Raw genomic sequence first — 271,037 nt, 5'->3', positions numbered from 1 at the left:
AAAACCTTACTTGTATTTTCTGATATTATAAGGATTTTACTAACTGGCACGTATAGCGTACAGAAATATTTTAAACTTTAGGAAAGTAGTTTTTATCTGTATCTTTTTTAGAAGAGGGAAACCGCTTTAGAGGTTTTAGCTTGTTCTGACACCCCCCTATTTAGAAAGCCGTTTTTTATCTTTATAAGTCCAACAATGTTTTTGAAAACCTCGTTTATGTTTTCTGATTTTATAGGATTTTTATTAAATATCACGTATAACGTATAGCAAAATTCCATAAATTTTATGAACGTAGTTTTTATCTATATCTTGTTTAGAAGTGGCAAACCGCTTAGAGGTTTTGGTTTGCTCCGAAGTAAAAACAGTTTTTTATCTTCATGAGACCTAAGTTTTTTTGTTTTTTTTTCTGACACCTTTGTTTCTGTTTTCTGATATTATAGGGATTTTTATTAAATGTCAGGTATAGCGTATAAATATATTCCAAAAATTTTCTGAAAGTAGTTTTTAGCTGTATCTTGTTTAGAAGTGGGAAACTGCTTTAGAGGTTTTGGTTTGTTCCGAACTATTTAGAATGTCTTTTTTTATCTTCATAAGACCATTTTTTTTAAACCGTAACTATATTTTCTGATATTAAAAGAATGTTTATTGAATGTTACATTTTGCGTATAGAAATATTCCATAAATTTTCTGAAAGTAGTTTTTAGCTGTATCTCGTTCAGGAGTGGGAAACAGTTTTCAAGGTTTTGGTTTGCTCCGAACTAAAAGTCGTTTTATATCTTCATGAGACTTAAGTTTTTTTTTTTTTTTTTTGAAAACCTTATTTGTATTTTCTGATATTATAAGGATTTTACTAACTGGCACGTATAGCGTACAGAAATATTTTAAACTTTAGGAAAGTAGTTTTTATCTGTACCTTGTTTAGAAGAGGGAAACCGCTTTAGAGGTTTTAGCTTGTTCCGACTCCCCCCCCCCCCTATTTAGAAAGCCGTTTTTTATCTTTATAAGTCCAACAATGTTTTTGAAAACCTCGTTTATGTTTTCTGATTTTATAGGATTTTTATTAAACATCGCGTATAACGTAAAGCAATATTCCATAAATTTTATGAACGTAGTTTTAGCTGTATCTTGTTCAGAAGTGGCAAACCGCTTAAAGGTTTTGGTTTGCTCCGAACTAAAAGCCGTTTTTATCTTTATGAGACCTAAGTTTTTTTTTGTTTTTTTCTGACAACCTTGTTTCTGTTTTCTGATATTATAGGGATTTTTATTAAATGTCATGTATAGCGTATAAATATATTCCATAAATTTTCTGAAAGTAGTTTTTAGCTGTATCTTGTTTAGAAGGGGGAAACTGCTTTAGAGGTTTTGGTTTGTTCCGAGCTATTTAGAAAGTCGTTTTTTATCTTCATAAGATCATTTTTTTTTTAAACCGCAACTATATTTTCTGATATTAAAAGAATGTTTACTGAATGTCACATATAGCGTATAGAAATGTTCCATAAGTTTTCTGAAAGTAGTTTTTAGCTGTATCTTGTTCAGCAGTGGGAAACAGTTTTCGAGATTTTGGTTTGCTCCAAACTAAAAGCCGTTTTATATCTTCATGAGACCTAAGGTTTTTTTTTTTTTTTCTGAAAACCTTGTTTGTATTTTCTGATATTATAAGTATTTTACTAAATGTTACGTATAGCGCACAGAAATATTGTATAAACTTTAGAAAAGTAGTTTTTATTTGTATCTTGTTTAGAAGTGGGAAACCGCTTTAGAGGTTTTGTTTTGTTCCGAACTATTTAAAAAGCCATTTTTTGTCTTCATGAGACCAAAGCTTTTTTTTTAAACCTTGTGAATTTCTGATATTATAAGGATTTTATTAAATGGCACGTATAGCACACAGAAATATTTTATAAATTTAGGAAAGTAGTTTTTATCTGTACCTCGTTTAGAAATGGGAAACCGCTTAGAGGTTTTGGTTTGTTCCACATTATTTAGAAAGCCGTTTTTTATCTTCATGAGACCAAAGTTTTTTTAAACTGCATTTGTGTTCTCTGATATAGGAATTATTATTGAATGTCACGCATAGCGTATAGGAATATAGGGGAGGGTGGCCCAAAGCGGGTAAGTTTTCGAAAAACGCTCAAAAATGGTTGTTTTTGGATTTTGATCGCAACAATTTCGGTTTCATTTCCTAGCAGGGTTCTTGAACTTCAAAATAAAAAGTGATTTTTGTGTTACTTCAAACCCAATACTTAATTATTATCAAACTTAACAAACATATGAAAAACCCGCTTTGCCCTACCATTGAGTCCAAAGCGGGTAAGCTTAATTAATTGTGGTTTGGAACAATTGACAATCAAATATGAAGTTATAAATGATTAAAATAGGTGACTAGCTACTTGCCATTATATAAAATATGTAAAACAGTTGTACTTATCCAATTTAAAATCAGTACATTTGTTTATTTAACATAAATAAATAACTGAGTTAATTAATAGACTAATTAATTGCCATCCTAAAACATAACTTTTTAAAGTTATACTTATCCTATTGAAAGAGAAAATCTAAGTCAGCATACGAGTCAAGAAATTTTAAATAAATATATGATTAAATCCTATACCTGCTGTGCTCGACCCGCTTTGTCCAAAGGCACGTTTTTTTATTTCAATAATTATAACCTTAAATTAATAATTAATAATTATTCTGATATTATAGGGATTTTTATTGAATGTCACGTATAGCGTATAGAACTATTCTATAAATTTTATGAAAGTAGTTTTTATCTGTAGCTTGTTTAGAAGTGGGAAACCGCTTTCGTTTTGGTTTGTTCCAAGCTATTTCAAAAACCGTTTTTAATCTTCATAAAACCGAAGTTTTTCTTATATTTTTTTGAAAACTTTGCTTATGTTTTGTGATATTGTAGAGATTTTTATTGAATGTCTTTTAAATTTTATTAAACTAGTTTTTATCTCTGTATCTTTTTTAGAAGTGGAAAACTGCTTTAGAGGTTTTGGTTTGTTCCAAGCAATTTAGAAAGTCGTTTTTTACCTTCTTAAGACATAAGTTTCTTTGAAAACCTTGTTTATGATTTCTGATTTTATAGGAATGTTTACTGAATATCACGTATAGCGTATAGATATATTCTATAAATTTTTTAAAGTATTTTTTTCTGCTTATGCAAGAAACAATTGTCAAAACAACCTCTGGAAAATATCCCCCCTCCCACTTTGTTTTGTAAGACATATTTTATTTTATTTTTCTATTATTTTTATCTGAAGTATCAGTGTAAAAATAATCTCAGATTTTTCTTCTATGAACCGAAACAGCTTCAAAATTGTTGGCTTTTGGAACTGTTTCAAAGTCTTTTTTTTTTTCTTTTTACATTTTTAAGTAGTAACCATTTCAAAAGACCTGCTGCTATTTCCTTAAAAAAGTAAGCAACTTTACTTTTATTAAATTCTCACATATTATGTAAAGAAAAATAGGTAAAGTATAAAAGCTATTTATACCTGTTTGAGACATAGATAGGATTTCAATTTAAAAAATAAAAAATAAAAAACGATTTGGAATTTGCCTTATTTTCTCTATTTACATCTTTGTCGAAAGATTTGCTAAAAAGAAAAAAAAAAGAAGAATCGTCTTTATTCTATGGATTTTTTTGCTGCTTTTACCTTCGTCATTTGATCAAAGTACATGCTGCATTAAGTCCAAAGTAATAAACATATTTTTAAAATTAACAATTTTCTTTCAAATATAAAACGTTTCTCTCCGATAAGAATAACATGAAATAGAAAGATTTTAAATTATCATCAAAGAAGTGCGTAGTATGGCGAAATTTTGTCTTGCTGGCAAGTCATCAGGAAACAACTCATGAACACGAGCATTTTTCAAACGAAAGTCTTCAAGATATTTCGTCATGTTTTAATAACCGGGCTGCCAGTAATGTCTAAAACTTGGACGATTCCTCGTGCAATGCACATTCAAATATTCGCTTTAATACGCAACCACGTGATTTTTACGTGACCTCGAAGAAATTGTCTCCTTCCTTAGCAAGATTCCAGATTAAATTTAAACTGTCTTGGGATCTCTGAATCATCATCATCAACATGATAGTCATCGGACCAGAGAATTTTATTCCTTACTTTAAGCATTCTCCTCCCCCTCCTCTTTTTTTTTTTTTTTTTTGAGCAATTTATACAGTCACCACCTTATGAAACGATTTCACAAGCAGAGCCCGATCTTTCACTGACTAGTATGAAGAGCTTTCAGGGGCAGAGAAAAAAACCCGCATTTTTGTATTATTTATGATGTGGTCTTTAAATTTGTGGAAGTAACCTGAACGATTGCAGCACCGTCTATTGGTAAAATTCAGAACTTTCTTTTTTCTCTTTCGTAGAACGCAACCACTCAATCAAAATTACAGATGATTTTGATCAGTGACGCTTGTTTTACAAGCTTTTAAAAGCTGAATTTTAATTATAATCGCTCTTTATATGGAATGTATTTTTAAATAAAACTATTACACTACTTTCCTTGTCTATGAGTGTTTTTATTAAGTGTGAAAAGGGAATGTCGAAGTCTTCACTGTAAAACATTCTGTGGGACCTTACTCTATAAAATCGGTGACAGCATAACTGCCTTAGCAGCTCTGGAGTAACTCAATTGATATAACTGGTGTAAAATTACATGTCGCTTGTGGAAGATAACGCCATAGTAATGTAACTATAGCATAAGGTTTCAGGAATTTCTGTGTAAGGTTGCACCAGAACTTTTTGTATGCTTACAGAGAAATTGTTTGAAAGGTTGCATATTAGCTAAAATTAAGCTTTCATCTGACTTCCTTGGACGGTTACTAATTTTTAAGTGTAAGTTGACTTAAGCTTCAAGTTAACTATTTGATGGTTTAAATTATCGAAATATATTTAATGATCAAGTAATAATTTCTTTCTATACGTTGTAAGTTGAGCGTGCAAAAATAAATTAGTAGGCTACAATTCTTGAAATTAACAGTATAGACAGCAATTTTTCATACTAGAAACTCCTAGTTTTTTATCTTCTTCACAGCTTTTGCATTCAATCATTCATTTATTCAATACTAGTAGTACCCGCACGACTTTGCCCGTAATAGAAAAATTAAAAGGTCTTTCGGTTCGCCTGTATATTTACAAATAATGATGGTGAATTTCCTCGCCAATTGGCTTGTACCAATGTTACGGTTCCACGTTATGATAATTTCGTATCTCGCCAATTGACTTGTGCCCAAGTTACGATTCCACGCTATGATAATTTCGTAATTTACTCGTACATCTTATGACATTTTTGTTCTTAAAATTGGAATAGAAAAAGAAACACATCGAATTTTCGAAAAATCGCTTCGAGGTGCACACCCCCATGCTACAAACTAACTTTGTGCCAAATTTCCTGAAAATCGGCCGAACGGTCTAGGCGCTATGCGCGTCACACAGATCCAGACATCCAGATATCCTCCGGACAAAGAGACTTTCAGCTTTATTATTAGTAAAGATTTATCAAGTTCATGCTTTCTCACAACCAGTACACTCCAATCAACTTTACACCCGAATTCAAAATTTATTTTAATATACAAACAAGATATTTTTATAGCACTGTTAAAATCAGAAATAATACTCAGGACACCTGATTGGGATTGAACTCACAACGCCAGTCTCACAGATAGCTCGCAAAGCAAGAGTTTTACCTCGTGGCCACAAAGCTAATAGGAGTTTACTAGCTCTACGCCGATGCTGATCTTCACGCATGTGCTCTGAATTCTACCTCAGTTTTCAAAGTAATTTTGACTGCAGATGGGATTTTACACAAACCATAGAGCAAGGTATAACAGGAAATATCCAAAGTTGTTTAGCACAAATAAACAGATTACAGAATACACGTGTTCGGGGTTTCAAGGAACCTCTTTTTCAATTCAAATGTGTGAGTTTCTAGATTAAAGACACCCAGTAAAAGCAATGAAAAAGGACAGCAGAGAACTTAAATATCAAAATAAGCAATTAACAAAAGCATAACAAGACAAAATGGAACTCAAAGTCGAAATTTATTGCATGATTCCCTCCCAGAGAAAACCGTTAAGCAATAAATTTCAGTAAAAAGACCTATAAAATACACTTTGCTGTCAAAATGAAACCGGTTATTAATAAATTAGAAATAAATTTATGTCCGTAAAAATTTTGCTACGAATCAACTGCCACATTTAGCGAAAAGAAGAATAAACATAATTCAGGGAACAGAAAGAAGTTGGAAAACAACAAAAAATTAAACAAGTACAAAATAAAACATGAAATTGAAACGTAAAGACAGAAAAAAATTACCAAAGAAAGACAGTACAATAATCACCTACAATACAACGGAGAAAAAATATGGATATCAAAGAAGAGGGCGAAAAAAGACCACCAATTAATGAATGGATGCCACACTGCAGTAAAATACACAATAGCTTTAAGAGATCATCAACTAGATTAGAACGATTCTTCAGAATGTAGAAAAACTCCAAAAAATCAAGATCTGATGAATTTGGGTATTTCTGGAAAATTTTGAATGAGTTGAAATCAAAGCAATGATTTGAGTAAGAGCAGTGTTGAGCAATACTAGACCTATTGAATTGTTGTTTTCTCAGATAATTTTTATGCTCTCTTAATCGAAATTTCAAAGAACGGCGGGTTTGTCCAGTATAGGCAAGATCGAAAATGCAGTCAATTTTATAAATTCCACAATCTTTAAGAAGATCAATAGAATCCTTAAGAGACGATAATGAAAGTTTATTAGTTGGTGAAAACACAACATGGAATTGGAAACGTTTAAGTATCTTAGCGACCTGAAAACTAACAGAAGGAAAGAATGGTAAAACGACCAAATTCTTAGTGATGAAAGTTCTTTTTCGAACATTACTTTGGGATCTTTTAGAAAGCTTTTTATAAATGGAATCAATCAAAGTGGGTGGATAGGCTCTATCAATTGCCACAGCTCTAAGATAGTTAAGTTCTGCATCAAGAAGTTCCTCTGAAGAACAAGTCTTTAAAGCACGATTAACAAGAACATTAAAAGCAGAATATTTTTGATTAGGTGGAAGAGACGATAGTCTGTAAGGAGGTAAAGAAACAGCAAAATGTTTGCGAAAAACAGTAGTTTCAAAACCTGACTCGGAGAAACGAGAACATCGAGGACTCAAAGGAACGACGTACCGCGTCTGTTCGAAAAAATCATACGAAAATGAGATAATGTTTCTTTTCCCACTCAAAATATCATGTGATCTTATTCATACGACATTTCAAGTTGTGGGAACTCCTGTCGCTGTTTCGTTGCTTATACTTAACATGGAAAGATTGTTTTTTACTTCTTGGTTAATATTTTTTCGAAAGCGTGTTTTCTTTCTTTAAACTATTATTTATTCTTTTGCACTATTATTCTTTTGCATTCTTTGAGAGACGGAGTCCTTTTTTTATTAAAGAGTTCTCTATTTTTACTATACGGGAAGCAAGCTCAATTTTCCTCTTCAACTTAAAAATTGTGACGTGCTAAGGACAACTTTAAGTTTCTAAGTTCCCTTTTTGTGACACTTCTCCCCAAAAATCGAAGCGTTAGTATTTGATTTCTGTGTAGTGTATAATACAGAAAGTAATAAAAAGACAAAAAAAGTTTTAATTCATAAAACTGAAGAAAGATGATAAAACATTAAAAATGAGTTTAACATTACTTCTTTAAAGAGCATTTGTGTAATGTTTTATAGTAATATATTTTCGAACATTAAATTTTTTATTTCTTTTCAGTAGTTTGCAAAATAATAATAGCTTTGAGCAATGATTTATTAAAACAACACCATAATAACGTGATAAAAAGAAGTGTCTTTAAATCATGTTTTGATACAAATGTTCTTAAACAGAATACACACGCTAAACCCGGTAACGAAAAAGCTAAAAGACTTAAAAACGACTGAATATCAATAAATAAATAAATTAAATAAAGTGAGCAAATGATAAAAGCTCTTCCTCAGTCAACCAACTAATATGGTTCAACGGTGGCCGATCATGTGATTTTTGGGCGCACTTCATTGAAAAACAGAGCTTGACTTTACGTGAAAGATCTAGCTTCATTTTAGAGGAAATCTATTAGAGCATATAGTTTAAATTCGCTCAAACGCTATTCTTATTGTTAAACGAATTTTCTTTTTTCGCCTATAATATATCACTTATAAGCAAGTTTACATTAATGTCACGGATGAAATAAGTTTCATCGGTATTGAAAACGCCACAGAACTTAGAAGAAATTACAAAAGTCTCTGTCAGAACATATCAAGGCACTATTTTGTAAATAACAACGGAAATCTACGATAAATTCAGAAAACTTATGAAAATACCCAAATCGCTGCATGAAATCAGCCAAAAATAGCCAACTATACGAAAATTTTGAACCTTTTGGGTAGTTTGGAAATCTTACGCTGCTACATGGTTAAATTTAATGCTTTAATATTTTCTAAATCTATTGTTAAATGATTGCTTTGATATTATTTTTAAATTTTCTGATCAGTAATTTTTTTTCATTTTCGTATAAATCATGCTTTTAATTTATACTGCCTCCAGCCCATTTGTATCATTCAGAAACTAATAGTCAGAAATTTTAGCGGAGCAAATACTGAAATAGTATAACAAAGTAATCATAATCCTAACCAAAATAATAATAGCACAAGTTTTCTTGTAATAAACTCCAGTTTAGCTAATGTTTTTATATTTTTTTTCCAGCTAAGTGGGACCAAAAACAGCGAACATAAAATATGTTTTTGTAACATTAAACTCGAAAAAAACAGAATGTATCTAGATCTACTTAATTTTTATGGAGTGTAGCTAGCTATTTAAATTTTAAGTATCTTAAAATTTCGTAGTTTTTCACAAACTTAAAACCTAAAACTTAACATAAAACCCCTAAGGAGGGGAAGGAGGGGAATCAGTTTACACAGGTCACAAAATTTTTTTTTTTTTTTTGTCTTACAATGTTAGAGAAATTATTCAAGAATATGTTGCCTAAATTTAAGTGATAAATTACGATTGGTTCCGATGCTATTACTTAAGTGATAGTGGAGACTTAAAAACGTTCACAGTGTGTTTTTTTTTTTTTTTCTAACGCATTTTTTTTTTCTAGAAACAATTTTTTTCAACTGGTGAGCAATCTATCTCAAAGGGTTATTGAACAATCGTTCTGAAAATTTGTGAATATTCTTTAGTCAATTATACTCTATTTGAACCTAACTCTGGGATGATATTATTAATCAAAATATTTTTTTAATGCAAGAAATGTGAAAAAAATGGTAGAAAAACATGACATCATAATCAAAAACCTCAAAAACATGCAGTTTTAAACTGTTTCGATCAGTGGCGTAGCTAGACCCGACTTTCGGGGGGGGGGTTACTTCTTTATATATATATATATATATATACATATATATATATATATATATATATATATATATATATATATATATATATATATATATATATATATATATATATATATATATACATATATATATATAACATATATATATATATGTATAATCGCTTGGAATTTTTCCCTTTTCTTCTTTTTTTTTCTTTCTCTTCTCTCTTCTTTTTCTCTTTTTTTTTTGAGACTAACTTTTCGGGGGGGGGGGGTTTGTCCCCAACCCCCCCCCTTAGCTACGCCCCTGGTTTCGATCACAATTAGGTTCATTTTCTTAGGAAATATGTTGTTTGCGAGAAAGAGAAATTGAAATGTTTGCAAATAAAAGTGTGACTTCTGTAATGCCCACCAGCAAAAAAAACTCTGATGGCGACCGCCCATGGACAGCAGCTTCTAACTCCATTATTTCCGATGGATATGACTTGAAATAGTTGCAAGGTGTGCTTTAAAATATGAATAAAATGTACTTCAAGTTTAAAGAATTTCTTATTAGTTCTTTTCTGTTAAAAAAAATTCACGAAAAACACTAAAATTTCGGCCTTCCAAACTGGTTTCCCCCTTAAAAGCTACAAATGATCTCACACAGTTGAACTTTTTAGAAATTTTCACACGCTTATACGTCGGATTTCTCTTTTATTTGATCAACAAAATCAATGAAGCATTAATCTGTGTCTGTTTTTTCATGGAACGGTCGAAGTTCCATTTGTTCGAGAATCGAATCCAGCGAATACGCAGCAAGGCATGATTCTCTTACGCTTCTGATGCAGGGGAACACTCTGAGGTACTATGGATTAATAATGTGTTCGAACTACCATTAAATGAGGCTATTGATGGATCTCTGGGAATGGAATCGGTCATTGTCAGCATTGCCCCTCGCAATACGGAAGAACGCGGAAGTGAGGAGTGATGCTAATATCACCTTGGGTGGGGAAGAAGAAGGCCGATTATCCGGAGATTTTTCTCAGTGCAGCCTGAGCTTAAAAAACTTGTAACATGTTTTTGACATAAAAAACACCCAAAGAGAAAGATTGCAGTAAACTAACTATAGTTGGGGCAAACCTAACTGGCAGCATCGTCATGCTGTGATTAGGATTTGGTAGCCTTCACAGTGCTGCCAGGTTAGGTTCGCCCCAACTATAGTAAGCTCATGAGATCACAAAAATAGTATTAGTCACAAAATTTGTAACAGTGCCCCCCATACAAAGTTTAGTAAAGCATATACTCAAATTATTCCACCTCAGAAAACAGCTCATAAAAAAAGGTTTTTTTTTTTTTTTTTTTTTTTCCATTTTCGGTGGTAGATTTTTTTTTTTTCCATTTTCGATGGTAGATTTTTTTTTTCCCCATTTTCGATGGTAGATTTTTTTTTTTTTTTTTTTTTTTTTTTGAACAAATTATTGCCCCCGTGGTTGTGAAAACATCGATGTCACGGTGAGTTAACACCGTCTGAATCTCTGTCCTTTTTGCCTCTGACATTCCTCCAGTAATCCACTGAAGGATGTACAAGTAAACTGAATCACATTGAGAACGTAAGCCACTATTACAGACCATTTTGCCGTCTAGACACGTTGCCCACGTCCTTTTTGCTTCTGACATTCCTGCAGCATTCCACTGAAGGATGCACAAGTAAACTGAATCACATTGAGAACGTAAGCCACTATCAGGCCCGTGCTGGCCCACCGGGACACCGGGACGAATCCCGGTGCGCCCCTTTTTACGCCGCCCCTTTCCCCAATGAATGTAAAATTCTATCGAAACTAGCACGAAAGGAAATAGTTTTTTAAACAAGAAGTTCCGTCTAGAACTAAACGAGCCTACTTTCCCGTATACCCATACTACTTTCTAGCACCTGATCAATGTTCTCAAAAATAGCTGAAACCGCAAATTATTTCAATAGTAATTTTTTAATATTTTAAGCTGATTTCTATCAAAAAAATAGATAAAAAAATAAATAAACGAACAAATAAAATAGCAGCACCTTTTAAACAAAGCAGCTAATGCACTTTTTTACATTAAAGAAAAATTCTTTAACCGCTTTCAAAACGAAAAAATAATAATTAAAATTACTAAGCTCAATAAAATAAATACATCATTTCAAAAAAAAAAAAAAAAAAATCGTATTTTCCCCTGTTGCCAAAAATCATTTTTTAAGTGAATTAATGCACTTGCCAAAATAAATAAAAACAATAAAATGTCAACTTAAAGAAATAATTTTCATTGTCAAAAAAAAAAAAAAAAATCCTCTGCGTATATCTTTATGTAGAAACATAAATGACTTCAAGTTTCCCCACCGAAAATAAAAAAAGTCATATTAACAATAATTATTTCAGTTAAAACCACGGCTACGGAGTCTGAGTCAGAGTTAATCTCATTTTGGGATAAAAGAGTCGGAGTCGGAGTCAAATATTCAAGAACCAGAGTCGGTCATTTTTCCTCCGTGTATAAATTTTTACCAGAGCTACGAAGTCAGAGTCGAAGTCGGGGAGTCGGAGTCGGAGTCAGGTGCCCCTAAGTTCTCGGAGTCGGAGTCTGGAAATTGTCGTCAAGAGATACTTCCAAAAACATTTGTTTGAAGTAAATTCGCCTTCAAGTACTGAATCTACATTGACTTTCAGTTTCCCCATAGGCGCTAATGTTAAGGGATTTGAACTGTTCAAAATTGAACGGAAAACTTTAAATCAAAAAGATATTTTATATACAAGTTTTTCACCAAAAGCTTTTTCCTACAAAGTTTCAATGAAGCAAATTCGCCTCACAGTTCGGAATTGCCATGAATTTCCCCGTAGGCGCTAATGTTAAGTTTTTTTGAACTGTTCAAAATTGAACAAAAACTGTTCAAATCAAAAAAATAAATTATGGGAATGAGATGTCCTCGCCGAGATCTTTCTAACAAAAAAAAATTGTTCGAATCGGACTATTCATTCAAAAGTTATTAGGGGGGGACAGACAGACCGACAGACATTTTCCCCCATCTCAATACCCTACTTTCCAATTTTTAATTTTTCAATATTTATTTAAATATTTATTTTTTATTATTGAATTTTTTTCTTTTTTTTTTTTTTTGTTTTTCGGGATATTTTTAGGATGCATTAAGCCTTCTTTCAAGCTTTTTTTCTTCTTTCTCTGACTTTTACTGGGAAAGTAGGCTAAAAAAGCACAAGTTTGTTGGACAATAGCTCAGCCATAGCGACAATATTAAACCATTCAAGTAAATTCAAGCAAAAAAAGGGGGGAGGGATGTTCGGCGACTTCTGGACAGTAAAGTACTCTCTGCCATTCATCTCTGTTTACGCCTGATGAAATTCTCTCCTTTCTTTACACTGAAGTAAGATTTTCCCCTTGAGTAACCAAGGTGGTAACCAGATGGTTCAGATGGTTTCTGTTTAAATGTTCTTAAGAGTTTATATGAAGCACCAAGGAGGGGAAAAAGCAATGGTCACTCAGATAAAAACGTTTAATAAGTAGCGGTGGATTAGCCAAGGGCGCCCATATGCAAAATTTTAAAAGGGGGGGGGACTCAAAAATTTTCCCCAAGGTTTAGCAGAATATTTTCCCCGTAGAAACCGATTTCAGTACAGATTAGACATATTAAAATTTTACATTTTTAATAACTTCTTCATTAATGGCTAGAAAAGAAATTTTTCTGCATTTTTGCAAAGAAAAAAGCATTAAAAGCAAGGAAGTTTTTTTTCAAAAGGGGGGGGGGGCTGGAACCCCCTCTTCCCCCTATAAGTGTGCCCTTGAGATTAGCTATAATATAATGGCGCTTTTAAACATTGCAGTGTGTGATTTAATTCCTGTCCTTTTGGTACACATAGATTTCGGATTGCATGTTCATATTGTATTGTATGTATGAATTTCTTGCCAATTGGCTCGATTCCACGTTTTGATAACTTAGTAATTTACTCGTCCATCTTATGATCATTTTGCTCGGGATTTTGTTCTTAAAATTGGAATAGAAAAAGAACAAAATCGAATTTTCAAAAAATCGTTTCAAGGTGCACACCCCCATGCTACAAACTAACTTTGGAAAAATTTCACGAAAATCGGTCTAGGTGCTATGCGCATCACAGAGATCCGGACATCCTCCAGACATGCAGACAGAGAGAATTTCAGCTTTATTTTTAGTAAAGATGGAGTGGCTAAATCATTAATTGTACAAATGGGCAGTATGTTACTACATGGTTACTTATTTTATAAATCTGTGCACCATTGACTTTAAAGCATTTTTTACTATTGATCATTTTATATTAAATTCATTGTTGTAATTGTCGGTTGGCTGAAGGGGTAATCAAAAACTAGTTGTACCGAAAGCCGATGCAAGCAAGTAACAATGCATTATCTTTTCTCCTCGCTCGCTCTTTCTCTCTTTCGACTGCTGACATTGATTTGTCGAACCAAAACAATTTTCAATTTGTGTTATAGCTTGACCGTGAAGAGAAGGCGGATGACCTTGTAGCGAAACCTCATTTTGTATAATTTGTAATAGGAAAAATGAACCAGAAAGCACCTAAAAGTGAGAGTCGTTCTCACTGATCCTATCTATTACAAAATTATAACAATCAACCTATTACAAATGATACAAATGATGTGTTTGCTTCAAATGATGTGTCGTCTTCTCTTCGCGGTCAAGCTTTATCTTGATTTGCAAAAGAGTACATAACATTAAAAAAAGTTTTGTTTGCCGGTTTCTATCCCATATTTTTGTAATTCCAATTACCCCTCATAACGCTTCAAAGTGCAGAATTTTATCTCTATTTTTCAAAATTTCCTGCGGGGGAGACACTTCCGGATCCCCAAAATTTCAGGATATTCTATACCCCACTTACAAGGGAGCCCTTTGTCCCTCTCATAATGCCATTCCTCCTTAGTTTGTAAGTCTTAATGGTATACCTGTGTTCTTTAAAGCATGGCCTAAATTGAGATTCCAGATAATTGTTTTAAAAGTAATAAAACTTTATTTTGTAATTGCTTAGTGTAACTGCGTTTTGTTCAAGTTCTCAATAAAAGTTATCTATGCATGCATTTTATCTGCAAAACGGTGAGGTAAAGAAACAAAAAATTAACGCAGCGCTGTGGGTGGAAGTGAATGTCGATTTCGGAAGCTTTTCATTTCTTTTTTTTTTTTTTTTTTTTCGGGGAAAAATGCCTATTTTCAGTTACTCAGCCCAAGCAGTTTGCAGCAACTCAGAGGAAAAGTACATTCTAAAGAGGTAATTTTTTCCGCATTAGAGTTGTACTTATACTAGTGCAACTCTAGTGGAGCAAGATGTACTTGAAGAGGAAACAAAAATATATTTTTTGGAATTGAATAAACTCCCCTCCCCCTAAAAAAAATGTGTGAACATGCACCTGAAAATATTGGCGCCCCCCAACTAGTCTTTCCACCGCCCTCTTTGGAGGCCCAGCACGGGCCTGGCCACTATTACAGACCATTTTGCCGTCTAGACACGTTGCCCACGTCCTTTTTGCTTCTGACATTCCTGCAGCATTCCACTGAAGGATGCACAAGTAAACTGAATCACATTGAGAACGTACGCCACTATTACAGACCATTCTGCCGTCTAGACACGTTGCTCACGTCCTTTTTGTTTCTGACATTCCTCCAGCATTCCACTGAAGGATGCACAAGTAAACTGAATCACATTGAGAACGTAAGCCACTATTACAGACCATTCTGCCGTCTAGACACGTTGCCCACGTCCGTTTTGCTTCTGACATTCCTCCAGCATTCCACTGAAGGATGCACAAGTAAACTGAATCACATTGAGAACGTAAGCCACTATTACAGACCATTCTGCCGTCTAGACACGTTGCCCACGTCCTTTTTGCTTCTGACATTCCTCCAGCATTCCATTGAAGGATGCACAAGTAAACTGAATCACATTGAGAACGTAAGCCACTATTACAGACCATTCTGCCGTCTAGACACGTTGCCCACGTCCGTTTTGCTTCTGACATTCCTCCAGCATTCCACTGAAAGATGCACAAGTAAACTGAATCACATTGAGAACGTAAGCCACTATTACAGACCATTCTGCCGTCTAGACACGTTGCCCATGTCCTTTTTGCTTCTGACATTCCTCCAGCATTCCATTGAAGGATGCACGAGTAAACTGAATCACATTGAGAACGTAAGTCACTATTACAGACCATTCTGCCGTCTAGACACGTTTCCCAGGAACACAAAGTAGAAGTAGGTCTACTATGTTCCCTATAAACAAACCTATAATCTTATTTTTTACCAGTCTTTGTGGCCAAGCGGGAAAAGCTTGTCTGTGGGACTCGCGCAGTGTGTTCAGATCCCACTCGGTTATTTCTTATCATAGTGTAATTAAAATGTCTTGGTTGCATATCAAAATAAATGAACACTTGGTCAATATTCGTTGTAAAAAAGCATGAATATGATAACTATTGAATAAACCAATAATCAAAATAAGAGCTGTTCAGAAGGGGTTTCTAAGATGATTTTTTTACTAATTTATTTTTGTACTTTCAATTTAAAATGTATAGAAAGAAATTATTACTTGATCATTTAATATATATCTGGATAATTTAAACCATCGAATAGTTAACTTGAAATATAAGTCTGCTCACAATTAAAAATGAGTACTTGTTCAAGAAAGTCAGATAAAAGCTTAATTTTTGCTAATGTGTAACCTTTCAAGCAATTTCTCTGTAAACATACAGAAAATTCTAGTGTAACCTTAAGCAGAAAGGAGTGAGACGTTGTGCTATAGTTACATTACCATGATGGTGTAACCTTCCACAAGCGATGTGTAACTTTACACCAGTTATATCAGTTAAGTTACTTTATAATAGTAGAGGCAGCTAATCTGTCACCAATTTTATCGAATAAGGTTACACAAATTTTTTTGGTTTGTATAACACCTTATTTCAAGAACGACACGACCCTACATATTCAAATGGTAGGATCCCAAAAAAAGTTAATTTTTTTGTTAGTAGAGTAAGATTTTTAAGTAATTTTTTTTGTAAGTAGAGAGTTAACTATGATACAGCGTTGCACTCTGAATAACTAAACAAATTATGCTCTGAACGAAATTTAAATATTTTATTCAAGGGTTTAGAATTTTGTGTCCTCGACATAAAGCATCCTCTCTAAAGTTTTGTCATATGCGAACAAAGTAGCTGCATTTAGGATTTTATCTCTTACTGAATAATTATAAGTCTCTCAAAACGGTAGATTCTTCTCAGGAAATTCCTCTGGACCGTTTCTTAGTGGAAACATCCGACGCTAGTAGCAGAAAAGAAAGTAAACTACGTACATACGCGTTCTTCAAGAGACTGTTTCGTTTTAATTAATACAAATCTCGCAGATTCCATTTTGATCCGAAGTTTGAAGAGAATGTTTCGAAGCAAGAAAATATATTCCTGTTTGGAAGGAACTGAAAGGGAAGCTGTATCGCTTCTATAAGTACGACTCCGAATATTTAGAGACAAACATGCTTGTTTTAAAATGAGCGTGCTGTTTTGTTCTTTCTGGAGGTTCGTTTCGGAAGTGAAGATATGAAAGTTGAAGGTTTTAGTTTGAAAGTTAAGATAATATATATTTCGAATTTAATTGAGAACACTGAAACAGAATCTTTGCTGAACTTCAAGTCAATAACGTATGACTTTAAACGTCAAAATGGCACTCTGAAAACAACATTAAGAAACAGTTGCATATATTTCTTTACTCCAACATTCATGCATTTTATCTTCGAAAACATTTTGAACTTTGTGCGACATTCTTTGGTAAACGGTAAATATGAAGAATTGATGACTTCAAAACACCAGTGTCAGCAATTCTAAGGGGGAGGGGGTCAAAGGGGGCATCCCCTCCTATTTTTGTGGTTTATTTATTTTGTTTTCCAAATTTAAGAGACAAACCTAGAAATTATGAAAAAAAGCAGAAATGTCAAAATTTTCAGATCATAATGGGTTTGTTTCCTTTAGTCAAAAGTAGTACTTCTAGTCACTGAAATTGATAGAATAAGCAAAAAAAAAAACATGGACCCAGAAAATTCTTTCATTTTCCCAACAGTTATTTTTTAATTATTTTTTTAAAACATCCGATTTAGCAAACAAGGCGTGGTCTTGATGATGTCACAAATGATACTCTTTGGTGCATTTTGTACCGCGTTTCCACGTTATGATAATCAAGAAGCGAATTAAAATTGCGCTCTACTCTTGCTATCAACCATATCGTTGCCAATACACGTGAGTAAAATGCGAATTAAATATTTTGCTTTGTGAATGGCAACATAGAATGGCATTTCATCATTTGTGATGTCATCATCACGAAATGTATACAAAGAAAGCGCATCGATTTAAGTATTTTTTTTAAAAATATTAAACTTAAGCAAATTATTTAAAGAATGGTTAGATCCTATGTTTTTAAGCATGTTCGTTCAGAAAAAAATACTTTTAAAATTTGGGAAATGACCCCATTATTTGTTTTACTTTGCATATCTGTTTAAGAAACATTACTTAGCACAAGCAGTAGTTTGAGTATTCATTACTTGGATATTAGTAAATTAATTGTTTTACTTAAACAAACCAGACTTCCTTAATGGAATTACTACCCTGGGGATTGTGACATTTCAAAATACTTTGGGGTAAACAATGGAAGTCTAATTCATGTCTAAGTGTTTTTTCGGGGAAAGTTAAAGTTATTGCTCTCAAAACCAGTTCTTAGCAAAATTTTGTACTTTTTTTCTCTCTCTCTCTCTCTCTTTTGCTTTCTTTCATTTTTTTTTTTAAACTGCAGATAAAAATTCTGTTTTTTTTTTTTTTTTTTTTTTTTTCCAGTCCCAATTGCCGCCTCTACAAAGCACTACAATACTTGCTGAGAGAAATATAAAAACACATTTAATCCCTTCAAAAGTATAACATGATTTTATAAATACACGTATTTAAGTGGAATGTTTTTGCATGAATGTATAAATATTTGTTTCACTAGGAAAATTGTGAAAAAATGTAGAAAACGTGGTTGACACTAACGGAAAAGACGAAAAGAAATCATGAAAAAAAAAGTAATTTGTCAATAGCATGTAATTCCCCTGTTCCGTTTTCCAGATCACCTACGTTATCTTTCTAAACTGCACAAATCTCATAAGCCAGTATCTATTGACTACCACTGGCGAGGTGATTCCTTCCCTAGTGAAGTTCGCACTATGAATACGAGCGCTGTGCAGGGGCGGGACAAAACAGTCGTTTAAATGATAACCCAAGGGCTGCGAGCATGACCGCACCAACATCCAAGAGCCCTCAATCACCAGCACGTGAGTCGCCGAGGATTAAACCGGGCCCCGCAGGGGCACGTGCCGCCAGTTCCTTATTAATAGGCCAATCCGGACCCCAGGCGCTTCTCGCTGTCTGTCGACAATGGGCCCCGAAGTTGTGCTGTCTCCCCTTCCCTTAGGGGGGTGTTTACTGCTGACAGCATATAGGCCCCGATATCCTTTTTCTGCAATGAAACCTGTTGTGTTGAAGGTTTTCCCTGCCACTTTTACTTCCAATATTGCAAAGCGTCCTGTCTTCACCACAGGGGGTGGAAGGGCTCTCCCCTTTCTCACGCCTGTCGGCTGCGATTGTGTGACTCAGGGAACGAGATGGGAGGAATATTAAATAGATCTGCATAACGAGAAGTCACTGTCCATTATAATCGCGGAATTTTCAAAGATTCACCAAGTCGTAAACGCGTGTGAATTCAGAATCCACATTTGCATATGAACTTTTCGAGAGGTATCTTTAAGTGTGCTGCATAAATTAATGCCTGAAATTTTACATTACATCTAATTTCTTAAAATAAAAACTAATTTATTGCAAATGCATTTAGATATTTTCGAGTCATAAATAAAATAAACCCAAGGAATGTTCAATGCCCAAAAAATCCTTTTAACTTTCTCGAAAGAACAATTCATAGTCCAATTTCATTACCTTAGAAAACGGAAACGAAATTCAGTTCTTTCCTTATTAAACCACTTGTACGTGTTGCCTTTTACTAGCAAGTTTTTTTTTTTTTTAAATTTCAGATGCATGTGGCCATGTGTTCTGGTTTTTTGTCTTATTATCATTAGCTAGAGGGGAAAGAATTAGACATATATTCCCACTGAAGCTCAGAAAATATGAATGTGATACATAAACACAGCAAATTATGGGGCACAACCCGAATATTTATTTAGTTTATTTCACTTAGGTTAACCAATGTCGCAGCAATGAGTTTTTGGATGAACCGGATGTCTTTCCATCCAAAAGCTTACTCTTTTGCATAGAAAAAGGGGTTCCTTGAAACCCCGAAACACGTGTCAGCAGCAATCTATAATTTTGTTCTACAAAGTGTTTTTTTTTTTTTTTTTACTTCTCTGCACAAAGATTATTTAAAAAATTCTGATTTCTTAACAAATGCAGAGTTCAATTCTTTTTAAATTTTGGACAATTGTTTTTTGAATCATTGAAATCTTAGATACATAAGAATTTAAATTTTTGGATGCATCTGGAGGAAGTTTAAAATATAATGAATTTTTGGTTCGATTTGTGATTAATGTGGGTTGCAATCAGTGTAACTGAAGGCATTAAAAGAATCTTTAACATTTTGGTTTAAGTTCTGTTCTATGAGTGAATTATTTCTTCCACATTCAACTAGTACATATGCAGCTAAAACTTCTTAGAACAAAATTTCCACTTTGACGTCTATGCAGACTATTCAGAATTCAAAAAGAAAGATTTTATAGCTGCAGCAATAGATATCAGTCATTAGAGATTGTATAGCTGCACTGCATACTAATTTGCTTAAATGCTCTTTTATAAATTGAGTTTTTTTTTTTTTTTCTATTTTTGGCAATTATGAAAATATGAAGAAATAAATTTTGAATTTTAACTGGATTTTTTCCACAATAGTAAAGCCACACCATTGTACACCAATTTCTTTTAACTGTTTCTTGGTTTAGCACAAAAGTTTAAAGAACGTTAGTGTCCTAAGCCCATTCCTAATTACTATTTCTTAGAATCTTACTTTGAAAGAGAATGGGGGCATAAGCCACGCACTCCAACAGTGGAAATAAAGAATAAAAGAAATCTCAAACTATAGTCCTATAATTGCTTCAATTTATCTTATTTTCCTTCAAATCATCGTGTCAGAAACTGACATCGATTTAGAAGAACTTTTGGGGGATGATAAATAATTCCATCTTCCCCCTTACTCATCCTTCTTTATCTTATTTGGAAGGCACAATCTTTAAGTGTTCTTTCATTCGAATGCAAGTAATTCCTAGATTGTTCTACTTTGTTTTTTCACTTCACTTCTGAATGGATGGGTTTAATTTGCTATTTCGGAAGCAATTTATGGATGTTTTGAATTAAAAATGGCAACAGCGATAGGATGTTTTCGTCCCATAACTGATAGCATGCATGTCTCATAGAGAGGAGTTTCAGGAAAGTAATTTGTCTTGTCTTTCTTTCGGAGTCGAATTTTTGCGTCATGCGTAGAAAACTAATACATCTGTCTTCTGACAGTGTTGAATGACACCGCTAATACTTAACTATTTATGAGCAAAACAATATCGTTTTTGACATTAGTTTTGCGTTTATTTATTTAGTTTATTCATGTTTTAGACAGTGATTATCGTGTTTCATCAAAATGTGTACGATATGATTTATGAAATTGATTTATGTCAGTTAACGGATTTCCAACTGTGCACTGGACCTATTCATTGGGGCGAGAGTACCTGCCGTGAACTATGATCCTCAAAAGGTGGAAATTCGATGTCGTTAACTATTATAATCATTCTAGTTTTTTTTTCTAAATTAAAAAAAAAATAAATTAAAGGCAGCTATTTATTTATCTCTCTGTGGTCTTACTCAAATTTTACATTTGTGTTGGAACATTTTTTTTTTCTCTTTTAGTCTAATATTTAACTCTTAAAAGTGATTTTTGTAAACCATTTTAAAGTTCTTCTAAGGCTTTCAATTCTATCACGAGGAAATGCTTTAAAATATGTACATAGTTTAATTTCAGTATGGTTACAAAACCATTTGGCAATATTAAGCTTTAACTATAAAAAAAAAATACATTAGAGTCAAATATAATAAAAAAAAATTAATGTAGGTATTCTCAGGTGTACAAAACGAAACAAAACGTACATGTAGCAAATGCTGATTGTATCTATCAGCATAGTACTGCTGCTATTAACAAGTTAAAAGTTAACGTAATAGTGTTCTTAGTGTGTTTCGAAAGTTATTGGTGGTAAAAGGGAGTGCAATCTTGTCCTTTTTAAAATTTCGAAGACCAACCTGAATACGTTGCCTAAGAAACCGAAAAAAAAACATACTTGTTTCCATAGATCAGTAGTTCCCAAAGTGGTTTACGTGGATCCCCAAAGGCTGACCCTTAATGATCTCCAAGGCTCCATGAAAACGAAAGAAAAAATTGTGGGCCTAGTCCTGGATACAATTTAAGCAAGTTAATACACAAGCTCCGGCATTGTATAAATACAGTCGAACCTCCATATATCGAACTTCCACATATCGAAATTTTCTATACATCGAAATCCCAGAAAACTTCTATGTTCATTACATAGAAAAAAATTTTCTATAGATCGAAAAAATCTCTATGTATCGAAAAAAAATTCGAGACATTCGTAGATTTTTTTTCCATTTTAGGCTGTTTGTCTCCTGAAAAATAAAGGTTGCGGGAGAAAATTATGTTCACTAAAGGTTGCTACGAAACTCATAAGGAATCTGGGGTTGAGGGGTGTGCAGGTAGGTCGTTGCTCCGTTCTGGAGTTCTTCAATTTCCTCAAGTTTATTTCAAGTCTTAGTTGTAACCAGTAGCACTGTAGTTTCAAGCTACCCCTTTTGTCTGTTGATTATCACTCCTAGTCTTTTTAGCTTCAGTAAAAATCATTTAAGTGAAGTAGATTGATTTTTTACTTTTCTCTCGATTACATTGTCAAAACGAAAATCTCCTAACGTTGCGGATCAGTTGAATTGCCGAAGAATGAAGATGTATGAAGGAGCAAAAATGTAATTCCTGTTAATTTTTTAATTAGTAATTCTTATTTAATCCAATGCTCGTTATAAATTATAAATAGGGATTCATTCACGAAAACTAGCTTTAATTTTAATTTTTTAGGAAATTTTTATGATAAAAAAAAGATCGTTTCCATATGTCGAAATTTCTATATATAGAATTTTTTTTCCGGCAATTTGCTACTTCGATATATGGAGGTCCGACTGTACTATAATAGTGCACCAACACCAAACACAGTTTTAACTTTTCTACTTACTGCTGCTTATTTATATGATACGAATAGAAGATGTTACATGACAGAGACTGACATAAGCTAAAGTAAGTTTATCGAAGTATCTAAAGTAAGTTTATTCAAAATTGTGTAAAATAAATCTCTCTCTCTCTTTCTTTCTTTCTTTCTTTCTTTGAAAAAGATATTTCATTTTGGTAATTATTTTCTACATTCAGTATCCGTTGATCATTAGTGTCATCTTTTGCACTTTCACTTACGACAAATTTCACTTACAATGCCTGCAATGACCACCGAGGAGATTTAAGTTTAACGTTACCTGAAAAAGGACCTAACTATCGAATTTTTTATTGATTTGTCTAAAACTTCAAATCAGTATTTCAAACACACGGAAACAAGTTTTTATCACGCCTACTCAATTATTTAAAACTAGTGGTACCCGCACGGCTTTGCCCGTAATAGAAAAATTAAAAGGTCTCTTGGTTCGCTTGTATATTTACAAATAATGTATGGTGAATTTTCTCGCCAATTGGCTTGTACCCATGTTACGGTTCCACGTTAGTATAATTTCGTATCTCGCCAATTGGCTTGTGCTCATGTTACGGTTCCACGTTATGATAATTTCGTAATTTACTCGTCCATCTTATGATAGTTTTGTTCTTAAAATTGGAATGGAAAAAAACCCACATCGAATTATCGAAAAATCACTTCGAGCTGTACACTCCCATGCTACAAACTAACTTTGAGCCAAATTTCATGAAAATCGGCCGAACGGTCTAGGCGCTATGCGCGTCACAGAGATCCAGACACCCAGACTCCAGACATCCCCCGGACATCCAGACAGCGAGACTTTCAGCTTTATTATTAGTAAGGAAGTTACTAGCGGCTTGGTGATTTTTTTTTCTTTTAAAAACACAGGACTAACGGTTTTTCTTTCTTTTTTTTTTTTTTTTTTTTTTGAAGACAGTAGGATATACATTTTTAACAAAATAGTACATTGAGCATGAATTTATAAACTACTAATATTTTTAGAGCATATATTAAACGATGTGTATATTAAAGAATCTCGATTTTCAGCATAGTTGACCGCAGAACATAAGAAAATGCTAGAAGAGTTTGCACACAATTCAATAGAATAGTAAAAAACACTTTTACTATCAATATTTTGCTAATATATCCATGCATAATTGTAACATCATTTATTAGTTGTGCATTTTCATTGCTATTTTGCTGTTACGCTTTTATGTGATGCAACAGTTGTAGCAAAATTAAAAGAGCGTTTTGCTAAATCTGTCCTTATTAGGTCGGAAAGATTGCGCTCATAGCTAGGAGATATTGTTCTTAATAATAATTCTAGTAGGGGAATATGGGGCCAAGCTAAATATCGGGGCAAAGTGAAATGGTGAAATATTTTCTCTGCTTTTTGCACCACCTATCTATTAACTATGTAGTAACACATGTAGTCTATTCCAGTCAGAAAAAAATTGCCTATGAAAATCAAAAAATATGAAAACGCAAGCAATTTTCAAAAAATGATACTCCTTTTCAAAGTCAAAAATTACTTTTGGTGTTATTAAAATTTTCTTTACCAATTGAGTTCTACTAATGTTCAGTGCAGTATTTATTTGTACAATATTAATCTTATTTGTATTTTAAATGCTTTGTACAGTAAGTCAAATGCATGCGGAGCAAAGTGAAATACACTGGTGTGCAAAAATTAAGGACGAGACGGTTTTTTCAATATAACTTTGTACAAAAGCTTTCCAAATCAACACATTTAATACCGCAAGATCCCCAATACGTAAGGACATGTGTAATGTAAGCAACACTTACTAAAAGAGAAATCAGAGGGATAAAAAGAAGCTTTATTGAAAAAGTAGCATGGAGCGCAATGCGACTGAAGGCCGAAACATCCCTGTGATGGGTGTCCAGCAAGAAACATCCGGTCTTTAGTAGGGGATATGATCTCCCCCGACTGCTAGGCAGGTTTCACAGCGTCTGCTCATGCTGAGAATGAGGGTGTCAATGAGTTGTTAAGGCATTGCTGCCCATTCGTCTTGCAGCGCCAATCGAAGCTCCCGAATCGTTACGGGTGGTAAGGTACGAGCTGCCAAGCGTCTGCCTAGAAAATCCCATACATGCTCGATAAGATTGAGATCCGGAGATCGTGCCGGCCAATCCATACGTTCAATATCCTCACTCTCTAAGAGCTGTTCGGCAGCTACTGTGCGATGACATGGTGCATTGTCGTCCATGAAAAGGAACTGCGGACCCATAGCGCCTCTAAAAAGACGCACATATGGAAGAAGAATCTCGTTACAGTAACGGGTCCCGTTGACTGAACCTGCGTCGAAGATGTGAAGGTCTGTACGACTACCAAGCATGATGCCCCCCCCCCCCAAACGAGAACACCGCGACCTCCATACCTGTCCCTTTCAATGATGTTCGAGGGATGATTGCGGCTTCCCCGCTCTCTCCAGATGAGTATGCGATGAGAATCGCTACTCAGACAGAATCTGCTCTCATCTGTAAAGAGTACTCGTCCCCATTCATTTTCGCTCCAATTCCGGTGTTCCCGGCACCACAGAGAACGCCTTCTCCGATGAGCAGGCGTTAGAGGTACACACCGTATAGAGCGTCGTGCAAACAGACCACCACCGTGCAGTCTTCTGGCCCATGGTAAAACGCGATACCGGTCGTCCAGTCGCCTGTTTCGTGTGTCTAGCGATTTCTCCCGCTGTCTGTCGCCTGTTTCTTCTGGCCTGTGAGACAATATACCGGTCATCTGCGGGTGTGGTTCCTCGTGGACGACCACTACTGAACCCCCGCGGATAGCTGTTCCTGTAGTTTGAAATTATCTCCAAAGTCGTGAAACGATGCTGTGAGCAATTCCGAACTCTGCAGCCACACTTGTCACACTGCGGCCTTCCTCCACCTTCCCAATGATTCGACCTCGGGTAAAAGCATCCAGATGTCGTCTAACAGATTGATTATTCGCCATTTCTCGCTGAGGCAGCAACTTGGTGTGATTTTAACTGCTGTACGGCGTGCAATCTCTTTGCCAGAAATACTGATCTTACACCGACAACATGCTTTATACTACTCAGACACTCCCCCATTACGTCTGCCTGCATATCTGCGCATGTGCTACTGTACATCACCTTACTTTAATTTCCTGATTGGTCTTTCTGTCCGCTCTGCCTCTTTGTTCAGCTGATATGCTAATTTTTCGACTTCGTCCTTAATTTTTGCACACCAGTGTAGTTCATTTCATATCCTTATTCAGTTTTTTATCAAATTACTTGCGTATTTATTTATTAATTAGTTCATTTACGTTCCATCGCTTAGTAATTCCCTTAATTATTCATTCATTCCCTTACTTCCTTATTCATTCACTACTTTATTCACTCATTTGTTTTTCCTCACATATTAAATTATTAATTTATTTATGTATTCATTTCTTGCTTCATTTCCTTTTCATTTATTAATTTTATTTACGCAAAGCATTTATTTGATCAAAAATATCTTTAATGATCGAATAGTAAGTGTTTCACTGGGGAAATATTTCATTTTCCTTTGCAACCAGGAAAAAAAGAAAATAAAAATTTCCAATTTTTTTTTTTTAATTAATTTATTTATTTATTTATTTATTTTGGAGGTACAAACTTATTGCGAAAAATTAAAAATAATATTTCAATGCATGTTTTGTTGTAAAAAAATACTTTGTTTTTTATGCACTGTAATTTTCAGAACAAATTTCCAATTTGGGTTTTGTCTGATGTCTTTTCATCCATAAGTTTTTTTTTTTTTTTTTTGCATTGAAAAAGGTATTCCTTGCAACGCCGAAACACGCAATCAGTAATTTGTGATTTTTGACGTTGTTATTTCGTATTTTTCTTTTCATGCACAAAGGCATTTAACAAATTTCCAATTTGTTCATTTTGAAAAAAATAAGTTATCTTAACTATTATATAACACTTCGCCCCACATTCCCCTACAATTAAATTGTTAACAACAGTAATTCAACTTAAAATGACATTATCGAAAGATATTTTTATGAAAGCATTATTACAGTGGGAGTAAATGTATTAACCTAATCATTAATGAACCAGAAAATGTACAATTTTTAGGAAGGAAGCAGAAATTTTATTTTAAGAAAAAAGTTTAAGAAACAAAAAAAAAAAAGGAACGTCAGAAAATATACAAAATTTCATCATAAGTTACTTTGTAACAATTTTAACTTAAAATTCTTTTGAGTTGAACTTATTTGAAAGAAGATTGCGGGGGATAACTAGTTATCGTCTCATCCTTTTCGGTACACGTGACAACCATTGGGATTTCTTGCAAAACCCAAGATTGAGCTCATAAAAATTCCCAAGATCGAGAAAAAAACCCAAAATCATGTAATTAAGAATTTTTATTCTTTTTTTTTTTTTTGAACAATTGCTATTATTGTAGTTAGTTAGTTATCAATCTTAAAAATGATAAAGTGGAAAACGGTGATAATAAATACTGTAACGGATTCGGTGCGACTTCCACTTTCTTGAAATGAAAACACAGTTCTTGATAAAAACACAGGAAATTTATTTACACTATGTACAGGAAAGATCGTCAACAACTGCTAAATTATTCATCAGCAATTAAGCAATTATCACACAATACCGTAAACTCAACGTTTACACACGTATTTACTTCCAAATACGAAAACAACACAGCGAAATGCCTCGCTATAAACAGAGCTAATACACACTCTCAGTTCGAAATCTGAATCGAAAACTCCCTGTTTATCCATCGCTAACGGCTTTTATAAACATCGAAGAATTTTCCACAACATTCTTTCTGCTTCGAGAAATGCGTAGACCGTTATCAAATTTTATCAATGAAAAGAAAAGGAAATAGGGGTCGTATACTTTAGCGGAATGAAAAGGGGTTGTATATTCATTACGGGAAACTATTTACAGGTTACGTTACTACAATAATTAAAATTTACAGAATTTGTAACATTGCCCCCTTCCTAAGGACTGCACGTCCCGGGCAGTACAATCCCCAGAAAGGGTGCCAAACTTCTATCACAAGTTTACAAATATACACATTAATTAATAACTAACAGATACAGAAAACACAATAATAGCAAGAAATATTACTAAACATTAAAAACAAAAATTATCTACAATTTTTATGTTATCAACCATGGTTGTGTATGTAATACTCATGAACTATGGCCATAGTATGGGGCTAACCGATCATAATGTACAACCCTAGGTTTTGCATTAGGTGATTTTTGGATCCTCACTACGACGTCATTCAGTCGGTTAAGGACTTTGTAGGGTCCATCCCAATGCGACTGCAATTTGGGTGACAGACCTTTCCGTCGGATGGGATTCCATAACCAAACCTTGTCGCCTTCGTTGAATTCATGTCCAGTAGACCTTGTGTCGTATCGGGTCTTCATCTTCTCCGCCGCGATGTTGATTCGCTCTCGTGCGGAGTTATGAACATCTTCCAACCGGGTCTGGAGATCCTGGATGTACTCCTCAGGCGATGCAGGCGCATCCGGAGGACGACCGAAGACGAGATCACAAGGTAGCCGAAGCTCTCGTCCGAAGAGCATCTGAGATGGGGCAAATCCGGTAGTCTCGTGGACAGCACTGCGGTAGGCCAGCAGGAACAAAGGTAGCTTCTTGTCCCAATCCTGTTGATTTCTGGAAACCATAAGCGAGAGATTGTTCAGGATTGTGCGGTTAAATCTTTCCACCATGCCGTCCGATTGTGGGTGTAGTGGTGTTGTCCTAGTTTTCTCAATTCCGAAAATTTGACATAGGCCCTTAAACACAGCAGAGATGAAATTCCTCCCTTGATCGGAATGAATCTGCAAAGGTGTTCCGTATCTCGAGATCCAATGTTGGACTAGAGTCTCTGCTACGGTGGTTGCCTCTTGATCTGGAATGGGATATGCTTCCGGCCATTTGGTGAAATAGTCGATGGAAACAAGAATGTATTTGTTCCCATCAGCAGTTCTTGGTAGAGGACCCAGGATGTCGATCCCAATTCGTTCGAAAGGAGCTCCAACGTTGTACAGATGTAGCTTCCCTCTGCTTCTTTTCTTCGGTCCTTTACGAGCAGAACAGGCGTCACAAGAATGGCACCACTTCTCCACGTCATCCTTCGCCTTGCTCCAGAAGAAGCGCTCCCGAACTTTATGGAGAGTTTTCAACACACCAAAATGTCCTCCAGTCGCACTACTATGTATTTCTTTCAGAACCTCTGAAATCCTTGATCGTGGAAGTAGTAACTGCCACCTAGATGTTTTGCCGTCGTCAGATTCCCATTTTCGGTGTAGCACGCCGTTCCGTAAATGGAGCGAGTTCCATAAAGCCCAGTATCTTTTTGTTGCAGGACTGAAGATGGAAACGTCCTGCCAGCTAGGTCGCCGACTGTCACTTTCCATGAACTCCAAAATTGGTTTTATGTCGGGATCTCCAAGTCGATCTTTTCGAACTTGGTCGTCACTCCATGGATCAGGTTCTGATGATATTGGAGTCACTGTCACCTGATAGGCGGTAGGGCTAGTCGTTCCATACTGTTTCTCGATTCGGGAACAATAGTGGCAGTTCTCAGGACAGGGTCTCCTTGATAAAGCGTCAGCATTACCGTGAGATAACCCTTTTCGATGCTTGATCTCCATGTCATATTCCTGGAGCCGCTGTATCCATCTGGCTATCTGACCTTCCGGATTTTTGAAGTTCAAAAGCCAAGTTAATGAGGCATGATCTGTCCGAAGCAGAAATTTTCGGCCGTAGAGGTAATGATGGAAGTGTTCTACAGCTTTCACTATGGCCAGTAACTCCTTTCTGGTGACGCAGTAATTTCGCTCCGACTTTGATAAGCATTTGCTCCAGTAAGCGATGACATGTTCATTGCCGTCAATTTCTTGGAATAAAACAGCTACGATGCCCTCGTGGCTCGCATCAGTGTCCAGGATGAAGGATTTTTCAGGCTGAGGATAGGCGAGGATAGGCGTTGATGTTAAAGCCTCCTTCAGTCGCAGAAATGCATCTTCGCATTCTTTGGACCATTCAAACTTTTGCTTGCTCTCCGTCAGCTTATGCAAAGGTCGTGCGATGTTGGAAAAACCCTTTACAAACTTCCTGTAGTACGTGCAGAGCCCCAGGAAACTTCGCAGCTGATGGATGTTTTCGGGACGACTCCAAGTCTTGACTGCAGATACCTTTTCTGGATCGGTTTGTACACCTTCAGAAGAGATGATGTGACCAAGGTAGCTAACTTCCCGGCGGAACAAATTACATTTGGACGGGCTTAACTTCAGATTGGCTTCCTTAAGCTTTCGCAGCACCTTCCTAAGATTTGCCAGATGTTCTTCGAAACTGCGTCCCACGATGTTGATATCGTCTAAGTAGACCAGACAGGATTCGTAGGAAAGTCCTCTTAATACTGTCTCCATAAGACGCTAGAACGTAGCTGGTGCATTGCAGAGGCCGAAGGGCATCACTTTGAACTGCCATAAGCCTTGTCCAGTTGTAAACGCTGTCTTCTCTCGGTCATCAGGGTGTATCTCAACCTGCCAGTAGCCGCTCTTCAATTCCAGGGTCGAAAACCACTTGTGTCCGGAAAGAGTGTCCAAGGTGTCGTCTATCCGCGGAAGAGGGTAACTGTCTTTCTTGGTGATGTCATTCAGCCGCCGGTAATCGACACAAAATCTGGTGGAGCCATCTTTCTTTCGGACCAAGACGATGGGAGACGCCCAAGGACTGGATGACGGTTCGATTACATCGTTCTCCTTCATCTCTTTCAGGAGGGTCTCAACCTCTTCCTTCTTGGCGAACGGTAGTCGTCTTGGATGCTGTTTAATAGGGGGGTGTTCTCCAGTGTAGATCCTATGCTGCGTTAAATTCGTCCGGCCCACATCCTCCGATGTAGATGAAAACAGATGCTTGAAGTCGTCCACCAATTGTTCCGCAGCAGTTCTTTGATCTTTCGTTAATGGTGCACTCCCAATTAACTTCGATGTCAAGGACTCAGAAGACACAGTCTCGGGGGAATTGATTCTTCTAATGATGCAGTTTACTGGAGTACAAGTTGCTAACACTTCACCTTTCCGGATATTCCTTGACCTTTCACTCACGTTGGCGACTCTCATAGGAATTACATCCTTAGAAAGGTCCACAAGCGTAGATGCTACCAGCACTCCTTTTGGGTTATTGCTTAAGTTGGGGGATTCAATGAGTCCAAATCGAAAACTATTGCTTTCTTCAATGGAGCCGGGTATTAATGATTCTGACCTTGAGTGAATTGATAAATCTGTTAAGGCAATTACTTGATGAGCGGATTTTACATCACTTTCTGCGGGAAAGACTGCTATGTCTTCTCTCGTCGAGTGCAGCTCGTTAGTCTTGAAGTCGAGGTTGAAGTCATACTTCTTTAAAAAGTCCAATCCGAGAATGAAGGGGTCTATGATAGCAGCAACGAATGCGGTATGATGGTAAATGGCATTTCCAAACACAATTTCTAAGTTCACTTTACCTTCAATCTCGATCTTGTCACCTGTCACAGTTTGGAGGGTAACGCAGGGCGGCGTCCACAGAATGTTGAGTCCAAATTGACGAGCCACATCTGTTCTAATGATTGTAACATTGGCTCCAGTGTCAATAATCAGTTCGCAGGGAAACCCGTTTACATATGCGTAAACAAACAGTCCATTACTGCCGCCACTCGTCGATGAAATCTGGAAAACTTTAAGATGGGGCTCATTCCAATTTGGCGACCTCCGCCCCGCGAGATTGCCATGGCTTAGTTTTCCTGGACCTGAGAGGGAGAGGTGCTCTTCCCTCTGGTATCTTGGCGAGCTTCACAGTTTCTTCGTACGTGACCCTCGCCGCCGCATTTCCAGCACTTAAGTGGTTGTCGATTTTGGTCCTTGGGCGTCGAAATCCTTTTTAGGGTTCCTGCAATTTCTTTTATTTGCTTTTCAAGTTCAGCAAAACGTGACGAAACCGGATCTAGCTCATCAGTTTTTACGCCGCGGATTGAATGGCGATCCTTGCGGGTTGCTTGCTGGGCGGCCTCCAACTTCAACGCATACACAACAGCAGAATTCAGGTCTTTGACATCCGCCATCCGTAGAGCTTTCTGGATTTCCGGATCTCGAACCCCGTCGATGTAGTAGTTGAGTGCCAGGTTGTCTCGAACATCCGCAGGACAGTCGCAAAAAGCAAGATGAGACAGTCTCTCGATGTCCGCCGCAAGTTCTTGCAGGGTTTCCCCGGTTTTCTGGAAACGGGACTTCAACTGGAGTCGGCTGAAATCTTTCTGGCACTTCTCACCGAAGCGAAGCTCCAACGCAGATGTGAGGGCGGCGAAATCAAGGCGCTGGCCGTCCGGAAGGGTCTGAAGAATGTCCGCTGCGTCACCTCTCAGGGATGCTGCCAGATGGCAGGCCTTGGTAGCAGAGTCCCATCCGTTCGCTTCCGCCACTATCATGAACTGAGTTTTGTAAACCTGCCACGAAGTTTTCCCATCAAATGTGGCAAGTTTAATGGACAGTCGAGCAACCGATGTGGGAGCGCCAAACTGTACAGAGCTGCTTTCCGCGGTCGCCAATCTCCTTTCCAGGTCTTTAAAGATGTCTTCTTTAAGTTGATGAAATTTTCTATCTTCTTCTTCCAGTTTATTTTCTACAGCATTGCATCGGCCTTCAACGGAACTTAATTTTTCTTCAAATTTCTCTGCGATTTTATTTTCCACTGCGATGAATCGGCCTTCAACTGCCTCAAACTTTCCTTCAATAGCATCAACTCGATGCTCTATCTCATTAAATTTATTTTCCATCACAGTCTTTACCGAAGTAAGATCGTTTTTAATTTCCTCTTGGTTAGAAACTAGGTCATTTTTCAGCACCGTTAAATCACTTTTCAATTGGTTTTGATTAGCCGCCATATCATTTTTTAATTGTTCTTGATTAGCTGCCATATCATTTTTTAATTGTTCTTGATTAGCTGCCAAACTTGCAGTCAAGTCACTTTTTAATTGTTCTTGATTAGCCGCCATATCACTCTTCACAGAGGTGATTGCGTCAAGAAGTTGTTTTAATTGTTCATCCATTGCGCGAGTAATCACCATAAAAATAAAGTCCTAATTCAAAAAAAAAGTCTTTATGAAAAAAATGTCCAACGTCACACTTACTCCAAGAAAGTCCAGAAGAAGCCCCACGTTGGGCGCCAAATTGTAACGGATTCGGTGCGACTTCCACTTTCTTGAAATGAAAACACAGTTCTTGATAAAAACACAGGAAATTTATTTACACTATGTACAGGAAAGATCGTCAACAACTGCTAAATTATTCATCAGCAATTAAGCAATTATCACACAATACCGTAAACTCAACGTTTACACACGTATTTACTTCCAAATACGAAAACAACACAGCGAAATGCCTCGCTATAAACAGAGCTAATACACACTCTCAGTTCGAAATCTGAATCGAAAACTCCCTGTTTATCCATCGCCAACGGTTTTTATAAACATCGAAGAATTTTCCACAACATTCTTTCTGCTTCGAGAAATGCGTAGACCGTTATCAAATTTTATCAATGAAAAGAAAAGGAAATAGGGGTCGTATACCTTAGCGGAATGAAAAGGGGTTGTATATTCATTACGGGAAACTATTTACAGGTTACGTTACTACAATAATTACTATTTACAGAATTTGTAACAATACTAAAACTAATTTCAATAATTATTTCTTCAGAACAATTTCTTAAAAAACGGTGTAAAAATCATATACTGGAAGAAAAAAAAAAGCTAATGGCTTGACTTGTTACAATTATTATAAAGATTAAGATAGTGCAAAATAGGCAGGAAAGTTATGCAGCATAAAGCGAAGAATAACATCCAGGGCCAGAGCAAGTTTTTTTTTTTTTTTTTTTGCATTTTTTAAGCATGCGCGTTTTAGATTGCTGATCCTAAACTTTGCGGAGTCTGAGGAAACTGACCGACTCCAGGTCCTAAACTCCGACACCTTTACCCCGAAATCAGTCCAACTCCGACTCCGCAAGTACTGAGAGAGTTACGGACTTTGAGGGGAAATGACAGACTCCCACGTTTGAAATTTCAAACCTTCGACTCTTTTGACCCAAAATCAGCCAGACTCCGAATCTTTGACTCCAACTCCGCTGTCCTGATTTCAAATGCAGCCAGGTTTTGGTAAAACATGATTTTTGGTCAATGTTGATGTGAGTAGAACTAAATACCCTTTCACTTCTTCACGATTCACATCTTCTTAATACCTTGAGCTTTCCTGACGCAGTGACTAATTCAGCATATCTTTGTAGAAGGAAAACCAACTTTTCCGTCACTTTCCTTTTCTTCATCAAATGTGTGTTTTCCACTTAATGCCTCAGGAAAGTTTCACGCAGCATCCTTCCATCACTTTGGTTTGACGCAAATCCAACTTCTTGAAGTTTCTTTAACATGATCAGCTAATGTTTGCACCTCTTCTGCACTCTAATTGGAAATTAAAGTCCCATTTTAGTTCGAAATCGCTTCATTAAGTCCTTTTTGTTCAGTCTATGTCTGAATATGGATCCTGGAAAATTAAGCTACTGGCAGTCAGTGGAGTGAGCTTTTAGTGTGACTTTAAGCATAAGATGACGTCCTTCTGGTGGGACTAACACCCAAAACGGATTTACGATTAAGAAAGGAACCCGTTTCCTTGATAATAGTTTCTAGGATTCTAGATTCTGCGCCAATCTACTCGAGTGATATTAAAATAAAAACAGCATTAAAATTTACTCTCATTTAAAAATCTAGCCTAAATAGTTAAAAAAAAAGCGAAAAAACATCTACATATCGTGAACAATAATGAGAAATAATGACTCAGTTAACAGTAGAGAACTCAATTTTGGTAGAGAACTAATTAGTTTTTGTTTACATTCAAACAGTTTGAGAAACCACACTCTATGCGCACATATAAATTTAAACCCTTGTTAACTGCTATATTTTCCCCCAAAAGGTGTTATTGGCGGCGAGAGTAAAGTGATCTAAGTCACAAAACGCTGCATTTCATATCTCGGTGAATATTGGTCGTACTAATGTCAACCTTTTTGTGTTGGATTTGTTTTTCAATTGATATTATTTTCTTAAATATAAGTTCTGCACTCGGACATGTGCACCTCCCCCCCCCCCACGAGCCTGTGCGCCCTTTGAAAGTCAAGGTTGACGCCCCCTCGGGGGACGCTGTCCGTCCCTGATTTAATAGCAAATTGTTACTAAGTTTTAAAATTGATTTTGTACAAATAAATTATGTTTATTAACTCTTAGTTTATTTCAACATAATTTTTGCTAAAACCTCTTGAAAATATTATTTTTCAACAATGTATTGCTGTATGGAAGAAACACGCGCTACCAGAGGGAGAAGCAGCGCCTGCTGGAAATTTAAGCGAAATGAGATGATATTTCATTCAATGCGTTATCAGCAATTTTAAAAACTGTGTTGCGCCATCTGTTGTTTAAAACCAATGTAATTTCTAACATGAAACTTTCATATCATATTGTCTTAAAGTTTGCAAATAAGGTGATTGTTCGGAAACATTGTGCACAATAAATAAAGGGGTGAGAGTAAGTATTGTTTATGTAACTAGTACTACTAGCAGGAGAAATTGTATGGTAGGATCCTCTCCACCCCCTCTTCTGCACCAGAGCACTGCTACAGAAAATAATGTTCATCAACTTTTTTTTATTTATTTAACAATATACAATACAAATACAAATGTGACATTGTTAATTTGCGATTTTTCGTTGCCGTTGTAACACTTTTCAGGATTTCATTTCGTTGAATTTCCAAATGGAACAATTAACAATTTAGTTTGTAAAATATCTGACTATCTTCAGCTTTCGTACGTAGATGGCAGCACTAAAAAAGATTCTATTTTTAGGGGTATGGTGGTTAGGTTTCCAAACTTTTTCATTAACCACCTCAGCTCCACAACCAGAGGCGTAGGAACTTTATAGAAGTAGGGGGAGCTGGGACACATTATGAGAAGTGTCTGGTATGTAAGGGGCAGAAGCAGTGGCCCCTTAAAATAATTGGTGGGGGGGGGGGGACTTTTTTTTTTTCTACATATGAAATTAGCTTCGAAGCTTCCATCTCTTTTTTTTTTATCTTGTATCAATTGTTTGTAGAGAGAATGAGGTGATAAAACTTCTGGTTTTGAAAGAAGATCAGTCAGTACTCGATGATGAGCACGTAGAAATAGAGGAGTTTCGGGGATCCTCCCCCAGAAATTTTTCAGAATTCTTGTTCTAAAAATGAATTTTTAGGCGATCTTTGGTAATGTTAAGGGGAGAAAAGTTTTGAATACCTTCCCTGAAAATTTTTCGAAATTAATGCCTTAAAAACGCGATTGTATACCATATTTGTTGACCTTAGTGAAAATATGACTCAAAGGATTGTCCTCGGTCGATTTTTCGAATCGATTTACATCTCCCGCCCAATATTTCGATTTTGAAGTCTTAAACGTAATTGTAGACAACCTTCAATGATGTCAGAGGAAAAGACTGTACTAGGGCTCTACTTTGGAAACTTTTAAACATGAAGTCCTACTAGAGAGCGTTTTTCAATGGTGTTATCAGAAAAGGTTCAGAGGTTCCTTCTCGCTAATTTTTTCGAAATTGTAATCGCTAAAACACGCGACTGTGGATCATATTTGTTGGCGTTAGGGGCCCAGCAATTTTTTTAAATTGAAGTCCCAAAAACGGAACATTACATAATCTCCCATGTTGTTGGATGGCAAGGTTGCAGGGACTCTCTTCCGATAATTTTCAAGGAATCGGAGCCTTGAAAACAAAATTTGAAGTGCTCTGCAATAATTTTGGAGAAAAGGGGAGGCTTCGACAGCGTAGCATTTAGAAGAATTTCTTATTTTCTGAGAACTAGAAAAAGGCGAATAGATGAAACAGGAGGGCGGAGAAACAGAACGTTGAAAATGTGTTAAAATGAAGTGTTCGTTATATATTATATTGTTCAGATAAGTTTTTGTAAAAGTCTTTGATAGAAACTATAAAATATTAATATAATAATATTGTTGGGGTTTTATTCTGCAATAGTAGATGAAAAGTAACAATTTTGTCATGAAAATATATCTGTAAGTGACGAAAAAAACCGTAATTTAGAAAGCAAAAAAACAAGAATAATTCTAACTTCGTAAAGTATAATCTGAGGGGTCAGATAACTTAAAATGAGATAAGTTTTTGGAAATTTGAAATTATTTGAACAAGTACAAACAACCTTAGCAATCTTTTTTAGCTATGTCTGGAGCACCCATGCTATTCATATTTAAATGCCAAACTGACTCATCACTCCCAGCTTGCTAGACACTTAATCTTTTGTTCCAGAATTATAAAGAAATTAGCCCCAAAATAAAAAATAGGATGTTTTTTCTAATTTGTGTGGCCTTAAAAATGTATTCTAGATGATCTTTGTTAATGCTTGGGTGGAAAAGTGGCCTGGGAGCGTTTTCCTCGGCATTTTTCGAAATTGAAACTTGAAAAATTTTATATTTTTTCTCTAATTACGTTAAGGAGGTTGGTATTTTAGGATTCTTCCTGGAAATTTTTCAAAATTGTTGTTCTGAAAACGCAGTTTTAGACATTATTCGGAGATGTCAATTAGAGAAGAAATCCGGGGCCCCCCCTCCCAGAAATTTGTCGAAAAGGAACAATCTAAGAAACGTAGCTGTGTACCATCTTTGATATCGTTATGAAGACTGGAAAATTTTCCAAATTGGAGCTCCAAAAACAATTTTATTTGACTTTTAATGATGTTAGGGGTGAGTTTTCGAGTGCTTTACCCCAGTAATTATTTGAAAAGTAAGACCTTGAACGAAATTTAAGATTATTTTAAATTATATTGGCGGAGGTGGAGGGGAGGGGGGGCTGAAGCTCATTAATAAAATTTTCGAAGTTAGTTGTCAAAACGCAGTTTTAGATGATAGTTGGCTATGTTACTGGGAGGAGAGGTTCGGGATCCGTCTTCAGCAATTTTCCGATAATGAAATTCCAGAAACGCAATTTTAGATGACTAGTTGACCCATACGAAGCATTCGAGTTCAAAGGAAGAATTTTCTGATTTCAATGCAACCTCGAGATGCTATAGACCAAAGCAATGCGTAGTAAAGCAGCAAAATAAATTGAAATTTATCCTTCTGCAAAGTCAAATTTCGATTTACCCTCTTAAAATCAATGTTTTGTTTCCTGATTTTAACAACAACAGATATACAGCTTAGAATTTTGCATATTAGTGGAAACTTGGATTAAAATTCTGCTGAAAAACAAAAACCCATTAAAACGATATTTTTCGGCCCAGATTTGAACTCCCACCCTTTCTCTCATTAGCACGCTGCTTTACCCAACCAAGCCAATTTGTCTTCGCTCTCAGCTGCTATTCATTTCCAAAATTATTTGAGTGGTTTGATTTTTCCATAATGAAATTTTCAATTTCTAGCCTTATATTTTTATTTGTTTGAAATACAAGTGTTTGCGGCCCCCGCCAAAAAAAAAAAAAAAAAAACTTTTAACATTTTGAATTTTTTGGTAGTTTAGACTTATCTTAGTTTTTACACTTTCTTTTGTTTTGGATGTCATGTCTCCAGAACATCGCTATAAAATTTGCGTTTAATTTCGCCTTTTGTGTTTAAACACTTAGAACTAGCACACTAGTAGTGGTGTGACTAGTCATGACATTTTTTAATCTCGCCTTACTCTATTTCAACTTTTTCTCTGATTAAAATGTATTTTGGTGGCACATATATTTTTCTCTACTTAATCACTATTTTCATGATGATATTTTTACAAAAAAAAAAAAAAAAAAAAGAAAAAGAAAAGAAAAGGAAAAGAAAAAAAGAAATTTAAAAATGCCGGCAGCCCCTATGAAGTTATGTTTATTTACGTATTCATTTTTTACTTGACTGACGCTTGTCATAGATTTGTACTAAACACTGAATACTTTCTTTTCGTTAAAAAATGTTCGAAACGTTCGTTTCAGCGCTCCTCAGAGGTAAATCATAATGCATAACCTTGCTTGGATGTTTCTAAATAATATTCAGAGATTGCATTTGCTTTTAAATTTTGCAGAAAAACTCTTTTTGACACTTTTATTCTATTTGTTCACTTATCATTTCTATTACATGTTCTTAAGATTACAAAGGTTTCCTTTCTGCTTTTTTTTTCATCATCACTAATATGAAATTGGTGACGCCATTTCTGAAAAACTGGGCGGCGGGGGTAGCAAAGCCCTTCTTAGTGATGGCTCTGGTGCCCCCCTCCCCCCCCCCCCCCAAAAAAAAGTTTGGTTATGCTACGCCTCTGACTGGTACTGATTTTCTCAGGCCGCGGAGTAGAGTTCACTTTTCCCCGCATTTCAGCAATCAAGAGTGTTTAAACAGTGAAAAAAAGGTGAAGGTGAATTCAAGTGCACTGACCACTCCATCTGCTCACTGCTTTTGTTGCTCATTGGGTAGAAATTCCCAAAAAAGGCAGATCACATTTTTGAAATCAGGTTTGAGGTAAACAATGTACGGCAAAAAGCAGCAGTGCAAGAATTTTCCGGGGGAGCTAAGCCGGTCTGAAATATTCCAGGGGAAGCTCAAGCTCCCTCAGCTCCCCCGGTTCCGACGCCTATGTCCACAACTGCATCGTTTTTTGAAATATAAATTACAAATGCAAAAAGTTCTGCCCAGAACAATTCGAGCCTACTATCCCCTTTATTAACATCGGCATTCTAGCTTCTGGTCCATATTCTCCTAATTGGATTTAGATAAGGACTAGCAAAAATACCCGGCGTTGCCTGGGTCAGTAATAGTTATGAGAAACAATCGTTACTTGCCCTTGCTTTCTGTTTTAAGCGAAAGAATTCAAAACAAATCTTTTTGACGTGATTAAAAATCGAGCTTCTTCCTTGCTCATAAAACTAAAATAGCAATAAGTATAAAGAACAAAATAGTACTCATTTAGAAACGAAAGCACGACATTTAAGCATACACAAATTTGAAGAATTTCCGAAATATGAAATTAAACTTGACATGTTTAAAAAGATTCATTAGTCAGTACTTTTTTTTAGCATCTAAAACCTTCTCTGTATGGCTATTGATGTACGAACTGTTTTAAAAAATGTAGCCGCTCGTGTTCCCCTTACACTTGCTTTAGTTATTTTGGGAAATTTCAATTATTGTGGGCACTTGATGCGGTTTAAAATGTTACCAAATTTGCGAGAATCATTTTGGGACAATTTCGATAATACTTCCCCTTTTTGCGAATTTTTATTATAGAAATATTGTCGCCAGATGCTGAGATACTTTTGGTCAAAATAAAATGGCGCTAAACGGTTTCATCCGAAATGTTTCCAAAATAAGTAGTAAAATTTGGCGATTGTTTGAAATTGTGCAAAGCTAAAAATTTATGAAAGTTTTTTTTGCTCTTTATGAATTTGCCTAATTTAGTTGCTGGATTATTTTACACAGTAAAAAATTTTTTTTAAAGATTCTTCGATTGGCGATATTTTGTTTACATGGTGTAAGCTGAGAAACATTATTACGTAGCCTTTGGCTTCAAAAACAGCGACAGTTGAAAAACCTACCAAATGCATCAGCTACTGAAATCTTTCTGCAAAAATTTTGGCGATATTTCTGCTGGTTGATTGGATAGTGAGTAAGTGTCCAATCCGCATAAATAATAATAAGAAAACCGTTAATTACATTTAAGTTCCGTTTAAATGGAAAATGATCAGTCAAATCCATTTATTTTTAGCCAATCTTGTGGAAAAACGTTACTTTGCGATTTGACTTGAGAAAAGCCTCAAAAAGTCAGACGAAACGCAACAGTAATCAACAATACAACAATTCTAGCTATCGACTGGGAGTTGAGATGATACACTAAATAATGAATTGGATTGATGAAAGCCTTCGAACAGGGAACAAAAAAAGCTCATAACTCGTTTTTTATACAACTTAGAAACTTCGAACAGATACTATCTTCAGCAGAAAAATTAGCGCTTTCGATGAACACATAATGTTAATATGTGCACGTTTTTTTTCACCCCCATATTGGGGCATTTATGCGAAATTAGGACTAAATTTGGAATAAAAAAGGAACTATCAATCGGACTTTTTTCGAACTGGTCTATAAACCTTCCCAGTACCAAAATGAACAAACGGTGAAAGTTTCAGCCAAATCTGCAGGGTAGTTTCTGAGATCTTAGGGAACAAATTTACCAAACTCCATTTTTATATAGATAGAGTTTTTTATACAACTTAGAAACTTCGAACAGATACTATCTTCAGCAGAAAAATTAGCGCTTTCGATGAACACATAATGTTAATATGTGCACGTTTTTTTTCACCCCCATATTGGGGCATTTATGCGAAATTAGGACTAAATTTGGAATAAAAAAGGAACTATCAATCGGACTTTTTTCGAACTGGTCTATAAACCTTCCCAGTACCAAAATGAACAAACGGTGAAAGTTTCAGCCAAATCTGCAGGGTAGTTTCTGAGATCTTAGGGAACAAATTTACCAAACTCCATTTTTATATAGATAGATAAGATTGAAAATTATATGTCAAACATACCTTTTTAACATTTAAAGATGATTTCAAAAAAAATTTTTTTTTTTTTTTTTAATATGCCACACTTTAAAAAAAAAAAAAAAAAAGAAAAAAAAAGGCTGAGATAGATACGTAACAAAACAAACAAACAAATAAAGTAGCAGCATTTTTAAATATTGCAAAAGCAGTTGATATATTCACAGTTGTAGAGTTTGGATGCGTCTTCTTGTGATGATTTAAGAAATTAGTAAAAGAGGTAGGAGGCTGCCCACAAATGATGTCATGCTTAATATGAGTGGTGGGGGTTTTGATGAAATTGAGACAGTTTGTGACAAGAGGAAGGGAGGGGGTAACAAGAAGTGACATATGGGGAGAGGGTAAGATGAAGTGTGAAACACGACTTTGTTACAAAAGGGAGGGGGGAGAGGGGTCAAAAATGTTGGAAAAAAAAAAAGCGTGACATCACATATATTATATATATTGGTTGTAATGAATAAATATTGAGAGCCTTAAAATAAAACTAAAAAATATATGTTTGTGTGACGGAACGGGAAATAGAAAAACTGCTCGTTAGGCCTCTAGTACAAAGTATAAAATAAATTACAGGAATCAATAAGCCTTACTCTGGGTTATATATATATAAAAATTATACACATCAAAATAATGTAAATTTTTAAAATTGGTTTGAATTTGTCTTTGAGTTTGAGAAAGACATAACTGTCGCCAATTTTGAATAAAATTTCAAACAATTTGAACATTTTTCTTCAAGATTTATACGCACAAATCTCAATTTGATGAAGAAAATTTTTTCTCATTGTAGTTTAAGTTTTCATGGAATGGTCCAAATGTTTTGCCATGATTAATCAAAAAATGTCATTGTTAAAACTGGACAAAATTGTAGCACAACGAGCGTTTTGCCCTGAAAACGACGAGTAATACCCCCCATTATTTCAATCACTTATATCAGTCTTGATGTCGTGGAAGTTGAAGAACGTTCTTGGAAGGTTTTATCCTGGCTTTTTCGATGGAGGAAATGCGTTCTTGCTTGTTTCGATATTGACTACAATTTTTTCACACTTCGGGTACCAGAATGCCTCAAAAAGCTTCCATTAATATTAGATTAAGCCTTTTGTCCGGCCAATACATTAATTTCACGAAATAAGCATCGAGCAATTTATTAGAAGTTTGAGAAACATGTAATATAAGGCATTATCCAGCTGGAAAAAATTGTCTAAACTTGTAATTAACGATGCTTTTGGTTAAAAAAATATTGCTCAGTACATCAACATTACTCTCAGAATGCATTCTGCCCTGCACAAAAATATTGGAGCAGTTTTCGTCCGTTGCAAAACCTCCTCAGATCATTACTGGGCTACCTCTAATGTCTAATGCTTTGAGATTTTCTTTTCCTTCACAGAGATCGTATCAGAAGCAGCAAAAGCCATCTAGTCCACTCTAATTAAACGTTTTCTCATCAGAAATGATTACATAATCTCATGAACTTTTAAAGAGTCTGTCATGACATTAGTTTCACTCAATGAGACGTTTTTCTTTTTGTAAAACATGTTGAATACAGTGGCGGATGGGACAACATGAACCGGCCCTGGCATGTACAGACTGGCCGGCCCTTTAACAGTTACTCTTTGAAGAGGAGACGCACCTCCCCTCCCTCACTCTCTAGTTTTTTCAAATGTAAAAGAAATAATGCATCTAGCTTCTAGTTTTATGAGGGAGTCATCACTAGAGTCTGATGATTCAAATTAGGAGAATAGCGTTTTACGAATGTGGAGAAAAAGAATTAGTAATACGAACACTTGCATAGTAAAAAGTTTAATATTCATGTAGATAATGGGAATTCAGGGAAAATTTTCAAAATTATAGCTTCAAAAATGCACTGTTAAACTATTTTTAAATGATCTTGGACGATGTTTGCAGGGGAGGGGGATTGGAGAATTCCTCCAGAAAATTTTCGAAATTTGAGTCTTAAAAACGCATGTAAAAGCTATCTTTGAAAAAACTAGGAGAAGGGGTGGGGTTCAGATTTCTCTCTAAGTAAAATTTCTCAATTGAAGTTCCCAAAGCGCAAATTTAGAAGATAATTGACGCTTTTGGGGTGAGGTATGTTTCTTGAAATTTGTTCTTTAACAAGTTTGTTAACGATAAACTGAACCCCCTCCCCGCCTAAGACTGTCTCTGTAGGCACACCTTGCAATAACGCTTGAAGAGGGGGAACTTTTTATGTGATATCGCGTGAAAACAGAATGTATAATTGTAATGAACGTGCAAAACAAAAATTCAGAAGATCCTTAATGATATTAGAAGAGGATTTAGAAGCGATCCGCAAGAAAATTGTTGAAATTTTCAGTTCTAAGAACATACGTATAGGCTATGTTTGATGGCGAAGGAAAATGGATAAGGTAAAGAATCTTACGAGAAGCAGATGGTGTATTAGCTAAAAAGGAAGGTAGGGCTTCAAGTGGAGGACATGTTCAGCCCTCATGGAAACATAAGTCCTGCGTTAACATCAGCAGATATCTTCTGGATTTATGCCCGTCGCGAGATCAAAAAAAAAAAACCTTCTACGCTTTTAAATTTCCCGTGTATGAAATGGGCATTCATTTAATTATTTCAGACTTATCTTAAATACAGAGGTAACGAATGAGTTCAGCTTCTGGGTTAAGAGCAAGTAATTAAGAGATCTTATCTAAGTATTGACAACCTCACCTAATCGTAAATATAATATTCACTCCGGGGGTTTCTCTCCGGAAATAGTTTCGAGTTTGTAGTCTTAAAAATGGACTTGAGGCAATTTTTGGTAATGTTTTAGGGGAAGGAGAAATTTCGGGGCCTCTCCCGGAGAATTTTGCGAAATTGTAGCTCTAAAAACGCAGCTTTATACGGTTTTTGGTGATGATTCGGAAAGGAGAAATTCGGTGGCCAACGTTTTAAAAATTTTCTGATTTGTATAATCTTAATGCCTTTTAGGCGATCTTTGCATAAGTTGAGGGGGGGGGGGGGGTCGTGGGCATTTTCCCGGCAATTTTTCGAACTTGAAACTTCTAAAGAGCTAAAGTTGTATCACTGACTATGTTAAAGATAGGTTGACTAACTTTGTAGACTATTGTAATTTTTAACTCTAAAAGTGCAGGATTAGACTATCTTTGGAAATGTTAGTGAGAGCAAAGATCCGGTGCCCCAAATATTTGCTCCCGAGATTTTTTTAAAAATTTGTTTTATTAAAATTACATTCTAGATGATCTTAGGTAATGTTATGGAGTTAAGAGGTTCGGGGGTGCTCTCCAGGAGATTTTTTGAAATTGGAATCTAAAAAATGGATTTCAGCTCTTCTTTAATAACGTAAATGAGACCGACAATTTTTCGAAGTGAATGCTTAAAAAAGCGTTATTTTAGTCGATTTTCAATAACGTGAACGAGAGGAGTTTTCTTGAGACCTCCCCTTGAAATCTTTCGAAATTGAAGTCCATAAAAAGAAATTTGAGAAGACCTTTTATGATGCTGGTGATCGTGTTCAGAATGCTCGAACGAAAATTTTTCGAAGTTTTATTTTTTAAAATTCGGTTTTTAGACGATTTTTGGTAATGTTAGTCGGTGAAGCTATTTGATTATACTCCTTTGGTAATGTTGCGAAATTTGAATCCTTAAATGCAGTTGTAGATAATCTTTGCTTTGGAGCCCTAAAAACGAAATTTCAGACCATCTTTTAGGATAAAAGAGAGAGGAGAGGGTAGGTGACCTCTGAAAAATTTCTAAATGAAGTCCTAAAATATTTTTGGTGATCTCTAAGGATGGGGTACAGACATTTCTGCAGGATTTAGGTGCTCACTCTTCTGTAAACTTTTCGAATTTGAAGTCCTGAATAAAAATTGTAGGTTGTCTTTCATGGCGGTAGGCGATAGGAGAAGGGACAAGGTTCCGATTTATAAACTCTTCCAAAGGCACTCTTTCAAAATTAATGTTTTAAAACAGGTTTACATGCTTTTTGGTGGTATAAAAGGAAGGAATAAGGTTCGAGGACCCCACTCCCCACCCAGTGGCGTAGCCATGGGGGGGATAGGGGGTCAGAACCCCCATGAGCCCCAAAACAATATATGACTTTTGAGTGACACCGTAAGTCTTCTTTTCCGAACTTTATTTTATTTTAACTATCATATCTCCTAAATATCTTGATAAAGTTTTGGTTTACTTTCGTTTCGTAGATTCTAGCACTTAGAACTACTGGTGTGACTATTCATTAATATATTTCAAATCTCCCTTACAGTGTTTTAAATTTTTTTCTATTCAAAACATGCTTCGGCGATCCCTATGAAATGGTTATGGTTATTTATCTATCTATTTTTTGCATTAAGCTGAAGCTTGTCACGGGTTTGTGCTATGTACTCTATACTGGATACTTTTTTTCGTTAAAAAAATGTTCGAAACATAGATTTCAGCGGCCTTCAGTTAGGTAAATTACAATAAAGAAACGTGGTTGTTCCTAAATAATATTCAAAGGTTTAATTGCTAAATATTCAAAGGTTTCATTTTCTTTTAAAGTTTTGCTGAAAATTACATTTTTTTCACTGGAATTCCACCTGATGTTATTTTATTATTACTATTTCAATTTTTTAACACTGAGAACGTTTTCTAATTTCCTTGTATTTAGTTATTATTAGTATTATTATTATTATTTTAGTCTTCACTAAATTAAAATTGTTAGACTCGGTTCGGCCGCCTCCTCTGATGACGGCCCTGCCTTGACGTGTTCATTATCCCATACGAACCAGAGGCAACTGTTAAGACCTTAGAAGGTCCTATGCAGTTATGCAAAAAAATTATCTTATCGGCCTGACACACAGAAAATTATCTTATTAATACATGAGTTTGCATGAGTTTGCAGAGTTATTGTTTTTTATATCTTAATTTTGCAACCTTTACTTTTCTTGCAGCGATTTTCTTATAAATCATCGAGAAATGTACCAAATTGTTATGATATTGCCATAGATTTATTTTTTCAAGAAAGGAAGAAAGAAGGAAAAGAAAAGAAAAACCTTTTTTTTACTATTCAATACTTAAATTCAACGCGGCCCAAACAGAGGCGGCCCACCGGGCAAATGCCCGGCTGCCCGCCGGGCCCATCCGCCCCTGGTTGAATAGTTCGAGAACTGCATTGTAACTTGAATTCTCATCTAATATCCCTTGATGTTTGTATTTTGGAGCAAGCAGCATGCTCGTCTTATTATCATGTGTTTCACACGTACAGAAACAGAAGATGTCCTATCTGTTCGTCTTTGTGATGTTTATTTGCTGGGATTCCTGAGAAAGCCCAAAATGACCGTTCTCTATCTATTCAGATTTGTTGTTATTTAACGTACAGTAAGTAGTAAAATTTTTGAAACAGCTCCTTCCCTTTTCTCAAATTCTTTAAGTTTAGTACCTAGCGGCATGTCGGTAAAAATTGGATGCGACGTTTCCAATCGCTTACCAAGCATTTATATCGTTATGTAGTGCATTGTGCAGAACAAAAAAAAAAAAAAAAAAAATGCTAATTTTGCTTTTTAGAACACATAAATCTAGTTGTACTTATAATTTTGCATAATACTTATAATTTTGCATTTTACATATAACAGGGAGATTTAAATTAAAACTTCATTCTATAAATACGAAATTCCTATGTATTTCCAATAAAAGTAATAACAATATATATATATATATATATATATATATATATATATATATATATATATATATATATATATATCCCTTCATAAAAGTTGCCTAACTTTCCGACCAAACATCACCAAGATTTGGTAATTTTTCCTTTGTCCTTATAATTTTGGCCACCATGAACGTCAGAGAATTGACATCGGACCAGGTATCGATAGATTCGTAATTTTTCTGGCATCGTGTTAAGGCAGGTTTCGTTTTTCTACGACTTTGATTAGTGGAGAAATAAACGAAAACATAAACTGTTAAGGACATTTCTACCGCCCAAAGGAAAGCACTCGCTGGCAGGCGGCCAATCCTACTCCTCGTTCTTCTTCCTTCAACGTTTTTCTTGCATCAGCAAAACTGGGGGCTCTTTTTCAACGGCTTATATTTTCTGTTTGAAGCGGAAGTGATTGAATGATTCTTGTTAGAAGAAGTGGCGAGCTGCGATAGGGAATTAAATCATTCTGGAGAGTTGAATGGAGACGTGCGCCACACTGATAATTAATGTAATGATCCACTAACTAATGTACCACCGCATTTGGCAAGAAGATAGGGAAGCCCCTGAAGTACACCATCAAAAGCGGAGTACATCAATCCGCCGCAGGAGGATCGCACGAGCCACGGTAGGCGTCGAGATCGATAAGTCCAGCAAAAAGCCGTACTGGCAGCTAGTTTCCTACTGTCCAACCACGGATTGTATAGAATTTTCAAACGTCTACATAAGACGAATCTATGTGAATAAGGGGGAAAAGTAAAAATTTGATGCCGGTATTCCGCTCATTTGAATGAGACTCTGCTTCTGCAAAAGCTGACACCGGTAAAAAATAATAGATTCGTCCATTTTCGGCTGTAAAACAGATGTTTGTCTTTCCATACAATCCGTGGTCAGACAGTACTTCAATAACAAGTGGTTGTACACAGGAAGGAAGACAGAGGCCTGTATTTGCCCCCAGACTTTAAGATCTCCTTAGTTTTGCGAAATCGCCGATCACCCAGCAATTTTTCAGAGTTTTTCATACTCTGTAATTGTATCAGTTTTCTAAATTTTCAAAAGGAATTCAGGAGAAAAAAAAATTAGCAGCTATTACAAATGCTGGATGTAGCTATGTTTAAAAACAAAATATTAGTACTGATAAAACTGTTAGTACACTGAATTTATGTCTGCTTACTAGCTGCGTCGCCCGGCTTTGCACGGTCCACCTCGAAAATAAAAGTTATGTCAAGTGACGCGAGTTCAACACTCAGGCTTGAACCAAAACAAAAAAAAATCAGTGAAATTTTGCGGCAGATTGCGGAAAAAACCCCAAAAAGTAACATTTTAAATCTCCTGTGATTACAGGAAAAGCCTCAAAACAAAAACAAGAATTTTACCTGTTCATATTCGAGAAAAAGAAATGGCAACAGATCTTTCATCTCAATAATTTTCTTCACGCTATACATTTTAATAAAAGCGTTGTTTGCGAAAGTTGAGATGAAGCACTGAATAATAATTTGAATGGAGGAAAGCCTTCGAAAAATAGTGATTTGATTTTGAAATCTAAGAGTCATAATTAAAAGTTTTTAATTGATATCTCCGCTAATTATTATCGGAGAATTATGTTAAATAGCCAAACATGAAGACGGGAGGATTACGAATCCATCGATACCTGGTTCGAGTTGTACATTGGCAATAAAACTTGCAGCATCAAGTCAAGTAACTGCTCGTTTTTAAACTGAAGTTAAATCAGGCAATGAGCCCTCCCCCCCCCCGGTCATATGCAGCACCTCTCATCTGGAATGGTAAGTGAATTTATACAAATACAAAAGTGACGACCAGCAACAGGCTCTGGGCCCAGCTAGGCTGGTCGTAGTCAATTTACAATTTCCAGTAAAGATCAATGGACCTCTTAAAACTATCTACTCCCTTGCTGATTACCACCTCTTACGGTAAGCTGTTCCAAGGTTCCACTACCCTGCTAAAATAATAAATTTTCCTAATATCCATGTTAGCCTGAGATTTAAATAGCTTAAAACAATGACCCCTTGTCATGTTTTCAGTACTAAGCTTTAGCCCCGTAACATCTTTCATTTTAAAAAAAATTAAACAACTGAATTATGTCCCCTCGGTCTTTTCTTTGCTCATGACTGTGCATTTTTAGCATTCTAAGCCTGGAATCTTAGTCTAAATGAGAAAGTCCATTTATCAACCTTGTAGCTCGCCTCTGAACCATTTCCAATACATTAATATCTTTCTTAAGATAAGGAGACCAAAACTGAACAGCATATGAGGACTTACCAAACTTCTATATAAGGGCAGAAGAACTTCTTTAGATCTGTTTGAAATAGATCTATTGATAAACCTAAGAATCTTACTGGCTTTGTTACTAGCTATGCTGCGCTGTACTCTGCTAAGCAAATGACAGGGGAGCATCTTTTTGATTGCCCCGTTCTTCTCGATAAGCTGAAGAATGTCGACTTCAGGGAGCTTCCCCGCTCTGCTACTGCATCTTTGTTGTATTGGACTGCAAGGCGCCTTATGTCTGAGAGGACGTTGGTGGGCGTAATTTAAAAAAAAAAAAAAATGCTGCACTGTTGACTAAACTTTAAATCCTGACTTATTAAGACGCTCACATCAGTAACTTTTTCAGCCTGACTAATGACTGAATCTTACAAGTAATAACTTGCACACTTATTTCCATGCCTTAAATGTAGTACTTGACATTTCCTACATTAACAGCCATACCTCATTTATAAACCCACTCCGTAATATGATCTAGATCCTCTTGCAGCTGATTTGCTTGTTCTTCATTTTCTGCAATCCCCATAACTTTGGCATCATCAGCAAAACAATTCATGTTCCCAGAAATATTTTTATGAATATCGTTCATACAAACAATGAACAAAACAGGCCCTAACACTGATCCTTGAGGAACCCCGCTTAAAACCTCACTCCATTTAGAATAATTTCCCCTTACAACTACCCTTTGTTTTCTTCCAGTCAGGCAGTTATTTACCCAAATGGAAATTTTCCCTCCTATTCCTATATCAGCTAATTTGCTAAGTAGAGCATCATGCGGTACCTTATCGAAAGATTTTTGAAAATCGATGTAAAAAACACCTACAATCTTCTTATCGTCTAAAGCAGCGGTTCCCAACCTTTTTGATTGTGCGGCCCACCAGTTTTGTAGAAAACACGATTAAGGCCCACAAACTACTATACATTACTTGCACAGCCAAAATTTACTATCTGGAGGGTGCCTGTTCATAACTGTACATAAGTGTGAATAATATACCGTATTAGGACTGAAAGTGCGTTAAAAACAAGAGTTCCGGCGATGTTAATCCCTTTATATTGCATTACATATATAAATACACTGCACAAAAACAATTTTCAAAATATTTTTCAACGAAGAAAATAACTTTATTGCATTCACTTAGCTGGCATAGCTGTAAGGCAACTCAAAAACAAGTCCTCAAAGTTAAAGCTCCATGGGATTTTTGGCATTGTCTTTCCTTTACGATGGAGTTGATATCTGGATTGAAACTGGATGATTTTAGTCTCAAATAATTCGCAACATTCAATGCATTTCTATATTATTTTTTTTTTTAAAAAACTGCAATGAAAAGTCTCATTCAAATAGGTAGGTTGTCGAAAAGCCCCTCAAGTGCCTTAATTCATTTTTTCCAGAGTTCAGCAAAAGAGAATCATTTTTAACTTGAAGCTTGAATCTAATACTAGCTTCTTTGGCAATTTTCATTAAAGAAGTTTCTGATTTATTAGGTTTCATCTTCAATTATAGGGGAAAGTTCCTAAGAAATATAAGAAATCTTAATCCTTAGGTTCCTTATTGGCGATGAGCCAGGAGAGTTTTTGAGTGATAGTATATCTAATAAGTGAATTTTCGCGAAAAACGGAAATTAAGACTACAAGTTTTATCTTGATTCAGATTCCCGACCAGTGTCCACGGCCCAGTAACACGCTGTTCGCGGCCCACTTGTGGGCCGCGGCCCATGGGTTGGGAACCGCTGGTCTAAAGTCATCTTAACTTTGTCATAGAAATGTAATAAATTAATTGCACAAGATTTACCTTTCCTGAAACCGTACTGAAAACTAGTCAATAGATTATTAGTATCTAAAAAATTTACTAGTATCTTAATTTTCATCAATGTTTCAAAAATTTTGCAAACCACCGAAGTTAGAATCACAGGTATAATTTCCTGCACTCCCTTTCTTGAAGAGCAGTGTAATGTTAGCCAACTTCCAATCCTCTGGCACTGTCCCCAGTTATAAGAAGCATTGAAAATATTTACAATTACATCTGCTAATTCCTCTGCACATTCAGCTAAAATTTTTGAATAAATATTATGTGGTCTCGGAGCCTTAGTCTCCTTAATTTTTTCAAATTAAGTAAATCGTCATCCCTAGAAAATACAAAGTCCTCACGCTGTACTCTAGCTTGTGTCTTGCTGGTGTCAACTGTTAAAATACAGTTATCTTTAAAAACAGTCGGAAAAAGTTATTAAGACCATTAGCAATATCACTATCGTCCTGAATTAAAATTCCGTGCTCATCAACCAGTGGCCCAAAATGACTATTTCGAACTTTCCCAGAATTAGCGTACACAAAAAACCTCTTAAGATTCCTGTCTAAGTTATCTGCCAGTCTTTGCTCCAACTCTCTTTTCTGAATCCGTATCCAATACTTAAATTTATGCCTTGACTTACAATATTAGAGCCTATCTGCACAGTGACCAGTTTCTTAAACCTATGAAAAGCGGTTTACTTGTAATTTAGAGTGTCTTTAGTTTCCCTCGAGAACCTTATCGGCCAAATTTTAGTGTTGACACCTTTTCTCCTAAAAGGAACATGATCCCCAACTGTTTTTGCTAGATTTTCCTTAAACTCTGTCCACTGAAGATTCACATTGCTATTGTCCAATCCGGAAGAAAAAACGGCTTTCAAACTCTGCCTAAGTGCCACAAAATCATTATTTCTGAAATTGGGCACACACCCAAAATTCTCTACTTTGTGCATATGAAATTTAATCCCAAACCTAATACTGTTGTGGTCACTATCTCCAATCTGTTTGTTGCTGAATTGCTGCTGCCATTTTCTTTCAAAAGTGATCTTAGGAAAGGAATTTTAATAATGCAGCATTTCTTGTAAATTAGAATAGAATGCAACACAGAAAATGAATCAAAAATACATCTAAGACAAATCCAACAATTACATAGACTGTATGATGCATTCAAATTTTAATGGCTTAGCTTATTTATTTTGTGGAATTTTAATTTTTCATTTTAATGTAATTTTTAATCTCATTTAATGCTCAATCAATATGTATAGTTTTGAGCGAAGGAGGGTCAACAGAGACATGATGAAAATAAAGAATGTGAATGAGCTAAATTTCTGCACAGATGGTAGAACCAAGAACCTTTCCAAATCCCAAGTTAATCTTGAACTTAAGAATTACTACCTCAATAAGGTTTGTAAGCATTTGGAACTATATTACCCAGGGTTGGCAAGTTTCTGCCGAGGCGGTTAAAACCACTGGTAGAAACCGGTTAAAACCGGCATGGCAGAAACTGGCAAAAACTCAGAAAATGAAAAATAAATTCTTGATATACAATAGAAAATGAATGGAAAAAAAATTGTTAACCAATGCACTGTAATTTTATTACAAAATTATCACAATTCAAAATCAAATGTTACATTGTTTGGACCCTGCAATTGCCTCTTAGAAAAGGTGGTTTCAAAAATCTAAACAGGTTCTCACTTTAATACGTACAAATGAGATATTTTAGAATATTCTTGAAACAGAAGAGCTAGCAGACAATGCATCAAGGAGCAAGCAATGTTCGTGAAACTTTCATCTATTGTATAAGTGGTCCACCATGTAGTAACTGGGGTTGTGGTAAAAATTTGACTGGAAAAATAAGTTTTGAGAAATGGGGACAATTTGTTTTGCAAACTGTTGACATTAGGTACAAAATCTAGACTAGTAAAATTCTGGCACTTTCTTCTTGAAGCACATGACATGATAATTTCAATCACAAACAATTTAGAGGAAGCATATAAGTGAGCAAATTACAATCAGTAATGTCTGTTTAATTCTGTATGTCACTTCTCTTTCCTAAGCACCCCCATATGATTTTTTATCCTTTGTTAAACTAATCCAAATACTATGAGCCTCTGCAATTGAAAAGTTCCCTTTCTGAACTAAATCAAGGGCACTAGCATTGGATTTTATTTTTTTTAATGATGAAATGATATTTAATTTTTTAGTTTACTTAAACAAATATCATTTACTTATTACTTGAGTTATTAAAGACATTTTAAATTTTTTGCCAGTTTCTGCCGGTTTTTACCGGTTATAACCAGTTTCTGCCGGCAGAAAGCCAACCCTGATATTACCAGAAGATGTTATTTGCAATCAGGTGAACAGTTTTAAGAGGGTTCTTGGTCCTCATTGGGGATGACCAGCCTAGCTGGAAGTACAGCCAGTGGCTGGTCATTGCATTGCACTTGTTATTTGCATAACACACCAGAGTTTTTCTGTTTTTTTTTTTTTTTTTTTGATTGGTGCGTTAATATAGAACATTGATGCTTTTTCAACATCTCACATCTCTAATGTTTGCGCTTCACAGACTAGGGATCATAAACTCAAGCAGAATGTTTGTAAAGTGATAAGGGTTTAAACTTTAATAAGCTTTAACAAAAATTGTCATTGCCCTAAAGAAACCAAAACATCAGGAAGATGGAAAATAAGGAGAAAACAAAAGAATGAAAAAACAACAAAATCATTTTATTTCAAACATCAACTCGAAACATTCTGAGGAGAACAATGGCAGTAATAAATATTTAACAGATAAATATTCAGAAAAAGAAATCAATAGCGACAAAGGCACTTGACAGATCCAACCTCAATAATTTCAATATAGCAATTATTTAAAAATTAATGATTACGTACTATATTATTTTGTTACATAATAAATTCAACAGGAATTTAAGACTGGTCACAATTCACAGTTTCTGAACTATAAAAAGAGCTTTAAAAAGTGAATATTAAAAGAACTATAACAAGAGAAGCACATATGATGCAATTGCACAAAACCAAGAACTATATATATATATATATATATATATATATATATATATATATATATATATATATATATATATATATATATATATATATATATATATATATATATATATATATATATATATATATATATATATATATAATGTACAGTACAATAAAATGTTAGTGAAAGTGATAGTAAAGTAAAATGTGAAATAATATGTTTTTAGTTCGGTTAAATTCGTTTCGGTTCGGTTTTTAATTAATAAAAATGATAGGAAGTATTTTCTTGTAAAAAAAATCAGAAAATTCTAAAATAATGCCAAATTAATACAAAAAAAAAAAAAAAAGCTAAATTTCACCACAAATGAAAACTTGCTATAGAATTTGGAAGAAGCTTAAGATACCTTCACCCAGAACTGATTACCGTGAAAGTCCAAAACAGTGGCCAATGATATCAACATTTACATACCAAAAACTTCAATGGAAGACCGAATATTTTTTGCGGATCACTGGTGAAAGTGGATATTTCTCATTTCGGTCTTTCACAGTACCATATATATGTATATACAGGGTCTGATAAATTCGGCCTGACAAAATGCCTTGGCGATGAGTTCTGCCACAATGAGAGAATAAAAATAATCCAGCACAAACATAATTTTTAAACTAGCAAGTCATCATGCTTTGTGTTGTCTTATAAAATCCAAATGAAGTGACAGTTTACAAGTAAAGTAAGTTTTGTCCAGACACTACACTTACAAAAATTTGGCTACTGACACTAACAAAAATTTAGAATTTTCAATCATCAACATTTCTAATCTTTTTCAGAACACACTATTGATCGCTACGTGACAGATTAATATGATGTGAAAAGTTAGCAGTCTTAGGTTCAGTTCAGAATTATGAATTTAGTCAGTCACTATAAAATTTTCTACAAAGTTTTATATTATTATTTTGCTTGTATTTGAAAGTTTGTCCTGGTGACTAAGATTTTAGTTTTTGTAGGACTCTGTATATACATATACATATACATGAATTCACATGCTATGTTAAAACTACACAGATATTATCAAATAATCCGACTCTTCACTCCCCACCTTTTTTTTGCTTCATGTTACAGGTACCACTAAAAATACTTCATCATTATGTTTCATATCAGAACAGCACTGTGATGAATCGGAATAGCAAAATATGTTACATACCATGAAATACCCGCCAACTCAGTCATTTCCAGCCGAGGACTGCAGTTTCGTGCTTAATAGCACTCATCAGCCCGGCATAGGAAAGTGACTGAGCTGAGATGGAAAAACCTCTTAAGGAAGCCAAGAGTGCCAAACAAACTGGTAGCTAATATAGAAATAGCACATACCAGGTCACTCGTCTGGTCTGTGCTATTTCTATATTAGCTACCAGTTTGTTAAAAATTAGTGCTTTTACAGCATATAAATTAACTATTGAACTACAGAAAATATTGTTGCCTGTTTGAGATAGAAGCCTCAACAGGAAATTAAATACAACAATTTCAAACGCTCATAATATGCAAAAAAAAAAAAAAAAAAAAAGAGGTATATGTAAGAGCATTAAAAGTATATAACCTAACACCAGGCAGGCATAACTGGGAGACACACTGAGAGGTAGTTTGTTTTTTTTTTGCTTTACACAAGGTAACACTAGGATTATTTGAACTTAAATCTCCCCCCTCCTTTAGACCTACTTATAGTCATCACTGGAAATTTTCTAGCATCAGCTGCAGTCTGTACATGAGAGATGTACACAACTGCTGTCAACATCATCTGCTGTTTGTACATGAGAGATATACACAACTGCTTTATTCAATTTAATTTTCTTTTTCATGTTTGAATATTTTCTTTTTTTTAAATTTCATATTACATTAGAATACATTTATAATGCCAATCTATAAGATGCAATTCTCTATTAAACATACTACTTTTCAGAGTTACCCGATAAGTTTTCAGTTCAAAAAAGTACTCTTTTGCCTAGCAAACGTAATAATTCTTCGGCAATTGCATTTTGAAAGTAATCTTTCCATCGTTATTCAAAGCTTTTCAATGATAATTAGTATTCACATCACCACATTGTTCTTCAAAATACAGCCACAAATCTAGCAAAAGTGCATAACATTGCACTTTCTTCTGATTATAAAAGATATTTATTTGTGAATGATAATACAGTCGAACCTGTCTATCTTAAATTTCATGATGGAACAAAAGAAAAATTCGAGATACAGAGGCTTTGAGATACAGAGGTTTTGGTAAGACTATAAAATTAAGCAACTGGAACAGAGTCAAAGAGCTAAAAGATTCCTTTGCCCTGACGTTGTTGAACATTTGACGGTATGACTTTTATGATTTACTAATTTTGGTGATTGTATAGATAATGAGTTTATACATATCTTTAAGGATGAAAATTATCTTTGAATTGCTGTCATTCAAAATTGTCAAGATTATTATTTTATCTGCAGTTGAAACAAATTAAGCATTAAAATGTTAATAAATCCAGAACACAACAAAATACTTGTTTTCAATGACTCAAAAGCAAAACTCGCCTGAATTCTTTTACTGTTTAACAATTTTTCCCTTCCCCTCAGCTTCTTAAGTGAATATTACTCCTAAAAAATTTGCTCCTTGTCCATAGTTTTCCTCAAATTACATGCCGCACAAGCCTTTTGTGGTACTATAAGAAAGCTGGTATAAAAGAATGCTTATATAGAAGTTTGGTAAGACCTCATTTGGAGTATGCTGTTCAGTTTCGGTCTCCTTATCTTAAGAAAGGTATTAACGTATTGGAAAGGGTTCAAAGGTGGGCTACAAGGCTAATAAATGAGCTTTCTCATTTCGACTATGATTCCAGGCTGAGAAGGCTAAAAATGTACAGTTTTGAGGAAAGAAGAGACCGAGGGGATATGATTCAGTTGTTTAAATCTATTAAAATGAAAGATGTTATGCCGCTGAAGTTTAGCACTGAAAACAGGACAAGGGGTCATTGTTTTAAGCTATTTAAATCTCAGGCTAACATGGATATTAGGAAAAATTATTATTTTAGCAGGTAGTTGAACCTTGGAACAGCTTACCGGAAGAGGTGGTGATGAGCAATAGAGTAGATAGTTTTAAGAGGGCCATTGACCTTCACTGGGGATTGTAAATTGACTAGAACCAGCCTAGCTGGGCCCAGAGCTTATTGCTGGTCGTCACTTTTGTATTTGTATTTTCCCCAAGTTGCTAGTAATGATCGCTAGGATCATGTTCGAAAATGATAGTGTAGCTGGAGTTCAAGATCTAAAGGTTTCTGGTAAAATTTATTCGAGATGAACATGATAAAAAGCATTGAAATTATACTAAAAATTTAGGGAAATTGAACATTTTTGACATAGGGAGATTTTTAAGATAGGCAGGTTTGAGATCAACAGGTTCGACCACATATATATTTAATTGCATTATTTGAGCTTTAATACTCATTGTAATAAAAATTTATTCTGATGAGCATATATATATATTCATATGTTCTGAATATTATTTTCTAAATATTTGAAATGGCCTATATAATGCCAAAAGCTACAAAATGCAAAACCTCTGGTCCCCAAGGTGGGAGTTATAACAGTCTTCTACTGAAACTTTTGTCTTTAAAATTTAAAATGCAAATAGTAGTCAAAATAGCAATCATTTTATTTATTTTGTTTTTATGTAAATTTTAATAATTCTTTGGTCATTGTACATTGTTTTTGCGTTTAAAAAAATTGTAAAATAAATTGTACTTATTAAATATCAGCTAATTACAACATAATTTCGATGTTTAATCTCTTGAAAATATATATTTTACAGTAGTGTATCTGAGAAACATGCACAACCTTTTACATTGGTATACAAACTGTGCCCACTGGAAGATTAATTCCGTCGTTACTTACAACAAATTCAACATAACATAAAACAAAAGGTGAAAAAAATATGTTTATAATGTGCTTGCCATCGATTGGCTAAAAAGCAAGGTAACAAATGAGGTAGTGAGAAGCAAAGGGATGTAAGTGCCAAGGAGATAACCAGTGCAAGTAGTAGAACATCTCTGTTTTGGGACAAGAGATGGGCACTAGTAGCCCTGGTAAGTGCTGCTATACAGCATGATTCAGAAAACAACTTCAATGAAAGTCTACCTAAGATCCGAACTTCAAAGGCATTCGACTCAAAACTTTATAAAGTGCACTCACATCCCTTTGCTTCTCATTGCCTCAAATAGTATTTTCATTCCCCCTCCCCGAGTCCATTTTACGGTGAGTGAAATAATGAAATAATAACAATAATAAAAATTGGTAGCTTTGGTACAGTTGAGAGGGGGAGGGTTAATAAATTGATATAGCTGCTATGTTATTTGCGAAATATCATCTTAATAGCAAGAGACACATCTGCTTAACTTAACACATCTAAAAACTAAATTATAATTTACTCTAAATTTAATTTAAACTACACTTCTCAAACTTTTAATTAAATCATTAACACAAGTTAAACAAATATGCAGTTACTTGTAAATATAGGATATTACATAAAATATATTTATAAATTCGTTTTATAACAACACCTAAAAATAAAAGAAACTTATAAATAAAATTTTAATAAAAATTTCAAACAATTTCCATTTAACATTAGAAAAATGATTACAAAGAGAAATCCAGCTAATATATATTTATATATATAACCAAATAACAGATGATGATGCAAGAATGATTAAATTTTATGATAGGAAAAAAAAACCAGAAACAACATATTTACATTTTTCTGCATTTGAATATGAAAATTCATTTATGACAAAGAAAAAAAAGGAAATGAAATGAAATTATTTGCATGCAATGAAGCAAATGTCATGATTTGCTGAAACTGCGTTGTGATTTCTGAACTCTTTTCTGAAGTTTCTTTTCTCTGTATAACTGGTATTCTTTACATGTATTGCTTGAGTGCATTTCTAGAATTATTTGCACTTTCTTCACTATGTCTTGAGCAGCATGTGTATCTGTTTCAAATGTGAGTTTTTTAAACTCAGAGTCATTTTTATACACCAGCTTGAAAATGCATTTACCTGGATCTAAAAATAAAAGGGAGTTATATGTGACTACAATGATAAGTAAAAAAGCAATCTCAAAAGAGATTAAAAGACAAAATTAAGATTGAATTTCAACGAGAATGTTAAGAGTGAACACAAAAAACGAAAGCAAAAATTCTTGTAGATATCCATATATAGGATGAATACTAAAGTTGGTGCTCACTTCTTTGACTTATGAACTCGTGCATCTATAGTCATAAAAGCAATGTTTAGGTATTGTAACGTGGCTATGTAAAAGGGCAAAAGTGAAACACTGAATTTCTTACACCTGTCAATTCACTATGACAATATTACAGGGCCGTATACAATGGAAGGGTCTTAGGGGTCACCCCCCCCCCCCAGAAAAGTTCGGTTAGACATTTAAATGTTTGTTTATGTTTAAAAATTTCCAAAAAATAATGTTCCAAAACTCAAATGTCTTTCATATGTATATTTATTGCATAAAACGCTTTCATAATAGAACGACTTGAGCATTAGCACAAATAGCACAAAGCTCCGCATGAAAGTTTTTTAACCCTCCCCGAAATTATTTTCTGGTTACGACCCAGCAATATTATGATAGTTTGCAGCTTAACATTAGAACAATGGAAGTTTGCCGTCTGATTTTCAAGCAAATTGTTAATATGTTCCTGGGTGAGTCAAATGCGGAACGCATATCCTCTAATGACTAAATAAGAACAGAATCCAAAATAATTTCTGTGATGTTATCTTAACAAGCTGAATTGTTAAGAGTTAGTTTCTCTTTTGTGATTCCTACGGTCTGGATGGTGAGCAGTTGGCAAGTATAACGCCTTTTGAATTCAATCCGACTGCAAAAATAGGAAGATAAAGGAAAAACTAGAGTGAATAGCACTTTTTCATGCTTCTATGAGGCTAACGACCAAATGATTAAATAAGCACTCAAATAGACTCTCATGATATGAAAAGTCAGAAACTTCCATTGTGTTCAGTTACGTATCTTTCTATTAATTGAAAAACGAGCACTTCTTGTTAAAAAAAAAAAGAAAAACATTTAATTAATGATCAAATTCTTTTATTTACTTTTTTTCTAGACTATGAATGAACTAATAGCAACTGAAATGTAAAAGACGTTGAAAAAAAAAAAACATAAATAAACTTTTTTAAAATGAATGCTCAAACATATTTTGCCATATAAATTACTATAACACATGAGCAGATCCAGGGAGAAGGCCATGGCCCCCTCCGAAAAAATTTCAAGAATAGTTAAAACCCCTTTTTGGGGCAAAAATGCAAAAATTCAAAATTTTTCCAAAGCATCGTATTTTTTCAAATGGCCCCCTCCGAGAATTCTGTCTGGATCCGCCCCTGCTATAAAATTTGCCGATTTCTCAGACTTTGAAATTCCTTAGAAAGTATTGCATACTCACTATATCTTTTAGACACTATTTCACAAGCAGCGATACAATCCATATAGTAAATGGCAGGCTTCTGCTGTCTACTTAATAATTTAGCTGCACCTTTGGGGGGCAATGGGTTTATCTCAACTTTTTCACCTGATATTCCTGAAATAAAACGTATGCTTTTAGGTCACAAATTCTTGAGATTTATTTCAATTTACAAAATGAAGAAAAACTGCAACTACATAGAAGTTTTAATTGAAAAAAAGATTTCAAAATTTTAAGAATGTTATTATTTTTTGAAACAACCCAATACATTTTTTGATTTTTTTTGAACTCGAAATAAATTTCAACAAAAATGAAATATTGAAAAAAATATATAAATGAAACAGTGCATGTGTATGTTTTTATTTTTATTTTATACAAATCCAGTTAACATCAAGTCTTCACCAAATTCGATACGAAAATACTTTAAAACCTATTGAGGGTCATGTAGGGGATCAAAGTTAAAAAAGTCAAAAACTCAAATTTTAAATTTAGAGCCAAATATTTCATAAAATTGTTTTTTCTATGTGAAGGAACTAGGATATTGTCCAAAAATTTTGTACCATTAGAAAGACCATTAAAATCACCTCATATGCAGCTTGCTCTTCATATTGTAGTTCAAAGCTCAAAATTAATTAAAGTAGGAGGTAGGAGTGCTTTCGAGTTAGTGAATCTTATTATTTTTTTTTACGGCTCTAATCAGTTTACTTCATTATCTGCTCAAGTTATCAGCTCAAAAAAAAAAAAAAAAAAAAAAAAAAAATCAGGAAATACGAATTAAATTGAAATATTTTAAAAAGTTGGATAAAAGACATCAGTCTTTATTTCCAGCATTTACAATCAGCAAATAATGAAAACAATAAGGCAATTATTTAACAATAAAACGATGAGGGTTTAGGATAGGATCAAAAGTTTTTTTTAGCAAAAAAGCTAAAATTGGGAAAAATGCTTTGGTAGACTGTTAAAATGTTGAAGGTTAATGATTAATGAATATGTTTCCATATCTTTTTCACTGCCTCAGTATGTTTCATCTCTAGTTAAAAGCTAAATTCAAAATTCACCAATGACATTTTTAAAGAAATAAATACACAGTAGTTATTTTTGTTTTTAATTTGAAATTTAAAAAATAGGGTTATTGTACTTAGCAATGAAACAACATAAGTTTGATTTTTAAAACTCCAATAATATTTATTAGGAGGACATAATGCCCGTTAAGACAAAGTATTGTTGGACTTAATAGCAGTTAAACAAATTAGCTAAGATTCATAGTACGATTACGTTAAATATCACCATGCTGACGGATCATTTTTTCCCCTCATTTGAGCACTAGGGGCACCATCTTTTACAAATCAGTTCAGATCTTAGCCTATGCTGATGATATTGATATAATTGCTAGGACTGTACCAGCCTTGAAAGAGGCTTTTTCATCTTTGGAGATAGCTGCTGGTCGAATAGGACTAAAAATAAACGACTCCAAGACCAAGTATATGCCTGTACAAAAAATTTCGCCAAATGACAGGAACACATGTTTAGAAATTGGTACTCATTCATTTGAAATCGTTAGCAGTTTTACGTACCTTGGGTCCTGTGTTAACAACAAAAATGACAGAATCTCAGAAATACAGAACCGAATAACGTTGGCAAACAAGGCCTTTTTTGGACTACGCCCCATCTTCAGATCGTCTTTGATTTCAAGAAAAACAAAGATCTTGGTTTATAAGACTCTTATTAGGCCAGTTCTAAGTTATGCTTCTGAAACATGGCCTTTGACTAAAGCCGGAGAGCACAAGATATTAATTTTTGAGAGAAAGGTTTTAAGAAGCATTTTTGGAGGCATCAATGAGAACGGTGTCTGGAGACGACGATTCAATTTTGAAATTTACAGATTGTTTAGAGAACCTGACATAATAAAATGCATAAAAATTAGGAGAATGAACTGGGCGGCCCATGTCTCTCGAATGAACGAAGAAAACCCAGTAAAAAAAGTTTTTGCTGCAAAACCTGTGACAATTCGAGGAAGGGGACAACCAAAAATGAGATGGTTGGATTCTGTTGAATCTGACTTCGATATTCTCAATGTTAAAAATTGGAAAACCCAGGCAAAAAGTAGGACGTCTTGGAAGATTCTCCAAAGGAAGGCCTTGGCCCACCCTGGGCTGTCGAGCCAACTATGATGATGATGATGATTGAGCAAAAAAGCGAAAATGCCTTGCTTCATTTTCGCAATTTAGACATTTTCGCATTTTGTGAAAAATGCGACTGTAGCGGGACCCCTGATTGCAATATTCAGGGGCCAATCCAGGATTTTTTTTCTCACTACCTATTTTTGTGAAAGTATTGTATTTTTGTGAAAGTTTTTCATTATCAGCATTGATTTTGTGATTTTTTAAAGGCACATTCCAGTTTTTGTTAAATAAAATTAGAGCCACATTAGTTTGAAAAGTGCAAATGTCATCTACTATTATTTACAATAGGTTTATTTTTTTTTTGGGGGGGGGGGGCTAAAAACCTAAAAGGTAGGAAAAATACTATTGTTTCTCAGCCCAATAGGCTTTGTACTGAGTACAATTCCGGAAATCATCAGAAAAATGGTCTCCCGAAACTGATGCTAAAGATTGCTTAAATGCAATCTGGCGAAAAACAGCTAAAAATGAGTTAAAATGCTACAAAAAGGTGTTGCCTAAGTGATTGTTAATATATTTTATTTTGTGAGTAAACTGTTTTAAACAGAAAAACAAGTTTTCTATTTTAAAATGTGGATTTTTTGAAACTTTCGATTTTTTAATATTGTTTTCCGACTATGCCGATTTCAAAGTTAGTTTTGTGAAGCTGCTTTTTTTATTACTTGATTTTTCCGATTTTAAAATAAGATTTTTGTGAAGGTACAGAAAAACGGTATTAAAATCAGTTTGTATTGGGCCCTGATGTTTATTCACTTGGAATTGGGTCTGACAATGAAATGGTGTTTAGATTAAACAAATTAACAGGATATAAAGCAGTATAAAAAATAATTACAGTAAAAGTTTTATGGAGCGACCAGTTCGTTCCTGAAAAAAGTTACCGTTAATGGAGGTCGGTCGCTCTTATATGTCGTTTAAAAACATGCAAGACACAATAACACCACCGATAAAAATCAATAGTATTCTGCTTACAGCATATTATTATAAACACATACTTATATAGAGAAACTGAAGCTTTTATCTTTAAATTTTTAATATAAAACATACTGCTTATAATATTTTTCCATTTAGAAACAAATTCATCTTAAGGAGAGCGTAGGCGGATTTACGGGGGTGCCAAGGGGTGCGCCGCACCCCCAAAACTTTTGGTTGGGTTTTGAAAAAAATTAGTATATTTCACTCAGAAACGCAGTTGAGGGGAAAAAATCATAGCTGCTATACTAGTAAATTTACTTGAATCACCACACGTCGCTAGTGCCAGAAAAACATAACTGTGCTCAGATTAAGAACTAATTTTATCCATTTGGAAAAAGAAAAACAATAAATAATTTCATGCAAATAAAGAAACTTCGCAAGCAATTTATTGTTCAGTGCTGTGTTATTGTATAGAATAATTGCATGTTCTGTAATTGGGTATTTATTCGTAAATCAATACCAATTCTTCTATTTTTAACAACAATGGCTAATAAAGTCAAAAAAAAAAAAAACTATTGCAAGAAACTTTATCAATAAAATCTACACGGAGATCAACCGAAAACCAACATTTTTAAAGTAAATTTTCAATAAATTTTGAAGGAGGACTCTTGGACATTTTGCTGCAGTGGTGCATCCAGTGGGGAGGGAGCACAAAACTGGTGACCCTCCCCACAAAATGCTGAGTAGATGTTTTTTTAAATAATATTCTTTATTGAAGAGAAGAAAAGATCTGATTTTGGGAAAACGCAGTTATTTTACGAAAAAAAAGGAATGTTGGGAAAAAATCTTAATTTCTTTCAAAAAGAAATATTGACATTTAAATTTTTCAACAGCTTCAGGTTATTAGTGGCGAATTGTGTGCCTCCTCCTCCCTCCTCGCACAATACTCTTTCTTTCATATCCCCCCTCCTTTTTTTTTTCATTTTTCTATTTCGTTTTCATTTTTTCTATTAAACCTCAAAATTTTTCTTCTCCAAAGCCCTTTCTCTAGCCAAAGTTATTACAGAGTACCTCAAATTTCGTTTCTTGGGCTTCATTTTCGCAAAATTTCCAAGCCTTCTATTCACCTAAATGCATCGAAAATCGTTTAAACTTGCGTTTTTGGAGCTTCAGTTTTGAAAAACTGCAGTGTCCCTAACGTTACCAAATATGGTCTTACACTCATGTGTTTAAGACTTTAATTTTGGAAAATATTCGAACAAGGGCCTCCGACCCCTTTCTCTAATATCATCTAAGAGTGTTAATCTTTTGGTTTTGAAAACTACTATTTCGAAATATTTAACTGAGAGAAACCTTTTTTAATACCATGGAGTATTGCAGAAGAACTTCATTTTTAGGACTTCAATTTCGAAAATTTTCCAGGGAAGAGCTCCAGAACACCCCTTCCGGTAACAGCATCAAAGATTGTCCTCCGTTGTATTTTTGGAACTTCAGTTATGAAAAGTTAAAGAGGTAGCGTGGGGGAGGGGGGTACGTATTTCCATCTGCTTTTCAAAAAATCGATTGGAGACAGTCTATGAATCTCATTCCTAACCCAAACTATAAATATGAACTATAATCACATTTATAAGACTAAAATTTCTAAAAATAGCCTTGGTGCCACACGTACCTTTCTTGCCCTAAAATATCACCGAGAACTGTAAAACTACGTTTTCAAAACTACTATATTAAATTTTTTCTTAGGTGTGAATCCCATTCCAAACCAGTAGCTAGATTCACCCATTGCTTCTAATATCGACTTTCGTTTAAGACTTTTTCTGCAGTTTGAAATGCTAAGAATTGCCATCCCCTAATCTTACTAAATATGGTTTACATCGCGTTTTTTAGATTTAAAAGTGTGTCCCGCCCTAAAATTAATTTCTGATTTCGCCACTGCCTTGTTATTCCGGGAATACCCCCCCTCCCCAGATCCCTGTTATTATTGCACCCCCAAATATTTCGGCCTAAATCCGCCTATGAAGGAGAGTCACCTTATGAGAAAAAAAAAGATTTGCCAGGATAAGGTTCTTAATAATTTTTTCTAAACAACTTTTACTTCTGGTTTAGCTGCAAAAATAGATTGAATGTCCTAATCGTTAATGAAATCTGAGTGCAATTTTAAAACTATTTTTTAGTTGCTGAAATGAACTATAGACTTTGAAAATTCAAATGACCGAAGTATGCCCCCATTCCATTCATAAGCAACCAATAAGTTTCGAGAAACAACCTTTTGGAAAACTACTGCATCCTTATCTTAAAATGGTAGATGCACACCTGACCATCCTATAGATAACATGTGTCACCTTAGCTTTCCTAAGGTGCAAAAAACTATGTTTCTCCTTTTTATAAAATGTTTATCAACTTTTTTTAAAATTCCTTTAATGCCTCTGGAGTAAGAGTTCTCAAACTGGGTGCCGCAGCACCTTGGGGGATTCAAGAATTGGCGAGGTGTATCGAGAAGTGTGCAAGTTTTGTGACAATTTTGGCCAAGGCTTGGTAGGCTTGTTAAAGAAACATTTTACCAATACAGCAACAACATTGACTTTACTCAAGGCCGTAATTTCAAAGCTTAATTTTCAAAGTTTTACTTGCTATTAAAAAAAATTGCAAAAAACAAATTTTACTGAACTTGAAAAACTTGAGAATTAGTCAAAAATTTGAGAACCCCTTTAACCTTCTCTCCTTCCCACACGCCATCAAGCATAGGCCTTATAACTTCAAAAAATTTCCGAGTTAGAGCAACCAACTTCTTCGGTAACATGTCAACATGTATCACAAAATTGCATTTATAAAACTACAACAGCAAAATTTTCCGGAGTCAGTCCCAAATGCATTTTTCAAACCTCAATAATTTCCACAGGAACGTCCGATAAACTAAACCCTTTCCCTAACGTTACTACCAAATATAGACTGCAATTGCATTTTTTAAAAGAATTTTTTTGAAATTGCATCTAAAATGAGATACTAAACCTAGTGTCAAGTTAGGCACATGTATATCAAAATATTAAAAATACTTCTAGTTCTGCCCCTCCCTTACAAACAATCATTTGAGCGCTTTTGGCCCTCAGAGCTCATGAAAATTGATTGGTGGTGCACATTCCTTTCTCATGTCCAACTTGAGGGTCAATTAAAGCTCTTCATATCAGTAGGGCCGTTTCCATGGACATTTTCGACCCCGGAAAAAACCTGCTTTTCACCGCATTCCGGTTATTTGCGGGGTTAATGTGGAATCTTTCTACTCCTGCTAGCTTCCGGAGTGAGAGCGGTGTTTTTACTCAGAATGTATTAGGCGAAACAAGTTTGTCTACTAGTCGCTAAGGATGCTGGGTAAAAACCGCTTTCTCTGGTACAATGGGAGAACCTCTTTTTACATGGAAACGGGGAATTTTTCAATCGGTTTTTTGTGGAGCCAGAGCAAAGATTTACCGGCTCGAAAAGTGCGTTATGAACGCGGCTATTGGTATCTTTGGCAATAGCAACATTTAGATCCACAACACATTTTTTCTGAACCAACAAAACTTGTACATTATTGAACTTTTATTAAATGATATTTTCAAAATAAATTTAAATTATCTGAGAAAACATTGGCTCATCTATACTAATATTATAAAGAGAGAGGGCAGATTTTTGTGTGTTTATATGTTCGAGGTAATCTCCGGAAACCACTGCACCTATTTGAAAAATTCCTCTACTATATGTAAGGTGCTTTCTTACTGAGTGACATAGACTATAATTCGAAAAAATCTGATAAATATTTTTTAAAATTCCAATTTAGATATTGGAATTCCCGAATATGGGAGTGAAAAATTGCTTGCACATATTAATATTATATATCATTGAAAAGGGTAGAATTTTCCGCTGACACAATTTTTATTTTCAAGGTAGACCAGGCGACGCAGCTCTTAATATATAAAGATTTGAAAGCTACTGTTAATGTGATTTTATACTTTTTTGTTTGTTTGGCAAAACATTTATTATTGCCAAAGTAAAAACATCTGCTTCACTCGCAAAAGGGCTGGGTTCTGGCAGGATGATCACTTGGCGCATTAGATGCTGAGCAGTTCAGACTAGGATTATTGTTTTAAAGCAACCGTAAATGTAATTCATTGTTTTGGCAATTGGTTTTGAAAAAAAAAGAAACTTTTGATTTGTTTGTATCCGAGTGAAATGTATCACATTTTCTTCTTTTTTTCTGACGATGATTTTTGAATGTCCCACGGGATGTTTTTTCCGTTGGATGGATTATGATAGCGTGGTTGTTGGGCGAGTTTAGAGATAAACAATAGAGTTGCAGAATTATTTTTACTTTTGGAAGATATTATTTGATGTCTTGTTTAGTTTATTTGGTGAAATATTTTAAATTGAAGTAAAAACCACTTCACTCACTAAATAGAGTTTTACAGCAATTGTAAATCTAATTCAATAATTTGACAAAAAGTTTTAAATTCCAAAGCAACTTTAATTTTTTTCTTTTTGGAAAAGGTGTGTACACATTTTATACAAAGAAAAATGATCATTTCACATCGGAGGGGGAGGGGGCGTCGATTTTTTTCATTCAACGGACTTCCATTAAATTTTTAGCACGGGCATCGCTAGGCGGGTACTGCTAGTATTTTAATAAAATAACTTTAACTTTTGGTGATTCAGTAAAATTATTGTCAAAAAGAAAAAATTAAAACAAGTAGTATTGCTTGCCACTGCTCCCCTCTCCCGTTTTCTTCCTAATTTTTTCATTCTTTCCTGCTTTGCCCCCTCCCCCTCGCCATATGTGTACCAATGCGAAATATGCTTCAAAAACCATAACTGGTGATTTTTCGTCGAAAATTTATGAGCCTCCCCCCCCCCCCCAAAAAAACCTAGCGACGGCCTTGACTTTACTGGAGAAAGAAACTGTACAAGTTTTGTTTCCTAAATATTTGATAAGTGAACCTTTTTTAATGCAGGAAGTCTTATATATAGTTGTTTTTTTTCCAAAAACATGGGGCGTCCCCCATTATCAGACAGATGTTCTACATTTCCTCAATAACGAGCTTCCAAGACAATATATGAGGGTCAGTCAAAATGTTAGTTGCACTGCTCAAGAAAACAATAAAAGGATTGAAATTCTACAATAACTTGATTGGTATCTTAAAGTTTCATTCAAAATTTACATTTCAACATAACTACCTCCGTTATTTAAGTATTTGTCAAGAGATGGTACAAGTTTTTGGTGCCTTCTGCAAAGAAATTCCGTCGAATGTCCAATAACCATTATTGGGTTGCAGCTTTCACTTTGTCATCCGAATATTATGGTAGCTTTGAAAGTTCTTGTTTCATGGAAAAAAACATGAAAATAAGGAGGTGATCAGTTTTTGCTATAAGGAACGTGATTCGGAACTACCCACCTATACTTGGTCTTCCCCCATGCTATGTGTCGTTAATATCTGTATGTCAATTCTCAAGCACGTTGCACCATTTCCCGATAGCTTGGCGCGATATTGCTAGTTCACCATACACTTCATGCAACTGCCTCAAAATTTCAGTGAGTTGCACTTTTTTGTCCACAAAAAACGAATCACTGTATCCATTTTCAATTTGGACGCTACTTGCAGCTGACGAGACATATTTATAACTGATCATAAGAAAAACTTAACTTGCCTCAGGAAAGCCGTCACGTCACACAATAAAAGTACATGTCTGAAGTGTTGCCACACAGTGTCATCAAAATAGTTTTAGACAGAGCGTACAGGGTGCGGCAGTTATTTGAGAACAAATTGATGTCCATAGAACATGGTTCATACTCTATTTGGATGGAAAAATTCAATGACTTTTTCATGACTTCAGTGAAAAGTTTCATGACCTCGTTAGTTGAAGAGCTCAAACTTGATAATTTTTGGAAATGAGCATTAGCAAAATGTCTACATGAATTCCACAGCCTCATTGAAGCACTTACTCGTAATGGAAAAAATTAAAGTATACACTTAAAAAACTAAACTATTCTTATTTGTCTTCATCATATAAATTTAAGTAAAGTAAAAATGCAGGGAAACGAATATGATGATGCTTAAATGTCTGATATTTTATTTATAAACAGGCAGAATGATATTGAATGGGACAAAGGTTGAATGAGTCATCACTAAGTTTCAGTAAATTTGCTTCAAAAGTTGCCTTTTAGTGTCAACAGTGCATTTAATCATCCACGTTATTTGACAGTATTTTGGTTCTTTAAAGTAAAGCCACATATTTTAGTTTTTTATGTTTCTAAATCAGATCTTTTTTGAAAAAACCATTTAGTAATGAATCAATCTTCTGATTCAAAAGTATACTTGCTTTGTTTAATTATTTGCACTTTTTCAAATGCATATAAATTACCGTATTTTTGGGAATAAGGGCCGTACAAGGTATAAGCGCCGCATCGAAATATATTCACCAAGGAAAAAGTTTTTTAATGTATGCGCCGCACCCGGTGTAAGGGCCGCACCTTCCATAAGTGCGCACCCAGCATTAAACAACTTAAAAGCACAATTAGTAGTAAAGAAAGCTAGATTAAATGTAAATAAAAAGTATTTTTTAATTTTTCGTTAGTATTTTTAATTAACAACAATAAAATATTTTCAAAAATCCCCATTTTGCACTTTTTGCCTTCGGCATCCCTCGATTGGCCATCACTTTCGATGGTTAATTTATCCGATTTCCAACGGCAAACGCATCTCTCGTCAATGCCAAACTCTGGCAGCAAAGCGATTCCCAATTGCTTCTGCCTTTATCACCTTAAACTTAAGGGCTGCAGTATAACTTTTCAATTGCTTAGGAGCCATTTCAAAAGCAACTCTGAACAAATTCCGGAAAAAAAGATAAGCCAAGAACGCACGAACGACAGCAAAAGATGCAACACGACGAAGTGAGTGAATAATAAAATTAGAGCTAGGAGACAAGTTTCCCATTAGGTTGCTTGACCAAGCAACCCATTTTTGTGAGGGAGGTGGTAAATTCCTTTTACAAACTGGACATCCATCCCTCTCTCTTACTAGTACTTTTGCTGCTCCCTCTATCTGACCCCTTCGCTCTGACACGATAAGGCTTGCCTGCCCACGTGTATCAGCGTTTCTCTCCTCAGTGAAACATGTGCAATCGCTGACTCACCTTCCCTTCCCCCTCTTTGTTTTACTTGTCACCCAAGGTCGAAGGATTTCCTGTCCCTTCGCTCCGACGCGATAAGACTTGCTCGCGCACATGGATCAACATTTCTCTCCTCAGTGAAACACGTGCAATCGCTGACTCACCTTCCCTCTCCCCTCTTTATTTTACTTGTTGCCCAAGGGCGAAGGATTTCGCAAAATGAAAGCAAACGATGTGGTGCCATCTGTTAGCAACATTTTCAACTTTTTTTTAAACTTGAAAAAAAAAAAACACTGTACTCGCCGCACCCGTTATATGCACCGCACCGGCAATTTTTGTATTTTTTTTTCTTGTATGCGCCGCGGCGCTTATTCCCGAAAATACGGTAATAGGTACAGAAATTTCAGAACATGTTTGATTCATGACACTGAACAGAAGCAGTGGGTTGCATGGATTAGTTTTGCGGGTCCTATGTTGGGCACTACTGTTTTAAAGTATTAGAATTTCTCTTTTTCTGTATTCTATTGCCTGACTAAAGATCTTTATTTTCTAAAACCTTCAACAAATTAAGATAAACTCTGATAAGTTTAATAATAAAGTTCTTACGAGTGATGGAATCGAACTCGGATGCAATTGAATTGCTTTTTTTTCTTTTTTTTTTGAGTGGTTGTGGCAAAACTAAGAACGTGAAATTTTGCTACTACAGAATATGAAACATAAGAAGTGTCGAAAATAACAGTAAATTCAAAATAAGTGATGTCCAAGCAGTAAAATCACATCGCAAATAAAGGCAAGCAGCTGCGACAGAAGTGGATGCAATGAGATTTCAAAATTCAGATTTGATTTTGGGATCGTTCAATTTTCCACTTTTAATAGCTTTTATGTGCTATACTGTTAAATAACTTAAGATTTCTAATGCTCCTTTAGTTACTGTTACTTTCTCTTCGCCCAGAACATTTTTCCATGACTTGAAATAAATTTCCATAACTTTCAATGAAAATTTCAATTTTCCATGACTTTTTCAGGTCTGAAATTCGCTTATTTTTTTTCCATGACTTTCCAGGATTTCCATGACCCGTACGAACCCTGATAGAAAAAAGGGAACAAATTGAGGTAAAAGAGCATTTCTTACAAATTAGAGTTTTCATTCAGGTGGTCAGATACATAAAGAATGACATCATTTAAAAATCCCACCATCAGCAGAAATGACAGCTTCTATATGCTGTCCAAACTGACTGCAGGCAATAATGAGAGGGTCATTTCACGGTATATTTGACATTTATGTAGAGTCTGCAACGTGACCTTTTTTTGTCATTACTTTTTAATTTACTGTTTGATTAGCGTATTATTTTATTTTGAGCTTTTCCTACCAACACAGCAACTCATATTAAAATAATTTGCAAATCAAACAGTAAATTAAAAAGTTAAGACAAAAAAAGGTCATGTTACGGATTCTTCATAAATGTCAAAAAAACTGAAATGACCCGAGATGAGTCTTTGGAATTTTTGTTATTGTTTCCAAAATATAAGCTCTGAGAGCTGCAATAGTGTTGTGGGAACTACTATTGGAGTCCCTCTCAACTACGCCCCACACATTGTAGTCGATTGGATTTTTGATCTGGGGAGTTGGGGGATCAAATGATAGGACGTGACAAAATTGTGAACATTTTTGCATAACCAATTTTGAGTTATTCTGGTGGTATGGAATGGTGCCGAGTCTTGTTAAAAAACATACGGTCTCCCACGTGCAACAGTAGTGATCCAGGGCATGACAAATCTGTCTAATACCTCAGTGGAAGCAACGGCAAAAGCTATGGCACCTTGACAAAAAAAATGAGGAGGCATCACATATCTCTCACCACACCAAGAACCATCCCTGATGTTGGATATTCGGTATGCATAACTGCTGGTACCTCATCAGGGCTTTTATGCAGTCAACGACATTTTTTTGCAATCACCTTTTGGTCCTGAATAAAGTTCTTTTCATCCAAGAAAAACCAAAGCAGTCTTGGCTCCTCAGGATATTTGAGATTGTTCAGAAGGCTCTTGGCCCTAGTCAAGTGGTTAACCTTGGTCTTGTATGACATGATGTCCTCTCCTCATCACGCATGATTTGTTACGGAGGTCCTCAGGAAGCACACGTCAGATATTAGCCTCATCAACCTGCTGCTCATTAGCGAGTGCCCTCATCGATTTCCTAGAGCCCTCATCCATAGCAGCTTGGACCCGCTGACAAATATTGGTGTCCTGATACTATCAGAACGTGGACAATATCGTTCCCTTTGCGAAACTGTTACCACATCCCCCTTTGAAGCTCGAAATTCTCTACAAACTTCATAAACAAATGATCAGGTGACTGTCAGGAATTCAGCAATTTCTGAATTGGTCTGCCCTGAAGCCAAGGAGACAATAACGGCATACCTCTTCATTTCCTGAGTAAGAATAGAGTCTGCCATGTCTATCTCCAACAAAAAAAAGCTTGGTTTTTGTAAAACACAGAATAATGTAGCTCCTATAATGTGTAATCAAATAGCTGCCACACCCTGTATTTACAAAGCAGTGCAACTAACTTTCTGACTAACCTACGTATTTGACGAAGTTCTGATGTCAATAATCAACTTCTTCCGTGGCCACTACGCCCTCCGGACCGAACTCCAAGCGATATTTTTTAATAGTGTTACATTAAAGATCGTGAGTTTGTGCCCCATGGTCCATGTGGTTTTCAAGTTCCATCCAAAAGATTACAATAGCGTTTTCTAAAATTGATCATGTCATTGTCACTGTATTGATAATATATTTGTTTCAACAAGGCTTCCAAACTCGGGAGAGAAGTCTGATGTGTGTATGTATATTATAGAGATTAGTGTGCCATGAAAAAATATTAATTGTTTAAAGGGTGCAGCAAGTTCGAAAAGTTTGAGAACGTTCCCAACTCCCGGCACTAACTCCCCTGCTCTAGAACAGTGCTTCTCAACCTTTTTTACTGGACGGCACACACACACTTGCTAGCTGGCTCAATCCTTGTGGTATACGGAACCAAAATTCATATGTCAAATGTCGATATAAACAATGCTTTCGTCATTCACTAGTCAAAGCAAGTTAAAGAAATTGGTGCAGTATAGCCCTCAAGGGCTCTTGCGCCATAAAAATCAAATAAACCAATCAACAAAGAAAATATCTGCGTTTCCATATAGGTATAACAACTAATCTTTTAAATATTTGAAATCTTTAAAAAATTTAAGTTTCCTCAGGGATTGAATATAAGTTCATCATGAATTTTAGCGCTTATTAAGATCAGAAAGTATGAAACTTTAATTTAACACAACTGAGACACTTGTGCCTGCCTTGAAAGTCAGTGACCTTTTTATTCAGCTCACACCGGGAATAGCTACAAGAAATTTTTAAATCAAGGATCTACACGATATTTGTTGTTCTTGAAAATTGACGATGCTGAGCATGGGCGTCGCGGCCGGGGGGATCCAAGGGGTCCGGACCCCCCCAATATTTGAGGACCGGACCCCCTCAATATTTGAAAATCGGACCCCATCGATAATTGTCAAGATGAAATTCATTATTTTGGGGAAATTATTTTTGCTTTGAAGATTTTAAACAGTTGCATAATACATAATTTACCATGTTTAATTCATGTCAAATAAAACGAAATGAACATCGAAAAAAAATGAACTAAAAAAAAACAAAAACAAAATAGGTGATGTGTATAGTGAACGGAAAGTCGGAAAGTGAACTCCAATGACAAACCATTGCGCTGCTCTCTGCGCATACTAGCTTCAGTGGAGGATGCTAGAAAGGGGACACCTTCTCCCGAGTGCAATATGTCAACCATCCATAGTCGTTTCCCCAGCTTGAAAGTCATTCCAGAGTATTTATATTTGTTGCTATTTAAGGGGAAACAACGGGACAACTTTGAGATACTGAAACAAGATGGACACCCCCCCCCCCTTCTTTTTTTTTACGACTCTGTGCTAATAAGTCAACAGAAGTCAGACCCGGGATCTGAGTTTCTGCCCCTTTCTTTCTTATCTCGTTTCTCGGCTCTTCCAGGTTTCTGTTTCGAGTTTTGCAGTGTTCGTTTCTCCGATTCGATTAAATTTATAGCGACCCCGATGTTACCCAAACAAAATGACACACCAGACCTCTTTGGCGGTTTTTTGCAGCTGGCACCCTGCCCCTGGCCAAAGGATGCACAAAAATTTAGAAGACCACTTAGCTGGTCAAAGGTTAAGTTTGGGGTAGGAAGGGAAAGGACGTGTCATGTGTTTGACATTATTCAACACGTGGCTTCTAAGTACCTTACCGAAGCGCGGTTTCTCAAATGTGTTTGCGGCATCTCAAATTTGACCAAAAAAAAGCGTTACGTTACAAAAAAAAAGAAAAAATAGGAGGAGTCTAAAAATTAACGTGCAATTTCAAAAGCAAATCGTAAGCCAGCATAACGATGGATACTGTGATGTCACTTCCGGTAGAATAACGAAAAAAGAAACGCAAGATGATCAGAAAAAAAAAAGAAAAAAAAAACAGAAATAAAAGGAGCTTCCCTATTGAGAAACGTTCCGACAAAAATAAAGATGATTTCATGTTGTCTTTTGGTCTCCTTGAGAGTAGGTGACCTGAAGAGCGCTCCTATATTAATAAAAATACCTTTTTTTTACATATTTGATTACGGCTATATGGAGAGGTGGCTTGAAATGGGAAAATGTAGCAATCCTTCTACATCAAATGAACCTGAGCAATTTTTAACTGCTGAATCATCATCAACATTCACGGAACCATCTTCAAAAAGTCAAAAGACCGTGATAGGTAACTACCATTCTGTTTAGTGTAATACATGTAGGAGCTCCCCGATTTTACACTATTCAGATGGGGTTACTTCTCGATTTTCCGAATGAAATTTTTAATTACCCACATCACTACATCTAATGAGAATATCTTTTTAATGCAATATTTCACAAAAAAACTACTCAAAATTTGAGACTCGTCAGACAAAATTTTCTGGGAAATTAAAGTTTATGAAAGTTTACAGTGACCTATCGAGTAGCCCCTGAATGCCTGCTACAATCTAACCACGGATTGTATGGAATTTTCAAACGTCCAGACAAGACTAATCTATCTGAATGAGGGGGAAAAGTAAAAATTTGATGCCGGTATTCCGCTCATTTGAAGGAGACTCTGCTTCTGCATCGCTAAAAAATAATAGATTCGTCCATTTCCGGCTGTAAAACGGATGTTTGTCTTTCCATACAATCCGTGGTCAGACAGTAATCAGGTATGCTTTACAGACAATATTTTGACAATATGAGTCTTATCGGAGCTAATGCGTTCAACTTTTTTTTTTTTAATGTTTCATCTTTTATAAATTTTAATGGATTAAATAATACCCCTTTTAGTTATTAACGCTTAACAGAAAATTATCCATTAATAATCCTGCTTTACTAAACAAATTTTATTGAAATAACCATTTTAAAACTTATTGTCACGTGTCAGAAAAAAGCAGTTCATTTCTCTATCTCTTTCCCATCGTCCGCTGATCAGAATTCAATTATACACCAAATGCTGTTTGTTCTCTGCCAGTACTTTTCAATCTGTGGGGTGTCCCTCTCAAGGCAGGCCTGTCTGTTAAAGAGGATCAAGAGGGGCACTTTCCCTGCTGACTTTGAGAAATCAGAAATTAATGTATTTACATGGGTATGGTTTTTGCTGTTTTTTGGTTTCATATGCATTGAGTGTATGGAGGATTCAATAAAAAAGCAAAATTTTAGTACATTTGTTACAAAAAACTCAAAAAAATTAAGAGAATACTTTAAAAGGTTGCGTTATTAAAATATGATATTATGAGAGTTTAATTATTTGTGTCTTATTTTATTTTTGTAGTTGTGTTTTTCGTAGGTTCGTGAATGCCATAACGATGAATTATATACTTTAATTTTTTAATTAAAAAACATCAAACTAAACTCCTTCGAATCCAACTTGTGCCAAGAACTTAGAGCTGCAGGGTTTATCACTATGTAATATAAAAATTTAATTATACAGTTGTCGCGGCTTATATGAGTCACATTTTGTTCTAAACAGCTTTGATTCCATAAAGCGGCTGATTCAATAAAGCTGGATTTCGTTTCTGATGATTTCATTCATTAAGAATCGTTAATTCAATTGTCCACCGTTTCAAAATGTTGAAAATTTGGTGCGGCTACTCTTGGTGTGCCGCCCTTCGTCGTATAAAGCTGAAAGAAGTTTCAGTGCGCTGAGAAAGCTGAAATTGCATCTAAGGTCGACTATGAAACAAAAGCGGTTGAATCATGTTGCTTTATGTTACGTTCACAAAAACATCTTGGACGAAATTGATCACGAAAAAATAGCACGGATATTCGTATCCCATGTGCAGTCTAGAAAAAATGTATTCGTTGGTATTTAATTTTTTTCTCATTGTGTAATTATGTAAATCAAAATGTACCCGTTTAAAAGTATTGTATTAAATGCAAACCCATTTCTATTTGATGTCAAGTTTTTGTCTTATATATATATATATATATATATATATATATATATATATATATATATATATATATATATATACGAATTTTTCTTAATGCAACTTGAAAATAACAGAGTCAGAATGGTCCCCCCTAATAAATTTCAGCTGACGACGCCAATGATGCTGAGACTTCCACATCACAAATATATATTCTTTAAAATGGTAACAGTAAAAGTTTATGAATAGCATGATCAGAGATTTTTACTTTTTTCACCAACAGCTAATATGTGTCAAAGGCACTTGGCTGAAACCAAGTTTTAAGAAACAATCGCTCCTGATGTCTATGCAGTTTTCTCGTGCGCTCAAAGAAAGTTCCTTGCTGTTGAGTCAATGGATCCCTTCGCATTGTTCTATGCCAGTCAACATGAAGTGGTGTTTAAACTTGAATCATGACCAAATGTTCCGCGATCACAAACTGATTTGAACACATAAAAGTTGATATTTTGCATTCAACATGAATCCTTCAACATTTCCCGTCATTGCAAGAGCTTGAGCAGTTGTAACACTGAATCCCATTGCTTTTTATTTATTTAGCTGTAGCATCGCTGCTACTATAATAAGCTGTATATTTCATCACCAGTTGCAAACTGAGACAGTTCTTTGATACTGAAAGTTCTTGAATACCATCCTTGTTAGTAAGAGAAGTGTACCTTCTATGTGTATTGATAAATCAACTGAAAATAATTATTTTTCAGCTATTTGCAGTTAAAGTTTTTTGATGTTGGCTGTCATATAATTAATTGCCTGCACAATAATATCGTTTGGAATTGGCACTCTACTCACATGCTGGTAAAATAAATGTTTCACTGTTGTTGTTCAGTTTTTAAAGCAAAATAAATTAAACTAGTAACAACATATCTAAACTCTTGCGAAGGTAAAATGCATTTCTATTAAGCAGTAAGTTACTGCCCCAAAGCCAGGGTTAAGGCAGAACTACATGATGAGATGACATCTGCCTCCAACTTGATTATTTCCTATTCCAGACTGATAAGTCCATAACAAGGACGAAACTGCAATCTGTGGATGGGATAACTGGGCTATCGGTATATTGTACGTAAAATACATCTGTGTTCATCTATTTTCTACAACTCCGAAAACATCATGGTGCATCAAGGACCTTATCACTGCACACGGGTTGAGAAGCACAGCTCCAGAGGAATAGATTTTGTCCCCTTATTCTAGTATCTTTCCACTAAGCGAGAAACGACTAAGATGTGTGTACAAACTAAATGTTCTATTATTTTCCTTTTTTTTAATCTCTCATTGATTTTCTCTAACCAAAAATTCCATCACTTGTTGATGCGGACTTTCACAAATTGCTGGTGCGGTATGAGGTTTTGAGGGTCTCTCAATGAGGACTTTTAATATTGAGTCGATAGTAATAAAAATCAACTGGTCAGTGAAAACTGCTACAAGGATTATGTTAAAGAGTACATACCGAATTACAAGGTTTTACATTATCATTTTTTCAAGTGAAGCTCTGGATTGGCTAAGCAGAGCCTAGTCGATTTATCAACCTCCAATGAAGATCAAGAGCCCTTTTAAAACTATCCACCCAATTGCAAGTAGCAGCTGCTTTCATTTAAACCATTCTAAATGCCTAAAACCCTGATGAAGTAGTAATTTTTCCTGATTTCAAGATTAGCTTGAGGTTTTAAAAGCTTAAACCAATGAACCATGATTTTGCCATTTGTGCAGAAATTTGGCTCATAAACATCTTTCATTTTAGTCAATGCAAATAACTCTCATATCCCTCTTACTCTCTTTTCCTAAAGACTATACACATATTTGGCATTCTAACCTTGGAATCACAATATAAAGTAGATAGCCCATTTACTAACCTCGTAGACCTCCTTTGAACCTTTTCCAATAAATTAATACTTCTTAAGGACACCAAAACTGAGTAACATTCTCAAAATGAGGACAAATATAGTGCATATACAGAAAAAATGCATCCTAAAAACACTCATCACAACAATTGTTCTGTTTACCTAATTGGACATCATAATTCATTCCCATCTTTTGACAGAATGAAACATTAAAAGTTCTGTACAAAGGTGCTTCAACAGCTTTCATATGTGCATCATATTCATCAATCTCTGTCTCTCTTTGTTTGCGGACATCTAAAAAAATTAAAAGATGTTACCATCCAATTAGCAAAGTACAATATATCAGACTTCTACATAAAATGAATGAATTCGCGAGAAATTGATTTCCCACAAACTTTATAGCCAGAAACTGCATTTTGTGATAAAATCATGAAACTTGGCATGCATGTAGACAATGTCCTTACAAACATTTTTAGAAGGGGAGACATTTCAAAATCCCCCCCCCGGCGGCCATTTTTGGTCAAAAGTCCAAAACTACTTTTATTTTTTATTTTTAGAAAAACACCCACTCTACCTTCTTTTGTGAGTTTTATTATGTTTACTAAAGCATAAAAAGCCATCAAAACATTTCTTAACCTCCTTTCATAATAATTTCAAAAATTTTGATTTTCTTAAACAAAACTTTAACTAACTAAAGTCTTTAACATTTCTGGAGGAGTTGTTTGAGAAATGGTTTCTTATGTATTTTAATGCACTATGTTAAAGAAAATCAATTCATTTATAGTAGAACCCAATAATCCAAACCCCAGAAATCCGAAACATTAGAAAATCTGAACATAAGTTTTAAAATTTACTGATAAAAACTGACAACAAAACTAAGAATAAAACTAGAAATAAAACATCATAAACAAAGCTAGTAATTTTTTCAAAACTTAAAACAAACATTTGCATTGTTACTCAAGAATAAATACAATACCTTGATTTGTTAAAACAAAATCAATTTTCATTATCGGCAAAAAAAGAAAAAAAAAACTTAACACTTTTTTCGCAATTGTTTGGAAGTTTCAATTACATTCTGCAGTTTTATGAGTCATATTTGCACTAGCAAAATGAGGGCAGGGGGAGGGGACGGATATCTTGTTCATAGAACTCCAAATTTTTTTATTAAACGCTTTAAAATAAATTTAAAATTTTTTCTGATTAGACGATTTGAAGCGTTTGTTCTATGTTTTAAACGATGCAAGAGGAATAAATCATTAATTACTGCAATAAGAAGTTTAGTGCTATGTTAATAAAGCTAACAATATTGTTATATTAATAAAAGTGTTATTTATTGAAATGTATTTCACTATTACAAAAACTGCAACTAAAACTACACCAAATCTGAGTAAGTGATGCATACAATGATTATACAGAAGGTAAATAAAACGTTTGAATTTACAAGTAATTTACACAGATACATAGCATTTTCCGTTGCTGTATTTACACAACGATGTGCAGATAAGTTCATTTTTGAAGCACCCACAAGTTATTTTAGAGCATTTGTTTTTTACACATACATGACGTAAATTCACTTTAAGCACTTGAAATTGCGAGCAAACTCAAACAAACAAGAACGTGCTTCTCATCAATTACTGTAAACCCCAAAATCAGTTCAGGCTAAATTTTTAGACATAATGCCGTATTGATATCTACCTTGCTTAGTTAGCACTAAATAAGTTGCCTAAGGGCTTCAGCTGTGGGTGCTAAGTTAATCATTGATCTTTGTTTGCTGGTGGAAAAAACATTTTCTAGCATCATTTACGGATGGAAGTTACATGAAGACGAGTAGTAAAGATTCGCTAAGATTTTTGAAATTTTTTATCAGGTATGCTTTTTTTTTTTTGAGGTTGGGATAGGTATAAAAATGCACCAACCAGGACAGGATAGTCTTTTTCACATCGTCACTTTTCCCGACCTGCAAAAAAAGAGGTTGTGTCACATCCTGAGAACAAGTGGAGCCCTCTTTGAGAAACTGCTTTTTGCTGACCGAATTTGTGAGCAAAATCTTGGACTTTAATATTAGTCGAAAGTATTTTCCAGCTACAAATTTAAGCCCCATCTTCTTTCGCATCTTTTTGTGCAGCTCATGGAAATATGACAGCGGGGGCCAACAGTTACGCATATGCTTCTGTAGCCTCTTTCTGCAGCATCCAAAACATGTACGAAGATCTCACGAAGATAATCAGCTTTCTCGTGATTTGATGGAGCTAGAGGTATCGTATTCAATGACATTCACCTTCAAATCTTTAAGAGCAAAACAAGATGGTATTGGCAGTGCAATCATGAAAAACAATTCTGTCTTCTTATCTGCATTCCGGAGGAAACTGATCCAGTTCTCAGGAAGCAAATCATTTTTTCCAAAATGATATCTTTCTCCTATTCCTCTTATATGTCTTAGATCTGTATAGACTTCAGATACTCCAACCAAAAATTTTCGGTCCTAGGTTATTTTATGTGAACGATGAAAGAACCAACATAGACAATAGCATCACAATGTATCTCAGCACTTATTCTAAAATTAGCATTCATCATTTTCATCTTCAGCAACACTTCTCAAAATGTTTTCATCTTCTCTTGAGTAGTCTTCATCAGTAGAAATACTTAATTCATTGAGCAGGAATGTTAATGACTATACTTATTTCACTTTCAAAGAGATTCTCTATTTATTGAAATCGATGGACGGTGAGGTTGATTTTCATAGAGGAGAAATTCATCCAAGTTTAAATGTACGATATTGCAAATGATGAAAAGCTATGAAAATGAATCTGCATTGAATTTTAATCCTTTCATTAAACAGAATTATACCCCCGTCTCCTTTCACCACCGCATATTTTTTGCGTGTAAGCATGGTCCAATCCAATTACAGAAAACACGTTCATTGTCTTTTTTACAACACACATTCCTTCTTCAAAAGCTTTGTGTATGTCTGGAAGGTTTGTGGGTTAAAGAAGATCTTTCATGAAAACTATTAACCATCGAGTATAGTTACTAAAAAGTAATGTGCATTGTTTAGTATAGAGATAAAATGGGGAAAAAACACAGAATCAACTCCTTCATGGGTTCAGTAAAGATATTAGAGTTGGTTGAAAGCTATGAAATAGTAAACATTAACATTGAAAGCCACAGCTTTAATATGGTTTTCCAAAATTTGAACATTGAGATGGTGCTTTCTTTCTCGAATTTTTTAGTTATAAAAACTTCTCTGTCAAAAGTGTCTTCATTGCATTGATGTGAATCTTTTTGTAAGAAGTAGTTAGAGAAATTTTATCATACACTTTAGGTATGCTTTTTTTCCCATAAAATGAGTGAAAGCTTACTAGTGATCAATCCGGTAAAGGAGAATTAACAACAGCAACAATAGTTATAATAATAATAAGAAGAAGAAATTTAAAATTCAAACTTTAAATTTCTTTCTATTAGAATTATATTGTCTTGACATTAATTTCCTCCATTTTCCTTCAAATCCTTATTCTCTTATACCCTTTGGAAATAGTTTCGATTATGTATTCTCATCATAAAAAAAACGCGGTGCATCATGGCCGAATAATCAGACAGTTCGAGCAATTAGAGATCGTATAACTGGAAACCTACTTTGATATAACTCTAATTAAATTCAGAAACCAGTAATTGTTATGAGGGGGAAAAATTCACGTCAGAGAATTTACAGTTTAAAAATATCGATTTTTTTAAAATCACTTTTTGTGAAGTTATTTCTGAAATTAGATATTTAATGGAGCTTTAAAGGGTATAAATCATAATTAATATCTATAAAGTGATACAACCGGTGATTTAAAAAATTTTAATATTTTTTTTTTTGGTTTTGGACCAAAAATGGCCGTTAGGGGGGTGGGGATTTTGGAATGTCTCCCTTCCCTAAAATATTTGTATATACAATGTCTACAAACATGCCAAGTTTCAAAATTTTATCACAAAATGCAGTTTCTTCCCCATTAGCCCCCTGACTATTACGTGAAGCAGTTATCTTTAATTGATAGGTTGAAGTGAATTTGAAAAATTTCGTTCACATAAGTATTATATTTGGCAATAAATCTGCACATTTCCTTTTTTTTAATGTAATTCATAGAATTAACATCAATGTTCCTTTTATATTATGTTGTCATTTTTTTTCTTTACCCATAATGCCCCCTACGCCATAAAGCAAAATTAGAATGCTTTAGTTTTTTGTAATTAGCATTTCAAAATAAGGTAAGTAAGCATTTTGATTTATAAAGCTTATGCTTTGCATTGCTTTGTTAATTTTGACCTGTTTATCTTCCTGTCAATATTGTTTTTCTGAAGATAACAGAACATATGGGGCAATCAATCAAATGTTCTTTAAAATATACATTTTAAATTCATTATTTCAGTTTAAAGTTCTCATTCCAAATTGCTATTACAGTATGGAACCTTTTATCCAGAATTTTTAAAACCAAGAATCCAGAAAATAAAACATATAGCCACGATTTTTTTTCTTGCAATTTTTTAAAAACATGCATTTTTGGCAATTTTTGTCTTTTGTCCTTTAGAGCATAAGTAACGAAGCAAAAAGTGCAGAAATGCTGAATACTCGATTTGCAAATTTCACGAATAGTTGATATTGTGAAATATAGAGATCGTTAAACGAAAAAATGTAAAAAGGCTGCAAAAACTTAGAACACAAATTTCTATTGTTAAGGATTGCATTTGCATTGAATTAATACCAACTATCACAATTATGAAAACAAATTCTTTACAAAAAACAGCTTTCATGAAAATGAACTCTTTTCATACACTAGTATAAAATATCGCACATTTACGATCATAATCTTGTTTCTTAACTGTCATTTTCTTTTAGTAGGACGGCAGTACTTCCCTGCATGTCAAACAATACCAAAAAATAATATCAAATTATCATGCCATGGCACAAGTTTCATTAATGGTGACATCAGGAGCATTACTCAATTAATGAATTGGCTATTATATACATGAGGATAGTAATTTGGATTTCATAAGCAGTCGGCATACAGCAGTTTTTAGCAATTCCGAAAACCGGGAAAATTCAGATATCGCATTTAACAATGGTCCCGACCATACTGGAAATGTCTATAATTCGAAATTAAGGAAGTCCTGATGTTTTCAAATTGAAGGTCTTTTACGGTACAATTTCTGGTTGGCATTTCATTTCATGGTCATTATAACTATGGCAAAGGATGTTGTGGTTCTCAAGCCATTTCATGGATGCTTTTTAAGCAATTAACATAGAACTATTCTCATTAATGGGGATACATCATTAGTTATTTATGCTCTTGCCAAATTTTCTTCCTCTACTGGAGTTCAAAGTTGAGTCAACTTTGATATTATTGTCTCTGATATCAATATTTTTCTGGAAAAATGAAATTTTGTTGCCATATTTTGAAAGCAGAAATTTAGTTACATATAGCTTTTAGACTTCCCCAATTTCAACTGCCTTTGCTGACAACAAGTTTATGGTAGGACTGGTTACAATTGGACTGTCGGAGTTTGCTTGAACACCATAGCTTTTTATCTCATTTCAGAAAGCTTGGTCACTGCATTTCTTACTTAAAAGACTATGTCTAAATGAAAATGTTTCTCTCTAGCTAAAAAGCCCAAACTTGTTGAAAAAGCGAAACAATTTCATAGCAGTAAATTCTACTGTGCTAAAGCATTGCATATTCAACTGTGCAAACTGTTTTAAAGCAAGAAGTTTCCAGTAGAGTTAAGTGCTTAAGATTCAGAAAATCAACAAAAACGAAAAAAACTTTCAAAATGTCTTCATATGATGACTTGGGAAACATTTTAACTGAATCATTAAAGAAAGTTTAAACAGCAAAGATTCCAATAAATGGATTCATTCCAAACGAAGATGTACTCTCAAAATTGCTGAAACATTGGAACTCCAGAGCTTCACCGCATCAAATGGCTGGATCGATAGATTAAAAAAAAGGGGAACAATTTGGTTTTAAGCCTACAGGCCAAGAATCCACTTATGTGGATACTACAACTGTGCAGCATTGGAAAGGGAACACTTTGCGAAATTTATTAAAAAATTACAATCTGAGAGACATATTTAACAACAACAAGATTGCCTGTTAACCAGCAAACATTAGCAGTAAAAGGCAAAAACTGCCACGGGAGGAAGGTTTTCCAAAATGTTTGACCGTAGTTAGATATACAAATGCTGATGGTAGCAAAACGTTGGGAAAACAATGGTGGTATTTTAAAGATATAATTTTACCAATGGATTACAATTCAAATAAAAAGGCATGAATGACTCAATCGCTACTAGAAGATTTTCTTCAAAAATAAGATTTTAAAAGCGATTTAAAAAAAATAAAAAGTTTGATTATTGATCAGTGCATTGCTAATTTCAACCTTAATTTGAAAAATGTACAAATGGAATTTTCCTTGCAAACTGCATCTATCAACTTAAAATACAGTAAAAATGCCTTTGGATCTTAGAATCAGCAGACCGTTTAAAGCAGGGCCGTATACAGGGGGGGAGGACGGGTTCTTAGGGTCCTCCCCCCCCCCGAAAGGTTTCATTTGACAGTTAAATATTCCTTTTAATTAAAAAATTTCCAAAAAATGTTGTTCCAAAACTTAAATGTCTTTCATATGTATATATTAATTGCATAAAACACTTTCATATAGATAATCCAATGACTTGAACATTAGTACAAGTAGCGCAAAGCTCTGTATGAAAGTTTTTAAACCCTCCCCGAAATTATTTTCTGGTTACGACCCTGGTTAAAAGTACAGTTCAGGGGGCATTTGGTTAGGAAATCACTGCTTTTCTTAGTTACAATGACTTGCAAGATAACTTCAAACACAAAGACAAATAGTTTGGGAGCTGTGAATTTGATTTGTGCAGCGTAGGACAGTTTTGATAAACATTGCGGTACTACTGTGTTCAAAAAGTAGACTTCTTGGAATCCAACAGTGAAATATAAAATTCAAATCACAAATACAAAGTGAAGATGGGCCCAGCTACTGAAACACCATCACAGAAGAAGGCAGTGTCGCTTTGGGTGAAAATCTTCCTACAGTCTACGACACATATATCAACAAACATTTCATCACACCACAAACTCCCTGGATAGTGGATTTAATACAATTTTCCAGTGATGAAGGGAAAGGCGACGAAGAAATAATGGCTGATGTTGATGTCCTCACAGTTGACCACGAGATTTAAAACAGAAAAACTAGAACACAATTTTATTTGAATTGTTTTGTTGAGGAAAGTTAAAGTGCAGTAACAAGTTTTGGATTCCATACTAACAATAGAGAAATGTTAGACTTAGACTCTTTTTTTTTTTTTGTGCTTTATTTTTAGCATAAAGCAAATAAGCAAGCCTGTACAATAAAGCTAAAGTACAATAAATGACAAAAATGCAAAAAAAAAAAAAAAAAAAAAAAAAAGAAAAAATTAGGCAGTGTTAGTATGGAATGTGCTAGAAATGGAATTGTATCTAAAAACAAAAAATGAGTAACTATTACAAATTTCTGTCACTAGTCACTGAGTAAGTTTCAATTTTTAAATTTTTTTGTTAAATATTTGTTGAAGCAGCTGAAGAACAACATAATTACAATGATTTTCTAAGAAATAAAGATAAGTAAATTAGATAAAAATGAAAAGAGAAAAATGTGTGATTTTTAAGTTACAAATTGTCAAACAATATCCGAAGAGTGTACTTACTATCTTCAAATACCAATCGAAACACCAGACATTTGAAATTTGATAATTTACTATCAAGAGGAATAGCAACTCCGGGCTCATCCAACTTTTCAATGTGGTATGCTAAAAGAAAAACAAAAAAGCAGAATGCAGTAAAACAAGCACCAACAGTGTGATAAAAAGATTTTCAGTTATGTAGGAAAATTATTCGAACTTAGAAAGAAAACAAAAGAAATTTGAACTGTTTGGGAAAAAATCTGAGGTTTTTCCAAGAATAGCATACGAAAGTTTGTAAGAAACACTTTTTAATGACAGAGGAAAGAAAGAGGATTGATGCAGTGTGAAGAAAGTTATTTTGCAATTAAATTAAATCACATTAATACAAATACAAAAGTGACGACCAGCAACAGGCTCTGGGCCCAGCTAGACTGGTCCTAGTCAATTTACAATCCCCAGTGAAGATCAATGGCCCTCTTAAAACTGTCTACTCCTTTGCTCATTACCACCTCTACCAGTAAGCTGTTCCAAGGTTCCACTACCCTGCTAAAATAATAATTTTTCCTAATATCCATGTTAGCCTGATATTTAAATAGCTTAAAACAATGACCCCTTGTCCTGTTTTCAGTGCTAAACTTCAGCGGCGTAACATCTTTCATTTTAATAGATTTAAACAATTGAATCATATTCCCTCGGTCTCTTCTTTCCTCAAAACTGTACATTTTTAGCCTTCTAAGCCTGGAATCATAGTCGAAATGAGAAAGCTCATTTATTAGCCCTGTAGCCCACCTTTGAACCCTTTCCAATACGTTAATACCTTTCTTAAGATAAGGAGACCAAAACTGAACAGCATACTCCAAATGAGGTCTTACCAAACTTCTATATAAGGGCAGAAGAACTTCTTTAGATTTATTTGAAATAGATCTATTGATAAACCCAAGCATCTTATTGGCTTTGTTGCTAGCAGTGCTGCACTGTTGGCTAAACTTTAAATCCTGACTTATTAAGACCCCCAGATCAGTAACTTTGTCTGCCTGACTAATGACTGAACCTTGCAAATAATAACTTGTACACTTGTTTCCATGCCCTAAATGTAGCACTTGACATTTCCTAACATTAACAGACATACCCCATTTATCAGCCCACTCCGTAATATGATCTAGATCCTCTTGCAGCTGATTTGCTTGTTCTTCATTTTCTACAGTCCCCATAACTTTGACATCATCAGCAAAACAATTCATGTTCCCAAAAATATTTTTGTGAATATCGTTCATAAAGACAATGAACAAAACAGGCCCTAACACTGATCCTTGAGGAACCCCGCTTAAGACCTCACTCCAATTAGAATAATTTCCCCTTACAACTACTCTTTGTTTCCTTCCGGTCAGCCAGTTTTTTACCCAAATGAAAGTTTTCCCTCCTATTCCCATATCAGCTAATTTGCTAAGTAGAGCAACATGCGGTAACTTATCGAAAGCTTTTTGAAAATCAATGTAAACAACATCTACAGGCTTCTTATTGTCCAAAGCCATGGTAACTTTGTCATAGAAATGTAATAACTTAGTTGCACAAGATTTACCTTTTCTGAAACCGTACTGAAAACTAGTCAATAGATTATTAGTCTCTAGAAAATTTACTATCTTAATTTTCATCAATGTTTCAAAAATTTTGCAAACCACCGAAGTTAGACTCACAGGTCTATAATTTCCCGCACTCCCTTTAGACCCTTTCTTGAAGAGCGGTGTAATGTTAGCCAGCTTCCAGTCCTCTGGCACTGTCCCTGAATTATAAGAAGCATTGAAAATGTTTGCGATTACATCTGCTAATTCCTCGGCACATTCAACTAAAATTTTCGGATAAATATTATCTGACCCCGGAGCCTTAGTCTCTCTAATTTTTTTCAAATGAAGTAAAACGTCATCCCTGGAAAATACAAAGTCCTCAAGCTGTACTATAGCTTGTGTCTTGTTGGTGTCAACTGTTGAGATACAGTTATCGTTAAAAACACTCGAAAAAAAGTTATTAAGAACATTCGCAATATCACTATCGTCCTGAATTAAAATTCCGTGCTCATCAACCAGTGGCCCAATATGACTATTTCGAACTTTCCCCGAATTAGCGTATGCAAAAAACCTCTTGGGATTCCTCTTTATGTTATCTGCCAGTCTTTGCTCCAACTCTCTTTTCTGAATCCGTACCAAATACTTAAATTTACGCCTTGCCTTACAAAAGTGGAGCCTATCTGCACTGTAACCTGTTTCTCTAAACCTATGAAAAGCAGCTTGCTTGTAATTTAAAGCGTCTTTAGTTTCCCTGGAGAACCACATTGGCCAAATATTAGTGTTGACACCCTTTCTCCTAAAAGGAACATGATCCCTAACCGTATTCGCTAGATTTTCCTTAAACTTTGCCCACTGAAGATTCACATCGCTATTGTCCAATCCAGAAGAAAAAACTGCTTTCAAACTCTGCCGAAGTGCCACAAAGTCAGTATTTCTGAAATTGGGCACAAACCTAAAATTCTCTACTTTGTGCATATCAAATTTAATCCCAAACCTAATACTGTTGTGGTCACTATCTCCAATTTGTTCCCCTACACATAACCCCTGAACAGAGCCTTCCATGTCGCAGAAAACTAGATCCAAAATCGCGTCCTGTCGAGTACCCTGAGTTACAATTTGATCTAAGAAACAGTCACCAAAACTTTCAAAAATTCCTCTTCTCTGCTATTACTATGGTAAAAATTATTCCAATCAATTCCTGGAAAATTAAAATCTCCCATTATGATGACTGACCCCTTGCTAGAAATGTCACTAATAATACTAAACATCTGTTCGTCTTGACCCTGGCTTAAGTTGGGTGGCCTATAAATATTCCCTAAATGTAGTTTTTTGCTCTTATTACTAATCAACTCCAGCCAAATCATATCAATCTCATTAGGTTTATCATTAATTACCAATTCATTGCAAATTAAAGTGTCTCTGACATAAAATAAAACCCCACCACCTCTTTTACCTACTCTATCTTGTCTAAACAAATTATACCCAGCAATAGATAATAAATCATCATCACTTTCGGTAGCCCATGTCTCGGTAACTCCAACAATATCCAACCTCTCGTCTATAATTATGCTTTTCAATTCTTCCATCTTGTTCCTAATACTACGAGCATTTGTATAAAAAACCTTACCCATCTTACTTTTATTTAATGCTGCACGATTGTTTGAATCCCAGCTGTTAAAATCTTTTCTCTTATTAGCCACCCTATTTCTGTTTCTACTAAAATCCCAATAGTTAGTACCCTTTCGAATTCTGCTCCTTAAACCTTGCCCCCCATTCCAACTTAGTTTTTTGATTCTGAAGCCTCTAAAACCAAACCACTAACCATTTTGACCCCTGTAGAGCTCAGATGCAGACCATCCCTAGCAATCCAATCTCGTTTACATTTACTCCACACATCAATAAACCTGATACTACGCTTAACGCAAATTTCCTTGAGTACCAGGTTCATACACCTAGCCCGTTGGTTTAACCAACTCCTATGCACTCCATACCTGGGAAGCAAACCAACCACTTGGACATTTGCCGAACAGTTGGTTGCTTTGTCCAACAGGGAATCCCATTCCTTTGTAAACTCATCGTTGTTACTATGGCCTACATCGTTAGTTCCCACCCACAAAGTAACTACATCCTCTTTATTAAATACCCCCTTCTTTTCAGCAACCCTATTTACATCTCTCACCCGAGCCCCTGGCAAACAACATCTAGCCACCTTACGTCTAACTCTGCCTATTGAGTTTCCCACCTCACGCACCATTGAATCTCCCAAAATTATACCCTTTGTTTCCCAGTCAGTCGCCTCAGCAATAACTTTCCCCTTTACCTCTGGAATTTTCCCACTATCTAACACACAGCTAATGCCCACATCCTTTTTACTAACTTCCTCCTTTAATTCTGGAATATTCCCACTATCTAACACACAGCTAATGCCAACCTCCTTTTTGCTAACTTCCCCCTTTCCCTCTGAAGTGTTTACCCCATCTACACGCCTACAGCCTAATGCTAACTCACCCTCCAAAGTAAGCATCCTAACTCTGATTTCTGAGAGTTCAACACAATTTGAGCAAATGAAATCCTTCTCAGACTCATCCTTCCCCTTAAACAAGCAGAACATCTGACATAGGTCACAAGAAATCCACTTGTCCCCTTTACCACTTTTAACCTCCTTCATTATGCATATAACTCCCATTCTAGCTCAAAATGGTACACTTAAAAAGTCAATACAAAAATACAAAATTGGAAAAATGATGCTAATTATTTGAATTAGAAAGCATTGGAAGTAAAAGATACAAATATTACTAAATCCTAAGACAAGCAGTAAATTAAAATAAACAAGTTACACCCTAAACAGAGCACTCAGGCTTAACAACAAGAAATCAGCACAATTTAGGCTTAGCTACACAGAATAGAAAAACCCTTTAAGAAAGCAAGTAAATCAAAAATAAGACTTAAAAGCACAAGAATACTTAATTATATGATGAAATACAATAAAAATACTGAAACTAAAGTAGTAAAATAAACAATTACAGTAAAAAATCACTTATCTCAGGGGAGCAGCAAAAACACTCCCCAGCAACTCTAGCGAGCTCTAGCGGCGAAAAAAGCCATCTCATAAAAAGGCAAAAAAACAACTAATGCTGAAACAATTTGTACATGTTGTTGAATATTGATTCTTTGCATAATAATATATCTTACCAGGCATTCCTCAATTGTTGTACCTGATGAGAGAATTCTAATGCTCCAAATCTGCAAATTACTTAACATAAGGCAAAATTTTAGTAATTTTCCCCGATATTACGAATAAACCCGATTTAACGTGGAAAAGTTTCAGTCCCCATGAATTCGTTAAATCAAGGACTAACTGTACATTAAAAACAAACATTAAACTATTGGCAAATTAGGTGTAATGAAGCCGATACTGGGAATATAGAGTTTTTGAATTTTTTCCCACCACTTGTTTTTCTCTGCACATAAAAAGTAGATTTAGAAACAATTTGATTTTAAGGCTATGGAAAATTCCCGCAATATCTTTATAGATTTTTCCCTTTCTGATTCTACTAATTGTTCTTGCAAGGAGTTAGGTTCTCTGGAGCATTATATTTCCTTCTGTCCATTAACATCACATTTGCATATTAGAATTAATCATGACTTATTTTTAACTCAAAACATATTAATTGCCCTTTCACAACATCAGACTCGTATTAGACTCATCTCAGTTTTCCTTCCATTGTCTGACGAAGGTTTCATGTTTCAAAGCTCATATTTATAGCTCATATTTAAAGCAGTTCATGTTGTTAGTATTTACTAATAATTCAACTGCAGGATGCAGAATAAAGATAAAAACTCTCAGATGCTCCAAGTAATTCTGATGATTAAAAAACAGACTGAATATGAAAAACAGACTGAATATAAAAAACAGACTGAAATGTCAATGCATTTGTGAAAGTGGAAACTGTTCTTGTATTGCGAAAGAAACAGGAAGAAGGGTGTTGCCATAGCTGGAAACGTTATAAAAAAACTAATGAAGCAACTGTATTAAAAAATATATTAGAACAACGGTTTGGTCACGCAACATAAATCATTATCATCATTTTTTAAGTTACAAATATCATTACTGGATCTACTGTACAGTACAACTATAGTGCATTTGCTTTTCTTTACTATATACTGTATGTACCGTATACTAGTTTATTTTATCTTTTTCTTTCCCATTGATTATTGATTTTGTGCACCGTAGCAGTACTTTATGTTGAATAAATTTTTTTTTCAAAAACATATAAGTAAACATTCAGTTCTTTAGGTAAGAAACAGTAATGTATAGTTAAGAAACGGTTTTAACAGTTGAGGGGGTGTCTACAAGTGTCTAAAATAATTGGGTCTGTTTATAAAAGTTTTTACGCATTCCATTTTCCACAACGCGAAGTTTCGACTTACGCGAGGGGTCTTGGAACACATTCCGCACGTAAGTTGGGACTCAACTGTCTACTCAATTCCACACCTGTAACTCCTTTATCGCACATTGGCTCAACAGATGGTTTAGAGGTCTAATGTGAAGGAATTGCAAGTGAAGGTGAATGAATTGGTCTCTCATAGTCGCTTGTTTCTTTCTTTTTTTTCCTCATTGTTCCGAAATAAATTTCGAGTCATCTTTGAAAAAACTTCGAGTTAAAGGAAGTTAACTTCGAGATATTGAGAATAATTAGCATGGAATAAAAGACAAAGGGATCGGGACTTAATAAAGACTTTGAGTTATAATAATATTCAAGTTATAGGACTTCGAGTTATCACTAATGGACTGTATAGTCAAACCAAAATTACCTTTTGATTCTTTAACAAACACTCTTTGGCTAGCCAGGTCAGCAACTTCTCTCAAGGTTAAGTTTAAACCGGATACTTCAAATTTTGTTTGTTCATCTTCAATATGCCTGTAAAAAGGTTCAAAAGTATAAATTACTTTCTTGTAATGCTTTTCAAAGCATTAAATGCATGACAAAAATATAGACATTTCATCAATAAGAAATCAGCAAATTAAACTCTAGCAAATAATGTAAAATGTTAACAAAACATTTTAAAGCTAAATGCAAATCTTTTTTTCTCACTTCAGATGATTATGTTTAACGTTAACATAATCTTGACCATTAGCTTAAAGGTTTAAGAGCTATTTAGTTAGAGAGTGGCTACCTCAAAAGTTACAATTTGGAGATTGGAAGTGTACAAATGTCTTTACTGTATTAAGGAAAATACCTTAACAATACAGATGATTTTAACCAAAGGGGAAAAAAAAACAGCATTTTTTTAAAAGCAATGTAATTAAAAGTAAAAGTTTTACAGAATAATGTTCATGTATTACAGCTATGACCCCTTACCTACCTTGGGGATTCTACCCCTTTTCTTTCCTACTAAGAATTAGGCATAAGAAAAATTTGCTAGTAACTCCCCATAGAAGCTTGCATTAATAAGACACAGAAAGAAAAACAATGCAAAACTACAGATGAAAATAACAAGGTTATACTGTTCGCAGCGAGGAAAAAATGTTGTAACCTTGAGCTGTTAAAAGAAATGAGGGCAAAAATTTAACATAGTTAATGCTATTTGAAAATTAAAAAAAAAATAATAATAATTATGCATTGATGAAAGACATGAAAGTTTTAGGAATAAGTTAAAAAATCAATTTTAAACTGATTTATCAACTATCCTTCATTGGGAAATAATGTTTTGATACTCATGAGCAGGGCCTGACCAAAGGCGCCCATATAGAGGGGCAAGCAGGGAATCGAGCCCTCCACCCCCCTTGAAATTAGAACTTCCTTTCTTTTAGCACTTTTTTCTTTGCAAAAATGTAAAAACATTTCTTCTCCGGCCATTAATGATTAAGTTATTAAAAATGTCACATTTTAATGACTCTAATCTGTCCTGATATCAGTTTAAACAGGGAAAATATCTAGCGACACCATGGGGAAAATATTTGAGTCCCCCACCCCTTGCAACAACTTTGCATATGGGCGCCCATGGGCCCGACTAACTAAAAGTGAAGCCCTAGGCCCACAATAATTTGGAGGCCCCCTGAAGATTCTATAGCGGAATGCAGTGGCTGATTTACAGGTTTGGGGGCCGTTTTATCTATTACAGAACTATGTAAATCCCTGATCATGTGCGTTTATGAATCTTCTTCGGAGCCTCTCTTAATTGTGACGTGGTAAATTCGCTACTGGCATAATGAATAAAAATTGTCCTTAAAGTTTTTTTTTTCCAATTAATTAATCATTATTTTTTAACTGATATATTTGAAATGTGTGTGTTTTTCGTACAATCGCAATGCTATGTATAATTCTTTGAAGTAATTTGGGGCCCTAAAGGAAGAGGGGGCCCCAGGCCCAGGCCTAGTAGTCCTGCGTGGTAATCAGGCCCTGCTCATGAGTAGTAGATAAAAACTATTATAAGGGATAGATTAGAAGTTATTTACACATAAAACTAAATTATTAATCTAAATTTGTTGATGCAGATTATGATAAATCAGCATGCAAATTTCTATTAGGCAAATAAACTGACAAACGTGCAAATTATGCAAGGATGTAACAAAACGTTTTGTTGTCAAAGAAAAATTAATTTACTTGAATAAAAGGTATGAACCTTAGAGCAGGAATTAAAACGGAGGGAAAAAGTCTAATCATTGGCTTAGCAAAAGCTGATCCAAAGATCTCAAGTCACGTGAATCAACAACGACGAATGGCTGGCACGTTTTGTATGAAACAAACGAAAGAAACCCGATTTCATTCAATGCTTTGTTTTAAAATCTATCATGTGACTTAAGGTATTGGCTTCACGAATGAAAGTCTTCACTCCCTCCATTTCATCACTTCTCAATCATAGGAGTGCGCACGTGGGTCACCAGGGGTACCGCAGTACCCCCAAGAAAAAAAGGGGAAAAAATAAATAAAACCTTTTGAATTTTCAAAATTAATGTGAATCCTGAAATTTTGAATTCAAATTATGTTTTTCGCAATCACGAGTTGCGAAAGAACCCTACTCATACTACCCCACTCGTTTGTTTCTAGAAACAGTTCCTGTTCCTCCTCTTGGACGGTTACGTGTGTTAGTGTGGGCTTGTGTGTGCGTGTAGACCTGTGTGTGTGCACGTTGGTGGGTGTGTATGTGTGTAAAGGAGTGTGTTTGGATATGTGTGACTGTGTATGAGCGTGCATGTGTGTGTGTAGGACATGGTCGCCACCGACCAGGAGCAGCAGCTACCGGGAGGAGTTGCGGCTGCAGAGGACCGTAAGGTTGAAAAAGAAACCAAACATCAAGAACGGTCAAATGAAAACAATTAGCAATCGTGATTGCTCAAAAAGTGAAGAAAAAGCAAAAATAGAAAACAATAATTTAAGATGCAGTGGCGTCATTGCAGAAGGGGGAGGAGTTGAGTGGTAATTACCCTCCCCCTGATTTCCTTAAATGTCGGGCCTGGATGCAGTGGTACCAATACCACACTCGAGACTAGCTCTAGGTTGGTGTTGGTGGTACTCCATTACTGAAGTTCTGCGCACGCCTTTGTTCTCAATGGTATGAACAATGTATTTAAAGTAAAAACTAGAGACACAGCAAGCAGTGTTTCTAAGTTCAGAGTGAAGCTGCTTTATCAATGTTTGACATGAGTAGCAAAAACATTCAATACATAACAGCAAAGTTGTGAGCATTCACTTATGAGTTTTTAATGTAGATAAAATAGCAGAATTAAAGCAATCTATAAAAATAAATAGCTGTATGAGTGAGTGTGTGTAAGTTCTTTATACAAATCCAATTTATGTCGCATTTTTGCCGAATTGGCACAGAGGTCAATCGATGCTCAGGGTTTCACAAAGGGTTTTTTTGCCAGAAAATCTGTGACAAGGTTGCCACAAAAGTTTAAGAATGAAATTCCCTGACATTTCCAGGTTTTCCAGTCACTTTTAGAAAACATTCCAGGTTCAAGATTGTTGACGTGCATTATTAAATACCAATACAACATATTTTCGATCCAAATAATGCTTAAAAAAATAATTGTAATCTACATTTGGGTTAAGTTAAGATAAACTTGAAATTTAATTACATTGATTATAAATGCTTTGAACTTAAAAAATTAGCAATTTCCAATTGGTATTTTTTTTTTTTTACAAAAGGACTAAAATATCAAACACACTAAGCAATTTTCCAAAAAAAAAAAAAAAAAAAAAAAAAAAAAAAGTTTTAACCTTTTCTAGCAAACATTTTGAGATAAAATTTTATGAACATAATTAATTTCATGAAAAACAGAAGAAAAAAAAATGCAGAATGAAGGCTATAAAACTACTAATAAGATCACAGATGCATATCAGAAAAAACTAGGAATTTCTAGCTAAGCATGGCTTGGATTTTTTTCTTCAAAAGAAGCAAAGTAAAATATAATGATATAAACCAGAACTTAAAGATTTTTACATTTTCTCTTCTTTTTTTCATTGATTTATGTAGCAATATTCCATTCAATCTTCAAAAATAAACTGGAATTTTCTTTCTCTCAACTATCAGGAAAAAATTTGCATCTCTGAAACGGGACATGTACTGTACTTCAGCATTTTTGCATAAATGGTGCAAAAGTTTCACCCATCAGATGGAAATACTGGGAAGGAATTCCCTGACATTTCCAGAAATTTCAATAATTTGGTATTTTCCCTGACATTTCCATGACTATTTTAGGTAATTTTCATTTTACCTGACAATGCCAGGTTTTCCAGGTCCAGGTGCATGGCAACCCTGTGTGAAACAGAATGTTCATGCCTATGACTGAATTTTTGGAACTTAAAAAAAAATCCCAAAATAGTCTAAAATTAAATTTTGAGCCATAAAAGTGCTCTTTTCTACATGTTGAAGTGAAATTGTTCACTATTTTTTCTCCCTTTTAAAGCCTGGCGGTTGAAAATGCATCATTTGACAAAACTTTTATTTTTGAGGTAGACCATGCGACACCAAGCAACATAGCTAGTTCACTATAAAGTTAAAAACAAGCATAAAATTCACTTAAATGTAATTAATAATTTCCTTCAGATAAATTTTTTTCAGTGACAGGAATGGTACTGTTTGCATGATGCTTTTAACAATTTTATACCTGGCATGACTATACAGATATAAAATCAAAACAAAATAATGGTAAAAAAAAAAGTTATAAAATTTACAAGCATAATTTTGAAAATGATTTTTTAGTTTCTATGAATCCTTAGAGCAGACGTTTCCAATCTGTGAGGCATGCCCCCTACCAAGGGAGGATTCAGAGGAGGGTCAAAGGGTCAGCTAGCCCCCCTGTAACAAGAATTTTATTAGAATAGTGTACATAGAATCAATGTTAACCTTTTTTTCTGCTTGGTTCTCAGTGCATCATAACTCAAAGGATTAACTGGGTCTGTTTGATCTGCTATCAGTATTTTGTGAGTCTTGTTCATTTTCAAAAGAACAATAATCGCCAGTGAGTTTATTGTTTATCCAGATCATTCTTCCATCTCGAACCACATGACGGCCGCCTTATCCTGCTCCTCCACCCCCTTATGACCCCTGAAGCACTGCAGCATATCAGATATGTAGCAACTTTGTGTCACTCGTATTTTTGGAATTTTATGTAAAATTCTCAAAATTCAGGCCTTAAAATTAACTCACAGGCTTGAAATTTTACGCAGAGGTTTGTGTTAGGCAGGGCTGTGGAGTCGGAGTCGGAGTCGGAGAGTCGGACTGATTTTGGGGTAAAGGAGTCGGAGTCAGAGTCGTTAGAAAACATGCCGACTCCGACTCCGGGCTTCTTTTTTTCTTTCCTTTTCACTGACTCTCCTTGCATTTTTTAAAAACTGATTACCAATTGGTTCGATTACATGTATAAAAAGATACTAATGAGAAAATAACTGCCATTATGGCAATCAGCTAGCTTGAATGCTTACCGAACTTTCTGTAGCCGTCCCCTAGTTAGCTTGCTTTTTAACTTAACTAATAGCAACTGTCAGCAAACGGTTTTTTTGCCTAACATTTTCAAGTAATCACTTTCAAATAAAAATAGAAATATAGTGTTTTGTTCTATCTCAGTTATAAAATAGTAAAAGAAACGTAACAAATTAGTAAGTCGACGCCCGTAGCTAAAGTTGAAACGTTTAAGTGTGATCGGCAAATTCAAAGAAGTTCTGGCGCGAAAGCACGAATCCAAAAGATTCGATGAAATAATCTATTTTTTTTTCTTTATTAAGACTATTTCTGTAAGCTTGGTTCTCACTAAAAAGTATGGAACAAAATAAGTGTAAATGATTTCTTGATTACAACACTCAAGAACTGCAGTTAATCTTAAAATCTTCATATTTAGGTTAATTCTAAAGCAGCCAATAAAATTTAAATTAAAAATTTTGCGAAGAAGAAATATAGGTATAGTAAAAGGTATCCGTACAAATTTGTATACCGCCGCGTTTTGTGTAAAATTAGCTCCTGACGTATAGTGCCCTATTTTCGTTGAAATTTTATTGATGAAATATAATTTAAAATATATTCGCGAAAATTTTCAGAATTAAAGTATTTATATTTTTTATAAACTCTGAAATTAACTTTGGGTGTCATCTACCAGATGGGTGTCACCCGGGGCAAACCACCCCCTCTCAAGAACTTGGATTTAGAAGAAAAGGTTTTTTTTCTCTCAAGTTACAGCTTTCAAAAATTGAAAGCACACGATTTGATCAATATCTATTTGTTAAACATTAAAGGGGGGAAAATTACAGATAATCCTTTTCAAAATTTTTAAAAGGGATTTTTAAGTCATCTCACTTTTTAACTCGTAACTATTGGAAAGTTTCATTTTTAAATTGAATTTCTAACGTTGTATGGCGTCTTGGGTTTACAATAAAAAACAAAATGCGAAATTTTCATAAAAAGGAATTTAATATTTCAATCTCTGTTAAGAGGTTTTCACCCTTCCCTTGAATGGAGAGAGGGAGTTGAAAAAATAAAATTAAAAAATTAAAAAAAATCCGGAGTCGGAGTCGGGGTCGGAGTCGGCCATTTTCCTTCCGACTCCGCAGCCCTGGTGTTAGGAAGTTAAAAAATTACTGCACTAACTAAGGCTTAAAGTTCAGTGGAATTTAAAATATTTTTTTAATTTTCTCTGCATTTGATGTTTTTCTAAAAATCTCAAAGATTCAAGTCTTTTGTCAGAGCAGAAGACATTAACTTAAAGTCACGAAATTTTGCAGAGTAATTAGTGTTAGGGAATCGCACTAATTTTTCGCACTAAGGCTAAGTGCTCTTCAGAAATTCGATTTTTTTGGCCCACCCCCTAATAGCTATCAAGCAAAGAACAATTTCTTTACGAAAAAGGGGGATACAGGTATAAAAAGTTTGGAAACCACTGCCTTCGAGAGTTTGCTACATCTTTAAAAGATAGTATTTATACAGAAGCGCACTTTCAAATTTAAAGAGAAATGATGTTTTTTGTAGGCAATAAACTAGTTTTTTAACATACAAACTGTTAGAGCATTTTTTAAGTAGTTTTAATTTTTTCTCTCAGTTGACTGAGAAGTAAGTGCTGGAGTATTTATTTTCTCAGCTCATTTTAACCCTTTAAAATAATTGAAAATGCCAACTAAACATTAAAGGTAAAATAGATTCATTCACATACAAAACTATAATACCATATATATTTCAATTCTTGTAAATAAATAAACTTGTGAACAATTTAGATGTCATGATTTAATTTTAGCAAATTGGTAGAAATAAAACTGAAAATATGCTTCAGTAATACAGATTAAGCTTTAAAAAAAAAAATAATAATAATAATAACATAAGTTTTCTGACTTGATTTATCATTATCTTATTTTTTTTTTTTCTTTTTTAACTGTAAAATTAAATCTAGATAAATAATCTTACATTGTCACAAACAGAGAGTTTTTCGTTTGCCTTTCTACCAATGCCAAAAAAGGGAATCCAAATTTTCCAACATATTCATTATCATCTAAACTAGGAAAATCTTCATCCACTTCACCAGTTTCTTCTGCAATTTTCAAACAATAATTTGATACTGAGGGCCTGAAAGATTTGAATAAAAGATTTGAATACAAAACACATTTAAACATATAAAAAACCATCATTTCTTGACATATAGAATAAAAAAATGAGTAAATAAAATAATAATTAAGTTTAAATAGTTTCTTATAACACATTTTACTTTTAACTTGGCCATTTATTACAGCAATACTTAGCAAGTATGATTAATTGAAACCAGAGCTAATGTGGGAAAAATGAAATGAAATTACACACTCACGTGGAAAATATATTTTTATATTAAACTAAATGAACATGAATCAGATCATCCACTGAAAACTACATCTATGTAAATGCAAATTAAAAAAAAAAACTGTTTTACTTTTGTTGAAAATTTTTGCTCGAAAGAAGACAAATACTTCCAATTAAATGAAATTTTTTAATTGTGGTTTAATAACAATTAAATCAAATCTTCACATTCTCCCAAAATCATGAAAAGACATTAATTTGTGCAGTTTTCTCTAAGCAGAAGGTAAATACTGATTGCTATCAGGAAGGGTCTGCAGTGTGCTGTTCAGCGGGAGGAGTGTTTCCAGGAAATCTGGATTTTGACTTTCAGTGAGATCTCCACAATTTCAAAAATGGAGCTCAATCGCCAATTTAAAACACCTCCCAGACACGCCTGGTATTTTGCAAAATGTCCTGGTGAGTCCTTTAGACTCAAGGGTAGAGTCCTCCAGACAACATATCCGAGATTCCTGAGTGGCCACACAAAAGCTCTTAGATTCTCTGGGAATATCAAGACTTTTCCGGAGTGTCACTGGTGCTCTGCTGGAGAGGTTTCACCTGAGCACATTCTATCTTGTTTGGGTTTTACGAAGGACGAGGTCCTTAGTGACCCATTGCTGTTCTTGGATTTTTTGCAGATATTTGGATTCATAGGGGTTGTTTAGCATTGCTAAACATGCCCGAGATAAGTCAAAAAAAAAAAAAAAAAAAAAAAAAAAAAAAAGAAGGTAAATAACAGCAGTGTAGCACAGGATGCAGCAGCTGAATTTGCTTATTTACAGTCTCTACTAGCAAGGCAGTCTATTTCATGAAAAAGGATAATCAAGGACAACAATGTAACATGACACTGGGGCAATACTGTTGTCTGCATAGCGCTGGGGAGAGGGAAAACACTGTATAACATTTTTGGAAACTTTTTTTTTTGGCTTTTTAAATTTGTTTAATATTAACATTAAAATAATAAAAAAAACAGTACAGTAGACTCAGTGGCGTACCTAGGGTGGGGCAGAGGGGACGGTCCGCCCTGGGCGGCACACTTTTTGGGGCGGCAATTCGCCACCTATGATGTGAAAACTATCTAAATAAGGGAATCAAACAATCATACTTTAAATCAATTACTGGAGGCAAAGAAAAAAAAGAAACCCTTCGAAATGTAAGTTTGGTATGACTAGAACTGCGCTTCTCAGTGTTCAAAACTGAAATATTTCTATAGAAAGCCCCTGCATCTTCCTCATCTCCTCAACATCCAGTAAGAAAGACTTAAAGAGTATTTTTAAAACTTAAGCTTTTGAAAATATTCCAGAAAAAACCCATACTTCCTAACGTCACCAAAGTTATACACCAAAGTAAAGCCCAGGGCCAGACTAAGATTTTTGAAGACATGGGGCAAGAAATTTATTTTGTGCCCCCCTCCCACTTTTTTTATATGTTGAAGCCATAAAATATTTCGATACTTGCATTTTTACACAATCATACATAAATTTGGTGGTACCTCATACCACAATGTAATATATACATTTAAAAAGTAGAAGAGATATAGTAGTATATGATAAATAAATAAAATGTGGTTAAACTTTGCCCGTTGCAGTAAACTGTAAATACCAAAATTATCTATGATATAATTTTTAATAGTAAATACAGACTAAATTTGGAGTGTTTTTCTGATTGCATTTTTAAGGGGATTTTTTTTAAATCTACAAATAGATTCTTTTCCTTGTTTTGGCATTTGCAAAACTATCAATGATATCATTGTACTCTAGATTTTGAGTGAAATCATTATTTAATTTTAACTAGCATGATAAATTAAGGGAATTTTGGGCCCCCCTGAAATCTAAGAGGAGGGGCTTGTGCCCCACATGTCCCTGCGGTAATCAGGCTAAATTCCCCCCCCCCCTCACCACCCCTTTCGCTACAAGCATTACTTGTAACTGAGATATTTTGTTGTAAATTTAGAATATTTCTACGAGATAGGTGCCTAATGACCCCCTCCCTCCCATTTTTGATGAGCAACGAATACGGATTAAATTAGTTTCCTGTCTTCCGTAAATCAAGTTTTCAATTTTAAGTTGAAAAACTTCAGACATGTTTCAATGAAAGGGGTGCAAATAGAGGCCCTGGACGGCAGAAAATGTAGCTACGCCAATGAGTAGATCCTCATTTTAAGCAGGGGGTTAGGTTCCATGAAATTGCCGCGTAAATTAAGACTTAATAATAGTGTTAAAACAGGAGTTAGGTTCTGTAGATTAAAAAAAACAAATTTTTATTCTAGTGATATATATATATATATATATATATATATATATATATATATATATATATATATATATATATATATATATATATATATATATATATATATATATAATTTGTTTAATCCGTACTTATTCCAATACATATGCACAACTCAGTGTTTATAAAAAAGGGCTGCTTGTGTTATTCTTTTGGCATTCAATAAACAATTTTTTCTCTGTAGTTCTTTGTGGGACATTAATGCTTCCATAATCACTACTTTAATTTCCATGACAGGATATTAATTCATAAATAAATCAGAAAGATCATTTGCCATCGCCAAGGAATGGTTCAAAATTTTCTGTGTAAAAGCTTTTAGTTTTGTGTCATCAATATCGATATCCTCATTGGCTTTGTTCTCCTTTGTCAATTCTAAAAACTCTTTTTCAAGTGAGCACTGTATTATGCGAGTTGTATAATGTTATGTCTGGAAAGAGCTCTGGAACCAATCGGAAAAAAGGGTTTTCAGTGGCCCAAGCTAGTTTCAATAGCATGTCAAAATGCAGTTTATTACTTGTTATCTGCAATCTCAGGAGTTCGAATTTTGAAATAGAGGAAAATTATATGTTTACAATGGTGCATCTGCATAAAATCAAAACTTCCGCATAAAATAAAAGCTTCAAATCTGAAACCAGGTGTAATTGAATCTGCCTAAAATAAACTCGAGTAAAAAATGAGGGTCTACTGTATTCCATGCAGAAAGAAGAAACTTTGGCTGAAACATAATCAAATGTTGGAGAACCAATAAAGTCTGCCAACTGACTACAGCCATGAAACTGGCAAATTTCAGCGATAAAAAAAGCAGTTTTTTACATTGACATTTGGTATTATTTCTTGTGAAACAGGGCATAGATGGGTTGAGCAACTGGATGAAGTCCTGATTTTTTTAGAACAATTGTCTGATTATCCTCTCTTTCGACTTGGTTGCAATGTTCATTGCAACAAAGGAATTTCAATGGTCAAGACAGCAAAATCTGGTTCAAATACATTTTAAGGCAGTGATAAAAACTAATTTGCAAGTATGTTTGAGGAAACAAAGAACGTTGCTGAAAGAATGAGGATTTCTGGAACACATGCAGAGCTCCCAAAACAGTTCATTGCAAAATTAAAGGCCAACCAATTTTAATCTAGTCAGGATGCCAGTGGCGTAACTACGTACCGCATGACCCGGCAATGCTGGGGGCCCCGTAGTCAGAAGGGGCCCGGAAATTTTTGAGCTCTATTTTCATTCACTTTTATTACATGTTTCTGTGAATCAAACTTTGTTTGAGAAGCTTAATTTGGTTCTAGAGTACCAAAACTTTGCACTTCTTTCCAATGTAAGTAGAGATAGGGCCAATTAAGATAACGGGGGCCCCAGGCCGAACTTTTTTGGGGTGTCCTTGTAGTCGTCAAGCATCACAATTTTTGCCGTTTGCTAATACAGTTTTAGCCATTTGAGGGCCCCCAAATAGCAGGGACCCTAAGCTACGGTCAATTGGCTTATTCGGTAATAAGACCCTGAGTAGTGAGGCCCCCAACCTCCATGTTCGAAAACCAAACCTTGGCCCGGGGAAAAAATTATCATAATGACCCCACCCCTCAAGTCACCTGCCCGGAGAGAAGGAAAAATAAGAGTTCTAACGGCACGTGTGTCCGGAAAAGGACAGCCAAGAGATGTTTTTGGGTAGGATCTGGATTGGGGGACTTAGAGTCAGCATTATGCCCCAGCCTCCTGCACGACACATATTAAGAAAATTTTCACAACTAACAGAGAGATTTATGTTTGCGGAAGTTTGTCAAGGTTAAAATAGGGCCCGCTTAACGAGTGAAAGGAGCTCAAACCAGACCCGTCATCTTCGCAATCAAGTAAGTCAGGGAATTTAGATAATAAGCAATTGTGCATTTTTGCTTGGGTTTTGATGTTTTTCCCCAATAAAGTGCATTAAATTCATAACTTCCCCACTCTCTAGAAAACTTTAAAATGACGGGCCCCGCCCAATCTTAGTAAATTTCAACAATTTATAGTTAGTTCTAAAATTTCATTTAAAAAATGAATACAGCTATAAGTTGGATTAATTTCATTCAGCTACAGCATGGAGCCGATAAGGAGAGCTGGGCTATCCCAAGTTTTTAAGCAAGGAGCTGAAAATTAGATTTTGAAGCAAAAACAAAATTGTAGGGACCTCCAGGGTCCCCACTTTCCTTGATTCTTGGCGACCATAATAGAAGAGTTGATCATCGATAAAAGTTGATCGTGAAAAACAAAAGAAGATGAAAACACAAATGAAATGATAATATCTTGAGTTCTTTTCTTTTAATGTACACTTTAGACATTACAAAATGAAATATTTTTTTCACCCTGTTTCATTCATACTATATTTACTGTCTAAAAATGACTGCAATGCATTAATTGTACCTTTTTCTATGAGAACTTAAAAATAGTAATAAGGTATCTGGTTTCTTATTGATTGCAATTAATCCCATGAAAATATCTAAAATTTATCAAAGTTTGTTTTTAAAAATATTCTGACTCGTTTTCATGAGTTTTCCCTTCTCCCCCCCCCTTTTTTTTGAAGAAATATAACAGTAGTGAAGCTTGCTTTTAAAATTTTTCTTATTTCAATTATTTTGTGGGAAAAAAACATGAGAAAGGGATAATTTGCGAACGTCGCTCCAAAGAACTGAGTTCAGTGGGACCTCCCAGAGCACTTTTAGTTGCATTCATGTTGTGGCATAGTACGCTTTCTGTCAACGGATGCCACTGTTTCCCACACTTTTTACTCATTCCCACGCTTAGAAGCCAGCTGCATCGAATTCTTTCAAATCCATAAAATACTATGTTCCGCCCCAAGCTGACCTTTGGCCGTTTTGGCTCAAGTTTAACATTCCGTTCCCAAGATGGCCACCTGCATCCATGGACAGCTACATCCTTGCGAAAGGAAAGAGAGAATCTCCGCTTGTTTTCCAAGAAAATGGGGAGATGAATTTTGCAGGGCTGGGGCGCGACTAACTCGGAAACGAGGAGAACGATCAAAAACTTTGGAGAGGTCAGTCATGCTTTCTGACTCTCCAGATATCTGTCTAACTACGGATCAATAGTATTTGTCAAAATCTTGTAAATAGCTGTGTAAATAAAAAAATGTTAAGTTTACCCCTGGTAACTACTTGCTTTACCACTCAGCATACCACACGTACTACCAACACGCCACAATGTAAATGATCTTTAGGGAAATGGGAGTTTAGCGGTAAGTTTTGATCTTTTGTAATCACTTATCTTTCAAATATTTCAGCTGCTTGAGCAACTTATATCCGTGGTCTCAGAATGGGCACTAAATTACAAGAAGATAAAGGGATCGACGAGCGAAGATAGTTTTCTGTGTTATTGGTTATTTTGAGGTGTCACAATACACCAAACGTCACCGCAGAATACTTTTTATCTCCTTCTAAAATAAAAGGAAATTTTTTATTCTCCTTTTCTTGTTCTAAAGTATGTCAGACATCCACGGACGGTTAGTTTCTTCCAAAAAATACTCCTCTGGGATGCGGCACCTCCTCTTTCATCTTTTCCCTTTCTTGCTCCTGCTCCTTTGGGATGCACATTAAGGATTAGCAGTGGAAGGAGGACAGGACCACAGAAGAAAGATCTATCTTCTATGGTCCTTGGAGGAGGATTTTAGTTGCTCTAACTGGAATACAGAAAGTTTATTGAGTGCTCTCTCTAACTGCCGAAATGGTGTTCAGTTTTTATCCTTTATGATTCCGTACTTTTTAAAAATTTTCCCACTGATAGCAACTGATTTTGGCTCCCACACCAAGAGAAATTATATTTACTGTATTTTAGATGAATGATCAACAAGTAAGAATTCTTTTCTTTGTCAGGAACCTTGAATGCATCAAAAGTGACCGGTAAGTACCTCTTCTCATTTAGAATATCATTCAAGACATTCTAAACTCTGTATCATGTATGTAAACAAAAGAACTGATAATTTTAAAAGAGTTCGAAACGATGCTTGTAATATGTGCAGTGATTGTGATGTAGGTTTACACATTGAATTTTTCAAAGATTCGTCCCAGAACAACTTTCTGTAAAATCGTAAGTAGTTTTTATAACTATTTTGTTGATCAGTTTGTTGAAAATTTTCCTAACATGAAACGTGATATCCACTGTACATGTATTGACATAATACCTTATGAAGATATTATTAGAGACTATGTTCTATTATATTTTGTAAAAGCAATGAATATTACTACGTTACATTCAAAGAAATAAACAAATAAGTAGAAAAGTAAATTGAAATTTAAAAAAAAAACAGCAAATAAATAAGTAAGAAAACAAATATAAAGTAATTGACAAAATGATAATGTAAAACATAAAATAAATCAAGGCTATGAAAACCGATTGTTTTTTTTTCTCTGCATCCTTTATTACTATTTTCTTCTTTTTATATTAAGTAAATTCAAAAATTCATTTGCTCTTGACCAAACAAAGTGGAAAAAATACCTTACGTACCAGTTCAGTCAAGAACATTAGGGCCATTCCATTTGTCATTACCCTTTAAAGGTATTACTTTTTAATGAAATATATGAACTGTCACATGCAGGACAAAGGGTTGACCTTTTCATGGAATGGCCCATTAACAGTATTTTTACAGGTGTCACAGACGTGTGTATTTCAAACGCATTAAAATATTAGGGTCGAAGTGTCGATATCGAAAATTTCATCATGAAAAACCAATTGTTTTCTTTTAAAAAATAAACATCACTGAAGAAGGCTTAAAATCGCTATTTTGGAAATTCAAAACAACTCCGGAGCAGAGTTTCAAACCTCATCCATTCATCTAGCTTCATCAAAAGTGGCCTATTACATTTTTTAGAAGTTGAGTTTCGAAAAATTTCTAGGCATACCCCCCTCCCACACACACTCTGTTGTTTTAATGTCATCGAAGATGTTTTGAATTTGCGTTTTTCGAACTTCAATACCGAAAACTTGCAGGAAGTCACTCGACATTATGAAAAAATGGCTTACAATCACATATTGTTTGAAACAATACATATTGTTTAAAAAAATTGTGGGTCTGAAAAACTTGGAAATGTTAATAAAAATGTAAATTAATACGATTTTTAGTAGGGGGGGGCCCAAAGTCAGATTTTGCGGCGGGGCCGAAAATTTGAAGTTACGCTACTGCAGGATGCTGATATTGTACTTTGGGTAATCGGGCCCTGGTATTGTTTTAGAGCCAAAAATCTAATTACTTTAACTCTGGCTTATATTCTTCATTTGTGTACATCCAACAAACAAGTCCAATCAATTCCTGAACTCGAGCACTTGATACACAGACTACTTCCATTCCATAACTGGCTTCTGCTTCCGGTAACATAGTTAAATAAATAATGATCTTCTTTGATGGTGTAGAACGATTGAGCTAAAAAATAATAAGAATATAAAGTTTTTAAAAAGCCACAGGTATGAACAGGTAGAATAAACATAAGAAATAGAAAAGAAAAAAATATAAAACCATCAAATGACCTACGATTGTTTTTGACATGTTATTATTTCACTGGAAAACCATGATATCCTGCAGTTATTTGGAATTTCAGTTTTTTTTTTAAACAAAATAGTTGTAGAACTGAAAATTTATCTTTGAACGATACGGCTGAATACAGAAGAGTGCTGAAACCAACCCAAAAGGGACACAAAGTTGTAAAAATGCTGTACTAAAATATTTCGTTCTTTTTCAAGTGGAAGAAAAAAATCTTGATGAATTGGATTACAATTTTGTTTTAGAATAAAAAGTAATTTAACCACAAAAGTGATGATCAATCACAAGTTCTGCACTCAACTAGGCTGGTACTAATCAGTTTATAAATCCCCAATGAAGATCAAGACTTCTAACATCTATTGACATAATTACAAGTAATAGCCTTCAATGAACTATTCCAAATGCCTATGATCCTATTGTAGTAATTTTTACTTATTTCAAAATTAGCCTGGGATTTAATAAGCTTAAAACCAATTCCCTGAGATCTTGTTTTCTAAGCAAAAATGTAGCCCTTCAACATCTTCCATTTAAATAATTTTTAGTAGCTGAATCATGTCCCCTCTATAGCTTCATAGCTCCGAGACAATACCTATTAACCTTTTTAGTCTTGGATCATAATCTAAATTTGAAAGTCCACTTACTAGCTCAGTAACCATCTTTTAAAGTCTCCAAAGATAATAAATATCCTTATTTAGAAAAGTTGACGAAAAGTGAAGAAAATCTTCCAAAGTGGTCTTGGCAAGTTTTTGCACAATAAAAGACAAATCTTAATTTCCGTGGGAGCGCACAGGAGCCAAACTCCTGCACTTCTTTTCAATTTTATGTGAATTTTAGCATTTTAGATGAAATTCAGGCTTTTTAAGTAATGAAAATGGGGTCTGGGGACTATAGAGTTCAAGTACTTCTTTTATTTGAAATTCAGCCCTGAAGATTAGATTTTTGAAACAGTTATTTTTATAAACTCAAGCATAATATTGGCTTTATTATTTTCTATGCTGCACTCCTAAGTAAGCTAACATCCTGACTTTTCAATTATACCCAATCAACAATAGTTTCAGTTTAGTTCATGATGGATTCCATTAAATAGCTTACATGCTTATTTCTATGACCTAAACAAAACACTTAACATATTTGAACAGTGAACGACAGATCCTTCAATTTCTACTTAGAAATATGATCTAAAATCTCTTTGTAGTTAGCAATCCTGTAGCGATGGCATCATCAGCAAAAATACTGCTTTTTGCAGTAGATAATAATGGAACTAAAACTGAACCTTGTGGAGCACCACATAAAACATCAATGCATGGAGAATCAACACAGATTCTTTGTTTCTACTAATCTGCAAATTTTTTATAAAAAATGAAATTTTCCGTCTCTTTTCAACAGACGCCAATTTCCTAAGAAGAGGCACATGTAATGTATTCTCGAAAGCTTTTTGAAAGTGAATGTAACAATTGCATATCTGTTAGTAATTACGAACTGAAAATTATTGTTTAGATTCATTTTGTCCACAAAATTTATTGTTTATATCTGCTAAATATCAAGTATTGAAGAAATTACAGCTACGATATTGTACCACTTAACAGTCCTTAAGAAGTAGGAATGGGAGGGGGTTCTCCTAACCTCCAAACTACTGTTGGACTTAGATAAGATCCAACTTTATCTGAGGAGGTAAGGTTGGATTATCTTACCTAATCTAACCTTACCTCCGATTAAAAAAAAAAGTTTTACTTGCACATAAATCCCCAAAACGATTTTAGCTGAAAAAGATATTTGAGAAATGCAGTTGTTCATTAGAAAGTATATTTGATAAAACAATACCCTTCCATCAAAATGAGCATATTCATTGAAGGGATTATTAGGAGTAGCGGGACATGATGCTAAGGCTTCACTGAGTGCAGATTTTGAAGGAGGCTTATGTTCCTTTTTAGAAACATCTTTTTTAGGAAAAAGTGCAGACAACTCATTTTCTGAAATAAGAAAACATTCATTAATACTGATGCATACACAATACAACAATATAATATGATACCAATAGATGATAAATGAGTGTTCAAGTAATAGTTTAAAATGGTTAGAAAAAACGTTAAAATTTAAACTTATATCGATACTCTCTTCAAATAGAAAATTTCCTCCAAACAGTAGCCAGAGAGGTACATCATTTTCCCTACTTCTAGTGTTTGGGGGCAAATTCAATCATGCAGGATGCATAATGAATTCTGCTGAAGATGAAGCAGCTTTTAAGCATAATTTTGACTGAGAATTTTCAACAATGTTGGATAAAGAAATATTGAATTTCTTAGAATGTTGAGTTGTTTCTTTTTCCCCTTTACTAAATGCAGGAAAGAAAATATTCAGACACCTAAATAAAATAGTATTTTTTCACTGAGTAATAAATGTTTCAGGTCGTATTCCACAATCCAAACCAATATTTGCCTTTAACAGATATTTTTCTCCTTTTTCAAGTTCAGTCATAGAGAGATGAACCAAAAACATTTATACAGAACTGTCTTCAAAAATCGTCCCATTACATTTTATACTAAACCCACAAGCCAACATATAGTAGAGGTTTTGTCTTGCTTCAGATGTTTACCAACTTTTCAGAAACCTTTCTTACAAACAAAATAGTAGGAAACAAGCAGGAAGCTTTTAGATGGAAAAGCAATACCAATTGATCAGATTCCAATGTTAAATGTCTTTTTCCATTAAACAAATCCATCAAAGTTGAAGAACTAGGCTGTTGATACTACTGTGCATCCGTTAACCATCTAGTATTAACATACCAGAATGCTCAAGCACCAAAAGTTGTCAGCAAATTTTTGATACAGACAAGTCCTCACATTGGACAGCAGAGAATATGAAAAAATATTTAATAAATAAATATAAAAACTAGTGTGGTTACCCTAAAATACGTAACCACACTTACATATGGTTAAAAAATATATAAAAAAGCTGAAATTAAATATAAAATATTAATTCAAATAAAAATTTAAAAGAATCAGTTTGAATTTATGGAATTGAAAATAAGATCCAGTTTTCAAATCAAGTGAAATATTTACAGGATGCAAAAAGAGTGAAACTTCAAGCATGGCATGTATTTCCATCAAACCACGTGTTCAACATTTGCATATCTATCAAACAGGGATTTCACTTATACGTTATAGACATTGAGAAAGCTCAACACAAACATTGGATGTGTTGAAAAACTAGTTACAATAATTTTACTCATCAAAAAAAAGCTGACGAAAAATTTTCCAGCAAAACACATTTTCAATTCATTAAAATGAATTTTCAATGCATTCAATTTTCAATGCACAAATCACGAATTCAATCCAATAAATTTTCAATGCAGTTTAAACCTCGATTTATTCCAGCATTGGAAGACCTAAAAAGCAAAGTTAAATCCAGTTTCAGCGAGGAAAATGTTACTACTTACATATAAAAATAAATAAATAGAACTTGGCACGTTCTGGAAGATGATAATTCAATCCTACTTATTTACATATGGAAAATGAGTTAAAATATATTCTTCAATTGAAAAAAAAAGAAGAAATAAATAAATGAGATGTCAGCAGGAAACTAAACTTCAAATGAAATAAATTATTTTTAAATAAAAAAACCAACTTCAAAAAACAAAGAGGAACTAAAAAGTAAAAAAATAATTGGTCATACTTACAGAGGATTTCCTACACAAACGTAGAAATCAAATTAATTTTACCATTCCAGTAGAAAAATCAACTAAACTAAACACCCAATTATAAAATAAACACTGATTTTAATTACTATACAATGAATTATTTTAATACCTAACTAATTATATACAATTTCTTAATTTTTAATATCCATTTGAAGTCGAGGCCTCCTATAAACTACTACCTAACGTAACTGAGTAGGTTTAGTTTTAAAGACCTGCGCATTTTTTTAAATTAGTGTTTAACTCAGGGTTTGGTTTGGTGGATTGTTATTGGGAATTTTTCGTTGTTACTGTGGAAAACAAAATCAATCCACCCTCTAAAAAGCATTTTTCAGTAGATTATTAGTTTTTAACTCTGAAAAGTGAGGGGGGCAGTTGCCCCCCTTGCACCCTCGTACGAGCTGCCTATGGTCGTAGCAGTCGCATCCCTGCATTCAGGGGTGGGTGAGGACGATTTAAATGTATGTAATTGGTGCTGTGTCCTTGTACATTCAAAATAAAGTTTTTATGTACAATATTCCAATAAATAATTTTTCTCCATATGCGACTTCTATTTACTTAATATTAATAAACATGATGAGATTAAACAAAATTCAATGATAAAAGCAAAAAAATATCAATATGTCACTGTAAAGAGTTTTCAAACTAATGAAAACCTCTAATGCCGAAATTTTGGAATGGCTCATAAAACAATTCAACCCAAAAAATGCAGCTTAAATATAAATTTTAGATCCCTTTCCATACCATTGCCTCATACTCTAAAAATTGTCTCCTTGTGCAGTGGCCGCCGCTTATATGAATCACATTTGTTCTAAACATATTGGCAGCTGATTCAACAAAGTGGCTAATTCAATAAAGCTTGATTTTGTTCTGTTTTTGACAATGCGATTCATTAAAGCGGTTAATTCAATTAACCACTGATTCAATTAACCAGCGTCTCCTGTATAATTACTAATTTGATTTTAAAAAAAGAACGTGCCGACGATGCAATGATAAGTGCCAAGAACGTTAACTAGACAGGAAACAGGGAATGAACAAGTTGTTACAGCTTTTTGTAGCCCTTTACAGTCATTTTCTACTGAAATAAAAAAAGCAACAAGAGAAGAAATAAATCACCATTCAGTTCTGAAGGATACTCTTTCCATTGAACATGAGTTATCTTGGCTTGAACTTGGCGTTCTTTCTTCAGTCTTTCCAGTCTTTGAGCCGTGTTCGACCTGTATCGATGTCCTCCTATGAAACCCATTCCGGATACGATGTCATAGGACTGACCAGCTTCCAAGAGCTCCGACTCCAGGGCACCAGAATAGTAGTCGAGTACTTTGACTTCCGGATTTTCGTCTTCGCTGTCCGACTTCTGTAGGCCTTTGTCGGTGACAACTTCGTTGAGCATGGCCATTTCGCACATTCCCGTGTCATCGCAAGTGATGAAAGAGTGGTGGATGTGGGATAGTAGGAACTTGCGGTCGTCGTAGAATGCCATTGCGAAAACATATTCAAAGCGAAGCTGAGAAAAAAAAGAATTACAAACTGGTGAATAGTTCAACAGCATTAATAATAATAACAACTATTGCAATGATAAATTACAAAACTAAACTGACAAGTTCAAAAAAAAAGTAGAAGCAGACATGGGACCCAAAAAGAATGAAAAACGCTGAAATGACCAAGTTGTTTCAGCAAGCACAGCAGGGTCAACATTCTGCAATACTGACGAGTTAATACATAGAGTTGCATAGCTGGTAATTCAATTTAATACCTGAAATTCACTGGTAGATCAGAGTTCCCACTCTTCCAACAGATTAAAAAATAGGGCCTTTATATGGCCTTTTTACAGCACAATTTTAAAATAATTAGGGCAAATACAAGCCAATGTCGCACACCAATTTTCTTTGAGGTCTTCAATTTATTTTTATGCTTTTTTTTTTTAAAAATCTATCATTCATAATTGATGAATAATTTTGAAATTCATTTCAAAGCACTTTTTTTTACTCGACAGCAGAGCTTTAAAACGTTGTAACTAAAGTTCTATGGGAGCACTAGAGTTGTATGAAAGCTCATTTTAAGGAAAACTACATGTGCATTAATGTATTATGTTTATGTACCTTGAATAATTTGAGATTTTTTTTATTTTTTATAAAATGTAAAGTTGAAAATTTTTAAAGATAGTATTTGAAAATTGTTGGAAAAAACACATGATTTTTATTGTAGTTCAATGAATATAGAGAATTTCAGAGTGGGACCAAGAAAGGACAGCAAATAATGTAGGACACATTACTATAATTTTTGCTAAAACATTTTAGTAACTGCTGAACCCTTTCATGGCTCCGCTGAAAATTTTTGGAAATTTTTACAAATATGCATTAAAAAATCAAACAGTATTTTTTTTAAAAAATAAAGGACACCATCATAAAAATTTTTGAAATTTTACATTTTAAAATTTTGTAGCAAACATTTTTTCTCAAAAATTATTCAAGTTACAAACTAAAGTGAATGTAATTATCTTTAAAATGAGTGATTATAAAACTCTGTCGCTTTCATAAAACATGAGCTTTTACATTTAAAAGTGAAATTTTGAAAAAATTGCAAAAGAATTTCTCACACTATTTGCTATTACTACTGAGGCACTCATAGTCCCACTCTGAAATATGTTGGATGTATTCATTAAAATATATTTAAGATTTTTTTCAAAAATTTTAAAGGACATTTTAAATTCATAATTTTGTGAAAAAGTTTTTCTTGAAAATAAACAATTCACTAAACCAGAGCCAAATTAAGGCATGGGCACATGGGGCACAGGCCAGGGCATTAACATTTTGGGGGGGGGCACCAAATTTGTAGCTAAATTTTTTTTTAAAGGAACAAATTCAAATTGCACCACAGCAAAAGCAAACATTAAGTCTAGGGAAAAAATGAAATCTATTTAAAATTACAAGCTTTTTCAAAAATTTCAAAGTCATTCCAAGCTTAATATTAAATTTTATTGCATTTTAAATGCTACATAAGAGATATCTTTGAAATTTATGTCCTATTGCTGCCAATCAAAAGTTTACCAACATGACATATTATAATGTTTTCACAATTTAATGCAATATTAGACATTATCACATTCAGCGTGGATACAGTAAATACTTAATCAAAATATTTTACAACTATAGTAAAAGCTAGGGAAGAGGGGGTAGGGGCAAATGAAGTTCGTACCCAGTATCCTCATAAAGTCTTAGTTGGGCCCTGCACTAAACTCCCGATTATCCACAGGGTGGATTACCCACCGGCTTTCACACATTCAACAAAACGTTTTTTTTTGCCAATGGTTAACTGAATGTATAGATAAATGTACACATTTCAATTTAGTAAAAAACTGTTTCTAGTCATCCCTATTTTTTTTCTTCCCCTTTCAATAGCATCAAATCTTTCATGGTCCCTGAAACCTAACTGCTTGAATCCTGATTTATAGATTTACACTACTTACTGGTTACTGCTTTAAATCTGCACTATATTTATTGACTTTTAGATCGATACGACTTACGAGCATAATTGATCTTGTTCAAAAAAAACTTCCCTCCTTTCCCCCTATGCATAAATATCTTGGTGTAACCTAGCTTGATATGTTTCAAATTAATCTGTTTGCACCATTTGCTCGCATATGTATAAAATGTATTTGCTAGAAGAAGCGATCCTTTTCTAGTTTCTACATGTTTTTTTATAAAATGTTATCATTTTAATTAAATTTCTATTACATTATTGATCTATCTAAAGCTATTGCATAGACGAATATTGTCTTCTACTTACTTTGTGGATTATCCGCGATTTCGGTTATAAATACAAATACAAATGTGACGACCAGCAACAGGCTCTGGGCCCAGCTAGGCTGGTCCTAGTCAATTAATTAGTCCCCAATGAAGATCAATGGCTCTCTTAAAGCTATCCACTCCCTTGCTCATTACTGCCTCTTCCGGTAAGCTATTCCAAGTGCCCACGACCCTGCTAAAGTAGTAGTTTTTCCTGATTTCCAAGTTAGCCTGAGATTTAAATAGCTTAAAACAATGACCCCTTGTTCTGCTTTTCCCGCAAAAATTTAATCCATTTACATCTTTCATTTTGATAAATTTAAATAACTGAATCATGTCCCCTCTGACTCTCCTTTGTTCCAGGCTGTACATGTTAAGCCTATTAAGTCTGGTATCATAATCTAAATCTGAGATTCCCCTTACTAATTTAGTTACCCTTCTTTGAACCCTTTCCAATACAAAAATATCTTTCTTCAGATAAGGCGACCAAAACTGAACAGCATACTCCAAATGAGGTCTTACTAAACTCCTATATAAAGGCAGAAGAACTTTCTTAGATTTGTTTGAAATAGATCTATTGATGAACCCAAGCATTTTGTTGGCTTTGTTACTAGCAATACTGCACTGTTGACTAAACTTGAAGTCCTGATTTATAAAGACACCCAGATCCATAACATTTTCTGCCTGATTTATGACTGAACCCTGTAAACGATATCTCATACGCTTATTTCCATGACCTAAGTGTAGCACTTGACATTTCCCTACATTAAATACCATACCCCATTTATCTGCCCACTTAGTAATATGATCTAAATCCTCTTGCAGCTGTTTTACTTGTTCTTCATTTTCGACAATCCCCATAACTTTTACATCGTCAGCAAAACAATTCATGCTTCCAGAAATATTTTCATTGATGTCATTCATAAATATAATAAACAAAAGAGGCCCTAAAACTGATCCCTGAGGAACCCCACTTAAAACATCACTCCAATTAGAATGATTTCCTCTCACAACTACTCTTTGCTTCCTACCAGTAAGCCAATTTCTAACCCAAAGCAAAGTTTTTCCTCCTATTCCAATGTCAGCTAACTTGCTGAGAAGAGCAACATGCGGTACCTTGTCAAAAGCTTTTTGAAAATCAATATAAACAACATCCACACATTTTTTGTTATCTAAAGCTGAGGTAACCTTGTCGTAGAAATGCAATAAATTAGTAGTACAGGATTTACCTTTCCTAAAACCATACTGCAAACTAGTCAACAGACTATTAGTCTCTAAGAACATCATGATCTTAATTTTGATCAATGTTTCGAAAATCTTACAAATCACCGAAGTCAAACTTACAGGTCTATAATTCCCAGCAATACCTTTAGACCCCTTCTTGAAGAGTGGCGTTATGTTAGCCAGCTTCCAGTCCTCTGGCACCATCCCTGAGTTATAAGAAGCATTGAAAATATTCAAAATAACATCCACTAATTCCTCTGCACATTCAACTAAAATTTTTGGATAAATATTATCTGGTCCCGGAGCTTTAGTCGATTTAATCTTTTTCAAATGAAATAAAACCTCCTCCCTGGAAAATACCAAATCCTCAAGCTGTGTAATAGCTTGTGTCTTGTTAGTGTCAACTGTTGAGGTACAGTTATCGTTAAACACACTGGAAAAAAAGTTATTTAGAACATTTGCAATATCCCTATCGTTTTGGATTAAATTTCCATACTCATCAACCAAAGGCCCAATTTGACTGTTTCGAGCTTTCCCAGAATTAGCGTAAGCAAAAAACCTCTTAGGGTTCCCATCAATGTCATCTGCCAGCCTTTGCTCCAATTCCCTTTTCTGAATCCGTACCAAATACTTAAAATTTCGCCTTGCCTTACCATACTGGAGCCTCTCCGCACTCTGACCAGTTTCTTTAAACTTACGAAAAGTGGCTTGCTTATAATTAAGAGCTTCTTTAGTCTCCCTGGAGAACCACATGGGCCAAATTTTGGTACTAACACCTTTTCTCCTAAATGGAACATAGTCTCCAACCGTTTTAGCAAGTTTATCCTTAAATTCCGTCCACTGCTGATCTACGTCGCTATTTTCCAACCCTGACGAAAAAACCTCTTTCAAGCTCTGCCTAAGTGCAACAAAATCAGTGTTTCTGAAATTGGGCACAAACCTAAAATTATCATCTTTGCACACTTCAAATTTAACCCGGAACCTAATGCTGTTATGATCACTATCTCCAATATGCTCCCCTACACTCAACCCCTGAACAAAACTACCTATGTCACAAAAAACTAGATCCAAAATCGCCTCCTCTCGAGTTCCCTGAGTTACAACTTGATCTAAGAAACAGTCACCAATTACTTTTAAAAATTCCTCTTCTTTGCCATTACCAGGGAAAAAATTATTCCAATCAATACCCGGAAAATTGAAATCCCCCATTATGATAACGGATCCCTTACTGGACATGTCACTAATAATACGGTACATCTGTTCATCTTGTCCCTGGTTTGAATTAGGTGGCCTATAAATGTTTCCAAAGCGTAGCTTTTTGCCCTTACTGCTCATCAACTCCAGCCAAACCATATCAATATCAGTGGGCTTATCATTTATGACTAATTCATTGCAAATAAAATTGTCTCTAACATAAAATAAAACCCCACCACCTCTTTTACCTACTCTATCCTGTCTGAACAAATTATACCCAGCAATATGTAATAACTCTGCATCAGATTCGGTAGCCCATGTCTCTGTAATTCCAATAACATCCAACTTCTCATCCATAACTATGCTTTTCAATTCATCCATCTTGTTCCTAATACTGCGAGCATTGGTATAGAAAACTTTAAGCATGCCTAAGTTGCTTTTATTTAACACCCTGAAATTTCCTAAATTACAATTGTTAACATTACTACTCTTGTTCCTCACTTTATTTCCATTTCTAGCAATACCCAAAAAAATTTCATTCTCTCGATACCTGATGCTTGAACCATGCCCCCCATTCCAACTTAGTTTTTTGACTCCGAAGCCCTTAAAATTAATCCACTAACCATTTTGACCCCTGTAGAGCTCAGATGCAGGCCATCCCTAGCAATCCAATCCCGTTTACAATGACTCCATACATCAATGAACCTGATACTGCGCTTTTCGCTAATTGACTTCAGTAGCAAGTTCATACACCTCGCACGTTGATTTAGCCAGCTCCTATGCACTCCATACCTGGGAAGCAAACCAACCACTTGGACATTCGTCGAAAAGCTGGTTGCTTTATTCAATACAAATACAAATACAAATACAAATGTGACGACCAGCAACAGGCACTGGGCCCACCTAGGCTGGTCCTAGTCAATTAATTAGTCCCCAATGAAGATCAATGGCCCTCTTAAAGCTATCCACTCCCTTGCTCATTACCGCCTCTTCCGGTAAGCTATTCCAAGTGCCCACAACCCTGCTAAAGTAGTAGTTTTTCCTGATTTCCAAGTTAGCCTGAGATTTAAATAGCTTAAAACAATGACCCCTTGTCCTGCTTTCCCCGCAAAAATTTAATCCATTTACATCTTTCATTTTGATAAATTTAAATAACTGAATCATGTCCCCTCTGACTCTCCTTTGCTCCAGGCTATACATGTTAAGCCTATTAAGTCTGGTATCATAATCTAAATCTGAGAGTCCCCTTACTAATTTAGTTACCCTTCTTTGAACCCTTTCCAATACAAAAATATCTTTCTTCAGATAAGGCGACCAAAACTGAACAGCATACTCCAAATGAGGTCTTACTAAACTCCTATATAAAGGCAGAAGAACTTTCTTAGATTTGTTTGAAATAGATCTATTGATGAACCCAAGCATTTTGTTGGCTTTGTTACTAGCAATACTGCACTGTTGACTAAACTTGAAGTCCTGATTTATAAAGACACCCAGATCCATAACATTTTCTTCCTGATTTATGACTGAACCCTGTAAACGATATCTCATACGCTTATTTCCATGACCTAAGTGTAGCACTTGACATTTCCCTACATTAACTGCCATACCCCATTTATCTGCCCACTTAGTAATATGATCTAAATCCTCTTGCAGCTGTTTTACTTGTTCTTCATTTTCGACAATCCCCATAACTTTTACATCGTCAGCAAAACAATTCATGCTTCCAGAAATATTTTCATTGATGTCATTCATAAATATAATAAACAAAAGAGGCCCTAAAACTGATCCCTGAGGAACCCCACTTAAAACATCACTCCAATTAGAATGATTTCCTCTCACAACTACTCTTTGCTTCCTACCAGTAAGCCAATTTCTAACCCAAAGTAAAGTTTTTCCTCCTATTCCAATGTCAGCTAACTTGCTGAGAAGAGCAACATGCGGTACCTTGTCAAAAGCTTTTTGAAAATCAATATAAACAACATCCACACATTTTTTGTTATCTAAAGCTGAGGTAACCTTGTCGTAGAAATGCAATAAATTAGTAGTACAGGATTTACCTTTCCTGAAACCATACTGCAAACTAGTCAACAGACTATTAGTCTCTAAGAACATCATGATCTTAATTTTGATCAAAGTTTCGAAAATCTTACAAATCACCGAAGTCAAACTTACAGGTCTATAATTCCCAGCAATACCTTTAGACCCCTTCTTGAAGAGTGGCGTTATGTTAGCCAGCTTCCAGTCCTCTGGCACCGTCCCCGAGTTATAAGAAGCATTGAAAATATTCAAAATAACATCCACTAATTCCTCTGCACATTCAACTAAAATTTTTGGATAAATATTATCTGGTCCCGGAGCTTTAGTTGCTTTAATCTTTTTCAAATGAAATAAAACCTCCTCCCTGGAAAATACAAAATCCTCAAGCTGTATAATAGCTTGTGTCTTGTTAGTGTCAACTGTTGAGATACAGTTATCGTTAAACACACTGGAAAAAAAGTTATTTAGAACATTTGCAATATCCCTATCGTTTTGGATTAAATTTCCATGCTCATCAACCAAAGGCCCAATTTGACTGTTTCGAGCTTTCCCAGAATTAGCGTAAGCAAAAAACCTCTTAGGGTTCCCATCAATGTCATCTGCCAGCCTTTGCTCCAATTCCCTTTTCTGAATCCGTACCAAATACTTAAAATTTCGCCTTGCCTTACCATACTGGAGCCTCTCCGCACTCTGACCAGTTTCTTTAAACTTACGAAAAGTGGCTTGCTTATAATTAAGAGCTACTTTAGTCTCCCTGGAGAACCACATGGGCCAAATTTTGGTACTAACACCTTTTCTCCTAAATGGAACATAGTCCCCAACGGTTTTAGCAAGTTTATCCTTAAATTCCGTCCACTGCTGATCTACGTCGTTATTTTCCAACCCTGACGAAAAAACCTCTTTCAAGCTCTGCCTAAGTGCAACAAAATTGGTATTTCTGAAATTGGGCACAAACCTAAAATTATCATCTTTGCACACTTCAAATTTAACCCGGAACCTAATGCTGTTATGATCACTATCTCCAATATGCTCCCCTACACTCAACCCCTGAACAAAACTACCTATGTCACAAAAAACTAGATCCAAAATGGCCTCCTCTCGAGTTCCCTGAGTTACAACTTGATCTAAGAAACAGTCACCAATTACTTTTAAAAATTCCTCTTCTTTGCCATTACCAGGATAAAAATTATTCCAATCAATACCCGGAAAATTGAAATCCCCCATTATGATAACGGATCCCTTACTAGACATGTCACTAATAATACGGTACATCTGTTCATCTTGTCCCTGGTTTGAATTAGGTGGCCTATAAATGTTTCCAAAGCGTAGCTTTATGCCCTTACTGCTCATCAACTCCAGCCAAACCATATCAATATCAGTAGGCTTATCATTTATGACCAATTCATTGCAAATAAAATTGTCTCTAACATAAAATAAAACCCCACCACCTCTTTTACCTACTCTATCCTGTCTGAATAAATTATACCCAGCAATATGTAATAACTCTGCATCAGATTCGGTAGCCCATGTCTCTGTAATTCCGATAACATCCAACTTCTCATCCATAACTATGCTTTTCAATTCATCCATCTTGTTCCTAATACTGCGAGCATTGGTATAGAAAACTTTAAGCATGCCTAAGTTGCTTTTATTTAACACCCTGAAATTTCCTAAATTACAATTTTAACATTACTACTCTTGTTTGTCACTTTATTTCCATTTCTAGCAATACCCAAAAACATTTCATTCTCTCGATACCTGGTGCTTGAACCATGCCCCCCATTCCAACTTAGTTTTTTGACTCCGAAGCCCTTAAAATTAATCCACTAACCATTTTGACCCCTGTAGAGCTCAGATGCAGGCCATCCCTAGCAATCCAATCCCGTTTACAGTGACTCCATACATCAATGAACCTGATACTGCGCTTTTCGCAAATTGACTTCAGTAGCAAGTTCATACACCTCGCACGTTGATTTAGCCAGCTCCTATGCACTTCATACCTGGGAAGCAAACCAACCACTCGGACATTCGTCGAAAAGCTGGTTGCTTTATCCAACAGGGATTCCCATTCCCTAGAAAACTCCTCATTTTTACTGTGGCCTACATCATTTGTTCCCACCCACAAAGTAACCATGTCCTCCTTATTCAATACTCCCTTCTTTTCAGCAACCATATTAATGTCTTTTACCCGAGCCCCTGGTAAACAACACCTAGCCACCTTACGCTTTACTCTCCCAACTGTGTTACCCACCTCCCTTACCATAGAGTCCCCCAAAATTACACCCTTAGTTTCCCAATCTAACTCCTCATTTGAAACTTCCCCCTGAATCTCTGGAACATTTATACCCTCTACAACTGGCTTACACCCTAATGCTAACTGGGCTTCCAAAACTAGCATCTTAAGTCTTAAGTCTGAGAGTTCAGCACATTTAGTGCAAATATAATCCTCTTCAAAAACAGACTCATTTTCCCCCTTATACAGGCAGAACATATGACATAAATCACAAGAGATCCACCTGTCCCCCTTCCCACTCTTTACCTCTTTCATAATGCATATAACACCCATTTCTACTCAGTGAATATGTTCCAAAAGGCAAAACAGTAAGATAAAAATGCAAAAAAACACAGAATAAATACTAAAAACAGCAGTAAATAAACAGAGTTGATACACCCAATAAAGCACACAAGACCAAAAACCAGGAGATCACCACATGTTAGGCTTAGCTCCAAAAAATGCAAAAACACTTCAAGAATACAATAACAGCAAAAATGAGCCCCCAAAACACAATAAAACTAAATTACATGATAAAGTGAAGTAAAAAAACCTAAAACTAGACAGTAATAATGAAAAATTATAGTAAAAAAACACTTATCAAATTAGCAGCAAAAAACACTCCCTGCATCACAGGCGCCCTCTAGTGGCCAAAAAAGGCGCCATTCAACAGAGATTCCCATTCCCTAGAAAACTCCTCATTTTTACTGTGACCTACATCATTTGTTCCCACCCACAAAGTTACCATGTCCTCCTTATGCAATACTCCCTTCTTTTCAGCAACCATATTAACGTCTTTTACCCGAGCCCCTGGTAAACAACACCTAGCCACCTTACGCTTTACTCTCCTAACTGTGTTACCCACCTCCCTTACCATAGAGTCCCCCAAAATTACACCCTTAGTTTCCCAATCTAACTCCTCATTTGAAACTTCCCCCTGAATCTCTGGAACATTTATACCCTCTGCAACTGGCCTACACCCTAATGCTAACTGGGCTTCCAAAACTAGCATCTTAAGTCTTAAGTCTGAGAGTTCAGCACATTTAGTGCAAATATAATCCTCCTCAAAAACAGACTCATTTTCCCCCTTATACAGGCAGAACATATGACATAAATCACAAGAGATCCACCTGTCCCCCTTCCCACTCTTTACCTCTTTCATAATGCATATAACACCCATTTCTACTCAGTGAATATGTTCCAAAAGGCAAAACAGAAAGATAAAAATGCAAAAAAAAACACAGAATAAATACTAAAAACAGCAGTAAATAAACAGAGTTGCTACACCCAATAAAGCACACAAGATCAAAAACCAGGAGATCACCACATGTTAGGCTTAGCTCCAAAAAATGCAAAAACACTTCAAGAATACAATAACAGCAAAAATGAGCCCCCAAAACTAAATTACATGATAAAGTGAAGTAAAAAAACCAAAAACTAGACAGTAATAATGAAAAATTATAGTAAGAAAACACTTATCAAATTAGCAGCAATAACACTCCCTGCATCACAGGCGCCCTCTAGTGGCCATTATCCGCGGTTACCGTATATAAAATTAAAGTGCAAGTAAGTAACTTCAAAATGAGTTAGTATACAACTCTGTTGCTCTCATAGAACCCTTGAATTAAACACTTCAAAACACTGCTGGCAAGTAAAAAAAAAGCTGTTAAACAAATTGCAAAAAATTAATTGCACATAACTTATGAATAGGCTTGTAAGACGTCCCGGTTTTCAGACAAAATCCCGGTGTCCCGGTCAGTTTACTTTATGTCCCGGAAAAAGATAACTGATTACAAATGACCAAAAAAAGGCCTTAAAGGATTATTTAGGACAATTATTACTGTTACTTATATCAACATTTTCTTGTAAAATTAATGCTGGATATAGTCCCTAGTGGAGTGGGGAGGTGACTCTCCACTGGCTTTGAGAAACTAATATGCTGTTTATATATAAGTGGGCAAAGTTTTTTGTTGTTTTTAATACAATTATTGAGTATATACGCTTTGTCCCCCCCCCCCCCCAGGATTCTAAATGACGAGCTTGGCTGAATACTAATTCTAGTAAGAGATTATATATACTTCTTACAGCAAGTAAAAATTCAGACAGTTCAAAGAAAAACTGGCAACGATTCACCTCATTGGGGGGGGGGGGATTAAAGTTTCCAAAAGAAGGAAAATGATATAATAATGTTTCAAAAATGATCGGACATATACCATTTTCAAACTTGTTTGGGAAAAGTTTCGTTTTTGCGATCGGGATCGCTTTACCGTAAGGATTTTTCTCGAAATTATAATCACTGAAAAATCCCCTTTTTTTGGGGGGGGGGGGGAATTCCGATGTTTAGATGAAAATTCGGAAGATATTCACTTTGTAAGGGAGCTCGGGAGAAGGCATCAAAATTCGGGAGTCTCCCGAGCGAATCGGGAGGGTTGGTAACTATTTACACACATACGAATAGATAATTGATAACTTTTTTTTCTTATTCGTTACAAAACGTTTCTGCCAAGAAATAATGGCAAATTTTTTTTGAGCATGACACATTGAAGTGCACAGTTTAACTCCTAATTCAAATATGCAACAGAAAGATTATTGTAAGGAGAAAATAAAGAAAAAAGAATTTATATAGAAGGTGATTGTGAGACAAAGCTAAAAGAAGGGTAATTGACAAAAACCTCTGATGCAAAATATTTATTTATTCGTTTCCTTTGGAAAAAAAGAGAATTGAATTAAAAATTGACATTTCAGCTCATTGAAAATATTTAAATACTATACAGTGTACCGAAATGAGTTATTCTTGTGTTAATTAAGACAAATGGAAATTTGCACTCAACCAATAACATCAAATGTTAAAACGTGAGCAAGGTAAAAATGTCCCATTTTCTGCAAAACAAGAAAGACAGTATAAGTGAAACATTCAATTTTTCAGTTTTAAAACGAAATAAAACTTGGAAGAAAATAATCGAACATTTTTCAAATCAAACGTATTACTTGAATGCAGAAATTTACAGCGAGATTCCAAAAGTAAATTTTTTTTTTGTCTCCCTCACTCTCCCTTTCCGTATCTCTTCAAACGACAACATCTTTTGTTCGGAAAGACTAACATCCCGAATCTCCTAAAGCCCGGATAAAAATACATATCACACGCTTCATCAGTCCTTTTCCCCTTAATGCGGCCCAATCCTTTTCGGCGCGAAAAACAGAAGGCTGCATTCAAACTCGCTAATTATCTGCGTTACTTACCACCGCCGCACACTGTCACAGAATCGAGGGAAAATGCGTTTTGATTACGCTGGAGCAGATAATGGTTCCACTGCAAACTAATGAATATTTCAAACTTTAATCAAACTCGGCTCTTTGAGCTGCCTTTTTTCCTTTGATGTTTTCTCCTTTGTTTTAAAACATCTCGCTGTAATTATACAGCCTTTCCCATAATGCGGACATAATTCGCAGAGAGGGGAAAAAATAAGATAAGAGTTAAAATAAAATAATGAATATATATAGATATATTTATTTGTACACGGATATGAGGTGTTTAGAAAAAAAAATCGTTCGGAACTATTACGGCAGAGAGGAAAGAAGATGACAGCGCACCTATCCAAATTTTCATTATCGAAATCCTAATTTAAATGCGTCGTTTTACGCTTTCTTTTTAGATGAAGGAGAGGAAAAAAGCAGGAGAGGTGAATGAAAAAAAAAAATTAAGAATTAACAAGAGGTGCAGATGGAGAATCCAAAAAGAAGAGAATATAAAAAAAGAGAAAATAAAAAGAAGACTGGAAAAGACAGTAGGGTGAAGAAGAAAGGAGGAAAAAATGGGTTGATCATATTAAGAAAGATCTTGCAACAAAAGGCTTCTTAAGCAAGGGGTCGGTAATGGAAAAGTTGTGTCAGAATTAACCAGACCCTCTATCAATTACAATAATATCCTGCCATAATCGCGTTATCTGACGTTAGGAGAAGGAAAAGTCTCGTATTATCTGTCCATTGTTGTCCTGATGAGGTGGATAATTTATGAAGAACGATAAATGCCGTGCGTGCATTAATCATTGACAAACCGCGAGTTTTTATTATTATCAACATTTTCATTTCGGGAGGAGGGCTATAATTATTAGCCAGTTCGACTTTTTAGAAAGGGGTTCGAGGGGAAGGACTGACAGGGAGGACATATTTTCTCTTTAGGGATCTTCCAACTGAGACATCTATGGGCTTCCAGTTTTGCATTTAGCATATTGTTCGCATAGATTTTTTTTTTTTTACTTATTTATTTATTTATTTATTTATTTTTTGATCGGGTTAGGTTCATACCATATTTGTTTTTCGTTTTCGTGATAAAAACGACAACAAAAGAAACTAAAGAAGATGTCATTGGAATTTGACATCGGGTATAGTTTCGTCGTTGAATACGTGAAAACGTATTTTGAATCTGTGGAATAATCTGTTAGTAGCCTGTTTGAGACTATGGAGAGTCTAGCGGACAGGGCACTGGATTCGGAATTAGAAGGTTCTCTGGGTACACCGTACGCGTAAAATCTGTGAGTCCAAAAACTAAAGGAGTCGGTTGCTAGCAGTTAACTTGCGGGCAAGACTCTCCACCTCTTTCAATATTATACTGATACTGATATTGCGAATGTCTCGGTGATCCCTTGCCATGGCATTTAAACCGGATAAAGCAATTAAATTGGTAGTTGCGGAAGTCCCCAAAGCTGATGTAGTCCAAATAAAGCTTTTGGTAGGCTTCAAACCTTAAAGGACATAGTACAAATGAAATTCACATTTTTTTTTATTAAGGAGGTGGAAAGAAATAGCTTAACTGAACAAAAGTAACTTCAAAGTTCTTAAATTTTAAATTTCTACAAAAAATGTGTTTCCTAATTCCTCCATAATGTTATTTACCGTCACAATCAATTCAAACATTCCAAGAACATAGTTATTTTTTTATTTGAACGCGGAAAAAAACATTTTGCGCGATTACGATACATAAGGGAAGTTTAAATTAAAAAAAAACTAGCGGCCTTGTTCCCTGTTCGCTGGCGCTCACTCGGCTCACACACATTCTTTCATAATTTCTTTGAAGTAACTTTTTTTTTTTAAATGTATAGATAGAAATTTTGAGAGCTCGCTGAAAACATTCAATGCTACCTGTTAAGAACTGTTAGCATAGACTTGATACAGTAATCTTCATTGATTAATCTATACTGTACAATACACACCAGTCTTCAGTTGGAAATCTAGAGCTCAGCGATCTTCAAAGAAGGATGTATTAGCCATTGGTACTTGAGCCCACTAGAAAAATAGGTTTAAGCAACTTAACAAGCAAGTTGCTTTCGGTAATAATCGATTTTCGATTTGTGCATTTGCTTTTGAATGGTGAATGTTGCGTTACTATTATAACGATTATTCCTACGTATATAACTGCACTATTTACTATTTTTCGTACTGCATTGCCAAAGCATTGTAAACAAGTGTAGCATTGGAAACGTTTCTTTTTTTTGTGCGATTAAGCAGTAATTTTTGTTGCGAAAACTATTTTTACAGCTACTTGCAAAGTTTTGAACGACTTTTTTTTAATGCGTATTATTTTTATGCGGTCAACATCCACCGCACAAAAACAGGTTTGAGTGCGCAATCTGTTTTAACTCAATTCTATTATTCATTTTTTCTTTATTAAAATTCTTACTAACATGCTACTTACATACTTGCAAAATCAGAACTACTAATAACGTTAATACTAATGATATACATATATGACAGAATTGTTACATATCTTTTTAAGCTGCATAACTTTTACACGGACGAACAAGATTTGTACTCAAGCTTTAGAGTCGCTATTTCCACAGGGTTAGCTGAAGCAACTTGCAACCAATGTCATAACAATGAAACTGCATAGCAAGAAGAATCCATCCAGTCCCCCAAACCATGACGTGCAACTCGAAAATTTTTACAACGTCCTATAAACAACCTCCCGCATCACACCGTCCCATTCCCAGCATCCACAGATGGAGAGAGCAGCCGACGCTACAGCTCCTCCTCATCACTGATCCTCCACGAAACAAAAGAGACAGCCAATGCTTGTAACTCATCATTTGCATTGACCGTTAATGACTACTAATCTGATGAGGGAGCTCCAGCCCAGAGCACCCTGGGGACCGGGGCCTCGCCGCCTTGTTAACTAATGAAGTCCCCTCTTAAAGCCCAAAGATCATTGTTTTATGGTTTATTACCGCGGTACGCCAAGCTAACAGTTATTTTTCTTTTTTTAATACATTCTTTAGTCATCTGCATGGTATATACGACTCAATTTTGTAGACTTCTCATCTAGTTTGGATGGCAAGCTATCTTTTTTTTCTCTCCCCTTCTCGAATTCTCGGTGTCTTGTTTATGCATCGGATGCCTAACTTAGTTTTATTTCAGCGACGATGATCAGTTCCTGGTAGCTGCGAAGTGCGTAATTTTGATATTCAGGTTTCGTAAGTCCAGGAGTATCTTCACATGCAGTGATAAACTGAAAAAGCCTCGACTGATTCGCTGTGGTATTTCTTTACGTTTTATTGGGAAAACGAAATTGCTTGGATGCAAAAGGAAAGGACACACTACTTAAAAAATACTGTACTACTCAAAAGAGTAACTTAAAAAAAAAATACTATCTGAACCATTTTCTTCACCAAACATACTGAATGGAAAACTTCAACCAAGTATCACACTCCAGGGTCCTCCGTACCAACCACTATTTGTGGTTTCGCCGGTTGGATGAACCCTGAAGACAGCTCTGATTTTTTGATCTAGACTAGAAGCTGAGCAATCCCTGGTCCAGCAACCCAGAGGTATTGATTTACTTGGAGGACTTTGTGATCTCGATATATTTAACAAATCTCAGTTCAGTCACCATTAACGAACACGGAGGACCTTACAAACATCGAACTCGGGGCCCTTCCGTTACGAGTCCGAGATCAGGCCACCGGCTTCAACCAAGTTGAATGGCGCCCTAATCTGTTTTAACCTTGATCTCTGGGAATTAAATTGGTTACAAAAATTTGTAAGAATATTATCATTCAGTACCAACTAACGATGTAATTGTTGAAATTTCCAGACACCAGAAGAAAAAAAAAATCAAGCAAACCAATGTGATATAGAATAAGAAAAAGATTTTAAAAAGTGTTCATAAATCAAGAAGGCAATCTCTTTGTGCAGCAGGTCTCTTTATGTAGAAGTATCTCTTTATTGTAGCTTATCACAACACTTGATTTTCGCGAATTCACTGAACCTGCATAGTCTCTACGATTCTTCGCTTATTCACTGCTATGCAAATTTCACCCTTCTTCAGTGAGTATTTTTTTTTTTTTAGATTACAAATTCCCTGATGATGTAGTGCCATGCTTCCCAACCTGTGGTTCGCGAGTGATTTTCATGTGGTCAACTAGTGAAAATTAATCTATTATAATTTTCTTAAGGCAAGTGCGTAAAATAAAGCCGACCTATAAGGTTTAAGATCTAATTTTTCGCTAATTTATGATTCAATTAGCTCCAAGTTTTGCACATTCATCAAATGACTCATTGAGTCATAAAAAACAAGAAAAAAAAATCATTTCATGTGAAGATGAAAGTTTTTAAATTATGTTTGTCAGCAGTGTGAGAAAATGGCGAATTGAACATCCAGATCAGAGTAGGAATAGCAATAAAACCAGCTCTTCGACTCAGATGTGACACTGAAAAATAAACTTACAAGCTCTCTTTTGGAGTATTTAAGAGGACCAGAAGCAATGTTTTCTTCTTCAAAAAGAAAAAGATAATAATACTAATAAATTACAAAGATTTTATTGTTAATCAATGATATTGTCTCCCTCGTTATCAACTACATTTTGCCAAGTAGTATACAAATTTTCAATCCCAAATCGATAAAAATCAATTGGTTTTGCTGCGAAGTATCATTTTGGATATCAGTTCAATTTTCAGGTTTTTTTTTTTTTTGTCACAGCGATAGAAATAAAGGGAAATCAGGTGGCGAAATGTCTGGTGAGTATGATGGGTGAGGCAACTCTATAAAATGCTATTTGTTTTGGAGCAAAATCTCCTGACATTTTGCTACAAAATTAGTTGATTTTTACCGATCTGAGACAGGTAATTTGCACAGTAGATGCCCCAAAAAGCTATTGGAAAAGAGAAAGTACTTCATTGATGAAAAATAAAAATTTTGTTAAAAAAAATATGTTTGAAAAAAAGAAAAGAATTGCTTTCCGGTCCTTTTAAACATATTGGATGGTAAACATAGGCAAATTTTATTTAGGAAAGATAATACGAAAAACGAAATAAATTGAGATAAACTTTTTGCTGATGAAAGGTATTTCGAGAGGACAATGGAAAACTCAAGCTATCTAATACACAAAATTTGTGTCTGGAAAATGAAAAAAAATACTAGAATTTATTATTTTGGAGAATCACGGTCAACTAAAAAATGTAGGTAATGTCCCAGAACCTTATCGCATGAAATCAACATTTAAGGTCAGCGCTTGAATTCCACCACGGATGAGCAAAAGTAAATGGTGAAAAATTGCTTTTCATCCAAAACAGACGGAATTCTTACGTAAACGAGAAAAAAAAAAAAACTCAAACCATCAGCCAGACCACCCGTGACGCACGACGACCAGCAGAATTGCTGCCAAACCTCCAAGATGACTGGGGAAAAGCAATATTATGCAAAATTGTCGCAGTTACCCAAAAGACCGATCACGAAACGCTAAACAAAATTACATCATCATATTCCCATGTTTCAACCATACGAATCGGGCAGCCAACACCACGTTTTGTAAGCAAACTAGTTCCGCTCCCTTCTCATTTCGGGATCACGAGTTAGAGAAAGGATTACAAACGAAGCCCTTTCTTCCCGTCGATTTTCGTGTGCGCTTTGTAGAGGGCTCCCATTGTCTTACGACCGGCTCAGTGCAGTAGTTAAAAAAATGTACTTTGTTCTTGTTTGCTTGTTGCTGGCCAAATATCGGTATAATACGTCAAAAGCAATAACCGAGGTGAATAGCAGAGAAAATAAAGCTCCATTCATTCACGAATCGTATAATTAGTTCACGATGCAAAAGTGCGTTTTTTCAATCATTCCGCATTCTGACGAAGAATCACGAGATAAGCATTTGCTTCCCCAACATGAAGCAAAAATCAATTACGAAATTCCGAACGAAAGTATGCAAATGACGTTCCTCCCTATGAAGAACTTGGCGGGAAAAGTACATTGCACGAGTATAAAGTTACTTTTCGCATGCATTGCAACTAGTTTGGATGCGCAATGGTTAGTTACAATTGGACATAATTTTAATGAATACAGCAATGAATACGACGTTAATCGATAGCAGGGAAGTCCAACAGATCGACCGTGGAACGATGTCTAGCTAATCTGTGAAAGTTATCCGAACGCTCCTATTACTCTTAAACAAAATAGCTACTTTCCTAATTAAAAACAAAGGAAAGAAAAACGGAGCCATTTTATATCCTTGCTCCTCAATCAAATAATATGTATACATTAAATAACTAATTACTAAACAACTTTTCTAATACGTGAAATACACCGCCAGCTCAGTCATTTCCAGCCGAGAACTGCAGTTTCGTGCTTATTAGCACTCATCAGCCCGGCATAGGAAGACTAAAATATACTTTCCCCCCGGGGGGGGGGGGGGGTAGCAATCTAAAAGTCCGATTCCCTTCTACAGTGGCGCTGATCATTCTAAAGCTCTAAATAACCCTGTTTACCAAACCTAGGGTTCGATTTGCAAACTTTAGAACAGTAGGCCAGACACATCAATGGGCCTCCTTTGAATAGTACAATCGAAGAAAGTGTTGCAGAGTAAACAACAGCAATCACACACCTGCATACTATGCTACCAGATAGGGTACACTGAGGATGTGAACTACCTAAAATACAAGACGGCAAAAAATTGGCTGTTCTGATGTTGAAAGTAACAGAGAATATATCCCTCTTGAGTTTAAACATCACAATAAACAAATTAAAACCATATTTTGTATATTTTTTACGTAGCCTATAACTTTTGGAGACAACAAGCTTCAGATACGGAGCGCTTTCGAAGTTACCTTTAGAAGCGTGCACGGGCGGGGCCGCCGCGATGTTTCTCAATTTGAGTGGGTATGGAACAAGTGTCACCGCCGCCATTCGGTCCCTCATCGCACGTGTTTCGACATTTCGAATGGTGATATTTTGTATTAAATCATTTTTTCTCCTGGGTTACGAATATAGAATTAAGTCCTGGGATATTGATATTCATGTGAGTACCTAGCGGGATTAATCATACTTTTTTAGTTCATCAGAGAAAACTAGACAGAGCAGAGTCTAAATCTTTGATTAAGAGTGCTCCAAAGTTGACGGCAATACCATTACGCCCAAGCAATGTTGAGCGTCAAAATGTTGGTTTCTGTTAAAAAGTTTTTGACGTGACAAATACCCAAGCTAACAAAAGGTAAATTATCTTGCAAAAAAGGAACGATAAAGTTCATCCAAATAATTAACAAATGGTGGAGCATTATGAATGAAAATTCCTCACAAAGACTGTGGCAACAAGTGGATCTGTTTTCATTAACATAATTTTGATCAATTATTCACAACTAAAAAATAGTAACACTAAATTAAAGGAAGGCAAAAAGAGAAAGAAGTTTGATTTGGTTCGTGCATCTCAGCAATAATCTTTAAAACAAGCTATGGTTACTGACAGATACGTTTTAATTAGTCTCAGTTAAGAAGAAACAATTAAAGGTCTAACCCATGAAATAGAAAGAAAAAGAAAAGAAAAGAACTAAAAGGTGAAAAAACATTATTTGCAAAGCACAGTCCAACCATACTTCTTCGTGGTGCTTCTTGGTAAACACTGGTTTTGAAAAAATCAGATGGCTGATTTTTATCGAAAAAAGCAGTTTTAACTCTTAAGAAATTATTAAATTTTCATCGATCGTGATTTAATTATAAATGAGGGTTAAGGAAACGCAAACGTAAATACAAAGAAAATTGCAAACGTTTGAGCAAGAGATACGAGACAGAACGTAAACATAAAGTACGGCGAAAAACAACCATCGCTTAGTGGTTTTCGCTTCCATCCTATTCCAGGCCCAGTCAAAGAGGGATCGCGGAGGCCCCGGTACGGGTCATCAGTACTGACACTGAATCGGGACTCATCGTTGAAGATACTGTCTATGATCTACAGTCAGTGGTAAGCATTTTAATGGACGTTCGCTCCGCATACCAGTCAGCGTCGGCCAATCGTTTCCGAATGGTTACACTTGATAGTACTGAATACTTGAACGATTGCAAGTAGATTCGAATAAATGCTAGCAATATTACTTGTACAGGAGTGACCGTTCTTATAATTGCGCAATCCACGCGATCATTTGTGTTTTTTGAACGCTCGCTCACCAAGCCCCTTGAATTACGGAAAATATCAAAATAAAAATTACATGAAGAAATAAATGTCTATGATTTTAAAGATACATAGAAAATTCTAAATACTTCAAAAAATTGTTGCATCTTAAGACAGCTGTGTCTATGAAATTGGCTTAAAAATAGCAGACTCTTCAGATTTCTAACGAATTTTGAAAATCTACGGAAAGAAAAATGAAAAAAAAAAAAAAAAAAAAATGATGGATTACAAAAATTGTTTAAGCAAGAAATCAAATCACAAGTCAAGCATGTTCTGTTATGGTTTTAAGAGTAATCTGACTCTGTCTAGACATCGACTCTAAACTTAAGAAAAATAAGTTCAAGACATATTACTTATTTTTATAATGCAATGATCAAGATACGTCTGAGAAGAAGCGCTGGTCTGCATTGTAAATAGTTGTTTCATTAACAAAATCCGTTTGGATCAGCTCTTTAAAACAATTTCGTATATAATATTCATTTTAGAAAGTTGATAATTTATACTAAGATATTAACGATTATTTATATTCAAATACAATGGAACTCGGTTAATACGAAATGCCAAAAAAAACACGAATTTGTTTGTTTAGACGTTATTCGTAACAACCTTGAATAAGGAAAATTGCGGGGAAAAATGAATAAATGCACACCTATATTTTAAAAATAATTCCTACTACTTTATTCATACTAATGCACACTTTGTAGAAAAATTTTACCTAGTTCTTAAAATTTAACATTTCTCTGGAAAAACATCCTTTATATTTAGTTGTTTTTAGGTCTATTAAATTTCACCATGCACGTATCTCAGCTTAAACGAAGTGTATAGTCATTTTCTAGCCGCAACTCATAAAATTGTACAAAAGTTGTACTCCAATCCACAATAAAAAATATACACACTTTTATCTCTAACCAAATTTTAATGCCCACAATTTAAATAAGTGCATGGTGTCTCTAAACAAAACGATGCTTGAATCTAAAACACAAGTTTTGGCCATCAATTGTGAAATTTTTTTGTGACGGGCTTAGAAAGTTATTCGTCTTAGCCGGATTTTTACTAGCATTTTTATACACGTACTTTGCGTGACATTTTTAACGTAAATAGCACACCAGAGTAAGTTATCAAAATGTCCCTTTTAGCCGTGATTTCGTATTAACCGTGGTTGAATCAAATGAGTTCATCTGTATATAAAAAACTAAAAGCCAGTTCAAAAATCCCTGATAGCAAATATATGCGTACGAGTATGTGATCATATGTGCAACTTTTTAATGATAATGAAGTGTTTGTTTTTATTCATTTATTTAGCTAAAAAAAAAAAAAAACAAGAGTATGTAGGCAACTTAAAACGACAACAAACAATGAAAAATTGTCACCAGATTCACAGCTGTTCTTTTTTTCAAAATAATTGCCTCGACAACATTCCAAACAATTCTTCCAATTTGATGCACCAGGGAATGTCAAACACAGAACTTGCATTTCATCCTTTGTTAAACACGAAAGAAAAAAGAAAAAACCCAGCTAGCTAAAACCAATGTTCTGTACCAGTCCACAAGGCTAAATTTCACGGTTTAAGAGGGGTATTCCAGACCAACTTTGCTTTCAGCTCAACCCTTTTAACACACTTGAATGAGCAGCTTGTATTTTTCTGTGCACGGTAATCCTATTAACAACCGCTCCTCTGGGGGTGCTTCTGAAAGCGATGAGAAGAGGAAAGGCTATTACTTGGGATGGAAGCAATAATCCCCTCTCCCCACTACTGAGGAGAGAGGAGTGAGTAACAAAGAGATTAGCACCTATTGATTAGAAAAGCATCTCATAACGCTGTCTACTTCGGGAACAATATGTGTCCAACTTGAAGAGGAGAATTCCTCACTCTTGAGTATTATTGCTGGCTGATAGGATTTAAAGTTTCAAGGGGTTTTCAAGCAGATTCTTTTCAACGTTCCTTAAAAGGAAGAAAAGGTGCAGAGGGCATTGAAATTAAGTTGTAGAGAATGCCACTTTGTCCAAATTGCTAAGCTGCAAAGCAGCGACACACACACGTGTGATGAAGGAAATAAAGTTGCTGTCATAAAGTTGCTAAAGTTCATCTCCGATTGCGATTGGGGAGCTGACGCCAGAACATTGAAAACAACTTATATTGCCTTAATTAGATCTATTCTTGAATATGGAAATCAAATATATCATGTCGCATCAGACACAAATCTTAAAACGCTAGAAAGGGCACAGCTGAGTGCGGCACGTTTAATAACAAGTCTGCGAAAAAGCACCCCAACTGATATTATTCTCTACGAGGCTGATTTGCAGCCGTTGTGGTTAAGAAGTATCCCTAACCTTACAAAATACTTCAAGCTCATGAGTTACCGTGATCAGCATCGTACTGCAAACTTTGTATGTGGATGGCAAAATTACCAAAGATTGAAAAGGAATAGTCCTCTCAGCAGTGCTGAGAAGTTAAACGTTTTAAAATTTACTGTGGAATTCAATTCTTTCCCATCGAATTCCTATTGGACCAGATGCCTGGGGTTTATTTTCATATAGAGTTATTTATCCGCAAAAATAAGACAATTCAACATCCTGAATACTTAAAACAGGTTGCTTTAGAAGTGATTAATAGTATTCCTACTGAGGCTGTTCTGATTTACACAGACGGCAGCAGAATTGAAGGGAACACTGGAAGTGGCGTTGTTGTTAAGTCTGGAGATGAAGAAATATCTCTTAAACGTAGAAATACTGATTACTTCTCCGTGTTCTGCTCTGAATTGATCGCCATTGACATGGCCCTGGGTTATATTGCTGAGCAACGTTTCCCTAGAGAGACATGGATCCTATCAGACAGTCGCAGTTCAATCCAATACTTGCAAAAGTGGAGATTCATTGCAGATCAAAAGGGAATAAAAATTGTTAAAAAAACTCAAGAGTCTGTCCGGTTCTTGTGACCTCCATTTACAATGGATTCCATCTCATGTGAATTTGAGATATAACGATATAGCGGATGGACTGGCGAAAGTGGGCTCTACTATGACTCAGAATAGTGGGGATCCTCTGACGTACATTGAACTATACTCCAGATGTAAGGCTACTATAAACAGCTCTTGGAGATGTCCTAATGAGCACCTATGGCATTTTTGCGAGGGTCCTGGTGCTTCCCTTGGATTTGAGGGTGACAGGAAAGATCAAACTGCTTTGATTCGCCTGAGAACAGGTCATCTAAAAACCCTCAGATTTTTCCATGGTAATAGGACTTTCCCAGTTTGCACTAAATGTCATACTGAAGAGGCCACTGCACAACATCTGATTTTTTGTGTTGGCTTGGTACGCGAGGATCTACTGAAGAGACCTGCTTCTGTCTTGAAGTTGATTAAGGCGAACAACCTCATGGATCTGATCTAACTCAGAACAGAGAGATAGCTAAGTAAGAAGAAGAAGTTGCTGTCGATGGCAATCACGATCAGCCAACTGATTTTCTTGCCAGAACAACATTAATTTAAATCATGTATTCTTTGACTTGTTTGAAATATCAGTATATATGCAAGCTTGATACTTCAAGAATTTAATTTTTGTTTTGTTTTTATTTATTTTTATTTTTATGAAGTATCAGTATAATACATCCAAAGTAATGAAGAACATAAAGTTGCCTGCAACCAAGTTGAGTCAACTGATTATTTTTCACACAACAGGAACAATTTCAATCATTACTCACACTCATTGACTTTCTCTTATTTTATCCGCTTTAAGTCAATGTCTTGATTCCAAAAAGTATCAAGTAATTGTAGATGGATAGTTGAATGTTAACTACACTTCTTATGAGTTTATTATCATTGTAACGGTCTCCATAACGTACAAAGCAGTCTGGTTTTTGCTTATGAGGATGTAAACGATAAAAAACTAAACACCACATTACAATATATAGTAGCAGGAGAGTGACAGCAAATTACTGATTTTCGCTGTGACTATAACAAGTCTGGATTAATATCTAACGCATTATAGGTATCCCTAAGGGACAAGGAAGGCAAAAGGAAGAAAAATTACATGCAAAGTGAGTAAATATTGCATGTTACAGATAAAACAATCCTTAGATTACTTGTTTCAAGCTATAACCGTACTAAAATGCTCCGCCTCTGATCGTCCCCTCCCCCTACACGCAGGGCCGCCGAGAGTCAAGGCGGGCCTTTTGTCAGTTTGGTCGCCGGGGCTCCCTAATCGGATAAATTGAAATCGGAGTAGTATAAATTTTACAAGTTTTATGGGAATAAAACTTGTTAAATTCATGCTACTCCCTCAAGGAACGGATCCCTCGTTTCCGATCACACGTTTGACAAATATATTCATACCAAAAAAAAAAACAATAAATAAATAAAAATAAATAAAATAAATAAATAAACTGAGTACGTAAAATGAAAAGAAAAACAAAGAGCATAAAAGTTTAAGCATTATACCCCAGAAAACATGCAAGCAAAGCTGTACTATAAACAACAAGAAAAACACTTCAGGGAAGAATGACTTTGCATATAATAAGCCATAACAAGTAGTTATGAATTATATTTGCTCGAAGTTCGAAGAGGTTCAACTATACTTTCGAAACTCTAAATTGCAATTAAAAAAAAAAAAGAAAAAAAATATTTTGCCAGTAAAATTATTAAAATTTTCCCAAGAAAACAGAAAAATCACTAACGTCAATCAACACTAAAGCATCAAGTTACATAGCCAGAACTGTCGAGAAAAGAAGGTTGGAAAAAAATTTTACTTCAAAAAAATATCTTGGCATTAGAGGCAACGTAACACAGAAGCTTCGTATCGGTTTTAGTTGTATCTATCACCAAATAATGCATTTTGCTTCTGGGTGTATAATTAAGAGTATCTTTCTCTCGTCCAAATCGAGAAGAATACAGGCGATATAATACACACATTCGCCTCATATACTCCCATGTGGTGCCGCTTGTAAGGACCTCTGTAATAATTTTTTTCCTAATTGATATGACTTCGGCATTAGAGGGGAAAGTCACATAAATATGCATTAAATGTTGTGTATAGCCATGCCTTTGAGGGGTGGTCTCGATATTAAAAATGAATGAAGCACAAGACAGCTAATTCCTAAGATAAAATAAGGAGGAAATTTTTTTGCTGAATCTCGCTATGTAAAAGGAAGAAGTTAAAAACTATAGGGATGTTCGAAAATCTGCAGACAATTTAGCGGGTCACAAATGATGAATGTCTGAAATGATATTTTAGACGCATGCCCTTCACTACACAAAGGAAATGTAAGTCACAACCACAATCGCCAGTTTGGAAGGGGTAGATGATGTGAAGAGAAACTACTTATTTAAGGCACATGCCGCTCTCATTAAAGTTTGTTTGCGATTTACTAAAGGGTGTTTTTTTAGAGGTAAGGTTCAAATAAAACACCGTTAAATGATATAAATCGCCATGAATTTGGCTTTATTCAAAAGCTGATGCTTTGCCATTTTTATTTAAAAGTGATTTCTGATATATGGCCATTGGCCACTTCGGCTGGCTTAGCGAACGTCTAATCGGGAAGTTCAATTTTCTATCACTTTTTGCAGCAATGGGGGACGTATGTGAGTGATATGTGGCGAATGTTCTCGTCCAAGGCGTCAATCGTCTGTGGCTTATCGGTGTAGACCTGAGACTTCACACAGCCCCACAAAAAATAGTCCAGTGTAGTTAAATCGCATGATCTTGCAGGCATTCACGGGTCCATTAAGCGAAATTATTCGTTCACCGAAAGTTTCTTTCAATAAATCAATTGTGACACGCACTGTGTGGCATGTTGCACCGTTCTGTTGTCTATTCATGATGAAATGGCAAACCAAACTAAACACACAAAACAAGTGACAACTATCCAAATGGCCCACAGATCAACCAGAAAGTTCTATACCACTAAAAAAAAAACACCCTTTACTTTGTTATTCGGAAAAAATATCGCTAAAGACATGACCATGGAAAAAGAATGATATAAAGAAGATCCTGAAAAAAATGAGACTTTTTTTTTCTTCGTCAGTCACTTTTCAATGAAATGTTAAGTTACGAAAGATAATATTAAAAGTGATCAGGAATAAGTACAATCTAAGTTAAATAAATACCTTTGTGCATAAAAGGTAAAATAAGGAATAGCGTCAAAAAAGCACAAACTGCATATTACTGCAGACACGTGTCTTTTCATCCACAAGCTCATTTCTTTTGCATTGAAAAAGGCGTTCCTTGTAACGCCGTAACACGTGTCTGCAGTTAATCTGCTATTTCTGCTTTTTGACGTTGTTACTTCTTATTTTACAAACAAGTACAATCTGTTTTACTGATATGCTTGAAACTCAGACTCGTCATTTCAATTTTTCCAGGGGAGGTCAAAGAGTATAAATTCAACATGCAAGTTATGTCAAATAAAAAACCACGTCCACTTGTATGTAAACACATGATTATTTGAAACTCGGAGGGAGAAAGAACAATTGCCGCCTCTTGACGCCTGATCGCCCTAAATGATGAAACTATAAAGCTTTGAATAAAAGACAAAAGACATTCTAATTATAAACCTCAAAAGATCCAATGAAACTTCCAATCTTTATACATAAATGGCTACTTCTGTATGTATGTATGTATGTACGGGGTAATTTTCAAAACTACTGGACGAATTTAACAATTTTTTCACCATAGATAGCTACATTATCAGGGAGCAACTTAGGCTATAATTATTCATAAAAAAACTTAGTTTAAAAAAGTTATGATGGAAAACAGTAAATTTCATGCAATTACTTCATTAAATGATTAAATATAAAACCCATTGTTACAAAAATTCGTTGCCTAACAACAGCAATATTAATAGTAACCATAATGAAAATTTTGAATCAAGGCTTCTCCGGAGCAATCATGAGTTTAAAGTCATTTAAACATTTGGAAGCTCTACTTTTTGCACACTTAAGGAAACAGTAGACAGCTTTTTTTTTTTTTTTGTGTACCATTTAATTAAATAAAGCACACGGTTTTTTTTTTTTTTTTTTTTTTTTTTGCGATCTTTGTTAGTTCATATTTTGGAAATTCTTCAAATTTTTATATGCTTCAATTCGTGCTTTCGTTTCTAAATGAATACTCGTTCGTTCTTTATAATCATTACTATTTTACTTTTATGGGTAAGGAAGAAGCTCGATTTTTAATCACGTCAAAGCGGTTGTTTTGAGTTCTTTTACTTAAAAATAGAAAATGAATGAAAGTAGCGATTGTTTCTCACAGTTATTACTGACCCAGGCAATGCCGGGTATTTTTGCTAGTATTACATAATTAATTAAAGACAATAGAAGATTTTAAGTTGGTTGTTACACTGAAAATGAAAGTCAGCTACTTCTCTTATTAACGCATGATAAGATTTTAATTCGACTTCAAACAGAAACTAAACACATCAACAAAACGCAAAAACTGAAATGCATAAATGCTGCAGTTTCTTGAAAAATATTTTTTTTTTATCTCATTAAAATATCAGAGTAGGTGTCAGAAACTAAGCTCAATGAGCAAGAAAAGGGCGGCAGAAAGTTCTGGAAACACGTTCGATAATCGCCATGACGCATTCTTAATAATCCGAATCAACTCTTTCGTCCCTAGCCAGAAAAAAAAGGGTAACTTATTTCCCTTTCCGTGGCCATAACTGTAATTGTAACCTACTCGTTCCTTCGTCTCTAAGGTTTTAATTGCACATGGATCGACGTCTAATGATTGAAGTGATAACTATATTGAATCGGCACACCCAGTATTTTTTTTAATACTTCAAGAACAAATTGCAGAAATCGTTAAGGAAAATGACTGTTTTAAACGTTAATATTATTGAACAAGATAAAACAAAATGTCATTTCCTACAACAAAGAAATTACCTGTTTTTAATTTGGTAAATGGTTTTAAAATCTATTTGTAGTAATGTACAAGAAATTCACCCAGAATCAAATGAGCCCACTCTTTACTTTCCTGCATAAAGAGTTTCTGTGATCAACATCTCTCTTAAAAGGAATTATTTGTTTAATTATTTGTCAGTAACATAAAATTTCAAATATAAATGGGTAAAATAAATCCATAAAGTAAGAATTATTTCTATAAAATACTCTACAAAGGCATATAATTTTCAAGCTACAACGATTTTATTAAAAAAAAAAGTTTCACCTTTTTCATTTTGTCAGAAAAAAGAATAAATAAATTAAAATTTAGTATGAAAATAAATTATATTTCGAAAAATCATTGACATAAAAAAAATAATAAAGCTGAAAGTCTTTCCATCTGAAGATCCTCTGTTTGGATCTCTTTGAAGCGCATAGCGCCAAGACCATTCGGCCGATTTTCATGAAATGTGGCACAAAATCAGTTTGTAGCATGGCTCACCTCGAAGCGATTTTTCGAAAATTTGATTTTGTTCTTTTTCTATTCCAATTTTAAGAACAATTTACCGAGTAAATTATCCTAACGTAGACGAGTAAATTACCAAATTATCATAACGTGGAACCGTAACATGGGAGGGCATAGCAAATTGACGAGAAATTAACCATCCATTATTTGTAAATATACAGGCGAACCAAATGACCTTTTAATTTTCTACTACGGGCAAAGCCGTGCGGGTACCACTAGCAAAAAAAAAAAAAAAAAAAAAAATAAAAATAAAATCCTTTGCAGACCTTTGTTTCAGATAATGGGAAAGAAAGCTCTACAGTTTTCTGGTGCTAAAATTTTGTTTTAGTGTATGTAATTTTACAGATATTTTTATGTTTGAATTTCTTTCTGCGACGTTAATGTTAAAATTTTTGATTGTTCAAAAAAACATTGACAAAATTTAAGAAGGGTAAAATCAAGAGTAAAAGTTAGGCCAACAGACTTCATATTTACAAAAAGGGTGAAAATGGGTGAAAGTTAAAAAAATTTTATGAAAAATCCGAAAGCTTCTCTAAATATTTAGCAAAACTCTGAAATTCAGTCAAAAGTCGGAAGAATCTCATCAATGATTTCAGAAACATCTCTTCGAGTACCTTTTCGTCACTTTACTATATTTTAAAGAACTACATTCCTAAGACGGCCAGAAATGTATTGGGCTTAAATGCCAAGCTTAAATGACATGCTTGAAATGAAGTAACCTCGAATTACACTGCCCCGACTTCTGCAAACCCGAAGTAACGCAATTTTCAAATGCGGTCGATTCGTCTTCCGTTTGAGGGCTACACAACTCCATGAATGCCAGAACTAGGTAAAATTGTTAATGAAATAAAAGAAGTTATCGATGTTGACAGGCAAAATAAATTTAGAACTGGATAGCCATGACTTTAAGAACTACTGGATCGTCAAAATCAAGAGCTGACAATAGGGAAGTTTTCGATTTTTCAATTTTATTTTTATATGATAGAGTAACATGTATGAACATCATAGGTGAAAAAAATTTTGCGATACGATAAGTAGTTTTATTTAAATTAATTTTTAAAGTTCAAGCGCTTGTGACGTCAAATGGCATAGAAAGTGACGTCATGCGCTCTTCCGATAGGGGAGAAGCCGAAGGACGTGCATTCGACTTCGAAGACGAAACGTAAAAGGCATTTCTCCTCGCATTTAACTCCTCGCGTTTCTGGAACATTAAACCTCTCATCCTCTCGGAAATATTCGAATATCAACATTGATGTTACTTGAGGAAGATTATTTAGATTGTGCTTTAACAAATCCGGCCTCCATAGTGTGTTCAAAAGGATTATTGAATTTCTAAAAAATAAAAATATCAGCGCGCTCAAAATGTCCCTCACGAAAACAAGGGATCTTCGGCGGAAGGCTGCCCATTCGCGCCCTGTGACGTAGGCTCGTGACGTTTCAGAAGAGCGCTCTTTTGCGCGTGGATTTTTAAAAATTCATTAAAAATCAATCACGGTCTTTTAAATTTCGGCGATGGTGAATTTTTTAGTTTTGAGGGTCAATTAACAATACCCAATAGCCAAAATATGAACATTTAATAGGTTGCAACTTCCCTATTGATGAGCTCATGGAAATGTCGATCCATGACTTTGAAGACCTTGTTTCTTAAGACCCAGTTCAATCAGAAGATCGAATGACGGTTTGGACTTTGACAAAAGCCCTCAGTTAGACTGAAAAACGGTTGCATATTTTAGAAAATATAGACTCCAACGAAGATGATATTTTTTCAACAAAACAAAGAATTATATATATATATATATATATATATATATATATATATATATATATATATATATAAAACATATTAGCAACGAGGAAAGTTTGCAGAAGAAAAAAAAGAAAGAAAATTTTTGAGCCTATTTTGTTAGATTTTCCGAAATCTACATTAAAATAACTTCGGCTTGCGATTTTGTTACCTAAGATTTTAATTAACTTTTTTTCTCTAAATTATTTTCTTTCGCCTCCGGCCATTACTAAAAATAATTTATAAGTATGTATATGAAAATAATATATACTGACTTGCGCGAATGGGACTAACGCAGTTACCACGCAGTCCCACCTATCGCGTAAATCCGGGGTATCATTGTAATTAGATGCAGAAAAAATTTCCCCACCTCATAAGATATCGTTGAACTACAGGTCAGTGTTTAATGCAGAAGGAGGGAAAAATAATAAATAGCTGTAGATGAGCACTCAGCGTTAGGCAGAGAGCTATTCTTTAAATTAATTACCATTAATCTCTCATGAGCGACATCCTTCCTGGTGTCATATCCTTTGACCATGCCTCACGACGACTGCCCGAGCCAGCACCAATGTATTCATTATCGAGTTACAAGACTAATCATTTGGCGAGCGGGGACGATATCAAAGAGCCTGTCAGTCCGAATTATTGTTATTGACATGCAAAGAGTTAATCTTCATTAGAGGGAAAAAGAGAGTTATGGGAGGACGAATGCTGGTTGGAAGAGAGAGAGAGAGAAAAAAAAGTACGCACTGTAGTCGGGTAATGGCCGCGACTGAATAGTAATGACTCATTAATGAATGAATGGTCGCAGATGTCAAGAAAATAATCTAAGGCTCGAGTTTTAACTCGAAAATGTTGCCCAATGAGTTTTTCAAATACCGTAAAAACTGTTTTTGAGAAACAATTGAATTGCTCAGGTTAAGGAACGATATCCTGAAAAACTGAAGGAAACTTAAAGTCTAATGGACAACCATAATAGAATATAGTCTAATGTTCCAAGAACAAAATGACCTGTGTCCCCTGCCCCAAATTAGTCGCTATAATTTAGGTTGGAAATTCTGTCTCAAAATAGCTGCTACATTTGAGTACTGCTGCGCTAAATCTTGAAACTTTTGATTTTATAATTTTATTTAGGCATTTTTCAGAGATTCCAGGCTTCTATGCTCAACAACAATTTATTACCAATCATTCCGTCCCTCCTTAAATCAGTTAGTTCAAATGTATGGGGTTCGCACTCTTAAGCCACGTCCATTTTGTAAGGGCACTTCCACCAGCAATCGCACAAATCTATCTTTTAGCCTATGAATTGGGAATGTATTAGGAAGTAAACTGATCCTTCTTTTACACTGGTGGTAGAGTCTTTACAAAATGAGGCGTGGCTTATGAATGGGCGAACTTTGGTTTAATTGAAACTATTATAATTTTGTACTGATTTAAGGAGGGAATGCTAGATAAATAAAGATTGTTAGTCGATAGCCTAACTACTACACCCTGAAATGTCCTTAAAAAAATGTTCAAACGAAATCATTAATAATTCATTAGTACAAAAGTATTCAAATGTAGCAACGAATTAGGGACGGATGGAGTACATTTTTATTAGCGCGAATACGGAATCAACATCAATTTTAATTTATTAGCAAGCAAACATATCCTGCCCATCAACAGGTGGAGGGGGGGGGGTTGACGGGCCTCCTTGCCTATCATCAACCTAACATAAATAGAGCAGTAATTGTGAGCATAATTTTCAAATCCACAAACATATGCGCAAATCTAGCTTCCCAGCGCTCCCCCCCCCCTTTTTTAAAAATGTAATAAATGAAACCATTGCAACAGACGACATTCCATTTAAATACCTCCGAATCGATAGAAAAGAACGCTGCAGTTAACTATTTAAGTACAGCATAGAAATTGCTAGGGAAAAAATGCATATTAATTTGCGCAAAAATTAACAATACTCGATATAATTACGCAAACTTCAAACAACGAAAGGTATTCAAGTAAAGGTTCAATATCAGCACATAAAAAGTAATGAAAATAAATAAAATGTTCAGGGAACAACAGGTAGCGAATGAAAGCGTCCTAGTTTTAAAAGATTTAAAACTACCGAAGATTAGATGTCAAAATTTCCTTGCACCCTATTAATTACTTGCACCAGGTTAATGAGCTTAATGTCAGTCTGTCACCTTTGTGAAACTCCAAAAGGTTTGGATTACATCCTGCCGCTACTAAATCTCAGAACCATGCGAATTGGAAGTACTGCTAGCAAATTATATTTCTTTTGATGTTTAGGTATTACATAGTTTAGCTATTTTGGTAGAACCAACTATAAAAGGATGCACGAGAACAAAGGTTTTGTAAAGTTTGAAATCGGCTTAGAGAGGCTAAACTTTAGAAGCGATATTAAATAGTTTAACAAGTTTTTTGATGTATACACTTAAATTACTTTACTTTTTCAAAACTTGCGATCAGTCTATAAGGTGCAGTGAAATGTTCGTAATTTACAATAAACATTTTCTAACGTTAAATGAAAAATGATCAATTAAGCTTTGTGCTGCAATATCGGTAAAATGAAAAACCAACGTAAATAAAGCACTTACAGTGAAACCTGTGTAAGTTGACCACTCGCGGTGCAGTACTTTGGCGGTCAACTTAGACAGGTGGTCAACTTATAAAGGGCGGTTTTTTTTTTTTTTTTTCATTTCTTGCACCATGTATTCATTTTTTGTGGAATTCACCCTTACTCTTTCTGTTCAGCTCATTGTTTAACATTATTGAAAGTGAAACAATAATTAACTAGTATGTTGTGGCCATCACGAAACTTTCTTCTATATTTTTCTTTTTTTATTTGATCCCTCCCCATGCTTGATGAGGAAGCAATATTCCAAAAAAAAAAAAAAAAAAAAAAAAAATTACATATGCAAAAACTTGACGACCATCCCAATGTCTGAAATATTGCAAAAGCCAAGCAAAGGCCAAGAGCTTGCATGGCCTTTGCTTACATTCCTATTGGTTCCTGATCGGTTTATTACTTTGTCATTGGTGTTTGGCTAATCCGCTGTTTTTATCTTTTAAGCTGCATGCTTATCTGCTCTTGGCTTTTGTCGGATGTCTTTTCATCCATAAGCTCATTATTTTTTGCATTGAAAAAGGCGTTCCCTGTAACGCCGAAACACGTGTCTGCTGTAATTTACAAATTTGTGCTTCTTCTAACGTTGTTTTGTCTTATTTTACTATTCAAATACTTTTATTATTTTTTCCTTGTTTTTAACTATATTAGACACTGTAGTTTTAGAAATTCCATATATGCCAGCTAATTTTCTCTGGCTTTCTCCATTTTCAGTTACTTTTAATATTTCATACTTTTTATTAATCTCAAGTTCCACTAACTTTCTTTTTGAAGTTTTTTTATGTAAAACTTATAGCACAAAGAGCAACAAGCTCGACTCTCGCAGTTCATAAAGGCCAAATCAAAATGTCCTATCTCTTAATCCCTTGCACCAGAAACATTTAACTTTACTCATTACTCATTAGCAGGCCCAGATCTGCGTACCCGCAGTGCGAGGGCCCCGCGTCCTTAAAGGGGCTAACGACCCTAGAAATTGATGAAAAAATAGAAAAAAAAAAAAAAAAAACTAGCACTGAAGCTAATCGCTTTTCAAATAGACACTGCTGGCCACTATTGAGAGGACCTACATATTTTTTTGCAGGGGGCCCAAAATGTATAGATCCGGGCCTGCTCTTTTTAGCAGAATTCCTGTGTTGCTACAACGTATTGCAACTGAAAGGAAAGACTTTGAACTTTTCTACTGACACCTATTTTCATTGAACAGAGTACAAAAAGCTATCACAAATAGAACAACAAATGAAAAACAAGTTTGGAGAATAAAGAGCAGCATAAGCTTTATGCTGCTGGTTTAATTAGTAAAATGCTAGTATGTCATCAAAGCATTAAAAACATTCTTTGAAAGCTATCAAAAAAAATATTAATGTTATTATTATTATTATAAATAAATAAATAATAAAATAATATGCTGAAGAAAGTTTAAAAAAATAAACCAAGTGGTCAACTTACAAAGGGTTTTTTACAATACTCCAGACCAAATTTGGTGTACATTAGTGGTCAAGATAGACAGGTGGTCAAGATAGAGAGGTGGTAAGAGGTTTTCCTTCATTATATGAGACAGGGCTAATTCCGTTCCTGACAAAAACGGTCAACATAGACAGGTGGTCAACTTACAAGGGTGGTCAACTTTACAGGTTTTACTGTATTAACTAGAAAGTACAGCATATAGATATCATAAGACTATAATAGAGCCTCTTGACCAATACAAAAAAAATCGCCGCGCAAGAAAGTTGTGAACGAACTGAAGGTCACTACGTGGACACCGGTATATATATCAAATGAGTCAACCAATAGGAATTCACGACAAGAAATGATAACCAACCAATCAGCAAGCTACGAGTCAGCCCCGTGGTTCAGTTCTCTCACGACTTTGTTGCTGCGAGGTGAATTTTTTGCACACTTGAAGAGGCTCCATCATAGTCTTAAAATAGCTATATGCTGTATTTTCTTGTCAGTAGGTGCTTTATTTACGTAAGTTTTTCACTTTAATCATATAGTTTCTAACTACTAAGAGAGTAAAATGAACAATGATTACCAGTGGCGGCTCGTGCCTTGAAAAAGTGAGGGGGCCAGATCATGGGTGCCCTCCCCCTCCAGTTTTTGAAAAAAATAAAAAAAATTCTTTTTACAAATGTTTTCTTTTTTACCATTTAAACGTTCTTGAAATAATTAATTGTTAAATAAATAAAATTAATTTTTCAACACGGAACAAGCTACAAAATACTTAAATTACTAAGTAAATCACGAAAGATATTTATCTCATGTTTATGTCCATGATTGCCGGCAGGGTGGTGCATTTTCACCCTCTGAATTTAAAAAATAAAATTTAATTAAACAGATGGGAAAAGCTACAAGATACATAACGAAAATTATTAATCTCACAATTATATCCAGCACGCTTTCCGGTACTGCGGTATGCCTCCCTTGCAGCACCGGTAAGGAGCTGCAAGGGCCGCAGTTTCACCCCCTGGCTTTTCAAAATAAATCAATAAATTTTAAAAAGCAATATTAATCTAAAATTTTTAATAGTAATATTATTTTTAATTTTTTAATAGCCAAATATTATGAAATAGCAAAAATACCCGGCGTTGCCTGGGTTAGTAATTATTGTGAGAAACAATCGCTAATTTCATTCTTTTTTTTTTTTTTTTTTGTTATAACTGAAGGAACTCAAAGCACACCGCTTTCACGTGATTGAAAATCGAGCTTCTTCCTCACCCAGAAGAGTAATATAGCAATAAGTATGAATAACGAAATAGTATTCATTAGAAACGAAAGCACGACATTTCAGCATATAGAAATTTGGAGAATTTCCAAAATACGAACTAACAAAAACAAAGATCACTAAAAAAAACCGTGAGCAATATTTATTTACTTAAATACTACACAAAAAAGCTCTTTACTATGATTTCCTAAAAGTGCAAAAAGTAAAGTTTCCAAATATTTAAATGACTTTAAATTCATATTTGCTTCTAGAGAAGCCTTGATTCAAAATTGTTACTTTTAATATTGCTGTTGTAAGGAACCGAATTTTCGTAACAATGGGTTTAATATTTAATCATTTAATGGGGAAATTACATGCTATATGGATGCTTTACTTGACAAATCGATCAACTCCATAAAACAAAAAGTCGAGAAAAGTGATGAAGATAACATTTTACATAGAAATGAATGGGCCCTTGTGTCAAATTTTCTGCCATCGCAGGATTAGAAATGTACTGAACCAAAAGTTTAATATAAATTCACATTCTAAGCATTGATTAAGCACAATTAAAGCAGAAATGAGGATTTTTTTTTTTTTTAAAGTGCAGTTAATCGATTTGGCAACTGAGGCATCCATATACTGTTTTCCATCACAACTTTTTAAAACTAAGTTTTTTAGAAATAAATTATAGCCTATGTTACTCCCTGATAATGTAGCTATCTGTGGTGAAAAAATGGTTAAAATCCGTTCAGTAGTTTTGAAGATTACCCCGGATATACATACATACAGAAGTAGCCATTTATGTATATAGATGAGGATACAATTCCTAAGAAAGCAATAAATGTCATGCTGGCTCCAGAGAAGCCTTGATTCAAAATTTTCAATGTTACTTTTAATATTGCTGTTGTTAGGCAACGAATTTTCGTAACAATGGGCTTAATATTTAATCATTTAATGGGGAAATTACATGACATTTAGTGTTTTCGATCACGACGTTTTTAAACTAAGTTTTAAAGGAAAAAATTACAGCCTAAATTGCTCGCTGATAATGTAGCTATCTGTGGTGGAAAAATGGTTAAAATCCGTCCAGTAGTTTTGTAGATTACCCCGGACATACATACATAAAGAAGTAGCCAGTTATGTATATAGATGGGTAAAATTAATTTTATTTTAAGCAGAGTACAAATTACAGAAGTTCAAAAATATCATAATCACAAAACAAAAATAAATTAATTAAAAAACCAGTAAAAAAATTCTTAGCGATTTATTTGCGGGTGCCTTCTACATATGAATCTGCCGGCGCCCATGGGCCAGATTCAGAGATTTTATGCAGGCAAAAAAAAAAAAAAAAAAAAAAAAAATATATATATATATATATATATATATATATACTTATATATAACTCTTTTTATTTTTTTTCAAATTATTGATAACTTGTCACATTTTTTTAAAACCTAAGTGAGCAGTAATTTTAAAACAATAATTTCTGTGTAACAACAGGAAGACATTTTTTAATTTAAAAAAAATCTTGTAACGATGTATGCACAAACGTACATACAACAGTGGCGCAACTAGTACATACTTTTTAAGGGGAGCGGAAGATGCATAATATAACTAAAATCTCACCAATTTGATTGATTTCATTGCTCATCAAATCTCTCAATTTTGAAACTTGTAATTTTGAAAACGCAATTTTAGATGGTCTTTGTTGATGTTAGGGGAAAGAACGGTACGGGGGACTCAGAGGAAATTTGTAGAAATTGAATCCTTAAAACGCTGTTAGAGGACATATTTATTGACGTTAGGGTAAGGGATGAAGTTCCAGGACTCTCCCCGATCCTTTTTTTTTTCTCTTTCTTTGAAAAAAAAAGAAAGAAATGAATTCCTTCTTCCCCCCTCCTCCACTTTTTCGAAATTGCAGTTCCAAAAACGCAATCGTAAACAAACTTTAAAGATTTTTTACGGGAGGTGTTCTCTGGAGCTCTCTTCTGGAATTTTTTTCAAAATTGAAGTCCGAAAAACTTAAGCACATCATTCTGTGATATTATAAGGAAGGGTTCAGCGACTTTTCCACTTAAAATTTTCATAAGCGGCTGTTTAAGAAACCTGTTTTTTTTTTTCTTTTTTTTTTGATGATATTAAAGAAAGGTGGTTTGGGGGCCCTTGCCCGAATATTTCTCTGAAAATGAAGTCTTAAAAACACGATTCTAGCACCATATTTGGTAATATAAGGGACAGCAATCTTTCGAAATTGAAGCTGTAAAAACGATATTTTAAGTGATTTTTGTCACAATTTTAAGCGGTGTGTAAGGTATTCGGAAAAATAATGATTTCTTCTCTAAATTGTCATTATAGTACTCTAATTACTTGAAAACAAAGAGTCAAAAAAGGAGCAATTTTGTGCAAATGAAGGCTTCGTCCTTCACTGTATGTTGTTTATTTTACATAGCCTGAATCGCCTAAGAAGAACATTTAAAATATGCAAAATAAGCAACATACAAGCACGGTAACGGTTTCGGCGAATCTGTAAATATTGAGGTTCAATGCGTTGGTGTTGAGCGGGAAAAACAAAAAGCACACACACACACACTCAGATAATCCGCGGCCGGACACCTCATTAATTTTACACTTTTTTAATAGATAATCCTCGGATTATACGCAAGAAAATACGGTACAATCCATTCTTTTTTTAATTTCAAGCATCTACGCACAAAAAAAAAAAAAAGTTATAAATTGTCTGAAGACGTACAAGATGAAGATATGAACGCATCGAACAATGGATATTTGACTTGCACACTCAAAAAAAAAAAAAAGTTCTGTACCCAAGGCACTTTGGCGAAATACCGAGTATTTGGCCACTTGCTACTAATTATAGAGTATCAACTGTAGATAGTTTAATATTAAGACGACATTCTCACTAAAAACAAGCAACATTAATTTACCACTTGCTTTGTTAAGATTTATGAAACAATTTAAAATATTGTATTTTGAAGAGGTAAAATTTAAGTTGCAGCTGAAATGCTGCAAACTATTTTACCTTTAATTTTTTGGAGTGCGATAAAGGAAAAAGCGAATGAGAGAAATGACGTGATATTATAGGGATAAATCGTTGTAACTGCAATTCGCATTCGATGTTGCGAATCGATATTTTTCTGCAATTTTGATTGAAACAAAGAAAAAATACAAACGTTTAAAGCCGCTGGTGGTTGAATTCACTGACCGTTGCAGATAGGTATTCATTTACGTCATCACTTACAAGGTATTTGTGACAATCTACAATATAAATTAATTTTCTTTTTAGTTCTGGAATTAAATACCTTGAAATGATTACATTTTGAGATATAAAAATAATACACGTAGCTTTAAAGAAGAAGCTCCAAATACTATCTGTGATTGGACGACATTGATTTCGTTTACTGCATAGATTAAAAATAAGGTATTTTAGTATCCCAAAATTTAATTAATGCTAACGTGAAAGGTCAATAGCTCATACAACATAACTTCTCACTTTCTCTTGACATATCATTTAAAAGACAGAGAGCGAGAGAGAAAAGAAAACACCAGATTAAAAAAAAAAAAAAAAAAAAAAAAAAAAAAAAACCGGAAAACTCGTATTTACTTCCGAATACGATAATACACTGAGGAAAAAACAGCACGTAGGACAAAAATCACAGCTAACTCATTACTCATTGTTTTGATCTGAGCAGTTACTATTTATACTCTCAGACGGGGAAACACTGAAAAATTCCAGAAAGATCTAGTTTTAACAATTAGGTTCTAAAAGTCGGCAAATGTCGTCAAGCTTGGTGATATATGGCGGTATCTCGCCAAAAATCATGCCAACTTGGCGATATCAGGTCAATTTTCCTTTGAAATAAAGCTACGATTTATAATGAAATTTCATCGAGTACAAGAAAACAATAGCAAAACATTAAAAATATTTTTTCTTTCTTTTTTTTTTTTTTTTTTTTTTTCAGAATTGTCTCGGGTAAGTAGCCCAATGTAATTGCGTTACGCAAAAAGAAATGGTATATATAATTAAAGAGGAAACATCTGAACTATGTTCACGTTGACAAGATTAGCGGAGTAGTCAAAATATCCTGAAGGTCTATTAATTATTTGCATGGATCCAATGAGCTTACTGTCATTTCGTTAGTCTTATGTCCAATCCAAAATAGAAGGATTATTTCCTGTCTGCAACGTAAAGTTCGCCGATCAAACACGGGAGCGAGATGGGTAGGAAAACGGATTAATAGAATTGCGAGATTCAACCACGTGGCAAATTAATTCACCTTCATAGTAGATAAATTCAGGCGTTTTATTTTCTCATTTCTATTTTCCGACAGAGGTGTAAATGGGCTTCATAATATCTACTTGTGAAACCAGAAGTTTTTGGGACACATGTGTTCATGCCTGTTTAATAGGTTGAACATTGCATGGTGGTGATCATCATTATGAACTCAGATTTTTACATCGCATAGTAGTCTCATAATTTTTGATGTTTTCTGCGGAACAATTTTGGCAGGGGATATTGTTTACTAGGCATTTATTTGAATGCGTTTTGTAATTCTAAGTCAGAAATTCTTAAAATTACCACATGGTTTGTGCTTATTTTTTTAAATTGCAGTTTAACACATTGTTAGCAATTTTAGCAAAAACTGCTGATCTATTTATGGTCCCAACTTGAAAATATTTCGATGTATTTATTTAATACATTAAAAAGCATGAATGTTTTTCTAAATTTTTAAAGGACGCTATCTTTAAAATTTCTGAATGTTTAATAGTGAAAAAAAAAGTGTGTTTCGAAAATACACAACTCTAGTTTCAATTGACCTTGAGTTACAGCAATTTAAATCACTGCCGGCAAGTAAAATATAGTACTTTTCAACGAATTTTAAAAATAAATTACTCATCATTTACGTTTATCAATTATTGTTAAGAGTAAGATTTCTGAAAGTTTCATGAAAATCTGAGATGGTCAGGTTGTTAATTTCACATGGAAGGACCCAACTTATTTTCGTGCAGGTACACTCTAATGTTTTATTTCCTGTCCGCAGTGAATCACAGGTAATTGAATATTCGTCTGGTCCTGAAGAGGATTGTTTGCTAAACGAAATCAACTACAATATCAAAGAACGATTTATTTTTTATTGCACATTAATTTTCATTATGCTGCTGCCCGTGTGAAATAGCTGTCATGTGTCTGAGGCCGGAGGGGGAAAAAAAGCTGGGTAGGGCAGGTTGAGAGTTTTTTTTTTTTTTCTTTACTTTTGGTTCCAATCTTCAGATTCGCATCATGTATTCAAAAACCGGGCGCATCAGCTTGTAACTAAGTAAAAGAACCTATGACTATTAATGAAAAGAAAAGCGAATATTAAATGCGTTTTAAAAATAATCACCTGCTGACACTCATACTACTACAAAATTAAGAACTGTTTGAAATTAAGAAGCAGACGTTTGAATTAAAAAAAAAAAAGACTGAAAGGGCAGATACATTTTTTATTTCTAGATATAGAAACAATATTTAATTATTTTTATTTTATTTATTTATTTATTTTGCTCGGTAACGAACGTCTGTTATTGAACGAAAAAAAGAAATTTAATCTTGTTTCTGAGAAATAAAATTTAGTAGCATAATTTCCATGGTTCTCAAGAGTAAACATATTTGAAGTCTTTTGTAGAATGGGCTAACTAATAAGTCGATTAAGATGTAATTGCTTTAGAATAAAATCTATCTCTAGTTTTTGACCTCCATAATTATTAAAGAGCAGACAGGTTCTAAACTGAAAAAAAAAAAAAAAAAAAAAAAAAAAAAAAAAAAAAAAACAGTTGCAGTATTACCTAAAACCATGATAGAAAAAACGAGAATTAGGAACAAACAGATAATGAGCAACGAAAGAAAGTATAAATGAAGGTATTGCTAAAATTTAAAAAGAAAAAAAAAAGTTAAGAACTAATGTGATGCACAAAAATCAATAAATAAATTAAGAAAAATAAAAATTGAATCAATAAAAAGTAAATAAAAATTAAAAATAATAAATAAGTAAAATAAAAATTTAGCAACTAAAAAATAATAAATAAATCGACAAATAGATAAAAATAGTGATTAAATAATTTAAAATAATAAATAAATAAATAAAAAAGTAATGAAATATATAAATGAGCTGATGTGTGCATCACATGACTTCCTTTTACACAAATTTAATGTTAATAGTGCCTTGGAGTAATCAAAGAAACACTTTAAAAAAATTTACCCCAAGTTTGTCGCGAACTGAAGCAAAAAAAAAAAAGTTTTATACAGATTAATTTTCCCAGTATTGGACATTTTAATGTGACACTAGTGGCCAAAATAAAACTAATTTAAGAAAAAAAAAAAAAAACCCGCCAAATTTGTCGCCTAGTTTGCGAAAAGCTTAGCAATATATTGCCAAGTGTTTGCCAAATTATAGCACCACTTGAGTTAGCATTAAAATTAACAATGATTTCCCCCCAAAAAGGTGTAAAAGTCCCCCTTTGGAACATCCGAATACAACCAAAAGGGGAGCTGTACAACTAGATTCCACTAGGAGTCTGCGCACCAAATTTCAACTTTCTAGGACATACCGTTTTTGATTTATGAGAGATACATACGCACATACACACATACGCACATACATACGTCACGAGAAAATTCGTTGCAATTAATTCGGGGATCGTCAAAATGTGTATTTCGGGTGTCTATACGTTCTTAGGAATATATCCGCGTGTGGTCGGGTTGCAAAAAGAAACTCAATATTCATTCGGGGGCGAGCAAAATGGAGATTAAGGCCCATTTTTGGGTGAAATTTTTTTCGCGAATATAATACTTCCTTTACTTTGTAAAAGGAAGTAAAAATAATAAATAAACAAAAGATAAATGATTGAAAATTCATAAATTAATTTAAAAAAAATAAAGAACCACGGTAAATATTTCGGTACTCTTTGAAACAGCTCTAGTTTCTTCCGGAATGCAAATCCACAACAGTAAAGTGCATGTCGTCGCCTCAGAGCAACAGCAGAACATCTTAGTGTTATTTCTGGGATTAGATGTCTTACTGTTGCTCTGCGACGATGTGTAAAACATCGTAAATAAGATTTGGAGCTAGGCTCACACGATTATACGAAGAGAGAATTCGTCATACAATCATATTCGTACCGTCATATGTTTGAAATTTATGCAATGAATGAACCAGCAAGTGCAGCTCATCAAGTGATTTGAATGATTGATTTTTATGCTATTATTTTTTTCTCTTTCACATGATAGAAAGCCAAAGATTATCAATAATAGAAAACAAGCATGCACTAATTTCAATGTATATGGCTACATTTTAAAAATGAGAATAACATCATGAGTTTAAAATAAAGAGCGCATTTTCCTGCTTCAGTATCAGGTTTAAGCCAATGGAAAAAAAATGTTGAACTTTGCTACAAACATGCTCTAACAAATCCTCAGCAGTTTCGCTTGTTTTTCTGAATTTAAAAAATTAAAAACAAAATAAAATACAAGTAATTTCTGAAGTGACTTTTATTTCAATTGCATTTACATGCAACAATGTAATTAAACGTGGAAAGGGGGGGGGGAGGTATAGCGTTTGCTCGTTGGGACCAATCAAAAAGCACAGTTGGTTTTGAATTGAACGTAAAAACAGTAAACGCCGTCTTGCTGATTTGCCTGTACAGCCAACTGTACAGCCAAATCAGCAAAATGACGGAAAATAGAGTCCATTAGGCACAGGCAAAACAAGCACGCATACTCCTACCGTTCTAAGAAACGTCGTTTCCTTAAAATGCTGCAAACAATCTGTGTGGGGAAAGAAAAAAGGATCTTGGAAATCCGACCTACCTAATAAGCACAGAACAGAAATAAAACTTAACGTTCTTAAAAAATGATTGGAACCAAAAAAAGAAAAAGTTCAAAAGCGACATTTTAACTAAGTTTTAAAGTTTGAGCCAAAGAATCACACACTAACAAAAGATCTTCCAAAAGTCGAAAAAGGAGCAAAAAAAAAAGGGGGGGGGGAGTACAACAAACGAATCCTTGGCTACACGCCTCTTTCAGCTCTTAATGAGAGTTAACAAGAGCAGCAAACAGAACGGTTCGGCACTTCCCAAGTCGATTAGCATAGGTTTGCACATCTCCAATCGATAGCGAAGCAAAAATTATCGCAACTCGAGTCGCACAACTCTTTCGCAGACTCCGAGCCCTAATGAAAAACGATACCGTCTCCCCAATTACGAAAGAAAAAGGCACTTGTACCAGGTACAACAAAAGCAAAACTATCCTTAAGTCGCCCGTTTTATTTTTCAAAATTTTTATTCTGAGCCTCTTTATAAAGTTCTCGAGAAGACTCCCCCTTCCAGTTCTGTCCCCCAACATTCTTATTATTATCCAGCTATCAGCCCGTTTCTTTTGCCTTTGTCCTCTAACGGTAATTGATACACATTTAGCAGAAAGAGAAAAGGAGAGGTTGAGGACTTGTTTTCAAACTATTTGCAACGAACAAAGCATTTTCTAACGGCATTTGACTCGCTTTTTTTTAAAGAAAAATATTCTTCCTTTTCCTAGACTTATTGTTTTGTTAAAGGGTTTCTTTTGTCCTTAAGCATCAGCATTCGTTTCCAGTTACCAGCCGTTTGATTGTCGGCGAATTTCAGTAGAAAAGTTCGCATTTATATCTGTCTTCTGCTAGAAGACACGTACTAAGTGATTTCGCCCTTTTTTTCTCGTTATAAAATAAAACGAAAAGGTGAAAGAAGTTCTATTTTAAATTAATGCAGCATCGCATCAGTAACTCTAATTTTACTTTCTCTCCCTCTATTTTTCATATTTTTTTATCTTTCTTTCCATCCCCCTCAGTCCTTAATATAAAATGCTTCCGAAATACGCAGGCAGACGGACGGACAGTGCCATTAGACTAATCAGTTGTTTCCTGAAATCCTATACAGTGCTTGTGTCGGACGCATTAACGAAAAAGATCGCTCGCTTCTATAGCGGCGCTGATGGGACAAAGATGAAGTGTAACAGTAGTCCTTGCCCGGCTAAATATTTTCGTAATGACAAACCCAGAGAAAGCATTTGATTTGGAAGAGGTCAAAGGAAGATAAAATTGTAGGAGGGGGGAAAAAGGGAAATATTTCTCGGAACCGATTACTAATACGAATTGAATTGCTCACTGCCAAATGAGCAATCTCTTCACTTCGTCTCAGAATGAAGAAAATGATTATAAAAACATCAAGCAGAGGAAGGTTTCTTTTCTTTCCAACGGCATTTTTACTACTGACAGTGATTAGTAAACGGTAGATTTTAAAACTATTATAAATTTATATTTAGAAAGTCTATGATTTAAATAAGTTATTTACTTCGAAATATAATAACAAAGTATATCGATTTTTCCCACTTTTTTTCCTTAAGAAAATTTAAACATATGGTTTTATACAGAGTAAAATAATTAATGGAAATTGATCTTTTTATTAAAATAAAAATGAAAAATGGCTTTGGCCAAATATTGCTAAAACCAAAGAGCCGATTAAAAATGAATTTTTTAAATCGGTTTTAATAAAAATAAGTAAAAGAAAATAAAACGTAAATAGGCACACATTTTGTAGGAAACTGCATACACGTGTTCACTTCTTTTTCAATGCAAAAGAAGTGAGTTAAATAAGACACAAACTAAACACAAAATCAAGATTGTAATTTAAAATATCAAAGAGGTAACAGTAAATATTTCCCAAGAACTAAGCAAAACTTGTCCATAAAAATTTGAGAGAAAAAAAATTATTACATATGCATACATTTAAAAAATATATGCATAGGGTTTGATCGGAGAATTTTCTTAAATTTTTTAGTCGAATAAAACATTTGATGAGAGTTTTATGCAACACCAGTTCTTTTAAATAATAATAATGATGATGATGGATTTTTTTAAAAATCAATTTAATAATATTAGTATTATGCATTCAGAACAAATTCGCAAAAAGTTGTTGGGAGTAGCATACTTTTAATTGAGCTGCTAGGAACTGTAAATCGGTTTTTCCACCAAAGGTTGAACTCAAGCTACAATCAAGTTCTTTGCGATCGAAATAAGCGAAATGACGGGAATGCTCAAGAGTAGAGCCCGATCATTCTGATATTGGACATGGGGCACAGTTCTATTTCAGGCCCCCTTCCCCCCGGAAGGGCCCAAAACATTTGAAGACACTGGCACACAAAATTCATTCTGTGCCCCCCCCCCCTCCCCACTCTATTCCTCCTTATGCTATTAAAGAAGCAATAAAATATTTCGATACTTGCGTATTGACACAGCTGTGCTAAATTTGGTGGTACATCATATCACAATATAGTATAAAGGTACATTTAAAAAGTAGAAGAAATAATACATTATAATTATATAAGATGTGGTAAAAATTTGCCCGTAACCGTAAACATAAAAATTATCTATGATATAACTTTTAATAGTAAATACAGATTAAACTGGGAGTGAATTTTGGGATTTGCAAAAGATATCAAATTTTTAAGGGGAAATTTTATCAACAAGTAAGAGATTTTTTCCTTGTCTTAGCATTTGCAAAAATATCAATGATATCATTGCACTCTAGATTCTGAGTGAAATTATCATTTATTTTTAATTACTATGATAAATTAAGGATTTTGGGCCCCCTGAAATCTAAGAGGAGGGGGCCTGTGTCCCACGTGCCCCTGCGGTAATCAGGCTCTGCCCAAGAGTAGCTCTAATGCAGTGCAGTTAAAAACGACGATTTCGAGAAAAAAAAAAGGAGGTCGGGGGAGTAGTAAAGTTAAACTTTGGATTAAGTACAGATAAATATGCAGTATCATTCTGTACGGACTGCAGTAAGAGACTGGGTCGAGTTGATGCAAAAATATTTTCACTTAAGAAATTTAATCAGGAACAACGGTTACCTATCAAGAAGCTGTTGACTCCAAGTCCAGAATAAGCTTTGTACTTTTCAATATTCAATCATAATCGAAAACAGATTTTAAAATTTGGCTAGAGAAAGAGTTTTATAGGAGATTGTTGAGTCACTTCAGTTTCGAAAAGGGCATTACCAAAATTTAGTTCATATCGACGAGTGATAACGAAGATCAACTCCTAAAAAGAGCAATAAGTTCACAAAAAGAAAAAAAAAAGCCATGGTGTGAAAAAGCTTTAGACACTTCGAGTTTGATTATCATGCACGGGGGAAACCAATCAATCGGGTAGGAAGGTAAAGCAGCCGAGTAGGGGCCGCTATAATGGTGGCCAAAAATAAAATAAAACAAAAACGTAGGGGATTTGAGCTTTAAGAAGAGGTCATAAAAAGGCAAGACATAATTAAGAGCAGGGTCGGAAAAAAGCAATCGGGCACGGATGAGTTCCAAAACGGCAAGCCGCAGGCGAAAGAACTGCGATGTCATTTCGACCAGGGATTATTTCCATGCGAAGATCATCAGAGCTATTAGAAAGCAAGTTGATCATTATCTCCGCCATAGAGAGCGAGTCGATAGCGAATTTTTATATCAGCGCGGGCCTCTTTCTTTTCTTTTCTTTTTTTTAATACTTTCTCCAACGATGTGCGATCAAGCAACTCTCTTGGAAGTGTCAAAACAACATCTCCAGAAATGCGACGTCGAGGAATGGGACAACGAGCTGTTGTGTTTTTCACTTGGCGCGTGGAAGCAGATCAAATACAAACTGCGCGTGTCAGCGAATGCTTTGAATGGGGCGCTACACCGCCATGGAGAAGAACGATTACTTGACTCCTGAAGAGCACATCCTCTCACATATAATAGCGAATGATCGAGTAACGCACGTGACGTCATCAACAATGAAACTCGCGTCACGGCATGATAATTTCAAAATATTTTTTTGGAAATGTTTGACATTCAGGGAAATGCTTTATTTTGACGAGGCTGAACTGAATCTGGTAACTTGATTGTTTTACTGGAAAGCCACATTTTAGGAGAATGAAGAAACGAAAAGGAGGTCGACAGTGAACGCTATCTACTGGAGTTTCGGTGAATTCACTAGAGTTAGAGTTAAAATTCTGTAAAATAAAAGTTCTGTTGAGTGACGCATGTTCAACAATCAGGCTTCAATTACAGAAATAAAAAATATTGTGAATTTCCCGTCAAAACAATCATTCTTAAAGAAAGAAAACGGCAAATCAAAAATTCCCGAATAAACTGAACACAACACCTAAAATCCAAAAGAAAAAAGAAAGAAGATAAATCGCCAAATAATAATCAAAAGGAAATTTTTTTTCATCTCAAAAAAAAAAAAAAAAAAAAGTCACAGTCGAGACAAAAAAAAAAAAAAAAAAAAAAGTGACAACCTTCTGAATTGTTTTCACGCTAATTTAAAATGAGATCGCGCAATCGATAAATTTTCGACTTAAAATTTCTATTTCATTAGACTAAATGATGCTTTTTAATATTTTCCCGATGATTTTACAGCCTTTTTTTTTTTTTTTTTGCAATTCGAAAGAAATGAATGAACTCCATGGCGGTTTTTCGCGCGCTTTCGAATGGCGCCAAAATCGAACTGATCGGATAATTATTTCGGGTAGAAAGAGATATTTAATGCCATTTTCGGGCCCTAAAATTAAAATTCGAACGGTTCGGTCTTTTTTGGCGTTCGACCCCCCCCCCCCTCCCTACGTCCCTTCTCGGGTGCCCAAGTACCTCCCTGCCAAATTTGGTCGAGATCTGAAGTAAAGTGGATTTGTATAGAAAACATATAAACACACATATATACTCTCTGTTTTATTTACAGTGGCTTCCGAAGTGTTCGTGCACCTTGAAATTTCTTAGTAAAACCGAAATAACACAAACCTGAATTCGAATATGAAGTCCAATATTTTTTCACATCTTTCCTATGTCAATCTAAATAAAACCCTGTAGTTTTTTTTTTTTTTTTTTTCAAAATATTGCCGGATCTTATTTTTGAAATGGGTCAAAAAACGAAGAAACAGAGAAATAATATGCCACAAAAGTCATCGTACACTCAAATATTTTCGAATAAATTCATGATTAAAATTATCATGTGTCGTTTTTTTATTATTTTTGCATTGTGTTGACCCTTAAAAGTCATTTGGCTTAAATATTTTGTTTATTTATTCCTTAATACTGTGCGTATTACTTTAAAATGGCTGGTATTCGTAAAAAACCACAACACCATTCGAAACTTGAATTTTTCCCTCACAGTAGCGGTAAATTGGTTTGAAATGTCTCTAAATTAGTTAATTTATTCCAATCTATATTAAAGTGCTTGATAAAATGCTTTAAAGAAAAGAATCGAACCGAAAAAGGAGGAAGAAAGTAAGAAGGGTAAGAAAGGAAGAGGTAAGAAAAGGTCAACCGGCAAAATTGACAAAGCGTGATCGGAGATTTACAGTTAAAAAAATTATGAAAAAAGACACATTTGAGTGCAGTAAAAGTTTCTGCAGAGTGAAATGAAAATTTTTACATTTAATTTTCACCTAAAATTGTTCGCCAAATTCTCAGATTAGCTGGATAAATGGGACCTCTTCCCGCAGAAATTTTTTTGGTCGTGCGAGAAACAGAAAGCTTACTCATTTCGTCGCAAAATCAATGATAAATAAGCTCAAAACGTTTTGGAATTACGTCTTACTTACAGATAAAAATGAATTTAACATTTTTGGTTAAATTGTTGCACAACTGCAAATAGAAGAAAAAATTAGGAACTTAATTTTAAGAACTTAGTTGGACCAGTTAATCAGGACGGTGAAGGTGTCTCTTGTGTGAGGGTGCATGTCAGCATCAAGACTTGGTAGTTTGGAATTTTTTGATGAAATAATGAACATTTAAATATTTTAAAACCAGTTTTCAATTATTAGCCCAAAATTTAGCTATCGGAAACACTATTTTTTTAAATCAAGATAATGATAAGAAGCACACGGTTTTCAACGTTTGCGTCTAGTGCCTCAAATATTGTCCGTCCTAAAGTTTAGAAAATACCGCTTCGATCTCCCAGATTTGAATTTAATGTAACATATTTATAGATATCTGGAGGCTAGATTACGAAAATACGGCTTTGAAACAAAAATAGAGCTAGAAACAGTAAGGATTGAAGTGTGGTTGAACACTTACTCAGAAATTACGCAAAGAAGAAAAAAGAATGAAATTTATTCCCAGAGGTTTAAAAGATGTTGTTGATACTGCATGGTATTCTACTAAATAATAACTTAATAAAAAGTTAGATTATTCGATAATATATAGACATTTTTTAAAGTGTACAAAGACTTTCGTGAGATGAAATTTCCGGCACTTTTTGGTTTTTGATTTTTTAAAAATAAAGTTTTAATATTTAAAAAAAAATCATGCAGTTTTGTTAAAAATTGATTTTAGATCTTATAATTAAATATCTATTCCGAAATATTAATTCTAACCAATGGATAGTGTCTTATTTCATTGAAAGTCCTAGGTGTACGAACACTTGTAAGAGTCACTGTTATGTATTAAAATAAGAAAGTATTTAAAAATAAAAAAAAAAAAACGAATACGCAAAACCCAAAAAGTCAGTAATATTTGAATTCTTTTTATTTTTGGTTCTTTTCAAAAGCAATTCAGATTTTTTTCCCAACATTAACCAATTTTTGCAAAGGATAATTCTCCCACGAAAGATAAAACGCAATTTCAGGTCATCTTTGGAGACGTTTAGAGGTAAGGAGCGGTTACAAGGATCTCTTCCTCCGAAACATTTCGAAATTCAAATCTTAAAGCCACAATTTCAGACTATTTTTGGTAGTAACTTTAGTGAAAGGGTGTTGGTTCGAGGCAGAGCCATAGAAGAACAAGGGCTAGCTCGTTCCTTTGATCTTTTCATCCGCCGCGAAGTGGACAGCGAGAGGAGAAAACTCGTTTTTGACGTCATCGGGTACACTCCGCGGGACAATATCCACAGCGTATGCCGAAAGAACTGTAGTATGCCTTAGCTAAAATACAATTTAAGAATTTTTACTCTGTACAAGGGTTGTTTAAGAGGCAGTTGAAGGGGCCGAGGTCACTCCCAGACAAGGCTACAAATCACTCATGAATAAGGACATGAATATTGTTTTCAAGGTTTAATTTTAATTTGGAAATGTCTCATAACATTTGACTAGGGTTTCTTCAGAAATAAGCGCCTGCTCCTGCGCTAAATCTGTTGGCAGGTTATATTTCCTTCATGTTATGCTAAAGTAGACATAAAAGTCACATTTTTTAGAATCGAAAATATTTGTGTGTAATTATATTTGAAAGTATTGAAAACGCCTTCACGTGCTGATGGCCTTTGAAGCTGCTTCAATAAATAATTGGGGGAAGAATTTTAAAGTAAAGAGCAAGACAAATTTCATAAAATGTGGTGTACGAAGTTATTTTTTAATGTAGGATTTGGTTCAACTCTGTCACAATGCAACTTAATATTATATATAATGATATTTAATTAGCTTAGTAATGGCACTGCGAGACCGTAATAAATTTCCTTTAACCGTAAAATTACAATGCATTTAGATGCAATGCATGAAATTTCTTTGTAAATATTATTCAATAGATTTAACTTAATTTCTTGAACACTGTATCCCCATGCTTAAAATAATTAATAATTCGCATTGATGCGACAATGACTTAAAGATGGGAGAGGGGAGATGGAAAATGAGCATTATATCTTGATTATCTCAATCGTATATCTATTTTTGTATAGGAGCTTTTTTTTTGTGATCACTTAAAGCTTCCAAATCAGATACATTAGAGTTTTTATGATTGTACAAAAGCTAGGCCATTTAATTGTTCTTCTGTATTGAAAGACCAATTTCCTGACCCATATAAAAATGCTACTGAACTTTTTTTTCGAGTAAGAACATTTGGAAGAATTCAATATTTGAATGAAAAACTTTCTGAGGGCAAAAGGTAAGCCGGCAAAAATATTTTTTTAAATGGTTTTTATCACAGAAATTTTTTTTGTAGAATATTCGGAAAGATTTCATTTATTACTGTAACGTAATGATTTTTAGAATTCAGACGTGAAGAAATTTTTCAGTCTACAAAAAAGTTAGCTTTATAAATTTGGTGATAATCATTGAAGATTTAAATTTGGTTTACGTTGCTAAATTTCAATATGTTATTTTTAAATTGAAATGATTAAAATGCTGATTAACAATTTCAGTAAACACCTATTAATCTAAACTTCGCTTTATAAATAAAGAACGTGTTAGCGTAATAACGTATTTTTGTAAGGCTGTATTTTTATTTTTTTAACTTTTTCTAATGCAACTTTATATTTCATTCTCTTGAATTCAAAATACAATTTTTACTGTGTTCAAGTATTTTACTTATGAACATTGGTTCAATTTATAGGTTATTTTGCTTAATTCGTTTTAAACAATCTAGATGACATGGATCCTCTATAGTCCAGGTTAATGAGGTTCTACTTCAGTTTTCAAAAACAACATTTGTTAAGATTCTTGGTCAGAGTTATAATTACTTCGTAAAAAAAACTTCCTCTAAAAAACATCGGCAGTATTTAGATTCAAATAGGGTATCACGAAATTCCAACATGTTTTAGTTATTCCTTATATCTATCTTATCTCTTTCATTTTCTTTGAGACAAGTTGGAAAAAACAGTATTATAATTATTTTTTAAAGTATAAACTGACAAAATTATGTACACACAAGAGGAAACTTGACAAGTACAGTAAATTATTTTCATTTCTTTACAAGCTCAATTTTATTGTGAGAAATTTCCGCTTTCTACCCCTTTAAAACACGCATATTGGATAAAGAATATCCAAAACTACACAAGAGAAACTAAAAATTTGTATTGTAGGTTTTAATTATGTTTTTGTTTTTAGTATCGCTTATTAACTTGTCGATGGGACTCAAAACATTTACCCTTGTATTTCTTTTTTTTTTTTTTTTTTTGAAGCTTAACCCAAGAAATTTTTAAACATAAAAATCGGAAAAGAGAGTGAAGAATTACGCAAGCAAGCGCTATACAAATGTCCCAGATCGAGTGTACCCGGTGACGTCACTGGCACTTTTCCCCTCGTTCCTACTTTCGCGGCGCTAAGACCCAGCCCTTGTTCTTCTATGGCTCTGGGTTCGAGGACCCTCCACCAGAAAACTTTTGAAATTGATGTCCGAAAAACACCCAAATAAATTCGTTTTTAGGACATTAATTTCTATTATTACTCCAACCGAACAACTAAAACTTATTTTAAACTTCCTGCAGGGGACGATAGTTAAGGAGAGAAACATTTTGAAGACCCTTCTTTTCATACTGAATAGGATGAAAAAAAAAAGGGGGGGGGGCTGAAAGAAAAAGAGGAGAACTTAATTTGCTAAGCAATAAGCTTCATCTGTTAAAAAAAATTAATTTAAAGACTTATTTTTGAAAGAATTGAGATTCCCCCCCCCCTAACATTATTTGCTTTTCTTTTTGTTAAAATGGCTTCGCTTTCCCACGACACGTTATTTTCTTGAGTAAGAGGTACGGATCCCCTGACACCTTCTGAACACCACTGCCTGGTGCCATCTAAAGCAGGGTTCCCAAACTTTTAACTATTCGCGGCACTCTTTGAAGAAGTATAATTTTCACACGGCATCATAGTCTAGTTTTATATACATACTAGTGGTAAACGCACGGCTTTTCCCGTAGCAGAAAATTAAAAGGTCATTTAGTTTGCCTGTATATTTACAAATAATGGATGATGAATTTCTCGCCAATTTGCTATATTCATTTGCTTGCCCATGTTTCGGTTCCACGTTATGATAATTCCGTAAATTATTCGTCCACGTTGTGATAATTTGCTCAGTAAAATGTTCTTAAAATTAGAATATAAAAAGAACAAAATCGAATTTTCGAAAAATCGCTTCGAGGTGCACACTCCCATGCTACAAACTAATTTTCTACCAAATTTCATGAAAATCGGTCGAACGGTCTAGGCGCTATGAGCGTCACAGAGATCTAGACATCCAAATAGACTTTCAGCATTATTATTAGTAAAGATAAAGAAGATAAAAGATTATTGTTACACCCCTCACCAGAGGCGTGCACAGGGGGGTGGGGGAGGGAAGGGACACCTGTTGGCTTGGTCCCGAGCCTGAAGGGGGCCCAAAAGTTTTAAACTAGGCGTGAAATATAGGGGTAAACAGTATGGATGGAGCCCAGAAAAGTCATTTGTGACGGCCCCAAAATTTCTGTGCACGTCCCTGCCCCTCACCTCTTCCTGCAACACCCAGGAAATTTCTGATCTAACGTATTAAAATTATTACTATCACTATCATATTAATTAATTAATTATTATTATTATTTTTTCTACCTAGTTTGGAAATTATTTGTGAACAACTAAAACCAAAAATAACTACCTTTATTTATAAAAAAAAAATCCATTTTTTGGGGGGGGGGGAGGGGAGGAGGGCTCGGGCCCCTTTAGCCCGCTCCTTATATACGACCTTGCAACTTTTTACTATTAATTTTATCATTGCAGAAATTGGAGGTATTTAGTTCAATACCTTTTTTCAAAATCAAGACGGTCAAATAAATTTTACTGTCTTGATTTTGAAAAGATGCAATACAAATTCTAACGATCGTAGATTGACACTAATGAATAACAACTTTTAATTGAAATTTTGCATCATATAGGCAAAAATAAAAGCAACAGGATTCGAAGAATGTAAATTAAAAAGAAAAACTTTACAAAAAGAACTGGAAGCATAAACGATTTTTTTTTAATATTAAGACTTCAAAAAAATAAATAAATAAAAAATAAATAAATAAATAAAATAAAATAAAATAAAAATTAAAAAAATAATAATAAATAAACTACTTTTTTTCAATAATCATTCCACTTTTCCAATGTAAACCCACAATATTCATTAGTAAAGCAAAAATCAAAATCGTATTGCTTAAACCTCATATATCATCATTAGTATTTTTTTATCGGCATAGAAATCGAAAACTTTTCTTGAATCGCTCCACCACTTCACACACCACACCTTATTGTATAGGAAGACATTTTATCCATTATGAGATTAACATTCGAAATCAGCATGTTATCAACAGAATGTCTTCAGAAACGCACGGTTAACAGACCCAAAAAATTAAGTCACTTCACGTGATAGAGAATTTTTTGAAAACACAAGATTCAACACTATGGGAGCAAATAAATTGAGCTTACGCACTAATACTAGCATATCAATTTAGTTCTCAGAGCTACGGTTGTGGATTTTGTGCACTCGTAAGCAAAGTCTTATGCGCCTTTTGCAACGGGGGGATGAAAACGAAAATCAAACAAAATTGGTTGTTGTGGCATAAGTCAGAAGCTATCTACATTAGGGTGTCCCCAAAAAAATAAAAGTCAATTTTTCAAGTTGCACGCCCTCTCATATTTTTCGTTTTATGTCAAAACAATTGTAAAAGAAGTTTTATAATTTGAACAACGGCTGAAAATGTAAACCAGCACTGTTTATCAGGCCGAATCAAACAAATATTTTTTTTTTTGGAAGTTCGAAATTTTTATGTTGATAAAACGTTGTCCCTATAGCCCACGTGCAGGGCTAAATTAAAGATTTTGAGGCCAATAGGCATTAGAAGTGATGACTAGAGCCACTTTTCTTGCCGGGATGCGATATGTTTACATAACAAAACAAAGAGTTCGTAGAGAACTAAACGAGCCTACTTCATTACACCAATATCCGCTTGCTAGCATACGCTAAATTTTTCTCTAAATTGGGTTTTAGGTCGCATTTGAATTCAAAATTTCGTTTCTTCTGTATTAATAACCATAATCTGAGCAGTGGCGTAGCCAAAAAAAAAAAAAAAAAACCTCGAGTGGGGGATATTTTATTTTCTATAGCCTAAAAATAAAAATTTCGGTGTTTCGGAGGCGGGTATAGAACCAAACTCCCTCCTTAGATATGCCACAGAATCTAATAGTAGCATTTCAAAAGTGATACCGCTTTTCGATATCGAAATCAAAATTTGAACGCTTCACATTTTCGAGGAGGACTTAGAGCCCTATTGGTCCCTTAGGAGTAGTTATATACCAAGCGATGCCCAATTTTGCACACTGAAACTCAAATGAAAATATGAGTTTAACTGTGCAAAATAAATGACATAAAAATAATTCATTTATGCTTGGTTTTTACGGCAATGAGAAGAAAACCATTGCATCACTGGAGTCCATCTCTCCGAAGAGTTATAGCAACCCTCATATCGTCGCCTCAGAGCAACAGTAAGACATCTAATCCCAGAAATAACACTAAGATGTCCTACTGTTGCTCTGAGGCGACGATATGTTATGGAGCACTTCCCCAAAAACGAGACCTTGAACAAAATTCTCTAAAATCCCCCACCCCTCTCCTAAACATTTCAACTGCGCAGTTTGTATCATGAATCGATTAAGTCTCGTAGGCTCCACCCTAATGTATACAGTGCTGACAAAAAAAGTTTTTACTTGTGGGTTGCAATTAAAAATCTGACATGCAAATTTCTTATCATAATTTCACTTGACATGCTCATCCTAATGATGTGAGACGACTGGAGCACAATGTAACTAGCCAGTCGCATAACAAGAGCCAGAATACCTATGAGCATACCAAGTAAAACCATGACAAGAAGTTTGCATGCCAGGTTTTTAATTGCCACCCATATGTAAAGATTTTTTTGCACTGTCACGACGTTTAATGACGTTCTAACTGCGAAACTATGCTCAATCATATGGCATTTCCTACTCGATAGTCAACGTTTTAGCACAACAAAATGTACGCTAACGTCAGGGTTTAAATTCTAGCTAGCAAAAGAAGTGTGGGAGCTTTATTAAAAAGCTTGAAATCCGTGTAATATGTAAAAAATTACATTAAAAATAAAAGTGCATGAGTTGAGCACCCACGTAAATTAAACCCTGATAAACATGCACGATATTGGAACCCTCTCATCTCCTTGCCTTCGCTTCTCGGGATCGATTTAAAAATAATTCGTGTGAGAGTTCAATATCTAATGAAGTAACACAGAAAATATATTCGTTCTTTTTTAGTAAAAACGATGCGTTCTTATAAGACGATATTCAATGTCCTGTACCGACATTCTATTAAATAATTAACCATCTTTTTGCGGAGAATTTGTAATCATTCTAAGGACTATAATTCCAAAAAATATATACAACAGCAACTGAATAAACTGCCTTCTACTTAGCACACGAAACTCTTTAACAGGTAGCAAACACATTCTAAAGAACTAAAGTGGAGGCTAAATCCAACAAGAATTTCTACTCACTGTCATGTGCCTAATTGGTGGGGGGAAGACAAAAGTATGCAATTCCGGAAGCCATACCCTGTTTAAGCAGCGACAGAAGCATAAATGAGACGTACAGCAATAGGAGACAACAACCCTTGAGGCGAAAGAATCATTTAACGTTTCTTTACGCCGAAATCAAATGCATTTATGTTTTGTTGGGAATGTAATTTGACAGACAACTGTCGTCACGTTAAAGGGATTTCGTCTTGCTTCAATACGAGATAGCAGTGCGGAGTTTCTTGACCTTGCCCGCATCGAAAAGATCCATATTGATATTCCACAACGTTTCTATTGGGAAGTTCGATATTCTTTCAGTTCGCATCTTTTATGATTTCAAAACAGAATCGATAATTTCACACTTGCCGACATGCGTAACTACGAATTTATCTAAAACTTATTTTTGAAAGCTGCATTCCTGAAAAGCAGGTTTATATGTCAGTTTATTATCTTTAACTGATGTCGGTCATGATACTGATCATCTGAAATTTGGGAACTTTGAAAGTAATGACATTTTCAAATACTTTTGGTTTAGCATCGTGGAACTGTATCATAAGAGAAAAACTTCCAAGTTAAAATAAGTGATTAAGTTGTATACGTTTTGTGTTTGATATAAAAGACACTCTGCTTTAGGTTTGCTGTGATCACTTGCATTTTTAAGCCATGAAATAATTAAAAGAAGATCCTTGATTCATATAAGGGATCCTTGCACCCTCAAGGTGCAATATTTACGAAACTAAAGGCTCTCCATTAAGAAGAGATAAAATGGAGGGAATGAAGACTTTTATTGGTGAAGGAAAGACCCCAGGCCACGTGATAGATTTTAAAGAAAAGCATTGGAAGAAATCAGGTTTCATTCGCTGGTTTCCCGCAAAACGCGTGAAACCAGCGTCGTTGCGTCACGTGACTTGAGCTCTTTGCAAAAGCTTTTGCTTAGCCAACGGTTGAACTTGCTCCCACTATTTTAATTACTGCTCTAAAGGGCTATCCATTATACACGCTGAATGTCAAAAATGATATATAGCTCGAAAATATGGATGCTTCAATCCCGAATCAATCTTACTGCAAAAAAAAGAAAAACGATTTTGTGACAAATGCATATCTGTAGCTAGAAAACACTATATGACCAAAAGTATTGGGACACTTTCAAAAATTCATAATTTTACGAATTCCTCGAGGAATAAAAGACCAATTGTTCTGTAAATTTTTTTTTACATCAAAGATATACTCCAGCTGCCATTTTCCAACAGAAGTTAAGTCTGCTATTCATTTAAGGGACGAGCAACAAATTGAGGAAACAAAAGAAGGCTTTTAATCATTTTTCATTGTAAATAGCTGGTAATAAGCTATAAATTTCAGAAATACGTCAAAAACCTATCTGGAATGTATTTTTATACTTTCGTGAAAGTATCTCTTATACCCACGGAGATATCAGCATTTCTTTCAAAAATGAAAAATTTTTTTTGGAAGTTTTCGGCTCATATCACACAGAGTTTTCCGTCAAACGTTACTTAACTTTCAGAATATTTGACAGCATATTAGAGAAACCTGATGATAAAATATGAAGTTAAAATATTGAAAATTTAGTGAAATATGAAAGTTTAAAGCAATTAATTTTTCACTGCGCATGCGCGAAAGTTAGCAATTTATAACTTTTATAATCAGAAGTCCAGATATATCCTAACACTCATTAAAAAATTCCACCTTGATATCTCTCCCTTGATAAGGGCTTGTTCTCAAATAATCCCTTCTTATCATGAATCACTCTGTAACGATAACAGGAAAGTGTTGCCAGTTTGCGAACGACCCCTCATTTCGGCTCATTAGATCGCAGATAACTTTTTACATTTTAAAGATAACAAGGTGGATTTTTTTTTTTTTTTAATGAGTTGTAGCATACATCTGAGCTTTTGATTATGAAGGTTATAAATTGCTATCCTTCGCGTATGCGCGGTGAAAAATTAATTGCTTTTAACGTTCATATTTCATTAAATTTTCAATATTTTAACTTCAAATTTTGTTATTATGTTTCTCTAATATGCAGTCGAATATTTAGAAAGTTCAGTAACATTTGACGGAAAACTCTGCATGATATGATCTGAAAACCTTCAAACAAAATTTGCATTTTTGAAAGAAATGCTTATATCTCCGTCAGTGTAAGAGATAGTTTCAACGAAAATATAAAAATAAATTCTTGTCAGTTTTTTAACTTATTTCTGAAATTTATAGCTTATTCCCAGCTATTTACAATGAAAAATGATCAATAACCATTTTTGTTTCCTCAATTTGTTGCTGGTCCCCTAAATGAATAGTAGACTTAATTTTTATTGGAAAATGACAGCTGGAGTATACTTTTTATGTGAAAAAAAATTACAGAGCAATTGGTGTTTTATTTCTTGAGAAATCCGTAAAAATGTCAATTTTTGAAAGTGTCCCAATACTTTTAATCATATAGTCTATAATGTATATCTTAAAGCTTGAATAAACAACTGAAGTATCCTAAGATCACTTTCAGATAAACACACGCCTAGACAATGCACACATAAATGCAAATGTTTCTGCAGCTGTATCTCAGAAAAGGAAAATAATCTGAGTTGAAAATGTCCCAAGATTTGGTAGCATTAGCTACATTGGACAATACAATAATTTACTTCTTTCTGTTAAACAACTTATGGTGAAAGCTGTTAAAAGAGAAAATTAAAAATAATTCACCGAAACATTATGATATAAATCCCAAATCTTCCAGAGAAAAAAAAATCTCCGAGATTTTGGGACAAAAAGAGAGTAATTGAACTTTAAAAAAATTAGGCATTGCAGATAGGTTTCTTGAAGTTAAAAACAGTGAAGAAAGAAAACTAGCAGTAACCGCACAGCGATGCCTGTGCTAAAAATTTAATGGAAGTCCGTTGAATAAAAAAAAATTGACGCCCCCTCCCCGTGATGTGAAATGATCATTTTTCTTTGCATAAAATGCGTACACATCTTTTCAAAAGAAAAAATAAATAAATAAAAAATAAATAAATAAATAAAATAAAAATTATTAAAGTTTCTATGGAATTTAAAACTTTTCGTCAAATCATTTAGTTAGATTTACAGTTGCTTTAAAACTATATTTAGCGAGTGAAGCTGTTTTTACTGCAATTTAAAAATATTTCGCCAAATAAACATTAAAAAAAAAAAACAACCTCAAATAATATCTTTCAAATGTAAAAATAGTTCCGCAACTCTATTGTTTATCGCCAAACTCGCTCAGCAACCACGCTATCATAATCCATCCGACTAATGAAAGCAAAAAAAAAAAAAAAAAAAACATCCAGCGGAACATTTAAAAATCATCGTCAGAAAAAAAGAAGAAAATGTCGTACATTTCACTCGGATAAAAACAAATCAAAAGTTTCTTTTCTTTCAAAACAAATCTCCAAAACAATGAATTACATTAACGGTTGCCTTAAAACAATATTCCTAAACTGAACCTGCTCAGCGCCTAACGCGCCAAGCGACCACGCTACCGGAACTCATTCTTTTGCGAGTGAGGCGGATGTTTTTTTTTTTTGGCAATAATAAATGTTTCGCCAAACAAGCAATAAAGTATAAAAACACATTAACAGTAGCTTTCAAATCTTTATATATTTAGAGCTGCGTTGCCCGGCTTTGTCCGGTCTACCTTGAGAATAAAAATTGTGTTACGTGACATATATTCAACAATTAGGCCTAAATAAAAGAAAAAAAAACACCATGCAAAATAACCCTTCCAAACAATGACGACAGATATTAAAATACTTTTAAGAAATTAAAATGCGAAAGATGGATTTTAAAAACGTAACCATTGAAACACGAAATAAAATAAGTTTAAGAAATTAAATGCAAAATAAGGAAAAAAACAATGGATTCAAAAAGCGTAACCGTGGAAACGGAAAAATGAAATGGTTGACAACCTGAATCTAAATGACATTTTCCAAATTTGATTTAAAAATGCTTGTAACTTTTTTTTCCTTTGAAGATAGAAGCTAAGTTTTTCGACCAAAAGTCGAGAGAGATTTGGAGTAAAAAAAAAGTCGCTTTTTCCAATGGTGCCAAAAAGAAAACTGTAGGACAATTCCTTCTATTTTTTATTGATATATTTAATGAAGAAAGTAGCGCCTAAATTTCAGCTAAGCCTAAAAAAGTCCGAGCTAATAACGCAAATTACCCCCGCTGTAATTAAATTAGAGCACTGAAACAACTTGTTTAGAACGTGGAAAATTCTACCATTTTCAAAGATATATAATGTTAATATGTGCAAGTAATTTTTCACTCCGAATATTCGAGAATTTGTGGAATTTGGACCTAAATTAGAATAAAAAAAGAACTATTTATCGGATTTTTTTCGAACTATAGCCTATGTCACTCAGTAAGAAAGCACCTTTCACATAGTGAAGGAATTTTTCAAATAGGTGCAGTGGTTTCAGAGATTACCTCGAACATATAAACACACAAAAATCCAAACTCTCTCTTTATAATATCAGTATAGATGGACCAGAATTTCACTAAAGTTTAAAAAGAGAAAGAAATCTATTGAAGATTATTGTGAACGTGGTATTGTGCATACTGAAGAGTTCTGGACACCGTGAAGCTTAAGACTCATTTATCATCTAATAATCTTTTTCTTACACTTAATAGCATTTAAAGCAACTACATATTAATTGAATCTTGAACTAGTTTTTATGCCAACGTTTGGTTACGTGAAGTGGTGTTAAAATTGGTTTCCTTGGTTTTTCAACATGCGTACAATGTGAAACTTATAGCTAATTGAGCTAATTAAATTTAAAAATATTTTGGAGAAATTTCTCCCATTTCATTTTTTCTACGAAAAGAATCATTCTTGAGGGTAAGATCGAAAAAGAATCTAAAAATTAAAACTCATGTTTTTTAAAGGACCACCCTAGTACACACATTGTCCAACCACGGATTGCATGAAATTTTCAAACGTCCAGATAAGACTAATCTATGTGAATAAGGGGAAAAGTAAAAATTTGATGCTCGTATTCCGCTCATTTGAACGAGACTCTGCTTCTGCAAAAGCTGACATCTGTAAAAAAATAATAGATTCGTCCATTTATGGCTGTAAAACGGATGTTTTTCTTTCCGTACAATCCGTGGTCAGACAGTACCTCTAATAAAAAATAAAAAAAAAAAAAAAAATGCGGGCGAAAATAAGATGTTTTATAATCTTCTACACATTTTGGACTATTTCAGACAATAAAATGATTCGTATAAAGGATAACGACATAGTGAAAGGAGAATAGATTTTTCAAGTAAAAAAGAGATGTGAGGTTTAAAAACCTTTGCACATTTTCAGCACCAAATTTCAAATCTATATGAAGATCGTAAATTACCTTTAACGTGGGTAAGAGCTCGCTTCATACACAACAGCATAAAATTCCTTGTTTGCATTAATGTACTTCAGGAAATTCTTTCTGCAAATAAACCAATGAAAATACTGCGTTAAGTGACAAAATAAAAGAAGAAAAGTCAAAAGAAGAAAGTCTAAAGAAAGTCAAGATAACTAAAAATAGTAACATTTGAAAAAAATAAAATACTAAAAATAAAAATATATATATATAAAATTAAAAAAAAAAAAACTTTGGAACAATTTTCATGTGAATTTTCAAACGAACCTTTTTTTTTTTAATGAACCAATGACAAGAAACATTTTTACTCCTCATATAAATCAAAACCCAATCATCAATACTAGCAATCCATTTACAAAGCAGAAAGTAAGTTGTAAAACTGATTATTTTGTACTATGTGTCAATATGTAATTTAATGTATATTGTACAACATTTTGGCAAGACAACATTTTAAGAACAACCTAATGGAGACAAATTATATCACTTGTTTTTATGTTAAATAAAAACAGCTTTTTTTTTTTGACAAAATAAGTTATTCCCCCTCCCCTCCTCTTAAAAATGAGAAAAAAGCAAAAAAAAAAAAAAATACGCATAAAACTATTTGGACAAGAAAACTTCCAGATACAAGAGTACCGACTATGAAGCTTCCTTATCATTCGGCAGGAAACACAATCGCGCCAATTTTTCTCCAATAAAATTTTTGAAACGTTCACCCCGCCACCCTGTTAGAGCACGCAAAATCCTTTCCGCATCGAAAGCTACAAAGAGAAAAAAAAAAACGGCGCACACTATGGAAAAAAGATGCAACAAGATCAATTCCCATTAAGGAACGAATTAAAAGCAATCAACGGTCAGATATGAGATCAGAAGACAGATAAGAACCTCCTTCCGCACTAAGCACAAGAAGAAAAAATAAGAAGTCCGTCCAAAAAAAAAGCCGCAATTCGAAAGAAGACAGCAGATCGATTCTGGCTCATATTCTGTTAAGACCTTTTAACTGAAGATGATATTATCATCACTGCCTTTATATGACATCCGTGGGACGTCCAACTTTGTCCTCCTACAGCAACAGTAGCGAGAGACAATTTGGATGATCACAGGATAGCGACAGCAATCAAGTCGTAAAGAAAAAACAAATGATAATAATCATGGTAATAAAAGAGTGCAAAAACAAAAGCTTTCTCGCTGTCGGCTGTTCAAAGCAATCGACCTCAGCGTTATTTCTTCTTAAAAAAAGCATATAAATAAAAGGGGTTGTAATCATATTGCAAACGCACGCGCCGTGAACTCATTAACATGGATTCTTTGAATCTTCGCGCCACTTTTTTTAAAATGTCAGTCTCTGCTCGTGCACCTCGATGGGAGGGCACTGTGACCTCCCAAAAATTTCCTTAATCGGCAAATTTTGTCTGACGATTGGGGAAAAGTTGGAGTTATATTCAGCAAAATTTGGAGCTCCATTCGGCTAATTGAGAGTTTCCGCTCTCCCAAAAATTTAAATTCGGGTAAATTTGTTTCTGCTACATACATTTTAAATTCGATGAGATGGTATTACGAATTCTTTACGATAAGTTGATTCTGCTTTCAAATATTATTAACTTAATGAAATTCAGATGAATTAAAAACACTACTCGATCATCTGTTTCTCTATTTAGCCTCAATTACTGTCTAACCTGTCTCTATTAGAAATCCTTTATTAGATATGATGTTGTTTTGTGAAATACATTGAAACGGAGGAATGTACACATTGTTTCAACGTCAACTAGTATGTTGTGGCCATCACGAAACTTTCTTCTATATCTTTCTTATAATTCTGATCCCTCCCCATGCTTGACGAGGAAGCAATATCCCCAACAAAAACAAAATTACACATGCAAACACTTGACGACCATCCCAATGTCTGAATTATGGCAAAAGCAAAGCAAAGAGCGAAAATTGAAAGTTATTTTAAAAGACTTGCTTGAATTAATTACAAATATTTTATTTGTTAACAAACATAAGATGGCAACAGTTAAAAATTTTAAATCATTTTGAGAAAATATTTCCGATCATTTCCATACAATTAAAATCACGAGAAATACGTAGACGACAGTTTATTATTACTAGCAGCGTCACTCGGCTTTGCTCGGTCTACCTCGAAAGTAAAAGTTACGTCAAGTGACGCGTGTTCAACACTCAGTCTTAAAAAAAAAAAAAAGAAAGAAATCGGTTAAATTTTGCGGCAGATTGTGGAAAATAACTAAAAAGTAAACGTTTTAAATCACCCGATAACAGGAAAAGCGTTCGAAAAAAAAAAAAAAAAAGAGAAGATAATTTACTTGTTCATATTCGAGAAAAAAAATGGCAACAGATCTTTCGTCTCAATAATTTTCTTCACGCTATAAATTTTAATAAAAGCACTGTTGCGGAAAGTTGAGATGAAGCACTGAATAATAATTTGCATGGAGGAAAGCCTTCGAAAAATAGGGATTTTATGTCGAAATCTAAGTGCCATAATTAATAGTTTTTAATTGATATCGCCGCTAATTATTATTGGAGGATTATGTTAAATAGCTAAACATGAAGACGGGAAGATTACGAATCCATCGATACCTTGTTCGATAGTCAGTTCACTGTCGTTCGGGAGAAGAAGCTTGGACATACATACATACGCTCAGTTTTTAATTATATAAAAGATTTATCTTTCTTATTGTTCTATTAGCAAAGCTGTTTTTATTCGCAAAAAAAAAAAAAAAAAAAAAAAAAAAAATCAGCCCCTGTTGGAGCGATTGGCATCAAAATTGAACCAACGCCTGTTTACATATGGATTCACATTTATTCCAAATTTCATCCAGAACGTAGCATTACTTCTTGAGATTTGTCACTCACAATGGAAAAAAAAGAACGTTCTATTGCGCCACCCCCTTTTTAGCTGTTGACACCAAAATAAAATCAGCTCTCATACCCTCTAAGGGCTACTTGTCGATAAATTTTTGTTCCATTTCGCTCGTTATTTCTTGAGATACAGCAGTCACAATTGAAGACAAAAAACGTTCTATAACTCAACCCCCGTTTGAGCTATTGACACCAAAATTGAATCAGATCTGTTACTGTTTAGGGCATCATATGGACCAAATTTTGTTTGATTCCGCCAGTTACTTCCTGGGTAATAGCAAGCACGCATAACTCAAGAAACGTCCCATTGCTCCACCCCCCTTCTAGGAATTCGCGCCAAAAACCAATGGGCACAAGTTCACATATGTGAACCAAATTTCGTTTGATTTCATGCGGTAGTTTTTGCTGTAGAGCGGCCACGAAAAACTGGTCACACACATACGTGACACACACACAGACAGACAGACATTTTACAAAAATGGATACTCAGCACACCTCAAAACGTTCGAATCCATCAAAATTCAAAATTCGAAAATTTGCACGAATCCAATACTTTTTTCTATATATTAGATATAGAAGAAAGTAAAAATGAAAAAAACTTAACAGAAAAGGACCACTGATTGACAAGCAATTTGGATAGGATTTTTCAAACAGTTTACTAAATAAATGAATAATGTAAAATTATAATATTAGAGTTAGAGAGAGAGAGAGAACCAAGAGAGATGTAAATTAATAACAATGTCCAAGTTCGAAAAGAAGAGGCAAGTCGTTCACCAAGCGATTTCTTTCTTTGAAAACAATAGACACTGACTATTTTACACAAATATTTACTTTAACGTTTCCTATTTATTTATATAATAAAGGCAACAGAAATTTTCGATTAGAAGGAACAGTTTTAGATTAAGAAAATGTGGTTTTTGTTTCGGGTGTAAAACTCACCGCAACTGCTTCAGCATTATTTTTTTCAGACCACGAGAAACCATCCTCATATCATTACCTCAGGGCAACAATAAGACATCTAATCCCAAGAATAACACTAAGATATCTCACTGTTGCTTTGAGGCGACGATATATATATAATAGCAAATCCGCTGATCGAGTAACGCTGACGTCATCAACAATGAAACTCCCTCCCCGGCATGATAATGTGATAATATTTTTTGGCAATGTTTGACATGGGGGTAGGGAAATGCTTTACTTTGACGAGGCTGAATTGGATCCGGTAACTTAACTGTTTTACTGGTAAGATTCATTTTAGGAGAATGAAGAAACGAATAAAGTGGTCAACAATGTATGCTATCTACTTGCGTCTAGGGTTAATCCACTGGAATTAGGGTTAAAATTTCAAATATCAAGATCACCAAACAGACAATTGCTTCGTTCAAATGTAGAAGCAATTTTCACCCGTCATATCTTAACAGGCGATTTTCTGGTAAATAAACAAATAAAATCCTCACCCACAATGATGTAATTTTGCACACGACCCCGAGCGAGTAGATAAGTATCACCTATTTCACAGAGTCGATTTTGAAAGCGTGTTTGACATACAGATATCCCCTTATTGACGTTGAAAGCAGCACCCGTGTCTCAAACATCGAAATTACTCAAGCATCACGGAAGCTAGTGATTCGAAAACATACTATTACTAGTAGTATAAACATTATACCACTGTAGTGCTTAAATAATATGATAATCAGTTCATTTAATAATATGGTTCGTACAACATTACATTGATGAGAATATGACGTTTCGGTACTTGGGACAAGAACGTCTAACATACAGTAAAATTTGATGCATTCGTTCATTTTAAATCCTCATATATATATATATATATATATATATATATATATATATATATATATATATATATAATATATATATATATATATATATATATATATATATAATATATATATATATATATATATATATATATATATATATATATATATATATATATATATATATATATATATATATATATATATATATATATATATATATATATATATATAAAAACAAGAGATACAATTTAAGACAATTTTGAAATAGAAATTCAAAGAAATTGAAAAAATCAACGACATTAAAAAACTGAAAGAATAAATACAAAAGTGTACCGTAATCAGTGGCGGATACAGCCGGCGGGCAACCGGGCATTTGCCCGGTGGGCCGGTCATGCTTTGGGCCGATCAACTAACAGCATATTTCGGGCCTGTCTACTAACAGCAAAATGTAAATTTTGCGCGGATGTGTTTAGAATAACGCAAATTCGCAAAATACAGCCTCAGCTCCTCTTTACGCATGGATTAAAGCTTGCGGGTGGAGGGAGGCAGGACGTTACCAAGAGGGGGGGGGGGGGGAATTTCTGAAATGGGGCTGCCCAGGGCCTGATTACCACACAGGCTGACTAGGCCTAGAACTGGGGCCCCATGTTCCTAAGGGGCTCCACATTTTTCAAAGAATTATTCATAGTATTGCAACGATATGAAAAATACATGTATTTCAAAAAATATGTGACTTATTAATTGGAAAAAAACTTTTTTAAAGAGGAATTTTTAATCATTCTTCCAGTAACGAATTCCCTTGATCACGATTATGAGGGGGCCCAAAGGGGATTCATAAACGCACATAAGTGATTTATACATAGTTGTGTACTTATACAAAGACCTCTAAAAGTGCTTTCGTGCTTTAAAAATGTAAATCAATCACAGCATAAGGGGGCCTCCAAATTAATGTGGACCTAGAGCCTTACTTTTAGTTGTTCGGGCCCTGGGCTGCCAATATATTTTTAGTGGTGTAATAAAAAAATAAATGAATAATTTTTTTAAAAAAAAGCAGGGAAACTTTAGCGGTCGTAAAAAGTTAAAATACTTTTGGTTTCTTTGACGCTTCTATTTATAAATGACCATTCAAATTGCTCTAAAATGCAGCTTACAACAAGGGCCGACGTGAGGTCATGTCAGCTTAGTTGGAGAATAGGGGTCCGGCTTTTAACTGAACTCGTGCAGAGGATAAAATATCCTAATGGTGAAAGGTGTAGAAGGGGGCCTGTGAAAAACATTGACCTATGTCATTTTTTTCCCTTTTTTCTCTCGGCAACTCTGTTTATAACAATTGGAATAAAAGTGACACAATATTTTTTTCGGAAAAAATTATTTAAAAAAATGCAATTGTAAAATTCCATTGAGGAGCTTGAAAAGCTCTACATTATTAAGATTATCAAATTATAGGCCAAATGCCGCCGAAATGTGAGTTTCAAACATTTTTTGACAAAACATAAAGTATTCTGTACGCTGTACAAACTCACGGTTTCGGGCCCCTCAATTTAAAAAGAAAATAAGTTGATAAAAACCAACGTCGGAAGAATTCCGGTGGTCCCCAGAACCTCCCCCCTTCTAATATCATCGAAGATCGTGTAAAATTTAAATTTTTGGGCTTCAATTTTGAATAATTTCATAAGAGAACAGCCGAACCCACTCCCGCCATAACATGGAATTTCAGTTTCGAAAATTTGCTGTAGGAAAGCACTCGAACCTCTCCCATTTTTTAAACTTTTCCAAAGATGGTCTAAAACTGGGTTTTTAACTTAACAGTTTCAAAAATTTTCTGGGAAAGTGCCTCGTCCCCTCCTCTCTCTCGGCATCATCAATGAAGAACGTTTTAAATCTCGTTTTTAGTGCTTCAATTTCGAAAATTTTCCGGGGTGAGCCTCCGGAAAATTCCTTTTCCTAACATCACTGAAGGTCAGCAAAAATTTCGTTTTTGGAACTTAACTTTCGAGTAACTGCTGGTGCCCTAGTCTTTACCAACATAGGCGGATTTAGGCTGTGAATTCTGGGGGTGCAACAAAAAAGCAGTGGCGTAGCTAGGGAGGGGAGGAGAGGGTATGGTCCGCCCGGGGCGGCGATTCAGCACTTTTGGTGTGAAAAAAAAATCAAATAAGGGAATCATACTTTAAATCTAATACTGGAGGCAAAGGAGAAAAAAAAAACCCTTTGAAATGTAAGGTTTTGGACTGAACGATCATTTCCGTGTTCAAAGATGTAATATTTCCGTCGTGAGCCCTTGAATCTTCCTCATTCTTAATGTCTTTAAATTGTAAGTCCTTAAATTGTAATTCAACACTTAAGTTGTATTTTTAAAACTCAAATTTCGGAAAATATTCAAATATGTAATATGAAATATATTTCTGGAAATATAACATCTGTTTCTGTATATAAGTATCAAATATATTTCTGTAAAAGTTGTTTCTTTGCCAGTGCTGAATTAATGCAGGGAAAACATTATTGAACTTTGTTACGGAATAAAAGCTGATTCTCTATCGTCCTCAAAGGTTTAAACTGACTTCAGTTTTGATAAAGATTCTGTAGAGAACCCCATTCCCCAAAAGTTACTTTAACTGCAATTTTTGATGTAAATTCAGAATATTTCTCCGAGATAGGCGCCTGATCCCGCCCCCTTCATTTTTGTAGGAAGAATACGGATTAAATTAGTTTCCTTTTGCTACCTTAAATGAAGTTTTCTATTTTGAGCGATAATTTTCAATGCTTTAAATATTAGATACGTCTCAATGAAAAGGTGGCAAATAGAAGAACCGCCCCGGGCGACAGAAACTGTAGCTACGCCATTGCAATACAGGGGACGGGGAGGGGGATACAGCACTGCAAATGTCGACTAAAGCTGCTATTTTGAGGGCAAAGGCGACTATTTTGATGACAAAAGCGAGTATTTTACAATCATTTGTAAAATACAGCGACTATTTTAGTAAGTGTAACTAAAATTCATAAAAAAGATTTTTTTCTTCCTCCTAGAAGAAAAAAATTGTAAAAAAAAAAATTAAAAAATCGCTTTTAAGTTTACCCCCTACTTACCACGAAAAAAAGGAAAAGTTTTACCGCGTTCAATTTTTGAAAATAATTCTTTTAAAAAGTGGGAAAATGAAATGTAATAAACCATTCACGACCAGAAAAAAAATGTGAAGTTTATATTTTTGTATAAAAAAAAGTTTCGTAAAGTTTCGTCTCGATCGTAAAAGATCGCAAATTTCGTAACGGTATCGTTTCTGTGAGTGCGATTTTCGTAAATTATTAGTTCGTGCAATCAATTTTTTTTTTTTTTTGGTTTTTAATTTCTTTTATTCGCACTATACATTCTTTTTTTTTTTTTTTAAACGAGAGCTAATTTTCTCTAGATAGGAAATATGAATGTGACGGCTCTTTTTGTAAGGTCAGTATTTTACTGTTGACTTTAATCAACAGTCAGACAGTAAGAAAAATATACTAGAATCTGTCAGTGCTGGTTTCTCTCTGGTGTTTATTCGGGTTGGGCTAAAATTTGGAAAATATTTTTTAAAGTTTTCCTTTTTAAAGGTTGTTTGGAGAAAATTTACCCCACGGCGTACCCCCGTAAATCCGCCTGTGTTTACCAAAAATAGCTTTTAAGACTTCAATTTGAAAATTTTCTGGTGGATGGCCTCGGAATCTATCTCGACTTAAAATCACCAAAGATCTTCTAAAACTGCGTTTTCAGAGCTAATATATTTTTAAAAATTTCAGAGGAGAGCTCCCGGAACCGCTCTTTATAGTATATACTCGGAGATAATTTAAAATTCTGTTTTTGGATTTCCACTTCCGAAAAATTGCAGCAGGAGAAACTCTGAAACTACGCATAGGCGGATTTACGGGGGTGCCAGGGGGTGCGCCGCACCCCCAACAATTTTGGTTGGATTTTTAAAGAAAATTTAAATGAAATATATTTTATCAGGAGAAAATATAAATTTCTCCTCAGGAATTTTGTAAAACAACTTGTATTTTTCTACATCTAAATGCAAAAGTTAATTTACTTGAAAGCAAACCCAAAAATAAAATACTAGGCAGCTTATTGTGTGACCCGGTAACCACATATCGCCAGTGCGAGAGAAACTGCACTATACGAATTAATAAGTTCTCCATTAAAAAAAAAAGAAAGATGATAAATAACTACATAAATCAAAGAGAAACATTCCATTAATTATTTTTCAGAACTGAATTATATAACAATTTTATGCTCCGCAATTTGGTATTTATTGGCATAACATTACAATTTTCTTTTTCTTTGAAACAACCAAAAATATGGCTATTGTGATGTACTTCCTTAAAAAAAATATAAAGTCCTTACACATCATTCCAGTAAACAATACAATAAAATCACTCTGAAATAAAGTAAAAACGAAAATTTCCACTAAAAATTTCAAAATTGTCTGAAGGGAGCGGAGCAGTGCTATCACTGAGTTCCGCTACTAAAATTAGTTACTTTTGTTACCTTTAATATGAATAATAGTCTCCAAAATAGTTACCAAATACAGAAACTAATTTCTAAAATAGTCTCCTATTAAAAAAAAAAGCATTTATATCATTTAAATGCCATGAAGTGGGACAGACCTACGTGGGGTAAATTTTCTCCAAACAACCTTTAAAAAGGAAAACTTCAAAAAATATTTTCCAAATTTTAGCCCAACCCCGAATAAACACTAGAGAAACTAGCACTGACACATTCTAGTATATTTTTCTCACTGTCTGACTTAATATTAAAGACAACAGTAAAAGACTGACTGTATAAAAAGAGCTCGAAGCGTCACATTCATATTTCCGATCGAAAGAAAATTAGCTCTCGTTTAAAAAAAAATGAATGTATAGTACGAATAAAATAAATTTGGAACCAAAAAACAGTTTTGAAAAAAAAGTAGTTGAGAAACAAAAATCGCGATTGCAAAAACTAATCATTTACAAAAATCGCACTCACAAAAACGATACCGTTACGAAAATTGCGATCTTTTACGATCGCGACGAAACTTTACAAAGCTTTTTTTATACAAAAATATAAATTTCACATTTTTTCTGATCGTGAATGTTTTATTACATTTCATTTTCCCACTTTTCAAAACGATTGTTTTCAAAAATTAAACGTGGTAAAACTTTCCTTTTTTTCCGGGTAACTAGGGGGTAAACTCAAAAGTAATTATTTATTTATTTATTTATTTTTGTAAATTTTTTCTCTTAGGAAAAAAGCTAGTTTTTTTTTCTCCTATTTTTAGTTACATTTACTAAAATAGTCGCTGTATTTTACAACTGATTGCAAAATACTCGCTTTTGTCATCAAAATTGCGGTCAAAATAGCAGCTTTAGTCGCCATTTGCAGTGCTGTATCCCCCCTTCCATTCCCTGTATTGCAATGGCGTAGCTAGTTTCTATCGCCCGGGGCAGTTCCTCTATTTGCCATCTTTTCATTGAGACATATCTAATACATTAAAGCATTGAAAATTATCGCTCAAAATATAAAACTTCATTTAAGGTAGCAAAAGGAAACTGATTTGATCCGTATTCTTCCTACAAAGATAAAGGGGGCGGGGTCAGGCGTCTATCTCGGAGAAATACTCTGAAGTTACATCAAAAATTGCAGTTAAAAGTAACTTCTGGGGGAAAAGGGTTCTCTACCGAATCTTTATCAAAACTGAAGTCAGTTTAAGCCTTTGGGGACAATAAAGAGTCAGCTTTTATTCCATAACAAAGTTCCAATAATTTTTTGCCTGCATTAATTCAGTACTGGCGAAGAAACAACTTTTACAGAAATATATTTGATATTTACATACATAAATAGATTATTATTTTTTTTTTTTAATTTCCAATGGCACATTTAAAGACAGTTGAATATCAAAAGGATAACAACAAAATTATAAATGAAAACGAGCAATCCAATAGCGTTCCCAGATGGATGTCCGAGGGAGAGCAGGACATCTGGACAAATGAGGCATGTCCATTACTTCGTGGAGATCACACAAAGTGCAGAAAGGGTCAGGCACGTTGATACGACAGAGATGTTTTCGTAGGCAATCATGGCCAGATAATAAACGAAACATGGCGACAGATTTCATCCTAGGCCAATTAGGAACATTCAGAATCAGCTCAAACCATGGTTTATTGCTGTTGCGATTTTTAAGTTCTTCGTGAAAAGTGTCTTTAAAAAGATTTTCTTTATTAAGCTTTTGATGTTACTAAATGGAAGCTTAGGATTGGTTCTCTAAAGAACCGATGCTCCCTTTTTGGCCAAAAAATCGGCCATCTCATAACCTTGGATTCCACAGTGGGCCGGAATCCACTGAAAAACAACTGTCTTATTTCTGGCAAACCGGTTAAGGAGCTTCAAACAATTATCGGTGGTTAAAGTTCGGGAGTGGCTAGGTGTATCGATAGCTTGGAGTGCAGCCTTTGAGTCCGTTAATACAACTGCTTTTGAAAAAGAGTCTAAATGTGGCTGGAGCTGCGACAGGGCCTGGCAAATGGCAGCAATCTCGCCATCGAAAGCTGATCTATGGTTGCCAATGGGGGTGTAAAAGGAAAATAATTCACAGTAAACACCAGCACCAGTATTAACACATCCATTCACTTTAGAGCCGTCAGTATATATTCTCAACCATTTCTCTCTGAGGTAACAGGATTCTATTGTTTCGAGAGCAAGAGCTCTTAACACTACATCATTTGTTTCCGCTTTGAACACATTCTTGATCAAATTAAGGCGAATGGAGAAACCTTTTTCAGAAATGGGGTTTATGGAGGGAGGAAATTGTTCAGTCTCATATTTTAAATCAAGTTTAGAAGAAATATCAGCTACTCCCTGGAGAAAACCTTTTATAAACAGATTATATATTTTAGAAATATGTTTGATATTACATATTTGAATATTTTCCGAAATTTAAGTTTTAAAAAAATACAATTTAAGTGTTGAATTACAATTTAAGGACATTAAGTGAATGAGGAAGGTTCAAGGGCTCACTACGGAAATATTTCAACTTTGAACACTGAAATGACCGTTCAGTCATACCAAAACCTTACATTTCAAAGGATTTTCTTTTCCTTGCCTCCAGTATTAGATTTAAAGTATGATTCCCTTATTCGATTTTTTTTTCACACCAAAAGTGCTGAATCGCCGCCCCGAAAAGTACACCGCCCCGGGCGGACCACCCTCTCCCCCCTCCCTAGCTACGCCACTGCTATATTGTTGCACCCCCAGAATTCACAGCCTAAATCCGCCTATGAAACTACGCTCCCCTAACATCGCTAAATATTGCCTAAAATTGAATTTTTAAGACTACAATTTCGAAAATTTTCCGGGGGAAAGGCCCCCTGGACCCCCTATTTCAGACTCAAAGTTAATCTTTCCATTAAGTTTATATTGCTAATACTTTAATGACTCCCAGAAGCCAGAAAGTTAAGTCCACTTTCTCTCTTTGTATTGATACATGCGTTTGAATAAAAAAATTAAGGGGCTGTAAGACTCGTACCCGACCCCTCCCACCAGGTTTTTGACCTCGTATCGAGTCTGGGGGTCGTCAGGGTATGGTTGTATAAAAAAGGGAATGTTTATGATAGGGCCCAGTAATGTGTGTTTGTGTCGAGGGAACCATCACGTTCTAAAAAGACGGCCCTAGTCTTTCACCCATGAACATCGCTAGATCAGTTTCATAAAATAGGAAAATTAAGTTACTTGTTATGACTGCAGAAAAGGACACATTGAACAAGCAGTGTTATCGTTATGGAAACATTCAATCAAGTTCCGGGCATTATGAAAATACTGAAATGGGCAATTACAATCACAAATTTCCCCCAGAATAAGGTTTAGCTAATACTGTATCAATGTGTTCACCATTAAAGCGCAGAAGTGTTCCTATCTGTTAAAATTCGTTTAAATAAAACATATTTAATTGTTAGGAATAATTTCCTTATATTTAAGTGATATCCCAATCGTTAGGTAAAATTTATCTATAAGAGCTAGGGGGCCGCTACATCTCCTGATGCCAGGGCCGATTTTTTCAACCAATCCGCCACTGACCGTAATGCCAGCGCAAAGCTGCCAGAAACAAAAACAGTACAAACATATTCACACAAACAGTCAAAATACAAATGAAAAAGCAAATGAAAACAGCGAGAACATCAAAATGGAAAATGAAAAAGGTGAACCCAGGACCAACACTTTTTCAAGGGGTGGATTGGTCCTAAAGTTCACAAAGCCCTTTCTGTCTAGCAAGAGGGAAGGTCCCAATAGCTTGCTACCCTCCCCGAGAGCCTTAGAAGAGAAAGGAATCAGAGAACATACCTTAAGATAAAAGAGCAGAAGAAAGTTCCGGAGTGTATCCAAACGGAATGAGCACATTGAAATTAAAATTGACCTGCACGTGCCAGGCAAAGATGCAGTTAGGACACGGCAGCAGCGGGACATGGAATTGAAAACCGTGGAGTTGAAAAAACCTTGAGTATAGTAAAGCCGAGGAGAGAAAAAAACAAAAATTGGATCGGAAATTACATCAGAAATATTCAGGATAGCTCCTGGCAGACCTTCATAGCTTAGGTGGCCTTACTGCAGTAATACAATTGCGCATTACTTCACTCTGCTAGGCAATTCCCTACTTTTCTAATGTAGCTTAGATAAAAAGATTGAGGGACTTTATTATGGTCTAAAGTGCTTTTCATTAAATTAAGATTTTTAGAAACAAAATCATTTCTGTTGCAGATAGTTTTAATTCTGTTAATTTCATTAATCAAGGTATTACGAAAAACTTTAATAGAAATATTTGAATCCCATGAAATCAAAAGATTAACATGGAATTGAAAGGACATTCGTTTATCAAAAAGATCAATATACACAGAATTATCCGAAAGAGAGATGTTAAGATCCAGGAAATTAGATTGATTGATATAATTATTGGTGTGGATAAGTTCTAATTCGGGAGGATTAAAAAAGTTGTGATAATTGAAAATAATGAAGTCATCGACGTATCTGAAAGCCCTAGGAATGGATAAGGTGAAGTTTTTTTCAAAGTGGTGTAAGTACAGGTTGGCTAATACTGAAGAGAACTTAGATCCCTGAGGAATACCGTTGACTTGCAAAAAGCAATGTTCACCATTGTAAATGTAGTTGTTAGACAAACAGTAAATTAATTAAATCGGACCATCCATTTTCATTAATGTCAAGCGTGTTGCTAAAGTCATAAAAGTATGACATGAGAACTTCTTTTAAACTAGAAATAGAAATACTTGTAAATAGGTCTTTGAAATCAGAGGAATAGATACATTCGATTGTATTATATTTCAGAAATTCTAGAACAGGTTTATTATTCTTAATGATCCAAGTGTGGCCGTCATCCAGAATTTTATTAAAAATTGAATTTAACAAGTTAACAAAAATTTTTCCTGGGGAATTCATATAAGAGTTGTAACCACGTGTTATATATCGGAATTTTACAGGATTTTTATGAAATTTGGGATATATGGTGATATACGGAAAAATAATCTTAAGAGTTTTTAATATTAACTTTTTTGTTGAGGACAATAACCTTTTTTGCAATGGTGTTATACGAAGCGTTAACTTTTTTGTAGGTGGAGGAATTCTGAAGGTCCTCATCTAATAATTGGAGACAGAATTTTTTACAAATAATTGAAAAGTTGTTGGCTGCTTTGTCAATAGGGGCGATAATAAAAGAATCTTGAAGATCTTTGATATGGGGAGAAAAATCTGTAAATTTGAGAACATTTTTAATATGATATTTATGTAGAAAAGTTTTGAAATGATTGTAAAATCTCCACTTCCATTCCGCAAACACTTCCAAAGGAATGTTGTACGTAAATGAGGTTTTTATAATGTAAGAGTCTAAGTCTTCAAGACTTAGAGAGGTAGACCAAGTAGGGAATTGCCTAGCAGAGTGAAGTATAGCGCAATTGTATTATTGCAGTAAGGCCACCTAAGCTATGAAGGTCTGCCAGGAGCTATCCTGAATATTTCTGATGTAATTTCCGATCCAATTTTTGTTTTTTCTCTCCTCGGCTTTACTATACTCCAGGTTTTTTCAACTCCACTGTTTTCAATTCCATGTCCCGCTGCTACCGTGTCCTAACTGCATCTTTGCCTGGCACGTGCAGGTCAATTTTAATTTCAATGTGCTCATTCTAGTCCAGGATCTGAAGGGGGTTGAGCATACATGGAAAGGCTGACGCAATATTATTTCTGATTATTGTTACAGGCACGATGGTGATTATGAAACCACATGTCGTCGCCCCCCTGGGTGGTCGACAACCCCGGGGGAGGGGGGAAAGCAGTGGGGGAGCCGTTTCCTAAAACACTCATAACTCGCGAACTATTTGAGATAAAACACTGAAAAAAGTGGCAATCGACGCAACAAAACAAGGGCTTCATGAAAGCTAAATATAGTTATGCACCTATCTTTGTTGGTTTCTGAGTAAAATTCCATTTTTCGCAAACAAGCAAAATTTTTGAATAAAATGCGCAAAACAAACTTTTTTTGACCAAAATAAATTCCAAATCAAAATTGTTTGATTTTTTTTTCGAATAATGTCCGAAATATCATTATTCAGTTTGTTAAAATCATTTAAGTACTGTTAACTCGTTGAAAAACAAAATGACAGTAGCAAACTCGAACACGATTTGCATTATAGTTCAGGATCTGAAGGGGTATTTTGAGCATGCATGGAAGACCTGACGCAAAATTATTTCTGATTAATGTCACAGGCACTATAATGAATATGAAACCACATGTCTTCGCCCCCCCCCCTGGGTGGTCGACAACCCCGGGGGAGGGGGGAAAGCAGTGGGGGGAGCCGTTTGCTAAAACACTCATAGCTCGCGAACTATTTGAAATAAAATACTGAAAAAAGTGGCAAAAGATGCAACAGAACTAGGGCTTGAAAAACCTAAATATGTTTATGGTCATATCTTTGTTGGTTTTTAATTAAAATTCCATTTTTAGCAGCCATGCAAAAATTTTGAATAAAATACGAAAAGCATTTTTTTCAAAGATAAGTTTTTTTTTTAAATTATTTAACCGTTTAGGGAATTAATAAAACCTGAAATTTCATTATTCATTTTGTTTAAAACTACTTAATTATTACCAACGTGAGCGTTAAAAAGCGAAATAGAAAATGCAAGCACTTGCCTAAGTTAGCGTATTGAATAAAACGGCAGTATGCTAAGGAGAAAAAAAATAGCCTTATTATCCTTATGACGAACTATTTATTCTTCAGTTTACAAACTTATTCTAATTGCAAAGTATTTAACTATGGCTTTAATTTTGTTATATACTGCTTTAAATTTGAGAGGAACTAGGGAACCAGGCCCAGAGTAGTTTCAATTCAAATATAATTTTAATTTATTTCTATTAATTTGTGTTTTCAATTTGCACAAAAGAATATTGCGGGTATTGTTTTGCGGATATTGCTTTTTATAATTTACTCAACAAAGAAAAATGATACAAGAAATAATATGTACTAAATAAATATAAAAAATGAGAAGCTTGAGCTTTTATGAAAACGAATATAAATATAAAATTATACACTAGAGTTCTAAAAAAACTAATTAAATAAAATTAGTAAAATAATGCGTATTAAAAAATAATTGTAGAATATCAATATGCATACATAAAGCATTAATACATCAGAAATTCTGAAAGGTGGATAATACTCTTTTTTGTTGACTTGTAATTGTTCTATTGAATCGTTCTCTTCCGAGTATTTTGTAGTTTACGGGTTTTTGCTTTAGCCTTAAAAGCACAGTATTTACAGCAAGATGAATTATTAATAAAACAATTACAAGATTATTTACAGTTCTTGCCTGCGCAGGGTGGATTAAACTCTCTGGTAACACTGGCTGCATCATAAGGTGTGGGGCTTTATTGTTTTATTTTCATTCAAGTGAAACCCAAACTTGGTTACATCTAAAGGAACTGCTAAGGTACAGGGGAATTGATTCAATAGTACAGTTGAGCAATACTTCTTAGTACATGCTGGAAAGAATTGCAGGAGCATGGTAAAGAGCTGATATTATATTTATTTCTGATGGAAATGACAAAAAATTATTGTAATGTACTTTCCGGAACTTCTGGTTTTCAAGTTATGAAAACGACAGTGAGATGTACCGATCGTGTTTAAGGTCCACTCGTGTAGTTTGACTATTGGAGAGAAAATGTTATTATTTTTTATTTGGAGACCTGCAAAATCTTTGCTACATTTGAAACAATATGGGACAATATGGACCAGAGTCGTTCATTCCATCGATAACTTGAACTTTGTTCTTAAAATAGGGTGCTTCTTCCAGAGTTTTGCTGCAAGAAGTATCATTTTCAATTACATTCACGAAATCGGACCTCGCGCTTTGCTTCAGTGAACTATTCTGATGAACCTAACCTAGCATTGGGCTTATTGTATGGGAATGATTTTTAGATGTACTAACATCACTTTTGAGTTAACGTTTCCCAGGTTAAATGTTTTTTGGTTTTCTTTTGCTGTTTTGCAGTCGCTATTGAAGACATTGCCATTGCAGGACTTCTCTAGATAAGAGACTATTCACATTTTCTTTAACGTTCCACTAAAATTTTGATGCTGCTTATGTGGCAATAGCCTCGCTCACTATATTTCATAACTCAGGAGTAAAATCTGCAAAAGGGTTATCCTGATCATTTATCCTTTCCGTAATTACTTCGTACTTGCAAACTTGCATGTTTTAATTTTTAAAAAAGTCCCATTGTGACCCATACTAAGTAGCTATAATGCGTTAAAGGTTAAGTAATTAAGTAATTACTTAACTGGGACATTGTTTTGATAATATTACGAAATAAAACCGCCAAAACAGGAGAGCCACAAAATTTACTTTGGTTTATGTCGAGTCTTCAAGGTACATAGCGCAAACTTTTTCTTTTTTTTTCCTTTTGTGAATTACCTCAAATGCTTTTTGAGCTTGCTTTTATTTCACTTTTCAACGCTTTGATAATATTTAAGTAATTTTAAGCAAACTGTATAATGATATTTCAGATTTTATTGGTTCCTTAAACAGTTAAATAATTTTGATAATTTGAAAAAAAAAATGCGTATTTTTTTTCAAATTTTTTGCTTGTTTGCGAAAAATAAGAATTTTACTCAGAAATTAACAAAAATATGATCATAATTATATTTAGCTTTTATGAAGCCCTTGTTTTGTTGCGTCGATTGCCACTTTTTTCAGTGTTTCATTTCAAATAGTTCGCGAGTTATGAGTGTTTTAGCAAACGGCTCCCCCCACTGCTTTCCCCCCTCCCCCGGGGATCTCGACCATCCAGGGGGGCGAAGACATGTGGTTTCATAATCACTATAGTGCCTGTGACATTAATCAGAAATAATTTTGCGTCAGGTCTTCCATGCATGCTCAAAATACCCCTTCAGATCCTGAACTATATTGCAAATCGTGTTCGAGTTTGCTACTGTCATTTTGTTTTTCAACGCGTTAACAGTACTTAAATGATTTTAACAAGCTGAATAATGATATTTTGGACTTCATTTGAAAAAAAAAATCAAACAATTTTGATTTGGAATTTATTTTGGTCAAAAAAAGTTTATTTTGCGCATTTTATTCAAAAATTTTGCTTGTTTGCGAAAAATGGAATTTTACTCAGAAACCAACAAAGATAGGTCCATAATCATATTTAGCTTTTATGAAGCCCTTGTTTTGTTGCGTCGATTGCCACTTTTTTCAGTGTTTTATCTCAAATAGTTCGCGAGTTATGAGTGTTTTAGGAAACGGCTCCCCCACTGCTTTCCCCCCTCCCCCGGGGTTGTCGACCACCCAGGGGGGCGACGACATGTGGTTTCTTAATCACCATCGTGCCTGTAACAATAATCAAAAATAATATTGCGTCAGCCTTTCCATGTATGCTCAACCCCCTTCAGATCCCGGTCTATTCCGTTTGGATGCACTCCGGAACTTTCTTCTGCTCTTTTATCTTAAGGTATGTTCTCTGATTCCTTTCTCTTCTAAGGCTCTGGGGGAGGGTAGCAAGCTATTGGGACCTTCCCTCTTGCTAGACAGAAAGGGCCTTGTGAACTTTAGGACCAATCCCCCCCTTGAGAAAGTGTTGGTCCTGGGTTCACCTTTTTCATTTTCCATTTTGATGTTCTCGCTTTTTTCATTTGTATTTTGACTGTTTGTGTGAATATATATATATATATATAACAGTGAACTCACTGATCGAGTAACGCCGACGTCACTAACAATGAAACTCATGCCACGGCAAAATAATTTGATAATATGTTTTGGTAATGTTTAATATGCACGGAAAGGCTTGATTGTAACAAGGTTGAACTCGATCCGGTCATTTACTTGTTTTACTGGTAAGACTCATTTCAGGGGAATGAAGAAACGAAAAAGTGGTCAACAATTAAGGCTATCTACTTTAATTTAGGGTTCATCCACTGGAGTTAGGGATAAAAGTTCAACTAACAAAATTTCACTAAACAGGCAATGGCTTCGTTCAAATGTAGAAGCAATTTTCACCCGTCATACCTTGACGGCGGATTTCTGTATTATGATATTTTCCATCGCTGATGAAATTAAAGTTAATAATACCAGAAATAAATTGTTTGTTGACTATGACACTGTACAAGAAAGAATACAGACACACACACACACACGATTTATTTATTATTATTTTTTTTTTCAAAACTGCAATGAAACACTTGTCCTGTCTTTCTCAGGTATAGTACATAAATTCCCGTCTCTTTTAGAGAGGATCTTCAAACGATAAGCAGGGCAAAAAGCAATTCAAATTCGTTCTGAAGTAAAGATTGGTACAGATAGAAGTAAATGTAAATTTTACGAAACTTTGTGCGGAACTGAAATTTTATAGACTGGACGGGAAAAAAACGGAACAAAAACTAAATTTAATAAGTTTAAATTTCGCCTTCAAACATTTTTATTTCTGCCGATGGAAAAATATTTTAAAAGTGGAAACTAACAAATTACCAATGAAAATGTAGAAGCATAATTATTTTAAATTGAAACTTTTCCCAGAGGAAATAGCAGCAGCAACTCCGGAAAATTTTTACTAATTTAAGTTTTGTTCTTTTTTAAAAAGGCTAAACATCCTTTTGTTCGTTCTTTTTTCCTCCCTTAAAGTTAAGAAATGAGAAAAACAAAGAAAAGAAGCAAGCTTAATCAAATTTCCAAAAAAAAAAAAAAAAAAAGCAGAGAGAGATTGAAAATAAACAAAGATTTAAAGTTTTTCTGAAAAGCATAATTAAAATGTTTAGACTGCTATACAGATTCCGCAAGCTAAGTATTTAATACCAAGGGAACAATTAAATTAAAAACAAAGAATAGACAGATAAGCAACACATAAAACAAGCTAAAATAACATTTAAATGTTTAATGCAGTAGATCTTTTTTTCTTGGGGGGTAGGGAAACTTTAATTGCTAAAAATAAATCTTTTTTTCTTTTTAAACTTCAAAATTTATATTAAAGGCATAGATGTGTTACGAGGAAGTATCTTCTTTCAAAGTTCAGAAACGCAAGAGAACTTCCATTTAAGACTTTAGCCAGGGTTGGCCGGATTGGACCCAATGGTTTTTTTTGAAAAAACCCATTTAAAAAAACCCATTATTTAGCCCACTTTTGGGGTTTTTTGAATTTTCTGAGAAGTTTTTAGAAAAAATTGATTATTTTAGATACTTTCACAATTTAAACTTCTATTTTATTTGTTCTTCACCACAGACAATGGACATAAAAAATGAATTTTGAACTTAAATAGTATTTCTTAACTCTCGACGGCATTAAGAAAATACTTCAAAGATTTTAAATAAATATATTTAACTTCTTTCTTTAACTGGTCAATAAATGACTCAAACTATCTTGACTAAGTCCTGTCACGTCTGATTTTCTCAATATTTGTTGATTGTACAGAGGAAACTACTCTAGCTAAAAGGCTTTCATGTGAATTATTTTCTGCAAACCAACACGTCACAAATCTCAAATAAACAAGGTAGATTTTTTAGAAATTAACAGGTTTCTCAAACGGTTAGACAGAAAACAGAAAAGGATGTACAGTATTTTCATTATCTTACGAAAAAGATTAATATTTCTTAGTCTGTACACAGAAAAAGAAAAACAGGCAACATAAAGTTCAAAGAAATGTCTTGATTAAGCTGGAATTCAGTAAAAAGAGATTTTTTAACTACCTGAGGTTCTACAGTAGTTTTGCATAACCAAATGAAATACAATAATGTAACATGCAAAAAAAATGTAGTAATAAAAGACGAACAATAGATTTTATCACTCGAGAACTAACTTTGCCTTAACTGTTGGTAATCATGGAAACTAAAAAACCTGAAACTTCACCATTCTTGGGTTTTGTCGTCTTTTATACTTTTCTTCAGAAAACGCTGAATTTTAGCTAGTTTTCCAGCTTTCTTTACCCCAAGACAATTTTTGGGCTTTGTCCATATACTTACGCTACAATATGTTACAAGTACCCCACATTTTCTCTAAAAAAAGACAAAAAAACCCACATTTCTTTTAAAAAACCCAGCTTTAGTTGGGTTTTTTTTGGGTTTTATTTAACAAAACCCAAAAAACCCTGGGTCCATGGGCTTTTTTAAAAAAACCCGGGTTTTTGCCAACCCTGACTTTAGCAGAAATTCTGCAGTAGTCGCGAGAAATTCACAATAAAATGGATACAATTTATGTCAAGAACATGATTTTATAGATTAATTCAGTTCATTTAGTATATACATGCACAGGTGATTATTATAGTCGTTCTTAAATTACTTAAATATGAAATATAAGATGTAGATAATGGTCAGTTTTAAGGGAGTACAAAACATATTCAAAAAAAAAAAAAAAAAACACCAATAGCACTAAACACACACTAATAGAAGAAATGAAAATCTCTCTTCAGTTATTCCTTTGACTTATTGAAGGGGGGAAAAAAAGCCTGAACCCTTAAGCTTTATTGCCAACTGTAGCGTGCAGTTATAACCGACCCCCCCCCCCCAAAAAAAATATATATATATAGCTTCTTCCCCCTCCCCAACGAAAAAATTCTGGATGCCGTGCAAACGCCCGTGACAATTAATTGTAATGGTTTTTAAACATTGAATAGTTTGAAGTTTTTAGTTTACATCCATGCTAATTACACATTCAGCGGATCACAAGCGCGGGTACAATAAATAATAAAATGTTATGCCACCATTTTTCTTTTTTTCTTTCCTTTTTTTAAAATTATTTTTAAATTTATTATTGTTAAGAGGACTTGTTTTCCTATTGACGGGTCATACTTTTCCAAGTCAGAATTTTTGTACATCCGCTGCTTTTTTATTTAAAAATAGTCTGACAATTACGGATGGCAGCGCAGAGAAATTTATGTCAACATTCAGTCTATTATTTCATATATTTTAAATAATTTGATTCCATTCCTCACTATCCAGAAACACCCATTTCAAAACGCGTTACAGATTACATCTCGAAATTTAAATGCCTTTCTGTTTAATGACCTGTTCAACTCCTACACTTGTGCAAGGCGCCAATACAAATAAGTAGGTAAACACCTCTCGACGATATCGATATCATTTTATTTTGCACCAAATATAGCCCGGGGGTCTTTATTTGTTTTAATAAATCTCTCCTTCAGATCTAAGTACATGTTAGATTACAGTTCTTCAGAACACCCCTCTATTTTATTCCATTTTCCCCTTTATAACCTCCAATTTTGCCTTTCCATGCCCATCAGTTACGGATCTTCTTGCAAAAGATTTCCGACATCTTGTCGATGCGTGTCAGACGATTCTTAAATGTAGATTGATTGGCTTTAGGACTGCAGAGAAAGATTGATTGCACAGCTGCGCGTTTATACACTACATTTTTTTAATATAAGAAGGTAAAGGGGAAATGAATAAAGGAATTATTATGCTAAGGTGTAACTTTCTGAACGTGTTCATTACGTTCCTTGGGAAGAGCGGGTGAAATTCGCTCTGTGTGTAATTAGGCGATGAGTATCGGTAAATGGGGTGTTTATTAATGTTTCGGCTGTCATTTGTGAATAATGCCACTTGCTAGTGGCATTCTCTCCTTAGTGTTCCTTGAATCTTTTGCGTTTTTAAAAAGAAGATGACGTGAGGAAATAGTTTATTTCGAAAAACATTCTGAGGTATTTCTGAAGTACTTAGACTTGATTATCCTTGAATTAGATCAGTTATTCTCAAAAGGGGGAAAACTGATAACATCTGCTGTTTTTCGATTGAGGAATTAACAGTGGGAGGAGATTTGAAGATAAGAAGCAGCTAGTGTTAAAATCTCCGGCATAAGAGTGCAATATCGAAAGACCCCCCCCCCCCCAACACACCCACGAAATAAATTTTGAAAAAAAAAAAATGGAAATTGCACTTAAAACATTGATTGCTGTGTGATATTGAGGTATGTTTTCTGAAAATAAAATAAATGATGCAGACTATTCTGAAAATTCACATGAATGTTTGTTGGAAAAAACTTATTACAAAAAAATCCTGATCGCTCGTCCAACGAAAGTTGCTCATTGTAGATTATTTTCAAGAAACTGGTACAACTGAAGATTTTTGAGACTTAGAGAAAAATGCTGGTTACTCCTAAAACTAACCTGGTCAGGTGCAGATCCAGAAATTTTCATAATGGGTCACTTTTCAATGGCAAAGTTTTTTTTACAAAAAAGTATCAGTTAAGGAGGGATACCACTGCCAATACCTCCAAGACTAATGTCGCACCCCCCCCCCCCGCCAAATAAGATCAAAATCCTTTCATACTACACTCACTCGCTATGGTTTTCAATGGCGCAACTTGCGCCATGTGGATCCTATTCCCTCAAATTTTCATCAAAAATATTTTTTTTAGGAAAACAGTCTGGTCATGTTACCCTAAATTTTGAATATATTAGATTGTAGATACAAAATAGTAGGGAAAAGCACACACACGCACAAATGCCCACACACACACACACGCTCTGAGAAAACGTTAAGCTCAATCGAGAGTACTGATCTTTTGAAAATGAACAAAAATTTCAAAATAAGAATAGTCCAGTAAAAGTACCCAGTCAATCCTTTGAATTATGTCGAGCTAAGAAGAAATATCTTACAGACTCAAGCAAAAAAAAAAAAAAAAAAAATTACATTGATTCTATGGACTATTTTTTTGAATCTAAAAAATTGAAGTTTAAATAATAATCATGATAAAACTCTTGTGACAGGTGAGTCAGTGGACCATTTGACCCTTTCCTGAACCCACCCTTGAACCTGGTGCGATTTTTGCTTCTACAGAAAGGGAGGAAATTGGGAAAAGTTATTATTTTTGTAAACGGTTCGAAGTCCAAAACGTATAAAAGAAATTTCTTAAAATTGGAGGGTGATAGAAAATTTTTGCAAACATCATCTTCTTTAGCACCTTGAAATCTATAAGAAACACCCACGTATAATGAGGAACAGAAAATTCTTTAAAATTAGTTTTTCAGTGTTATTATTTCGTTTCCCTCTCTTTTTTTTCTTATTTTTATTTATTTATTCTTTACGAAGAAAAAGTTCATAGATTAAGTTGAACTTATTTAAAATGCAATTTTTAATTAGATGAAATTAGCAGCATACCTCAATTCTTTTCTTTTCGAATCAAAAATTTAAAAAAAATTGAGATGAATCAAAATAAAAGGAGGTAAGAAATTTTCCGAGTCAAAAGATCACGAAACATATAAGTACCAAAAAAAGTTGTTTTAATGTATAAATACTAATATTTACCCAAATTGTTTAATTTAGCAGAAATTTCCTAAAATTAATTTTGTATTAAAATATTTGAAGTATTTTAAAGTGAGATTAATATGCATCAAAAATGCGTTTTGTTAAGAAACTAATAGCTTAATGAAAACGCAATAAATAAAACTGATAAATTTATCAGATTTTTAAAGCAATTCAGAATGAAAGATGCCTTTTTTTTTAAACAATCAAGTTTGGCTATTCATCCACATTTAATTATTTTTCATTAAAACAGGTTTTGACATAAAATGTTTTACAGATGGTTAATAACCCTTTTTTTTTCTCCTCACACCAAATTTCATTTATTTCCTACCGTATGCTTTCGGAAAACGGTGCGATAACGATTTATTAATTTCTTTTAACTTATTTGTAACTTGGTGAGAAAACAAAGTAAAAATCCAAAAAGGCTCTGAAAAATCAAACACCACGAGGAAAATAAATTCCTCCAAAATAAAATTTGGAAAAGGAAAAGGGGAAAAAAAACTTCCTTAAGCCTCAAAATATTTACCGAGGATATTTTTAATTGAATATTTTGTAAAATTAACAATCGCATCTCTTTTTTCATCATCTAAAAATGAGATAACAAAATTAATGACGGAGTCTAAAATCAGGTAAAAAATGCGTTTATGGAGGAATATTACTTATTTTTCTACACAACAACAGCCCTACAGCTTTTAATCAATTTGCATTACATTTCAGGCACCGTGATAAATATGGTCGGCCGCATATAATCCTTTTGAATAGAAAAGATAAAGATAAATAATGAAGCATAATGAAGAATGAATGTGTAGCTCGTAATTAAGGGAGAAATATTGGAAAAAATTTGGGTGATTTATCAAAAACGTACGAAGAAGTAATGTTTGTTTCCAGGATTCCGAAACAATTGCGAAAAAAAATAAGTAAAAAAGGAACACAAACAAGAAATCTCGGATCTTAAGGAGAGGTGTTTTAAGCCACCAAACGCAGAATTTGTGCTCTTTTAGAAAGTTGCCGCAGAAAAATTGACGCAAGCGATAGGAAGTTTCAATAATTACCGACCAGCTTTGGCTTTTTTGCGCTTATTTGAGAAATAAATGAAAAATCGTTATGCGCTCATTGGCTAGATTTTCGAAGATAACGCGCCAAAAAAAGCAAAATGCTGGCGGTAAAAAAAGCAAATTAAATGGTAAATTATAAAGGTGCTTAATTGGTAAATTATGACTCTAAATAAACTCCAAAGTAGACGCCAAGCCGAGTCTACTTAATTACGTAGTTTAAGACGCATTTTCGGAAACATTTTTGAAGAAAGAGAGAGAGAGAAAAAAAAAGCATCTAAGTAATTAAAAGAGATATTGCCAAAAGCAATGTATTCTTCAACGGCTTCGGAAGAAAAATAGAACAATAGCGTTTTTGCAGATGATTATTCATAGTGAAATAATAGATCCCATGAATTCGAAAGCATAACAGTGAAAAGTTTTTATTGACTTAGAAAGAAGGATTCATATTTAATAACACATGAGAAGTTTAAGTGAAACGTAATTATTCACATTTTTGTTATTACTATTTTTATAAATTAATTTACTAAAAAGTTTAAAATTTTGACAAGAAGCCTGAAACCAAAATTAATGTTTGGAAAGAAAAACCAAAAGCGAAAGAAAATATTAATTTCTTGCAAAGACTAATTAACTTTCATCTCTTTTTTCCTTTTCATTACATTCGTACATTTGGGTTTTTTTTAATCTAACAAATAACATCTTTTTAAAAAACATTTTTAATTTCAAAAATTGATTTAAATCCACAGTAAACCATACGACAGCAATACTTTCTCAACAAAATGATGGTAGAAATTATCGTGAGTTTCAGTAAATGACTGAGACAAAGTCATTTGTTTGAAGAAAATTATTACTTAAATGCTTAAAAAATTGACAATTTTCTTAAATAAAATATATTTCCGCAGATTAAACTATTGTCACTTACTTATTGATTTAAAATCTAGGTTTAATGCTCTTTCTTGCAGTATATCCGCTCAAAGTTAGTTAACATTGGTGCTTGACAATTTTCTTGGCATAAATTAGAGTTTTTGGCACAATTTAGAAGAAAAATTTTCGAACTTTAAATATTCATTATCACTTAACAGGACTTTTTAACCTCAAAAAATCCGTTGTTTTGAAAAAAAAGAAAAAAATTATTATATGTATGTTTTTTTTTTTTTTTTTTTTTGTCCCTACTTTTCTTTACAGTTTAATACCAAACTTTAAAATGATCGTCAAAATACTTTCAACGTTATTAATAAAATAGTAGGGGCTGTTTACATGAGACCTTTACGAGCTCTAACTTTAAAGGCGTTTTTCTCAAAACATAAAATTTATGATTACTTGCATCATATTTTAACAAATTATAGTTCTATTGCTCTGAAATTTTGGGTACATATTTACAGATTTTGTGGTGATCTATTCCAGGACTTATACCTCAATTTAAGTAAAACTAGAAGAAAAATATTTTTTAAGGACAGGTTTTACATTACAGTTATGATTTTTATGCAAAATTTTAGTATTTATTGTTTTTCCACTAGCATCTTATAGTGACAATTGACTGTAATTTAAGCCCCCTACTTAATTCCAATCATGTGCGGAGCAAAATATTAACTTTTTGCGATTTGGAGGAAAACCATATTACATTTTACATTATAGTCTTAATTATTTTGAGTTAAAAATCAATTTGAAGGTACTACATTATATATTTATATGTGTATTTGTAGTCATAAAAAATCAACTGGCCAAAATGTCTCCTTAATTAGCTAAAATTTTTGAAAACAGAGGTGTTTTCGCAAGCTCGTCAACGCAAGAAAAGTACTAACACCCCTTAAGCAACCAGTAAATTTATCATAAACGTTGTGCGAGATAAGAATAAATCAGTTAAAAGTAATATTGAGTACAACCTTTATTTTCCCGGAATTTTAGGAAAATTAGAACAAGTCCGATCGCTACTGACAGCTAGAAAATCATCCATCAAGGTATGACGGGTGAAAATTGCTTCTACGTTTGAACAAAGCAATTGCCTGTTTGGTGATATTTTAAAAGTTGAAATTTTAAGCCTAACTCCAGTGGATTAACCGTAAAACCCAGTACATAGCGTTTATTGTTTACCATCTTTACGTTTCTTCATTCTCCTAAAATGACAGTCTTACCAGTAAAACAGTTAAGACACCAGATCCAGTTCAGCCCTGCCAAAATAAAGCATTTCCCAGCGTGTCAAATATAACTAAAAAACATTGGTAAATTATCCTGCCGTGGCGCGAGATTCATTGTTGATGACGTCAGCGTTACTCGATCATTCGAATATTATATATATATGAGGATGAATAAAATAAAACAAAAGAAAAATAGATAAATAAAAATAAATTAACGAATAAATAAACAAGTTAAAAACTAATAAATTAATTTAAAAAGTGAATAATAACAAATAAATAAAGTTAGATTGTTTTACTCTTTGCGCTTTCTACACAAACCACCTAATTTTCAACTCAATATCACAGCTCCTTTAAAACAGAAACACAGATTGAGACATTCTAATTCTCCGACGACCAGTTAATCTCGCATTCAAAAAGCCTTAATGGGTCTTATTGAAGATGACACAAGTTATCAAGATTCCCATTTAATTGCGTAACCGAAAATTAATCAACACACAATGCACCAAGACAGGACTGGGACAGAAGAAAATTAATCAAAGCGACGTCGAAACCGCCAAGGGTGCACCAGCTCGACACGCACTTAAATTTGTCAGCCTCAGCAAAAATAATTGTTACAATTTTGCAGAGACTCGTTTTCGAACTTCCGACACCCTAAGAAAATTCCGTGGAACATGGGTGACAAATGAACAAGGCGGCGCTGTCTCATTAATAACAGCCCCAAACTAGCCAGTCCAATCGAAAGGTAACTGCACAGATTACAAACGTAATAAAACGATCTTGGATAATGTGATTTATGGAAGATGATTTCGTGCAAATCTATCTTTTTCGAATTAGGCACTGGGGTCTCCTAAACGGATTATGAATTTTAATGGGCACGTATTGAATCACCTCAATTACGATCATTACCGGATTTAAATACATTTTTTTCGGCTGTCTTATTTTTTTTAAACAGGGAATTGAATGAATGGGTGGGAGCAATCGAAGAGTATTTATAGCCGGTAATGAAATGGTTGGCACGAAAAAGAAGGAAATTAGGAATATAGAATTTTATTATCGCTTTTAAGCTAACCAGATACAATTAAGATGACGATATTTCAACTGCTTAGACATAGAAAAAGACAAAACGAAAAGAAAGTGTTCCAAGTTTCTTCTCTTTTTTCCCAGCATTTTTTTTTTTTTTTTTAGTTGAATCAAATAGGAGTGAATGAACCAATATTTTACCCAATAATGAAAAAACAAAAATTTAATTTGAAAGAGAATTGTAAAACGTGTTTTTGGATAGATAAATTATTTGCTCTCGTGTGCCATTATCGAAATATTAAGTCATAAAGTCTGCTGAAATGTTAAGAAAGTCGCCAAATCAGGCGAGTTGCGGTGTTCAATGGAAGACATCTTTCACGCGCTTACCAGATGTATGTCCTACCAAATACAGACGGTGAAATCGTGTGGTACTTCAAATTTCTCGCCAAGTCTTTAAATTTGCAGTTTTTCTTAAAATTTCGGTAGACCTTAAGTCTTTATATCTCAATAACCGGGGCAAGAACAAATAATTGCCAAAAAATTGTCTCAATATGCTCTTTCGATAGCTACCTATTGAATGAGTTCAGGCCCATTTTTGAAAGCCCGAGCCCGAAAACTTGTAAACGGAACCCGAGGAATATTGTCTCTTGCCAAAATCCAAGCCCGAGTGCAAAACTCTTAAAACCGAGACCACTAGAGTTCGACATGGTTTAACGAAATGCTAGTTCTAGTTTTTTTTTTTTTTTACATCAACCAAATATAGCTATTATATTGCAACTAAGAACGATTTTTTTAAAATTGTTCTTTTAATTAAGAATGTTTAGTTAAAAATATCTCTAAATGTTCCACTTCAGGTGCATTTTACTACATTATATATTGTAATAATAATCGCAAACAAACAAATCGCAAATAAATGTTAATTTATTACCTTAAATTTTAATGTGAAGCAAATATCAATTCAAACACCTCTGTATATATTTTTAAATAATTTAAATTTATTACATACAGCACACAGAAAAGAAATGCTAAAATTAAAAAGTCAAATATTCATCCCCCATGTTTAAAGTTTCATGCTCTCAAAACTATTGGGAAGTAAAATTGAAAAAAAAAAAAAAAAAAAAAAATCTATTTGTAATGCAAAAAAAAAAAAAAAAAAAAAAGAAGAAGAAGAAGAAGAAGAAGAAAAAATGTATTTGTTTGGAGATAGACGATTGAATATCTTTCGGGCTGAATCCGGCTCAGCTCTACAACCTACCTCAACTTGTTTCATTATCAGATCATTCATGTGGTACCCTGGTGAGTAGCAGGGCCTGATTACCGCACAGGTCTACTAGGCCTGGGCCAGGTGCCCCCTCTTCCTAAGAGGCCCCAAATTACTTAAAGAATTATGCATAGCATTACAAATATACAAAAAAATACACATTTTAAAAATAATAAGCCTTCAGGAGGCCTCCAAATTATTGTGGGCCTTGAACCTCACGTTTAGTTAGTCGGGCCCTGGTGAGTAGTCAAGCAAAACGATTTTAAAAACCTATTCACTTATTGTGCTGCTCTATCTTTAAGACATAAATTCCATTATAGTATTACGCCTCTAAATAGAAACCCGTGAAGGGGGGGGGGAGTGAAATTGTAGAAATCCAATGGAATGCGATGAGTAAATGTGAAACTAATTGCATACACGTGAACTGAGTCACAAGAAAAAGGTTAGAAACACAAATGTTTTTAAGTTTTATTTGGAAATGGAGTTATACACAATTTTCGTAACATTTAGTGCTGAATTTTCTAACATTGAAAATTCTAGCATTTGTCTTTCAAATTCGGTGGTTTTCAAAAATTATATTATAGAACACAGATGGCGTTGTAAATTTACCTATAGTAGGGGCAATCCTAACCTGGCAGCACTATGAAGCCGACGCAGATCTTAATCACAGCATTACGACGCAGCTGGGTTGACGCAGCATTGTTGAATTATTTTATGAAAATCAGCGCTCAGTGAAAAAAGTTTATAGAAAGTTACGTGATATTTATAGTCGACACAAGCGCAGGGCCTAATTAACGCACGGACTTCCAGGTCCGTGGACTTGGACACCACAATTTTAAGGGCACCTAAATGAGGTAAATTTATATCCTACTTCGCTTCTTTGAAGACAACTGCATTGAAAATTAAGTTTTTCTTGTGAGAGGGGAACCAAATTTTAAAGCTTGACCACGGAGGGATGGCGGATGATCTTGACGCGGAAACAACCTTTGCATCATTTTTAATAGATTTTTTGCTAGTATTTTGTAATAGATAGGATCAGCGCGAATACGCCTCTTACTATGCGCTTTATTTCTGATTTACCCTATCAAATGATGGAAATGATGTTTTCGCTTCAAGGTCAACCGCCATCTCTCCGTGGTCAAGCTTTACCAGGATTTGGGCCTCATTTGGCTTGAACAGGCTCAGCATAAACGTACATCTGAACATTTATCTATTTATCGCATTGTAAAAATTTCAACAGCAAAAGATCTGAAGATGCAATTTTACGTTAGATTTTTTACACTATGACTCTTTCATTTACATTGATAACGAGAGTTATTAATTTAAATTTTTGCTACATACTACTTAAAATGTACTGAAATTCAATGATTAATTCGAACTAATTGGAACCATAGACATTTCAAATAGACGGATTTCAAATCGTTCGGATCTTGGAACATACCGTTTACGGGGGGGGGGAGCCATTTAATCAAATAGAATGGTTATACCAATATGTATGTACACAACTTACATAACGCTACATTATGCAATTAATTGCATTTCTTTAACAAAAATGAACTCTTACTAGCCCCAGCCAGAAAAATTATGATTCTACCGATACCTGGTTCGATCCTTAATTCTCCTGCATTAGGAAGAAGTTAAAGTGGCATAGATAGATAGATAGATAGATACAAAGGTACACTTAGTTTTTAATATATAAGATTGTTTACTGAACATAATTAAATTTCATGGGGGTCTTGGTTTTTGACGTTTCGGATTTTTGACGTTATACTGTACTTGAGTACATCTGCTTCGTTTCTGTATGCAGTATTTTTTAAAATAACAGTGCACATGGAATAGTAAATGGAACTTAATGCACCAGTCGCTATAGAAGAAGGATCATTTTACTGTAATGATGGGTCATTCTACAAAGCGTGGACTGTACAAATAATTATGCAATAAGACTAGAGAGGAAAAAAAAGCACAAATCAAAAGAACTTTTATACATAAAACTATTTAAATATATATATATATATATATATATATATATATATATATATATATATATATATATATATATATATATATATATATATATATATATATATATATATATATATATAGAGAGAGAGAGAGAGAGAGAGAGAGAGAGAAGAAATTATTAGTTTGTGCCATTGAAACTAGATTTATCAACTGCCAAAATAAAAAAGACTGAAACATAAATTATGCGCACCCACTCAATCCACGCAGAATTCTGAAGCATAACTTATCGATTTCGATAGCGTAAATGAAACAAATTTAATATCTAAATAAAGCTGAAACAGCAAACACAATCGAAAGAAAGAAGACACGGGTAAATTTCCCCTGACGAACTAATTTTTCCGAGACTGAATAATATAATAACGAAATGCATCTATAGTAATAAACGGGCTCGGGACATTTTTATCGGCTTTATTTGATTAATGACACCTCATTAATCAATAGCGAATGGCAACGTGATAATACTGTGCGCTCGCGCCATCAGACGGCTGACGAGAACATTACCTTTTCAAATTCGCATTAGCCAATTACATGGGGAATGACAACCAGATTTAGAAATATGAAATGGTCTGAACCGAATAAAGCTCTGGAATGAATGACTTCACGAATATGAAGAAAGCATTCGTAATTTGTGTTCGCATTTTAGGGAAATAAATAACTGTAGATTTTTTACGCCATTTTTTCGCACTTGAATTTTTTTTTTTTTTTTTTTGAAAAACGCGAAGCTTAGATTACCAAGCATCTCATTGAAAGTACAAATGTTTCAGAATAAGTACTGTTCCAATTCATTTCTGGTAATTTGTTACTCGTGAAAGATTTCAGATAAAATCAGCATTAATCAAAGATTAATACGAACATTAATATCACAAAAATGGTGCTGAGTTGTCTGGATTAAATTCTCTAAACGTATTATTTATTCGAAGACATAAAAGAATCTTATTTCGGGATGTGCCACGATTAATAAAAGAAGAAAGACATTTTAACAAATCAACGCTCTTATTATCCTGGAACGTAAAAAAATACATATGTATATTTATTTATTTTCAGCTCTCGTTTTCGTGTGATTACAGAATTCACAGGATCATGTCATAGAATAGATGGTAAATTTTCAAAGGCAACAAAAGGACAGATTGTCATCAGCAAACTTTTGCTTGTATTTTATAACAGGAAAACGAGAGAGAGAGAAACTTTAAGTTTCTTTTTGTCGAAATCAAAACACCACTAACTGAAAAAAGAAAGAAAAAAAAATAACTATTTACCAAACATTTACCTTACCACTTTGAGACTAAGTCAAGACTTACTACCACTAACACCCGTTACTCATACTCTTAGTACGTTTAATCGAGACGAACATTTAGCGTACTAAAGAAAAAACTGAAAGGATTTTTGAAAATGTGCAAAAAAGAAAAAAAAGGCTGTTACTAGAAAACTTTCGAAATTAAGTTAGAAGTTAAAAATAAATATCGTTTTAATGACATATCTTTGTTTTTTCATGTGGTGAATTATTTTTTTTCTGCAATTGGCAGACGCTAAACGATAAATATTTAAGAGCAAAATATCTTCCGTTAACTATAACAAATACAAAAAATATTTAAAAAATTTAAACCAAGTTCGACCCCCTAAAAGAGTAAATGTGTGTCATATTTCACGACTCGAACCTACGTTATTTTCTTGAATGCATTTGTAAGGGGAAAGGAGCTATCAAATAAAGGTTTGTTAGTACCCAATAATTAAGGTGCAGAAAAGTTAACGGAGCTTTTGCATTACTGTTTCAAAAAAAAAAAAAAAAAACATAGATAGGAATACAGAAAAAAATAGCATATATAACATAGTTCGTGATTTTAAAAAAAATCAAAAAGTCGGATTTTTTTAAAATTTAAATCAGAATGTTTTGATTTTTTTTAAATCTTCAAAAAGTTATCGATTTTAATTAGTTTACAGTTATAAACATAATATATTTTCATACAATAGATGAATCCATTCAGCTTACTTTTAAAATTTAGATAAGTTCTCAAACTATAAATGCATTTTTAAAAAATTATAAATGCATAATAATGCTTGATAAGATGTGATTTTGTTTTATGCTTTGCTTAAAGATAAGGTTTCCATCATCATGTACGATTTTAGTGTAATAAGTTGAACAATTTTTTTTCTTAGCTATATTAATCATGGTTTTAAGAAAAACTGTAAATTTTTATTTTGTTCTAAACTGTAATTTTTGAGTAAAAGCAATATTGCCAGAGTGAAAATCTGTTACTAACACAGAAAGAGGGATCTATGTAGTTTTGCTTGTTGAAGTTAAGCGTAGTTAAATTTAGAGCAATACATTCTAAACATGCAAAATTAATTTATAAAAATAAAATCAACTGCTTTTATATAGTGATTTTGTTAAAAAAATCACTTGATTCAAGTCAATTGATTTAAATCAACGAAACCTGATATATAATAATTAAGAAAAGAACATGTAGAAAATTTAATATCCACAATAAACATTTTTCTACAAATATTTTTGATTCAGAAGTAACACAAAAGTCAGGTAAGTAAAAATTTAAAAATGAAGTAAAGCAAAACCCCTCAAGTCAAAAACATAAATTCAAAACGCAAAATGGTTCATAGTTTTTTACTGCTATAAATTTCAACTACAGTAGACCAGATTGTCCAAAAAGAATATTATCTGGATGTTTTGCTGCAATTTGGTTGATCACTTTTTTAAAAAAACATACCTGAATTGTAGAACGAAAACTCAAAAGTTTTGTAAGAAGAAATTGCACCTCCAAAAAATGCCCATTTTACTATTTCAAATTATATGAAAAATAATTTAAGGAAAAATGAATTCATAAAATTGTTGAGGTTAACTAAATGCATTTTTTTTGTTTTGTTTTTTCTTCTTTTTTCCAAACAATTTTGAGTAATATGCACTAAGAGAAAATTTGCTATTAAAGCTGAAGTGATTTTGAGAAAACGACTAGGCAAGTTTTGCTGAGGAGTTAAATATCAGATAATAAATTGATGCAACCTTTATTAACGAATGAAGTGTAAATATAGAAACCTCAAAGTTTCAAGATGTGGTTAATCCATGGTAAATTCCAGCGGTAACGAAAGAATGGTTTTTACAAAAATATCGATGGAATTCTGTCTGTGAGTATATCAAAATACATATTTTTTTTTCAAAAAGCTATGCTTAGACTTTTATACACATTATAGTAAGTTCAGGGTGGCGACAGGAACAGCGAAAAAAAGTTCCCTGACTTTTTCCTGATTAAGTTCACTGAATTTCCCTGATTTTCGTTACCATGGATTAGAGACGTACCGAGTACTCGGTAACTACTCGGTACTCGGCCAATTTGCCGAGTACTCGGTACTCGGCCAAATTCTGATCAGATACTCGGCCAATACCGAGTAGTTGCAAAAAATTGAATATTGTCCAAGACAGATACTAAAATTTATAAAAAAAAAAAGAGCAAGCATTATATTCTGCAATCATTTACAATTAAAATTTATAAGTCAAATTTAAATTTTGAGAATAATGAAGTTTGTAATGCTTTAATGGAATAAATCTTTATTTTAATGTCTCCAAAGTTAATAAAACTTATTTATTAAAAATTATGCAAAAAAGGTAAGTATAGAAAATATGGAATTTTTATATTAAAAATGGATTTTTGCTTCAACCAAAAATTAGTTATAAAAAATATAAAAATATCTATGCTTAAAAAATAAAGGAAAACGTTAAAAGTACAGTGCATGAATACTGCAGACACATGTTTTGGCGTTACAAGGAATTCTTTTTTCAATGCACAAAATGGGAGCTCGTGGATTTAAAGACAAAACTCGGATTTTTTTGTCGAATGTCTTTACATTCTTTAGCTCACATGTTATGCACTGAAAAAGACGTTCCTTGTAATGGGGGGGGAGGGGGCAGAAACACGTGTCTGTAGTGTTCCTGCATATTTGTTTTATCTGCTTTTAAGAATTATTTATATTTGGCGGACTAGAACTATAATTGATTGGTATACAGTGAAAACCCTCCAAACGTACAACACCCCTCAAAGGCAGACACCCTTCTTATGCGGACAATTTTTAATTCCCCAGTTCCAATGCAAATAACATTCTTAAACTCCTGTCCTGCGGACACCTCTCTATTGCGGACAAAAAAATTGTCCTGTTAGTGTCAGCTTTAGAGGGAGTTTACTGTAATTTGTTTTAATTCCAACTCGATTAATCATACCTTTTATTTATTTTTAATTTTAAAAATAATTTTTTTGTAAAATTTTAGACACAAACAAAATTGTTTATATAATGCGTAATTAAATTTCAGCAGGAATTTAGTTTTAAAAACTATTATATGGACAAGGAGGTCTATACTACTATTCCAATAAGTTCAAAATTCATCACATGTGTGTTGGTGGTGGTTCTTAAAACATAATTGTTACTTGGTAACTCGGCCGAGTAGTGAAAGGCCGAATACTCGGTACTCGGCTACTCGGCCAAAGTGCTACTCGGTACGTCTCTACCATGGATAATGGTTTTCTTCCTTTATCCTGCCTGAAAACCATTACATATCAAATAAAATGCAGTGTTTAAAACATTTTAAGCTGTTAACTAAAAAAATATATTTTGAAAGTAAGCTTCATTTTTTTAGTAAAAATAGTATATTAAATTATCTACCGAGAAATATTATAGGAAATCTGAAACAAATACTTTACTTCCAGTATCCTGTTAACATAAGAATTTTAAGAAATTATTAAAACCACTCGTAAAGACATACGTAATCATGATAAAACTAAAAAAGTTTATTTGGAAATAATTTTGAACTGAATTTTCAAGCAGCATAATTGTTGCTGCGAGAATAACAGGTAATTGTGAAAGTATAGAAGTAATGCAGTTTTACTTACATAAATAATGGACATATTTATGTAAAACAAATTGGAACCTTTAAACAGCCAGTCATATTTTATATATTATAGCCAGTCACTACTTTATCAGGGTCGTGGGCACTTGGAATAGCTTACCGGAAGAGGCGGTAATGAGCAAGGGAGTGGATAGCTTTAAGAGGGTCATTGATCTTCATTGGGGACTAATTAATTGACTAGGACCAGCCTAGCTGGGCCCAGAGCCTGTTGCTGGTCGTCACATTTGTATTTGTATTTGTATATTGAGCTATTCTGTAATCAAGAACTTAGGTTTTAACGAAGGAATACACCATTTTAACTATTAAAAACTAGTAAAAATATTTACTTATGTACACAACTCATTTTCAAATGATTTCATTATTAGTCGAAAAAAAATCTTTTGTAACAAACATTGAAGTGTAAAAAAACATTAATTAATTTCAAAATTTATAGTATATAACTTGGTTTTAAAATAAAAAAAAATTTAAAGTCTGAAAAAAAAAAAAAAAAATTGTATAGTCTAAAGCGATAGCAAATAATATAAGATGGCAAAAAACAAAGTTGATTTTCATTTAACATTCAATTTTAGCAATTAAATCGAAAACGCTAAGTAAAATACCTTTCAAGCTCTTAGCAGTTTCAATTTAAAAAAAAAAAAAAAAGATTTTTCTTGAAATCGTGATTACAGTACGATAGCTAGAGTAAAGGCAATGGAGCGAAGTCTTTAATGCCAACTTCCTCTTTGCCTGTAGGGTTGTTTATTTTACGTAGCATGGAACGCTTGGCAGAGAAATTCAAACCACGTAAAATAAACAACTTTACTGACACAGAAGCTTAGGAAATTCATCCTGTTGCTAATAACTTAAGATTCAAATACTGTGACCTTAAGGGAAAAAAATGCACAAACATGTGTCAGTGTATAATCGCACCTCACTAATTTTACTTTTTTTAAAAACAAACAATTGGTGGAAAATGCATAGGAAAAAAGGGTATTTAATTTTGCAAAGCAAAAAAAAAATCTTTATTTGAACAATTTTTTCCTGAATTTTTATTATTTTTTCGAAATTCCCTGATTTTTCCCTGATCAATAAAGTTCACTGACTTTTCCCTGACCTGCCGCCACCCTGAAGTTGCTGAAGAAGCCATAGCTAAGAATTTTTCGTTAGTAACTTTTTTTTAAATCAAATTTAAAAAACAGTAACGGAAGGACATATATGCGACATGATTTTCACGCTATCATGTTCTCCCCAAAAGTTCAGCTAAACTATAAAAGGGAAAATTCTATAAAAATTAGAGCACATACAGGAGTGTTCAGTCGTTACAATTCCATCTAGTTTTAAAAAATAATTATTTTAAGCATATAAATTATGTATTTTTTAAGGGTAACGGAAGGACAAGAAGTCCAAAGCAAGTAAACTTTGCAAATTTCACCTAAAAAACATTTATTCAGCAAATACGCAGCCAAACAATGAATCTAATACCTGAGCCATCTGTTACTAATTCGGAATTTTTTAAATACTCAATTTTATCAGATTCCGTTAGAACATTTACCTTTTTTTTAAAGGAAATACAAAGATCATTCCCACATTATTATGCATTATCAAACAAGCTTTTTATATTCCTTTATCTTCTATATGAAGTACCTGTCCAGTATTACCCTTTATTAATTTATTTCCCTTCCAAACAACCAGCATAACTTGTCCATACGTTAATGAATCATTTGATATATTCTTTATGATTTGGTGTTTTTGCTTTAGCTGTATCTTAATTTTTAACATTATTTATAACTGTCCTCAGTCTGTTGACTTTGAAGTGAAATATCCTTCGATTTGTTGTAGTACCAATAACATAATTTGTTACAGGGTTCAAATAGTGCATACTTTGTGTGTCAGGATGAGAATGGATATTACTCCATCTTTGTGAAAGTTGATCTCTAAATTTACTGACCTCTTCGTAGTATGTTCAACAGTTAAACCAGTGCTCTCAACATTTCTTTCCTGTGACTTGTGGCAACAAATCTGAAAGCAGTTTCAATATTGCGTTGTGCCAATATAAATTTCAAGTTTGTAAGCAAATGTTTCTGCTTGACTTGCCTTGTCATATCACAAAGATGTCATACCAAGATGATTTTCACATGCTGAGAAATTTTTAGGTGTACTTTTTATGATTTTCATCAGATACAATTGAAGAAATAAAATCACAAAACATTTTTGTAAAAATTTGAATAAAAGTTCATTTTTAAATAAAAGCACATAATTTTTGTTCAAATGTTACTTATATATATTTTAAATGGGACTACTAACTTTAAACAATAGTTTTTTTTTCTACTAGCATTCTTAAATATTACCTTGTATCAGCTTATAGATAAATGTCCTTCCGTTACCGTATTTTTTTGTCCTTCCGTTACCATTAAAAACCATATAAATTAAATATCCATTAAAACTTTAATTATGCCTCCTTAACAGTGGCGTAGCTAGACCCGACTTTCGGGGGGGGTTACTTCTTTTATATATATATATATATATATATATATATATATATATAATATATATATATATATATATATATATAATATATATATATATATATATATATATATATATATATATATATATATATATATATATATATATATATATATATATATATATATGTATAATCGCTTGGAATTTTTTCCTTTTCTTCTTTTTTTTTTCTTTCACTTCTCTCTTCTTTTTTCTTTTTTTTGAGACTAACTTTTCGGGAGGGGTTTTGTCCCCAAAACCCCCCCCCCTTAGCTACGCCCCTGCTCCTTAACAAGTTAGAAAATTCTACTTTGCATAAAAAAACAGTTTCTATACCCCATAAGTTGTTAGACATTCAAAAGATAAAAGTTAAACTAAATATTATTTGCTCATAATAAATTTATTCAAATAACAGTATGCAACAAAAGAGAGATTTTTTCCTCTAAAAAATAAAGAGAAAACTTGATTTTGCACTTGATTTTATGAAAGTCATCAAACTATTTGGGAAAAACAGGTTAAGATTCAAGAAATTCATTTCTGAAGAGAAGAAAGACAAGTGGCAGAATATTAATTTTTAAAATTCAAGTGTCATGTCTCCTTTTTCCTGGAATTCACCCCATAACTAAATATGAACTAAATGAAAATTTCTAGAAAATCTTATCATTTCCTTTGAATAGAGGGGGGAAAAGGGGGTAGGGTGGACTTTTAAACCAATTTGATTATAAAATAGAATTTTTGGGGATTTCACTAAAAGCCCTGTGCCTGTGACAAAGTCGTCAAGACATGGCTCGCACACACATTAAAATCAGACAGGCAGACAGTTTCGCTTATAAGTGGATATCATCAAGTTCTGTCCGTCAATGAGATTCTTTTTTTTTTTTAATGATATACACATCCAGTGTATTTCTTACTTGTTTTACAAGTTTCTTTAAGTTACTAGTGCTATTGACTTTTAATACTCTGACTTTCACAAAGTAGCCAAAAAAGTCTATTACTGAGCTATAAATTCAGTATCAAAATTCAAAACCTAAAAAGTTTCAAAATAAATTGCTGATAGCTAAGTTTTTAAAGTTAAACTTAATTTTTAAAATTTGTACTTTTTTAAAAGTGAAAAGGGGGGAAGCAAAAAATAGGGTGGGGGGGGGGGGTAATGAATTCAAGCGCCCTGGAATTAACAAGTCTCGGTTCAGCTGACCGACGCGGTACTTAAGGCATTGTTTTTGTTTTCGCTAGCAAAAAAAAAAAAAAGCGGAGAAGAAAAAAGCCCAACAACTTACAGGCCAAAATAAAGGGAGGGGGGGGGGGGGGGCGGGGGACATCTTTGCCATTTTCTTAATCAAAGGAATAGGACGCAATAATTAATCGACGGAAGAATAGAAAAATAACTCAAAAAGAACAATTACATTCCCATAAACGTAGTGCAAACTATATCCAGAGCAGGTGGACCAGGCGCCTTCTTGTTATAAACATATAAAGTTCGTCAGCCACTTCATACATTGTTTGGAGGTGATTTTAATGCGACATGGCGATCGGAAGAGCATAAAAATTCTATATGAATAACATAAAGAACCGTTTTTTTAGTATGCTGTAAAACTGAAGTGGCCGTGTCCGGTCAACATAAACGCGTCTTTAAAAGACAAAAGAGGAAATCCGGATATAAAAACGTCGGAAAACAATGGAACAGGTACTAAAAATGATCGCTTTCTGTAAAAAAATAAAAATGACATTAAATAAATATGGCTGTTGTGTAAAGAAAATGTATATGACGTACTTTTTCTAATTGTAACATCTGCTTCATAAGGGAAATTAAAGAAAAAGGAAAAGAAATACGGTCTGGTGAATATATATTATGAGAAAGTCTCACACGTAATTAATTTTTATGCCTAAAGTAGATTCATAACTAGAGGAGCAAGCATTAGTTGACGATTAGGGTGCAATGAGTTCTTGATAAACTTACGTTGCAGAAGTGGAATCGAAACTAAAAAATTACTGTGTAACTAGAAACGAATTTAATCTTTTTTCTGTAAGTGCTTACAATATGGGCCAATAAGAACACAAAACTGGAAACAGTTTGAGAGCCAATCAGATTAAATGGCTACGTCGGTTTCCATTTTATACCAGAAACCAATTCTTGTATCCTTTTTTTTTTCAGTCATAATTTGTCGAAAATGCATTTCCCCACCAGCATGGACGTATGCAAGGGGGTGACTAGGGATCATAGTAACCCCATTAGTTCTAAAGGGAAAAAACGGCACTATCTTTTTTTTTTTTTTATATAAATGCGTAGATTCACTAGCTCTTAAGCATGTCAGATTTAAAAAGCCAAAAAGTTGAACCTATTCAAGTGGACTTATACATTGAGATTAAAATCTTTAAAATGCTGTAAAATTCAGTATTGTAACAATTCCAATTATTATTTAACCTGGGAGGAAATCCTCGAAATCTTTTGTGCGCATACTTTTCAGGTATAACTTTCTATTATTTGCTACCCAAATTTTTTTTTTATTCATTCTCCTAAGATATTATTCGCGTTAAATACATTTACCCACCGTGAAAAGTATTGCCTTTACCTGTGGACAATTTAAAGACACTTAAAGTTAATTATGTCAGTGTGGCCAACTGAAATAATAAACAAGTAGGTTGCATACGACCCGCGGATTTTATCACCCTGCCGTAGGTAGATTAGGATGTCTCACAACGATGTCTACGTTCAAAGTGAGTGTAGTACTTAGCTGACAACTTAGTACGCGACAGCAACCTGAAAGGTAGCAGATCCTCAAATGTCATTTGTCACACTTCACAAATTTATTGTTTTTTCTTCTTCACATTTGGATTTTTTTCCCCCATTTCGAGACATATTTCCCAGTGAGGATTGGAGAGCGATCTTCACTCTCGCTAATGGCTCCCCCACCACTCCAAATTGACGACCTTTTCGAGGAGGTAAGTAATTTCATCATCAACGATATTTAGAACCTTTCTCTTTTTAATTTTATTTTCAATTTCTACTCGCCAGATGAAATGGGTTCGTCATCAGAAAAGTTTCCAATTTAAAGCAAACTTACGACGAGAACTTTTCCCCTCCCCCCTTCCGCCCTGCTTTTTAATATTGCAGAGTTGCATTCGAAACAGTTCCAAGAAGTGAGGGAAGACATGTAATTAAAAAACAGTTTGGATGTTCGGAAATTTAGACATCCCACGTGTCGTTTAATTTTTTTCCCCAACGCACTCATTACTTGTTTCCCCCCTCCCCCGAATAACGCTTCCTTAACTGGAAAATGGGATTAAAGTAGGAACTCAATAATTAAAAAATACCGAAATATGCAGAGATGCAGCTAACGCTCATAATCATATTAATGGTTTTGAAATTATTCCAGATAGGTTTGAAAAATCATTTAAATACGTAAGGATAGCGAGAAAAACTAATAAGAAACGTTAATTCTCAATAAAAACTAGCATCAACAAGATAGCTACTAAGAACGGAAGCTTTTGTATAGTATGGCTCTGCGAAGTTGACATTCGATTGACTGAAACTTAAAGGACTCCATTTGTGAAAATCTATTTAAAAATTTTTAAAACTAAAATTCATAATGTATCGTAACACATAAATCTTTTTGAAGTGACGATTTCACAATTTTCACTGTATTAAGCTTGAAAGGATGAAGTTCAGAGGGAACTTTTTTTTTTGCTTTTGTGTGAAGCACGAAAGCCAAAAAGAGCCATGATAAGGGTGGCACTTTTCAACGGTTATAGGTAGTAAAACCTGTAAAGTTGACCACCCTTGTAAGTTGACCACCTGTCTATGTTGACCGCTTTTGTCAGGAACGGAATTAGCCCTATCTCATATAATGAAGGAAAACCTCTGTAACTTGACCACCTCTCTATCTTGACCACCTGTCTATCTTGACCACTAATGTACGCCAAATTTGGTCTGGAGTATTATAAAAAATCCTTTGTAAGTTGACCATTTGGTTTATTTTTTTAACTTTCTTCAGCATATTATTTTATTTTATTACTTATTTATTATAATAATAATAATAATAATAATAATTTTTTGATAGCTTTCAAAGAATGTTTTTAATGCTTTGATGACATACTAGCATTTTACTAACTAAACAGCAGCATAAAGTTTATGCCGCTCTTTATTCTCCAAACTTGTTTTTCATCTGCTGTTCTATTTGAGATAGCTTTTCGTACTCTTTTCAATGAAAATAGGTGTCAGTAGTAAAGTTCATAATCTTTTCTTTCAGTTGTAATACGTTGTGGCAACACAGGAATTCTGCTAAAAAGAGCAGGCCCGGATCTATACATTTTGGGCCCCCTGCAACAAAATATGTAGGGCCTCTCCCTAGTGGCCAGCACTGTCTATTTGAAAAGCGATAAGCCTTAGTGCTAGTTTTTTTTCTTCTATTTTTTCATCAATTTCTAGGGCCGTTAGCCCCTTTAAGGACGCGGAACCCTCGCACTGCGGGGTACGCAGATCTGGGCCTACTAATGAGTAATGAGTAAAAGTTACATGTTTCTGGTGCAAGGGATCAAGAGATAGGACATTTTAATTTTGCCTTTATGAACTGCGAGAGTCGAGCTTGTTGCTCTTTGTGCTATAAATTTTACATAAAAAGGCTTCAAAAAACAAGTTAGTGGAACTTGAGATTAATAAAAAGTATGAAATATTAAAAGTAATTGAAAATGGAGAAAGCCAGAGAAAATTAGCTGGCATATATGGAATTTCTAAATCTACAGTGTCTAATATAGTTAAAAATAAGGGAAAATAACAAAAGTATTTGAATAGTATTTTTAATTATTGTTTCACTTTCAATAATGTTAAACAATGAAAGTGGAGCTAAACAGAAAGAGTAAGGGGTAAATTCCTCAAAAAATGAATACATGGTGCAAGAAATGACAAAAAAAAAAAAAAAAAAAAAACATTACCGCCCTTTATAAGTTGACCACCTGTCTAAGTTGACCGCCAAAGTACTGCACCGCGAGTGGTCAACTTACACAGGTTTCACTGTATGTTGTTACTCATTTTCAAACTTTTTCGCTTTTGTTCTCGCCAGACTGATGGTCAAAGCTACGAAGCGTTTTATTTAATCTTCAAACGTCACCATATTCAATATTGTTGAAATTTAAAATGTAAAGTTTAATTTTTAAATAAATCAATCCATTAAGTAAGACTAATAGTTACATTAAAGTGTAGGGGTGCCCCACCCCCAAAGTTCAATGGCGCAAATCGACCACCCCCATCCCCAATTTTTCTCAACCCTCTTCCCCCCCCCCCTTTTTTATTTTTCGCTTTCTTTTTACTTCCTTTTACAAAAAAGGAAGTATTGTATTCGCGAAAAAAATTTCACCCAAAAATCGGCCTTAATTTCCATTCTGCTCACCCCCAAATGAATGTTGAGGTTTTTTTTTTCAACCCGACCACACGTGGATATGTGCCTAGGAACGTACACACACCCGAAATATCCATTTTGATGATCCCCGAGTTAATTACAACGAGTTTTCTTGTGACGTCTGTATGTACGTATGTATGTGCGTATGTCGCATAACTCAAGAACGGAATGTCCTAGAAAGTTGAAATTTGGTACGCAGACTCCTAATGGGGTCATGTTGTGCACCTTCCTTTTTGGTTTCATTCGGGTGCTCCAAAGGGGGTCTTTTGCCCCTTTTTGGGGGGAAAATCACTGTTAATTTCGATGTAAACTCAAGTGGTGTTATAATTTGGGCGGAACTTGGCGATATACCATCAGTCTTTTTGGTCGCGAAGTTTTGTCGCCAACTTGGCGACAAATTTGGCGGTTTTTTTTTTTTTTTTTTTTTTTTTTTTAACCTGGTTTCAATTTGGCCACTGTTGGTGATATTTAAAGAGTAAACTATTGAATCATATTAAAACTGCCAATAATAAGAAAATGGCATTAAACTGGAGTAAAAGGAAGTCATGTGATGCACATATCAGCTCGTTTTTCTTTATTTTTTAAAAATATTTTTATTTAGTTATTCATTTACTTTTAATTATTCTTATTATTATTAATTTATTAGAAAATTTCTGTGTTATGCCAATGACATACACACAGACACACACTAAATAAATAAATGAAATAAAATATATACAAAATAAAAAAAAAAATCATTGAACATAACTCAATAAATTAAAAAAATCCCTCCCCTCAAAAATTTAGATGGTGCAACTTGCGCCATAATCACCTCCCACCCCTCCCTCTGGGCACCACTGTCAAAATGTAAAACAAATAAACCAAACGAATGAAATATGTCATTAAATATATAAACTTTGGATGTGTCAGAAGGTCGATGGAACTGTTGAAGCTGTTTCAGATCTGCTGTCTTGATGCATTTTTGATTATTTCTCTCTGTTGTACTTCCATTTCAAATTCATTTCTCAAGAAAACTTTTGAATGACTGTTAGACTTGTTTTACCCCTTATAATTTCAAAAAGATATTCACAAGCCCTATGAACTGAAAGTAAGTACAAAAATCTGGAGAAAAATAGGGGTGCGGAGTGACGTTTTTTTTCTCTTCGAACTACGACTTCTTATTGCCAAAAACAATTATTGGCGTTGTGACAGTCTAATAATTTTTCCTCTTTCAACCTTAACATATATGAGTAAGTCCAAGGTCAAGCTTATTTTTAATCAGAACTAGACTATTGTACGTCATACAATGGCGTGGCCAAAGCGAACTCATCGTTCTACGTTTTGGGTTAAGATTATCTGTTTCTCAAGCTGTTCTTCGTCATACACTGTTAAAAATTCAGGAAACTTTTATGGTAAATATTATTGTAAAATGGAGTATTTACATTACAGAAAAAAATTACAGTAAATTGTACCGAAAAAAAAAAATTGCAGCATCATTTGATCAACCATGTGGCTTACAGTGCGAATCACGAAACACCGTATTTTCTCTCACTCGATGTGTATCAATTGGTATGGTGGTCAGCAAAGCCGACTGCCAATAGAAGGTCCCAAATTCGAACCAGCTGCTCGCATTTAGCGTTTTTTAACTCTTGTCTATTCTACCGTAAAATTTTACAGTAAAATAGGATTTTACGGTAAAAGTTACAGGCAACATGGATGTAAGTAACTTTTACCGTAAAATTTCTGGATTTTTGTAAAGAGTTTACCATTTATAAGAAAACGACATGACATTTTTTGCTAACTATTAACTATTTGGGGACGATGCCCATACCCTATAAGAAATGAAAAAGGAGAATCATCGAAGAGGTGAACGCCATTCCGATTCAGATGCGCCAAAACGCAGCCAGAAGCTTCCAAATGCGGCTATATCAGTGCATTGCTACAGGAGCCCATCATTTTGCAGATATCGTTTTTAAACGTTAATGTAAAAAAAAAAAACTGAAGTACCAAAGGTAATAAAAAAAATTAAATCCTCTACATTTAATGGTATTTTATTTACTGCTCTCCAAAATGAGGGCATACCTTTCGCCGCACACTGTATCACGTACTCTACATTTGTCCGAAAAACTATGAAATGGCTCAATATCTCTGTGACCAATACAATAATTTTCAGCTTTCTCAACTTTTTATATTAAACAAGCCGAAGTTATCAACTAAAATTTTAATTTCACGGCACCTTCCGACTGGAAGCAAGCGTACATGCCCCATGTGCCTATGTAGTTTCAGGCTCCATAGAATCTCATTATAACTTGTTTTTGCTAGTTTAGTAAGTTTCAATTCTCTTTCTCATTGGTGCATAACCTTCTTTTTTACCCGAGAGCTGCACCTCATATTAAAATGAATATCACGGGTCACACCACACAGAAAATTTTAAAATTATAATTTTATACAATGTATTTTAATTTTTTCTGGACAACATGGGGGAAAAAACGGAAGAAAAAAAAAAAAAAAAACGAAAATTACATACCAAGAATAGTTGCTATTATTACTACAAACTTACCTTATTCAACGCAAGGTCATTCTTAATACCGGATGGAGTTGATCGATTGTTTAAGGTTCCCAAACAGATTTGTCGATTCATAACGTTAAACTTTAACGTTGCCTTACGGATAAATTCTGTGAGCCCCATATAGAGCGCAGGCCGTGGGTTTGACACCAATCATCAATTTAATTATTACTATACAAATTTAGAAAACACTCTTCTTAAATAAATGATTTTTTTATTTTTGTTTTAGAATAGAACATTTTCTTAAAAAATTACTTCTAAAACAAATAGAAATCTTGTGATTATATTAGCTATAATTACAATCAGAGGGGTGCACAGGGGGGAGAAGGGACACTTGTTGGCCTGGGCCTGAGCCTGAAGGGGGCCTGAGATTTTTAAAATGAGGGTGAAATACATGTAAGGAAGTAGGAGGCAAACAATGTGAGGGGGGGGGGGGGCGTTAAAGTCATTTGTGACGGACCTTAAAATTTCTGTGCACGCTCCTGGTTACCAGTTAGATTAAGCTTGTAGCAGCTTTGATTTAGCCTTTTAAAATCAATTATATGTTGATTAAAATTATCACATAAAAGTGGTACCCCCGCGCTACTCGAAGGCTTCTCACTTTCTCCTTCTAGATATTAGCGAAAATAGACTTAAATATTTGTACCTTTATTTCGGTCCATAAAATCAAATTACAAACATCCCAAATCTGTTCAGAGAAAAACAAACAGTTATATAGCCGGAGGGGACGGGGGGGGGGGGATCCACCAGAATAGGAAAAGCAATGGTAATATTCGAAAATAACGCTCCATCGCCAACACGAATCCAAATTAACAATAATTCCTTGATTAGTTACATTTATTTACTTTGACGTCGGAACTAATGATTGCGCCGTAATAGCCGAGAAGCATTTTGCCATCCCGGCGAATTAGAGTGTAATTAGATTTTCTTCCCAGCAGTGATGCATAGATATGTATACCTGAAGATCGCTGAAGGAGCAGGAAGGTGGAAGACCTTATTTGAAAAAAAAATAGCACAAAAAAAATTACAGCGAAGTGGCGGAGCGGGTGATATGAAATGGTTTTCAGCGACGTCTACTTTTCAAAAAAGGATTTCTTCAAAAGAAATCGAAGGTTTGCTTTCCATTAAAAGTAAAGCTCTCATTAACTAAAGCTATCAGGGCTGTTTTCCGAGATTTCTTCAAAAGATTCGACAACACGGGTGTACGAAGATGAGGTCCGAGGGAAAAAATTGAGGAAGCAAAGAGGGGAAAAAAATCAGGGGGGCGGGAGGGGGAGGTGAACTTATTTTAATCACGCTTTCTGCCTCTTTGAAGAAAACTAGTTCAACTTCTGTAATCAAAGTCTGAACATACCTTCGCTTTTGCTCTTCGAATTAATGGGAAAAGTAAAGTCTGATAGGGGGAGGAGTGCTCTTTCCGTTTTTCTAATGAAGCTGATTAGAAATTCGGACTTTTTGGAAGTAATTTAGGGTGTGTGCGTCTAATTACTTTTGAACTGCCGCTAATTAGCTAATTACCGGCACGAGAGAAGAACGTGCCCATTGCTAATTACCGGCTCAGGTGTAATTAAATGCAAAATATTGAGCTCTCGCGATTTGCATATTCACACCGGTTTTTATTGTAGATCATTATTTTGCTATTTGTGCCGTGGCCCCTCGGATGAATAGGGGAAAGGGGGATTCTCTCCCTAGCCTTTTGTTGCAAATTTCAGCTTATTGCTGTTAAGTTGCTGCGACCTTTTTACGGTTTTTTTCCACTCTCCCCCACTGACGTCCCCCCAACCTGGAAAATGTTGTTCAGATTTTTTAATGTTTTCATTTCCACTACTAATTAGATTAGAAGCAAAAAGAACTCGTTGCATCTTAAAACACGCACAGGGGGATAGATGGGGGTTTGCAGTTAGGAGCCTGGTCCAGGATTACTTTCCTATTGGTTGAATAATCGCTTTGTCATACCGTGGCAACTCATTTGCACTTTTCAAGATAAAGCGCTCTCAATCGGCAGATCTTACGGACCAAGCTTTTTAAACAAAGATAGCTGTTATTTTTTACTTTCCACTTTTCTTTTCTCGCATTCAGCTAATTCATTATTTTTAACAAAAATTCCGAAAGTACAACGAAATTAAATTTCAATTAAGTAAGTTAAAAAATAGAGAAAGTGGAAAATCGTTCACTGTAGTTTTAAAGACGGCAATTATATAAATCTCAAAATAATAGCACACGTCAACATCAATATTTGACTTTTTTTTCACACATTTAATACGTAGTAACTTTTGATGTAAGAGGTTAGAGTTAAAACATTCTCGGTCATTAAAGGTCAAACTAATAAGTGACTAAATGTTTTATAATACGTTTCATTTATTTGTTTTTAATTCTTTAAACATAATTTTTCAAGCCAAGAGAAAATCCAGCGAAGAATAGATTTTGACAATGAGAATATCTCATATAACACTATATGACCAAAAGTATTGGGACACTTTCAAAAATTCACATTTTTACAGATTTCTAGAGAGATAAAAGACCAATTCCTCTGTAATTTGTTTCACTAAAAGTTATACTCTAGCTGTCATTTTCCGATAAAAAGTAAGTTTACTATTCATTTAGGGGACAAGCAACAAATTGAGGAAACGAAAAAAGGTTTTTGATAATTTTTCATTGTAAATAGCTGGGAATAAGCTATAAACTTCAGAAATAAGTTAAAAACCAATCTAGAAGTTATTTCTTTATTTTCGTGAAAGTATCTCTTATACTCCGGAGATATAAGCATTTCTTTCAAAAATGTATTTTTTTTTTTTTTTTTGAAGGTTTTCGGCTCATAACACGCAGAGTTTTCCGTCAAACGTTACTAAACTTTCAGAATGTTTGACAGCATATCAAAGAAACATAATGAAATTTGAAGTTAAAACATTAAAAATTTAATGAAATATGAACGTTTAAAGCAATTAATTTACCACTGCGCATGCACGAAAGATAGCAATTTATTACCTTCATAATCAGAAGCCCAGATATATGCTACAACTCATAAAAAAATTCCACCTTGATAACTTTAAAATGTAAAAAGTTATCAACGATCTAATGAGAAGAATTTTAATAATTCTTGGCTAGACGACGAATCGTGAGGTATTGTTCGCAATAATCCGTTCTTATCATGAATCACTCTGCAACGATATCAGGAAAGTGTTGCCAGTTTGCGAACGACCCCTTACCATTCGTTGCCTATTCAAGAATCATAGAAATCCGGCTCATTAGATCGCTGATAACTTTAAATTTTAAAGATATTAAGGCAGAATTCTTTTATGAGTTGTAAGATATATCTAAGCTTTAGATTATGAAAGTTAAAAAAATCGATATCTTTCGTGCATGCACGGAGAAAAATTAATTGCTTTAAGCGTTCATATTGCATTTAATTTTCAATATTTTAAGTTCAAATTTTATTATTATGTTTCTCTAATATGCTGTCAAACATTTAAGTAACGTTTGACGGAAAACTCTGCGTGATATGAGCCGAAAACTTCCAAAAAAAATTTGCATTTTTGAAAGAAATGCTTATATTTCCGTGGGTACAAGAGATACTTTCACGAAAGTATAAAAATAAGTTCTTGATAGTTTTTTAACTTATTTCTGAATTTTATAGCTTATTCCCAGGTATTTACAATGAAAAATGATCAATAACCATTTTTCGTTCCCTCATTTGTTGCTGGTCCCCTAAATGAATAGTAGACTTAATTTTTATTGGAAAATGACAGCTGGAGTATACTTTTTATGTGAAAAAAATTAGAGCAATTTGTCCTTTATTTCTCGAGAAATACGTAAAACTGTGATTTTTTTAAAGTGTCCCACTACTTTTGATCAGTTATTATACAGGGTGTTCCAAAAATGACTGACACACTTGAAAAATCAATAAAAACTAAACGGTCAGCGATAGAAATATACGCTGCCCGTTTAGTTTTTGTTGATTTTTCAAAATACAGCAGATTCCCGATTATCCGCGAGCGGTTTATCAGCGGGGCGGATTATCCGCGAATCAATCAACAATCACGAACATGTATTTTCGCAGTAAAAAGCGAATAGCAGTGGCTGTTTTTTTTTTTTTTTTTTTGAAAAATTGTAAATTTACACTCAGTTGTTTTTGCTTGATTGATTGATTTAATTTAATTTTATTATTATTATTATTATTATTATCATTATTATTGTGCGTTCTTCATCGTACATACACTTGTTTCTTAAGTTCGGTTGTGCAAAAATACAAAACATTTGTACTGTACTCTATATATATTTTCACTGTTTGCAGAAAGTGTTATGCATCAATACAGTTAAGAATTTGAGATAGGACAATTTTTACCTGATTTGTCCCCCATTTTAGTCTTTTTGCGGTTATCCGCGATTTTTATTATCCGCGGCACTTCTGCCACCCAATTCCGCGGATAATCGGGAGTTTATTGTATACTGGTCATTTTGGCGATCTTACAGACTGCGTTTTCTTTTATACCTTTTAAAATACCTGTAGCGCCATTTGTTAAGGAACACTGTAACTAATTTTGAAAATTTGTCTGTCTGAAAATTTACTGTTGTCCCAAGCATAATGCAACAAACGGTACATTTTTATCGCTGACCGTTTAGTTTTCATTGATTTTTCAAATGTATCAGTCATTTTTGGAACACCCTGTATAATAGCCAATGATCGAGTAACGCGCGAGTTTCAACAATGAAACTCGCATGCTAATTCGCAACTCCAACGAACTATAGGGGGCACTGCAGTCACTGTCAAATGGCTGACTTAAAAACTAAAACAAACGCATGTGGTAACGAAGAAAATGCTAAAAGTGTTGTGATTTTTGTTCGTATGTATGATTTTTTCGCTTTATTCATTTGAAAAGATTTTTCAAAGTCTTTTGGTTATTCTGACCCATATAGAAAGTGATTAGAAACCAAAAAGTATTACGAAAGTAAACAATTAATGCAGAACACACAGTAAGTTGTTCTGAAGCAGCCATTTTCACGATGTTGAATTCGGAATTCATAAATTTTTGGTTCGCTTCGAACGGCCTTTTCATTTTGTACCGTTTTTTCTATACGTTAGTACAAATTAAGTTCAGTTTCGTGACATTTCCGGCATTTGTTGACATTTTTGTCACATAGTGCACATACGTGGCAGACTGTCAAGAGTAACGTTTAACACTAGATAATTTATTTCTATGACTATATGATTGGATATCCAAAGAAATCATGCATTTAATTCATTCGTCATGAAAATGATTTACCTGATATGCGAAATCTTGTCAAGATACATTATTCTTTCACACAATTTTAAAACCATAACCCTATAAACAGATTTTTGGCGAACTTTTATTTTTTATTGTTCAAATTCTTAACGTTCTTTCTGGATTTTTCAATCTTGTCTGCGATAAATATTTTCAAGAAAATTTATTTGCATACTGTCTATTTCAGTAGGATACTGTAGTAATAAAGGTTATTTAAATCATTTATGTGGAATTAGGTTAAGGAAAAGTGTCCAGTCAATGTTGTTAAGTTCGTTTTTTTTTTTTTTTTTTTTTTTCATCGAATTGAAAAACTGATATTTATTCAAATTCACTCAGAACAAAATAAATAAAATGTGTACTCACAGTTTATATATAGTGGTAGTTTTCTTTTCAGTTGATTGACCATTATTTCTTTTTACTTATCGAATTCTGTAATCTTACCATCATTTTATTCCACTCATGATAAAAATTAAAAATGGTTTAACTAAAAACGCGAAATCTCGCCAAGGCTACTTTGCTCACACAATACTAAAACTATAACCCTAAACACATTTGGCGAAATCTTTCAGCTAAGAATAAAAGGAATAAAGTAAATTCTTTCTCGGTTAAACATTTTTCATTTTGTTCTACGATAATAAATTCAAGAAAATATTTTGCATACTGTCCATTCCAACTAAATGCTGCTGTAAAATATGATTAGTTAAATTAATTTAAGATTAAAAAAAACTCATATTCTTACAAATTCATACAAAACAATAAAAAATTTTACCTGGTATAACGTTATCCAATTTTGTTAATCTAGAGTTTTCTTGTTTACGCTTCCACCATTTAATACTTTTTTGAAAGAAATAAGGAAAACTAACATTATTTTGAGAAGCTCGAGAATACTACTAAGGGACGAATTAATTTCTGTAGCTGAAAGCAAACTAAGACACATCGATTGCGTTAATAAATACTCAGAACAAACTGCCTGTGTTTACGTCAACAGACACACGTGGAACGCAACGTGGCAATGTTTTAGTTCCATCGGCAGTTTTGTAAATCACCACAAGAAAACTCTGGATTAACAAAATTGGATAACGTTATACCAGGTAAAATTTTTTATTGTTTTGTATGAATTTGTAACAATATGAGTTTTTTTTAATCTTAAATTAATTTAACTAATCATATTTTACAGCAGCATTTAGTTGGAATGGACAGTATGCAAAATATTTTCTTGGATTTATTATCGTAGAACAAAATGAAAAATGTTTAACCTAGAAAGAATTTACTTTATTCCTTTTATTCTCAGCTGAAAGGTTTCGCCAAATTTGTTTAGGGTTATAATTTTGGTATTGTGCGAGCAAAGTAGCCTTGGCAAGATTTCGCGTTTTTAGTTAAACCATTTTTAATTTTTATCATGAGTGGAATAAAATGGTTGTAAGATTACAGAATTCGATAAGTGAAAAGAAATAATGGTCAATCAACTGAAAAGGAAACTACCACCATATATCCGTGAGAATTTTGTTGATGATTTGCATAACATGACACAATTAAATCGTAACTCAGAAATTAGAAAAATCGAAGCAGAAAATTTTTAAATTAACCGATTCGGGAATTCGAGAGAAATAACTCAGCTACAAATGGAAAAAAAATAAGCGCTAGCCAAGCAAGGCAAAGAAGTATCATCTTCTTTCGATAATAATTTGTAATGTCATATTGAATTTTCTAGCATTAATTGTTGTTCTTGTCAGGCCACAATTATTATTTAGTTTTATCAAGAATTGATAAATATCGAATTCAACATCATGGAAATAGCTGCTTAGAACTACGAACTACGTAGTTTGCATTAATCTTTGACGTTTAGTAATGCTTCTTGAATTCTCATTTCTTTCTACGTGGGCCAGAATATCCACAAGACTTTGAAAATTAATTTAAAAAGAATAAAGCGAAAAAATCATACGTACGAACAAAAATCACAACACTTTTAGCATTTTCTTCGTTACCATGTGCGTTTGTTTTAGTTTTCAATTCCGCCATTAGACAGTGACTTCAGTGCCCCCTACAGTTCGTTGGAGTTGCGAATTACGTTACGCTTTGTGTGACGAAGTCATCATCACAAAAAATTATATCAAATTATTTCGAACAAAGTGCAATATAAAAGCTTAAAAAATAAACATACAATCAATACAAAGATATGCGCAAATGAAATAAGCTTGTTCATATACAGTGGCTCCCAAAAGTGTTCGTACACCTTGAAATTTTTTAGTAAAACCAAAATAACTCGAAACTGAATTCGAATATGGAGTCCAATATTTTTTCACATCATTCCTATATCATTCTAAATACAATCCATTGGTTTTTTCAAAATATTAACGGATCTATTTTTTGAAATGGGTCAGAAAACGAAGAGACAGAGAAATAACACGCCACAAAAGTCATCGTACACTCAAATATTTTCGAATAAATTCATGATTAAAATTATCATATGCTTATAAGTCATTTGGTTTTTATTTTTTGTTTATTTATTTCTTAATATTGTGCTTATTGCTATAAAATCGCTGGTATTCATAAAAAACCGCAAACACCATTCAAAATTCAAATTTGTTTCCCACAGTTGCGTTAAATTGGTTTGAAATGACTCTAAATTAGTTAATTTATTTGTTTGTATAGTAGATTGCTTGATAAAATGCTTTAAACAAAGGAATCGGACCGAAAACAAGGTAAGAAAACGTCAACCGGCAAAGTTGACAAAACATGATCAGAGATTTAAAGTTGAAAAAATTATTAAAAAAATACACATTTGAGTGCTGTAAAAGTTTCTACAGAGTTAAAAGAAAAGTTTTACGTTTAATTTTCACCTAAAATTTTTCGCCAAGTTCTCTGATTAACTGGATTAATTGGGGCCTCTTCCCGCAGAAATTTTCTTGTTCGCACGAAAAACACAAAGCTTACGCTTTTCGTCGCAAAATCAAGGATAAATAAGCTAAAAACGTTTTAGAATTACGTCTTGTTTACAGATAAAAATGAATTTAACATTTTTGTTGGTTAAATTGTTGCATAATTCTAAGTAGAAGAAAAAATTAGGAACTTAATCTTAAGAACTTAGTTGGATCAGTTAATCACGACGGTGGAGGTGTTCTAGTGTGAGGGTGCATATCAGCATCAGGACTTGGTAGTTTGGAATTTTTTGATGAAATAATGAATCATACTGTTCCTTTAAATATTTTAAAAACCAATTTTGAACTCTTAACCAAAAATTTGGTTATTGGAAACAACTTTGTTTTTTATCAAGATAACGATATGAAGCACTCGGTTTTCAACGTTTGCGTCTAGTGCCTCAAAAATCGTCCTAAAATTCAGAAAAAAGCCCCTCAATCTCCAGATTTGAACTTAATGTAACGTATTTAGAGATATCTATAGGCTAGATTACGAAAATACGGCTTTAAAATGAAAATAGAGCTAGAAACAGTAAGACTCGAAGTGTGATTAAACACTTACTCAGAAATTACGCAAAAAAAAAAAGAAAGAAAAAGAATGAAATCTATTCCCAGACGTTTAAAAGGTGTTATGAATACTGTATGATATTCTACTAATTAATAATTTAATAAAAAGTTAGTTTATTCAATAATAAATAGACATTTTATAAAGTGTACGAAGACTTTTGTGACATAGAATTTCCGGCAGTTTTTGGTTTTTGATTTTTTAAAAATTAAGTTTTAATATTTTTTAAAAACTTTTCATGTAGTTTTGGTAAAAATTAATCATAGATCTTATAATTAAATACCTGTTCCGAAATATTAATTCTAACCAATGGATTGGGGCCTATTTCGTTGAAAGTCGTAGGTGTACGAAGACTTTTGGGAGCCACTGTAATCAAAATATACTTGTATATTTAAAGAAGTGGCAGACCAGTTGCAACTTTTGAGGCGCGGCAAATTCAAAAGTAAGGTTCAAACACGGTTCCAAAAGGGGGTCATGGCAAACTTGACGTCAAATTAAAACTACGTTTTCAAGCCTGTAATATCGGAAAATTTCCGAGAAAGAACTCCTGATCCACACAAATTTCACTTATGTCACTAAACATGATTTAAAATTACATTTTATGGAATTAAATTTCGAAAATTTCCCGAGGATAGCCGATAATCCATTGTTATCGTGTAACCATCATCAAAATCACGTGGCATCTGCATATTTAAAGTAACAGTATGTGGGTCATTCTTCAAAAAGTGTAACTTTTCTGTCACACGCCTTTTACAGTAAAATCTTTAAGGAACAATTTATTTCACAGTGATTTTTAATTTCATCAAAAATATATCTATTTAAACCTGTCAACAGTTTTTAGATAATAATTTTTATTTTATATATTTTTGGTTCACAACATGTGAATTCTCACCTCCGTGGCATGTCAAACACCTTAGTGTGACTGTTTATGTTGCTTAATAAATGGTTTATATACTTATTTATTTATTATTTCTTTCACACGTTTCTCAAATACAAATTGTCTAAGTATATTTAATTTTTTAATATAGTGTTTTAGTTCGTTTTAGAAGGATAAGGGGTCATGTCACACAATAAATTCGCTCCTCCGTTACATAAACACAAAATGTCATTCCACATTAACACGTGGCAGTAATGACATAAAATTTTATTTTCCATGATACAAGGGAGCCCCTTTGTTTATTTTCAGCCATACTTGAATCTGTGAGATTTTTGTCAAAAGACAAGAAGATAGATTTTGCTTTAAAAACTTAGTATGGTTATTCTGACTTCTCATCTCTGTGAATTTGAATTTCAGGGATGAAAATTAACGTAAAAAAAGATATAAAAATTTTTTCATGTGCTTAACATGTGCATATTGTAGCAACGAAGAAAAAAAAAACCCTGAAAAATATCTATTAGGCCTATATTGATGGAAAGTTCCTCATATCCGTGAATCTCACCCCCGTAACAGACCTTGTAAATGTCATTATTTCTGAGGAGAAAATAAATGATGGAGGGGAAATAAATCAATAATAGGCATTCTACCAAAAGTGTAAATTGCCAGCATATCCCCAAATTTACTAAATACTAATTTTTAACATACATTTAAAACTACTAATTAAGCTGTACTTTAATTAAGAGAGCTTGATATTATATTCCCACAAATCATTGAAGTAGCTGATTGTTTGCACAATTAACAAAATTATTACTGTGATATAAAATTGGCCTCGATTTTTAAATATTTAAAGTTTTTTCCTTTTTTTATTTCCGTGAGCAAGGCATTTTTTAATTTCTTTGATTTTTGAGTAAAATAATTGGAACTTAGCTGGGCTATTGTTTATGGTTACTTATAGTAGGTAACACTTTCATGTAAGAATGAAAAAAAAAAAAAAAAAACACAAAAGGTTCCAAAATTGAAAAATATTTGTGTTGAAAAGTTACGTTTTCTGGAGAATGACCCATATATCTGATAACTTAAATTGAAAACTTTTTAATTAAAGTTTTTAAATTATTTTCTGCCAATACCGAAAAATATCGGTATTTACCTCACCAAATACCGGTACAGTACCCGCCACTAATAAAATCACTGGATTATAAAATCAGCCGCTTTTTAAAATCAAATCTGGAAGAACAGAATCATTGCGATACCAAAACATGTTAAAACTATCCTTTAATAAAATCACTATCGCCGTTTTATAAAATCAAACTTCTGGACATCATCCGTAAAATTTTTTTAAAGAAGCACCAAGAAGTGCAAGAATCGGTCTCAGAAGATGAGGAAAGCTCAGAGTCAAATTTGCCTCTTCATTTTCAATAGATGCGAGAAAAGCGCTTGATAATGTACGAAGCACTTTAGAACAAAGAGGAAAATATGTTAAACTTTACAAAACACTTTGTAAACTCTCAAACGATATTGAATATTGGCTCTCTCAATTCCGCTAAACAAACAACAAACACCAACATTTTAAGATCCTTGTGCAAATAATTATTTAAAAAAAATGTACCTCATGTTTAGTTAAAATGATAACTGTATTTTGAAATACTTAAAACAGAAATAAATGAAGTAATTCAATTCATTTTGAGAGTATTTTTTAACTTCAAAACATTTCTTTTTTTTTTTTTTTTTTTTTTTGAATGCCGGATAATAAAATCAGCCGCTTTATAAAATCAAATGTCCCCCAAACGAATGTGATTTTAATAAGCGGGGTGCACTGTATTGCAATCATTATCACCACCTTAGATATCAAGCAGTAACCTTAAGATATCAATAGAATCCAAAATTATTTCCATATAGTAACTATTTTCAGGCAGAACCTGGGGGCAATCACAGGTGATATCGTTTTCAGGCAAAAACAAAGTATTTTTTGTCACTAATTCTTGTCTCCTGTCTCCTAATGTTTACTTGTCACTAGTGATGTGGATCGGGTAAATACCCAGCGGGTAGGTAAATATTTTTTGGGTATTTACCCGGGTATTTACCAAAGGCCTGGGTAAATACCCAAAAACTGGGTATTTTACAAAAAAAAAAAAAAAAAAAATGCAAAAAGTGAATGGGATTTGTTTTTTTTTTTTAAATCTAAATATGAAATAATTGGTAAAACTGATACATACATATGTATTACATAGTTTATAATATTTTTTATTAAAAGACTTGATGAAATTATGAAAGAAACACATCGTGAAACGAAGAATCTTTCTTTTCAATGTCATAACTGGAGAAGTATAAGCAACTCAATGATGAACTTCAGAATTTCAAAATCACAATCTAGGTTAGTTATATCCAAAATGAAAAAGAAAAGGAAGCGTGAAGGATGTTTGAAAGAATAAACTGAGAAGTTATCAAGACACTGTGATGTTATTTATTTATTTTTTTGCTGTTTAAGTGATAATGTGGCAAATATAGAAACGGTTTTCACATTAATAAGCAGAAAAAAAAATGTTTTCTGTTGCCTTGCTCATTTGCATTTGCTCCCCGGTACTTCATGATGAATATTTTTTCAAACCATTTTTAATACACGCATTAGTAATGTAGGGTGGGAAGGTAAATATTTTTTTGGGTATTCATCCGAAGGCAGGGTAATTGCGCATTTTGCAAAAACATTTTGGGTAGTAGGAAAAGGTGATGATTTTATTTTTAAAACATAAACCGAAAAATGAAAGATTAAAAATATAAAAATTTATGTATTATAATTTTTTTTAGTTAAAGGCGGTAATGAAATATTACCAAAAAAAAAAAAAAAAAAAAAACTGTCAGAATTTAGAATGAACTATTCTAAAACTTAAATGGAATGTTTGCTTTTTTTTGTAACATGTTAAGCTTTTTATTTTTTGTAGAATGGCTTTTTATATCTGAAATTTGGCTATCAACATTGAGTAAGCATATCCATTTAATGTGAATATCATATTAGATTGCTAAGTTGTTTCACACAATAATTCTTTAAATATGTGATCAAAATACAATTTTTGGGTAAAAATTTATTGTTTTGTATATGGTTGGTTATATATATAGTAGAATACATACAGAAAAGTATTTTAGTTGAATACAAATTTTTGAAATAAATACCCGGGTAAATACCCATTTTGGGTATTTACCCAGGTATATACCCTGGGTATTTACCCCTAAAAATAAATACCCGGGTATTTTACATCACTACTTGTCACTAATACAAACAAAGGTAAATATAATTTTTGTGTACTCAGATTAACGTGTCGAAAAACTGCATATTTATTTTTACTTTCCATTTTTATTTTATTGTGTGCTCCCCCCTCCCCCACCAGAAATAGCTATTCAGGGAAGTTTGACCCCCATCAAGTCTAGAAGAAGGTTGGAATCAAGTCAAATCTTCTCATAGTTTTATTTTAATGACGTAAATTTTTTTTAGACTGTATATGGAACATTCAGTTACTTATAAAAATAAATGTTTTTAGTTCTAATAAAGTAAGTTTTTTTGCACTTGTAATAAATCTTAATAAAGTTTCAAAAAGGTTTTGGAAAATTAGAGACATGTAAATCTAGTTGGAACATACATAAATTAAGAGTAAACAAAAAATATCTAAACAACACAGGCCTGCCATGAAAAAAACACAAAACAAATCAAGGAAACAAGAAAGTTAGAGAAGGTGATAATGCAGAAGAGGAAGTCCTCTGACAACATTGATGTATGTGGGCGAGCATTGTCCTATTAAAAACTGGCTCCTGGGAGATCCGGCATGACCCAAAAAAAAAAAAAAAAAACAGCGGGGAAAAAAACCTGTCAAAAACCACTCCAGACAAAATATTTTGTCTCATCATTTTTTTTTCATCCATTGTCTATCATTTTCTCTTTTGTCCACTTTTTTCGATAAAAAAAAATTAATAAATAAAAAAATAAATAAATAAATAAATAAATAAAAATAAATAAATAAAATAAATAAATATATATATAGATATCTAGAGTAAAAATGAATAACTTAACAATAGCAAAAAAATATATATTTTTTAATAACTTTTAAAGGAACATTTTAACATCAAATTATCACATATTCCGTTGCATACAATATATGACAGATTGATATGTTTATTTAAAAGCTTTTTTTTTTGTGGAAACATATTTATAAATCAGATGAATATTAACACTAAGTTTTAATGGTCAATTCCACGAAAATGTCAACCTGAGCATCAAAATTTCAATATAAACAAAACTATAAGTATTGTATATCATTTAAAAGCTTGAAATTTATATTTTGAAAGTGTACCAAGTTAAATTTTAATTTATAGTTTTTCGTATTAAAAATAAGTCGCAACAGATGCCCATGTTTTTTTTCGGATTTTTTGGGGAAAATTTGGCATGTAGTAATCAAAGTTTTTCCTAAAACAAATTCTAACTAAAAGGAAAACAGGTTAGTGTATTTTGTTATGCTCATAATACAGTTTCATACAGAAGCTTATATCAAAAAATATTTTTATAGTGTTTCATTCAGAAACAATCTTAAAATTAGTTTTTGAATGTCAGTCAATTACAATAAAAAAGAACTTTTTTCCCAAAGCATGAAAATAATTGGTGGAAATTTTCCAAAATTCATATTCTCTGCCTACATCAGGAGTATTCAAACGCTGAATAAGTAGAATTGGAAGTTTACATCCGGAGCAATGAAAATTCCTCGGTAACTGACTGACACACTTGATAGGGTAACTGACTGACATTCTGTTCAACTTTAAAATGGCTGCAATGTATTAAATTTAATACTCCTGAAAACAGATTTCTTTTATTTTTAGCCTTTTAAGTGATATCAAACAACTCAACTCTTAATTTTTAAGAATCATAATATATTTTATTGATTTTATTCATTATTCATTCTAACATAATTTAGTATTGTTTGCGCCTAAATTTCAAAAATAATTGCCAAATATTCAAAAAATACATCAATTCAAAACAGAAGGGGAAAGCATTTCACAGTCAATACAGCCAAAAGACAAATTTACTATACAGTACAACCTCGATACCTCAAATGTCTCAGGACGGGAAAAAAATTCGAGATATCGAGTTTTTGAGTTATCAAGGTTCTAAAAAATTTACAATAGAAACTATCATAATTACACACACGTATGCTATATGCATTTATATATGTACTATGAGACCACTTTGAATTACGATCAATAAGGTAGTCTTCAATATTTTACTTGATTTGAAATTTTATAATTGTTGGAAGTGCACAGGAAGAGATCTTGAAATGAACAACAATTTCAACTTGGTTTTTCACCTAAAAATTTAAAAATTCTTATCTTCAACTAGTAGCTCCCCACATTCAAAAAGTTTTCAGCAGCCATTTTGTAGGAGTTAAGAAGCAGAATGCAATGAAAATGAGGAACACTTTTTCCGTTTTCACTTGAAAACCGACTGGCGAAAAATCAACCCCCTTTCCTCAAAGTGGATAACATGTTCGAGAGAAATGCAAAAGATTCTAAACTTTGGGGAAAACACAGCACCCCCTTCATACCAACACTCCCCTATTATTTTCCTTCAATCCCCTAATTACAAACCTGAAACTGGTTTTACTACAAAAATTGCCAAAGAAAAACGACAACTGAAACTTGCTTTTGTGCAAAAATTTCGACATATCAAGGGTTTTGAAAAATAAATTTCGAGATAACTATGGAAAATACGAAGGAGTTTTTATAGAAAATGCAGGGGAAAAGTGTTTTTTCGAGACATCAAGGGTTTCGAGATAAGGAGGTTCAAGATATGAAGGTTCGACTGTATCACAACTTTTACGGGGGGGGGGGGGGGGGGGGGAGAAATTCACTATGGGAAGCAACTGCCAGTAAAGAACATTTCGATGGAGTTTCTTGTGATCTATAAAATTTTGTAGAAAGACTGATAGATGGTAATAGGGAAAAGGCTAAGGTGAAGTTCTTGAAAAAAGGACTTGTTCAATCATATGAGTGGACAAGATGATGTGAGAAATAGAAATAGTTTACCTTTTATAGCTCAATAATTTTGCAAGAATGTGATCTATTTTTATACACTGAAGAAAAAGAAAAGACTTTCAAATCCTCTAGCAATTAAAAAAAAAAAAATTATGAAGGGAAAAGAGGTTATCGATTAAGAAAAATCTTATTTAAATTGCTTTTCTTTTGCATAGAGTTTTATTTACAAATTTTAAGGCTGTTAGACATTCGGTCAAATACATTAATATATGCTACAAAAAAATACTATAGAAGGAAGTGCTGCAGAGTTGCAACAGCCTACAGTTTTTGTCACTTCATATAGGGTACACTGAGGGTGTAAACTACTTGAACAAAATACTAGGTAGCACATAAATTGTTATTTTGATATTAAAAATCAATCTTTTTTACACATTTTGCATCGACCTTGCTTTTAGACGTCATAATTAGCATATTAAAATTATATTTTGCAGTAATTTTCTATATGGTCTATTATTTTGGGGGTCCTCATAGGCTGAGGGTCCCCTGGTCTAGCCCTAATGGCAAAGAAAGCTCTGCTTTTGTGTACACTTATTTGTATGTTTTACTGCAAAATTCTGAATTTTTTACATTAGGATATATAGGAAATTTAGAAATGTCAGTCAGCTCACAAAGCTATTCTAATTATGGTAATTTTGTTATTTTAGTAATATTTTTGAAATCAAATGCCATATACCAGAAGGTTATTCCTTTTTTCTTGATCCCAATTTAAACTTATGAATAATTCCTTTTGCTTTTAGAGGAGAATCTTTTATTGAATCTATATTACTTTTCCTGCAGGTTGTATTCATGTCAGTCAGTTACCATGCTTTTAACATTTTTTTTAAAATCATCTAAAATGCATTTTAAAAACTCAATTATACCACTAAATTCAGCTTGAAGAAATCAATAAACTAGGAGAATTTTTTTTTAAATGGATATTTTTCGTTGCATGTTTGTAATATCAGTCAGTTGCCAATATGTCAGTGAGTTGCCAACCTGTCGTAAATATTGCAAATATTTATTTTACCAATACAGTGGTCACTGATTATAGGAATCACATTTGCTCTAAACAGTTTTGATTCCATAAAGCGGATAGTTCAATAAAGCTGGATTTCGCTCTGTTTCGGCAATTTGATTCATTAAAGCGGTTGAATCAATTGACCACTGGTTCAATTAACCGGAGTTCACTGTATCAAATCTAACAAATGTGTTTCCATTGCTTACCTTTTATGTAAACTTATTTATTTAGCTGCTTAGTTTTGAACATTTGTATTAGTACAGTTAGAAAATTTCAGAAATGTGAGTCAGTTACCAGGATGTCAGTCAGTTACCAAGCTGATCTAATTACTGTTATTCTTTATTGTAGCAATATTTTCCAATTCAAATGCCACAGGCCAAAAGTTTATTCATTGTTCTTTGATCCTGATTTGAATTAAATAAAAATTCCTTTTAATTGCAGAAAAATCTCTTATTGAATCAGTATCATTTTTCACATAGGTTGCATTGATGTCAGTCAGCTATCATGCTTTTAAATTTTTTTCTAAAATCACCCAATATGTATTTTGGAAATTCAATTGTACTATGGAAGTCAGCTTAAGAAGTACAATAACAGAGGAGAAAATATCTTTCTTAAAATTAATATTTTGTGGTTTATGTTTCAAAATACCTACTGTTTTGCTCTGTGGATGTCAGTTAGTTTCCCGTGGAATTGCCCTAATGCATTTAATTGTACAATAGAACACCATTGATTCGAGCTCCGACTATTCGAATCCCTGATTATTCGAATTGTTTTCAGGATTTCAGACAAAAAGGCAAAAACATACTACAATTTGTAAAAATTGTATTTACTAGCACTATTAGCCTTCACACCGCAAAATTAGTCAAACAGCTTACCTTGACCGAGATATTCAGTGAGTTATGACTTTCATTTACAGAACTGTAATGCATATTATATACTAACAATTGCTGTACTAATGTACAGAACTTGTACTCAAAGTACAACTTTTCTATTTGATTAACACAAATCTATTTTTCTTTAAAAACTGGAAAATCACCCGTCAATACGCGACGGGTGAAAATTGCTCCTGCATTTAAACAGAGCAATTGTCTGTTTGGTGATATTTTGATAGTTGAAAATTTTAACCTAATTCCAGCGGATTAACCCTATACTCCAGTAGAGCGTTCATTGTTGACCACTTTTTGGTTTCTTCCTTCCCCTGAAATGACAAAGTCTTGAAAACAGTTAAGTTATCAGATCCAATTGTCTTGTCACAATAAAGCCTTTCCTGGCATGACAAATATTTAGAGCCCAATTTCCCAATAGGCATAGTAGGTAGCTGCCTAAGGCCGCAAAATTTTCAGGGGCAGCAACTTTTGCTTTAACCACACATTTTTTAAATTAATTTTTTATTCTTGAAAGTAAAATATTAGCATTCTTTCATTTTTCACAGATACACTTTTTTCTTGTCATTCAATAATGATTACTTGCACACATCTCATGAAAATCAAATAATTTTCAATGATGGTAATTGATTAGCGTAAAATAGCAAGTGAAGACGAAAAGAGGGTGTTAATTTCCGAAAGTGTCGTTGCGTTTATCCAGAAGTGGCAACAAGGTTGGAGTTTGACTAAGATTTTAGTGGTATACTTAAGTTTATTCAATACCTGTCTCTTGAGTGATTAACGTTTATTTTCTTTTACATTATTAATATTAAAAAATTGTTTTCTGTTAATATTAAGTCTAAGAGGCAAAAAAAAAAAAAAAAAAAACTGATTGAAGAGCGAAAAAGGGTGATTTTAAATAAAGGAAACAAGCTAAGTTAAAAACAGAAGAACAAAGAAGAGTCATCAAATTTTTTTTAAACATAATGTTTTTTTCAAATGGGCAGTTTTAAAAAGGGGAAATTTTAGACTCTTTGCAAAGCAATCCAGTTACAATTTATTAATGAAATACCATTGAATAGTAAGGAGTGGTAAGAACACAAGTGAGTGAATGTAATAACAGAGGAAATTATCCTAACTGTTGATTCCTATATGGAAAAAAAAATGACAGGATAAAGATGCTACTATGAATAAAGATGACAACTGATAAAAGGGTTAACGCACAAGACATCTTAAAGTTCAGTGCTCATCAAAGATTCAGCTATATAGATGTTAAATAATTAAGCTAGGTTCGATTTCAAAACTGTTTTGATCAAAAGAGCAATAATACATAACTTTAAAAAAAAGTAACAGAATTCATTCGGATATAATAATTTTTTTTTTTTTTTTTCTAAATTCAAAATGGGTTTTAGAGCAAACAATAACAAATAATGAAAAAACAAAGAAGTTAGTTATTTTTTTCTGAAAATAAAGATGCTGTCTTTTTTGAAACATACTAACATGCTTAGCATTCGAGACGAATTTCAATTCCCGAATTTCTATCATTATATTTTCCCTTACAAGTCTAACTCAAGTCTTTATCATTTTTCAGTAATTCATCTGCGTTGCCATTACAAGAAAATGTTTTAAAACTTCAAAGAATGAAAGAAAACATGTTTTATGAAACTATAGGGCCATGAATAAAAATAACTATGATCTATTAGTTGATTATATTGCAAATAAATACACATATTGTTACAAATTCTGTAAATAATAAATATTGTTGTGATTAATTTGTTGTAATCTGGCTAAATTAGATGTTTACTCCATTATTTTTCATCTAAAATTATCTGAGTAATGTAACCTGTAAAAAGCTTCTTGTGATGTACATACAACCCCCTAACATTCGACTAAAGTATACGGTGCCCCAATTTATGAATGATTTGTGAATGGAATAAAAAGAAAATATGAGAAAGTGGTAGAACAGTGTAGGATTTTCTGAAATATTGGAGAGCTCTCTTTTGAGGTTTATAAATAGCCATGCGGCAAGTTCAAAGTCAGACTGGTCTGCATCGTTGCGCTGAGAGCAAGTATTTGGCTATGTGTGTAGTAGCCTTTGCGCAGTGTTTTTGCATATTTTAAAGCAAATACATGTGTGTCCCTTGAGTTAACAGTGTTTAATTATTATTTGCTTAATTGCTGATGATTGATTTGGCAGTTATAATTATATTTCCTGTACATAGCTGTAAATAAATCTCCTGTGTTTTCTCAACAACTGTGTCGTCATTTAAAGAAAGTTTGAAGTTGGCACCGAGAGCATAACAATATAAAACATATTGTAAATAATCTTTATATTGATCTTATGTAAATCGCTTGATAACCTGCCCAAGAGCAGTTCTTGAACCATGAACCCCCCCCCCCCCCCCCCCCCCCCCCCCCGAAGTACAAAATTAAATAGTATAAATAGAGGAGCATCAAACTAAAATTTTTTGGGGGGAGGAAAATTCTAATTTCACCGAATGATAAAACATGAGCTTACGCACATATCACACATACATGCATAACATCTGAGAAGAAACATTAGGTATCATTGAAAATCCTAAATCTCCTGAATTGTCAGCAAAATTTGTCGAATAAGGAGTTTTTCGGGAGATTACTGTGATCTCCCATTACAGCGCCCCTGAATGTGAAACGTCGTCATTTCTTCATAAGCTAGACAGTTTCAAATTCGTGAAATTTTTTTTGCATGTTTTTGAGTTTTTGCTTTTTTAGGGGGGGGGGGAGATTTCAAATCGGCCTAGGGGTGGCATGGAGCTAAATTTGGCCCGCAAACATTGCCAAAACATATCAAATTATCAAGTTGTGGCGCCGGTTTCATTGTTGATGACGTCAGGAGCGTTATTTGATCATTGGCCATTACATATGAGGATAGTTTTTGTCCTCACATTTTCAACAAACATACAGTATTTCATTGAAATAGACAATTTTTACAGAAAAATAGAATCATCAGAATTTTTGATCATTCAAATGGGGGTTTAGTCCTAATTGATTCAGATAATAATTGGAGTTCTACTGTAATCATAAAAATTGTACATTTGTTTTAAAATATAAAGAAAATGTAAAACATGTGTCTCAAACAGGAAATATTATACAATGAAATAAGAAATTGGCATTAATAAAGGAAACGCCACATTGAAATAAAATTGATTTTTTTAACCCATCGAAACAAATTTAAAGCTGAACTTTTTTTTTGTTTTGGAACAAATTTATTTTTTCACTTTTGGTTTGATATCTCATTGGACATAAGCTAAAATGTCTTATAGTATTATGATGGGTGCTTCCAAAAACATATAATTTTTTTGAAATATTAAAATTGTTATTTTAGGAATTGGAATAGTTTTAAATCAAACAGTTCATAAAATCCAACAATACAAAATCTACAAAATGGATTAGATTGCGATTTGCTTCATAAAAAAAAATAAGGCGGCACGAGGAAAACATTGCCCAGAAAAACTTTTTACATACAAATCTGAGATTTAAAAGTTACTGCTTGTGAATTGTAACTTAAGGATTCAGAGAAAAGTGAGTACAGTTTTTTTTACATATGTGTGTTCTTTTTTTTAAATGCAAGATATTGTTTTCAATATTCACTAAATTTACTTCCCTAATTTGGCGTTAGCCTTCACGGCTAACTGACACAGTACTTGTTTTTAATTAATTATTATAATTATTACATTAACTTATTTTTAAATATTTTTATCATGATAAAAAACCTTTCTTTTTAATATAGTAGCAATATAACAACGCAAATAACAGGGTTGCCAAACTTGGAGAAACAATTTGAGGATCATAGGTGTTGATTTTGAGAAGCAATTTAAAACTTTGCAGAGCAGTTCAGTATTTTGATAAAAATCTATAAAAAAACCTAAAACCACTTGTCTAAAATTGTTTCATAGCTTTAATAAATCATTTTAAGCTCAAGTATAAAAATAATTATTTTTGAATTAATTGACCAGTTTTAAACATTATTTCAATCTTTGAGTATAAGAATCTTTAAGTTCTCATATTTACATGTTTGTTATGATAAAATAGCAAAATTAAGGCTTGAAAACTTTTGGCTCGGAAATGCGGAGCAAAAGAGCTTCTTTGCGGAGCCACAGAGTTTTGCCATTTTTGCAACTCGGCAAAATGCTGAGCAGTTGGCAACCCTGAAATAATGTTCAAAAATTATTTCATTTTGTAAAATTTGATTAATTTAACAGCAAAACATTGTAGCACGGAAGCAAAAAAATTTTTTTTTTTGTTGATTTATTAAATTATGATTAGAGTACAACTATTTTGGCTCGACTAAATGATTAATTTAAAAGAATTTCTACTTCTCTTCGAATAAATAACAAAATCACATTATATAATAATTCTATTGCATCATTGTAATTATTGTACAAATCAAACATATAAAAAGTCAGTGGATTTTCATTTAAGATTTTTCCCCACCCCGGACTTTTTATGAAAAAGTGGACAAAATACAAATACAAATACAAAAGTGACGACCAGCAACAGGCTCTGGGCCCAGCTAGACTGGTCCTAGTCAATTTACAATCCCCAGTGAAGATCAATGGCCCTCTTAAAACTGTCTACTCCTTTACTCATTACCACCTCTTCCGGTAAGCTGTTCCAAGGTTCCACTACCCTCCTAAAATAATAATTTTTCCTAATATCCATGTTAGCCTAAGATTTAAATAGGTTAAAACAATGACCCCTTGTCCTGTTTTCAGTGCTAAACTTTAGCCCCGTAACATCTTTCGTTTTAATAAATTTAAACAGCTGAATCATGTCCCCTCGGTCTCTTCTTTGCTCAAGACTGTACATTTTTAGCCTTCTAAGCCTGGAATCATAATCTAAGTGGGAAAGTCCACTTATTAGCCTTGTAGCCCGCCTTTGAACCCTTTCCAATACATTAATGTCTTTCTTAAGGTAAGGAGACCAAAACTGAACAGCATACTCCAAATGGGGTCTTACCAAACTTCTATATAAGGGCAGAAGAACTTCTTTAGATTTATTTGAAATAGATCTATTGATAAACCCAAGCATCTTATTGGCTTTGTTGCTAGCAATGCTGCACTGTTGGCTAAACTTTAAATCCTGACTTATTAGGACCCCCATATCAGTAACTTTGTCTGCCTGATTAATGACTGAACCTTGCAAATAATAACTTGTACACTTATTTCCATGCCCTAAATGTAGCACTTGACATTTGTTGCTCTTCTCAGCAAGTTAGCTGACATTGGAATAGGAGGAAAAACTTTACTTTGGGTAAGAAATTGGCTTACTGGTAGGAAGCAAAGAGTAGTTGTGAGAGGAAATCATTCTAATTGGCGTGATGTTTTAAGTGGGGTTCCTCAGGGATCAGTTTTAGGGCCTCTTTTGTTTATTATATTTATGAATGACATCAATGAAAATATTTCTGGAAGCATGAATTGTTTTGCTGACGATGTAAAAGTTATGGGGATTGTCGAAAATGAAGAACAAGTAAAACAGCTGCAAGAGGATTTAGATCATATTACTAAGTGGGCAGATAAATGGGGTATGGTATTTAATGTAGGAAAATGTCAAGTGCTACACTTAGGTCATGGAAATAAGCGTATGAGATATTGTTTACAGGGTTCAGTCATATATCAGGCAGAAAATGTTATGGATCTGGGTGTCTTTATAAGTCAGGACTTCAAGTTTAGTCAGCAGTGCAGTATTGCTAGTAACAAAGCCAACAAAATGCTTGGGTTCATCAATAGATCTATTTCAAACAAATCTAAGAAAGTTCTTCTGCCTTTATATAGGAGTTTAGTAAGACCTCATTTGGAGTATGCTGTTCAGTTTTGGTCGCTTTATCTGAAGAAAGATATTTTTGTATTGGAAAGGGTTCAAAGAAGGGTAACTAAATTAGTAAGGGGACTCTCAGATTTAGATTATGATACCAGACTTAATAGGCTTAACCTGTATAGCCTAGAGCAAAGGAGAGTCAGAGGGGACATGATTCAGTTATTTAAATTTATCAAAATGAAAGATGTAAATGGATTAAATTTTTGCGCGAAAAGCAGGACAAGGGGTCATTGTTTTAAGCTATTTAAATCTCAGGCTAACTTGGAAATCAGGAAAAGCTACTACTTTAGCAGGGTCAGGGGCACTTGGAATAGCTTACCGGAAGAGGCGGTAATGAGCAAGGGAGTGGATAGCTTCAAGAAGGCCATTGATCTTCATTGGGGACTAATTAATTGACTAGGACCAGCCTAGCTGGGCCCAGAGCCTGTTGCTGGTCGTCACATTTGTATTTGTATTTGTATTTCCCAACATTAACAGCCATACCCCATTTATCAGCCCACTCCGTAATATGATCTAGATCCTCTTGCAGCTGATTTGCTTGTTCTTCATTTTCTACAGTCCCCATAACTTTGACATCATCAGCAAAACAATTCATGTTCCCAGAAATATTTTTGTGAATATCGTTCATAAAGACAATGAACAAAACAGGTCCTAACACTGATCCTTGAGGAACCCCGCTTAAGACCTCACTCCAATTAGAATAATTTCCCCTTACAACTATTCTTTGTTTCCTTCTGATCAGCCATTTTTTTACCCAAATGAAAGTTTTCCCTCCTATTCCTATATCAGCTAATTTGCTAAGTAGAGCAACATGCAGTACCTTATCGAAAGCTTTTTGAAAATCAATGTAAACAACACCTACAGGCTTCTTATTGTCCAAAGCCATGGTAACTTTGTCATAGAAATGTAATAAATTAGTTGCACAAGATTTACCTTTCCTGAAACCGTACTGAAAACTAGTCAATAGATTATTAGTCTCTAGAAAATTTACTATCTTAATTTTCATCAATGTTTCAAAAATTTTGCAAACCACCGAAGTTAGACTCACAGGTCTATAATTTCCCGCTTTCCCTTTAGACCCTTTCTTGAAGAGCAGTGTAATGTTAGCCAGCTTCCAGTCCTCTGGCACTGTCCCCGAATTATAAGCAGCATTGAAAATGTTTGCGATTACATCTGCTAATTCCTCTGCACATTCAACTAAAATTTTCGGATAAATATTATCTGGCCCCGGAGCCTTAGTCTCTTTAATTTTTTTCAAATGAAGTAAAATGTCATCCCTGGAAAATACAAAGTCCTCAAGCTGTACTATAGCTTGTGTCTTGTTGGTGTCAACTGTTGAGATACTGTTATCGTTAAAAACACTCGAAAAAAAGTTATTAAGAACATTAGCAATATCACTATCGTCCTGAATTAAAATTCCGTGCTCATCAACCAGTGGCCCAATATGACTACTTCGAACCTTCCCCGAATTAGCGTATGCAAAAAACCTCTTGGGATTCTCGTTTATGTTATCTGCCAGTCTTTGCTCCAACTCTCTTTTCTGAATCCGTACCGAATACTTAAATTTACGCCTTGCCTTACAATATTGTAGCCTATCTGCACTGTGACCTGTTTCTCTAAACCTATGAAAAGCAGCTTGCTTGTAATTTAGAGCGTCTTTAGTTTCCCTGGAGAACCACATTGGCCAAATTTTAGTGTTGACACCCTTTCTCCTAAAAGAAACATGATCCCTAACCGTATTCGCTAGATTTTCCTTAAACTCTGCCCACTGAAGATTCACATCGCTATTGTCCAATCCAGAAGAAAAAACTGCTTTCAAACTCTGCCGAAGTGCCACAAAGTCAGTATTTCTGAAATTGGGCACAAACCTAAAATTCTCTACTTTGTGCATATCAAATTTAATCCCAAACCTAATACTGTTGTGGTCACTATCTCCAATGTGTTCCCCTACACATAACCCCTGAACAGAGCCTTCCATGTCGCAGAAAACTAGATCTAAAATCGCGTCCTGTCGAGTACCCTGAGTTACAATTTGATCTAAGAAACAGTCACCAATTACTTTCAAAAATTCCTCTTCTCTGCTATTACTATGGTAAAAATTATTCCAATCAATTCCTTGAAAATTAAAATCTCCCATTATGATGACTGACCCCTTGCTAGAAATGTCATTAATAACACTAAACATCTGTTCGTCTTGACCCTGGCTTAAGTTGGGTGGCCTATAAATATTCCCCAAACGTAGTTTTTTGCCCTTATTACTAATCAACTCCAGCCAAATCATATCAATCTCATCAGGTTTATCATTAATTACCAATTCATTGCAAATTAAAGTGTCTCTGACATAAAATAAAACCCCACCACCTCTTTTACCTACTCTATCTTGTCTAAACAAATTATACCCAGCAATAGATAATAAATCATCATCACTTTCGGTAGCCCATGTCTCGGTAACTCCAATAATATCCAACCTCTCGTCTATAATTATGCTTTTCAATTCTTCCATCTTGTTCCTAATACTACGAGCATTTGTATAAAAAACCTTAAGTAAGCCCATCTTACTTTTATTTAATGCTGCACGATTGTTTGTATCCCAAGTGTTAAAATCTTTTCTCTTATTAGCCACCCTATTTCCGTTTCTACTAAAATCCCGATAGTTAGTACTCTTTCGAATTCTGCTCCTTAAACCATGCCCCCCATTCCAACTTAGTTTTTTGATTCTGAAGCCTCTAAACCCAAACCACTAACCATTTTGACCCCTGTAGAGCTCAGATGTAGGCCATCCCGAGCAATCCAATCTCGTTTACATCTACTCCACACATCAATAAACCTGATACTACGCTTAACGCAAATTTCCTTGAGTACCAGGTTCATACACCTAGCCCGTTGGTTTAACCAACTCCTATGCACTCCATACCTGGGAAGCAAACCAACCACTTGGACATTTGCCGAACAGTTGGTTGCTTTGTCCAACAGGGAATCCCATTCCTTTGTAAACTCATCATTGTTACTATGGCCTACATCGTTAGTTCCCACCCACAAAGTAACTACATCCTCTTTATTAAATACCCCCTTCTTTTCAGCAACCCTATTTACATCTCTCACCCAAGCCCCTGGCAAACAACATCTAGCCACCTTACGTCTAACTCTGCCTATTGAGTTTCCCACCCCACGCACCATTGAATCTCCCAAAATTATACCCTTTGCTTCCCAGTCAGTCGCTGCATGTCAAACCATGAGTGTCACACATATGTCTGAAGCATGTCGCTAATGTACAAGTATCCTGTCATGGTGTTGGAGATTAATATTATGGGTGATCATATATCATATAATATACTATGGCATTTGCTAGAGTTTCATGTATAATCCTGGAAGTTTGCTGAACATACAAGAGCATTTTTAGCATTATAACTTTGCTCTGTACAAAACAGCTTCTCATCAGATAAAATTATTCTGACAACACTTTTGCTAACCCATACCAGTTTAGAAATTCTTTTGTAGGTTTTATACTATTTGTGCCGAAATCAAAACTTGGAACTTTTCTTTTCCGAGAAAGGCGAAAACTTAGGTCTTCTTTTATAGTGAATTGTACAGTTCTACGACTCATTCTCTACTGCAGCTATTTCATTTGTAGAACATCATAGATACAACCCTCTTGCTATGTTCTTTTGTATAAGCAGTACTTGGGCGATTTTTACAGCTATTAGTCTCCAATTTGATTTATAGCCCAAAATATAAATGTTCTATTAAAAGAGAGACATTTTAATTGCTTTAATATTTTATCTACAGAAGATCTTCAATCAAAAAGCTATTTAACCATTATTCTTCTGGCTTCCATCTTTTCAAATATTCTAAATGCTTTGCTTAACCCCTTCAGGACCAGCGCTCGGAAAACGAAGCGCAGCTATGGGACCGAACGTTCTGAAATGGAACGCCGCCATCGGCCCGAGCATTCACAGCAGTTAAGCCTAACTGAACAAAAATATTCATATAAAATCAGCATCTCAAAATAATGGCTTGAAATTTTAATTTTGCTTAAACAATGTACTACTGATTACTAATTATTAATATAAAGACTATTACATTATTAGAAGGAAGTGAAATAAGTAGAATACTAAAACTTTAACCATGTGCACAAAATTACATGATATGTGCACAAAAACAAAGTTAGAGTTTGACATCGTGAGTAAGGAATCAAAGAAAAAGAAATGTAGCAAAAAAATATGTTCCTTATGTAATTTTGATTAAAACAACTTAGGTCAACGAATTTTAACTAGTTATATTTCCCACGCGACAAGTCTCAAAACCGCTTCATAATTCACTCGAAAACATTCCCTTTCACTCACTTCGCTAACCATTTTTATTGCAGTTTTCCATTCTTCAAATGAAAAAGAATAAATACAGAAGAATAATATCAGAAAGGATTCAAAAATAATCATAAACTGCAGGCCTCTTGAAATCATTCCTGTACTCTCATTGAATGGGGAATCCCAAAAGTCTCGAACACATACGCAAAAATATTTTAACCTTCCTTCCCTCCCCCATAATTTATTCAGCTAGATGTATATCTTTTTCAATTACTCGTAACAAAAAAAGAGAAGCAAAGATATAAACAAGAGCAATTGAGACCTCATAAATCATATGCGCAGAGCAGTGATTCACTGTTGTTTACATTAAAAAAATCTATCCCATTGATAGGCCCAAATAAGAAACTAAACCGTGTACATGAAGGTCAAATACCATGTGACTCGAATATGATCAAAGTTATAGCCGTTTAGCATCATCTATTATCGTTTAAATATTCAATTCAATCATTCCATTTCGAGAAAGCATATACATGACGCTGGGACGTCAGCGTCGATCAGAGCACGTAGCGGAGAAGTGACGCTGGGCTGATAGGAGAGGAATCGTTGTGTAGCGTCCGCGTGACGCTGGGTGCGAACGGGTTAAATAAAAGTTGTCTGCTTTTACACAAAGTTATCAATCACTGAAATGGATAGAAAAATTGTTTTTCCAAACACTTAAAACTACTCTTATTTTTTGGGGTATTACAGTATTTAATAGGCACCCTGTACTCAGTACTCTAGAGTGAAAATTTCACTTTGCTTGTGGTACTAGGGCTGGAGACTTGCCACATATGGAATGCAGTAAAGACTTCCTTTCAGTACTGAAGGAAAAATGCAGACAGTCCGCTTCAGTTAGCTAAAAATTCTTACCCAATTTACACTAATTTATGCATGCACTTTTTACTTTGATTGAACAAGCTAGCATAGTAGTTAATGAGCTTGGCAGGAAAAACTTGGCTTAGCATTACTACATACTGTGCATACCATGCTTTATTTTATGACTTTCTCACCCATCGATTATTCATTTTGTGCATCTTTAAGTATTTTATGTTGAATAAAACAGCTTTTTCTTTTTTAAATACAATAAAAGTTCTGTTCCTTATGTAAGAAACTGAAATGTATAGTTTAGGAATACTTTTTAAAGCAGTGTAAGGAGAGTTTACAAAAGTCTAAAAGAATTTGATATGCTTCTAAAAAATTTATACATACATTTACACAACGCAAAATTTTGACTTACACGAGGAGTCTTGGAACACATCCCTTGCATAAGTTGTGACTCGACTGTACTTGTTCAAAAGTGCCCTTAAATTCGAGCACACAAATCAGCAATATTTATAAAAAAAATTAGTAATAATAAATATAAGCTATTCTCCCCTTATGTGCAATACTGCTTGTCTTAGGATTTAGTAATATTTGTATCTTTTACTTCCAATGCTTTCTAATTCTAATAATTGGCATTATTTCTCCAATTTTGTATTTTTGTATTGACTTTTTAAGTGTATCATTTTGAGCTAGAATGGGAGTTATATGCCTAATGAAGGAGGTTAAAAGTGGTAAAGGGGACAAGTGGATTTCTTGTGACCTATGTCAGATGTTCTGCTTGTTTAAGGGGAAGGATGAGTCTGAGAAGGATTTCATTTGCACAAATTGTGTTGAACTCTCAGAAATCAGAGTTAGGATGCTTACTTTGGAGGGTGAGTTAGCATTAGGCTGTAGGCATGTAGATGGGGTAAACACTCCAGAGGGAAAGGGGGAAGTTAGCAAAAAGGAGGTTGGCATTAGCTGTGTGTTAGATAGTGGGAATATTCCAGAATTAAAGGAGGAAGTTAGTAAAAAGGATGTGGGAATTAGCTGTGTGTTAGATAGTGGGAAAATTCCAGAGGTAAAGGGGAAAGTTATTGCTGAGGCGACTGACTGGGAAACAAAGGGTATAATTTTGGGAGATTCAATGGTGCGTGAGGTGGGAAACTCAATAGGCAGAGTTAGACGTAAGGTGGCTAGATGTTGTTTGCCAGGGGCTCGGGTGAGAGATGTAAATAGGGTTGCTGAAAAGAAGGGGGTATTTAATAAAGAGGATGTAGTTACTTTGTGGGTGGGAACTAACGATGTAGGCCATAGTAACAATGATGAGTTTACAAAGGAATGGGATTCCCTGTTGGACAAAGCAACCAACTGTTCGGCAAATGTCCAAGTGGTTGGTTTGCTTCCCAGGTATGGAGTTCATAGGAGTTGGTTAAACCAAGGGGCTAGGTGTATGAACCTGGTACTCAAAGAAATTTGCGTTAAGCGTAGTATCAGGTTTATTGATGTGTGGACTAGATGTAAATGAGATTGGATTGCTAGGGATGGCCTACATCTGAGCTCTACAGGGGTCAAAATGGTTAGTGGTTTGGTTTTAGAGGCTTCAGAATCAAAAAACTAAGTTGGAATGGGGGGCATGGTTTAAGGAGCAGAATTCGAAAGGGTACTAACTATCGGAATTTTAGTAGAAACGGAAATAAGGTGGCTAATAAGAGAAAAGATTTTAACACTTGGGATTCAAACAATCATGCAGCATTAAATAAAAGTAAGATGGGCTTACTTAAGGTTTTTTATACAAATGCTCGTAGTATTAGGAACAAGATGAAAGAATTGAAAAGCATAATTATAGACGAGAGGTTGGATATTATTGGAGTTACCGAGACATGGGCTACCGAAAGTGATGATGATTTATTATCTATTGCTGGGTATAATTTGTTTAGACAAGACAGAGTAGGTAAAAGAGGTGGTGGGGTTTTATTTTATGTCAGAGACACTTTAATTTGCAATGAATTGGTAATTAATGATAAACCTAATGAGATTGATATGATTTGGCTGGAGTTTATTAGTAATAAGGGCAAAAAACTACGTTTGGGGAATATTTATAGGCCACCCAACTTAAGCCAGGGTCAAGACGAACAGATGTTTAGTATTATTAGTGACATTTCTAGCAAGGGGTCAGTCATCATAATGGGAGATTTTAATTTTCAAGGAATTGATTGGAATAATTTTTACCATAGTAATAGCAGAGAAGAGGAATTTTTGAAAGTAATTGGTGACTGTTTCTTAGATCAAATTGTAACTCAGGGTACTCGACAGGACACAATTTTAGATCTAGTTTTCTGCGACATGGAAGGCTCTGTTCAGGGGTTATGTGTAGGGGAACACATTGGAGATAGTGACCACAACAGTATTAGGTTTGGGATTAAATTTGATATGCACAAAGTAGAGAATTTTAGGTTTGTGCCCAATTTCAGAAATACCGACTTTGTGGCACTTCGGCAGAGTTTGAAAGCAGTTTTTTCTTCTGGATTGGACAATAGCGATGTGAATCTTCAGTGGGCAGAGTTTAAGGAAAATCTAGCGAATACGGTTAGGGATCATGTTCCTTTTAGGAGAAAGGGTGTCAACACTAAAATTTGGCCAATGTGGTTCTCCAGGGAAACTAAAGACGCTCTAAATTACAAGCAAGCTGCTTTTCATAGGTTTAGAGAAACAGGTCACAGTGCAGATAGGCTCCAATATTGTAAGGCAAAGCGTAAATTTAAGTATTTGGTACGGATTCAGAAAAGAGAGTTGGAGCAAAGACTGGCAGATAACATAAACAGGAATCCCAAGAGGTTTTTTGCATACGCTAATTCGGGGAAAGTTCGAAATAGTCATATTGGGCCACTGGTTGATGAGCATGGAATTTTAATTCAGGACGATAGTGATATTGCTAATGTTCTTAATAACTTTTTTTCGAATGTTTTTAACGATAACTGTATCTCAACAGTTGACACCAACAAGACACAAGCTATAGTACAGCTTGAGGACTTTGTATTTTCCAGGGATGACGTTTTACTTCATTTGAAAAAAATTAAAGAGACTAAGGCTCCGGGGCCAGATAATATTTATCCGAAAATTTTAGTTGAATGTGCAGAGGAATTAGCAGATGTAATCGCAAACATTTTCAATGCTTCTTATAATTCGGGGACAGTGCCAGAGGACGGAAGCTGGCTAACATTACACCACTCTTCAAGAAAGGGTCTAAAGGGAGTGCGGGAAATTATAGACCTGTGAGTCTAACTTCGGTGGTTTGCAAAATTTTTGAAACATTGATGAAAATTAAGATAGTAAATTTTCTAGAGACTAATAATCTATTGACTAGTTTTCAGTACGGTTTCAGGAAAGGTAAATCTTGTGCAACTAATTTATTACATTTCTATGACAAAGTTACCATGGCTTTGGACAATAAGAAGCCTGTAGATGTTGTTTACATTGATTTTCAAAAAGCTTTCGATAAGGTACCGCATGTTGTTCTACTTAGCAAATTAGCTGATATAGGAATAGGAGGGAAAACTTTCATTTGGGTAAAAAATTGGCTGACCGGAAGGAAACAAAGAGTAGTTGTAAGGGGAAATTATTCTAATTGGAGTGAGGTCTTAAGGGTGCTCTTCACTGAGAGTCTGAAAGATTCGGATCTAATGTTAACCTACGGAGAAAGTTGGAGCTTGTTTTACAAATTCCTGTGAAGTTTTCGGATCCGGTTTTTTTTCTGAGTATTTTTCAAGACCATGTCTGTTTCTTTTAGTTTTTACTTTTTTGATGTGTCCATTCTCCGATTTTTTAAAATTCGAGAAAAAATGAATTTCTTCGAAAACGAGGTACTGTTGGACATTTCGCTCTGTAAAACATCTGCAACTCGTGCTATCGAAATTTTAAGAACGCCCTGACACGCAAAATATTTCCAGCTCTCTTTTGAGATCTTGTTTGAAATAATGCGACCATTTTTTAAACAAATATCATGTTCTAACTATTGAAAAAAATTTCAAAATACGTTCACTTTTTGCATTCGCCCCGCCCTTTATTAGAAACCTCCCCTTTTTGAGGGGTAAGCACAGACTTAAGGGGTAAGTGCTAATGGGGTGTAAGATTTATTACCCTCTCATTAGTTCCCCTCAATGACCTCCGCTGGACGTCCTTTCTTCTTTCCTCTTTTCCTATAAGGCTTTCGTGAAGAATCAAGTGCTTTTGAAAGTGAATCCATGTAGATGCGTGCTATTAGCTGTTAAATTCGCAACATCTGCTTTTTTTCAAATTTGTGGTTTGAAAAGAAATAGATTTGAAAGGAATATTTCTGAGTCAAATTGTTTATTTACAATATAATGAACATTGTTACAATGCTGTCGAATGCGAAAAGTTGACATTTTTCCCTTCCAGTAGAAAAATATTTTTATATATAGATTAAATCGTATTCCAGATACTGGGTATTTTGCATCGTTTTACATGTGTTTTATGTTACTACAAATGGTACACACATAAAGTGCTTTCCACAGCTCAACAAACATTTTTGAAAATTATTTGTGTCTTTAAGAGCCAGACTCGTCAAATTTCTTTAGAAGGTTTGGGAGGTGGAAAATTCAATTGCGGAAAACATTCCGTACACCAACATACTCATTAAACACATAGAAAATCATGAAAAATATATTAGCAATTTAATATAATTCAGTTAATGTAAAAAACACACCGTGGTAGAATTACTAAGCATTGTATGTATTAGTTTTAATGACGTTTTCAGCCTTATGTTGCCGACAAAGCTAACTAAAATGTGAACAATATAGAATGGGGGTTACAAGTTTTCACTGTTTTCTATTTTCATTCTCAGAAGCTAGATCAGCATTTTAATACAATGTAGAAAAAATTAATTACAGGCATAAAGGTTTTCAGGTCACATAAGCACCCCCCCCCCCTTAAAAAAACATCATTAAAGATCGTCTTAAATTTCGTTTTTATGGCTTTAATTTCAAAAAATTTCGGGAAGGGAGTTTGTGAAAAATCCTTCTTTGACCATAAAAAAAAAAAAGTCGTCTAAAATTGCATTTTTGGATTTCAAAAACCTGCATGTCCCCAACGTTATTAAAGATGGCCTACAATCATGTTTATAACACTTTAAAAATTTTGCCTCCCCCCCCCCCCCAACATCACACTAAGACTGCGTTTTTAGACTATTTCGAAAAATTCCGGGGAAAGCTTCCGAACTCCCCGTTTCCTAACAGAATTGAAGAACCTGAAATTGTGTTTTTGGCGTTTCAAGTTCAAAAATTTGCTGGTGGAAGATCACAGGACCTCTTACTTACTTCCAAATACTACCAGAGATCGTCTAAAAGTGCATTTTGAAAATTTTTATTTTCGAGAAAATTAAAAGGCATAGCCCTCAAACAGAGTGCTTGGGAAAATAGGGAGTATTTCTGAGTAAATAGTATGCTTACGATAAAGATCATGTTAATTAAATATAGAAATGGTTCCCTCTCCTAAACAAGAAGCTAAATCCTTTCTCTCGCTGTATTTACATATTACTAGGAGTCAATAGAATGGAAAATGTGGGATCTCAAAAAAGATTTTTGTTCTATACGAATGAAAATTACTTGATAATCATTGGATTAGAACATTCATTTTATTCTGTGACTGAAGACAGGATACGATAATTTTTCGGCACAGAAGTGCGTAACACAGAACTTAAAAGAAAAAGTTTGTCTTGTTTGTTTTTTTTTTTAATTGTGAACCCTTACTTGTACCTATAATTGCTTTCCTAAATGTAAGCTGTTCATTTTCATTTTTGTTTCAACTTTATGTATTTCCTGCAAATCTGTTTCTTGCCCTTTTTTTATTTTTTATTATTGATTCATTAAATGCAAGATGCATGAAAACGAGGCAGAGCGATAAAAACTTTAAAATCTGGCAGAGCGAGGCGTTGAGATTTTTTTTCATCTAAGTATTTCGAGATTTTTTTTTTTTTTTCAGGCAGATATACATGTAGGTAATATTTTCGTGCCTCCTGAGAAAAAGTACAACCCTTAATATTTATTATGACAACTAACGAGGATCAGACACTCACAAGACTTATTAGAAAATTTTAATAAAAGCTCAATGTGTTGAAGTAGAAGCACTATATACACTATATGACCAAAAGCATTGGGACACTTTCAAAAATTCACATGTTTAGGGATTTCTCGAGAAATAATAGTCCAATTGCTCTATAATTTGTTTCGCATAAAATGTATACTCTAGTTGTCATTTTCCAATAAAAATTAAGTCTGCTATTCATTTAGGGGACCGACAACAAATTGAGTAAAAAAGTTTTTTGATAATTTTTCATTGCAAATTGCTGCGAATAAGCTATAATTTTCAGAAATGAGTTAAAAATCTATCAAAAACTTATTTTTATATTTTTGTGAAAGTATCTCTTATACCCATGGAAATATAAGCATTTCTTTCAAAAATGCAAAATTTTTTTGAAGGTTTTCGCCTTATATTACGCAGAGTATTTCGTCAAACGTTACTAAACTTTTAAAATATTTGACAGCATTTTAGAGAAACATAATAATAAAATTTGAAGTTAAAATATTGAAAATTTGTTGAAATATGAACAGTTAAAGCTATTAATTTTTCACTGCGCAGACACGAAAGATAGCAATTTATAACGTTCATAATTCAAAGCTCAGATACATCCTACAATCCATGAAAAAAATTCCACCGCAATTTCTTTAAATTTTAAAAAGTTATCAGCAATCTAATGAGCCGAATTTCTATAATTCTAGGATAGGCGACGAATGGTAAGGAATTGTTAGCAAACTGGCAACACTTTCCTGCCATCGCTATAGAGTGATTCATGATAAGAACAGATTATTTGTTGCTGGTCCCCTAAATGAATAGCAGACTTAATTATTATTGGATTTGACGTCTGGAGTATACTTTTCATGAGAAAAAAATTACAGAGCAGAGAGCAATTGGTCTTTTATTTTTTGAGAAATCCGTAAAATTGTGAATTTTTGAAAGTGTCCCAATACTTTTGGTCATATAGTGCATGTAATACCTCATGTATTTTGCCGAATTTAGTAACTGGGAATCTGAGACTCTAAAAGTGCTAGGTTTAGTTTTATTGCAAAATTTCAACGCAAGATAGTTTACAAACATTGAGAGTGGGGGAAAAAGTGATTTTTGCCTTTGAGCTTGGAGCAGGGTGAGCACCCTTGCATACAAAGATCAGAGAAAAATCTTTAATTTTTCAAATTCAGGAAATCCTTATCCGTAGCCGTCCGCGACTTTGCCGTTGTTATGCTCAATTTGAAAGAACTTTCACCATAACAACCCCTTGAGAAATGCTATCGTAGCCTTCTCATCTGCATATAGTACTTAGATAAATAAATAAATATTTTTTCAAAAAGAAAAGGATTCAAAGATAAAGATTAGGGGAATTTTCTGGTCACCAGTGGTGAGAAAAGGTATTTATAGTAGCCACATTTTTTTCTAGTCGCCACTACATTTGTAAAACAGGTAACTAACCAACAAAGTAGTATTTAATTTAGCACTAAAATATAAATATTATCAGTTCAAATAAAGGTTAATGTAACTAATTAGTGGCATTAATGTTTATTGTACAATCAAGTATTAACTATGCAAAGAGGATCTAGTTTCATTTTTAAGAATGTTTTCTGCTAACTCGGATGGGGTTGGGGAGAGTGGCAAACAGGCAGAGGAAGTGAAAGAATTTCGCCAACCGATAACTAGTTAGTCCCCACTTTTATTCGGCACTCGATTTTTCAAATTTATTAAGTAGGATCATCCATTTTTAAAGAATATTTTTTGGTTAGAATTTGGAGTTCATTTCGTTAAAATTCAGTGTGGTCATGCAGGCTATCTTTTTTTTCCTCCCTTTTTTGATATTATCAATTTTCAATAACGAACATTTTTCTAAAAATAAAACGAATTTATAAATTTATTGCAAATATTCATTCATTCGTTAATTTTTCCTAGATGAGATCAGGAACCGTATTAATGGGGGAAAAAATCTTCGTTTCAAAAATTAATTTTAGTGCGAATGCAAATAAATTAATATCACAAGCGGGATTGCAAAATGCCGCGCCTTTTACACTGAGTTATTTTTCTTTTACCTATGTAGTCAAGACTCAAGAGGGAAAGAACTAGAATTTCCTTGGAAGGGTCTGTAAAAAGCTGCGGTTTCATTTCGCCGTCAGCTATTACCTCCTTCGACTACTCTGCACAGCAGGGGAGCGTCCGGTCTGTCCCCTTGCAAAATGTGACAGGTCACATGATCCACACTTTCATCGGCCACCGCTCGTTCTATTGGTTGTTGAAGTGTCAATCACTTCACTGATGTACACTGCTTTCGTTTAAAGAAAAGGCCCATTTTCAAGCGAGATGGTTTTTCTTTCCCACTGAAGAGCAGCCTTAAGCGGGGTTCCTCAAGGATCAGTGTTAGGGCCTGTTTTGTTCATTGTCTTTATGAACGATATTCACAAAAATATTTCTGGGAACATGAATTGTTTTGCTGATGATGTCAAAGTTATGGGGACTGTAGAAAATGAAGAACAAGCAAATCAGCTGCAAGAGGATCTAGATCATATTACGGAGTGGGCTGATAAATGGGTTATGGCTGTTAATGTTGGGAAATGTCAAGTGCTACATTTAGGGCATGGAAATAAGTGTACAAGTTATTATTTGCAAGGTTCAGTCATTAGTCAGGCAGACAAAGTTACTGATCTGGGGGTCCTAATAAGTCAGGATTTAAAGTTTAGCCAACAGTGCAGCATTGCTAGCAACAAAGCCAATAAGATGCTTGGGTTTATCAATAGATCTATTTCAAATAAATCTAAAGAAGTTCTTCTGCCCTTATATAGAAGTTTGGTAAGACCCATTTGGAGTATGCTGTTCAGTTTTGGTCTCCTTATCTTAAGAAAGACATTAATGTATTGGAAAGGGTTCAAAGGCGGGCTACAAGGCTAATAAGTGGACTTTCCCACTTAGATTATGATTCCAGGCTTAGAAGGCTAAAAATGTACAGTCTTGAGCAAAGAAGAGACGGAGGGGACATGATTCAGCTGTTTAAATTTATTAAAACGAAAGATGTTACGGGGCTAAAGTTTAGCACTGAAAACAGGACAAGGGGTCATTGTTTTAAGCTATTTAAATCTCAGGCTAACATGGATATTAGGAAAAATTATTATTTTAGCAGGGTAGTGGAACCTTGCAACAGCTTACCGGAAGAGGTGGTAATGAGCAAAGGAGTAGACAGTTTTAAGAGGGCCATTGATCTTTACTGGGGATTATAAATTGACTAGGACCAGTCTAGCTGGGCCCAGAGCCTATTGCTGGTCGTCACTTTTGTATTTGTATTTGTATAAAACATTTTTTTTTATGTAACAAAATTATTATTATTTATATTAAAACAAAAGTTTTTTTTTTTTACATAACAAAATTATTTTCATTTATATTAAAACGAAAGTCAACAAAAGTTTGTTTTTTGGATTCAAAGAGGGATAAGTAACAAGCAAATATGTTTTAAATTTTAAAAATTCACACATCAAATAAATTACAAAAAAAAAAAAACTTTATGGTAATAAAACAATTTTTTTCTGCTCTAAAAAGTATGAAATAAAATAAGTATATGATTTCTTGATTGCAAAACTCAAAAATTAAAGTTGATCTTAATATCTTTATGTTAATTCTAAAGCAGCCAATAAAATTAAAATTAAAAATTTGAGAGAAGAAATAGGCAGTATACAGCTTTATACAAATATCTTTTGCTATACCGCACAGGAGCGTGCTTAGAGTTTTAGCAGCCCAGTGCCAATAAACAATCAGCTTTGTTACTTATTTATTCTCTCCTAAAAAATAATCCACTATAGTGTGTCACACAGCTGTATAAGTCAGTTCCAGATTTTTATGAGTAATTACAAAATCCAGTCTCACCAAACTCAAACCACTGATGATGGCTGCAGCAAAGCAAGCCGAAACGTCTGTAATTTCTACTCCAACTAGACCACGGCCAATAAGCCCGGAAATGTTATCTCCTCATATTGACGCCGGCCGTGAAAGCCTTAAACAGTATTTAATTACAAAATTAATGTGAAAAAATATGACACAAAATATGGTTGCAAAGAAAATTTTTTGAGTCCAAAAGATATGTAATTGATGAAATAAAGACTGGTATCCAAATTGCGATGTTTTCAGCCCGCGGGGTATGAAATACAAAATTGAAATCTAACTTCAGAACAAAGTTCAGAAAAAGAATGAACATTTTGACCTTCTTCTGCTGTTTCACTTACTTTTACTACTAGCAAATATAGAAGAGTCATTCCATGTCAAGTGACCTAGGGGTCCCCACTCAATTATATCGGATTTGGATGAAATTTTATAAAGGTTTAGAGTCGTGCCTTTGAAACTAATCTAAGAAAATTTTCAGCTTCCTAGATCCAAATCCTGAGGATTTAGTATCAGAGAAAAATGCGACCCAAAATAGCGGATCAGCTTTTTGTGCCAAATTACCAACTTTAGATTAAGTTTACAGAAAATTTTATCACACTACAAGCCTGAAAATTTAGGTACTATTGGCTGTTAATCTATTCAATTATTTTTGGAAATTTGAGCTCATTTGATTTTTTATAGCACACGTGTAAAGTCGTGAAAAAGCGCGGCAGGAAATTTTTTTTCCGAAATTTTAGGTTGTCATAAAATTTGAACAAAAATAATTCAAAGACTTGTACCTCGTGACTATTGGAAAAATATTTGTTTTTAATGGGTTACAGTTTCAGAGCTTAAATATCTCTTTTCTAAAAGATATTGTCATCCAAAGTGGCTATCAAAACTGTTCAAGTGCGAAATAGCTTATTTTCAATTATATTTTTCAATATTTTTTGAAAATATGTTTCTTCTTTAATGATGTTCTTTTGAATAAGAACACAAAAATGAGTTTGAAATTTTGTCAGTTTTCAATAATAAATTGCCATGTTTAAGCTCAGATTACAGAAAATTTTATCACACTGGAAGCATGAAATTTTAGGAGCTCAAAGTACTTTTGATTGTCAAAAGGTTCTAATATTTTTATGAATTTAAGTTCATTAACTTTTGTGAAGCACGCATGCAAAGTCGCAAGAAAAACGCAGTGGAGAAACTTTTTCCTGGATTTTAGAACATCATAAATTCTGAACAAAAATAATTCAAACTTTGTAATTCTATTGTCAATATACATGCTTTTAATGGGTTATAGTTGCAGTGTGTAAATATTGATTTTCTAACAAAGTGGCTGTCAAAATCGTTCACATGAAAAATTGCCTATTTTTAATGAGCTGTAGCTCAAGTTTGTCCCATTGCATCTTCTTTTCATTGGTATAATTAAAAAGAAGGTATTTTCTCACACAGAAATATTTTATTCTCTTCTAATATTTTTGTGGCCCCTTAATTTCAAAATATTTTAGCGGCCCTGTGCGGCTCTCACAGTTTGCCGACCCCTAAGCACGGCCCTTATACCGCCTATACTTCTTCTCCTTTGAATTTTTAATATTAATTTTATTGGCTGCTTTAGAATTAACACAAGCACAAAGACATTTAAAGATCAACTTCAATTTTTGAGCGTTCCAATTAAGAAATCGTATACTCATTTTATTTCATACTTTTCAGTGCAAATCAACTTATAGAAATAGTCTTTAGAATTGAATATTTTTTCCCTTCATCTAATACAATTATTGCAATGTTTAGACTTAAATTCTTACTTCTAACACTTCAGTCATTTTACTTCAGACATTTTAAAATTTACCGTAGAATAAACAGAAACAAACAAAAAAAGGCAAAAAATTAATAATTAAAAGTTGAGATAATTTTCTGAAAATTTTAGAAAATTCCAGCAAAAATAAGAGACAATTAATTCATTCTAGCTTTAGACATAGATGGCTGATGTACCAAAAAAGTAGGAGGAGGCAGAATTAAAGCATATTTCCCACCCCTTCATTTCTTTTTTCTTTATTAAATAAAACTATTCCAAATCAATGGTTTAAACCAGGACTGTGCAGTCCGAGATTAATTTTGTAATACAAGAGACAGAGTCGCTAGAAAATAAACCGATTGCGAGCTTCTTCTTTTAAATAATTTTCACCGATTCTCCTCGCATTTTTTTTTAAACCAACTACCTAATTGGTTCACTACAGTGCCGTAACCAGACTTTTGTTTCGGAGGGGGTTTTACCAAACAGATTTTTCAAAACATTTATATGGTCTATAAAATTTGGTTTCATATGTATACTTATTGATTTTTGTTATGATAGATCATCTAAATGGAGGAAGGGGATGTTCTTGCAAAACGCTATATTGTTACAATAAATGAATTTTTCAATAACTACCATAAACACACAATGGGTTTGTACAATTTTTCAGTCATACAAATTTTATTTCACAAATAAAATTGAAAGAATAATAATAACAACAATATTATTTTTGTCACCATAATATAAATAAATAAATAAAATAAATAAATAATGGAAAGTATTTCTTTGGATGAAAAATTTTGGAGAGGGTTTGAACCAGGGTTGGGTTTTGGACTGTCCAAAACCGGTTTAGGACAGGACAGGTGGTTTTTACCGTCCAAAAGTGTCTAAAACTGTCCAAAAGTGTCCGAAACTGTCTTAAACTGTCCAAAAAAATGCTAAAGCTAAAGGGGTGTAACCTAATCAATTTGTATTTACTACAGTATTTGTAATGCATAAATATAAATATTAATGAGGTTTAATTAATGAGTATTTGATAATACTTTTCTCCAAAATGTTCATTTAAAAAATATTTTACTTAAAATAAAATGCCAATAACTCTATCACATAAAAACTTCCTTTTGTAACAGTTGGTAGAGCCATGAAAGGAAATTCACATTGCTAACAAGACAACTAATTTCAGTTACATTTATATCTCAAAGGAATGTTATTAAATGTACAATATTTTTTTAAATGCTTCATTTTTTTTAATGGTTTTTGCAAATAAATTTTGTGTGATGTTTTAATGAAAATTATTTTTTAAATCATAGATTAAAGAACAAGAAATTAATGATTAAACACAACTTATATTTTAAAAGTTGTGTTCTTTTTTTAGTTCACATTTTTAATATAATACATTTTGTATTTACAAAAAATTGTCATTTATTGCATTTAAGTCAATTATTGCACTATACTGTGAACACTTTCTTTCGGCACATGCATAAATGTCCAAAAATTTGGTTTATGGAAACAAAAAAGAGAAACTCAGGCATACAAATTGAAACATTTAATGACGAATTTAATTTCTATGTAACTAGATCAAAATCTGCTGCATATATAAGCTATATACATATTTATGCTTAAATGTTCATATTAAATAAATATATTAAGTAGTCAAAAAAAAAAACATAATTTTGACACATTTTGTTCTGTTTTTGATATTTTCTCACAAAATATGGTTTTTTAAAAAATAGTTTTGGACACTTTTGGAAACAAGGGTTTTGAACCGGATGGTAAAAACCTCGCCAACCCCGCTTTCATTTGCACACATGCACAAGCATAAGTAAATTTGGTTACCATTATCAAAAAATAATAATAATAATAACAATAAATAAATAATTAAATAAATACAAATTTAAATTAAGAATTCAACTTCTATAACTAGATTAAAATCAGCGGCATAAATAACTAGTATGTTCACATTGTATAAATGTTCAACATAAAACTTTACTTTGATGCATTTTATTCTGTTTTTTGTTTTTTCTCAAAAATACAATTTCTCTAAAAATATAGTTTTGGACACTTTCGGACAGTTTTGGACACAAGGGTTTTGGACAGGACGATAAAATCCAGGGTTTTTACCGTGGTTTTTACCATAGTGTCCAAAACCTTGCCAACCCTGGTTTGAACCCTATAAACAACCCAATTACATAAGCCCCTGTTTCATTATATGCATAAAGGCCTTCTAATAAGAAAATAACTGCTATTGGCAACCAGCTGGCTTGATTGTTTGTCGACCTTTCTGTAGTAGCTATCTTAGGTGTTCCCTACTTTGCTTGTTTTGTAACTTTCTTTTACTAATAGGAACTTTCAGCAAATGGTTTCGTTGCCTAACATAAATAATCACTTCCAAATAAAAATAGTATATTTTAATTTTGATTTCAGTTATGAAATAGTGAAAGGAATGTATCCCTAGAGCAATTCCAGGCCAGTAGCTTGGGGAGAAACTTCTTGGGGTGTTTGGATAATTCAAATAAGTTTTGGCCCAAAAGCGTGAATCCAAAACAATCCCAGATGTAATTGTAAATATTTTCAATGCTTCTTATAACTCGAGGACAGTACCAGAGGATTGGAAGCTGGCTAATATTATGCCTCTCTTCAAGAAAGGGTCTAAAGGGAGTGCGGAAAATTATAGACCTGCGAGACTAACTTCAATGGTTTGCAAAATTTTTGAAACATTGATAAAAATTAAGATTGTAAATTTTTTAGAGACTAATAATCTATTGACTAGTTTTCAGTACGGTTTCAGGAAAGGTAAATCTTGTGCAACTAATTTATTACATTTCTATGACAAAGTTACCATGGCTTTAGACAATAAGAAGCCTGTAAATGTTGTTTACATTGATTTTCAAAAAGCTTTTGATAAGGCACCGCATGCTGCTCTACTTAGCAAATTAGCTGATATAGGAATAGGAGGGAAAATTTTCATTTGGGTAAAAAACTGGCTGATTGGAAGGAAACAAAGGGTAGTTGTAAGGGGAAATTATTCTAAATAGAGTGTGGTTTTAAGCGGGGTTCCTCAGGGATCAGTGTTAGGGCCTGTTTTGTTCATTTTTTATGAATGATATTCACAAAAATATTTCTGGCAACCCCACCCCCCCTTTTTCGTTGTCTAACGTTGCCAAAGATAGCTTTAAAATGTTTTTGAGCCCGAAGAATTGGGACCCACCGAAGACAGCTTAAAATTGCGTTGTTAAACACTCAATAAATGTCACATTTTTGGGAACCTTTTTTATCTTTTAACGTCACCAAACAGCCCAAAAGTGTAGTTTCATGCCTTGAGTCTCGAAACATTTCCAAGGGATAACACCCACCCAGCCCTTTGCATTTCATCTTTTAGCCTAATATTGAGTTTTTAAAATTTCAATTCCTGAGGGTCTTTGTTGGAGTTATTAGAGGCCTTTACACCACTAGAAACAGCCTACATTTATGTGTTTTTCAACTTAGTTAAAAAACTTTCCGGACAGAGCGCTCCAGAACCTTCCCCAATATCTTCACAAATCCAAAGATAGCCTTAAATTACCTTTTTAACACTTCAATTTCTGAAAAACTCCTTGAGAAGTTCCGACCCCCAAATGTTACCAAATAAAACATAAAACTAATTTTAATTTTGAAAAAAAAAAAAAAAAAATGGTGGGAGCTCCAAGTCCCTTTTTTATATGCGTTACTAAAAAATGCCTGAAATCCCCAATTTTGATTTACATTTTTGGAATTTTTCTGGGGGCTATGAATTTTTTTTTCTTCCTCTTCTGCAAGAAAAATAAGAAGGAAAAAAACAAGTTTCTTTTCTTCTTTATTAAAATACTTTTCACTCTTTAATGTATTAACTATTTCTCATCAAAAGGGCGGCAAATTGAGGAACTGCCCGGTCGGCAGAAGGCATAGCTACGCCACTGAATAAGTCAGTTACAGTTAAACAACTAATTTTCTCCACTAAAAATTTCATACTTGCAATGACAAAATAGGACTGCTTGGCTAAATCTAAGTTATGATCAAAATAAGTCTGAAACATATAACAATTGAAAATAAAACAATATACAATTCAAATCATAGCATATTTTTGTCAAAATTTATAGTTAATTTCTTCATATGCATACAGATAAATATATAGTATAAAAATTAAATTTTAAATAGCATTTCATTTCTTTTTGACTTTATTTTTGAAAGTGAAAAACTATAATATTTTAACATACATTTAAAAATGAAGTCACGAAAACAAAATTACTCACCAATTAAAACGGTCATTTCACTTACTGATGAATTATCAGATGTGCCTGAAAGAAAAATAGTAATTGAAAAATAAAAAATATGATAACATAACACAATTTTAACAACTAATTACATACACACAAAAGGCAACTAACATATTTATAGTCAACATATTTTATGTACAAAACCTGAAAATCTTTTTAATCCATTAAGGTAGTTCATTGCTAGTTAGCGCTTAAAAAAAAAACTGAGAAAATCATTAATACAAGTAGGGGAAGGTGGGGTACCTTAAACCTATTTTCACTTTTCAATTTTTAATTTCATAATTATTTGACAAATCTAAACACAAAAACCTTTAGTTAAAACTTTATGATTTTTTACACAACATATTATTATTTTAAAAATTTATTTAACTTATTTCAATTACATTTATAAAAAAAACAGAAGAATGCAATTAGTACCCAGGTACATCACCGGTGGTGTACCTTGGGTCTTGGAATGGTGTACCTTGGACCAATGATTAACAGGTAAAGAAAATATGATTTTCAGTAAGTACATCACTTTTTGTCAATCAGTAATACCACACATAGTTTTAGAAATATCTTTTTTTATTTGTTTCAAAGTTATATATAAATTTAGATCTTATTATCTTAATAGGCTCCACTTTTTTAATAAAATGACCAGACGCTCTAGCTTCTGAAAACCATACTAAAGATTTTGTTTTTTTAAGCTACACTTATTTCTAACTACGATTGTAATCAGATAAGTCAATTCCAAATGTTAACTTCTCGAGCTGCCTTTCAGATCCACCAGTTAGTATTGGGTGTGGTAGCTTGAATATATCCTTTTTGTCAACTTGATAAAGGGTAGCATCTTCTCTGATGAACTTCTGACAGTTTGGATCTTTTTTCAGATATTTAACTTCATATCTCTAGTGGCCACCTCTAGTGGCTTTTGGCCACTAGAGGGCGCCTGTGATGCAGGGAGTGTTATTGCTGCAAATTTGATAAGTGTTTTCTTACTATAATTTTTCATTATTACTGACTAGTTTTAGGTTTTTTTACTTCACTTTGTCATGTAATTTAGTTTTATTGTGTTTTGGGGGCTCATTTTAGCTGTTATTGTATTCTTGAAGTGTTTTTGCATTTTTTGGAGCTAAGCCTAACATGTGGTGATCTCCTGGTTTTTGATCTTGTGTGCTTTATTGGGTGTAGCAACTCTGTTTATTTACTGCTGTTTTTAGTATTTATTCTGTGTTTTTTTGCATTTTTATCTTTCTGTTTTGCCTTTTGGAACATATTCACTGAGTAGAAATGGGTGTTATATGCATTATGAAAGAGGTAAAGAGTGGGAAGGGGGACAGGTGGATCTCTTGTGATTTATGTCATATGTTCTGCCTGTATAAGGGGAAAAATGAGTCTGTTTTTGAGGAGGATTACATTTGCACTAAATGTGCTGAACTCTCAGACTTAAGACTTAAGATGCTAGTTTTGGAAGCCCAGTTAGCATTAGGGTGTAGGCCAGTTGTAGAGGGTATAAATGTTCCAGAGATTCAGGGGGAAGTTTCAAATGAGGAGTTAGATTGGGAAACTAAGGGTGTAATTTTGGGGGACTCTATGGTAAGGGAGGTGGGTAACACAGTTGGGAGAGTAAAGCGTAAGGTGGCTAGGTGTTGTTTACCAGGGGCTCGGGTAAAAGACGTTAATATGGTTGCTGAAAAGAAGGGAGTATTGAATAAGGAGGACATGGTTACTTTGTGGGTGGGAACAAATGATGTAGGCCACAGTAAAAATGTGGAGTTTTCTAGGGAATGGGAATCCCTGTTGGATAAAGCAACCAGCTTTTCGACGAATGTCCAAGTGGTTGGTTTGCTTCCCAGGTATGGAGTGCATAGGAGCTGGCTAAATCAACGTGCGAGGTGTATGAACTTGCTACTGAAGTCAATTTGCGAAAAGCGCAGTATCAGGTTCATTGATGTATATGGAGTCATTGTAAACGGGATTGGATTGCTAGGGATGGCCTGCATCTGAGCTCTACAGGGGTCAAAATGGTTAGTGGATTAATTTTAAGGGCTTCGGAGTCAAAAAACTAAGTTGGAATGGGGGGCATGGTTCAAGCATCAGGTATCGAGAGAATGAAATTTTTTTGGGTATTGCTAGAAATGGAAATAAAGTGACGAACAAGAGTAGTAATGTTAACAATTGTAATTTAGGAAATTTCAGGGTGTTAAATAAAAGCAACTTAGGCATGCTTAAAGTTTTCTATACCAATGCTCGCAGTATTACGAACAAGATGGATGAATTGAAAAGCATAGTTATGGATGAGAAGTTGGATGTTATTGGAATTACAGAGACATGGGCTACCGAATCTGATGCAGAGTTATTACATATTGCTGGGTATAATTTGTTCAGACAGGATAGAGTAGGTAAAAGAGGTGGTATGGTTTTATTTTATGTTAGAGACAATTTTATTTGCAATGAATTGGTCATAAATGATAAGCCTACTGATAATGATATGGTTTGGCTGGAGTTGATGAGCAGTAAGGGCAAAAAGCTACGCTTTGGAAACATTTATAGGCCACCTAATTCAAACCAGGGACAAGATGAACAGATGTATCGTTCAAAAAATCAGTAATCCAACGTCAGAAAGCACAAATATTTGCAAAATATTGCAGATGTATCGTATTATTAGTGACATGTCCAGTAAGGGATCCGTTATCATAATGGGGGATTTCAATTTTCCGGGTATTGATTGGAATAATT

At 34.0% G+C, this 271,037-nt stretch overlaps 1 protein-coding gene across 1 annotated transcript; it reads right to left on the bottom strand.

Moving 5' to 3' along the window:
• Positions 1-58,962: 58,962 nt before the first annotated feature.
• LOC129222020 (target of rapamycin complex 2 subunit MAPKAP1-like) lies at positions 58,963-268,325 on the bottom strand. The gene is made up of 11 exons (XM_054856436.1): positions 268,296-268,325; positions 176,422-176,502; positions 113,413-113,803; positions 110,424-110,572; positions 108,316-108,485; positions 100,390-100,548; positions 93,310-93,416; positions 86,957-87,058; positions 79,381-79,512; positions 60,593-60,727; positions 58,963-59,186 (listed from the first exon to the last, which is right to left on the bottom strand). The coding sequence occupies exons 3-11, from the start codon at positions 113,777-113,779 to the stop codon at positions 58,966-58,968; spliced, it is 1,542 nt and encodes a 513-aa protein (XP_054712411.1). The 5' UTR covers positions 113,780-113,803; positions 176,422-176,502; positions 268,296-268,325; the 3' UTR covers positions 58,963-58,965.
• Between the last annotated feature and the right edge of the window lie 2,712 nt (positions 268,326-271,037).

The sequence above is a fragment of the Uloborus diversus genome, chromosome 5, assembly GCF_026930045.1.
Source record: "Uloborus diversus isolate 005 chromosome 5, Udiv.v.3.1, whole genome shotgun sequence".
NCBI classification, from domain to species: Eukaryota; Metazoa; Arthropoda; class Arachnida; order Araneae; family Uloboridae; genus Uloborus; species Uloborus diversus.
Note: the sequence above shows the minus strand (reverse complement) of the source record. Positions and strands in the feature narration are given on the sequence as shown.

What these genes read in the sequence shown, in the direction of transcription:
- LOC129222020 (XM_054856436.1), bottom strand. Translation starts at nt 113,779, where the DNA reads ATGGCATTCTACGACGACCGCAAGTTCCTACTATCCCACATCCACCAC. An exon ending in GAATTATGATGTCCAATTAG is followed by an intron (nt 60,728 to 79,380) that starts GTAAACAGAACA and finishes GTTTTATTTCAG; the next exon opens with GAATATCAGGTGAAAAAGTT. An exon ending in AATAGTGTCTAAAAGATATA is followed by an intron (nt 59,187 to 60,592) that starts GTGAGTATGCAA and finishes TTTTATTTTTAG; the next exon opens with ATCCAGGTAAATGCATTTTC.